Source organism: Lemur catta, chromosome 12, assembly GCF_020740605.2.
Source record: "Lemur catta isolate mLemCat1 chromosome 12, mLemCat1.pri, whole genome shotgun sequence".
NCBI lineage: Eukaryota > Metazoa > Chordata > Mammalia > Primates > Lemuridae > Lemur > Lemur catta.
In genome coordinates this window covers 2,393,870-2,682,227 of record NC_059139.1, presented here as the reverse complement: position 1 = coordinate 2,682,227, position 288,358 = coordinate 2,393,870, and positions in this window count along the sequence as shown.

The following is a 288,358-nucleotide window of genomic DNA, read 5'->3' as shown; positions in this document are numbered from 1 at the left end:
CTATTACATTTTTTCGGCTACCTAAAGCTTGAAATGACCATTCTATCCTTTAAATGTTGTGGGATTTTAAAAGCTGGTGTAAGGAATCAATCCAACAAAGCCATGCTCGTAATGAAGTTCCTACGCGGCCAGGACTTCCGGTGCTGACGAGTAAGACATGGGTATGTGTGAGACCCTCCTGACACCCATTTTAGCGTGGCTCACCTGCTTGTTTTCTTCTCATTCTGGTCGAATTTGTGCTGAACCTAAACCGATAATAATGATCTACTTACACGGCCTGTTGTATATATCTGTCATATTAAAGTCTGGACTGTTTGTTTATCATGCTATGATCTATAGCTTTCTATTAATTTAATTATACTAAAAGATCTTAAAAGCCTTGGGCTAAGTAACATGTCAATTAGAAATGAGTTTAACTTGGAATAAATATACATTTAATACTTGTAATTTATTGCTTTAAATGCAAACAAAGCCCTCACTATGACACAATCTATTATTAATTGCTCCAATGCCCGGAGTCCAATTAAGTAAATCCATTTATATTTCCTTCAGAGAAAGTCAATGTTCATTTCTCCTAGGAAGTACTAGATGCCTACATTTTCCTTTCTCATAAACCAGGAGGCCACAAAGCACGTTTGTGTGTAATGAGCTCTATCACCTGTGAAGTCGGGGGAGGTGGGGAGACAGCAGAAGGGGCCCATCTCTCGGACAAAAGTAACCACCAGACCAATGCCCAGTTTGTTTAAGTGCTTTCCAAGTAAAATACAATGAGACCTGATTACAGACTAATTAACTGCCCTTTTTAAGAATGCTTTTGACTTCCAGGGAATGCAGTCCAGGCATACATCTTAAACTACAATAACAGTATGTTCTCATAATTATATGTGGCCGAAAAACAGCTCTACTGATAGCTTTTTCTTTTGGCGTGTGTATGAAAAGTTACACATAAAAACGTCAGTCTCTGTGCTGAGAATAGATAGTTAATGCCCCGGGTCACATTTTGTGGCAAAAGTTATAAATCTCTGAGAAATAACATTTATAGTGGAAACCCTGACACAGTATTTTATGCTCTCACGCTGTCCACAAAAGAAAGAATGTTAAGAGTTTAGAAATTTTAATGTGTGAAACTATAAACAAATATATACAAAATCACTTTCAGTGTTTTTTGTTATTTCAACCCCGCTCCCCGGAAAAGCAGAGAATTTTTCATGTCTTTGTCATGTCTTTTTTGTGATCTTCCACTGAAAAGTTTCTTCCAAACATATTTTTTTAATTCAGATACCTCTCATTAACATTATTGTATTTTGCTATTAAATACTGTCAACATTATTTTGCTTTCCAAGGTGATGCATACCAGGTTTCTGTAAGATCTCTATTAGAGCTCAAAAAAAGTTTTATTCTGCGTGATCTAAATTGAGATCTTAGTTTGTAAATTGAGGGTGTTGGCTGTATGTAATCTGGCTTCAAAATGTGGCTGTGTACCCCATATCTCCTCTGGGGGGTACGCTGTCATGTTTAGGAGGGCAGGCTCTGGGCTCTTCTACTCCCCAGTCCAGGACCTACCTTTAAGCTGGAAGTAATGACAGTGATGTCTGTCATAACATGCCTTGAGACATAAACAGCATAAACCATTAAGTATTCACATCTTAATGGCATTTAGGAGCCCAGAAAGTACAATATTCATCATCAGGTTTTTCAGGTTAAAGTTCAATTCTTATGTGCTCCTTTTGTAGGTGCTACTTTAAAGTTTGTACTCAATTTTCTTTCTTATATCTAATAAAGATGAAAGCGTTAATAAGTGTGTCAAAGACACACGCCATGTTTCCCAATTTAATATTCCATCTACTGGAATAGTAATTTAGTGCCTGCATCTAAAGCCTTGAAAAACACTGTTGAAGAAGAAAAAAAAAAAGCATCCCCAAAGTGGGAAAACTGCTCAGATCATTGACAAAGCCTTGATAGGTTAAACCAAGATCCACCGAAAAGACAGAAGCGACATTTTGTTTCCTAGACTGTCAGAACCTGAACAGAAATTTCTTGGCTATTCAAATTCTACTGGTGACAGAGGACTAAGATCTTCCTGTTAAAATAAAATGATACCTGGGTAAACTCATTTAATGATGTCTGGATGAACCATTAGATGATGTCTGAATTAACTCATTTAACATATCAAATTAATACACATCTTTAAAATAGTAGCTTCCACAATGTTTTACTTTACGTACTTGTTATAGGATGTAAGTCCATGTTGATTACAATATTGTTCCACATGAAATACTCACATTTTAAATTTCAATGGAAAGAGATTTGTATTTATCATTGTACTGGATTTTGTTTGTTTCTGTGTTTTTTCGGTGTGTGTGGAGGAGACCATAACTCTTTCCTGAGAAGGAAAAAGAATCTACCCTCATGGATCTGAAGTATGGATTGAATTGGCTCCAAAAGAGGCCAGAGAGAAGTTTTCTCAGTCCAATTGTTCTACAGGAAATAGTATCTGTGTGCCTAGAGTGAGAAATGAGTTGCTCAGCATAATAGATAATGGAGAAAATAGAGCAATCGCTTTGGAATCCATGCTAATGTACGCATCGGTGGAAAATACTACAGAGGGAGAAAAGAAATCCTAAAACATTCTCCTAATATTGTTATGACACAGAACAGTGGGTGGGAAAAGCTCAGCCACTTCTGCACTAGTTGTTTATTTACTAAGAGGATGAGGTTTCTAAGTCTAGGAATATGACCACGCTTGTAACAATTAGATTATATAAAATTTATACACAAAAATAAAATATAGACAATGTTTATAAATTTAACAAATTTCAAATGTCTCATTTAAATATATAATTATTTTATTTTAAATTACTTCAGTTTGATTATTTTAATGAGGCTCTGACCTCTGGGTTTATAATTCAATAAACTTTTATTATTAGAATAACATCTTGAACAGGAACAAATATTACAGGTGAGATAAAGTGGTCATAATAAACCTGTGTGCATCTGTAGACATGCACATTCTCATACATTCACACTGAGTTACATGTCTGCACACTAATCTCAGGAGTGAACTGTGCGGTAGCATCATACTTAACCCTCACAAGGACGTTATAAATAGCAGCACTCCCCAGGTACCTACCGGGAAGTTAGTAATTTATTCTGAGCATGCTAACCTCAGGTTGGAGCTGAGATTTGAATCTGATCTCTCTGACCACAAAGGCTGGGTGTTGAGTATTGTGCTCACTTGCCTCTAGGTCTGAAGGGTTGTCCTAAACCATGTATAGATGTGGGTATTGTCCCAAATACCAGATACCTGCACATGCACAAACACAGACACACACACACACACACACACACACACACACACACACACACACACAGAGATGGTTATTCATATCTGAAATTTTTTTTCTGCTTCTAATGTTTAAATTCCAGCCTAATGTTAAGAGACTATAAATGTTTACTCAACTGGTAACATCCAATCTTATCTAAATTGTGATTTCCAATTCTAGCCTTATAGTAAAAGATCACACATTTAAACCTCATTTGGATATAAAAACACATGCTGATAAAACAACCTACAGTGATTTATTAATATAAAACTGGTACATATGCACATAGACAGTCTGTGTCTATTTGAATTTTTATAAATATTTTTCGCAACGTATCCACATGATTATATCTGCGTCTGTGAATGCACATATATTTTTCTCTGCATGAATTAGGTATAGTCCTGCGTGCGTGAGGGGAATGTAAAGCTAGGCTGGTCTATATCAGAGAAATGGAATTGAGCAGTGAGAGAGGAGAGTCAGGGAGCCTGACTGAACAATAAAATATTCACAAAGTAAAGCCCACAACCACAAATAATTGCATTAAGCAAGAGCGATGCAGACGGGGCATTGCCTGGGATTAATGATCACGGGGAGAGTTGATCAACCACGGCGTTCATCAATCCCCCAGAAAATGCCCTGCACCAAGGTCACTGTGACCGTAAGAGCCTTTTTTTCCAGTAGAGGCTTTAAAAATCCTTCATTTTACTTGGTTTCCTGCAGGGTTGTCATTCCATCAGGTGGCTGTGTGAGGCGTGACTTTGAATGGTGCTGGACCGAACGTGGCATTTCTGAATAATTGATCTCCAAGGCAGCAACCAACCAAACACATTCTTCCAATGTGGAATATTTTATCTGGGCTGAGTAATATTTCCAAGTTTTTTTAATCATTAAAATTCAGTAAAGTCTTAAATAAAACTGGTGCTTTATCTTGGACCATAACACTCTTGGAAGGAGACCATATAAAACATATATTCTTAGTGTTTCTCAGCATTCATAACGGGAATAAGGACACAAACCACAATATTAATGAAGGCTATAGAAGAAGGTTGACCTGGAATTTATAAATTTAGCTCTGATTTGCAATAACCCCAAGATACACCATATTAATACAATGCCTGTCATTCAAATTGGCAGGCAAACAAAGGACATAATTAAATTTGACTGTGCTACCCCATAAAATAATTACTATTTTTATTTTATTTTATTTTAAACACCTTAGGTGACTGATACCCATGCACCCTGATCTCCACCCTCCGCCCGCCAATCCCTGCCCCGTATCTGCACTCCAGGAATCTGCCATCCACCGTTCTTTGGTTCTGGTCAGTGGGGGCACCTGATATTGCAAGAGACTGGGACACAGGGACAGGGAGAGGACACAGCAGGTCACAGTGATGAAGGGGTTTACCCCTCTGGCTGCTTCCCTCAGCCGAAGGTCAGAGTCTGCCCAGTAGCCCTCTCCGCATAGCCTCTCTGTTCCCGAGACTCGTCTTTCCCTGTTTGCCAACTTTTCTCTAAGAGAAGCTGCAGATCACAGACTGAAGCACATGCCCACCGTTTAAAAGTGTCTCTGGGTCCCTGTGAGATCTGTCCAAATCCAAGAGTGTAATCGCTTCATACTTGAAAATCATTACTTCTCCTTATTTTATTGTTTTGTTCTTCATTAAACAAAGAAGATAAGCCATTCCAACGCTTAATCTTCCCAACTGCGGTTGCTCACTGTCCCCCACCTTCGACGGGGAACTGAAGGCTCCTATGTGTCCCAGTGCCATGACTCTCGGTTGGCGCCTCCCAAGTCCTGTGGTCCATGTTCTCAGGCTTGAGAGGGAGGGTATCTGACCTCAGCTAATTTAGGCTATTGCTCTGGAGTTAACTTAAGGCAAAACAAAAGTTGATTATTTTTTGTTTTGTTAGTTTTGTTTTTTTTAATGTGACTTTCCTTTGCTGCACCCTACCGGTTTACATAAAGACACACACAATATCTTAATCTGTTGAGGTCACATCAGGAGTATTTAAGGAGAAATGTTAGAATAATCTTAGTTACCATCTTCTCAATGAAAGTTACTTTCTTCTGCCATTTTGAGACGGAAACTGGACCTGGATAATAGCTTCCCCTTCGGGAATCTAGACACAGTTTCTCCATCTGAGGACATTCAACTCATAATCTCTGCAACACAAGGGAAGGTCGGTAGGATTTGGGTAAACCACTAAATGAGCAAGCAGTAAGCACCCTCCCCTCAGAAAATCACAACAAATATTTTGCCATACAGTCCAGGTCTATCTACAAATCCGTACATTTGTAGACATGACTTCAAATTTAGAAACTGGATAGTCAACCTGGATATTCTCAAATTTCCCTATTTTCTACAGCAACCATCATTCCACTCTTTTTTTTGAGGCAGAATAAAAATATAGATCTAAAATTAAAATCAGGGAAGACCCCCAGGCTAAGAATAATGGGTGCTACATGTTCCAGGCAGAGAAGGACAGACCCTCTTTCTCTGTGCCGAGCCCCTGCAGGACGCTCTCCCAGCAATGTCTGCAGAAGGGTTCCGGGACCCAGCTCATGTGATCTCTGCAAATAATAATAATAATGTAAAAAGTAAAAGTAATAAATTATTGTTCAGTGTCTTTGTTAGCATGCTTTATTCATAAAATACTATTCTGTAAATATTGCCAAACCCTAAGCAATTTTCCTATGAATAGTACTACACTAAGTACACTTAAATAACTTAACATTTTGCAGGGTGTTCTATTTTATATTTGTTTCCCATGCTAACAATGGTCAACTCTTACCAAAAAAAATATTATGAGAGCAATTTATTTGCCTTTATATTTTACAAGAAAGATTTCAACAGCCATGCCATTCAGTAACCTTACTTCTTTATTTTTAACTTGTGCAATAATAGACTATTGTAATGTCCTCTACCTATCGATCATTCTTTGCATGAACTTTAGTTGCCAAAGATCTTTTAAAGGATGAACAGCCACGCATTGAAGAATGTTGGAAACTCAGTTACTTTTATGTTTCTTAGGAATAGCAAGTTAGTCTCTTCTTCTCCACAACACTGAATATTGTCAAAGAAAATGACAAGAAAAAACAAAAAAAAAAGCAAACAGCAAACAGATAATTGAAAAGGAAATGTTGGAATGGTGTCTTTGTTGACACAGAGCTGTACTATAAGGGTTGCGATTCAGATGATTATAAAACGAAAATACTACACAAATCTTTTGCGGAGCTCTTTGTGGGGGGACCTCCTGGGCATATTAGTTACTACTTTAAAAAATATGTTTTGGAAGAAACCCATTCTTTGAATGGGTGTATGTCATATCACATATAAAACAATGTTGAGCAGCTGTATAGAAACATTGAGTTAAAACAGAAGCAGTTTCTCACTTGGGAATGTGTGTTCTGCCCAGACAGGCATTCTGTCACTGGACAGCAGAGGCTCAGGAAAGTCCTCTGCTGCCCCATGTCACCAAGGTTGGGACCCACAGCTCAGCTCTCTACTTGCACTCTGTCCCCTTCTGCCCTTTCCAAACTGTAATAGCACCACCTCTGCTGAGCCAGTCTCCAAACCTGGACCTTGACATCTAACTGTGTTACCAGATCCACGCTGAGTGCACATGGTAACCGACTTCACCCCGCCACCTGGATCCACCAACTGTTCTTCTGCTCCTACCTCCTACACTTTCCCCTTCATTTACCTAATTATTTATCCATCCATCCACCCATCCAGCCGTGGAAGGTCTGTCAAGGCCCCCAATAAAACTTTGTCAGTCACTGTGGCAGAAGACGGGACTCAGTTATGTGATGAAGAAGGCCGGAGCTTTCAAGGGAGGAGAAAGAAATAACCCAACACAGAAGTATCAGCACAAAGAGAAAGTAGCAAATACTGATGGGCAGAGAGTTGAAACAGTGTAACAAGCAGAGGAGGCTTGTGTGGATTCCACAGACGAGGTGGCCATGCACGTCCTGTCTGGGAGGCAATGTGGCGAGCTGCAGAGCGCAGTTTGCAAGGCTGGGAAACGATTCCTGCATTCCAGTAACAGAAGGAAGGCCCGTGTACCGGAGAACCCCAGCACACCATCCAAGATGGAGTCCCAATTTTAGGCAAGAGCCAGATCATGTGGGGTTTGCTGTCTAGGAGACCAACTGTGCATAAAGGACAGCTGGAGGGGGGGTCTCTAGCAGGGCAATGACATGCTCTGATAATTGCTTTAAAGTGACAATGGGGTCAAATTGGTAGCAGAACCCTTAGAAGATTTCTGCTGTCACATAATCTGAAACATAGATTGCACTTTCCACAAAACACAGTAGTCCTGCCCGCCAATAGTGCCAAATCCTGTTTATACTATGTTTTGTTCCTATGCATACATACCTATGACAAAATTTAATTTACAAATTAGGCACAGTACTCTCACATTTTGGGGCCATTATTAAGTCAAATAAGGGTTACTTGAACCCAAGCACTGTGATGCTGTGACCGTCCGTCCAATAACTCAGAGGGCTCATAAGTGACTCCCCGGAGGGGAGATTCTACAGCATAGAGACAAAGGAAAGATTCATACCCCGGGCTGGATGGAGCTGAGACTGTGAGAGTTCATCAGGCTACTCAGAGTGGTGCACCATTTAGAACTTATAAATTGTTTGTTTCTGGAATTTTCTATTTAATATTTTTGGACCAGGTAGCTTAAACTGCACAAAGTGAAACAGTAGATAAAAGGGACTAGTGTATTACAAAACTCTTAAAAATAATTAGTCATGAATTTGGAAAAAAATGAAATGAAATCTGGAGACCAGAGGTTTTTATTTGATTTTTTTGTAAAGTATGTGATAGAAAATACATGCTCAAAATGTTGTATTTTTGTTAGCAGGCAAAAACTTTTCAGAATTGTTTTTATTTTAGAAGAGCACATCAGTTGGGGACAATATATTGTGTACCTAAGAGCGTGAACTTTTAAGAGGGTTGGAAAAATATGAGAAAATAGCAACCAGCAGCCCACGTGGAATCAGCCTCACAACTTCATACTTGCTTGTCCTGGACTTGAAAAACAGCTAATTTGATTCTTCAGACATTTATTTGGTTGTTCAACTCACATGATGTTCTCTTCCCTCCCTCTCAGTTTTCACATCCGTGTTGTACGTGGGCGACAGGAACCCAAAGCAGTCGCAATGATTCTCTGTTGTAATTTTTGACAGTGTGTGGGCTTATGAGGGATTTGGTGGAGTCACTGATAAATCTCCTGCAACAACTTTAAAAATGTGTATACATATTAAATATATATGTACATGTTTCAAAATTTCTAAAGATTTCTTGTGTTCCTATCTTGTGAAAGATTAACCTTTACAAACAAGAAAACATACCATTCAATGTAGATTAATCTTATAAGATGCCATTTCTTTCTTGAGTACAATAAAATTTTTGTCTTTAACCAATTTTCTTGTGAATGAATGAATTGGCCAACAGACTGAAGTGACTTTAACTCAACAGCAAACATCCAACAGGTATATCTATATAGATACTTCCATAAACTTGTATTCTGGTTAAGATTGAGGAAATTCACATATATCCCACTTATATTTGAAAAGACAGTGGCATAACAACTATGATGAAATTTGCAAGTGATTATTTTTAACACATTAAGCCTAAGACTCTGCATCCACTTGAGCAATAACACATTGTTTCCAAATTCATCTATTTTCATGGGGCATATTAAGGGAAAAAATCTGGCTTTGTCTGCAAAGGAGCTATCTGAAAATTATGCAGTTAATATTTTTGAAAGCAATAAGAAAAGATAATTCAAGACAGACCACTACACTTTGTACTACAAAGTCTTATAGACTATGCTATTTTTTTGTTCATATTCCTTTCTTTTTTTGTTTAATCCTTAATTATTTGCACTAGTTTCTCAACCATCCAGCCATCATGAACTTGTCCTTATGTTGATACTTCCTGCCAACTGTTTCACACATGGAGAATATTATTAGGAGCTATACTCTAAATTTAATACACAGCTACAACTGTTTTGCTTTCATTATGTGTGGTAATATCCATAAATAGATGCTTCGCTGTTGGCACTTACTGCTTCTCTCTCCCCTCTTGCATTGCCTAATTATGGCTCTCCCTTGAATAATTTGGCAAATGCTTGTATAGCCTCTTCAATTAAAAATAAATAAAGCAGAAGAATGTTCTTTCTGTACTCTTCAGCTTTAAAAAAATAAATGTTATCCTTTAGATCTATTAAAGGAATCATTCCAAATCTTCTCTTTCCAATGTAATTTTTCTTAGGGCAAATTGAAAATGTGTGGTATCTAATCCAAATAAATATTATCCTTTCAACTCCCACACTTCCTATTGCATAAACTTCCCAAACAATTGTTTCATACAATTTTACGAAGAGTGCAAACTCGGAGCATGTGTTCACTCTCTTTTCCTGCAGTCTCCAGTGCTGCGCTGGGGTGCCTGCAAGTCCCCTCGCAGCTGTGACTCAGCTCTTTGGGACCAAGACCCCCTAGGAGCCCTAAGGTCTGAGAGCCCAGAGCAGACAGAGCTCTCTCTAAGATAGTGTTAGAAAAATTGTCACTTATCCCCACCACATTTTAGTGCATTTGGTTACACACAGGACAGTGGTGAATGTTTCGAGGTGTTATTCAACCCCAATTAAATAGTTTTGAGTTTCCATTATTTTTGACAGACTGAGGTTTTACTAATGTTTTACATAAGTAGAAGGCAACACAAAGAAAATGACCGTCAAACATTAAAAACGTTATTTCATACAGAACCTTTGGGCATTAGTAAGCTGTAGACTAACTGACCTAACCTGTGTAGTAGGAAAAATAATGAGCAATAATACAGTTATTTACTTTGCACTGAAAGCAAAATTTTTTTATAAATGTGTGAGAAAGCAGAAGAAAAAGTGGAATGCAAGAAAAGTTCGGTTTTTTTTTTTTTTTGAAATAAATATTCTGGACACATATAACCTTTGTTCAACTGTATAATCCTGGCTTGCGTGTTGAGGTGAGCGGCCAGGGTGTTACCCACAGAAGGATCCAAGGTTCTCAGGATCTGACTCACAGGAGCAGAAGAGACAGTCCACACGGAGTGTTCCCCTAATGCCGTCAGCAAAGCAAACGTTCTGCTCTTCAGTGAAGCAGCTTTTTCCCTGCACCACATTAAAAAGTTCAAGGGTAATGAATTTTCTTACTAAATTGAGAATTCCTCTGGATATGGAAGGCAACGTTGCAAAAGAAGACAGGTCCTATGATCACAAGGGGCAGCTCACCTCTTGGGCAAATTCACTGGGTCTCAGAGGATCAGAGGAGAAAATCCAGGAAGCTTAGCTAATGCTCAGGACACAGGAGGGATCTGAAGAATTTCCTGGATTATGTGCAGGACCCTGGGATGGGGAAATCACGTTTCTACTGAACCACCAACTTCAAAAATAGTTGTATTTTATCAAAATAAATGAAAATGAGCCTATGAAACTATTGTCTAAGAAATGTAGCAAGGAAAGTAAGGATCAGAGAAGATGAGAAGAACAAATAGAACTTTGTTATGTTATCTTTAAAATTATTACTTTTTATCTCTGTGTTATGTTTTGTCTCTACTTGCTAAGTCAAGGTAAAAGATTCACCAGATGTTAAGACTGAGATAATGTGTTGATGGCAGCTTGTTCTCAACTGCTGTTTTTGCTGTGTTGTATAAAAGACACCCTTGCATGATATGATGGTGGCAAATGTCTTGAAAGCGTGCTTCTCAACGTGTTCACTGAATTTCAGTTTCTAAAACTGGAGGCAATTCAAATTTTAAGCTATTAATACATATTTCTAAGCCGAAATGCAAAGTATTATTTTTAGATCAAGCGGTTTTAGAAATATGTAAATTGTAAAGAGAAAGCTTGGCACTCAGATCCAAGCGGAAGAGCCACGCAGTCGGGAATGCGCAGGGGCTCGAGGGGAAGAAGACCTGGGTGTTGGTCCCATCTGTTCTTTGATTTCCTCTTAGGTTTAAAGACTTAGGAATAAAACATGTGGCTCGCTTAAGGCTAGCCGCATACAGTACACACTTAGCTCTACACTAGTCACTCTTAATGGCGATACCAGTTACCTAGATGCCATGGTGGCTCTTTCCATAGTTCCTGGGCGGTGAATCCGAGAGCAACACATCAGTAAAAGTCAGAGCTAACCTGGATTAACACCTGTGTGTCAAGCAGCGTCCTACATGCTGCACACGTATCCATTCATTTAATTGTCCCACCAAATGCATGAGCTAGCCTGGTACCAATTTACAGGTGAGGAAAATAAGGCATGGAGAAATTGGTTATTTTCCCTGCAAAATTTGCTAGCAAACATCAGAGACAGAATTTGGATACAATCAGCTGGGCTCCAGAATTTGCATTCTTTGTAACTACGTTTCACCCACCACGAACTTCAGGAGTCAAGTAAAGCTGAATGAGATTTTTAAAATCAAATTTTAAATAGGTAATCTATTATAATCTAAAAAAATCATTTCTGTTAGTATAGTCCTTGTTAGCAAAATATTATTTTTAGCATTATTTGTTAGCATGACATTTGATGAAAAAAATAATTTTATTGTTTTGCTTTTACCAGTTTTCAAAAATGGAGGCCATAATACTTTTCCTATGATAACTTACAAGACATTTGCAAAAAAATAAGTAGTAACAAAAATTCATCACTGTGATAACAGTAGTGTAGATCTTAGCCTTCATCCTTACCAATAGATAAATTCAATTTTATACTGGCTATAGAAGGTAACCATGAGACAATCATTTGATTTCAATTTATGGATAAGAAAATAAATGAGTGGCTGAGATACAAATAAAGTGTCTATCTAGTGCCTGCAAGACTCAGAGAATCAGGCCTGACTCCTGGCTGGTCTCCCGTGCTCTCCTCCCTCACATGCCTGCCGGTGCTTGCAAGAGAAGCTGGGATGTGGTCCGGTTGGCTCCTGCCAGCTCAGACTGCCCTGTGGTAAGGAGAGTCTTGAAACATTCTGTCCGTTTAAATGCAGTGCAGGTTTTAAATAGAAGACATGAAGAATATGTGGCACACGCTTGTCACTATGGAGAAAGGAGGATTGGAGAAAAGAGAAAGAGGAAGTGGAGGAAGAGAAGAAAGAGAAAATCTGATGCTGTTCTCTGCCCCGCTGGCTGAACATCTTGCTCTTGACACTGGTGTGCCATCAGGTGCTTGGAGGCTGGTGACAATAGCCTACTGTTGTTCTCAGTCTACTCCACTGAATGCAGCATTGATGATTTAAGGAGCCAGAGGGGATATTCTTTCCCATCCCAAAAACAACATTCAGAGTTTTCCTTCTGTGAATATTTTCGTGAATGAATTTGAAATGCTTTTGTTTTACAGAATAGAATGAACTATATTGTGTGGACAGTGAACAATTACTCATTATTTTCCTCGACTGAATCTTGAATTCTTCCTTGACTAAGACCGACCACATTTCACTTTTACCTAGAAGTTTCATTTCTTAGTCTGACTTTCAACACAAACACCTTTTTTTTTTTTTTTTTTTACCTTTTTTTCCCCTTTAGGGAAAGTGATATTTTTTTTATCCCTCTTAGACATTGATTTCCGTAGGTCTTTAGATTTACTTGCCATATTTGTGAAAGAGAACACTACTCTAAAATTTTATTGGTAGATACAATGGCTTCCAAAATAACACTCATGTAATGTTCTCATCAAGTAAAATAATAAATGGGGAGTGGGGGTGGGAGGGAGAAGTAGTAGCTATTTTGCCAGCACATGTACTCACTGTGTCCCGAATCTAAGTAGTTGTTCTATCTAGAACCTAAACATGACATAGGTATTCAATTTAGACATTGTAGCTAAGAAATTCATAAAATGGACACCATTATTAAGATTTTCAGGCCGGGCACAGTGGCTCATGCCTGTAATCCCAGCACTCTGGGAGGTCGAGGTGGGTGGATCGTTTGAGCTCAGGAGTTCAAGATCAGACTGAGAAAGAGCAAGACCCCGCCTCCACTAAAAAAATAGAAAGAAATTAGCTGGACAACTAAAAATATGTAGAAAAAATTAGCCAGGCATGGTGGTACAGGCCTGTAGTCCCAGCTACTCGGGAGGCTGAGGCAGGAGGATCTCTTGAGCCCAGGAGTTTGAGGTTGCTGTGAGCTAGGCTGACATCACGGCACTCTAGCCCAGGCAACAGAGTGAGACTCTGTCTCAAAAAAAGAAAAAAAAGATTTTTATAGGACCAAAGTTCCCAAAGAATTCATCAGCTCGTACCTTCTGAGGCTCAATGTGGAGCAATGTGCCCACCCACCCACAGGACACTTGGAAATGTTTGGGGACATTTTTGTTTGTCACAACTGAAGGGGTTCCACTGGTATTGAGTGGGTAAAGAGCAAGGATGCTTACAAGGAGCCAGACAGGCCCCACGACAGAGAATTATTTGGCCCAAACTGCCAGTAGTGCTGACATTGAGAAACTGGATTAGGGCCTTTAGTTCCTCTGGACATGGCTACCCGATGCTCTGCCTGTTAATTCTCTGGCATTTAACTGGCACTCTTCAGTGCTGCACCGTCTAAAAGTACCCAGCCTTATATTTCTCGGAAGTAAGCCCTCTGAGATGATCTGGATTCTTCCTCTAAAGTATATATATTGAATGAGCAACAGAGGAGTGGCTCTCGAAGGCCTTTGATTGCTTTGATTGGTCAATACCATGCAGCAAATCTGCCATGTCCTCTTTGTGTTTGTACCCCTGAGATTTCCTCAAAAAGACCTTTACGGTAAGATGTGCTTCCCACTTCCTGGCACATACCTTCCACTTCCTGGTACAGACCTCCCAATTCCTGGTGCAGACCTCCCAATTCCTGGTGTAGACCTCCCACTTCTTGGTGCACACCCCCCACTTCCTGGTTCAGACCTCCCACTTCCTGGCACAGACTTCCCACTTCCTGGTTCAGAGCTCCCACTTCCTGGTTCAGACCTCCCACTTCCTGACACAGATCTCCCACTTCCTGGCACAGACCTCCAACCTACTTCCTGGCACCATACCAGCCACTTCCTGGTGCATGCCACCCACTTCCTGTGGGTATACCTTGGAAGTGGCTAGTGGCAGAGGGGAACACTGTGGACATTCAGCTGAGCCCAGGCTCACATGCTGTGGCCCACACACCTGTGGAAATCTTACTTTGCAACCCACAGCCTCTGATTCAGTTCTTACATTTGTAAGTAGTACATGCTGTTTTAGATGGCCCTGTAGTCTAAAAAAATAAGGATAAAAAGCAGTCTCGACCACCCAGCCTAAACTGGGTTTTCCGGAAGTGTTCCCTGCACTCTAGCATTGGGAGCACACTTTGGCCACGCACAGGCAGCTTTAATGGAATCATATCTCCACTCTTACTCTTTCCCATTGGGTTATATTTAGAAAAACTGTTCTTCTGATATTCACTTTGAAGAAGTCTCTTCTTTGAAATTTTATCCCTCCTTGGAGAGATTTATACATTCTTGGCCTTAATGACTGAGATTCCCCAGTGAGCCCTTCTGCGCTTTATGCTCAGAGAGAATCATATTTGCCACATTTACTTTAAATGATGAATCTCCACGCATGTAGCTCCCAAAGACTTAAAGCAATATATGGGCCTCACAGAAATCAAATAAAGAAAACTAACGAAGGAAACAGCAGTCTGGATGTACTCAATAATCAATAATCTTTATTTTAGGCCCTGATCAAAATCACAAAGGATGGAACTATTTAGGTAAACATAAACTGTTATATGGATCTCCCAGTGGAATGTCGGTTTCTCTGGCATATAAACAAAAATTACAGAAGCTGTGCTGAAAGCGCTGAATTGTTTGTCAGAAAGCAGACTCACAGGAAAAGATGAAAAGTGCTGAAGCCCATTGAACTGTGTCTAGTGCGAGCTTTTCTCTTAGCTCCTGGCTAACCTCTTCATGTTAGTTGCTCTAAAATACTTTTAAAGGAGCAGAAACCATGTGGTCCATTCTTCTTGGGTCGTTACCTAAATTACTAAATTGAGAATTTCAGGGTGTGAATCACGGTCAGAATATAAGCTTTTTATCTGGGTTCATAAAATTGTAGAAAAAAGTACCATATGCTGCATGAAATTGTCTAAACCTAAAAATCTTCATGCATAGAGTTGGTCAAAGGTGTCATACTTTTCTAGTGACAGTGTGAATGGGCTCAGCTATTTTGTGGTCAAGTTGGAAATATATTTTAAAAAGAAAAATGTAAGTATTTTAGTATTCAGCAATTCCAATTTTGTTATCTGTCACAGGACCAAGCTACACAAGTGCAAGAAGAGTTTACAGGAGAATGGCTTCTGAAGCAAGAATGGTTCAATAAAATATTTTGCAAGGTCAGAATCTAGGAACTACCTTTAATTCATAGATTTCATTTACCTTTGATGTCCAGTTCATCAGCCAATACTTTAAAAACTGCAGTTAAAAAATGAAAAGAAAATTGAAAAATACTATTTAGCGGCTTTAAAAATATAAGACGAAACTATGTTGCAAAGTGAAATAATCTTCAAGGTAACCTCTTAAATGAAAAGAAAACAAAATTTGTATTGATTTTATAAAATTATAATTATCGAGTTAAAAAGAAATCTATATCTTTACATCAGTACATATATTTGTATATAAATGCATAAAAAGGTCGGGAAATCAACCTCAAAACCAGCATTCTCACGTCTCCTGAGAATGATGATGAGGGACACCAGGAGTTTGTCTGGGAGGATGCAGTTGATCAGGGACGTGCATGATGAGGAGGGAACAGCTCTTCAGGGAAAGACAACAGACAGAATAAGGGCCACCAGCTGCGAGGTGGAAAACTAAGAAGTCAGCCAGGGCGAGGATGTGGCTAAAGGAACCAAGAGAGTGAGGGAGGACAGTCAGAGGTGGCCTGGGACCAGCACGCTGGCAGGCAGCGCTGTCTGCAGAGTTTGGATTCCATGATGAACAGAAGGAAAAGCTGCTAGAGGGTTCTAAGCATATGTGATTGAGAAACACGATTTGATTTGTATTTTGAAGAGGCTGGCTAAAGGTCAGGGCCTGGAGGTGGCTGGCCAGGATCAGCTCCAGGCAGGGAATTCAGACTGTGAGCAAGGCGATGAGCCCTGGAGAGGGAGGGCAGAGCTCAACAGCAGAGAGACATTCTGGGACAAAGAGGAGGGAGGAACAGGGAAATCCAAGACTTCTGCCTGAGCATCTGGGTAAACCGGGGTGCATTTACGGAGGCGAAGGGGGCTGGGGAAGGGCAGCGCCCACACTGGGGTCCTGCTGGCACGGTGCAGGTGCATTCAAGCTGCTGGGTACTGAGGTAGGTCTACAAGTCGGGAACCCACGAGAGGAACTAAGTCAAGAAGAACATATTTTACCATTACTGGGATAATTAACGATAAATTTAAGCTTTTTTTTTTTAGAAACATAAGAGACAACATTAAAATTATTACATGAAGTACAAGATCTACCTGAAGGTTTTGTGCATTTGTTTTTCTGGTATGGTTATTTGGATCTCAAAGCACACTAAATATCTCCTGGCTATGGGTGAAAAATGACTGTGTTTTCTTTGTGGAGGTCACTAGCAAATTATATGTATGGCCAAAACTGGAACCATTGCATTTTTAAAATAAATGAAGGGGAAAATAGCGGAGGGACGTAGAAAAAAAGAGTTTCTTGTTGAAAGCTCTGCAGATCTCAGACAAAATATTATTAACAAATTACCAGGTGCTTCAGGAATAACAAAAGTACTAGTAGACAAATTGGACACAGAAAATGAGGTAAATTATGTTTTAATTATTTGCAGAGGTTACTATGGGTCTGTGCCAGAACCAAACATATAATAATACTGTTTGTAAAATAAGCCCAATATTTCACTGGGGTTTAATCACAATTGCATATAGAAGGTGATTTGCCAAAGAGCAATAAAGTTATATTAAGTACAATGATTATCAACATTATTAATGGTAAAAAACAAATGCCTGCAAAAGAAAAATAATCTTGCAGTGGAGAGATATATTTCTGATATCTTTTCTACTGAAACCTTTATCTTGGAAAAATTCTCATTTTCTGAAACTCTTCTCCACACTTTTAAGTAAGGAAAAGGCCGACATGTTGCTAGAAGAAAGATTTAAAATTAGAAAAGCAGTATAGCTTCATGCTTGTTTGTTGATTTGTGATTTTTTTTTTTTTAAATTTGAGATGCTATTGGTGGCTTTATTTAAGGCTGGGACTGCTCATGAATACACTGAGAGATCATATATCCAGGAGTTTATATATTGAAAGCATCCAAACAGTGTAATAATTCTGAAACAGTGCTTATTTATTTAGCAAAACAATGCCATTGAGATAGTTGAGGAAAAGATCTCTCCCAGTGTAAATCACTCACGATCATGAGATCCACAGGCTGTGAATGCAGCTGGTGGACTGCCCGTGGTGTGGACGCAGAATGAGTGGTGGAGGTGAGAAAGCATGGGTCAAAACAACTCTCTGAGGCCATTTCCTGCTGTTAAATTCATATAGATTTCATGGAGCAAGGGTCATTTGTTTCAGAGCAGAAGGTAACGCAAATGAAAAGGAAATCAGGAAGGGGAGCTCTAGCCAGGGTGGCCTGTGACTCTGATGCATCTTGCCAAAGCCATGTCTGCCTGGACCATCCTCTCCTCCCTGTTCTGCAGATGCAGCTTCAATGAGTCCTAAGAATACACACGTTGGACATATCCATCTTCACACAACAAAAATTTCCTCTTCAAGAAAATGAGCATGAGTGGATGTTGGGATTTTAACTTTCCGTGTAGAAATGATTAAATAAGTTGCATTTGATTTACTTATATCACCAGAAAGAAGCTTTGTATTTCTTAGGTATTTCAAATTAACCTGGATTTTTTTTGACTGAGAAAAAATAAAGTTGCATCTTTAATATATTGATATCAAATAAGATTTTATGAGACATGAATTTTAGAAGCTTATTTATTTCTTCCAATCTACTTTATGTCTTCTGTGGCATAAAAGTTTATGAGCCAAAATATTTTCTAAATAATTTTGCTCTATCAGATTCAAAATATGTGAATTCTGCAAAACTTAGTTCACATCAGCTCAGATCCTAGACATCACTAGTAAACTATTTTCTCACATACTAACCAAGTCAGGGTATTAGTTTCTGTGACCTGAAAGCTGTGAAATTCATCCACATTTCCTTGAAAGTACCAAAAAACAAAAAAAGAATCACTAGTTTTAGCACACAAACATACACACATCTATTTCACCATAGAAGTACACAGTGAATTGTAATAGATTAATTGCTAATTGCTATTACTTGTAGTGTTACACGTAGACCAATAGTGGGGGCTCATATCCAGGTTGATCTTAACTCACCAAGAACACAGCAAAGGAGCTGAAACACGGAAGAAATAAGTCCAGAGATTTACACATCCCAGGATACACCGAGACATTTTAGTCTTTGAGGTGCCAGTAAAATTATAGAGTATCCGATAATAGCTCTACCTGGTGCTTTCTTTGACGGATGAGAACCAAGAAAGAGAAAGACAGAGAGATTAAGAAGCCCTTAAAATCCATATGAATAAATAAAACCGTCCTTATTTACTAACATCGCAGACTGTCACCATCATCGCCGGCAGCTGGAGTGAATCACAGACACGGTGACACGTGCGTGCCGCTCTGGCACGGGAAAGTGAGTGTCTGGTAGTGACAACGAGGCAGCATTTTTAAATGAGATTAATTAACAGAGGAAATACAGCAGATAAATGAAAGCCTTCCTGTTCCTGAAGGTCGCTCCTCCAGCAAGTGCAGCAGAGGCTGGCAGGGGTTTGCCTTCCCCCGAGAGGTGCCTTTGGTGCCTCAGCCTCTCTCTAGTTTTATTGCAACTTCAAATCCAAAGTCACTTATAATTTTGTGCTACATGAGGGAAAAGTCTGAGGACACATAAATGTGATGCTCACATACTTTCTCAGAAATAAAGGAAGAATCTTTGCTCTGTGGAGCACATCTCATGCAAACAACATCCCTGCCTTCTCGAATGCAGTCCTTACCTCTGCCATGTCCTTGGCATAAGGCCTGGAAACTTTTATCCAATATAATAAAATGAAGTAGTGTTTATTCAATTGGAAAAGCTTTAGGTTGTAGGACTGACTACTTAAGTAGAGTTAATATTGAACCTGTATTTTGCTGTCATCGTTTGCTGTAACATCGCTGGCCTCCCCGATGCAGCACAGCATGCAGAGCTTTGGTGCTTTCCTGGGCTCCTGTTAGATGACAGCGACTGAAAAGAGAAAAGAAGAGAGGGAAGGGAGGATGGAAAGAAGGAAGGAAGGAAGGAGGGAGGGAGAGAGGGAAGGATGGGAGAAGGGAGGGAGGGAAGGAGGGAGGGAAGGAAGGAAAGAAGGAAGGAAGAGAGGAAGGGAGGGAAGTCTTATGAGCAATTTAGCTTCTATTGTTACAAAATGGTGCTCAGTGCTGAGGATGCCTTTCAGTTTGACTGGGGTAATGGCGTGCTTCTTCCGAGCGCTCTCCGAGAATGAGCAGGGCTCTATGCGCTACTGAAAATGAATCAGCATCGCACCTGAGGAAAATCTGACATCATAACTGAAAATCACAATTTACAAAAGATAAGACAAATTGTTGGCTTTCTATAAAAATAAACTGCTAGTCAGTTCTCCCTTTGTGCTCAGACAGATTTAATTATTTTTTTCATTCAATATATGCATAATGTTTATGAAAAGAAATTATTGACTTCCATGACATGCCAGTGCTCTCTTTAAGGCTGAATGGCCCCGAGCAGAGCGAGAGGTCACCCGCGTTCCATTCAGCTAACTCTGCAGATGGCCGGGTCCTGCCTGAGACAGTCGGCGCTGAGTTACAAATGAAATGAGGGTTCTGGAAAGCTGTAATACTTCCCTGATTCCCAGGTGCCTCTGGGATATTCGTGCTCATCTTTCCTGTCTTTTGAAAGACTTTAGGACCTACTCCCTGACCATTACCTGAAATGAATTGTGAATCAGGGACCAGCTCAGGGCTACATTTCAAATCTCAGAAGAGCAGGTTTATCTGTGCTCAGGGCAGCTACTGGAGAGAAAGAGGCTCAGGCTAAGGACCGGGTGAGTGGGCAGTGCTCTTCCTGTCAGACGGGCTTTATAACACACTATCATATCATCAATAGACAAAAATGCCCAGAGAAATATGAGTCAATTTAAAATTTTGTAAAGAAAGAAGTTAAATTTTAGTATTTTAGTGGGACAACATCCTGTTCAAGAAAAGAATAGGCTTTCTTTCCATTGGACACCTAAGAAGTTTTTGCAGAGAAAGAAATGCATTAAGACAGAAAAATACAAGCAAAGAAAAAAAGAACAAACTGTCTCCCCTGGTGTGTATTTCAATGCCTATATCTGGTGACCATTCTGATCACAAATGAGGCATTGCCATTCCAAAATAGCTTATTAGGGGAACGTGTAAAGCTCTGGGGCTCTGCACCATCCCCTTTATTTTTTCTTTGTTGCATGTAATTCTGATTTAGGATAAGATCCACTGCTGCATGTACATCTGCGAAACCAGCTTGGTGGAGAAGCCCACAGAGATGTTTGTGGTTTGCTAGAGCTTAGAAATCAACAGAAAATTAAGACCAAGTGTTGAATGCGTGCCTGGAAATCTTTTTATAGATGAGCTCTAGGAATGCACATTCACTGAAGCATGCTCTTTGAAAACCCGGTTCACTTATACGTTTTCCAGAACCATTGATGTACAACCCTCTTATAATAAGACTAGCTCTTGAGTACATACCATTAACATATGGTCAATGGAAATGACACAACTGCACAAACATGTTAACATACCTCAGAGCAGGCATTCCCTTCATGTGGGTAGCGTTAGCTATTTGAACAGGAAAGCCCCCTAAGATGAAGGGGAGAATGCCTACAGCTTCCAAGAGAAGAAAACTTTGATCCACCCAGAGGTACAGTTTGAAGAGGGTTGTCATTGAATTCCCGTCTCCTCCATCCAGGTGTTACACATGCTCCCCCCTCTCCCATGTCGAGGACAAAAGTTAGTCTTCCTGGCCTTCCCCTGCTAAAAGCAGCATGTAAACACTGCAGAGTGCTCAAAGCCAATCAATTACAATACCGTCTTTTGTGTATGTGGGGCTTTAGCAATATCCAAACGATACTCAGCACATGGTCGCTCCTAATTCTGACAACAAACATCAGCTGTGGTGTGATTGTTATTTTGTGGATGAGACCACTGAGCCTCAGAGATCCTGGGACTCACCAAAGTCAGATGCACAATTAAAGCTCAGATTTTCCGACTTTGTAACCACCATTCTTCATCATTTACTGGAACGCTGCCCAGAGTTTATTTTACCATGTGGTTACGTTGAGGCAGCTGAAAGAACACGAGAGATGGCATAGGTTGTCTCTTCATGAGGATAAGGAACCAGATGAACATTTTTAAACATGGAAGTTTGAGTGTCACATAAGTAAATTATTTCTAATATAGCTCGTGAGACACTGTCCTTTTCAATTAGACGGTTGGTGTTTACAAATCGCAAATCCAGATATTTTCCAATAAAATGAACAGCTATGCTCTTACCACATCTTCTTCTTTAAACCTCTTCAAAAGTAATGCAAAGATTGGGCTAATATTAAAACCAAACTGGTGCCACAGAAATAAAACTGTGCAAAGGATGGGCCCATTAGTGCCTCCTCCAACTTGCCTAAGTTTAAATGGATTTCATTCTGAATTTAGGGTCGCATGTGTAAATATCATCATTTTATTCTTATGCAGAAATTCTAACAATCCTTATTTTCAGTGATAAAGTATATAATTTCTCATATAAAAACGTTTGTCCTTAGAAAAAGTGTCCTATTGTTTGGTGATATCTCATTTGAAGACATTTTAGCTCCATTACAGGGAAAAAACACTACAGACATTTATCTGGCAATTGTGAAATAATGTCAGTAAAATTATTGAAACTTATACCTATATCATCAAGAAGCAAAACAGAGAATATAAACATAACTCATTGGATTATCTCAGTCAACCATTTCTGATCCCTCTTGATATTTCTGTAATCTGGATGACTTGCTGCATTGGGATTTTTCTCCATAACAGTAGGATTGCATGTGTGTAAATTTTATTTTAAATTCTGGGTTTGAATACATCAACTACAGTTCAAGTATATTTTTTAAATAAAGTCTGCTGAAAGTCAATTAGTGTACATTTGCTTTATTAAAAGTTCTACTAGGGGTACTAAAAATTTAAGGCTCATTGCAGTACTGTAATTTCTGATGTTGGCTACCAAGATTTGATGTGGACAACGTTGGTAACCTCACACAGGTGATATGAGAAAGTAGATTAGAATAATGTAACCCATCAAAGAAACCGTGTAATGGGAAAAAATAAATTATTATGCAGAAGAACAACTAAAGGTACTAAATTGCTATTTTTCTAAAAAAAAAAAACTCGAGACAATTGAGCCCAATCCCTTCTTTTCATTTTGCATATGTGTCAAGCGAGCCGTAGAAGTCTGTCGCCCCGCACGGGTCCGGTGGCGATTGCGGACTTGACTCTGGGTCCAGGATTTCTGATCTCATCTTCTTTCTACTTCACAGCTTTGTGTGCACTGAAATGTGCATTCCACATTTTGTGCATCCCAACCTAAAAGTTCCATCCAATGCTAGATAATTTTTTTATTTTACTACAAGAATCCCAGGAGGTTCACCAAAAAAAGTTTTACTTTGTTCTCTCTTTTATGTTTACCCTTTTCTTCCTTTTTCTCTCTAAGGACTATAAAAAAATAAAGCATAAAACGAAACCAAAACAAAAAAAGTCAAACCAAAAGCAAAAGAAAAGGTCCTTAATAAAACATGCAGTGTGATGTTCTAAAGGAAGCACTCTAGCTGGAAATCTGACGCCAGCCACCTCTGTCCACGGGACCCATCTCACATGTGAGCCATGGAGTCCTCAGATCACAAGGACTGTCCTGGTGCCCTCAGTACCTTTGCAGAGAATGACTGGTCTGCCCATAATAGCCGATGCTGACTGGCATGCTCATATCTCAAATGCCCTGGGACTCCTCTCTTCATGGGGTGAGAATCCTCACGCTACGGCGTGAATCTAGCAATATCTTCTCCTTGGTTTCTTTGGTGCCTGTGCTGGCCCTTCCCTTCTCCTCTGCCATCTTTGGGAGGCTCTACCCTGCCCAGGGGTCATCTTCCTTTGCTACTCTTGTGTATTATAGATTTCCTGAGGACGAGGTCCACCTCCCTTTGATTGCTCATTCACACCCAGAGCTTACGGGCAAGCTTGAAGTATGCAACTGTTAAATGCATGTAGAAGGAAGGAATAAAGAATGTTTCTAAGACACAATCCCCATAATATTCTGAATTATTAAGAGTGGCAACATTATATGTAAAGGGACCTTATTTCTGGAAAGTCTCTTGATAAAAATAATATAAAAAATGCAGGTAAGAGAACATCATTATCTGTCTTAGACAATTAGTTAAATCCTTTGCGAAAAAAAGACCACTTTGGAACAATGGATATCTTATATTACAAAAGTGCTTTCCTTTTTGTTGTTGTTGTTGGTAGGCATGAAAAAAAAATTGGCAATGCTAAGAGGATTGTTTGATTTGGCACAGAAAGCTTTCTCATTGTGTCAAAATAAAGCATTATTGTCCAGAATGTTTTCTTATCTCGATGTTCAGGGATTGACTTTGAATGTTTTAAGTGGAGTTATATTACCATTTCATTTCTTAGCTTACTGAGTTACCTGGTTTACCCACTACAAGAACAATAAGGAGATTTTCATCACCAAATGGGAATGTGATTTACGTTGGCCACAGAAAACAGAATCGCTCTCGAATGCGAGAGACGGGTGGGTGTGGGCATTTTCATTATTGTGTTTCAAAGGTCTTTTTGGTAGAGATGGCAGCTGACCAGTATAAAGTGACCACAGGCTATGAAAATTGTCTGCGTTCCTATAAATAAGCCATCATAGGAAGTTGTCCCTTAACATTTATGGCCAGAAGGGCACCTGGCAGCCCACGTGCTCAGGTTTTGGCGGAATCACTCACCTGGCTCTCGGTGTGGCGGTTTCCCTCTCCCAGCCCACCCGCCTCCTCGTTAGCAAACCATCACTGCTCTCGGCCCTGCTGGGTCGCACAGGGGCTGTCAGGCTCTGGGGTGGGTGCGTGGGTGCCCGTGAGTGGACACACCTACTGACTTGCCCCATAAGCAGAATGCTACTCCTATGGCCTCCTTTCCAGAAGTCTATAGTTGGAAACTGACACACTTCTACAGAGTCTGTGGGTTAAGAGGACATTTCAAGAGAATGAAAATACAGCACATCGGCATCTGTGGGAGGCAGCTGTAGTGCTGCTGAGAGCTTGCTATAAAACATGAACTGCGTGTTTGAGAAAAGCAGAAAGGTGTTCTCTGCGGCTCTCGGCATCCGTGCAGCACCCTGGTGTTACAGGCTGAGCTGTGGCCCCGGGAAGACATGCTGAAGTCCTAACACCTGGTACCTGTGGATGTGGCCTTATTTGGAAAAAGGGTCTCAGCAGTGTAGTCAAGTTAAGAAGAAGTCTCCCCAAAGTAGGGCGAGCCCTGACCCAGTGACTGTCGTCCTATAAGAAGAGGGACTTTTGACACAGATGTACAGGAAGAAGGCCTGGCAGTGACAGAGGCAGAGATTAGAGTACTGCTGTCATCAGCCATGGGACGCCAGGGGTGGCCGTCACGCACCAGGGCGAGGAGAGGCCATAAAGAGAAACTGTGGACCTCCAGAACCTTGATTTCAGATCTGTGGTCTCCAGACTTGTGAGAGAACAAGTCTCTGTTGTCTTAGGTGCTTTTTCACGGCGGTCCTAGGAAACTAACACACGCGGACGTAACTTTTGAAGGCGTACTGGGTCATCTTTACTGCACCCGCCTGACACCTCTACAGAACCAATCCAGGTCATCGAGCACAAACGTCTCATTTTCCCAGGTGCTGCGATTCTGGACGTTAGGTATCCACAGCTATCCCTTGCTGATCTGCAATGTTTCGCAGTGTCACTCCCACGGAAGACGACATCAGCCACATCCAGGAAGGTGTGGAAGGACATGTCCAAACACGGGAGCAGCTCCTTTTGTGACTGTGACTGCAGCAACCGTGTGAAGAGCTTCCTGGTCATTCTCAGCTTCGACATGAGGCTGTTTTCCTGACTCTTGTTATCTTCCACGTGCTGCGCGGCTCACGGCCTCTGGTGGCTTAGAGTTACCCAGTGGCCCGTGCAAAGTGACGAGGGTGATGAAGCTGGACTTGGGAACTCTCCTTACAGGGCCCTGTCTTTACTCCCTGGCAGTCCTTGCAATCTCAGCTCTTCTCCGCCTGTCCCTACAGGGCGTGACTCAACTCATGCCATGTCAGTACTGCTCCGATAAATCAAGTCCCTCCAAAGTGGGAATCTTCAACAGTACCGCTTTGTAGGGTTATTTGCAAGGTAACAAGAGGGAAGACGTTAGCTAACGGCATAGCTCAGGAGCCCCGTCACAGTGAGGTGAACGAGTGAGTTGCTTTCACCCACACTCAGCTCCCCCCGTGCCCCTGCCCCTCCCTCACAGGCCAGCTCTCGTGTGGTTTTGCCCTAAAACTACCCTGGTCTACACTGCTTCAGAAGTGATATCTGAAGAGCTATCTTATGAGCAACTAGAGAACAGAACAAGTCTTTAGAAATTAGGAAATTTATTCCTCTTCCCATTGATGCATTCTTGTACCAGGGCTGCTGGAGGAGAGGCCAGCAGGACTGGCCAGCGTCAGCTGATAGGCTGGGCTTATTGGATCAAGCCTGGCTCCATCCAAGAATTTCCATACCTTATTGACCCTTAAGGTAGTCTGCATTTTTTTCCCCTCAAGAGGTCACCTTCACAAGTCAAAATATGGCACGGAGTGCATAGCTAACCTTCCTCATGCCTGAAATAAGTCTGTTAAAACTTGGAGAGCCACGTTTCCAGGCCTGACTTTGGACATACACATTTATGAGAATTTTCATTATGTTCAAATCAAATTCGTAGGCCATAGTTTTACTCCTTGGGACTAAAACTATCCCTTTGAAGTGCATTGAGATTCCTGAGCTACACATTGAATGAACCAACAATCACTTGTTTTACAGACTGCCTGGGAGGGGTTCCTTTTTGTTTTCTTACATAGAGGCAAGTTCAACTGATTGCAAACAGCTCTTACATTGATTTAGTCTACTGAGAGATGGAACGTTTATAGATAAAGCACTTTCTCACTTTTTATAAAAATGATGAGTTATCAACATTTTGCTTGAAGGCACAAGATACAGCCCCATCTTCATTCAAATCCATTAAATATGCCAGAGCCCCAGCTGTCAATAGCAATGTGCAGGAAATTTAATTTCCAGAGTCAATATAGAGCCGGCTGCATTAAGCATAAGGTAATTCTGGCACGTTATTAATTTGAATGGCCATGTAAGGCATTGTCTAGACAAGATATAAGCCCAAGTTTTCATAGGCAATCTGTACATAAAATGAAGTGTGCCAAGGTTGTAAAGAATGCTAATAACACTGATCTGGCTTATTAACCGATATTGATTGCTTTTACTCTGACACGGTCCAGAAACCTCAGAGGTGAAATGTTGAGATGTTCGGCACTAGCACTCTTGTTCCAACAAAACAGTAAATACTCCAAAGCAGTTGCAAGGTGCAAGGTGTGAAGGTTTTTTGCTGTTTCGGTTTTATTTTTGAAAGATAACAACTGAATTTGCAATTCTCAAGTATTAATAGCCTGATTGTGGATTCGTGTATGCTGGAAAGATTGCTGTTATTAGTATTAGCTGCAGCTGACAACACTCACTGCTCATGATGTTTTTGATTAATTATTGCACACTCCCTGTGCTGCCCGGAGACCATCCTTTCAGATGATCGTCCAAGTCCTCTCCTGCTCTGCCTTAGGCGGCATTAGTCATTGATATCAATCACAGGCCTCCCAGTTGGGTGTCATTTACCAGGTGAAGATGGAAGCCTGCCCGCTGACCCATCCAACACAGGTTTGCAGGGAATGTCACGGGTAGTCCCCAAGAAACAAGGTTCAAAACATTGAATAACTTGTCTATGCTAGAGTGAGAAGACAGTCATTTTTGCCAGTTAGTGTGCAAAGGCTGCCCGTGTTAACACCAGCAGAAAGCAGCATGGCCCCAGCCCATCAGTGGTGTTTTAAACCACTCTGGCGACCAGCCACGCTGGGACAGTACAGACACAGGAGACACACAGACCTGGGTTAGCATCCCGGCCCTACCACTTACAAGGCATGTGACTGTCAGCAAGACATTTTATTTTTGTGAGACTCAGTTTTCTCTGGTTAAATGAAGAAGAGCAACTGATTTAAATTAGACGGGGTCTAACTAGAAAACAAAACCACTCTAGATATTGCAAACAGAGGGAAAAGAAAGCAGGGAATTTCTTACAAAGGTGATAAACGAACTGAAGAACCACATAGGGGATGGAGAGGCAGCCCAGGAGCGGCAGGGCAGGAAGCTTCAGCATCCCCATTGGAGGGTGTAGGGAGGGGGTGCACCGATGGTGGAGCAGCCGCCATGACAGGGCTGCCCGGAGCCAGCAGTGACCCGGCAGGACATGATTACGGTCAGAAAACACACCTTGAAGCAGACAGGGAGGAGAGAAATACTCTAGCTTCTTCCCTTCTCCCTTCCTCCTGTGTCCAGGGCACGAAAGCCAGAGGAATGGGAAGCTCAGGAAGGGAGCCCCTGTGCTGTAGAGTCGGGGCGATGGCTGGGAATGGACCTGGGAGAAAAGAGGCAGAGCAGGGAGAATATCTGGTTTCAGTGGAGTAGCTCATTTCCTTTCTCGTAATTACCAACACAGAAACTCTCTATCCTTCTTCATCTTTTGTTAAAATAATTGGAAGAGCCAGATTTTATCAGAACAGAGCTCAGCTTAGGAATGAGCAAGGTAGTGTCTGGCGGCAGTCACATCCACCGTGCAAGGTGGGGAGATTCCACAGGTGTTCTGGAGGCCGCGGAGAATAAACACAATGAGAGAAATGGTGGAAGATAAAGATCTGTCTTGAAACCTTTGATAACTGCATCAGTACCCCACTGCCCTGGGACAGGAGAGACGAGGGACGGGACTCCACACCAGCTGTTTTAACATGGGAATTCCATGCCTAAGAAATTAAGATACCTTGGGCTGCAGAACATCTTTTTCACAATTACAACTCTATCAGTTTATATTTTCACACTTATAAGCAGTCTGGTATCCTGTACGTAAGCTTGCAGTGGTCATTAGAAGGCCTGAATTCTGGTTAAGGATTCGCCACCAAGTAGAAGCCTAAATTTAGACAAGTCCAGCCATTTCTAAGCCTCAGTTTCCCATTCTGTAGCATGTTGATCTTCTTATGATAAGCAAATTAACAGTATAACGTTAAAACCACACAGTCTTTTATTAATATGAAGTAATAATTCTTTATGGAAAATGCAAAGTTTTTGAATAGGAATAAATTCAACAGATTTCTATCAAGTATATAATTCTACACCAAGGAACTTTCTAGGTATTTGGAAACAAAAAGAAAATAAAGACCTGCCTTCTACTCTAGTGGAAAGAACACTTAGGCAAATAATTACTTTACAATGTAGTAGATGCTGTCCTTTTTAAATATTACTAAGAGAACTGTCCTTGTCATATAAATATTCTACATATGCAAAGGATAAATCACTCTGCCCAGAACACAGCTATAAATATTACTCACTTTGAATTTGCTACTACTGTCTGGAGCAATGTGTCTATGTGCATCTCTCTACATCTATAATAGATGGAATTCATGTTATAGATGCATACCTGCATCAGAAACTGAATATAAACCCAAGTGTTCTTTAAATATAACTAGCTTGTTATGACAGAAATATCACTCTGTGATTTATTTTTAAAATTTACAAATCTGTAAGCAATTTGGTCCATATCTTCTTAATTTACAAATACTATACTAAAAAAAAAATTATCCATGTGTTTTTTACTTCTTCCAAGATGAATCCAAAGACTGTACAATTTATATAATAGAATAAATAGAAGGTAAATTTGAAGCAAAACAAAAAGAAAGAGAAAGCTGTAAAATAAAGAGAAAAGAGCCCTTAAATATTTTATATCCAAAGCCTTCTGGTTTTACAGTGGCCCAAACACTTGTGCCTTCCGAGGGAGCAGGGAAAAGATGTCAACGTGACAGTTTCCAGCATGTCCGTGAGCCCAAGCAACACAGAGGCTCAGGAACGTCACTCTCCCCAGGACGAGTCTGGAGGGAAAAGCTCGGTGCTGAAGATGATGTACTATCTGGCTTTTGTAGAAAAAGTCTTCCAACCAGTGCTCCAAGGGGCTGGAGCATTGAAATTTGAGCTCAGAGCTATTTGGTGGCCAAGTCTCGTTGACTAAGTGATGGACGCCATCGTTCAAAGAGGTTTTCTGAGTTCCTACAATGGCCCAAGGACTTCTCTAAGTTCTAGGGAAAAAACAGTGAATAAAACAGACAGGGATTCCTACTTTCTGGAAGGAGAGAGAGCGGCAGTGAACACAGAAGCATCCCAGTTAGCTCTTGTTGCATAACAAATCTACTGCGAAGTTCAGTAATATAGCAAACGATACTTATTTTTTATTTTCTACGAGTCTGGAAGTGTGCCAGGGATCGGGGGTCCGTGTTGGTCTCTCCTGAACACATACTGTGGTTGCCCGAGACCGACGCTGGGTGTGCTGGCCTCTTGGAACCTGCACCCACTGGGGGGCGCTGACTTCGGCTCCACCTGCCCCTCATCCTCCCCAGGGAATTAGCGGCACACTCAGCCACACCCGTCTCAGGATGAGCGCAGAGGTTTCAGGAAGCAAATGAACCCCAGGAAGACTCTCCAAGCCTAGGCTGGACAGGTGCATCCACCACTTACACCTCATGCTATTGGCTAAAGCAAACCAAGCTGGACCCTGGACCTATGGTCAGAGGTGTGCAGAGCCACCTGGCAAAGGGACTGGGTACGGGGAGGGAGACGAGCCCAGGCCCCGTGCAGTCTACTAGGACAGCTCATAAGGAGGTGTGTTAGCAGCGGCCCCCACCGTGGAAACAGTAGAGTGGGATAAAGGCATGGGACCGTGGGGTTGGAGGGCAATTTTCATTAGGATCCCAAGGCAGAGGGTGCACTGTCTGGACCAACAGCTCGGAAACCTGACCCAGCGCCAGTTTCATTCCTGGAAGGCCCAGCTGAGGCTGCCTGAGGGTTGTCATTTTATAAGTGCTGGTTTTTCTGAGCTTGCATCTCTTAAACGACAGCACAGCGTGGAATTCAGCAAGGTTTTATTTCAGGAAAGAACAGTAAAGAAGTCACCTTTTAGAGCATACTCTAATTTCTTTCAAAGGAGAGAGTTTATTTATAGCAAGTGTAGGATTTAAACGCTTTGGTGATAAAAACTTCTTTATCAGTCCTCAGTAAAGCGGACAAATTCTCCTTGGAGGATTGCTATCGCTGAATAAAAATTGTGATGGGGACACAAAGGAAGAATCAGAAAAACCGGCTTGGTGCATGTGAAGTCCTAGGAGGCTTCTCAGTAAACACGGCCATCAGTGCTGTGAGAAAACTAACTTGTCAATATTTCTAATGAAGGCTAAATCCGGGGCGCGGGAGGGTAATGAGTCGGGCGTGTCCTGCGGAGAGAGCGCAGAGGCTCGGATGAGCAGCCGGCTTGTCGAGGGAGATACGGAAGTGCCAACTGTGGACGTGACATGAGGTTCTCCACGGGTCTCTGCGTGGTGGCTCGGGCCAGATGTGCTGGCAAAAGGCTCTTCGAACTCCTTCTCCAACACTGGCTTCCAACTTAAGCTGCTCGCCACCTGCGGAAACCAAACCTGTTCCTTTCTCGAAAGAAATCCTCACGGTCTTTTGCCTGAAATATGTTTTCCCTGGAATTTCATGACATATTCAGCCTTCTACATCATTTCCTGAATGAAGATGACTCAAGCTGACTTTAGTGTTTCTGCCTGCACTATGCTACATTATCCATTTAGGGGAAGTGAATATAGGAAACCATTCTGCTTCTTTCTCTCCCTGTGTTTGGAAGACTTCACATGTGCACAGCCAATTGACCCTGCTACGTCGGTCCCCTCTACCTTTTATATTTCCTTTTCTTGGTTTTTACAAAAGATTATACCAGGGATTTTCACTGTAATGACTTTAAATCATTCATGCATTTTTTTTATCCACCCCTTCACACAGCCTGACATCTTGTTCATTCTTTTTGACTGGTGCGCTGCACAGAGCAGATGTTTTCACTGAGCTATGATGATTTTTAGATCTTATTCTCAGGAGGCTACAGCTAATTCAGAGCTCTTTGGCATAGATGAGGCATTTAATTCATTCCTTCCAGTAAGTTTCACCTTGTGCTTGTCTACAGCGAATTCCATTGGCTGCCATGTTGCACAGTTACTGAGTTTGTCCAGCCCATCCAGAGTGCTTTACCCTGCACTCTGCTCTCCACGAACCCGATAATTTTGTGTCATCAGCGCATTCCACCCTGTGCCACTCAGTCACGTTTAACATCATTTATATGGGCATGGAACTCTATTTCCCACACTGACTGTGCCTTTGATATCGGCGGGTAGCCGAGAAGGCACGAAGAAGTGAATTTCCAGACCAGATTTTCCGTAGGTCTCTCAAACAGCCTACCCCGTCCTGCTGTCCAGGAAGGACCATTTGGCCACCTCATCTCTCCCTGCTGCTGGCTCTGGATCTGACATGCCTGTGTCCTTGGAGTCATTTTTCCTCTTGGTTCTTTGCTCCCAGGAGAAGACCGGTTTGTATATTTCCATGTAATTCCACGGTCTGTTCAGTCACCTTCTCACAGACACCACTGTGGTTTGTTTTAGCTCAAAAGAAAGTCAAAACATGGTCCATGTATCCTTCCGTTTTGGTCCTCTTTAGTGTGTGTCCCGGGGACATTGTGACCCAAAGGTTGGAAAGCAAGGACGATCCCAGAGGGTCCACATGTGGGCGGGAAAGGCACAGGCTGCCTGGGGTCCCTGCTGTGCCTCCATGACCGTAGATTGAAATGAACTTGGAAGCCTCACTCCTCACCCCTCCTGTGTGTAATTTCCTGAAGTCTTTCTTCTACCCACAGAGTCTGAGAATCACACCAGAACAGGAAAAAACAAAACAAACAAACAAAGGGACAAATTCAAAAACAAAAGCTACCAGCAAATGTTTTAAGATCTCAAATCACAATCCAGTTCATTACCTTTGTTCTGACGTACATTTCCCCATTGCTAAGTCTGTGCCAGCCTTTTTCTCCAGAAGCATCCCCACCCCCACGCCCCTACCTGCACAGGGGTGCAGTCAGCTTGCTCCCCTCCGCTGACCAAACCTCTGACCTCACCAGCCACCTGCCTCGCTGTCTGGCTTCTTCACAGGCATGGCAGGGAAGCTGCCCTCCCTGGAATGGCTGCTCACAGTCTAGAAGGACGCTCCAACTCCTCTTTGAGCCCCCATGCTGCCACTGAACATACTGACAGGTGAGATCATCTGCAAAGAGAAGGGAAATGCCGCACAGATGTGTTTGCTCATTACCATGTTATTTATACACACACCATCGCAATGCTGGAGAATAATTCTCAAAGTGCTTAAGGTAACACAACCATTGTGTTTTCCCAACACCTGTTACAACTCACCTGGATTATTGAGGGAAAAACAACAACCTTCCGGCTACTCACAATTCCAGTCTTCATCTCTTCCCCACAACAGATTCCGTGGTGGATCCTACTGACTCCATCCTGGAGCTATTTTCCCTGCATCACCATTTCCCATGTCACACCTCCAGTCCCAGCCGTGCCATTTACCACCTTGCACAGTGTGAGTCTCCCTGTCTCCTAACAGAGCTGGTGGCCCCTCTCAACCATCCCCTACCTATTCCTGCGGAAGCCAGGGGCACCCTTCACACACACACACACACACACACACACACACACACACACACACGCACACACACGCACACACACACACCAATTTAGAGCATGTTGCTTCTATGACCAAAATTCTCCAGTGGTTTCCCACCTCTTTGGGAGAAAAAGTCAGCAGTTGTCACCTTAGCCCAGAGGTCCCACCTACCGTGCGGCTGCCGCACACCCTCCAGGCTCGCACCGCCCTCTCTGCATCCACCTCCTGCCTCCGCCCAGCTCTGCACATTTCCCAGCTCTCCTTCCTGCTCCCCGCTGCAGGATTTTGGTCCCACTGCGCTCTCGGGTGGGACACTCTCTGTGATAAGCCTGCAGCCTTTCTCTGTCCTCCCTGAGACCTCTGCTTAAATATGGTCTCATCAAAGAGGCGTCTCCTGACCCCCTCTGCAAACCCGCCTTTCTCCGGTCATTGCTTTCACTGCCTGGCGTGGCTTTTACTTGTTCAGTTTCTTAGTCAGTTCCTTGCTTCTGTGTGTGCCTGCGCGGTCCTTAGTCTGCCTCCTCGCACTGAGACAAGCTCCCTGGGAGCGGGGGCTTTGCTGGGGGTCAGCTCGCATCCTCAGCTCTAAGCGCAATGTCCAGCACGTGGTGGGCAACACATGAATAAATAAATATTCTCTTTGACTAAAAAAACAAAAACAAAGTGTACATAAAGTGTTCACACTGCAGTAGAAAGACCATCATTAATAGCTGACGTGGGAAAGCAGCTGCCTGGTGGCACATGTGCCACGTGAGCTGGTCCACACTTGGGGTGGACTCCCCCAAGTGTGTCCTGGAATCCAGGAAACTGTGCTGTTGTGTCCTTCGATCACCGCCCACCTCAGCGAACCTGGGGCTCTCACTTGCCTCTTAGGGGTGCTGTTTCTTACCCACAATGGGCGAGGGGTCCATGCTGATGCTATGTCATGGAAACTTACTATTTAAACTATGTATCACTTGTTTAATAGTTAATGCACATATTCCTAATAAATGAGTATTTAGCACAGAAAGATCTCTCACTTGTGCCGCCACATTGGCCTTGGATATGGCTGCAGACTGGGCACAGAGCCCCATCAAAACGAGTGTCAGGGCAGACGGAGGGCTGACCCTGAATTCAGAAATTCCAGTCTGAGGAAGGCACCCAAGAAAATAACCTTCCATATGTCAGCAAAATGTGTCATCTCTATACACATGAGGTGTCTGTGACACTGTTCTCTACCAAAACAATTCATGGAAACTACAAAACGTGTTATAAAGCAGTTTTAGAGTTGTGTCCTTAGTCTTTAATAGTCTAGACCCAAGAGAACTGCACAAAGAAAACTTATTCATTATTTGGAGAAAAACTATTTACATGTCTGTGAATAGAAGAAAAGATAAATTCCAATATATTCAGTGGAAGAAATAGTAGAGCCATTTAAAATGTGTACAAACTTGCATAGCACAAGAAAAAATGCTTATGTTAAATGAAAAATGCAGAACCAAAATGTGTGTGTTCTGAGATCCCAACTTAGCAACGTGTTGCCTGCGTCTGTGTGGACGAGACGGGAAGGGAACGTACAAAAACCAACATGTTGTTGGGGTGAGAAAGTAGTAGTTTTTCTTCCCAATTTATTTTCATTTTCTTGTATCTTTCACAATAAAATTTTAGATGTCAGAAACGGATTGAGAATATTTTCGAAGCAGAACTCTCAGCCACCCTGCAAGGGGGTCCAGTTGCCATTTATTTGGGGAAACTCCCCACTCTGCTCTCCAGATCCTATCGGGATGAACGGGCTGTCACTGTCACTGGCCCCGGCCTGGCCAGCGAGCACGGCGCACCTGCCCCGCAGGAGGAGCTGGGGAAGGGGGAAGACGGAGCACACACTGACGGATGACAGGCCAGGTGCAGTCGCTGGAGGGACGTGGAGACAGATGGCCCACACTGAGGGAGAGGAGCCCGGGAGATACAGGGAGGGGAAGACACGCAAGCACCGAGATGCAGACCCCGCCTACCTCTGGAGCCTCCAGCGACTTCGTCCTTGCCCTGAACTCGTGGGCTTCCCAGGTGCAGGAGTGACAGCCTGAAGGACGGGGCTTTCGGAAGGGCTGGCCCACACCGGCTTTCCTCAGCTGCTGGTTCCGGAGTTATTGACGAGGTTTCATTTCCACAACTCAGTTGAGTATACGGACCATGATATTAATCCCCCCCACTCCCCAAGACATCCCAAACTAATTTATCGTTGTACGTTAAGGAGACATTTCTGATGTCCTTGCTCCTGGAAACCACATTTATTACTTTACAAACACTTTACATTCAAACATGCATGATAATATATTTCAAAGGTGGCAGGAATAGCTGAAATTAAATGCTTGCTAAATTACTTACATAAATCATCAAAGATGCCTTTTCATTTGATCTTGGTCTAACAAGAAAATGTTTTTCACGGAGTTCGTATTATCATAGAAGCCAATATAGATATCTCTATTAATAGGGCTTATACATCGACTTTTCAATTGCCCCTTTTTACTTACGTAGAAATTGAGGCGCAAAGAGGCCGAATAGCTCACCGATGTGCCCAGGCGGGAGAGCGGCAGAGAGGCTGCACCAGCAGCTGTGACCGCTGGCGAGAACTGCTTCCGCATCTCCGGGTTTGCCCACGATGAGCAGGACAGTCTAGGGTAAGGAAACTGCCCATGGCTGCTGTAACAAAGTACCTTAAAGAGATGGCTTAAAAGGACAGAAACTTATTCTCTGGTGGTTTTGGAATCCAGAAGTTGGAATCAAGCCTGGCAGGGCTGTGCTCCCTCCCAGGGGTCTCGGGGTGAACCTTCCTGCCTCTCCCGGCTTCTAACGGCTCCTGTCCATGCTGGGCTGAGCGCTGTGCCTTGGCACACCCTGCACCTGTCCTCACCTGGTCTCCTTCCTTCTGTGTCTCCGTGTGTCTGTGTCATCTCCTCTTTTTGTAAGGACATCAATCATTGGATTTAGGGCTGCCCCAAACCCTGAAGGACCTCATCCTAACCTGATTACATCTGTAAAGACACTATTTCCAAATAAGGTCACATTCTGAGGTTTTGAGTAGACATGAATTTAGGGATGAGGGGACACTGTTCTCCCTAATACGGTAACAAATAACCATATTGAAGAAGACGACGGTTGGGAAGGTGTCATTCTGACAACGTTCATGGTTAGGATGGCCCAGATCAGGCTGCTGATTTAACTTGCATTTGCAAAATACCGTTTTGGAAAGTAAGTATACAAGCATCTACAATAGTTTAAGTAGTTTTTCATTACAAAGGTAAGGCTTCTCTACTGTAAAGGTAAATAAACAGAACAGTAGGGAGTTATGGGAAACCAGGGAGCACTCCCCTACCTGGTGATTTCTGCACTGCAGGTCAGCATTGCACCGGGCTGCTCCTGGGGGTGGGGGTGTAGATCCAAACGTGCTGTGTGCTGACGAGGGAGGGTGGTCCCGGGTGTGCTGACCGCCTGTTCTGGGGAGCACAGACTGTGGAAAAGCATAGGCATGTATTAAAATTTTAGTTGAATAAATGAACAAATTCACATCGATACTTTAACAAACCTGGGCTGCGCTCATTGTATTTAACTCACGTCCACTGGGTGGCCTTTCCACGTGCCGGGTGTTAGGTTAGGTGTTCACACATGTGTTACCGCATTTAGTCTTTGCAAGTGGATGTTAATATCCTAGTTTTATACATTTGATAAATGAGGAAACTAAGTCTCAGGGGTGCCGTGTAGCCAGGCTAAGGTTACAAATGTCATGTATGTATGTGTGCACGTGCATGTCAAGGCAGGCCAGCAAGTGCTCTGGCGAGAGACCGAGACCTCAGATGAAGTTGTCCCTCTCTTGGTATCCGGGAAAACGAGGAGGTCGGCTCACTCTTCGTGAACTTCTTATGTCTCTGGGACCCTGGACAGTCTCTCATTGCTTCAGCATTGCATAGAGGTGTCATGTAAAAATTAGAAATAAAATAACAAGATAGTTATGTGGGATTTTTTTTTCTATTTGGATATGGATTTTTCTTTTTAGGTTACATCTTTTTTAGGAAATGTGTATGCAAGTTTTTACTAGGAAGCAGGAGTGGCCAACCAAAATCCCAGAGTGATTTGTTTTAAAACAGCTTTAGTACCTGACAGTCCTTGATTTCTCATTCTTACCTGGGTGCTAATTGAGATTGAGCTTCCATGGGAAGGGGCTGAATTCTGAACAGCACACGTCTTTCCCTTGACGTGTGGCCTGGCGATGAGAAGGAAGCAATATAGCTTAATCACATGGGACCAGCCCAAACCCAGAGCACAGTGCAGTCGGCCTTTCTTACTGATGTGCTCTGATCAAAAATGGCAGCGGGAATGATTCATCCAGGCATCAGAGTTCTCTTCTATCCTATTTGAAAATAGGGCAATGCTCCTGCGCAATACAAGCTATCCCATCTCCATGATCACATTTTGGGGGGACGGCTTCTGACATATCAGATTTATACTAAATCACATCCTGTTATTTCCAATTTCCTCAGGAACGCTGTCATTAGCAACACTTAATAACCAGCTTGAGGCAAAACCCAAGGTCCTCTCACCTCGAAAATTCATAACCTGTAGTGGTGACTGGCTGGGAAGAGATTAGCGCAATTATACAATGTAGCCCTTGCCCCTGATGGTGCTGGGGACAGCTGTCAGCCTCCCCGGCTGACGAGTGTTCTGCATGAAGATTTGGGCTGGGTGTGCCGCCCTGAGCCTCCCTCCTTCCCCTACGTCTCTGTCCCTCCACAAGCTGTCCAGAGGGACACCAGCGCTGATATTCCATCCTCTTCTTTTACAGTAAGAAATGCATTCCCTAAATTGGTCTGATTCTAGGAGGATCATGCCAATTAGTAGTTATATAATATCAAATTACTATATGCAAAGCAATTTCCCTGAGAAGGTTGAACAACTTTTTTAAAAAAGGCTAAAAATATCAAATATGCAGTTACAGGTAGAAAAATTCTTTTCCTTGGAGGGTTGGTAGGTGATCTATATTGCCTACCTATTAAAATAGAAGCTAGTGAGAGATATCCCTATTTTAAAAGAAAATTGAGACTTTAAAAGAAGTAAAAATAAACCAAGAACAAATGGTATGAGGAAAAGTATCTAAAATAAACTATGACCTCTTAATGTCTTAAATTTTCCATAAGTAAACATGAACCTAAGCATTGTAGAAAGTATTTTTAAAGAACAGTCACAACAAGTGTAGCCTCAATATTCCTCATGTAGCATTTTGCACACTTCACCCAGGTGGAAACCCAAGGATGTATATGCAATATTGGAACTGGTGGGCATAGACCATTCCAACACCGCCGTGTATGAAACAGCCGTGCGGTGAGGTGCAAGAGAGAAGACAGAGAGGAAAAGGCACTGACACAGGCTGGGGCTGCCTGATTCCTGTGGCCACTGGTCCCGCCTGCAGCATCAGGGCTTCGAAATGAGCACATGCCCCTGGAGCTCACCCCAGCCAGCTCAAGGGGCGTGGGGCCCTTGCAGCTCTGTGAATGGTGAGATCTGGAAAGATCCAATTCAAATGAACAGCAGGGGTCGTTGCTAGGGGTAGCACGCTGCCTGATTTCTAAGAGCTCTTTCTTTCTATTTTTGGTTATATGTATGTATGTATTTTTATTGATACAGAATATTTTACGTATGTATGGGGTACATGTGAGTATTTGTTACATGCATAGAATGTGTAACGATCAGGTCCAGGTATCTGGGGTATCGATCACCTTGAATATGTATCATTTCCATGTCTTGATAACACTGCAAGCCCTCTGCTCTAGTCACAAATGGCAATCACTAAGCGTCCATCGACGAATGCTAAACCATGGGGTGCATACACACAATGGAACACTATTCAGCCATAAGAAAGAATGGAACCATGTCATTTTCAGCAAAATGGATGGAGCTAGAGGTGATTATATTAAGTTAAATGAGCCAAGCACAGAAAGACAGATATCACATGTTCTCACTCCTATGTGAGAGCTAAAACACTGATGTCGTGGAGACAGAGAGTAAAATGACAGAGGCAGCGGCTGGGGAGGGAGTGCTGGTGGGAAGTGGGATAGGAGAGGCTGGTTAGTGGGTGCATACAGTTAGAACGAGCAAGCCCCGGTACTCAACAGCAGCTAGGGTGACTGTAGCTAGCAACAAGGAACTGCACACTCCCGCAGCCCTCTGTCCACTGGGAACCCCGGCTTCCACCGACAGGCTCGGCAGCTGCAGCCTCCCAGCTACGGAGGGGAGGAGGCGGGTTCTGGGGCCCGGCCAGTGACAATGGCCAGACACCTGCTGGCCTCCCTCCCTAGCCATCGCCTGTGAATGCATCTCAGGGAAGACTTGGGGCAGAGAATGCAGCTTCCACTTAGGTTTAAGGTTCCCACAGTTGAGGGGAGGAGGATTTCTGCACCTGCGAGCCAATGGCCAGAGGCTGGCAGATCCCTAATCCCATAGGCACCCACCCGACTCTCCGATACTGCCCTCCTCTCACGGACAGAGAACTGGCGTGGCCGGGACATCAGCTGGGTTTGCCCCTAGCACTCACTGCTTGCCAGGTGTGTGGCTTCTGACAGGTTACCTGATCTTTCCTCGTCTTCCTTTCCCAAGTTCAGAGTGGTGATGAGAGCACCTGGCCCAAAGTAACTGCCCAGGGAATGGGGCTTTTGCCAAGCTTCCTCCACGGCCACTGATCACCTGGCAGGTCTCCACCATGGCACTTGCCACCCTACATTGTGCAACTTGTATTTCCCTCTAGACATTGATCAACTGCAGGTGGAAGCCTTGTCTTACTCACAAGCATGTGGGTGCTACCAGGGTCTCGTGCACAGGAGCCAGGTCACAGTCCTACATGTCAGGTCCCCACGCTCTGTGTCCATCAGTCAACACGGTGTGCATGCCCCTGTTCTCTGTGTCTTCCCAGGCATGCCCCCATCCTGCCCTAGTCCTGCCAAAGTGCTCCTGCCTACCCTGATCTCCCGGAAAACCTGCTCTGACCGTCTTTCCACACACACTGCTCTATTGTCCCATCTCACAGAATCCCAGAAGTCAGAAGGCCCCCTTCATTTTCTTACATCTTTGTTCCATTTAGTTCAATCTGACAGTGTTTCTGCTGGTATAATCCCATTTCTATTCCTGGCTTCTGCTGAGATGGCTGATTAAATCCACGAGGAGCACTCAGGATCTCTTTATCAAATGGCTATTCACCCATACCCTAAGTGACTGCTGCAGAACTGGCTTCCTCGTGTTTGCAATACAGAAAGGATAATAATTCTCAGGCACTTTGTACTTAAACACCCCCGTGGCTCCTTGTTCAAGCTCACCTCAGCACCTCTCTGCTGCACAGTAATGATCCATTCATCCCTCTGCCGACCTCGCCAGACTGAAACACCGTCATGGCGCACCTGTGTCTTCTTCGGGCTGACCCATGGTTAGTGTCAGAGCAAATCCTAAGACCAGGCTACCCGGAAGGTAAATGTTCTCTGCTGGACTGTTCTGTCAAGAGCTGGCCTTTCTCGGTCCCCTTTCCTAAGACCAAGGAGGGCTCCTGTGGTGACAGCTGCCCAAGCATAACCCTGCCAGGCCCTCTGATGGGGACGCTTGTGTATCACCTTTGTAGACATGTCTTTATACACCCCATGGTCCTGCAGTCCTATACTCACGTTTATAGAACCTGAAAAGTGGGCCCTAAATCTGATCACTATTTGTAGGGAATTTTTGAAAATACAATTTACATAATGTGCACTGTCAAATTCTGATAACAGTTGAAGCAAATGGAGCCCGTAACGTTTATATGAGTCTTGGCATTTTCTAGAACCATGTGTCACCTGGAATTCAGAAGTGCCACAAAGCATGGCCCTGCTGCAGGCCAGCTTGTGCTGACCCATATCTATGTGCGGGTGGGCTGAGGAGGGGTCTCAGCAACGAGCACATTCAGCATCCCACTGACTCTGTCTCTCTGCAGAGCCACGACTAATGCAGACTGTGGTGTGAACTGCAGGGCCACCGTGGCAGGTACCTAGAGTGTGGAACCACCTTTAAAACCATATAACGGTCAGAGAGTGGAAGAGTTTTGAGGTATATTCTAGAAAAAGCCTAGAATGCTTTAAACAAAATGCTCATAGGAAAGTGGACATTGATGGTCATTCTGGTGACACCTAAAAGTGAAGAACAGATTTTAGAAACCAGAGGGAAGACAACCCTTGTCATGAAGTGACAAAGAAGGTGGCTGACCTGTGTTTCAGTGTACTGTGGAAGGTGTAACTTGTGAGCGATGTTATTGGATATTTAGTTGAAGGTATTTCTAAGCAAAATGTTGAAAGAGTAGTTTGGTTTCTCCTTACAGCTTGTAGTAAAATATGAGAAGGGAGAGATACATTGAAGGAATTGTTAATCAAAGAGGAGCCAGAACTTGAACATTTGAAAAATGATTATCCTATCCATATTGCAAACACGAGGAAGCCAGTTCTGCAAAGATCACTTAGGGTATGGCTAAATAGCCATTTGATAAAGAGATTCTGGGTGCTACTCATGGATTTAATCAGCCATTTCAGCATCAGCAAGGAACAGAAATGGGATTATACCAGCAGAAACACTGTCAGATTGAACTAAATGGAACAAAGACATAACAAATGAAGGAAGGCCTTCTGAGTTCCAGGAGTCCATGAGACATTCAGCTGCAAACTTGCTTTATCCTTCAGTGAAAATGAGGAACATTCGAGGAAGATTCCCAGAGATCATTAGGACCCAATGGACAAGGCTGGCTCCTCCTGGATTTCAAAGGGTGGGGCCACCTCCTTAGTTTGCATGGCCAGGATGCCCCCACCCTGCACCTTGTGGACAGGGTGGTTCTGCAGAGCCCAGGGATGGGGTCCCTGAAGGGGCCATGGGGTGTTGCTGCTGCCTCAGTGAGCCTTTGAGCACTATTCTCAAGCCTTAGTATCTGAAGGATTCAAACTGTCACCCATTTCTTCCTTCTGATTTCCCCTTTGGAATGGGAATGTCTCTTTAACGACCACCCCACCGTTGTGTAATATTTTGGAAGCACAGAACTCGCAAGATCCACAGCTGGAGAGGAATTTTGCTTCAAGATATATTGTACCTCACATTGAACCCATATCTGAGATTTAAATGATATTTAAATGAGGCTTGATTTTAGACTGTAGAGTTGATTCTGAGACGAGTTTTGGGGTGTTGGGAATCAAATGAATGTACTTTGCATATTTGAAGGACATGACTTTTGTGGGGCCCAGGTCATGGTCTGAGTGATTGTGTCCTCCCCATATCCATAGGTTGAGGCGTTAATCCTCCATAGAGCTGTATTTGGGGAACTTTAAGGAAGTACTGAAGGTTAAATGAGGTCATCAGTGTGGGGTCATGATCCGGTGGCATTAGTGTCCTCTTGAGAAGAGACACCGAGAGCTCAGGGTCTCTTTCTCTCCCTGCCCAGGCCCAGGAAAAGGCCATGTGAGGACACAGCAAGAAGGCGGCCGTCTGCAATCCAGGAAGAGAGCCCTCCCCAGAAACCAGATAACCTAGAACCTTGATATTGGGCTTCTGTCCTGGAGAACAGTGAGAAAGTAAATTTCTGTTGTTTAAGCCACCCTTCTATGGAACCAGCTGTGTCAGGTGGGGCAGCTGCAGCAGCCGTCTACCCACCATAGTCCAGAGTGCTGCATCCCCCCAAGACCCCAGCCTGGAGCTCACACCTGGGGCTGGAGTGTGAGCAGAGACTTCCAGGGCATTGGGAGCAGTCAGTCTACACTGCTGGGAACACCACTTGGAGGAAAGGGAATGACTCTGGAGCTGACACTTCTGGTCCCTGACATTAGATCTGGGAGGGGGGGACCAACCTTAGAACACAGATTGTTGGGACAAGGAGAATACTGCATATTTATTTTTAAGAATACAAATCCATTGCAACACACACTGGTTATTTTGCTTAGTCTCATTTAATCTATAATGAAAACAATGGGCCTCATTATTGCAGGGATTTTTATCTACTCGGGAGGCAGAGCCTTCCCCTAAGCGTGGGATGCCTGTGATCACTTGTGTAAGGAGATTTCTGTGAGCCGTTTGCTAGGCTGCATCATCCTCACCTGTAGGCAAATCACCAGACTCCAAAGTAATATATCTTTCTTCAGATTCTCTACTATACTTTTTCTGACAGGTGAGTGGTACATATTTTTAGATTAAATAGGAACAGGCATTTTCTTTTTGTTTGAACTCAAGCGGCGTAAGGATAAATAGTATAAATAACCAATTATTGCAATATCTTGGTTATTTCAATCATTTGTGGTGACAAGCCTGCTTCACAATCATTTGAAATGACAAAAGCTATCTTCAAAATATCATTTGATATATTTCAGTGCTCTGCTGACACTGCATCTAACAATATCTATTTAAATTTTTAATTGTATTTATTTCCTTTTATAATTAAACAATACAGTCTTAGGAAATGGGTTTAACTTTTAATTGCATGGGATGAAATATGACAACTCCAATTACTGCACGTCAAGGTTCTGTTTATTTTTGTTTTTCTTCTTTTCATCTTCCCTTAGAAAGGGAGCCCATTTCCAATTACAGCCCACATTCTTCTTATCTCCCTCTTATTTATTGCAGCAGGAATATTTTTAATGCTTCCACTTTGTTATAATTGCCTTTTGTCACGAGAGCCTCAAACGTAAATGTCAAAGTTCTGTTCTTTTTGCTGTTGAATATTGATAGAAAGTAGTGCCCCGTGAAACCCACATTGATTAATTTGTGAACTGTTACCTAAAAGTCTTGATATAATTTTGTCATAAAATTGTATTTCATCTATTGAACATTGACATACAAGACATTGAGGAAGGGATCGTTTAAATCTGTTACTTTGTGCATCATAGAAAGTTCTCTCTCACTGTTACCGACTCCCTCGTCACCACTGGGCGCAGAGTAAGCCCCAGTCTTGCAGGGCTGTCATGTTGGCACAGGAATTACTTGCCAAACAAGGGCTGATCATCCTTCTGGGTTTGTACGATATCTCCTGAACTCTCTCAGTTCAATGACATTGGATTGTCTAGGGCTCAGGTGGACTAAGGAAAAAAATCCTTCCTCCTTGCTTTGCTCAGCATAGGCTGTTGCCTAGTTGGGTTTAATGAAAAGAATAATTACCAAAGAGCAATGATGTGTCACTTACAGTCCAGGAACAGGTCAGTGAGGGTTGTCATAGTAGACTGAATATTTTAAATCCTGAAATGTGATGATGTGTAGCTATGTGATAAGGAAATCTGTGTTATGTCGGAGGGGAAAGGGAATAAAGCCAGCACTGTTCATGTGCTTGAGATGCTGTGGGCACGCACAACTGGCTGACTTCAAAGAAATGTTTACTTGCTATACATGGGTCTTCCGAGAAAAACAGACCTATGTGTAAAGTGGCAGGCTGTGCACCAACGTGCAATGCAACTAAGCAGTGCAATGGAACAAAACATACTGAATGACCCCCTTCATATGAGCTTCTGAAAAAGTTAAAACTATAGTGACAGAAAGCAAATCGGTGGTTGTCATGGGTTGGACACTGACTACAGTGTGGCACAAGGGAGCATTTTGGGGTGATGGAAACGTTTTATATTGCAATTGTCATGGTGGCTAAATGACCATATATATTTGTCAGAACTCATTGTATTTTTCCCTAGAGCTGGTAGCTTTTATTTTGTCTGCATTATACCTCCAAAAAGATGATCAAGACAAAAAATAATGACAGATCAAGAACTGACTTATTAATAATAGATTTGTATGTTTTTCTACCCCCAAAATGGGAAGAAAACTAATTGTCTTTTTTTGGTACCTCTTATTAATTTATCCTACACAAATTCTTTTATATGAAACACAAAAGAAGAATTAGAAAAATGCAGAAGAGCAAGGAAATACAAAATGGTATTCCATGGAAGGTTTAAAAATGTGTTCGTGGTATGACTGTGGGTGTACTTGCTACTTGGGAACTTGCGTTGTCCTACACAGAGACGGGATCCGGGCAGCCCCTCCCTAGCTCTGTCCTTGCAGGGAATGGGCAGCCCCTCCGGGACGCAGGGGAAGCTGCTGGTGGCACTTGCTTCCCAAGCTGGTGAGAGACACCAACACCAATTATTAGGTGAGCTCTTTGTTCACGTGTGAATTATAACCTGAGGTCCTATGGGTTAAGAAGTAAAGGAACTAACAAAATAGAGCTATAATTATCAGTAAAGATTGGAAGGCAATTCTTACAATATAGAATCCTTGAAATACATAAATAAGGAAGACTAGTTATTGTCATTAAAGCATTTTACTTCATCACAATTTACATTTTCTTGAAATGTACATAGTATTTATTTAAGTTTTACACCTGGAAGTTCTATTGTTTCCAGCTACACTTAAGCTTAACATTCAGAAACTTTGGGATAAAATGGTATTATGTGAAGCGAGCTTTGAGGAGTGTAACATGATTCTCATGCTAGCTTTTAATGAAGACTGAACACTTCCAAATAGAGATTCATCTTCCGTATGAGACCCATAGACAAGCATCTGCATACAGGCGGGAAGAGCTTAGCACACCTGTGCTATCCAACAGTGCCAGTGGAGTATCTATGACTGGCCGTTATGCCGTGATTTGCACACTTACCATGAGGAAAATAGGATGCCTGTTTCACACAATACTTGCAATATGCTTTATTATTACTGTTAATATCCCCAATATTTTATGTTTGTCAGACTGACTTTTAAATTTAATGCTGCCATTATCTGCTTTGTCTCATCTGTCCACAATCTCTGAGAAAATAAAAATGCATATGCTAATCATGACATCATTTATCTGTACTGAGTGTTTGGTACCATGGAGATGAGTCACATCAGGCTTTAAAAACTGTGTTCTTAGTTTGATGCATAAAAACCTTTATAATGAGAAAGTTTGCCACAAACTTCAAACACGTTTTATGTCAAATGTCTGTACATCCATGTTCTGTGGCAGGCGTGATAGCGTTTCTCACCTGTGGAAGCTGAAGGCAGAACACTCAGCACTCAGCTCCAGGCATGAACAAGATGTTGCAGAAAACTCTGGTTTTGACTAAATGACAACCCTTTGGAAATGATGACTTCTTCTAACCCAAAAGGCTGGCAGAGTTTGAGTCAAGAAAGAAAGAAAGAAAGAAAGAAAGAAAGAAAGAAAGAAAGAAAGAAAGAAAGAAAGAAAGAAAGAAAGAAAGAAAGAAAGAAAGAAAGAAAGAAAGAAAGAAAGAAAGAAAGAAAGAAGAGAAAGAAAAGTAAAGTACATTTCTCAGTTCCTGTGGCTTTGGTGCTGATTGAGGGACAGACACCTAGGAAATTCTTACCACACAGTTCTCTGAATCCTCACAACTATGTTGGAGTATTAATACAACCTATAATCTTCAGCAGTTTGTTAAATTAAGTTTAGCCTGAAGCTGTCTCTCTACATATGTTCAGTTCAGTCTAAAGGCTTCTCCACACATGGTGAGCTGTGGTTACCTGCAGGTGTTGCCAGACTGGAACATACTTGTGCCAAGTCTCAGCCAATCACGAGCTGCCAACTGCTGGAACTGGGTTCAAATCAGGCAGACACTAAGCTGCAGCTAATCCAGCTGTTTCTGTGCCTCACTTCTGTTTTCAGTATCTTATTTTCCTTTTTCCGTCCATAAATGTCATCCATCCATGTGGCAGCCCAGAGTCCCTCAACTTATTCTAGTGTTGGAAGCTGCCGATTCACAAATTGCTCTTTGCTCCATTAAACTCTGTTGAATTTAATTTGCCCAAAACTTTTCTTTAAGCAAGTTAATAGCATGTTTCTTTTCAAAGGTTTTTGTCATAATACTGAAAAAATACTAAAAATTAGATATTTCTGCTCAAAATTACAACGGGGAAAGCAACCAATGCAAGGAGAACAGAGGCACCGTTTCAGCGGGAAGACAGCGTGAGGGAAGAGCCGTGGGCGATGGGTAGAGACCCTGCAGATGCCCGCTCACTTTTTGGAGAAGCTGTGATTGACAGGTCTGCCCACACTGATGCTTCCTTTGAAGGTCATCAAAAACAAGAAAATATTCTAGAAAGCAATAATCTGTTGGCTTCCTAATGAAACATAAAAGTGTCCTGACTGAAATGGCATGCCATCAAAAATCATTTCTAATTATTTTAAGTAATATTTAGATCAATTCATTGTAATCTCATTAGCTTTCATGTTTATGTCTGAATTAGATTACTTTCATGTTTGTTTAAGCTCTTTTGCTTTTTAAAATGTCTCTTTCAAAGACAAATTGAGCCCGCTTAAAATAATCAATGGCTTCCCCGTGCTCCCCGTGAGCAGACACGGCCTCAGGGAGGACTTCCTGTTTCCTCCCGCTGTGACCCAGGTGGGTTCCGGGCTCACGCAGGAGCCTCCCTGTCCCTGCTCTGTGGCAGCTCAGCGAACCCAGGCCCGGGGGACGGCGGCACAGTCCTTCACAGCGGTGACCGCTGAGGGTGCACGGAGGGCAGCATGGCCTAAAGACCTTCTGTTTAGGCTTCCCCTTCAAAGTGTGCTCATTTTCCCTTAGATATACACTCACATATAATTATAATATAAATGGTGGGAATTTGGGGGCTGTAACATGGAAGTAGTGCTTAAAAGAATAGGGCATTTTTAGGAATGTGCTGTTATTTCCAGCCCTTTTCCTGTAATTTTACATTTTTTTCAAACTAACTGAAAAATTAAGTTACAGCTTAATGTAAATTGAATTTGTCCTATACTGACACCATGTATTCACACAAATGAAGAAACGTTTTTAGTATCCGGTTTCCCTTTTAATGAATTTTGTGAACAGAATTGGTGGATCAGTATCAGCAGACATAGAACAATTGAATGATACTGAAATACTGGAGCGTGACAAACCTTTTGACTTAAGGCCATAAGCAGGTTTAATCACACTCTTCAGCCCACACTTGACGAGAATCATTACGATGCCGCATGGCCCTGTTATGCTCCAGAGTCCGCCCAGCTCTGCTTCACGTGCTGTTTCACTAGAAGATGGTCAGAAAGTCGCGACACTCGGAAGTGAGGACAGGAGACGTCCTTGTGCACTTCCTTTTGAGGACGAGTAACTCAGCTGCTTGTATCCAATGCAGTAACTCGTTGCTTGTGATTGTGGCGATCTCTCTCTTACGGGAACAAAAGAAACATTATCTTGCCCACTGGTGTGAATTTCAATGTTACAAACTGCATTAATTAAGAAAAGTATGAATTCAAATGTGTGTATCCTATTTTTATATTGATCCAGGTCCCGATATTATGTCTCCTAAGCTATAGGGAAAAATTGCACTGTTCATCACGCCGTATATGTGCAATTTGATTTGACAGACTGTATAATGCTATCAGGAGTATGGCGAGGTGTGTGATGGTCTATTTTATTCCTTCAAAATAAATGAAATACAGATGGTTCTTCTCTCTCAAACCCAACTCTATGTTTGCAAAGTTTTCTATAAGCTACAAGTTTTTCTTTTCTAAAACCTATTTTTGTTTATGGGTCTGCATATGCAATTGCACATCATGAATTATTCTATGGAATACTTAGCTCCCTTCTGTTAACAGACAGGGCAACTTCCCCTTTCTCAACAAGGAAGCAGGGATGGTAACCACCACACATTCCCCGAGTCCAGAGGCTCTGGCGGGGGCTGTGTTGTGAGAGGGGGGTGCACTCTGCCTTATTCGTAACAGCTTTTTAAGGGGTGATCCATTGGGCCCTTCACAGGCACACAGCACCCCCGAAAACTGGAACACTCTATTACAAAATATCCATTTTTGCATGGCTTGCATGCAGCAATCTGATCTAATTAGTGCTATCTACTTGAGGAGACAAATTTTAGAAAGCCTTACCCCCTCAAATAGGTTCCAAAGCAATTAATATTCTCTTGTCATGCTCCATGATTGTTTACCTAATCTAACACAGTTTATGTATATTTGTCAGAAGAATATTAATGCGTTACTTCATGATTTCTACCACTTTCCTAATGGCTGCTTTTTATTATTCCTGTTCAGTGTAACATCACCTCTGAACATACGCAGTGAAATCGAGTTAAAACTAAAAAAAACCAAACCCTGCATTATACCAGCGTCTGGGGAGCATGATGGTTTCTGCTGTGTTAATTTACACTAAAATCCATGACCTGGGAGCCTGATTGATTGCCAAGGGCAGAAATCCAGCCCCTGGGCTAGTTTATTTTGTGAACTGTAGCCTCCGATATCGCTGCAAGCCACAATGATATTGATTTGATATACAGTAGATGGCTCTTTATGCTCTCTGGGAAATTTATTGTGCCGAGTCAGAACCCCAGCAGCCGGGGAGAAGCCGCTCTTTAAATTGAAGAGGGCCATCATGGTTTGACCCCTGGGCCACTCGGGTTACCGAGTGGCCTGGGTGAGGCTGGGTCGGAGCAGACCCTGGGGACCAGCGCTCATCAGTTTTGAATGTCAATTCCCTTCAGAGAACTTGAGTTATTGCTAATAGGAACTTGCTTGGGTCTATGACATTTGGATGCCCTATAAGTTAAACATCATAACACTTTCTTCATGTCATAGTCCTTTAAATTATGGCTGAGCACTGCACCTCTGCTCGGGCCGCTTAGCACCAGACTGCCACACACTATGAGCAACCTGCCTCCAAGGTGGGAGACCGCACCGCTATTATCAGCTGAAGAGCTACAGCTGCACAGAGCTCCCCTCCACTATAAATTAGCCGGCTTGTCATGGGAACTCCAATTGCGAGAACATCGTTGCCGTCTTGTTTCTGCACAATAGAAACCCAGTGGCCTTTGGCAACCCGCACAATAAAAGTTAGGATGCAATTCTGATCTTGATAGCTTTTACTGTTTTTCTTGGGGGAAGCTATGCTTAGGCTGGATAAAAGATTGGCGGGGGGGAGAAACATCAGTCTTCGTGGGCGTCGCATGCACGAAATAGAAAAGAAAAATCATTTTTGTTAGAACGATTTGCAATCGTCTCTCCTCTTATGGAGGGCTGTAATGCCTATAATTTCTAATTTCTGCAGAAAGATATTACTCAGTAACGGACCATTGTCACTCAGGTAACAGATGTGTTGATCTGTCTCAACTGGCTTATTATGACTGATTCCAACTTCAGAACTGCTGGAATAGCTACGAGCACCATTTCACTTCAGTTCTCGAGACAGGATCCTGACTCTGGCAGGTCACATCTCCAGACAGAGCTTTATCAAGGCAACCCGGACTGTCTGTTGGAAATTTCCTACTGCTGGGGACTGCAGACATTAAAATCTATAGCTGCACAGTGTTTTCCCTAAGAAATAGTTAATCATATTTTATTGGAAGCTAGTGTGACCCTTTATATTGAAGGGGATACATAGAGTGGCCTAATGGCAGGGTCACAAGCCAATGACACCTCCGGTGGCCCGGGAAAACAACAGGAGCAATACCGAGGAAGCCTGAAGGTGGGTGTGCCCCTAATCTGCTGGCCTGCTTTGATTCTAAAGGTCCTGCAGCACAGCCTCCACAAAACACCTGTTATATTACACTGCCAATCAGATTTTCTTACGCACATCGTGAGGACATGCAAATACCTTAACTAGGTGGAGGAAGAGAGAGCTCACATGCAAACATTGAAGTCAGAAAAATCCTATATGAAAGTGGACGATACCATTAGCAGGGATGGGATATCAGAAAGTAAAATCTGATGGAGAAGAGGCTGGGGAACCTCCACGCAGAAGGTGACATACAGGGGACAGCAATGCGCTAATGCTGATGACACAGGCACGAGGTTCCAGGGCTTTGAGCCTTGGGGGCGAAGGGAATAATCTTGTTGAGTTCGCCTATGAGGCTTCCACTTCTTTATCTGTAAAATAAAATTAATACTGAACTTGTAAGAGTAGACCTGAAGGTGAAATGGGACAAAATGATATACAAAGGTCTAAATCCAGTATGAACTTACTACTAACGGCCAGGAGTGTGGTTCTCTATTAGTCAGCTCAGTCTGGGTGGATTAAAACACAGAACTTTATTCTCTCAGGGTTCCGGAGGCTGGAAGTCCAAGGTCAAGGTGCTGGTGGGGTTGGTTTCTGCTGAGGCCTCTGCTTGGCATGTAGATGTCGCCTTCTCCCTGTGTCCTCACAGGTTGTTCCTCAGTGCGTGTCTGTGTCCTCACCTGCCCTTCTCACAAGGACAACTCTTAGATTGGATTGAGACCCACCCTCATGACCTCATTTTCACTTAATTACCTCTTTCAGACCCCATCTCCAAATAGAGTCACATTCTGAGGTCCCGGGCTCAGGATTTCAACTTAGGAATTTTGTGGTGACAAATTCAACCCATAACAAGCCCTATATGATAAAGCAGCAAGGGTCAAAATCAATGCCACATACACAGACTTTATTTATTATTTTTATTTTATCTTTCTGGTACTGCGACTGCTGTTGCTCATGTAACTCAATTAGCCTATGTATTTGCAGAGGAAATTGTAAATACACATGGGCAAAAAATAGCAAATGGAACAAACAGCATCTATGGTTCTACCGCTCAGAGAAAAACACTGTTTAAACTTCGATGTATACCCTCCCCTTGGCGTTCATACACATGTAAATAGACTTTTAGCAAAAATGGAATTATACCATTTAGCAACCTGTTTCCCTTTTACTTAGCACATCACTAACTGTTCACTCCCACTGCAAACAGAGCTGCAGCACAAGGCATGACAACGACTGAGTATTTTACTCTATAGAGAAACCGTAATTTATTTATTCAAGCTCATAGTTTTAAACATATAGGATGTTTGAGTATTTTGCTCTCATAATCAATGCTGCTAGACACACATTTTTTCCTCATGTCCTCGCGAATGTTTTCTGTTATTCCCTTAGGCTATTTCTCTAGGATTTTAACTCCACAAAGACAGAAATGTGCCTATCTTATAAAATGATGTGTTGCCAGCAGCTGCACAGTGGCCAGTGCCCTGTGGTAATTCAACAGATATTTACTGAATGAGTGAATTAAGGTTACTTCCTAGATGTGGAAAATCTTAATAAATGTATTCATTGTCTTCAAAACATTCTTGGCTTTACACATACAAAAAGAAGGGAGTATGGAAAACATTTTTGTTCTAGAAATACATGTAGTTGTTTCCACCTAAAATAATTATGATTAAGTATTTATTTGATAAAATAAATGGCATTCATGTCAGCAAGCCCCACTGCCCCAACAAGGAGCCATTTCTTATTATCAGAAATTCGGTTGCTTTGGTTTTGATCCTTACCACTTATTAGCAGATAAGTCTGAGATATTGACTTCAAATGATCAAAGAAATATTTCAAAGTCAAAAAATTAATGACAAATATCAAAATTAGGAATCAATAATGAATAGTGTGTAACGTTAATTCTTTATTATTTACTGAGACACCCCTAAAAATGTGAAAATCCCACGGGTGATGACAAAGCTGTTGTGAAAAGTTTGTCAAGAGCCTTAGATGGCAAGCCCGCAGGCCGCTCCCCAGAACACTCTGGCTGCAGCCTCTGCCTCCTGGCAGCCACAGGTGCCACCTTCTGTAGCAGGTGTCCTTCCCCTCCTGGTCCCAGCTGAGCGGGTAAGTGTCAGAAACTAGCCTAAAGCAAGGACGCTCGCTAAGGTGGCTGGCGACTAAGGTGGCTGGCGACGGCAAGTGTTCCCATCCCCTGGGTGTGGTCACTGATCAGAAGTCCCCCCAAGAATACAAGCGGGAGCAGCTGAGCCAATGAGGCAGGGGGTTGAGCTTCTGAAGCCAGAGGGCCTTGGAGTTGAACCGGCCTCACCAGGTGGGACTGGGCCCTGCGGGGGAAGGGCAAGCCGGGACTCAGGGGAAGCAGAAGCCAGGAGCCCGAGCACAAGGTGGTGGAGGACAGAGGGACAGAGGTTGGCAGAGCCGAGATGCCAGTGGAATGAGGTCATGATAAGGACCGGCACACACCTCGGTCACTACAGCTCTCCGTGCACCACGGTTGTTTCAGGACCTATGGCTCTTACACATGATGAACCCAGTGCAGAGTCATTGCTTGTAACCAGAAGAGTAAGATCCCAGGAAATTTCGTGAGAACCATGGGACGGTCCTACGCCATTGTGAGATAACTGCGAGACGGAACAAGGGGAAGATAACGACAAAAACTGCCCAGCTGCATCCAGCGCCTGCTCTGCACTGAGGTCTTCCTGGGCTTATTCCATCCCTCTACCGGTTTCCCAATATGCAGTGAGCACTTACTGCACACAATCCCTCTGCCAGGTGCTAGTAAATTGAAACACCACCACGATGCCCTGCTGGGGCTTTGTGGGTGGCTGGAGAGGAGATATGAGATACCTCCGGCACTGCAGAAGCGCCTAGTGTGCAGGAGCTCAAGGCTGTGGAAGCACAGACCACAGCGGGTCAACTGCCCCAAGTCCGACTCTCTGCAGCAGGATGCCAGAGACCTCCCTGTTGCCAAGTGTTTGCAGCAGCCAGCTCGGGGAATGGCCTGGAGGTTGAGGAATGATGCGCACAGAATAGTAGGCATTGAGACCCCACAGTTTTTCATTTGAAATGACTGCATACTTGAAGATAATAACAGAAATGTTTAGAAAGAGTCAAATGTTATCTATTTTCCCAGAGCTCAGAGCACTTATAAAAGAAACCTAGTTAGCCTCTTGAAACACATCAAATAGTTACCCCATCTGCATTTTCTGACTTAACAATGTCCTTTTTACTGAGTTTTCAGTGAAATGACTATACTGAATTTAGTGGACACATTCAGCTGGATCAGAGCGTCGGCATCTACTTAAATCTTCATTAGGAACCAATGGACAAGTCAGTACCTGCAACTGAACCATCCCCCCCATCGTGACTAACGTGGTAGGAAACAGCTCTGTGCCTGAGCCACCGTAGGTGACATTTAAACCCAAACGCACCTTACTCTTTGGTTCCGAACAGCTTAAAAGGGACTGGTGAGGCAGTCGTCAAGGTCCCGTAAGAAATGTATCTCTAAGAGCCTTCGTTTTAAAGCACTGATGCTCCCCGACTTGCAATGGGGTTAAGTCCCAATAAAGTCATTGTAAGTTGATAAGATCTAAGTTGAAAATTCATTTAATACGCCCAATGTAGTGAACGTCGCAGCCTAGCCCCGTCCAGCGGATGTGCTCAGAGCACGTGCATTGGCCCACAGCTGGGTAAAACCACCTGGCAACACTGTACACTGCAGAGTGTGGCCGTTCTCCCTCGAGATTGCAGGACTGCCCCAAGAGGACAGGTGCAGGGGACAGGAGGGGTGACGGCATCCTATCACTTGTCACTGAATGCTGTTGCTTTTGCACCCTCATAAAGTCAAATACGGGTAAGTTGAATCATTGTAAGTCAGGGCCCATCTATATTCTGTAATTCAGGTGTTATTTTTCCTCATTTTCTTAATATAACAGAAGTAACAATTTTGAAATCTTATTCAGTAGTTTTCACTTAAGACTTTTATAAATGAACCCATATAATTGAAGACAAAAGTTGGATCGGCAGGTATTCTCGAATGGCTCAAAGGTGAGCTGCTCCCCACCATGCACTTCCTGGTGCCACGTGGAGGGATCCGCACATGGATCTTGCCACCCCCCACAACAGAACAGACCTGGGCTTCAGCCCCATCTCCTCTCTGCGGGTGTCAGGGCACCTGCATGGAATTTCCAGAATTTCAGTTTCTTCCTCCGTGAATATGTCACCTACCGTCTACCCATGGAGGATTCAATGAGTCATCTCAGGCTGGGCTCTGGCACACCATTCAGTCCATGCCTGACCTCTTTCCCCAAACCCCTGAGGAATATGAGCCAAAATAGAATTTGTATCACCGTAAATATTTCCGATTCTAGTAATTGTTGTTGTTTATATACATGTCTACTCAAAAACATTCAGGTAGAAACAAAATATGCTTATCAATTACATAGAATTACTCTTCCTTTATTGTGGTAACCTCGTTGAATCTAGACGTCAGCACGAAGTTCTCCCGTTGATGCTGGCAGAGAAGAGACAAGTGATGGTATGGTAGCAGGTCACCTCGGAAATGCTTGAGAGCGCTGGCTGACACTGAGCCTTTCCAGTGAGAGTGACAAGCTGGGCACCCTTGATGCCCACAGCTGTGATGGCCTGAGCTGATGCTCGAGTTAAAGTACAAGAAGAGGGCGTCTGCAGGCATTAAAGGACTTCGAGATGAAGAGACTGGGATCTGAGGGGAAAGCCAGTTGACTGAGGTCACACGGCTAATCACCAGCGGCAGCGACACTGGGACCGCGGTGTGTCGTTGTAGTGCAGCTCCGTGCTGTTCACTGTCGTGCCAACTTCGCTTCCACAGGGAGAAAAGGATGCACTGACGACCATGGTTCTGAATCTTCTTGCTTCTTTTTGGCATTCCCTTTGTTATTTCCAAATGGTCCTCAGTGTCACTTTTAACACCTTGCACTTCTGGGTACAACGTGGTCAGCGTGTCCACAGGACCCCACCAGAGCCAGCCGCGTGCAGGCCGTGAGCCGTGACTGCGGTGAGGCTCACACTGCCGGACGGCGGAGTCGGCGGGCTTTGCACGGGCTCTGCTGTGTTCAGAAAGTTTATGAGCAGAAAAGCTTCTGTAGAGGACCAGAATTTATTTCCAGCTAAGGAAAGGAAGCAGAGAATAGGGGTAGGATACAGACCATGAAAACACGGGTTCCCCCTGCAGGCAGCAGCCTGTGTCAAGAGCCCTGCGGAAGTCCTCAGATGCACAAATACGCACAGAGAGACCCTCACACCACGCACCGCCCTGGCTGGGGAGGAGGGGAAGTCACTGAATCATGACCACGACGACCACGGCAGATGCACTGACAGAGAGTTGCCAAGATAGTGAGTCCAGTTAGTGGGACTATCCAATCCATCTGACACGTCCATTCTCTGAGACCGGTGACTGATGTGCTCCCTGGGAATTCTGATTCATTCCGAGTGGCGAGTGGAGCCGGGAAATGTGTGCATTTAGAAAGCTCCCCAGCTCATCCAGTGCACATCCCAGTAGAAAAGTCATTTCTAAATTACGGTTCACCTGCAGCGTTTTGAGTTTTCACGCAGTGCCCATAGATGTGAAGCAGAAATATCTACCCTAACCGTAGTAGCCAGAGCCAGTGCCACCGTTCCCAGGGCTCCGGGCACACACTTCTGTGTGCGGGGATGGTGGCTGCTCCGCCACGGCCACGACCACGCAGTGGACACAGTCGGGCCTAGGCATGAGCTGGAGGTTCGGCAAGTCCCGAGCATGCGCGGGGCTGACGCCCAGGTGCCCCACGTTCACACCTGGCTCCCCACCCGGTGCCCTGGGCAACCCGCTGCCTCTGCCGTCCTGCCCTCAAGGAGGACAGGGCACGAAAGACGCAAAGTCTGAGCTTGTCAGATGAGGCAGTTAAGAGTCACTGGATGGAAAAGAAAAAAAGCAAAACTGGAAATGTTGGGTGCTCTTGTGAAGGTAGAACATCAAAAGGACAAACGAGACACGGGGCAGAGGAAGAAGGGGCCAGAGAGGTGATTGGGAACAGCTGCTCTGCGAAGGGGAGAAAAGCCAATGCCAGAGACTCAGAGGGCGGGAGAGAGGGTGGGACGGGGGCTGAAGATCGGCTTCCCTGTTGAAAGGTAGGATTTACTGCGGGGCCTGAGACGGACAAGGACACGATGCTGGGAGTTTGGATCTGATGTTCCAGAGAGAACTCGGGCCAAGACCTGGGTCCATGAGACTGAGCTCTGGACAAACGAGTCTCCAAGCCGAAGCTGCTCCCTTGGGTGTATGTTTTACACAAAGAATATATTTTCTCCATGACTGCACCCAGCCTGTTCATACAGCTAGAAGAAGGAGCCACCTCTTTCTTATGGAAAGTATGGCTTGGCCCGGCTCGGTGGCTCATGCCTGAAATCCCAGCACTCTGGGAGGCTGAGGCAGGAGGATCACTTGAGCTCGGGAGTTCAAGACCAGCCTGAACAAGAGCGAGTCCCCATCTCTACTAAACAGAAAAATTAGCCGGGCATGGTGGCACATGTATAGTCCCAGCTACTCGGGAGGCTGAGGCAGGAGAATTGCTTGAGCCCAGGAGTTTGAGGTTGCTGTGAGCAAGGCTGACAGTACAGCATTCTAGCCTGGGTGACAGAGCGAGACTGTCTCAAAAAAAAAAAAAAAAAAGTATGGCTCAACTTTGAATTGTTTTATGATTCGGAGATTCAGCAACACAATGATTTCATCTTTGACTGTGAATAGGTAATTCTTTGGAAAGAGGTTCACTTCCCCGTATTTAATTAGCAGAAACTCCTGAAGGAAGAGCAGCTGTGGCTCAGGCTCGTGGAGGGGCCCATGCAGGAGGAGAGCTGTGCAGGTCCTGCTGGACCCGGTTCCCGTGCGGGCCCATGGATTTGTGGGTGGTGTACCCAGATGTCAAAGTCCCTGCTTAGAAGGACCAGCCGAGCCTCTGCTGCAATGGCAGCCTCGACAGCCCCTTCCCCAGAGATTCCCACTGAGAAAACCGGGGGGCTGCGGAGGTGGCTCTTATGGGGCAGGAGTAAGAACCTCGGCCTTGATTCTCTAACTCAACAGGTCTAGGTGTGGCCCGAGAATCTGCATTTCTAAAAGTGGCCCCAGATGACGCCAAAGCTGCTGCTGCCAGGACCACACTGTCAGAACCACCTCCATAAAGCCCACTTTTCAGGGAAAAATGAAATTTGAATTCTTGCCAGTGAGGCAGAAGTTCCTGGTGGCCTCACCTGTGCAGGGCAGCTCTGCCCCTGTGCTGTGTGCGGGACCTGGAGCTCCGGCCTCCCCTGCCCTCCTGTCCTCCCCACCCAGCACTCAGGGCTCTCAGGAGCGCACCTGCTCTCTGTGAGATACGGACTCCCACAAAGTCGTGAGTAAATCCGTAGTCAGCACACATCTTCCACAAACACCTGCATCGCATGAAAAGAGTGGGCTGCTCTGGAATCCAAGGGTGCGTTTCTAGTGGTGCAGTTCCCGACTAGGAGGGAAGAGGCTTTGGGACCAGGAAGGATCCTTTACATCCCCAGGGAACACCACACGGTTCCCACTGCCATGTCTAACCCCACTCAGCGTGCTTACTTGCTTGCCGTTCAACTCGTGTTTCCCTTTCCAATTTTCCAAGAACATTTGCTTAAAAGGCACATACGTCCCCCACCTTAGTTTAATGCACAATTTTTGTACAGTCCGACCGATGGTCCAGCAACATCCATGCCTCTTGAGAATCTGATGAATTACTTCCCCCCATTAGCGCTTATTTCTTCTCTCTTTGGAGCGCGGTGTCTGCCTCGTCCTGGGCTCTGGGCGCCAGGAACTCTCCCAGGGGCACAGCAGGGATGGGCATTTGTCCCACGTGCTGGTGCTGTCCGGGGCTGCGTGCACGGCCACTTACACAATCCCGCCCCCCGAGGATGAGCACCCTGACTGTCCCTGTGAGAAGACAGAGAGGTAGAGAGACTGGCCAGGGTCACGCAGGCCCATCCCAGCACCACGCTGTCCCTAACAGATGGAAACGTCCCTGGGCAGGGCAGGCACAGGGCGGCTCTGACCTTTGACTCAGCATTGAAATCTAGAAATGAAATGATGTTGCATTTCTTCGGTAGACATATACAAGGCTTCCTTATTTGCCTATGTTAATATAATTTATATTTTGAATACAAATTCCCATTCATACATTTACTATTAATTCCTCTCTGTTCAATAGTTTGGATGAGATATAGGTAAAATGGAAAAAAATGTGGAAAATTTTATACATTTTTTTCAAATTATACTAATGAGTTTCATAATTTTAATGGTAAGTTTACTCTTAAACCTCTCCCCCCGCCCCCTCCGCCACTGAAATACCAGTGAAACACATCTTTCAGGGAAATACATTTCTAAAATGCTAAAATTACTACACATTAAACCATAAGAAAGCATAGGAAACGAAAATTTGGAGTCTGTCTGGCTTAAAACCAGAAAGCATGGAAATTAAACCTTTAGGCCTAAAATTTAACATAACTTAAAAGTTCTACATTAGAGTTACACCAACAGTGCTTTTCCCAAGTTGGCTCTTAGAAAATCCTTTAAACTTTTGAATTTTGAAGGGGGAACATACCCCCAAAAGAAATACCGAACTACAGGGTGATGATTATTTTTTGAGAAAGATTCACTGTCAAGCCCTCCGAAATTCTATGCCTCCCTTTCAAGACTGCCTCTGTTTAAAGAGAAATGTTCTTAGAAAGCTCTGTTCTTTTAAATAGTCCCTAACATTGAACCATCCAAGAAAACATGACTGTGTTAGCATTTTTTAAATTAAGATACTGATCGTACTCCCAGACTTTGCTTTGTTCATGTTAGAAATTTACTCCAGAAAGCAGTGGCACTGGAAGAAGGCATTTCAGGCGCAGATATTTTCTTCTTGTCCACATTAAAAGCAGCATGCGGGCGGGTCACATGGGCACAGTGTGGCAGACCCACAGTGGCCTCTTCCCAACCCAGTTGTGAATCCCGATTCTGCACAACAGGACACCCGGTCAGGAAGCAAGTGTTCCTCTCTTTACTGCGGGAAAATATGCTCTGTTTTCATAACCATGATACCATACAAGGCTTTGACTCCATGACTTTTCTTATTAGGTATGTATGTTGAAGAAAACAATAATGCTTTTGCAATCAAAAGATTTCAGAAGAAATATGGGCCCACTTGAACATTCTGCTCACAACTGAGAAGACAGTTCCATGCACAAACCCCAAATTGGGCTATTACCTCGGACCTGTACCAGGTTCCCCAGGTAGAAAAATGTCACTGTTGGAGAAAATATGGGTAGATTTTGCTGGACAAAATCTCATTTGCTTAAACCTACCCACACATCTACATGAAAATATATAAATAAAAAAGTTGATGAATTCAACAGTTTACCATGCAAGGTTAGACACTGGTTAGCAATTGAACAATTACTTCTCACCTTCTATGTGCATGCTGGTCATTGACCACAGACCTGGCTTTCAGCGGGTAGTTTTGTGGTAACAAATCACTGGAAAAATAAATAACTGTCCTGCTTGACCTTGACACTGAGATGCAGTTTCTGGCATATGAGACCTACTGCCTGGACACGCCCATTTCATTAAATCTAACCACAAGGGTGGGGCCCAGATGCCCATTGTGTCAAACACACCACAGCCCTGACAGCTCTTACCTGTGTGTGTTGGCCACGTAGTCTCTCCCTTGTGTCTGGGGCTCCCTGCACACGTATGCTGGTGACAGTGTGAGGGAAGATGGCAAACCTAAGGCCCTGTTCCTGTGACCCGGACTCCCGCAGATTCTCAGAGCCCCCTCCTCCTGTCCCCTCTTTTCCAGCCACGACCTGTCGTTCATTTGCTGCAAGGGATCACACCTGTGGAAGCCGCAACAACATTGGGATTTGACAATGGTGCTCATTTTTATTCAGTATTTAAGTCATTGTTCCAGTTTAGCATTGTATTGCCTATTACTGACTTGATCATCTTCTGTCTCCGGCGGCAGGCTCAAGCCCACTGAACATCACTATTCCTGGCACAGGGCGGCACTCACCAAGAGACTGGGGGCTACGTAAGCCCCAGGCTCACCTGAGTTTCAGCTGCACCCGATTCCCCAGCAGGAATACTTTTCTGTTGCCCTCACAGGTCGGGCCCCATGACCCAGGCAAACGGCAGCCACCGACGACAATATTTTAAGATTTCACATGAGTCTATTTCCAAATACTTTTTCTCTTTGTAGTAATATGTTTCATTCATGGGTGACAAAACCGTTTTTGATCATGAACTTTGAGCCCCTGGCTCAGTAGGAAATTTAGAAAATATTAGTTTTAAGGGATGGTGATTTAATCACTTTTGATGAAACTAGCCAAATTTTAGATTCAGTTAAAAGAGCAAAAGGCTACAGAGGCTGCATTTGAGCATATCTTATATTTTGTCTGGTTCCTTTGAAAAGGAGAATTCAGCTAAAAATAGGATGTTTAAATAAGAGCTGCTATAATAGCAAGAGACACTGTCCCCTTAGAGGGAAAAAGACCGCTTTCAATGCCGTTGAAATTTTGCTCTGTGCTACCTACCTCACTTTTTACATTTAGTGACATGATTGTTTTTTTCAATGTCACACATTGTAAATCAAAAGAATTTTTAAGGGGTGGAAAAAGCCCATGGTAGGGCACAGACTCCTTTGCGCCCACTGGTGAGTAGGGCGCTAGATAATTGTTCAAGCCTCCTCGACACTCTCGCTGCCTGCGTGGTAATTAGGGCTCTCTATTAGAGACCCGGCAGTAAAGTCTCCCCGAAGAATGGCTGGGCTTGTACGCCAGAATATTGGGCTGTGAGGGCTACTTTTTGTTGAGTTTTTATTATAACATGTGCTACATTAACTCACTCACCTTTAAAAACGTTTTTTCCCTCTATTTGGAGGTTGCCCAAACATTTTTAAGTTGTTTCCTCATTTTTACTGATTATAGGAAAACCTCAATCATGTCCCCAAACTCACATTTGAATGATAGTAAAAAAATCATATTTTACTACTACAGTGTTGGCAGGAGGTTAAAATATCACTTTGAAAAACACTTATTCACTTATTTTTATTTTTCAGGAATCACAAGGCAGCCTGGCTGAACTGAGACATGTGGTTGGTTTTAACTTCAATTTGTTTTATTTGAAAAAAAAAATAAATAGCACCTTAATTTGTGTCTTCGAGCCTGCAACTTAAATAGGTCCATAAAAACAAACAGGAGGCAAGCTCTACAGGATTTTTAGGGTCTGGGGCAAAATCTTAAAGGCGAAGAAGAGCTCAGAGTCCTCGGATACCCAAAAGGGTGCTGGGTGCAGGAGACAGAGTTGCGTACGTTAGTGGGACTGACTCATTATAACCAGGGAGGCTTGTACTTTTTTTTGGAGAGCTAGATCATATTTATCGTCCATGGTGGGCGCTAGATGAGGGCATGCTGTCTGAGATGGCCAACTGAGTAATGTCTGAACTTTCCCTCCTGTCGTGGCCCTGCTGCTGGGGTCTGCTCGGACACAGCCATGGAGCCTACGTCCCCAACCTGGTGTGGCCGAGGAGGAACAGGTATTTCTGAAGCTCTTTGGGGTCAATAAATAGACACAGGGACATGAGAATGAGTTGTATTTGCGTCCTTTCTGTGACTATGCACCCGTCTCAGAGATTGTTCCCTGCAGGCCCCTGTAGAAATGTTAAATGTAGACGGACAACACTCCGAAACAAGCAAAGTCAGCGCAACCGGAGGACCGTCCCTCCTGTTTTCAGGACGCAGCTCCGGCTCTCTGTAGGGCTCCGTCTGGATCAGCCTCCTCTCTTTGCCCGCCCCGAGCAGACATGACCACCCACTCCTGACTGCCAGTCCCCTTATCTTTTGCACACTTAAATCATAGCATTCGTCACAGGATATTTTAAACATTTAATTTTAGTCTGTCTCCTTGCCGCACTGCGGACCTCTGGGAAGTGGGGTCCCGCCCAGGACACGTGCTCGGGCCTGAGCTCTCTCAGTGCAGATGAGATGCTCAACACTGGGCTTTGGGGAAAAACAAATGGGGGGAAAGGTTGAAAAGATGAGCCCGTGGGCAAAGTTCATAAAGTTTCATAAGGAAGTTAAGTAAAAAAATACATAAACACATCACAGCCTTAAGTCCTATTTTAATAGTAATCTAAAGAGTATTAACATTCCCTGGTGGGATACATCTTCTCTTTCAAGTTTCTCACTGTTAACTCTTTGAGATGTTCCACTTTCAGAAATATTCTCAGTTTAGCAACTCAGCAGTTGAGACTTCTAAGAATTCATTTTTTATCACAATAGTATTAGTGGCTAATTTCATTACCTGGGAGCTGCTGTAGATCTAATGCCATGAACACTCAAAAGCTCAATGAGAAGAGATCCATAATACCTTTCCTACTAGGCATATGGTTAATAAAATAGTAACAATTGTACCAAAAGCTACACACATATTTATATCCTGGCCCTGCATATACACATGGCCAGTCATTGTGAACTGCATGTCATAACAAGACATAAACATTTTGGATATACACATGCAATTCAAGTGACTATATATTTATTAATATAGATTCTAGGGTGATTACTTACTTTTGCATTTTATCTTCTCAGAAATTGACACGCATCGTTCTACCAATGGTGTCATGTAATCAGGGTAGGCTGGAATAGAGGTTGGAGTCTTCTGAAGTGGATTGGCATTTGCTGCTCCTGGTAATCTGGGCGCTCCATCGGCTCTGGACCACTTTAAGATAAATTCTCTGTCTGAGGATTTTCGGACTTCACTGACAGTTGTGAATTTCAACTAAAAACCTTATGTGCCTGCCCACAGAAGATGCCAATTCTTGGAGGAGATTTTGTTCTTCCTCCAACATAGGACAAGGTGAGATATGTAGGTATTTGCCCTGTTCCTCCTTGGGTTTGTGGTTTAGTTTCATTGACCATCCCCTGAAGTCATAATTCTTTGATCACCAGTTTGATGTAGTTCTCCCCTAAGATTGTCCAACAGTACGTCAGATAAGGTACATCTTGCAAATCAACATGACTTACCTTTGATGTAAAACTACACGTCGTCCCTGTATTTGTTAAAAGTTAGGTTGAATATAAATGGGAAGTTATCAAGTACTGGGTTACATCTCATTCATTCCTCAAGGAGATTACGTGGACTTGACTACTCCAGAGATATTTTGGGGAATCAGATTCCCACATTATCTTACCTTGTTGTGTATTATAGCTCTTCCCATTCTGTCATTGTCTGTCTTGCCTGTGTCCCCATGGTGAGTTCTCAGAAGGCAAAGATAATATCAAATATGCCAATGTGGAAACAGTGCCCACTGGTGCGTCAATAGTCAGTGGTCAGCGAAGGCTTCTATGCTATTACTAGCTGGCTAGTCGGATGGCTGGATGGGTGTGTGGATAGATGGGTGACGGATGGGTGATTAATAGTTGGATGACGGACAGATGGATGGATGGATGGATAAATGGTAAATAGACGGATGGATGAGGATTGTATAGAGATAAAGGACCATTTTCTTCCCAAGAGATGCAATACTAATACACAGGCTAATGCCACCTGCATTCTGCCACTCTTCCCAGAAAATCAAGGAGATTCACTTTGTGTATTCAAAACATTCCTTCCTTTTTGAAGGCAGGACAAACAAATCGTTCGGTAAATGGGTGAAGTTTCAATCATCTGTCTCTTTAACTCTGGCTTTCAAAGGGGCACTGACAAATAGTTGAAGCAACATTCGGCACAAACAACGGCATTACTCTTTTATCATTGCTTCTTTTTCTCCCACTTACTTCTAGTAGAAACAGTATTTGAGCCTCTATTCTGTATAAGTTCTACCCTGTGTTGCACAGTTTCCAAGCTCAAGCAGTGCACTGTGGCTGGAGATACCAGGCACAGACACGAGAGCATTTGGCGCAAGCCGGCGGCGTGGGGCAAGGGTGTGTGCTCCATCACCCATAGACGCCATCACTGGAATCCCAGCCGGGGGATGGTTCTCAGACGAGGAAGGCAGAGAAAGAGGAGGCTGAGTGAAAGATGGAAGAAAAAGAGCCACTGGGATAACGTGTTGGACCTTAAACTACTTCATGCAGTTTAAACATTTTAAACTTAAATCACATTTGAAGGAAGATAGTTAGTCATTATTATAATTTCAGACTAAAAGTCTCATTTTTAAAAATTATTCTCGCACTGGGGCCTACAAAATGGAAATTAAGGTGAGCTGTACGGAGCGGGGTGCAGTGGAGAGAGCTTCAGACCCTGGAAAATCCACATAAAACTCAAAATGTTAACATGACTTCTTTCACCTCAGGTGAATTCATAAATGGGAACTTTTTTTTTTCTTTTTTAAGGCTACAAATTCATTAGTATATCCTTGGGAATGACTGATTCAATTCAAAGGATTTTTAATAATTCTGGTAACTCTAATCTGGACCATTATTTCTAATTTCTTAATATGAACCCAGAAATATTGGTGACCTAATAAGTTTTACAGCAGCGCACACAACCTTCTTTATGGGGCTCGCGCCATTATGTAATATGTCATAAAGTGAGTTGAATGTTGTAAAACTCATTTTTTTTCCTCTTAGCTAAAGTGCATGATAGCCAAAAATTTAAGTGGAAAGCTATTAAAGTTCCAGAAATCCCAACCTTACATGTTTTCTTAAATGTTCTGTTTTGCTTTTTCGGTGCTTTGTGTCACAGTTTCTGATGCTGAGTCTATCACGCAGAATTGTCCTGATGTTTCAGACAGCAAGGCTCTCGTGGAATCTTTGGGTTTTATAAATTTTATTTTGTGTTATTTTATTAGCTTTTGTTAGACAATTATAAACCGGGTAATCAGGATAAAAAATTAAAGGCAATTGATTTTAAAAAGATGGAACATTAGAGATAATAATTCTTTGTTGACAAGAAACCCAAACTATTTATCTCTTTTTATAAGACCTCAACATGGAGCAATGAAGAAAGTGCTTTGTTCGTGACTGAGGTTTGCTGTCTCTGTCAGAGTCACTGCCGGCATGCTCAGTTCATAGGTCCAGGGAGTAGCTGGTTCCGTAGAATATGAGATGTGCATTAAAATGATGGGTGTCTGACACAATTCCTGGGTGAGCTTAGAACTGATGAATAAGATTGAGTAACAGTGAACCTAGAGAATGACGGGAAAATATCTTTCAGTAATCAGAAATTGTGTCTCTTCTGATCACCACACAGAGTTCAATGTTAGGGCCATTTCCCATCCAACAAAGTTAGTGGAAGGCTTTGCCAATTTGTAAAAACATCAGTTTTTTTTCTCTATTTCTTTTCTTTCATTTTTGAAATTATTATGTTTTCAGTTTGGTTTTACCTCTCGCATAGCCCCCATAAGTTGGAAATATGTTTAAAACTGCTCTTTCAGTGTAATTTTTGCAATGAAGAAAAACCCTTAGAATACAAGACGATTCTGTTGACAGAATTTGAATCAGAGAATTAGGCGCTATAGCAACAGGTACTTACAGGGAATGTCTGAAATGTCAGACATAGTCAACATGAGAATATGGCGATATAGTCTTTAATTACTTGACTTCTGTGTTCATGTGAGATTGTAAAATAATTTTATGCTGTGGCACAGACTTCTACCTGCCAATATCCAGTTTTTTCTTTGTTCTTAGTAATATTGTTTTCCCCCCTGGTGTTTAGCTGGTCACATGGCCCCCACGTTTCCCAGCATCCCTCACAAGTACACTGGGCCACGTGAGCAAATTGTGATAACAGACTATAAGACAGTGATGTGTGCGACTTTATGGCTGGAATTCACCAGCCATCTGCGGCCATGAGCTATCCCCAAAGCAAAGCCTGGGTCACACACACCTAAGGGGACCTCAGCAGTCGTGAATGAACAGCCCCCAGACTTTTCAAACAGGGAAGGGAAAAATTCCTTTTTATTTTAATCACCTTAATTTGTTTTTTCCCCCCTACTACTTACATCTTAACATAACCCTAACTTGTACATTGGCCAGAGAGTAATAACATCATCTCTTCTGTCAATCCGTTCAGTTAAACTTAATGAGAAAAAAAATATAAAAATCTGTACCAAAACGCCTGACGCAGACTCAGATCTCCAGACATGTCAGTTAAATCGCGTCTCTAATCCTGCCAAAAACATGTCAATTCAATAGAAAGAATCAAAATCATTATTTCCCTGACTCAAAAGTTAATCAATCTGAAAGGCCCTGTTAGGCACAATTCAAATAATAAGCATCTATTAGCGGCAGCTTGGCGAGTTCTAAATGTGTTAGCTTCGAGTTGGTGAAGGTTAGGAACATTTAGGGAAGACAACAGTGAATGAGTTTGCTGTGTGCTACCCTTCTGCGGTTGACAAACTATACAGCTGAGCGTCCTTACCCCTGGGCAAGTTCTCGTCCGTTCTGCGCTTGTTCCAGCCCAGGTGAGGGCACGGGAGCTGGAGCTGACGGCTCCACTCTGCGCCCGGTGGGCCTCCACCGTCTGCCCTTGCTTAAGAAAAATTCCTAATTTCAGACGAGCCAAGAAAAAAGAAAATACTTTTGGAGGTAGCTAAATCACACTAAAAAAATTATAGGCAAAAGGAATATAGGTGTAAATAGAGAAGAACAAACTGTTTTTATCACAGTAGTGACACATGCATCTTTTGCTCAACATGTAAAATTCGAGGATATTTCCATCCAGAAGAGGAAAAGAATAGTTTGACTTAGTTATTCATCCTTCCGTCTGCTCAATGGGTATTTGCTGAGCATCCTAGGAGGCTAGTGCTGGGAGATGGTGGGATACAGCGATAAACAAAACAGATAACACCTCTCTTCTCCTGCAAGGAGCACACTAGTGGGAGAAAGACAATAACACAAAACAAACAGACACACCCCAAACCCTGGCATGATTGTTGCAGTGGAAGAGGGCTGTTTTCCTTTACTGGCCATCAGCATTTCTACTTGCCTTTGCTTTCCAGTAGCTTATGCAATGACCCTCGTTAATTCGATATTGGAAGTGACAAAAGCCTAAATGTTTTCCTCTGCTCTTCCTCGTTCAGCATTTTGCACCCATTGAATATGAAGCACCCAAGCGTCCAGGCCCCTAACTCCGGGTGCACAGAGAGGGCAGCTTGCCCAGGTTGCAGGAGCAATCAGCTGTTACTGTGTCACATGGTGTGGTCTTTCCAGTCTACTCTGCATCGCAAGACACAGAGAATGCAATTTAGAGTGTTCTTCGTAGATAATCTGGCTTCCAGAATGCCAACGAGTCACACCTCTCTCACTACAGGAAGTCCTCGGTGCCACGTCCTCATCGTTCCCCAGTTAGAAAACGAACATTCTCAAATTGTAAAATTACTGGGTTCTTCTAGTGTTATCTGGTGAAGAAGTTCTGAAATCTCTGTCTCTCGTGTAGCAGAGGACTGGCGCTGAGTCACCTGGAGACCCACCAGCATGGCTGAGGGGTCGTACCTGGTGGCAGGTGGTGCTGCGTGACAGCCCCATGTGCATCTTCCTGAGCACACTGTGGGCGTCGGCTCAGTGCGCTTGCGCCAAGTCCTCAGACCCGCGTGGCCGCGTCCAGTGTCAGATGATAGGGACAGCGGTGACCTGCGCTCTGTGATGCATCCTGTGTCTGCCTTCACCCCCACGCTCTCCACTCCTCCTCATTCCTCTGGCTTCCGGTCACCAGACTAGGTGTCTTTGTCAGAGTTAAGCATTTCCGTGTCTGGATTTGTTGGCTCAATTTGTGAAATTCATCTGGTTTCAAGTGGCAGCTGTTGGGTCATTCCCGGCACTGTGTAGCGTCCCACGGGACAGGAATACCACAGCGTATTCACGCGCTCTCGTGGTGAGGGCACTTGGGCTGCTTCCCACGTGGGGGCCTAGGCAACATAATGCTGTGGCTACGGGCCCTCTCACACGTGTCTTTTGGATGATGCACATATGTACACACGTTTGCCAGGTGCATGCCAAGGAAGGGGACTGCTGGGTCACAGGTTCCACATATTCCGCATTTGTAGACAGGGTCATACAATTGTCCGGAGTGTGGTGGTGCCAGTTTTCACTCCCACTAGCAGTGCAAAAACACGAGTAGAGTTCTGGCCACACCACATGTTCACAAACACTTGTTTATTTATTTGCTTTTAAACATTGTGCTGGTTATGTAGTGATATGTCATCATAATTTTAATTTTCCTAATGACTCATGAGATTGTGTCTTTTCATATGTTTAGTTTCCATTTAGAAGGCTTGTTGGTAGCCATGATCATTTAAGTCTTATCTTTCTTTGTTTTACCAAAATTAAGGAGTTTTATGTGAAACCTCTATCAAATATATGCATTTGGGATACCTTTGCCTATTCTTTGGCTTTCCATTTTGTTCTCTTAATAGAATCATTTGATAACCAGATGTGTTTTCATTTTGGCTTTAGTGTTCTATCTCCAATGTGAGGAGATCAGTATGTTCTTGCCTTTTAACTCTCCAAGTATAACAGCAATTAGTATTATAATCTATACAAAGCATTTTGAGATACTTTTAAGAAAAATCCTAAGAATCAATGAACATTCTCTTAACCTGAATCCTATGTGTGGTTCTGGCCACGGGCTCTCCGTGCCTCAATTCTAGTTCTGCCTTCATGCGTCTTGTGACACCTTCGTGGCCTTACTCAAATGCTCTCTTCATGTTGTCAATGTTTAAATAAAGAAGGCTCACATGGGCTGCTTTTCTTTCCTAAAATAATGTAGAACATTTTTAACGTGCAAAGTATGGCAAGTGTTATTTTCTGCAATAGCTACAGGAGTCAGAACTACCTCAATTCTTCCTGCAATACATCTCGTTGCTTGTATTTTAAGTTATTTATTTACCTACATAAATCATAGCATAGGCATTATTTGTCTCTTGAGTAAGTTTCATCATAAACTCTTAAAAATGGATGTACCACAAGGGCAATTTAATGTTTGTTTGGATTTTTGAAGATTCTCAGCAGGTTCAAGAATCTGGAAGGATTTTTTAGAACTTCTCTGAGGTTAAAAAAGAAAGCAACTTTTATAGCTCTGCAAAATAGGATTCCCTGCCTACTAAGAAACATTCTTAAAACCCTCCTGCAGCTCCCATAAAACACTTTATTTAGCTCTCTTTGCATTTTAAATCTGCACATTCTTTGGGGGCATAATGTATTTGTGGAAAATATATTTTTGCTTTATATTGTGTTTTATAGCATTTTACAAGATGTTCGCATATAGACATTTAATTTCATGTATTCTTACACAAATTAGTCAGTGCTTCTGCGTGTATTTTCTGCTTTTTCTTTGTCAGAAAAAAACCTGTGAAGAAAAATCAAACTTTGGGTGGGTAGATGTGTGGATAATCAATTCACATATGGACCACATATACTGCTTCTCTTTCCTAATTGCAGATATAGAAACACAGAGATTATGATGATGCTGTTAGGAAATACTAGAAGTGCCCTGCTCAGGGCCTTGCCATTGCTTTTCCCTGAAGGTTTTTTGCAGCTCGTGTAGAGAATCAACCCAGCACTGTTGACATCTGCTAAGTTAGTCCTGATGGGGCTTCTGGAAGCTTCATCAAAAGTTACAGTTCAAACAGTATAAGCAAAGCATTACCGTTGGTGTCCTCTCGGAAACAAGATAGGAGGTTCAAAGGACAACATTGATCCTTTGCTTTATATTTAATATAACTCCCCAGGTTGGTTTTTTTCTCTAATAAGTCGATACTATTTTTATTTTAAAAAAGTAAAAATTACATAGTAATTCCTTGTAATTATGCAAGAAAACCATTTGCCACCTTGGCTGTTGGGAGTACTGTAAGTGCTTAGCACCCCCAGATTCAGGGGTTACGCTACAGTGCTATTTGAACCGAGTATTTAAAGTGCAGTTGAAACACAGCCGTGATTGAAATCACGCTCTGAAACGTCACTGGGCGCTGTTTCCTACGCCTTGGAACTTGCTATGAAGTAGCTCTAAGAGTGCTTCAGAGAGTCAGGAAGCTGTCTCAGGGATGGCGCTGGTCAAGTGTGCCCATGAAAAAGAGGTAACCACGTGGCTTCAGGGTAATTGTAAGTATCTCCAGTTGGAAGCCGAAGTCATGCTCTTCTCATATCTGTGGGTGGAAACCTGTCCCTGCAGGACAAGGTGCAGGCCCCGTGCAAAGCCATGAGCACAGGCACAGCCTACGGCTGCGTGGCTACCCGAAAGCTGCTCTCGGGATGGCACACTGGGTCCCCCGTGGTCAGGGTAGAGACTGGCCTTGGTGCCGGCTCCACATGCGGGGCTGATGGGTTTGGTGGAGCCTGGGTCCCCACCAGCACAGCCACCCGAGGCATCGCCGTGGCAGTGGAGTCACCAGCCAGTTTGTGTAGCACAGCACACGTGCCCAGTTTGTTCTGACGGGTAGAGACCGGGAGGAGAAGGCCACACAGAGCCATGGAGACACAACAAACTGAACAGGGCAAGTCAGATTGCCCTCGCATTTCCGTGTGGCGTTTCCCTGTGTCTCCTTGTTTGGGCCTGGCTTGGAAAGGCCTCTCTGCTCACAAGAGCCTCCCCTAGACAGAGGGTGCCCGGCCTCCGCGGGAGCCCTGCACCCACCCAGCACTGGGCTGCCTTGCTCGGAGCTGACAAGTCAGGCTAACAGTGGAGGCTTTGGGCTTTGGCTTATAAACTAGACTATATATGTGCATGTGTGTGTGTGTGTGTGCATGTGTGCGTGTGTGTGTGCATGTGTGTGTGTGTGTGTTCATATACGAGAACAGCCTTTTCACATTCGTCTCCTTGCTCTCATCAGTGAGAGGCTGGCGTCCAGCCTCCCTGACACAAAGCTCAGCTCAGCTCTTGGGTAAGAACACCCTGATTCCCAGCTCTGTCCACCTGCCAGTGACTTCTCAACTTTTGTTTCCTGGAACTGTTGAAAAGGTGACAGACAGCCCTGACCTGGGGCTGAGAGGTGAAGTGCCACCTGGATGCTACAAACAGCTCCCTTCAGGGGGCAGGGGGCTTCCTGGTAGGGCGGGGTCCAGCCACCATGCAGAGCCGCCCCCCCCAAGCCCGGGCCGGCGGCTGCCCAACCGCGTGAGCACCACAGAGAGAGAAATGTTGTCTCCCCTTCATCTGTCAGAGACTTCCGGCCTCCATAAATAAAACTCTCTTAAACTCAGCAACACATCACGGTGCATAAATCACTGGCTGGTGTGGCTGTGAAAGCGTCCAGGCAGCCGCCGCGCTGAGCTTTCCCGTGCGGACTGCAGGGGGTGCCGGAGCTCCACTGCAGCAGCCCTGCCTCCGCGGGTCAGAGCCCGCAGCGAACAGGCCTCCACGGCACCGCAGAGCGGGCTTTCCTGCGAGTCCAGCCCTGTGCGAAGGGCATCAGACCAGCCTGCGTTCTGACAGTGTAAGCTGCAATCTTAAACTCCAAGCTGGGAGCGAGAGCCGGAAAAGGAGCGAGCTTGCGTTCATCCCGTGAGTCGCCCGCAAGCATCCCCTCTGCCAGATCTGCAGGGTGGGTTCGGTTGATCACAGGGAGACTTCCTTACCCTGGACGTGAATGCACAGACTGGTCCCTTCTGTGAAAGGAAACGTGGCAGAAAGACCCAGCACAGGGGCTGTCTTTGTAAACGAGAAAGATGATAAAAGGCTCTTGGACATGGATGAGTGTTGTGGTCTTAATTAGATCTGAGAGAGGGACGGAATTTTTTGAGTCCCTAGTTAAAATTTGTAAGCCAGGTTGTCTACAGTAAGAACCTTCCGGAAGGACCATTATCAGCCTTGACCTTTGCAGGCCAACTGAGAACCTGGAGCGCCCATCCAAGGCCTTGTCCACGCTTCCCAAGGAGTCTCTGGAAAGATGCAACGCAGACGGGATGTGGGAGGCCACCCACCCCCCACCCCTGCAGTCAGAAGGGCCTGGGCCTCCGTGGGCAGAGGGCAGAGTCACCCCCACGGCCGGGAGGCAGGACAGCGAAGCACCCGTGACCTCTGGACGAAAGGTCCCTGGCCGGGAGAAACACTTCGGCTCCCAGGCGACCCTCTCTTTGGAGGTGGCACTCAGCACATTTGCAGAGCGCGGCTGGGATAAGTGCTTGAGTCCTCGGGCACTTAAGGAAATGAAGACAGGCTTTATCCCCTCTTCAGTCTTAAATAATGAGTCAGAAGGGATTATGGTCAAAAAAGAGTGAACAAAAGCGCCGAATTTGTTTGTGGTGACAGAAATAAGACCTTAAGCAAAGATACTTAACTTACGCTGCTATCGGATTCTCAAACTAACTGCATTATGAAGAAAAAATAACTGTTCAAGAGCTGTCTTTCCACATAGAATAATAGGGGCTGGTGCCGACAGCTGGGAAAATGGGTGTAAATCTCTGTGACTAATGTCCAAGGCAGAGTGTGGTGACAAGGATATTTCTCGAGCACCGGGCTGGTGGAGCAAGGATTTTTAGGTGGGGGCTTCGCTCTGTGGATTGAGTAAAGAACCAGGAATTTCTGCTTTCACAGATTTTTCCAGATAATGTTGATGGCAAAATGTGCCGAATCTGTGATTAATCTTGTAACTTTGTTTATAAGGAAAGAAAATAATAGGAACACCCTCACCTACTTCTTCCTGCTAGGTCCTTCCCATATACCTCTGAATATGCACGGAAAAGAGTAAAGTCAAAAATGATTGGAACATTTTATTTTTAGGTCATCTAGTTACACTTCCCCTAAACTTTATTATAACAGTATCAGTAACTTCTCACTCAAACATGCAGAGATTGAACTGAGGGAAACATGACCACTGACATGTCCTACACACGTAAGACTTCTGGGCACATACCAGCATTTTAGGGTTCACAGCTGTAGGTTTCGTGGGCTCTAACAGGCAGAAATGGGATTCTCTGCCCGGTGGTCCAGGCCCGTCACAGAAAAGTGACCCCTTAACTGTGTCCAGTCAACAAATTGACACTTAGAACGGAATACCTGCACCTGGGCAATTTCCTTTATACTTTTCATAATCTACAGAATCATTGATTCTAGGGGGACCCTCTACATCATACTGACATTCTGTTCTCAACCTCATGGTTTGTTTTATTATCTGAGTGGCGTCTAAATTGGACACTGTTATGTTAACCCCTGCACGACCACAGAGCCGGTCCTGAGTTGCAGCCCGGCTGCCCGGCAGGCCGCCCCGTGGCTCTGGGTCGGGGCTTGTTTCTGCCCCGGGGAAGAGGCAGATGCGGGGCCCTGGCAGGCACTGGCCCAGGGGGGAGCTGAGGCCAGCTCTGTGCGGGAAAGGGGGGAAATCACTTATCTTTCTGCTGCTCTAGCGTTTTAGTGATTCTCACCACCTCTCAGCCCAGGAATTAAATGCATTTCTATCCCTTTTTGAAGCCCTAAACCAGGGTGACTTCCATGGTATTGTTTACATAGTGTTGCAACTGGTTATATCAAAGTTAATTTTATATACTTTATACACAGACAAGTCTTTAAATTCATGTTCATACCTGTAAAACTTTTAATGTCTTAGGTAACCTAAAGAGCTACATGTTTCATTACTGTTTCACAATGGTGTGAGGGTGTCCTGTAAGGTGATATAAGCATGCTTTTGTTTCCTAAATCCTCTTTCAAGATGGGATTGTTATTTTAAACTTCTTTCCAATATTTTAACCAATCTGTACAGAAGAATGCTAGTTAAATTGATGAAAGAGGGTATTTTGGTAGAGAATCAATAGTAATATTAACTTACATTTATTTCTAATTGTTATTCTAATAATTTTTAGTTTTTAACGAGAATTCCTATGTGGCTGGTTATCCACCAGGACTTGGACAGTAAGATACGGCACATTCATATAATACCTTGCCAGCCATTGCATTATCCCTAGACAAGTCACTCAAGAATTCTACATCTCATATCGTATGCATTTTTTCCATGCAGGTGTTACTATGCTCCTTGAAAAGTTTGCAAATATTTTGCCATTACGTTGCAAATATTTTACAGATGGTTGGCAAAAATTGTTTGCAAACATTTTGGAGCACAGAAGAGGAGGAGGAAGAAGACGGACAGAAGAGAAGGTAAGGGGAAGAGAGACAGTGAACGAGACAGAGGGAAGGAGACGGTGGGCAAGGAAACAGACGCAGCTTCAGAAACAGCGAAGCGGAAGATGCCTGAGAAAACAACGGTTTTCTCACTGCACACATTCTCCATCAGACTGCTGTTAACCCGAACGCTGCAGAATATTGAATACGTTGCTAGTATTCTTTAATGAGGAAAGAGGTGGGCATCTCATCACTTTAAATGGAAACAAACAAATGAAAACACCTGGCCTCTATTGGCAGGTGTTGGTCCTTGACGGAAATGAACAGAAATGAGTCAGCGTGCCACGGCAGCTGAGAACCTGCGAGAACACCCCGGAATGGCGTGTGCACCGGGGACGTGCTGGCCCGGGCGCCGACACACACACACACAGGCGACTGAGGCCACACCTGGCAGGGCAGATGCCTGCACACAGCACCTGTCAGCTTTCTGATAAGGCCCCACCAGCATATTAACCAGCACTGACTAGAAGAGGGGTCCGAATGTCGGGGTTTTCGCGTTCTGTTTCTTTCTGCGGTGCCTGGCTGTGGTGGTGTCCTCCAGAGTGCCCTGCGTGGGCTCCGGGTTAGTCCTGGGCTGGCTGAGCAATGTGCCGCAGCCAGGTGGCTTTAACAGCTGACACTGATGCTCTCACAGTTCTAGGGGCCGAAAGGCCAACATCAAGGTGTCAGCAGGGCCCTGACCCCTCGGAAGCCTCTAGGGGAGAATCTGGCCCACGTCATTCTCTCAGCTTCTGGGGCTGCCAGCTGTCTCTCACGTCCCCTGACTTGTGGACGGACCACTCCAACCTGGGTCTTACCGTCACATGTCGTCCCCCCTGTGTCTGCCTCTGCATCTCTCTCCTCTTCTTGCAAGGACACCTGTCACACTGGGTAAGGGCTTTCCCTGCTGACCTCCTCTCAACATGATTCCATCTGCAAAGACCCTATTTCCAAATAGGTTCACATTCACAGGAACCTGGGACACAATTCAATCCAGAACAGGTTCTTCCTGGCTTTAGAAAGAGGCACAGTGGGGGGACCACGCCTCACTGGCCATCTTCAGGGAGTCACGTGAAGCTTTCTCCAGGACGGTGCCCACCCGTCCCCCACCGCCCACCACACACTCCTAGCCTGCACTTCCTTTCACAGCTGCGTTGTGGCAGCCCCGGAAGGGACCTCAAAGTCAGATTAAATTCTAGATTGAGGAGAAGAGAGAGAAAACTGGGTTTCCGAGTATGTAGAATCAATTTGTGGTTTTTATGCTTTGCTGTAACTTCTGGTTCAAACAAAAATAAACTAAATCCTGAGACATTTAAGATTTATGGTATCGGTTAAATCCTTCATTCTTAATATGGCACCCTACTATCCTGATTAGAGAAAATAATTGTTTCTACCAAAAAGAAGGGAAGAAAGGAAAACATTCTTACAGTTGGTAACTATTCTCAAAAGATGTGAAAATGTATGCCAATGAAATAATCAGAGATAAAAACAAATGTGTATTGGTAAAGATAATCGAAGCATCATTACTTATGATAAAGAAAAAGATTTTAAATGACATCCATATCCAATATTAAAGGGATGGTTGAATAACCTCAGTACACCCTTAGAAGAAATTCTATTCATGTGCTAAGTGACACTCCCAAAGTAATTTTGTATAGGGCGAAAAGCCTCAACAGTATATGATATAAAGCTTCACAGTAAAAATTGAGTTAAACAAATTTTCAAAAACGTATATCCAGGAACCAGCTATAACACCAAAAATAATTATGAATATTTCTCTTGATGCTGTAACTACAGTTGATTTTGATTTTCTTCTGTATACTTTTTTGCTTTCTCCACGTACTCCATAAAGAAAATACATCACATTATATTGCAAATAGAAATCATCAGAGTGACTTTGTGAAGTGTGCAGCTGGGGTAAGAAATCAGTAAGCATCGTCAGGGGACTTGGCGATGGGGGCAGTGGGGCCCGTGCACCATTGCCATGTTGGGGACAGAGGTGCCCATCAGACATCGGCCAGCTTGGCTTTGCTCTAAATTTTCAGTGAGAAGTAGAAGTAATTTTCCTGCTGAAAGATTTGAAAGGAAAACTTTAGCATGATAGAAATAAATGTTTTAACCGTAACATTGAATTACAGAGAAGACTGAAACACAAGGAAAATCTTAAGTGCCGTGACTGTAATAAAAAAAGAATAATTAACAATCAGCATGAAGCCTCCCTCTTAGTCTCTGACGATGCAAAAAGGAACTGAAAGAATTGCTTAACCGACTGTTAAATCAACCTAAATTGTTTTTAATTATAGACCTCATCTAATGACAACTTTCTAACTTTTTATTTGCAGTGCACCATAAGGAGGAGGAGAAGATGCCTTCTTTCCATCTGCTTTCATGCTATCAAACACACTTAATGGAAATTACAATACCTTAAAGGTTCCAGTTGAACATTCTTCTTTTAGACTTGTACTCCGAAGTCATCCGTGAATTTGCAAGGAACACTTGAGTTTGTTTTAAAGCCACAGAGCAGCTTAACGCTGCAAATAGGCTGCAGTGATATACAACAGATATTTACCAATAACCTTAACTGCGAGACATCCTCAGGTCTGCTCCCTTGGACTGAGAGGCGCAGACAGCGCTCACTTTGAGCATCCAGACCTCATCCACTCGCTCAGCACGCGTCTGCTGAGCACCCACTGTGTGCCCAGCACTGCTCCAGAGGCTGAAGATTCATCACGATTCATCAACAAACATTCCTGCCCTTGTGGAGATGAAGTTTTGGTCAGGTCAGAGAAGATGGAAATTAATTTATTAATTCAACAGGGATTTTTAAAATTTCCTTTGTATTATCAATACATTATGTTCAGATACACCTACAGTAGACGAGATATGATGAGGAAGAGGATTTATTCTCAGTCTGGAGGGAAGCACGGACTGGGATAGATGACGAGGAGGAAGGTTAGAGGGGAAATGAAATTCCAGCATCTTCAGTTCTGAGGGACACGGGGCAAAAGAGCACGTCAGACCCTGCTTCGTCCGCACACCCTCTTACAGCCCTGTAGGAGTCCTCAATTCGAATTTGTGTTTCTGCAGAATAATTGTTTGGGTCGTCTTAACAAGTGAAGTAGATCACGTTACAAATGAACAGGCCTGTCAGAGACGGGCGTGCCCACCAACCGGAAGTTGACAAACACAAAGATCCCCCAAATGCATCCATTCCCCATCACGTGTCCTTCCCTAGTGTCCCCTGCAGCCTTCCCACCAGCCCATCGGGAAGAGCAGCTGGCTTCTGAATTTAAAGTCGTGACTGCCCTACTTAAGAAGGAATCATGGTTCCCAATGTATATTCCCAGAGTTTTTATTTTTGTTTCTTTCTTAGATTATTTCAAACATGTCCTACGTGGTTTCCCTAGAAGTTATGAAGTGACAGAGTCAGAATTTAAAACCAATTGGTCTGGTTTCTGAGCCTGTACTCTTGACTACTCCAGGCTTTCCCAACTTCACCGTTGTCACTGTCAGCCAGATGACTCTTTGCTGGGGCAGCTGTCCTGCGCGTTGCCTGCTTAGCAGATCCCTGGACTTCACCTGCTAGATGTCAGCAGCATGTCCCTGCCCTATTCACAGTAATAAGAAAAAAGTCTCCAGATGTTGCTAAGGTTCCCTGGGAGGCAAAGTCACTTTTAGTTGAGTACCACTGCACACAACATTGCTCCAGCATGAATCAGTCTAAAGAATCTACACGCATTCTAAACATAGTTGTGCAAAATAGAATGGTATGAACAAAAATATAACATATTATCCCATGACCTAGCCATAAGCACTTTTAATAATTTGTTGTATTATCTTCCAGTCATTCTTCTATGCATATATTGCCCATAGTAGGATAACTGCACACATAATTATATATTTTAACTCATTATTATATGATGAATAATTTTATACCATTAAATATTTTACAGGTGTTATAACTTTAATGATTCTTTAGCATTCCATTTTATGACTATCAATTTAATTAAAAAATCCGTTACTGAAATTTAGATAATCTTTAATGTTTTATTATATATTACATTGAATCAATACTATGTTCTTATATATTTTGTATATCTTTAATTTTTCCTTTAGAAAAAATCTTAGAAAAATAACTTTTGGGTTGACAAACATTCCATCTTTTTAAAATTTCATTATATGTTTTGACAATGACATCCTTGAAATTTTGTTCCTAATTAAAATCTCACCAGAAATGGATCAAGTACCAATTTTACTGAATCTATGGCAATATGACCTACATCTTGGTCTGGATTTAAAGTAGTAGACAACAGAGCGAAGCTCATTTTTGGCCTTGGGAACACAGTTCTGTGATCATTTTAGACTTTACATGTCCACAGTAAGGAATGTTAAGGAGGCTGCTATCACCCATGGCTCTTCTATCAAGAAGTGTCCCTAGGTAGGAATCAGCCCAACATTCAGTGGAAGGAAAGAAAGAAACTTTCCAGTGAGGACAAGGAAATAAATACACAGAGACAGGAAAATCCAGTATCATAGTGTATGCAAAGTTTTAAAAAGAAAAAAAAATACATAAACATAAAATATACTAATTGGGAACAATAGTAATGAAGAAGACTATGCTTCATACCAGTAAGGTTCCACTCTACAGATGCGGGCAGTCCTCAGGCATTTTTCATTTAATTATTTGCATGATTTATTGATTTATTTAATGTACCCTATGTGTGTACATATGTGCGTATGTGCAGAAGTTTTTTATGGCTTGCTGAACTGGATCCTAACTTTAAAAGAAAACTGATCTGTACAAAGTCACCTTAACCATCTACCTTAGCTCTGTCAAGAACGTTTGAGGAAATGTGCTATAGGTAGCCACTTCCTACCCTGGGAGAGTCTCACCGAGTCTGCCTCCCGCTCCAGCCCTGGCATGCGGAATGGCTGTGGTGGGCAGGCAGGTAAGCAGTATATGACCCGGAGGTCTTTACGGAGGAGGGTTGGAGAGGTTCTGGGTCCTGTCCAGGTGAGGGTCGCCAACAGTAGATGAGTGTGTGTATCCGGGGTTGATGTAGACTTTCCTCTCTCTGTAGCTCAGGAGGCTGGGCCCCAAAGGTGGGCTCACCACATGGCAGGGGGAGCACGCAGTAGGGATGCAGACTTGACGCTAGGACCGTGCACTCATGGGGCAAGTCTGGCTGCTGCTCAGCGCGGCTAAAGCTGGAAAATCCTCTGAACCCAACCACCTAGACACGGCAGTCAAGCTTTGGGAAGTCCAGGTCACATAAACTGAAGAAAAGCACCCCTGTGTGTGGAGTTTAGAGGTCCTTGGGGGCTTGGGCAGGTGACAGAGCCAGTGAGCAAGTCATCACCATGATGGACAAAGACTTACTGGACGGACAGCAGATGCAAAGATGACTCTCTGGTCTGTTATTGACACTCCGTAGCCTCTGCCTCACCTGTGAAATCAGAAGAGATGAATCTGACACCAGTGTTTTGGGGAAAGTTGAGGGTACCAAAGGGGTCTCAGGAAGGAAGTACTGAATTTCCTGGTAGTTTGGCAAGCAACATTTTGAGGAACTTTCAACTTGACTGAAGAAGTTCACACCTGTGAAACAACAGGAGTATGCTTTAATTCTCCTTGTGTATGTGTGTGAGTGTGTGTGCACGTGCAGGGATTGTGTAGGTAAACGATTGCCACATGGTTAAGGAGCAAGAAGAAAAGAAAAGTCAGTTGATCCATTCAGGTAAATTCCAGACACGATTTCATCGTCCAATATGGACAAGGTTATCTACCAAGATGACGTACAAACCTTTGGCCGCAGCACTGCTGGGGCCCTGCTCCACCGTTACCGACAGGGAAAGTTATGGACTTATTAAACGGTTAAGCCTTTGCTTGATGAAGTGCCTGGGTGCAGAGCTTATTTTCTGCTCCTCTGCGTTCACAGTCCATCAACGGTGATAGCCAAGCACCGGAACAGATTTTGTGGTTCGTTGGGTCTCAGTGATGTATGGTGCCTCAGAAGTCACTTCTGAGCTCAAAGAAATCCTGAGGTGGAGAAGAAAGCCCTTAGGATTGGAACTGACCATCCTTGTCCACCTTTAAGGTGCACTGAGTGGAGACTCCGTTCGTTCATCCAAGCCCTGCTCACCTGGGGCTGTGCTCTCCGCCAGGCAGCCAGGTACACACAGATAGGGACCCGTGTGTTCGCAGGTACGTTTATATGGACAAAGAACCCTGGGGGCGGTGCCATCCCGCAGTCGCTGCTCCCAGAAACGCTGAAAGGTCATCGTGTCATCCCATTCTGGAAGTCCCAGCTCGGAGAGAGCCCCGGGACGCCCTCAGAAGCAGGGTTTCCCCACACCATCCGGGGGCTGAGTGGCTCTTCTTCCCGCGTGGCAGAGTCCTTGGCCCCTTAGTGTTAGGTTCCCTCCTTTCCGAGCATCTTCCAGTTTGCCTTTTCAAAACTTTGCTGTTAGGAATGCACGAGTGGCTGTCGTACACCCCACTTGAGATGCCTTCATCGTGGCCTGAGCCCCACGGGGCTGACCCACCGCAGTGCGGACGCCCTTCTGTCCCGAGGCATGACCCGTGGCTGGAGACTGGCATTCATGTGGGGCAAACCCTTGTGGTTGTCCTTCTCCCTCATGGATGGGCCCCCGGCCTTTCTAGCCTTGAATGCTGAACTGTGACGCCGGCTTTGCTTCGGGCTGAGGGTCCAGTGGTTCTGCTGGAGATGCAGCCGCCGGCTCTGCCCCACGGGCCCTAACAAAGAACCCGTTACAGAGGGCAGCCCTGGAGCAGGAGGGACTTGTATCGCACCTGCTCTAGGTAAAAGAACCCCTTAAAAGGGGGAACAAATCAAGTAAATGAACATTTTTTCATCCATTTAACACCAGACACAAAGTTATATCAATATACTTCTGAAATTGATATTGAAATTATATATGTAATTGAGATGCTTTTATTCTACTAAGTACACCTGTGATTCTCAGCCAAGGATGATTTTGCCAGCCTAGGGGTCTTTTGGCAACCTCTGGAAACATTTTTGAATATTCATGGTCATGACTGGGGTGGGATGTTACCAGCAACTAGCAGGCAGAGAGGCCAGGGACGCTACTGAACTTCCCACAGTGAATAGGGCAGCACCCACCACAAAGAACTGCCCAGCCCAAATCTCTAGTGCCACAGTGGGAGCTGAGGGTAGAGATGTGTAGGTAAAGTGCCCCTGTGTGTCTCATGCTCACCTACGTCGGCACTTTTGACACTGCCAAATATCCACTTAGATTTCATCTGACTGCCTTTCCGTAACACTCAGATTGGGATAATAGTGCAAAAGTGTTCACATTTGTTATCTGTTAATTGCACTTTCATCTATGCATTATTCCATGCCCCTTGATTAAATTTCCCCCCAAAGCCCACAAAACTTCAGCTGTTTGACTCTATAAATGTTCGAATACAAGAACGCTCTATATCTTATGGAAAATGCCTAAATATTTAGTTTTTCTGTAGTTTTTAGTTCAAAACATTGGAAGCACAACATAGTTGTTCCTTGATAACAACTATGAAATGTTTTATGCAGGAGAAGTTTTGTCAAGGGATCTTCCAATTCTTTAAATATAATAGTAAACAAACTGACTTAACAATACGAGACAGTGATTTTTCAACTTTATTCCAGTTGAAATGTCTTTCTTCTACTAACAGGGACCACATATTTAAAAAAAAAATTAGAATGCATAAACTTTAAAGAAGTTCGCATGGACCAAAAAGCTCGAAAATTGAAAAGTTATAAAATTATTTGATTTGTTTATGAGCATAATAATGTAAAGTGAAGGACATTTTTTCTGGTAACCAAGAAAACACACATGACAAGGAAGAGACAAATTAGAAGTGTTTAGAAAATTTGGTCTTATGGTAAAAGTGAAAATTTTTGAAAGCACAAGGCATTGTCACGGCCTTCCATGAGAACTCAGCAGACAGGTGTGTGTGAACAGAGGCACCGACGTTTTCCTCTTCCCTCACTGCGCATAGATGTCCAATGATGGGGCGTGAGCCAAAATACACCCTACTGGGCATAAGGTAGATGGTGTAGGTGAATGAGGGCGAGGAAGAGACAGAGACAGAGATAGAAAGGGGGGCAGAGAGACAGAGAGAGAGAGAAAGAGAAGGAGAAGGAAGAAGGAAAGAAATTAAAGAAGGGAAAGAGAAGAGGGAGAGAGGGGGAGGGAAGAGAGTTTGGGACAGAATGAAAAGCTTATGTGAATAAGCCATTTCATAACCTTTGCAGGATGTGCATTGCTGAGGCAGACCGGGGATTCCTATCAATAATTCGGCTGCTTCCTCTGTGAATGAGAATGAGCCGTGTGTGAAACCGTCAATGAAACACACCAAACACACCAGCGACAAACAGCCTCTCATCCAGCTGTGTTTGCTGAGCTGCTGCCACGCGCAGACACCAGGCCAGAAGCATCCCAGGACTCTTCGATGACTTCAGACCCTTCCCCTTCCTTCTAGTTATTTGTAACGTAATAGAGAAGCTCACTACTTAATTTAGTGTGGCTTCATCCATGACATTGAGCGATGGTTTCATTTCCGAAACCCAAGATTAGAAAGTAGTTCTATTATTTATTTCAGCAATTGAACTGGGAAACATGGATGACTCTGTTTTTTAGAAACAAACCACATGTTTACATCTTCTGTTGGGGAAGAGAAAAGGACAATTGTGTGTCTAACTACAACATCTACGTAAAATGCTTCAATTACAAATGGGCAGAGCAGATGATACGAGGACAGTCACTGGACACAGGGTCAAAGGCGTCTGTCTAACTTAGATTTTCTTTCCACGTGGGCAACGTCAGGTAAATCCTGAGCCCTAAGAGATACCTCTCTGTGACTCTGAGTACACAGCTAGACGATGCTCTGAAAACCCTCACAACTCTGTGAGTACATATACATGTATATGTATATATATATATATATATATATATATATATATATATTTTTTTTTTTTTCTTTCTACAGTGGCTGGCTGTAACTCCCGCTGAAACCCAGAGTCAGTTTAAGTCCTCCAAAAGGCAGCTGCAGAGGCCACAAGCTGGGTGCAGAGAGGGCCATCCTGATAAATAAGTGCACCACAGAGAGCTGGAAACTCTTGGAGCCCTGGGTCAACACGCTGACCAGAGCCTTTGGGGACACATTTGTTAGCGTTTTTGCCTTATTAATAAAATGGCAACTGCATCTCAGCGCTGTGTAGCTAAGGAATATATGACACTGAGAGCCAGTCTAGGACATGCCGAGCAGTGTAGGGGTGACATGACAACTTGCCCACATTTACCTTCTGGGGACGTCATCTGCATTGTGCACTTACATGGATGCTGCCTTGACAGTCGATGGTGAAAAGCGATGTGAGAATAGCGCTATTGCGTTGTGTGAGTGGGAAGGGCTGGCGGATCGTTCTGAGAGCCTGGAAACGACTGGCCAGCTCTCTGCCCCTGACTCGCCATCACAGGAAACAGGCATGGCGCTTGTCTAGCATGTGCTACGTATGGCTCGTACCCTGCTGCTCCCGAGAGAGAGAGAGAATTGAGGCATTTAAGGCTCCCCCCCACAATCCTGGCGTTTAAAGCTTTTGGCCTCACCACTCCACTGGCTTGGCTTGGTGCCAACAATTCAGGGAAACTGATCCCATCCCCTCTGAGAGTGAGACTTTTCAGATACGCCTGAAGGTACGGTTGGGCCAATTTGGCTGTGATTGTCTAAGAATACGTCTAAGTCATGATTTTCAGATCCAAGAGATAGCATTATATTTCACATGAGTTTCCCAACTATTTGTATAAAATAATTCTCAGTGCCCCCTAAGTTTCGCCTGTGATTTACTATTTCACTGTTACGTGATATCCATTAAAGACATTTAGTAGCCATCCCCTCAAGAAATGTCTTGAGAGTTTTATCATTTAGGGAATATTTAAACAGAGAACAAATGCAAGTGTTAATGCAACAACCCAGCTTAAAGTTCTAATTAAAATAAACTCAGAGCCAGTGATTGGATTTATTAAGTTAGACATTTATAGATGGAAGCAGTTGAACCTTACACTTTGGAGAAGGTTGATATAATAAAGAGCAAAACCCTATCGAGGTTTTGGGTGTCCATGTATTTATTTATTTATTTAGTAATGCATATTCTGAAATATTTCTAAACTAAGTAAAATAGCAAAAATAAAAATATTTGGAATAAAGATAAGAAAAGCAGAATCGGCTATGAGAATAACTCCATCTACTAGTTGTAGAAGTTTTAAATGACTAAATTCAGCAGAATTTAGCCTAAATCTTAGTAAAACAAAATGGCAAATAAAAAATATAAATTGGCCATAAATTAAATTATTGTATTAATTTCCTATATTTTGATGAATGAGCAGATTTATATAACTCCTTTATCAAAATTAATCTATCTTCATATCTTCCAGAGCCCAAGTACGGAATTCCAATAAACATCTTGCTCACGCCTTTCCTCTGCCCTACACGGAGCAAACGGAGAGCCCGAGCATGCGGGGAACCCGAGGGGTTCGGCCGCATCACCAGGGTCTTTCTGCTATCATGTAGGTTTCTAAATTTCTGCTCCCACTACCTCAGCCTTTTGGTAATGTGGAGATAAAATTAAAAAAAAAATAAAATTGAAGACATTCTATTGTGTTGCTGAAAATAACAACGATCCCAATTCTAACACTTCCTGCAACACGGGGCTCTCCGAAGGGCCGGGGGCTTCTCTGTGACCCTAAAGCCTCATATAGGAAGGGCTGTCTGTCTCCTTTCAATCCCCGAGATAGTTTTTGGACCAAAAAATATTTACCTTGATTCACTGAAGTAGAGCATTAAGGAAAGAGTAGTGTGTTGAGCAAAATTCTGGTTTTTACTCTTTAAAAATATCCCTAATTGAAGACAGAGCTGAGAGTCCAGAGAAAGAGAAGGTGGTGGAGTTTGCAGGGAGAGCCCCAGAGGTACGAGTGTTGCACACGGGAAATCCCGGAGCTGGACAGGCAGTCTGCTCCCGGGACTCAGCAGGGTCTGTCCACAGGGGTGAGGAAACCGAGGACAGGGGACAATCACCCACAAAGAAAGAAGAAAATAACACCTAGCTTTCATAGGAGCCAGGAAAGCAGTTTGTTTGCACCAGACAGAATGGGAAATCTGATAATTAATGGGGTATTGGGCAGAGCACTCTGAAATGTTCTACTTCAGCAATGAGAAGTAACAAGCCCACAACAAAGCACCAAGTAAATTTTAAAAGAGCCAAAGAGCTAAAACTATTTTTAGATAATTTAACTTCATCCCAAAACAAGGCTCAATAATTCTTACAGGATTACAAAATTATCCCAAATCCAACAAGGTGAAGTTCACAAAGATTGGCATCTAAAAAGTACTTATCAGGCATGCAAAGGGCAAGAAAATAAGACCCATAATGAACAGAAAATGCAATCAAACTAAGCTGACCCAGACTGAGGCATAGATTAAAATCAACACATAAAAACATTAAAAATTGCTATACTTGCATTTCATATGTTCTAAATATTAAGTAGCAACACATAAGACATTGTAAAAAACATTGAAATTGAACACCTAGGGATAGCAATGGCAATGTCTCCGATGAAAGTACTCTGGATGTGATCGATGCATGTTAGACACTGTAAAGGAAAAGACTAATGAACTTGAACATACAGCAACAGAAACGATTTAAAATGACATGGGTGGAGGATGAAACACATGAACAAAATCCAGCTGTGGGACAAATAAAAATAGATCAATATGGGTATAAAGGAGGGAGCAGCAGAAAAAAAATTGAAAAATAACCATATATTTTCAAAATCTGATAAAAATTACTAACCCACAAAAATATAATTTGATAAAAGCCAGGAACCTCTGGAAATTTAATTTAATAAAATCTATGAACCCACAGAAGTTTAATAAATCCCAAGTATAAGAAATACGAAGAAAACTACACCAAAGCACGTCATATCAAATTTCTCAAAACAAATATGTATTAGTTATCTATGCTGCATAACGAATTATCCTGACACTCAGTAATGTACATTCATTATCACTTCAAAATTCCTAAAGGTCAGGATTCCAGGCAAGGCTTAGCTGGCTGCCTCTGGCTTGCTCTCTAACAAGGCTGGATTCATGGTGCTGGCCAGGACTACCGTGACCTCAAGGATGGGATGGGGAGCAGCTGCTTCCCAACTTATGGGGTGGCCCTTGGCAGCTTCAGGCCCTCAGTATCAGGTGCCTGAAAACATCAGAAATGTGCCACTTGGGCTTCTCCACATGACACATAGCATTATCGTAAGACAGAAGCCACAGTCTTACTGCAATTTAATCTCAGAAATGATATTCCATCACTTCTGCTGTATTCTATTCATCAGGAGTGAGTAAATAAGCCCAGCCTACTCTCAGGGAAGGGAATTGTGCAGATGTGAATACCAGGGTGTGGGATCGTGGAGGCCCACCTAAGAACCTGCCTACCAGAGGTGATAAAGGGAAAGCCTTAAAACAATGAGAGAGAGAAAAATACAAAAGAATGTGCTATGTACAGAAGATCAAAGATAAGAATGGCAGGTGCTTTCCTCACTGGAAACAATGTAAGTGACAAGACAATGGGGCAACATCTCTGAGGCACCTTGTGTGTGTATGGGGGGGGGGGCTGTCATCTGAGTACTCTATATCCAGCAAAAGTAGCTTTCAAAATCAAAGTGAAATAAAGTCATTTTTAAACATTCAAAATCTGAATGAATCTTTCACCACAGACATATGCTACAAAAAATATTAAAGGAAATACTTCAGGCAAAAGGAAAATGTACTAGTTAGAAAGCTGAATCTGCATGAAAGAATGAAAAGTATCAGAAATGTTAACTACATGGATAAATATATGATATTTTTATTGTTACTTAAATTTCTTGGAAATAATAACAATGTAGCACATAGTTTACAATATGTAAAAGTAAAAGGCATGATAATAATTTCAAAAATGATGAGAGGGGAAAATATAGGTATACAGTCGTGTGTCACTTAAGTGGGATACATTCTGACAAACGCAATTTTGTCGTTGTGCAAACACCATAGAATGCACTTACACAGACCTGGATGGCACAGTCTACATGCCTAGGCAACATGGTATGACCTATTGCTCCTAGGCTACACATCTGCACAGCATGTTACTGTACTGAATACTGTAGGCAGCTGTAACACAGTGGTTAGTATTTGTGTATCTAAACATATCTAAACATAGCAAAGATACAGTTAAAATATAGCATCATGATCCCATGGGACCACCATTTATATGTGGTCCATCATTGACCTAAACATCATTATGCAGCACATGACTGCACTATTGTAAGTTTCTTATACTTTCATAAAATGTGGCATAATATCCCTTGAAAGCAGTCCATGATAAGTTAAAATGTATTCTATGAACCCTAAAGTGATCTCTAAAATAAAAAAAACAAAGAATTATGGATAATAAAACAACAGAGAGGAAAAGATGAATCATAAAAAACTGAACAATAAAAGGCAGAAAAAGAGGTAAAAAGTGAACAAATTCCAGATGGGATAAATTTTTTAAAAATCGTGACAGATATAAGCCTGACCATATAAATAATCACATTAAATTTAATTTATTTTCAGGCTACCCAACTGCTTTGTGAATAAAATTTTACTGGAATGCAGCCACGCACGTTGTGTTAATACTGTCTGTGGCTGCTTTCGCGTCACCGTGGCCGAGCTGGTGGGTTGAGACAGACCACACGGCCCACGAGCCTAAACCAGTGAGTGCCCGTCACGCCTGCTCTCAGCACCCTGAGTAAAGGCAGAGCCTGTCAGGTTCTACAAAAATCAGGGACAGGAAATTAGGCTAGGCATCTTTGCCATTCTAGAAAAATCTAGAGCTGAGATCTTGACACTGGGAACGTAGACTCTGTCTTAGTCTGCTCAGGCTGTTATAACAAAACACCACTGACTGCAGGGCTCAAAGGATGCACATTCATCTTCTTGCAGCTCTGCAGGCTGGAAGTCTGGGATCGGGGTGCCAGCAGGGTCAGGTGCTGGGGAGGGCTCTCCTGCTGGCTTACAGATGACACCTTCTCACTATGTCCTCACGTGGCGGGGAGAGAGGGAGACAGAGATCTCTTTCTCTTCCTCTTCTTATAAGACCACAGTCCAATCAAATTAGGGCCTCACCTTGATATGATGTCATTTAACTGTAATTACCTCCCTAAAGACCCTATGTTCAGGTGCAGCGACATTGCAGATCAGGGCTTTAACATATGATTTTGAGGAGTCACAGTTCAGTCCATGGCAGGTGCCTTAGCACATTTTCATCCCCATCCCAGAATTTGTTAGTGCTCACTGAAGCCAGAGATGAGTGGTCCACGTCCACGGTGTGGAAAAGGGCTCTGCCCGGTTGCTCACCTCTGGCATGATCTTTCAGTCCTTTCGGATAAACACTGTCTCCCGTATGGACGTTTAGTTTAGAGATAACTAACTATTTGTCTTTAAGATCAGGCTTTATTTCAAATTAGCACAGTATTGAAAATATCTGGACAAAGTCATTTTTCTTAAATATTATCTTACAGAAGTTATATTAAATGACTATGCATCTGATGAAAGCAAAGGCACATCTTACAAAAAGATGTTATATATGGATATTTTTACTTTGAAAAGCAAAGGAGTAATGACTTTCTCAATTTTTGATAAATTGGCAGAGGACTTTGGCAAAATTGCATAGTATTAAATACACACAAGGGCATACAAATGAATCCCCGAGAAATGGCAAAATCTGAGTAAGGCCGGAGGATCGTGTTGGTGTGCATTTCCTGGTTGCGCTGTAGTTACGCAAGATGTTGCCATTGGTGGCAAAGTGGGTGACAGGTACCTGAGATCTAGCTATTATTTCCTGCAACCCCATGTGAACCTACGATGATCTCAATGTGAAAAGTTAGAAATAATTTCATGCAAAATACAATGTTTCTACTTGTGCTTGCAGCTATGTGCTCACACACAGAGATGTTTCCAGTGACATCCACCTGATGCCACCATTGCTATGGCTGAATGGCAGGATTTTTTTCATGATTAAATAATGAATTTTACTTTTTGTTTTACTTTTCCATGTTGCTTGGCTTTCATAGAATAAGCATTTTTCCCAAAGGCAAACCCAGCCTTTCTTCAAATAAAGTCAAGTGACACTGAATGTAAAAGGCAGAACCTAATCCAGGGGAGACGTGGCAACGCATGCTGTTTAAGGCGGGGTGCAGGTGGGACCCCATGCGTAGCAGGTGACATCCCACCGGGGCTTACCCGGGGAGACCTAGGCGAACCCTGCAATGAGGAGCCTCCTGGCCCCATTGCCTGGACTGTGCCTCTCTTCCACTCAAGGATTTGTCCCTTTAAGACACACCTGTGCCTGAATGGAGATAGGTGTGGGTCCTGCTTCAGGACTGCTCAGGTGATGAGGAGAAAAGGCACAATTTGGTGGAATGCGTGCGGTAAAGTCAGGCAACTTTGGGAGCTCCTAGGAAGGGCACGGAATGCGGATATGGGTGATGTGGGACGCTGGTGCAGACGCTGACCCCAGCAGGGAAGGGTGCAGGTAGTGAGCACCTGCGGCCGGGGCGGGAAGGGACATCCAGGCACCTCCGGGTGAAGACCAGCCCCTTCCGGGTTCTGCCGGAGACGTAGCAATTCTGTGAGGAGGAACTTAGATTTGGAGATTCAGGCAACACCGCCCTGCAAATGCTTTAGAACATTCTTGCATTCGGAAGTTCACGTAGCCAGAGCTTTTACGAAGCTCCTTAACTCAGCCATTAATTGAAGATGCTGAAAATGCAGTTGGTGCAGGGCCCGTGGTTTTCAGTGAGCTGAATTTTAAGTTACAGAACCAACTATGATGCAAGATACAATTTTTTATCGAAATGCTAAAGAGAGATTCAGTCATTTTCAGGCAAGATCCTACACGGCGTTACCCCTCAGTCAAGTGCAAGCTGTGTTCCTTCACTCTCCTGCCGTGTTTCCCTTTCCCTGGGGCTGACCCCGCATCTCCCTTCACCTTTGCTGTGCAGTTTGTCCTTTTTATTTCTCGCCAGTCTCTGCTCTGGCCGATGCCCCTGATGAAGCCATCTATGGGCTCTGACCTGGGGCCCTGCTCAGCCTTGACCTTGGAGTCCCAAAAGGCTACATACAGCACAACCCGAGACATCCTCAGGTCCATGTTGCTCTGACGCCTGCCTCCAGGATGTGTCCCTCTCGGACGCCAGGCCCTGCCAGTCGCTGTCCATGACTTCACACCACACAGGCACAAGTTGGGGCAGGGAGAGACCAATGCAGCCGGGGACTGGCAGGAGAATAACCAGCCTTTGTCACAGGGCAAGGAGCTAGGTTTCAGTGAAGAGTAGTTGAGCACGGGGCGCCGTGCAAGGTGTTCTGCCAGGCAAGTAACCTAGTATCGCTGAGACTCGGCATTTCCATCTGTAACGTGGGTGTGACGCATACCCCACGAGGGGCTGACTGGAGGACTGGATTAAATGCCTCAGTGTATATCGAACGCCACCTCGATGTCTCAGTGTATATCAAGTGCCACCTCGGTGCCAGCACCACCAGCAGCCCCACGGGGTGGATAACCAAGGCTCCTGGAAGATACATGTTCCTCTTGACTAGGGACAGGAAAATTAAAGATAAGTTGGTTTGTTACCTATAAAATGTCATTTCCCTAGTCAAGGTGTGAGGATTATAGAAAAAATGAAAGAAAAAAATGTCATGGGCCTATACATAATCTTTTAATCATTGGTTATTCTAGTCTTGATTCTTCTTAAGCACCTAATAGAGTAACGTCATGAAAAATCAAGTAAGCTCAGGTTTCCAGCGACTGGGTGCTCTCGCCAGTGAAGAAAAACAGGCAGAGATTTTTGAATGTCCTATATTCCTAATAGCAAGCTGGTGACTTCTGTGACTCCCTGCCGTAATTTAGGTTTTCTCTCGCTGAGGGTATTCACGGCTTTGTCTGCAGGGGCCCTCACCAGCCCCGCCCAGCAGGGGCTCTGTGGTCCTCACAGGGCTTCACTCCAGGGCCCACAATAGAGTGGCCCCCGTGTCACTCCTGGCCAGAGCTGCACCATGATGACTTCCCAAGCCATGCTGGGAAACTGGGGCCCCTCTTAGGATTTCCAAACAGGAGTCCTGTGAAGGAGTGAGCCCCGCTCCATGGAGCGGCGCTGGTGTGAGCAGCTGTTTTCAAACGAGCAGGAGGCCTCCAGGCAGCGTGCCCACAGCCGCAGAGATGCTCGGGTCCCCGGGACACCAAGTCCTCATTGTTGGCCATACCGGCCCCCAAACCTAGCCTGCCCTTCCTTCCTGGAGCCCGGGAACCTGCCAGTCCCCTGCAGCCTGTGCCAGCTTGTGTGAGGTGTCTCCAGCCCCCACCCACAGCCAACTGTTGTTGTCACCCACACTGCCAGCCAGGGTGTCCCACCAGGCTTCCGTCTGTTATCTGTTTGAAACATTCTTTAATGTTTTCAGATACAGTTACTTCTTCTCCTATGAATACAAAGCATTTGTTGATGTGGTCTTTATACCTAAAATTATTTTAAATTACCCTTGCAGACAGGCAAATGCTTGTGTGATGTGCTGTACACACCACTCACGGTGGGACTCTGCCAGGCTTACCGTGTCCACCGGACGCAGGGACGGCCCACAGGCAGTCAGCTGGGGGTGGGGGAGTAACCATGAGGTGGCGTCTGTCCCCACTGCCGTTGACACAGAGCCCTCCGCAGACGGTTACACGTGCTGACTCAGCACCTGAGACTGAAGGGCATCGATTGTCCCCGTGTCTTTGGGAGAGCTCTTTCCAAATACACTTTGCATTGATCGGAAAGGGAAGGTTTGTGCCTGTGTAACGTGCAACCACCACTTACAGGATTAAGGACAATCCCGGATGACTGTGTGTCCTAGTAGGGCTACACCTACTCTCCTAGCCATTGTCAAAGCTAACCTAGGAGTAGGAAGGATGGGATTATTTCTACCGTTTGCAAGATATGTGATAAGAACCTTCATATTTATAAGAGAATAAAGAAGATGAAGGGAGACTTCTGCCTGGGTGCTGGGGGAGTAACAAAGCGCTTAGTAGACACGCTCTGGCCGGGGCACACTGGCGAGTATCTGTGCTCTGGGGGCCACTCATGGCTGGCTGGACTGGCTTTGCAGGCCCAGTGTCCGACAGGTGGCTACGTGGAAACAGAGAGTGCCAGAGGGGCTTGCAGAGTGGAGGGGTCCCAGAGCTGAGGTGTCCACAGCGACTCGAGACCACAGAGTGTGGCAGGAGCTTGGAGTTCGGCAGCATCGGGGTCCTGAGGGCTCCCTGGGGGGCACAGGGAGCCACACATGGGCGTCCCACGGGATGACATGGGCACTGGGACCCAGGGCAGCCTCCACGAAGGCCGGTGCCTGTTGCTGCTGTTAATTCCATCTTTATTCTCATTCCAGAGCTGGGAAGCCCGGAACGGGCTAGTCAGGCTTTTTATTTTACCTGCAGTTGACGTGTCTGCCTCCCTCCAGCGACGGTGCTGTCTGTCCTGCCCACACTCTGACTGCAGCTGTCTCTTCTGGGGAGGTCGCAGTCTCACCCAGCTCCAAGAGCACCTCAGTTCTTTGTGGTTGCGATTCTCAAGTTTGGGGTAAAGTAATGTGTGCGTGCACTTCTACGGGACTCAGGTCACACGGAAGCACAAGGTCATTGCTCTAACGATGGTACTAAGTCCCTTTTAGCTCTAAACACTAGCACTCTCAACATTGGGGTGCACAAACGTTACCTAAGGAAGCTAATTAAGTATAGAGACGCCTGTCCCCTTTCCTCCCAGCTCTGTGTTAACCAGCACCCCGCTGCCCCCCGAGAAGTGGAACACCAGCTTTACAGGAAATACAAATAAAACTAAGGAAACAGCTCAAACAGTAATAATCATACCTTCAGGATAACCTGCATGGGGAAGATAGCACATAAAACATGATTTTAACAATTTACTTATTTATGTCTATATTCAAATATCATGATTTTGCCATAGTTATTGGTGTGCTTACTTTTTATAGAAAAACAATTACTTCAAAATGTTTATTACAACAATAAAAGGCAATCATCTATTTAACCACCACACACATATCAGTATTTATGGGTGATATGAATTTCCAAACCCCTTTGAGATTCTGTAAATAAATCTACCCTGAGCGTGTAGATTGGTTTGTATATTTGCTGGAATACACTAAGTTTTGTGGACAAGACAGATTCCTTTGGAAGGGAGAGAAAGTGGACTTGGGCATTTGGTGAGTGGGAAGGCCTCCCCTAATACCTCGGAGCTGATGGAGAAGGAAGTAATGCGCTAAGAGAGCTGACAGGAGTCACTCATTTCCTGCACTCTACTTCCACGCTTGCTGCTCGAGTTTTGTACCAATAGGTGGACCAGTGAGGCCAGTGTCCTGGGAAACTCGCAAAGGGGCAAGTTATTGAAAATGCTCAGTGTGGGCCTCGCTCTGCTTCTGGCCTCCCCTCCACTGGTGCACACCAGCTCCTGGGCTAACCCCTCACTGCGTTCAGGCCACTTCCCCAGGGGTGTATCTGTACCCCGCAACCAGCCTCCGGGTTCTGCCCTTGGGTCAACTCTCTCCCGTGTCACAGCCTCACTGACACCAGTCTGCTGGCCCCTCTGAAATCTCCATCTTCCTCATCTGCAGCCCGGATCTTTCTCCTGAACTCCAAGCCTGGAAGCACTAAGCATCCTAAGCACAAGGCCTTCGATCCCGGCTCCTTCTCCCTCCATCTCTCCTCCTCTGTTTCTGTCTTTTCTCTCTTTCCTTTCCAGTGGCTGCGCCGCCTGCTGAGCTGCCCCTCCAGACCCCCCAGGCACCCTGTGAACTTCCCCTTCCAGGACTGTACCTGCTCCTCCTGCCCATTGGCCCTGATTATTGCTTTAACCTCGGAGGCCACCTGCCTTGAGTGCACACCTTTCCAGGCCAGCTCTGTATTGCTGCAGGAGAGGGAGAGAGAGAGTGTGTTTGTGTGTGTGTGTGTACACACACATATATAATATATATTAATGCAAGTCTGAGCACACACATGCGTGTCTGTATCTATACATAGGTTCATAATGCAAGTCTGAAAGTCCGAACACTTACACCCCTGCTGAATGTCTTTCCCTGCCCTGAACCCATAAAGGATGTGCTTAGCCAGCTGTGTTACGTTACAAGGCACGGCTCTCTGCCGTGTCTCCTTCCTAGTTCTTAATTCTCACTCCATGGCAAACAGCCCTGTCACCTGGCTGTTAGTTTGCTAGGGCTGCCTTAACAAGTTACCACCATCCGGGGCTGAAACAACAGAAATGTGCTGTCCTGCGGTCCCAGACGCTGCAGGTCCCAGACCCGGTGCTGGCAGGGGGTGCGCACTGGGGGCTGTGAGGGGCCTGCGCCAGGCTGCCCTGCTCCCTGTCCCCTCCCCTCCCCTCCCCTCCCCTCCCCTCCCCCGGTGTGTGTGTCCACATTTCCCCTTCACACTCACACACACACCACACCACACACACACTACACATACCATACATAACACACACACACACCACCACACCACACATACACTCACACACACACACACACACACACACCCCTGAGCCTGGTCACGTTGCTTCTATGTCCTCTGGGTGACCGGCCTATGGCTCAGAGCACCTGGTAGTTCTAGGCCCCCGTGCCCCCCTTTCCCAGCTGGCCGCTCCCCTCCTCCACCCTGGGCTCTCCCCTGCCCGGTGACAACACTGGATAAGGTGACTCTTAAGGGCTCTGAAGGCTCCAGAATTATAGAACATTTGAAATATTTATATCTAAGAATCAGTTTATCTTCCTCCTAAAGCCACAGTTCCGCACGCTGCGTATAGCATCGAATTAGTGAACTTAATGAGGGTGTGGCTATGGGTTTGGAAGAAAGAAATGATGCCATCACTTGTAGCAATAGATTTCAAGAAAATATTGGAAACAATGACACTAATAAAAGGGAATATTATTTTTGTGACATACGTAATATGTGTACAGGAAGCTGTCTTTAGAGGGGATGACTTTAGAAGTTTTTGATAGGATGTTGCTTTTCTCAAATAATTTCTTTCTCTGGCTTTTGTTGGCAACTCAAATATTGAAATCTCTTTATACAATTTCTGAGGGTAGGTAGGGTCCTCGAGTTTGCTTTAAAAATTATTTGTAGAAGTTGTGAGATTAAAGAAAGTGATATCTAAGTTATCTGCCCCTAATAATACAGATTTCCTAATGGAAATGCATGGAGACGTTTGATGAGCCTAGACACTTTAAAAATGAACTTTCTGTAGACTATGCAACATCATAGGAGATCACAATTTCTGATATCATGGGATGCTTTTCTTTTAATAATGTGAGGGTTGAAATGCGAGGGTGGCTTGCGAGGTGGTAGGAGCTACTAACATGGTTAGTGGTGATTTTTCAGTGGAGGCAATTTTAATGAGGGCTCATTACCAACATTAATTAGGCTAATTAACGGGACCCTAACTTCACCAAAGGGGAAAAAATTGACATTTAACACTTAAATCAGCAAACTCTCTGGTGTTGATGAGGGAAATAAATGACATCTTCTCTTGCAGTGGCCTTTCCAGCTATAAGGCTCAGCCATTTGTCGACCCCAGATGCAGAGCGGCCTTCCCTAGGACGGGGCTTAAAGTAGCTCACACACACAATCACACTCTCTAAGCCAGGCATTGGAGAGTAAGCTACTGAGAGGATAGGTGGATTCTCCCCTATGTGAGCACTACAGAGACATTCATTAAAACTCTGGGTTGAGCTGATGAATATAAATTTTGAAAAAGACATCGAGTTATTTGCTACCTTTCTGTGTGTGCAGGTTTTACAAGAAAGTCGCCGGTCAGCCCGCGGCCCTGGCACCGCGCCCGCATTCCAGCCCGGACTGTTCGGTCCAGGGCTTTGAACTGGATGGGAGGGGAATATTGTTTGTTTTTGTGGGCCCTTTTGACCTCAGGAGAAATGTCACAGCAATGATTATGACGACAGATTACTACCTACTGTGCACTTAAAAATCTCTGGTTAAAATCTGTCTCCTTCATGTTTATTTTCATTTTCTCTGAATTTATTTTTCAAACGGGGGCCTGTGTTCACATTAGTGCATATAAATTATTCTGGTCTGGAATATAGACTCACCAGGAGATGGAACTAAACCAGCAAACATTTATGGAGCACCTCGTAGGTGCAGGGCTGTGGGCTGTGTGTGGCACAGGAAGCTGCAGCGGATCACTGTCCCATGACTCGGTCCTGTAGGTACAGGGAATGGGCTTAAATACTATTCCCACATACTGACCTGGCTAAAACAATAACCTTTCCCTTAAGTGGAAAGTGGAATTAACTAACATAAGTAAGAATTTATTTAGAATGACTAAGATAAAATGTTTTACTGAACATGTAGATCTTGAACACTGTTGACCAGGCACCTCCTAGAGGAAGCTGAGACGTGTCCACTGCCCACCAAGGACCCGGCCCCCAGGTGGGAAACAGGACAGGCCAAACATAACCAAGTGCACAGCAGTTCCTAAGACAAAAGTCACAGAGGAAAATGACACGAATAAGGGACAGCACTGAAGTAGCCTAGAGAGGGGCTCACAGCAACACCTCTCACAGCGGGACGGGCCGTTTTCCTTCTCTAGGAATAGACGTGGGGAACTTGCACCAGCAAACAGGAGCGTGTTGGTGGCATCACTGTAACTTTGCCTGCCAGTCACGACGGAGACTTCCCCGTGTTGCCTCGCTGTGAGGTGGTCCCAGGCGGCAAGTACTCCCAGCCCCGGACTCCTGGTGGGCCGTCCCAGGCGGAAACAGTGACGGGAGAGTTTCCCTCCCTCGTTAATGGGGGTCTGTTTCCACCCTGAATGGAGGTCGTGTTCAGGTATCTGTGGATGTTTAAGTATATACTAATATTCTAGTGTATATTTAAATATGTAAATCCATGTTCCAAAGTATAGAAAATATGTGTTTCCAAAGTAAACCAAGGTGTGAATTCACCCCTCCGAAAAAAAAAACCTTCTTTTTTTAAACTGACAATGATATAAGGTTCCATTGAACTGATTTTGCATTCTGAGATGTTAATGGTTCTACAGTTTGTTAATATATTTTATAACTTCTGGGTTTAAAGATAGAAGAGATCACTTCCCACCGTTTTCACAATTTTCTTGACCAAACTACAGTCTGTGTCCCACCGAGCACACAAAGGCCATTTTGAGCATCAGGAAAACCTTCTTTCCCGGGAGTCTGTGCCCTCTCTTCCTGCTCCAGCCCCGGGATGCGGGGTGAGACCCAGGCCTCGGTTGCAGTTTGTCTACCCCACGTGCATAGCACCTTGCAGCCCCTCTTGCCGTGTGACGTCTTCAGTGTAGACATGTCAGTCTTTGGTTCCTCTTGAAGCGGTTGGGGTCCCCAAGGCTCTGCCGTCACACACACCGCTGCTCATTTGACGGGTCCGGACCTGCCTCATGAGGAAAGGTGTCCCAGAGAGAGCGTGGGCTGAGCATCCTAGTAATGCGCTATCTCCGCATCTGCACGTGCTGTGATGTTGGTTGCATTCCCACGGAGCAGGAGATGTTAAGGACAATTGTAACCGCATCCCATACGCAGTATTCACGACACTGCAACAGAAGTTTTAAAAGCAGCATTTCTAGTGCCATGCTATTTATGTAAACCCGGCTATGACACTTGCTCTGCATTTTCATTAGCCACTGCGAGGTGGGGGTGCCCAAGGCACCGCTGCACCCTCCCCGTCAGCCTGGGCAGGCGGAGTCCCACCTACGCACAGTCATCCTGCCGGCCTGGAGATGCATGAACCACGGCACAATGCATCGGAATCAATTCCTGCAGGAAGGAGACCAGCAATAGTCTGAGCACCTACTGCATACAAGTGCCTGGGCGAGGCGTTCTGCTCAAGGTACTGAACCACACAGAACAGGATTCAGAGAACTCGCCACATCACAGGTGAAGACATCCAAGTTTAAAGCAGTTTTTATAATTGGGTCAGGGCTGTGCAGCTAGTATCCAGAAGGCCTCACTCCTGGACACAGGCCTCGTTTCAAACTCGCAGCTCTGCGCACCGTAGCACTCGGCTTCCCCAACACCAGCACCCGAAGGAGGGTTTTTGCTCAATGAATGCAAAAACTGTTATTAGGGAGGGTGGAGGTCTTCAAAAAAAAAGTCTTCATTCACTCTGAAATTCAAATCCTAGTATTTCTGCACACTCAAGATTGTTACTGCCCATTATGCTAATCCTAAATATTTTTAAAAAATAGGTCTTTTATAGATCTGTCAGCATTTTTCCCTTAAAAATAAATCATTTTCTAATCCTTAGGATATGTAGTAAAGTAGAACTAAAAACAACATAAAAAGTTGAAGTGAATTTTTAAAAAAATAATGAACAATAAAGGGTGCTATGTGAGAAGTTATTACCTGCCTGCCTGTTTCTACAGAGTAGAATCTTAACGCCAGTCTGTAATAATCGTTGGCCTTTCACTAAGTGATTGGTTTCGTGAAAATATGATCACAGCTTTCTGATCAAATGACAGTCACCTCTCCTGTCCTTTGCTCTGTGCAGGCTTCTCTCGGACACTGACGGGAACTCTCTGCAACCAGCCTGCTTTCGAAGTTACTTTTCCACTAAAAAGAAATATTTTCTAAATGAGTCATATGTTTAACAGAGGAAATATTCAGAATATTTTCACGTCCGTCTGGTCTGCAAAGCACAGGGGATGCTGTCATGATTATTTTTGGGTAGAAGGACGTTAACTTGTCTTTGTGAGGTGAACACATGGGTCAAGAAAAAGGAATCATTTTGCCTTTACACAGTAATTCTTTCTAGCGAGTTAAAATTTTATAAAACAGAAATAAGCCTATATTTTTCATTCATTTTCATACTTTGTAAAAATGATTCACTTGTGATTATTCAACTATCAGCACCATTACTATTTGGGGTCAGAGAAGCCTTGCTTGTGGGGAGGGAGGTCCTGTGGTTTGCGGGATGTTGAGCACACCCTTTCTTCTTTCTACTCAGTGCCGACAGCACTCCCCCTCCAACTGTGACGCCCAAAATATCCCCAGAGGTTTCCAACTGTCCCCTTAAGGGCAAAATCACCCTCCTCCTTCCCCAGGTGAGAACCACTGTGTTAGGATAATACTTGTTCAGAATGTTGAGTATTCTCTGAGTGCCAGACATGGTTATAAACACTTTAAAATTTAAAATTAACTCACTAATCAAAAGAATCCCATGATGTAGATATTATTATCTTCCCATTTTATAGACAGAGAAATTGAGGCATGGAGAGGTTGAGAATCTCAGCTGGTGAATGGTGACAGAGACTGAAGCCCCGGTGGTCTGAACCAGGGTCCTCACTCCCAGCTACCCCCGATGTTCCCACGCTGACATTAACAAACTGAAAACTCAGAACAGAAGCACTGAGTGTAGCAGGTGGATGACAGACTTTTACGTAAGATAAGAAAACGTCGTATACACGTGGATTTGCAGAAAGAAGCATGGGAGTGACAAGTCGAGTTTGTTTCTCCAGCAGGCCGTGGGGTCAGCCGGGAGGGCGTAGGAATACACCTGAGGTTCCTCTGAGTGTCCTTTCTACAGCTGATCATTTCCAGCATGAAAAAATATGAAGTTCAACAAATTATAGCAAAAAGAGGGGAAAGACCAATCCCTAAAATTAAAACAAACTGAACCATAAATCCCAATAGCATGGCAATCGACAACATAACTACTCAGAGAAAAGAGTTCAAAATAGCCTCTGCACACTGTGCACCAACATTTCATCTTTGGTGGGATATATTCTAAGGAAAGCAAAGGCTTGAAAATATTCTAAACTTCACTCATTATTTTAATTGAACGTATTAGCAGTGCTATAGGGTTTATAAACTATTTCATGTGTTTTGGATGAAGCAGACATGCAAATATACTAACGTTAGAAACCATGACTCTAAGTTTGAAGGAAAAGAGTTGCTCGTAGAAAGTCATAGACATTAAAAATATAGTCAATTTTTAAAATGGTTTAAAATGTTAATATATGCTCATCATTTTTCATACATTTTTACCATCTTTGTACACTGAAAAATCTAGAAGCTATGAAAACTGGTAGTGATGAAGGTACGTTGCACCCACCTCTTAGTTTATAGCTCTGTGCCCACTACCTGGACCCAGATCTCCCTGGAGAGGAGGGTGACTGTGGGTCTCAGGCACACAGTGTGCAAAGGGGACTGGGTGTCTCATTGGGCCAGAAAGACTAATGCCAGCATGTTGAAAAGACCCCAAAGCAAGACTGGCAGGGCCACCAGCCAAATCATAATGCATAATAAATGCAAGTTATTACTAAAAATCATGAGACCACAGTATACCAGGAAAGAGTGATGGGGGTGAGAGAGAAAAACTTGTTTGCCCTCACTGGGGTTTATTGTTACACCAAAGCCTTGCTACGAAAATTAATAATCAGATGTAAAGAACTAAGTATATATCTTGTGATGTTTGCTTCTTTCTTTTTTCTAAGAGTTGAAGAAGGAAAATACTTTATAGAAGAATGCCATTTAATACATTTTTAAAAAATGGCGGTGGTAGAAAATCACCATTCTGTAACCGCCCCCTAAGAGAGGTTGGTGCAGGCAAAGCTTATCAACAGATATAAATGTTAATACCAGCATTTATGGGTAGTTAATGACAATAAAATGCACTTACAGTGGAGAAGTTGGTCTGTCGTGACCTTGATTGATCGCTGAGACTGGCGTCACTGAGAATGGAGTTGCTGGGCAGGAGGTGCCCGCAGGGTGCTGTGGCATGGGGCACACAGGTGCTGAAGAGTCCTGACGGGGACTCTGGTCTGACTCTCTCTGAGCCCCCGGTCGCAGCTTCTGGTGCACGATGGGGACTCTGGGGGACGCAGGCACAAGTTCAGTGACATAGGACAGGAGACAGATGCGCCACAGCAGGTCTGTGGCATTAGAAAATCAGCGTCGGGGGAGGAGATCGGTAACTGCCCTCGATCAACTGAGGCTGAAAGAGCCTAATGCCGCGAGGATCCTGATTAAATAAAACTGACAGAGAATTAAGTGATACTGATTCAAGAAATCTGAGCATTGACTGAATAATAGAAAATGAGGAGTCATCGTCAAATTACTGAAGTGTAATGGTTTTCACTGGTATAACAGGTGATAATAATAATTACAGAAAAGGTAACATTTTACTCAGGCACATGTTAACATATTTCCTATTTTGTTTAATAATTAAGTGTAGTGTACAGTGGCTCTCAGGGAGGGGGGTGATAGTACTATTTTTTTAACTTCTATGTATATTAGATTATTTTTATGAAATCTTATAATGTTAGAAATCACTTAGCCTACTCATCATTAGGGGGCAGTAAACAATCCCACACCAAGATCCCAGAACTAATCAGCAAGTTTCCTTACTCCCGACAGCCGAAGAGTTTCTCCTGATTCTTTAGCAAAATTAGCAGACCAGGGACAACATCCTCACAGGCCCGTGACGCTGACTCTCGGCGACCCATGCCGTTAGCACTTGCAGGCTGGTCCGCACTCTCTGTCTCCCTACCTGTATTTTCAGACTTCGAGTTCAAGCTGGCAGCTGCTATGCATAATCCCACAGGAATTCCAGCTCAGCAGGAGGGATACAGCCACACACTGAAGGCATTTCCGCAGTCCTGCGCGCCTCACCTGGACATAGTGGACTCCCCGGGCCTACAGGGGCACAGCGCCCTGGGCAAGGTCATAGACACTGGCCTGGTGCCCAGGTGGGCAGAGGCTGCCCCGAGGGCTGCCCTGCCTACAGGTCACGAGCCACAATGTCACAAGCTGCAACACCGATGCAGTCCCGTATTCTGCAATGTGACAGTAAGTGCCTTGCGGACACTAATTTGCGTTTTTGGTGAGATGGCTTCAGATGCATTTTAGGGTAGAAGACCTGCTTACTGGGGAACTCAGGTTTAAGTGAAAAGAAAAGATGTTTTACGAAATGGGGGTTCTGCGGGGATTTGCCATGATGTGGGGGTAAAGTATCATGAGACGAAATTAGACACAAGTGTTTGGACCCTACAAGGAGGAAACGTCAAGCCAAATGAGCCCCACTGAGACAGGGCGAGGCAGGCTCAGGAGACCAGAGGTGCCCGGGGGGCTCCACCTTCGCACTCCTGTGCAGGTGAGCGCTTCCCTCTCTCAAGCCTCGTAAGGTTATCCATGGATTCTTGGCCACGCGTCCAGGGTGTTAGGGATGGAGACTATTTGGGGAAACCCAAGGAGGAGCCTAGGAGGTCGGGCCAGGACAGCAGCTGGTTCTGGAAACACCGTCTGGCAACGCTGCCTCTCCCGCTTCCTAGCAGAAGGGGAGGACAAGGCCTCAGCCAGGTCTGTGTCCTGCGTGTAGGAGGCTCTGAACAAAGGCTTCCTGAATGCGCAGAACTCTGTTGCTCATGAAGGTGACAAGTTAGGGGATAGCTCTGCAGGTGGCCGGAAGAGAGAGGGGGGTGAGTGTGAGCTTCAGTGGGTTCGTCTGCCCTTGGGGTCCTCTCTACGTACAACTCACGTAGAAATGCCAGCTGCGCTCAGCTGTTTCTCGTGTGTGTAGAGAGGAAGACAGCAGAGGAAGGAAGGAATAAAAGAATGAAAAAAGGAAGGAAGGAAGGAAAGGAGGAGGAGGGAGAGAGGGAGGAGGGGGAGGAAAGAGAGGAAGGAGAAAGAGAGGGAGAGCAGAAAGGAAGAGGAAGAGGAAGAGGAAGGGAGAGAGGGAGGGAGAGAAGAAAAGAAGAGAACATAAAAGGGGAGAAAAAGGAAGAAATCCCTGGGTTTCCAATGACCCCAGATTCTCATGTGCCTTATGTATAATTTAACATTAGCCATGAAGAGAAAAGAAAAATAGATTTAAAAATAGGTCAAACTCCTAATAAGCCATGTTCATGGTTCATGATATGACGATTTTCTTTTAGATGGCAAAGCTATTGGGGGAGAACCCACTGTCTTCCTTAACATAATTAATATGGTATTTTCTTATTACAAACTCAGAGCCATTATTTTTCAGTTCAAAATTAAGAATAACCATAAAATAGAATTTTTTCAAAAAGTTTTTGTGTTGATTATATGAAGAAACTCTTTAACTGCTTAAATGGTAAGCATGAAAACAGTCTAGCCCCCTGCAAATTTGACTGGAATAAAGTTAGATCACTATGAATTAGTTTCCCATAGAAAGAATAACAACGAAACGCATTGCACAGTAGACAGGGTTTGTTTGTTTGTTTTAATCAGCCTCTCTCCATAGTTCTCCCTTTTGCCTATACATAATCTTTGGAGGAAAATCTGTGACATAGGAGACATTAAAAATGTGTCACACCTGTAATCCTAGCACTCTGGGAGGCCGAGGCAGGTGGATCGTTTGAGCTCAGGAGTTTGAGACCAGCCTGAGCAAGAGTGAGACCCCATCTCTACTAAAAATAGAAAGAAATTATCTGGACAACTAAAAAAAATATATATATATATATATATATATGTATATAGAAAAAATTAGCCGGGCATGGTGGCGCATGCCTGTAGTCCCAGCTACTCGGGAGGCTGAGGCAGGAGGATCGCTTGAGCCCAGGAGTTTGAGGTTGCTGTGAGCTAGGCTGACGCCTCGGCACTCTAGCCTGAGCAACAGAGTGAGACTCTGTCTCAAAAAAAAAAAAAAAAAATGTGTCACTGGAAACAGCCCATTCTCCAACTACTAGACCAATTTCTAAACCCATTCTGAGTGTGTAGGATCACTCTGCACACGTCTGGTTTTAAAGGGTGGTGTGTGGGTGCAGGAAGCGCCCCCCAACCAAACCAGCTGTGAACCCCTCGTCCCAGGGTGCTGGTGCCCGCCCTGCTGAGTGCCCGCCCGCTCCTCCCCCGCATGCGTGGTGCCAGGAGGGTTGGAACCGGGTGGACGCGGAGCGTGAGTTCTCTGGTCACCGTGCCAGGCGACAGTCGGGCAGGCGCATGTACTCTTACGCATGGAGCTAGAAACCAAGTGGGTTCTCAGCGCGTGAACAGGGAGCCAGAAAGAAGGACAATTTCCATATATAAATTCCTCTATTTGATGCAGCCCTGGTTGTATTTCTGTGTATTGACTTGGCCTTTGTAAACATGATAGAGCGCCGTTGTGTTCTATCCAATTAGCCCAACCTGTGCCTCCGTCATAAAACTTTATGCAAACGACTGCGCACAAGCTTTGCAGTCCGGGAAACAATGATGGGCTTATAACTCTTAGAGATGCTTTTGGCAAATAGCTAATAAGAGCTCTTTCTTTTTTTCACGAGCCCTTCAGCTGATGGAGAAGTAAAAGAAAAAAACAGGGACTGTAGTCTCACATAGGAAATGATGATGACAGCCCCATTAATAACATGGATCATTAAAATTTATAAAAAGCTATTCTTAATATAGGATATAAATACATTTCTCAGGCAGAGCTATGAAATTTATAACCTTTTTATTGTCACCAGAGGACTTTCCTACTGCTCCACCCCGCCACTCTCTGCCCTCTGTCATAAATCACTGTGTGGTTAATAACCTAGATTACAACTACCAGTTGCATTTACAGAATTAAATATTGACTATGTGAAAATGTTATTACATTTTTACTGATCGGAAGACCACAGAACAGCCCTGCAGGACATGTAGCTCCAAAGAGATATCTGTGTAATCTTTGTTGGAAATACAGTTATGGGGTGCTCCGTAACAACTGATAGAGTTTGGAGCCATGAGGAAGGAAGGGAGAAAATGCCAGCTCCTTAATTTTACACCAGGCCAAACGTATTAGAAGGAGGCCGTTATATTGAAGCATTGTACATTATTTTCAATTTAGAAGTCTCCAGGCCAAATGCATGGTGATTACCCAACTCCAAATGGTGGAAAGTATATTGAAAAGCTATAGGATCCACATGGAATAAAGTTTATTAAAAATATTGGTAACATTCAAACAAGAATCAGATGCTGTACAGTATAGAAGTAGACAAACTTCGATTTCTTGCTAAGTGACCAGAACCATCGATTGCCCCAATCTCTAAATATATGAGAGGCATTTGCTGTTCACTTGAGAAATAATCAGAACAAAAACTTTATCCCTAAAGCGTAAGAGTTTCCATAATCACATATACGAGAGCTTGACATTTCCAAATACTCAGACCATGGTTTAGTGCCACAGGATTAGATGGCAGCCTTAGCTTGGGCATTCGACCTAATGATGTGCTTGGTTTGAAGACTGAATACAGCTTGGTCAGGTTAACTGAAGAAAAGTGTAGAACACACTCACACACACACACACGCACACACACGCACACACACAGCACTGAAAAGTGATAAATGGGGAATTGAATAGATTCAGGACGTAGAATGGAAATCTGACTGAGTCGTATAAGAATTCCAGTTTTATCCTGGCCTCTTTCCTTAAATCTGCAGAGGAAAATTCATGTATCAAAAGTGCAATGGCACCGCCTAACTGCATTTTCTTGAAACTGTAAGTTTCGTGTAGCATTATTTTTTTCTACTCCTTTGCAATAATTGTCATTTTATATCATTGAAAATACTAAGGTTGAGTATTTTAGAAAAACCCTTTAAACACTTGTGACTGTGAACAACATAATTTAATAAATACGTAAACTCAGAAAGTTTAATAAAATTAATTTATAAAGTTTTCAAATTTACAACCTTGAAGCATCAATATGTATCAGTACATTAAGGAAATCAAGTGTATCCTACCAAGAATTAGACAATGACCATCTCATAAAACATTAATATTCCAAGTAATTTATAATTTGATACACAATAAATAATGACTCTCACTGCTTACCAACCTGGTGACCTAACCACACAGAGAAGGAACCATTTCAGCTGACTTAGAGTTGAAAAATCAGCTGACTTATTTCAACAGACAATATTTTGGCTGCATATGCTTAATAGAATGTTTTCTGAGAGCATTGGAACTGCAAAGAAAATAGAGACTTCACTCAGTCATCTGATTTTTGGTGATTATATTTTTATTTTAAAGCTGTGTGTGCTGTGGAATACAGGAACGAAGCAATAATATTAATGTTACAGAAATGAAGTTTTTAGCAAAGAGAAAAGACAGAAGTATAAGATCAACAGTAAAGTTCTGTAATATACAGTTTGAATTGGAAATATTCTTATGAACTGATTTGCTTTTTTTCCACTTCAAATACATATCTCCTGGCTCTGCCCGTGGAAAGGCCTGGAAGCAATGCCGCCCAGTAGCAATGAGTGGACGTAAGGCACAGCTGTGTTCTCTCAACCACCCCCGGTGGGACCAGCTGCCCCCTGGGAGAATGGCTGGTTCCTGGCGTAGGGAAACTGACCAGATGAAGCTGGGACATCTTTTGTGCCCAAAACACAAGGAAGATATTGCAGACTTGTGGAGTTGTTTCCACAACTGTATATTAAAAAGGATTATAAATTTGGCTCTAAGAATTTGCCAGGGAAACTTTGCACATACATCTGTGCTTAACAGTGTTTTACTTAATACTTTTGCTTCCCCGAAGCCCTCTTTAACCTACTTGAATACATGTCAAGACATAAAATATTGGGTGATTCATAAACTGATATCTTTCTAGTTTCAGAGACACTTCTGATGCCATGACATCAGAGAAATAGGGCAGTGGCAGATCCAAGCAGAGACCCCACGCTCTCCACCCAGCCATCAGGGAGACTGCCCACGAATATGGAATTCTGTGAACATTTGGCAATAGTCTCCCCGTCTCTGCCTTCCGTCCAAATCAAGGGAGCTTCAGTTATGTTTGAAATGTCTTGCCGACTTGATCATAGAGATGCAAACCTTTCTAACATTAGGAAGGAAAATATCTGCCAACCTAAAAGAAAGAACATAATACGACTTGAAATGAGGCTTTTCAGTCTGACAATTTATGTACACTCCTAAATCTCCCCTGGCCACTTGTTCAGCCCGTGATGCGGTGTTTAATGTAAGTCACGTCACAGCTGAACATACAACGTGCAGACAACTGAGAGCCCTGCTAGAAACCCTCCCCTGTTCCTTGGCGACGTCCTGGGTCGTTTGTGAATATTCCGCACAGAACAGCGTGAGCGAAGCCAGAAGCTGACGGACACAGTGACTGAGCATCGCTCTGATCCCACGGAGGACTCGCCTCAGCAACACATAGCAACGCGTTTCCCGGAGTCCTGGCTGTGTGTAGTTGGGAAATTTGGTAGTCCAAGAAATGTTTTAGTTTCATGAAAGGACAAACTGAATAAAATTCTCTGTTTCTCTCTCCCTTTCTGCTGGAATGGAACACTTGAGCCATCTGCCTTCCCCAGTGACAACATGCTGTTTATTCAAATGAGGCTCCTCTGCACAAAGGTGGCTTCAGTGGCCAGGGCAGCTTGTTTCCCTGCAGGAGCCCCCACCTGACTGAAGCCTCTAAACTCCGCAGCAGTGGAAGGAGAGCGCTGGTGTGCAGAACACAAAAGCCATACAGTGTGGTCTAATGTATGCGTCTTTCCCGCAGAATCCTAATGGTGCTGCACTGAGGGGAATTTACACAAACCTTATAGGAATTAAAAAGAGACATTTATTTCTTTCAGGGAATGCAGTGACTTCCACTGCTTGTGCAGCTCGGAGAGCTCCGCTTTGAAAGGGCCTTTTATTGTGCAGGAAGAAAGCGAAGCTGCAGCGCCCAGGGGACATTTGGGAGGCCAGCTCGCGTGCCTAGCAACTCCTGGCCGGGCGGGCTTTCCCAGTGCCCTCGGCCGGGCCTTTCCGTCCGTCCTTAATTGATTGGGTTAATATAAACCCCGGCACCGCCAGCGTTTGTGTGGCCCCATAATAAGGCTGTTGTGGGCTCCTCTCTGCTCTTGTGAACCCCATTTAGGAATGTGTCACTCCGCGCAGTTCAAAAGTGTGAGCAAGTGAAAGGAGCCACAGTCACTTCATTAATGATTTGTAAACAGAAGATCCAGGCCGCTGCCACCTGCGTGGGCTTGTGGTGGGAGGGGCAGCCGTGGCTGCGCCCAGACCTCAGCGGATCCACGCTGCTGCAGGCTGAATAGCTGCCCCGAGGACACGGTGACAGCGTCCCAAACGGTCGCATGTCAAGGAAGCAGTGTCTTTTCATTTTTGAGAGGGCATTTCAAACGAGACATGAGATTACGGTTTTTAAGAAATGACCATAAAAGGCAACCTTATAATCATTCCATCCAGCAGAGGTGGGAATGTAAAAGGCAGATGGCAGAATGCGGATAAAAGGGCTGTGTGCAGAGGGACAGTGTGCCGGACAGTCCCCGTCACAGCAGACTCGTTGACGAGAGGGAGTTGCCAGGACCTCGGCCTCACGCGGGGACTTTGCCCTTGTCCCCAACCTCCTTGTCCCCGGGCAGAGTTCACACACAGCCAGATACCGAGGCTGCTTCTCACCCACTTGCTGTTTCGTAGGCCACGAGCCCCTGGGACAGGCACTGCAGACATAGACACTGCGTAGTCAAGTCTCTCGCCTGCAGGGGACACAGCTCAGCTGTGTCTGAGGATCAGCCCTCTACGAAGCTGGGTGGTCCGGGTTTAAGGGCTTGAATGTTAAGCTAGAAAAACATCTTATCTCGATAGTCACTTCGGCAAGTGACTTTACTTCATTGGTGTCGTGTCTGCCTGCTGTGCCGAGGGCAGCAGCCGTCCCCCAGCACAGGGTCCTGCAGGCTGTGGGGATGCCACTGCTTGGTCCCCGGCAGCAGCCACGCTCAGCAAATGTCGAGGCAGCGCTAGCCGTGTTGTTGCTAGAACGAGGAAGGGTCAGACTCAGACCCTGGGAACAGTCTAGAAACAGCTGTTCCTTCTGGACTGAGATCTTCTCTTGACTCAATTGGCCTGGGAACAAAGCACAACCCGCAGAGCAGGTCCCCCAATCCGCTCCTGGCCTCGCTGCGCCCCTGTCCTGAAGGACTTGTGGGTTTTCCATGAGAGACCACGACCTGGGGGCCGTGGCCCTTTCCCTTATCCCTCCAATGATTGTCTTCAGATGAATCTGCAGTAAAATGTGTCTCCCAGATTGTCCCCGCTCTACAGAAGTCTGGAGGCGTGGATGCAAACTCGCTGTCCTTGTCGTGTGTGCTCTGTGTTCTGATTATTACATGCAGCAAACATGCATGTGGCTCTGTGCTGCCTTCCTGCCACCTCCCCTCTCCCATCCTTAGCTCCCTGGACATCACAGTGTAGCCTGACCGTCCTCGAAATGCAGCGTCCTGTTCTGTGTGTTGCCTACTCAGAGGGAGCTCCAAGGCATGGGTGGTGTCCTCAGAAGTTCTGGGGATAAATTCAGTCCATTTTAAAATTTCTAGAAATAGAATGTGACACTGTATGCTTTAAACAACAATTGTTACAGAGTTTTGCTTAACGAGTTTACTTGTCTGTGTCTCCATGGTTACGTGGCACAGCGAGGCAGGCAGGCTGTGCCACACGCAGTCCTCTTGCTGAGGCATCGCGCCTTGTAAGTTTTCTAATGTCGTGTGTGTCTGTGAGAGAGAGAGAGAGAGATGGGCTTGGGCTTAAGGGATGGCGCGTTATTTCCCAAGATAGTTATGAGATCCTTGCTCTTCTACGGGCTTCCGTCTCTAGAACACCAAAGGAGGACAGAGACTCTTTGGGCAAATGAGACAGGAACATGGAAGGCAAACACAGTCGCTGGTGAGAAGTGCATTTAGCGTGTCCTTGAAGGTTTTGCTGAGTTCTGTATGGTTTCTACCTAAGCTCAGAGACCCGTCTGCACGCACAGATCTATATAACCCAGGACCAGTGGCAGGTTGTCCTTGTGCCAAGAAAGATGATGAAATGCATTTTCTCCTCAAATTTTATAAGTGTCTGGGTTCTTAAACCCTCTAATTTGGGTGGGGGGAGGTCCTGTTGCCGCTTTTTCTCTCTCTGCCTGTGAAGGGAAAGACTCAGCTCTGGGGTCATTGAAATCCGGTCTCAGAGGGGGGCGGACCCAGGTGTGGTGGCAGCATTAAATGTGTAGCCACTTCTCCGATGCACGTGATCAGATGTTGTTCCGTGAATAGTCTGACATCTGATATGCGAATACAGCACCAAATGCAAAAGCCCATTTCTGTGGGCTGTGTCCTCAAAGCCATTTTTGCTCTAAACTTCTGGTTCTTCACAATGTTCCTGGCAGAATGTTAACTCTGCGCTGACCGACCTTTCCACCCTCATTTCTTTGCCTGGAAGGCAAAGTGTCTCTGGAAGGAGCCACAGATTCCAACTGAGAGCTGCTGTTTCAGCCCGCCTCCTCCACGATGCCCCGTGGTGTGGGCATGGGGTTCCTTTAGTGTCTTTCTTAGGACGATGCCCTTCCCGCTCCCCTGTGGTCTAGCCAGTCCCTCAGCCGTGCTGCCCCTTTCCCACCCCACTGCAGTGGAGCAGTGGGCCACAAGACCCAGCTTTGGTGTCACACGGCTATGTCACTCTGGCAGAAGGATTGAGCCAAGCGTGTCGCATGAGACTAGGTAGGGGCAGGCTGAAGCCCTCGCTGGCCCTGGTGGAGGGTGCTCAGAGAGGATGCACCGAATGGTCCATTTGGGTTTATGTATGAGCAGGGCAGATGTGCATTTCTGGATACACCCCCCAAAATAAATGTATGGTGTAAAATGATGAGACACATACACATAGGTGAAAAACTGAGAAAGATCTGGAAAAAGGAGAGAAGCCCAGCCAGGTACCATTCTAGCTCCTAGCGGCAGTCCTGACTTAGCTTCCATTGCTGGATATGAGCCAAGACTTCTTTTTAATTTTAATGAACTAAGTTATTGGCATTTATGAGACTGGAAGGCCTTGTACAGCTTACTTAATGTCTCTGAGCATGAATTGCCACTTCTGTAATTTTTTGAGAGAATGAACTAGAGGATCTCTAGATTTCTTTTCCAGCTTTATAATGTTAATTTTATAAAATAAACCCATGGAGAGGAAAATTAAAAAAGAAAAAAATGAGATTAAAAAAATCATACCTTAAAACCATCTATCTAAGTGTAGCAAGGACTGAGGGAGAGTGAGAGTAAGTATCACATATTCTGCTCAGTGCACTGTTTGTGTTCCCATTTGTTAAATGCCTCTTTCTGAGCAAATAATCTGCAGCCACGATACTTTATTTGCATATTACTTTTGGCAATTACCATAGTCTGTTTTACACTATAGCCATTTATGAAAGTATCTAACTTTCCGTCTGGGTAATTTCTTCCAGGACATGAACCAGATCTTACCCGCTTGTTGTCACCTGGCACTTAGCCTTGAGCAAACCTTCCCTGGATCACGCTGGCGTGTGCTGAGGACACGGACACAACACAGGCTCCTGACTGTGGGCAGCTGCTTCTCCTGCACCCTTTGCTAATTCCAGCTGCAGAACGGATCTCAGTTTGGACGCTATTATGTAAGAAGGCAGCCACTAACCAAGGACTCCCAAAACATCTAGCGTGAGGACGTTTTCTCCTAAATGATTCCTCCTTTTAAGGCAGCTCATGAATTGTTTTAACTGAGTGTGCCATTTCCTTTCTAAGTCTGTGTTTGTTATCGTGGATATTTCAGGTTTATATTAAATAGCTCGGGAATATTGAAGGTCCTCACCACGTGCACAAAGAAGTTTGAAGCTCATCTCACACATGAGGCCTTGAATTCCTGTGAGTCCCCATTTAAATTTCATCACAAGAATTGTCTTCTAAGTTATCCCTTTAATGATTTGCAAATAGTAGTGGTGGCCCTAATTTTAATTCATGTTTTAAATCAAGCCTTACGTTATACTCAATTATATCTTAAGAACTTATTTGCCAGAAGTATTTAGAGCTGGAGGGCTTTCTCTTCCCGCGTATAAAGGATTTGATGTCTATAGTACTTAATAAAGTGGGTAGCAATTATTAATATAGTAATACTTTATTGGTTTAACTGAAACTAGAGATATAAATGTTTCAGAATTTAGACTTACAACATTAAAGCCAAATTAAAATGAGTCCAAGAAAAAGTCTGTGAACTTCATTTAGTCGAATTCTACATTTTTAAAGTAGAATAAGTGATTATTGTTACTCCTGGTGGTTAAAAATAAAAGACGTGTACTTAAATTTGAATTTCTGGAATTATTAGGCTTTCATTAAATCAAAAAGCCAAAGCCAGCAAAAGTTGTTTTGAGTACAAAACGGGGCTTTGTACCAGTGCCACGGGGCTCCACTCAGGCCGTGCCCTGCCCCCCGCGCCCAGCCTGCCAACGCGCCCAGCTCCCCAGCGCAGGGGGAGAAACCGTAATTGCAGAATTTCAAATTATAGTGAGAGGAAATTGCACGCTCACCCTTCCTTATGTGTAGGCAATTAGCAAACCATATAAATTTTAGCTGGAAGTGAAGGGCTCCAGGTCTTTGAAAAACAAAACAGTGCTTGGCTGCATGGATTGTGACTGGGCAGGATGTCCCTTGCTCCGGTCAGCCCTGGTGATGATTGTCACAGGGGAGGTTGAAAGAATCACAACTCTCTTTCCATTTGCTTATTGATTTCGCCTTTGGAGCCTAGGCTGGCACACCTTAGACAGGAGCAACAGGAATTCCTGAAAAGATCAACAAATACATAAATAAGCCCAATATTAAATATCTCCATTTCTTAACATCTTCCAAGAGGTGAATTAAAATTCTCTGTGGGGGGATTATTCCCTAATACGCTATTTGAGGTAAATGGAAAATTACAGATATTTCCATCCAAAACGGGCACTGTGGGGTTGTTTCTGGTGGTTATACGAAATCCCCACCAGGTCCCCTACCCGCCAGGCTGACTTAGGGGCCCTTTAAACTCACAGACACGTTAAAAGGCATACCTGCAGAGGTGAAGAGGTGACTGCGTTTTTCTCCTAGTTGTTTCTTAGTTTTCGGCAGGGCAATTTTTTTGGCAGATAGTATTTATTCCTATTTTTTATGCTCTAACCTTGCTTGTCTGTGAAATGTCTCCTCTCCATTTAAGAAAAGGGTTGTCCCTCAGGAGAGCTCAGCACTATTCCTCAGAGTATCTTATAAACGGAGCCTTATCATGCATTAAACCTTGGGAGAGGGAAGTATAGTTTGGGGTAACCAAAGTAAGATTTTAATAAATAAATATAGTTTTGACTAAACTGTCCATATTATAAATACTTCTTGAAATTTGTCAGCTTATCTTTAATAAGCATGTATTTTTTTTTTACATTCAAGGAAACAGCGTGAAGTTTGCATACATGTGGAGGGTGTGTGTGTTTGCCAGATTCAGGTGTGTTGGTTTAGCAGAGTTAGGATGTGCTCAGGAGCAGGTCGCCTGCACCTGCCTCCTCCTGTGGTCTAACCAAGGGACAGGTGCTGTTGGTGGCAGGAGCGGGGTCACAAGGACCATAGATGTGGCTTGGAGAGGTGAGGAGCATGTCTGTTGGTGTGAGCCGAAGCCTTTCGTCCCCTAGCGGAGGCTGTTCAGTGGGGACAAGAGGAGCCTGAGCTCTTGGGGAGCCCGTCACAGAGGGGCTCACACCTGACAGAGTGAAGCTGCACTTGGGGGAACCTCCTGGAGTCCCCAAAAGTGCCCCTCAGGGGGTGCTGTATGGTGCCGATCCCTTAGGTGATACTGAGAGCAGCCCCCCTGCCCAACCTGGCTGGGGGGCTTGGGGTCCACAAAATACCTGCTACCAGCCTGCCTGCCAAAGGCAGGTAGTAACCCCCACTCTGCACAGCGGCCACCTGGGCTGGGGGCGGCCAGGGCTGGAGGATGGTTTCCCGGTGCACGGCGGCCGGGGCAGCCCCCATGAACCTCGGGACCCTCTAAGCCCATCTCCCTTCTCATATCTCTGTCCCTCTAGTTGGTCTCGTTTCTCATGTTTTATTCGTTTGCACCCTCCTGTGGCAGGTGTTGTTTCAGGGTACTGTTACTCATCTGTTATTTTGCAAATCAGCTGAACTTCTTAGGAGAAGGCAGCATGTGCATTAGCACTGTGTCAGGTGCAACTGGGATGACCTCTGTCCAGGTGCACAGGCCGCCCAGCTGTCCGAGCCGGCACCACCCAGCAGCGCCTCCTTGTCCAGTGGGCTTCTCCTTCCCGAGCCCACGGCCCTCAGGTTCCTGCGGACCCTGCCAGGTGAAACTGATCTCCCACACACGCTTGCTGTGGATCATACCTGCGTCACTGATCTTGCAGGAAGGTCGTGCAGGGAAGGTCATATGGACGCATTTTCCTTCCTGAACAAAACAAAGCAAAGCACCAGGCCAGCCTCAGAGGCATGTGGAGAGACTCCACCTTGGGTACAGCGGAACCGTGGAAACGAGGCCTGGTGGCTCCTTCTGCTTTGAAACCCAAAGTCATCTCCCGTGAAAATTTATACTACATTTCCCAGCAGTGCAGATGAGCACCCTTAAAATCCCTTCCAGACAGACTAATAAAATAGAAGCTCATTCAAAAAGAAAAAAAAAAAAAGCTTTCTGCTTTCATGAAATATGATCCACCATTAAAACTGTTGAGATTCTGCGAAAAAGATGAAGGAAAGAGGCTAATAAATTCTGGGGGAAGACCTAGGTGTCAGAACTGTCGAAGCTGAATAACACAGACAGCTGAACACGCGGGTAAAAGGAAAGTCCGCAGGAAGGAGGGGAGGGTGTGCGCATCAGGCTGGCACGAGTTTTCTTTTCTTTTTCATCAACATTTATAAAAAAACATTGGTTTGCAGAATGGCGAAAGTTAAAATGGCAAGTGTGAAGGACACGGAGCCCCCCGAGCTCTCAGAGTGCTGTGAACACGTGCAGTGCAGCGGCCACCTCGGAAACGCTGGAGCCCTGCGGAAGGGAGCAGACCGAGAGGTCGGGACAAGCAGCGAACTCCAGTGATGCCTGCTGCTTCTGAAACACGTCCGTAGATTCTCTGACGCCCCTCCTTTTCAGATCTGTAGGTTAATTTCTAACCCCTCGAGTGTGGACCAGACTTAATGATCCACTTCTATAATAGTAAGTGGAACACAGAAGTCACGGGCTGTGATCTGAATGTGTGTGTCCCCGCCCCAAATTCATACGTTGAAATCCTGACCCCCAAGGTGGTGGTATTAAGCGGTGGGGCTTTGGGGAGGTGATTAGGTCATGAGGGTGGGGCCCTCGGGAGTGGGATTGGTGGCCTCATGAGAAAGGCCCCAGAGAGCTCTCAGCCCTTCGTCAGTGTGAGGACACAGCAAGAGAGAACCATCTGTGAGCCGGGAAATGGGCCTCCCCAGACACCCACTCTCCCGACACCTTGACCTTGGACCTTCCAGCCTCAAGAACTGTGAGAAGTAAGTTTCTCTTGTTTATAAGCCGCCCAGTCTGTGCTACTTTGTTATGACGGCCCAAATGGAATAAGACAGTGTGTCACTAATGAAATTAAGTATTAAAAAACTGCAGTTTCCACCTTGGCATGCTCTCTCCCTCTCTCTCCGACTCTCCTTCTCTCTCTCTCTCTCGTCCTTCTGTCTGGAGAAGTCCGTCACCATGCCATGATGGTAGCCAGACCATGTGGTGAGGACCTGAGGTCTGTGGCCAAGTGCCAGTGAGCCCCTGAGGCTGCCAACACTGCCCCTGCCCTGGGGAAGGTCCCCTCAGTAGAACCTTCACATGAGGCTACAGCCTCAGCTGTCAGCTGAGGAGCTTGACTGTGACCTCATGAGAGGCTTTGAGCCTGAGCGTCCAGGTGAGTCTCTCCTGGATTCCTGACCCACAGTAACTGTGGAAGAGTCGATGCTTGTTACCTTGAGCTGTGAGCTTTGGGGCATTTTGTTACTAGCAATGGCTAACCCACACAACGCCCTGTGGAGGTGTGTGCATACGTACACTTAGAGACCCGCACAGGAATTCTCATGGCAGCCCCATTATTGTCTCCCAAATGGCAGACTGTCCAGTGTTCTTGAACCATGGGATGAATAAACAAGCTGTGGGGAATCCATCCCTGCGACACCATACAGCAGTAAAAATGCACACGCTACAACTGGCACGTCATCGTGAACGAATCGCAAAATACAACACTGAGTGAGAGAAATATAGATAAAGCGGTAAACACCACTCATTTCATTTATATAAATCTCAACAATAAGAAAACTTTCTGTGTTCCTAGAAGTTGAGAAAGAGGCAAGTTAACAACTCCAGACCTAACTTGTCTAATTTGTGATATAAGTAGGTGACATTTGATCTAGCCTAACGCAGAGGTCACCACACTTCCGTGACAGGCTAGACAGCAACTAACCTCGACCTTTGGGGCACGGGGTCCCTGTCACAGCCCCTCAGCTTCCAGAGCTGGTGCACAAAGTATTCCCAAATGAATGGGCCTGGGTGTGTCCCCATCAAACTTTATCCACAAACCAGGCTGCAGGTCAGATTTGGCCTGAGGGACACAGTTTGCTAGTGCCTCTCTGATTTGGGGAGAGGGACAGGGCAAGGGCAATATACGTAACCTAAACTTTTGTACCCCCATAATATGCTGAAATAAAAATAAATAAATTAAATAAAATAAAATGGAATAATTATAAAAATTGTGACTCTTTTAAAGAGAGGTATTATTTTAAGAATCTCAGATCTATACTGAAATAAAAATAATATTCATGGCTTTATTTTTAATATTTAATAGAACGGAGAGAGAGAAAGAGAGAGAGAGAGAAATTAAACTTCCAAAACTCTAGTCAAGCGCTCCAATTCAGATTCCTATCTGACTTCATGGTGTCAGGGTTTCTAGAATCCTCTGCTGATTACACTGGCCAAGACAGCTCAGATGAAGGCACGTTTGAGCTACAGTGTGATATTTTTATTGTTGGATTGTAGCAACAACTTCAACATTAGTTTCTCATTCCAGAGTCACTAGATAATAGAACCACAATAACCACAATGAAACTATAAATGTCTTCTTTTCATCTTGAAACAGAACAGAAACTTCTAAAATGGAGTCAATAGTATCTTACAACATTCATATTTAGGAGCAACTGTGATAGACACCCACACACACATACATATAGAGAGAGATTTTATGTATTCATAAAATATATATAATTTTTAAAAATGCAATGGAAAATAAAACATGCAAAACAAATTCAATAAGAAATAAAATATTCTGTCTTTATTTCTTAACAAAACAAAACAAAACAAAAGCTATGAGGAAATGTGCTGTTTTTAAGGGCACAAGTCCCCCTTCAGGCACACTACTGGGGGAGCTACGGGGGGGTTGAGCTGCCTGGAAAAGCCCCCCTGGGCTGCTGGACCTGGTGTCCAGGTGGGGGAAGAGCTTCAGGCCATAACAGGCCTTAAGCATTCCCCAAAATCAGATGAAAGGAACCGTCACTTGTCACCAATACACTCTAATGTCCTTTACCTGAGGTCGAAAAGAATGGCTGTGGAGGGCTGTGGCCGTGTTTGGAAGAACGCATCCGGAGAAGGGCTTTCATCACCACACACCCGATGGCAGGGGAGGTACACAGACCACCTCCTTCTGAACACGACGGGTTGCTGATGCTTATCAAAGCAATCAAGTCACTCACAATTCAATAATCTAAGAGACCAACTGCTGTAAGCTAACTTTCCAATAATTTTATCATCTCAATTTGAAGACATGCTTTCCCCCTCTGCTCACAATATGACATTTTTTTTAAATTTGAAATGCATTTTAAAATCCATGTCCAAAAAATGGCCAAACTTTACAAAAATAAAGACTTGTCTGGCATTAGACAGTGGCAAAGGAGTAGGCTATCTGCCCAGGTGCGGATTTCACTGTCCCTAGCTGTCTCCCCTCGGAGGTGTCTGTGCTGGGTGGAATGCCCAGATGGAGGGTAACTTAATTTTGATTCCATTGTCACTGAGTGACTTCAAAAAAGTCACAGTACTGTGGAAGACTGAGCCACGTGAGCTACTGCGTGCACGGAAGACTGCCCATGGAGCAAGAGAAGACAGAAGAAATGGCAAATCTCTTAGGTCAAACCCCAGAATGTTCCCAGCTAGAGGGTGCTGTGTCTAGTTAGTATGCTGTAGCAGACTGCCAATCAGAAACCAAACATGTATCTGTCTAAAGTTCTCAGCTGACTTTGAAGAGAAACTCACTCCCTAGGTGAGTGATTCAATTATTAGAATTACTGGGGCAGGCAGAAGTGAATACAAAACACAGACAAAAGTCTGGTATTCTTGGACACGTCTCCACATCATACGATCAGGTAGTCAGGCCGGCAAGTGCGGGAATAAAACCCAGCTTGATCCTGTGCTGTTTTGAATATCTGCCAGTGGTCAGAAGTGATTCAGAATCCTCATTAGGCTCTGAGAGCAAATTATCTTCCGTGCCCACTGGGGCTTTGGTATTGATGACTAATACGCATCAGTATATGGACAGACGTGTGTGCAACCCCAGGTGATCTGTAGTTACACTTTACGAGTGCACCCACCAGGCCACCAGCCTGGCCCCCCAACCCATGGCCTCTGGAGACCAGGACCTTGCTACCCATCTGCTCCAGATGAAAGATGATAAATTCAAGTTCAGAGACTCCCTGCATCAAGCTCGGTCAACTGTATTTTAATATCTCTCAAAAAACAGCCTCAGGCAGCAGCAGAAGGAATGACGTTGGAACTGGGGGACATTAATCGTAGTGCCCTAGAGAAGGGCAGGAAGGGCCTTCTGAAAGCCGGGTTCTCCCTTCCTCTGTGATCCTCCGTTTAATTGCAGGCGGGACAGAGCTGAGGGGACTGTGTGAGCCACTCTGTTCCCTGCCCTGCAAGGAGATTCAGCTGATCCACTCTGCCTGGCGCCTGGCCTTAGCAGCCATTGTGAGGACATGTGACTTACTGCTGTCCCCAAAAGACAGGAGTTTCTCCATGTAATCGTGTCCCCAGTGATGGAGACTGCCCTTCCCCCCAGCACCAAGAGGACAAGTGGGCAGAGCACAGCCCCTGCTTCTTGTGCACAAGGATCACACACATGAGGCTCTACCGCAGAGTTCTAGCGATCTCAGAAAGAAATTACAATACAGGAGAAAGAAAGTTTCGCGTGTTGAATCACTCAGCCTCTCTTGGTCTGCAGGAGAGAAGCACAGACCATTGAGGCCTTCCTGCCCTGGGGTTTCCCCAGGCCCCAGGGCAGAGCAGGCTCCAGCCAGTGGGTGGGTGCCTTTCTCCACGGAAACCTCCAGGTGGAGGAGAGACGGCCCCATCCTCAGGAGGAAGAGCCCACCCATGGGTCTCCAGTTGGAGTTCAATCTTCCCCCAGGCGGGAGGTGGAGCCCCAAGCTGTGCTATCTTTATTTAGTCTATTGAGAAAATGCATCTCTTGAAGGCAGACAGTGACTCAGTAGAGACCCAGCTACTTAAAATGTATATTGGGGAAAGAAAATCGTCAGTTATTAGAACTCTGACCTTCCTCTCTGCAATGTCGGAAAGGCCGGTTCAGGCTCTGCAGTGCTATTTTAATTTAGAGTCTTCCCTTCTCTGGGGCGTGAGGCTGCCAGTCCCTGCTACATCACCAGCTGTCGTCAGTAAAATACGTGTGTGTGGACGTGCATGTGGACATTCAGTACACTCTCCCTTTGTCCTGACATGGGTGGTCTTAGGAGAAGGTGAGGCTGTTGCAACGTGCTTTGCAGCCCTCAGCGGCTGTGACGTGCGCGTGGCTCTCTCAGGAGCTGGCGCTGATCCTGGGCGGGAATCGGCGTTCGGGCTGGTCCTGGCCGATGCTCTAGTGAGGATGCCCCGCAGAGCAGGCCCCGCTTTCCTGAGTCCGCGCTGCGGCCTTACTGCTTAGCACAACGAGCTTGCGAACGGAGTTTCATTAGGAAAATGAGTGCCTTGCTAGAAAAGTGGGTGTTAGAAAGGCGATCCGGTTAGCGATGTCGCAGGGTTGGAGACGTGTGGGCTGGCTCAGTCTGGGGAGACTCTCTGTGCCCCTGGATAAGCCAAGCATAATAGCCCAGTGGAGAGTGCCGGCCCCTTCAGGGGGCACCAAGGATTGGTTTCCAAGGTCCTGTACCCACCACCCAGCCAAAGGGTTTCTGGTTGCCTGAACCCTCCTGTAGGGTTAACAGAATCCTGCCATGCGCTGCTGGGAAACTTCCCCGCAGGAAGTGATCAGGCCGTTTAAAGCAACAAAAGCCCAGAACCTATGGAGCTCACGGAGGAGGCGGGAGCAGCCCGTGTGGCATCCGCTCGCTGACACGCGTGTAAGTCAGTCTGCTTGGTAACCGCTGACCCTCCCCCACCTCAAGCTCCTTCAGAACAGAACCAACGGCTGTGCATCAGCAAAGCGACCTGGGTCAGCTCAGCATCTTGGAGTCGAGGGAGAGGCATGAGCTACTCTACCCGTGGGTAGTGGGAGATCTCACTCCCTTCCGGCTGTTAGAAAAAAGAAAAAAGAGGAAAAGCAAACATCTTTCCATCGTGTCTTTGTTTGTTTGTTTGTTTTCTTTCCTCTTGGATTTAATACGAAAATGGAAGGAGCTGAGGCGAATCTTGAAAGAAATCCCTAGGAAATCCCGTGAGGGGAGCGAATGCGAACCTAGTTCAGAGTCCGGCATCCCTCTGGACCTTTGCGTCTGTGTGTGTTTGGACATTGGCTCTGTCACATAGTTTTAGAATGTTATCTTTAGCTGATACTTGTCATTATGCATTTTACAAAGCTCACTTTTAAAGAAAGAGTCACGTGAGAATGTGCCGTGCAACTGAGGTTTCTTGGTTTTCAACCACTATCATTATAATCACCCAGTTCAAATGATTCTGGCTTTCAAACCAAACTCTGGTCACGATGACACATCGTGTCCCTGCTGTGCCTCCTGGATTTTACCTAATGAACAGATCGGCCCAGGCGTGCCCTCCCCCTTGGAGGCCTCTCTGATCCCCGAGCCGGCCTGCGACCTGCACCCCACGCCCACCACGAGCCCTTCCTGGACCCTTCACAGGAATGATAGATCCCGGGGGTAGAAACGGTGACTTTTAGCTCCAGGGCCCACTTCCTGATTGGGTCTCGAGCGAGTCTATTGTTGAATAGATCTCTGGGGCATTAATTAATAATTAAAGGGAATTAATTAAATCTGGCCTTTAAAGACTCAGACTACCCCATGGCAGCCAGCGCCCTGGCACCCTGGCCCGGCAGGCACGGACAGAGGAAGGGAGGAAAGGGGGTCCCGGTGAGAGAGGCGGGGGAAGCACACGATGGCAGAAGCGGCTAATGATGATGCCGCCTTGTGTGCGTGACGGCTCAACTCGCCAAAGCGGTGGGTGTTACTGCCCACGAAGCCAAGGCTGCAGCTGACCTGACTCTGCTTTGACTAGTTTAAGTGAAACCAGGACAGTCATGTTTAGGTGGAGACCCCAGCTGATGGGAGAAAAGAGAAATGGAGAAAACAATAAGTTAACAAAATCAAATTCATTTTAAAAAGGAACCAAAGAAAACAAAGAAGGAAGGAAGGAGGGGAGGAAGGAACGAATTGGCGATAGAACATTGAGAAAAAAACACAATGGCCATTTGGACACCTTCTTAGCAAGTGGCCTTGGGCCGCATCAGGGCAAAGCGCTGGAGGAGGTGTGCGTGGGGTGGGGAGCATGTGTCACTGGAGGTGGGGTCCATCCACCCTTGTTTCTGGGAACGTCTTCTGGAAGCAGTGGAGCCCTTTTGCTGAGCCGTTTCTTTTCCTGTTGTGCACAGTTTGTCTTTGCCTCTATGAACTTCTCGTCATTTCATGTTTCAAAGGCAGAACTGATGTATCAACACAAGTGAAGCAGCAGAGGTTAGAGCAGAGCTTAGCTACTGCCGCCACTAGCGGCATCTAGTAAGACTGGTTCTTCCAGGAAGGTCAAGGTGGAGCGTGTAACCTGCACAGGTGATCTATGGGGGTCCCGGGGGAAATGCTGTACGTGGGAGACCAAACTGTCTGGGTCCAAACGGACTCTGTCGACTCGGACACAAGTGCTCAGAGGTTGCATCTATAGTGCGCGTATGTACATCCTGCTTGTGAAATTTGACTTTGCATAAACCACCCAGTGTGTGGGTGAAGGCCATATGTCACACTTATTAAAAAATTGCTCAAGCATCATCTATCAATTATTGAAGATTGAATTTGATGATGGCATTTAGCCCAGGAGAGAGGCCAGCTGTTGTCTATGAATACGCGGAACATGTTTAACTGACGGTTGTCAACCTCATAGACACGGCCTCTACACTGAGGCCATGCTTTGTTCCGGATTCATCTCTGCAGTCTGCAGGGAGTGCTCGACACAGGCATCCCTGGCCTGGTGCCCGGGGCATCCCCTCCCCTGGCCCAAGCATTGCACCAGGTGGACAGGGAGTCAATCTAAACTTAGGTTGGACCCGAGCTTCGATACCTTTCCATCTTGGCGCTGGCTTGTGTAGCAAATGCACCTGCGCTGTGTGTTTGCCATAGAAGGAGGGAAGCCAGGGGCCTACTGCCTGGGTCTCAGGCTCCGGAAGATCTCTGAGGGGTGGGAGGCAGAATTTCAGCAGTCGTTTGCCTACTGTGACAAAAGGCACCTCACTTTCAAGGCTATTAGTGTATTCATAAATATTGAAACGCTAGTTGTTATGGTCTCCTTAAAACTTGGGAACTTTCAAACTCAGCATGATTTATTGACATCTTTAGTTTTTTCATTCTCGTAATGTAACTACTTCCAAAGAAGACACCATTTTCTTCTTCTCCTCCTCCTCCTCCTCCTCCCCTTCCTCCCATGGCAGCAGCTTTGCTGCCCCACAGAGAGGAGCTGGCAGTGTCTCTGTGTGCCAGGGCTCGCGCCTGGGTAGGAGGCCCAGGGAGGTTGGGGAGAAAACAACACAAACTGCCATCTCCCCATTTAGCAAAGACAAAAAGTGTGTCCTAGAGGGGCGACATCAAAAGGCATTGGATTACAAATCAGGCTAATGATCTGATAAGAGGATCCCTAAATCCGCAGTCAGCATTGTGCACTCACCCCTGGCCCCACCACCGGGGCCTCTCTCTTGAGTTATCTGACTTAAGCCAAAGGGCTGTTGAAATCTGCTCTTCCCGAGGTTCCCCTGGGAAGGGGGCACTGGTTATTCTGCTGTTCAAAGACTATTCCTGAAAAACTTACTACTTTAGTTTTTCCTTTTCTACAAAGAAGAAGAAGGAGGGGAAGGAGAAAGAAAGAAAGAAAAAGAAAGAAAGACAGCAAAGGAAATAAAGGAATAAAGGGACAGAAAAGAAGGCTAGCCTGAGTTAAAGGGATTAATCACCTTTTCAGTGTGAAGAGAGACTGGTGAGAAGAAAGATGGAATTCCGTCTTTATCCCTTTGGAGTGGCTGAGCTGAAGCTTTTCAGATGCACATTTCCCTGTAATGACTTAATCACCTAATTAGCTGACTGGCAGCCCTCTAAGAGCACGGGACTCCCCTAATTCCACTTACCTTTAAGTGATTAACTGAGGATTCCAGGGGGAAGAGCAGCTCCTTGGACTTTAAGATTCCAGAGATAAAAATGCAGGAGAAAGAAAAACCAAAACAAACCCATTCAGCAGGAAATGTGAAGTGACTTTTCTTTCAAATCCCCTCTTTGAAACCCGATGCTGGCAGGGCACAGGCACACCCACGGTGGCCTGATTGTCTCCCGCCCTTTGCCTGCATTCTTACTTCTTTGATAGCTCGCTGCTGTTTTGAAAGACTTTATAATTGCTTTCCTTACTCTCCCCCCAATAAAACTCTTTTCACCGGTGTTATAAAAAGCAAGATTTTATAGGATAAGAGATGAGAAGTAGCAAATAGATCATTCCACCTGTGAATTCTTTAGGGTAGGAGGGTAGAGGAGGGAGATTTCCTCTGTAAAAGGGGGACTTCAGAGAACATACAGGGTGAAGGCTCAGACTGCAGCAGCCCCAGGCAGGATGTCAGTCCCCCGCAATGTCGGAGGAGAAAGAGTGGCTGGGGGGCCCATGCCTTCCACCTTAGGTACCCTGAGTCCCAGCACTGCCCGGCAGAGAGGGTCCCTCATGCTCACTGTCCCCCAGCGAGAGCGTCCTGACTCCCTGGGTGTCAGCACTGGGTGCAGGGCCAGTGTTGGGGCTGAGCTGTGCCAGGGAACAGAGGAAGTGAGGGCCACAGGGATCTAGCTCCCTCCTCCAGCTCCTGAGGTCATGGGCATTGCCCCAGTGATGCCAAGGAGTATTCTGTCTATCAGAGAACAAGCACTTTTTTTTTCTTGCTCACTTGAAGCAAGCAGAGAGCCTCAGACTCCCCAGACTATGTAAGAATTACCGTGGGGCCAACTTCTCTACTGCTGTCCACGCCTTGCATTCAAAGGAGACTTTCTGAAGAAAAGTGGCCACTGCCTCTGTCACAGAGTTATTCCAAGAAAGTCCCAGTGCAGGATGCAGAGAGGCCCCCAAAGGCCACATTGTTCCCCAGCCCAACACCTGCTTCCAGCTACAAGGGGGAGAAGCAGGTCAACTGGGGGGTCCAGGCGCAGGGGCCAGTGCCCGGAAAGCCTGAGCTCCAAACACCCTGACAGTAAGGTACGAATGACAGCGCGGGAGGGATGCTGGCCTCGGCCCAGAAACAGGAGGAATGACGCTGGCCGAGAACGAATGGTGAACGGTGAACGTGAGAGAAACGACCTCCATGCCTGAAACCAAGGTCAGGCTCTTCCTGTGCTTTGCAGGGTGCCGGGCAGACACTTGAGTGGCTCCAGGACCAAGACACTCAGGGCACAAGACACGGTCACGGGAGCCCTGCAGGGACACAGCCTTTCCTCCAGGGACCCCAGCGGGAGGGTAAACTAAGAGTGTTCCTGGGACTTTAGAAATGTCACTAACTCCTGCACCCAACCGAGCTTTGAAAAGAAAGCTGAAACCACCAAGTTCCAAGCAAAATAATTTGGATCAAACCAATCCTTTAAGAAAATGGAATAATCTTTCTCTTTTCCAAAAGGCCAATGAGCACCAATAACACAAACAGTTGAAGTGAAACGTAGGGACCCCATGGACGTGTTCTTGGTGCCTGTACAAATATGTTACTCATGAGATGGAGAACCTGAGATACTTGACTAAATTCTCTTTGGTATTTAAAATACCAGACAAGGGAAGAACTCATCTGAGAGAAAAATTATGGCAAAAGTATAACTCTTTTCACTCATTTTTGTTGTAGAAAAGTTCTAGCCTGCGAAGTACACAGCTATGGAAAAGTAGATCTTGTCCCCCTCACCTTTCTCGGGGAATCATGGGAAGTCATTTATTGTTTAGCAGGCTCACACACACACACGCACACACAAAAAGATCACAACTTTTTACGTTTCTGAAATTATTTTGGTTCCAGGAGACAGAGGTAAAACCATGGCATAACTAAGCAAAGCTTGACGTCACTCACCTTGCTTTCTTGACCCCTGTAAAGTCTCCCTTCAAGAATAGAAAACTCTCATGTGCAGAAGAATTGCAAATAATTCACGTAGATACTCCACCCTCAGGGTTAGAACGTAACTCCCCCCTGGAGTGTGGACCATGCTCAGTGGTTTCCTTCCAAACGGTCCCTGTGAACAGGGGCTGGGCGTGGGGCCGAGTCCCCTCACAGTGCGGACCCTGACCCTGCGGAACACGACCCGGCCAGGTGGCCGAGGTGAGCAGCAGCGGTGACCAGTCACGCTGCCGGACAGGCTGGGTTCTAATGGGATTCCGTGAAAACAGACTTCACCTCTGTCCTCTTCCTCCCAGGACCCCGTGACCCCAGGCAAACCACCAAGTTTATCGAAAACAAGTTTGAGAAATGTCACAGGCCAGACGGACCTAACAACTGTGTGGGGGGAATACCAGAAACTCCAGTATTCTTGCAACTTTTATATCAATCTAAAACAATGTTTTACATTATTAACTGTCAGAAAGGTTGACCAGACGGCTCCAGTGTGCCTGGGCAGGTGCGTCCGCAGCGTCCCGTGTGGGTCTGTGTGCGAGATCTTCCACTCAGCCCTCCGCAGCACGTCTCCTACGCAGCCGTCCCCTCGCCAGCTCCCACTCCGCGGCCGTTTCCTTCTGCGGGAAGCATTTGACGCATCTGACTTCCGAGCCACCACACTCTCCTGACGCCCCTCCTGCCTTCCTGTCCACACAGTCTCGAGTTTCTTTGCTGGTTCTGTCTCTTCTCCATCCAATCCCCATCTCAAATGCATCATTTCTGAAATGGAGCCATCACACACGTCCGGGCTGTGCCAGCTTCGACCAGGATTTTGCCGGCCCCTAATTCCTGTCTCCTCCCTCCACCACCAAAACTGGTTGTTCATTCACTTAGCGGCTGAGAGATACTCCACTTAAGAAATTAGATTGCATCGTCCCCTCTGGAAGAACCTTCTAATGGCTTCCTGGTGCTCTTAGACAAAAATGTGGAGTCCTCAGATAAAGGCCTCAGATAAAGGTCTCCAAAGCCAGGACCTCGCAGTGGACTCATCACTCCAGGGTCCCCAGCTGTTCTTATCCACAAATGCTGAGCCCTCGACCCTGTGCAAACACCCTCCTTGCATCTCTCCCCCAACGGCAGGGCTGTGTTATCGCCATGTTCAGTTCACGTGTCACCCCTTCTCCCATGCCTCCTGGACCCCTCCCGCACAAGTGACTTTCTTGCTAGTCTCTGTCTCACCAGCCGTTCCCTCCTCTGCCTGCTTCTCTGACAACCTGGGTTCCAGGAAAGAAGTCCTGTCTGTCTTGTTTCCAGCTGCGTACCAGCGTCAGCAGGATTTTAGAGACATGAAGCCTTTTATAAATCGTCCTGAAATGAATCAGTAAGTGAATGAATCCCTCTCTCCACTCTGATATCCCTAAGGTGTGCACACAATCTTCCCCATCGCAGTCTAGCACCTTAGAAGAACCGTCAGTCCCCATCGCCTCTATCTGCCCCTCTTCCACTCGCTCCTTCGTTCCGGACAATGACCAGCGCGGCGCTGGGACTCTTCTTGCAGGACCGGTGGGCACTCCCTAACCGCACAGCCCCACAACCGTGCCTGTCCCCTCTCGCCACGGGTGCCAGCCTCACCCTGCAGACAGTTCTTCCTTCTGCCAGCTCTTCTTCACTTCTGTGACCTCTACTTGTTGACCCTTTTAAATTAAATAAAAACACTCTGAGTATCCTTGTGTCCTCCTCTCCCTGGCTTTTCCTTCCATCTCTGTGTGCTCTTGTAAACCTCAAAAGCTCTACAGAGATAACTCCAACTCTCTCTCACATTCCAACCTTAAAATGTTAACCGTGTGCCTGGAAGTCTATTCCCAGATAACAAGCCTGTACCTTGCACTCAGGCATATCCCAGTCCCAAACCAATGGGGCAGCTTTCCCACGAGGGCTCGTCCTTACTCTGGCCCTCACCTGGCAGAGCTTGGAAGCCCGACACCACCCTTGACGGGTCCCCCCTCCCATGCTCGGTCACGGCCCAGCCCAGACACGCTGCCCTGTGTGTGACCGGCACCTCTCACACCCTCAGCAGCTCCACGGCTCAGGCTCCCTCCTGGGGGCACTGTGATGATCTAGGTCAACCTACTCTCGTCCACTTCCAAATGGCCTCCCTGATGCTGAGCTGGAGAAATATCTCTTTCCTGTTCCACAAACTTCCCAATCCCTTACATCTCCTGCGCTGTGAAATGCACACTCCTGGACAACCCAGAGGCTAAGTGGCCCTTGGCTGTCACTTGCTCTCCCCAGGACCCTGCCCACTCACCTCTCCACTGGGGTACAATGGGGCCTGGCTGTCTACGCACACGCCCTCCGTTCCAGTGCAGGATGGCCTGCTCGCCTCCCAGCTGTGGGGGGTCCTCCGCCCCTTCCAGGTGGAGCCATGCAGCTGTGCACGCGCTTCCTCCACGAAGCCTCTCTTGTCTCCAGACCAAAGAAAGGGTCCCTCAGCCCCCACAACCCCAGTAATGTCCTGCGTGCCTCTCACAGACCTCTGTCCTCCTTCTGTGGAACATTACATTGTCCGGGTTTTCTGTTCTATTAGGTTGCAATGGTCTTAAAATCAGGAGGCCTCTCTCCCTCGTTGGTGGTACATGAGGGCCTCAGGGCAGGTGTCCAGTTCAGTGCAGAGGTGCTAACAGGTGTCAAGTAAGCACGGGAACCACCTCCTGTTGATATCCAATATAGGACGGCAAAATGGGCACACAAATCCACTCGTGTGTGTGTGTGTGTGTGTGTGTGTGTGTGTGTGTGTGTGTTGGTCGGCATACCCCAATGGAGCAATAAAATGTCATCTGAGTTGATGATGAGTAGGTGGTAGAAAATATTGTTTCCCTGTAACTTGCTAATTTTTAGAAATTGAACACAGATTGCATTTATGAAGCAAGAGAAGTTTTGAGAGGAGGTAAACATTGGTGACTCCACATGCTGTTGAAGTCACCTTAACACCAATCAAGTGCTAAAATGAGCACACCCAGGGCTTGCCACGTGGTCCAAACTGGGAGATAAGTCGCCAACCATCCACCTGACTAAATCACAGGGCACCAGATGGAATTTATCTGCAGATGTGGGAATAATGTCATCTCTTTTGTCTAAGTGTGGAGAAATCACTGTGTTCTTAGAGTCCCATTAGCATTTGTGAGGACAGTTCCATCTTGCGTTCTATGCGATGTCGCAGATTGGCTGAGACTCCAGTGTGCAGCTGAGTGTGTCGCAGGATGAAAATGTATCTGCGAGGATTAAGTTAACATACGGTGGTTCTTGGGGACGGAGGAGAATCTCAGATTTAAATGAAATCTCTGTACTTACAGCTCAAAGGAAATGCCTCTCAAAGTCCTTCTCATTTCCTCAAGGCTCCGAGAAGGTCTGGGAGACCAGGGAAGCTAAATGAAGTTTTTCTTTCTGTGAGGTGCTGGGGGTGACGCCCCTGAAGCCCGGTCTCCTTTGTTCCCCGTTGAAGACCCGCGGAGCGGGAATGCCGCACTTGTTTGGAGGCCCTAATATCCGATGTGAAACAAGGAGCACATCTATTGTGCTTGTCACCAGTGGCTCTATCAGAAACCTTCGATGCTTTTCCAGAGCTACATGGTGCGTGGTGTCATCCCATTTTCTCCGTGACCGCAGGGAAGGGAGAGCAGCAGGTAGTGAAATGCGGGAAGTCGGGGGCCGGGCTGGGGAGCCCTTTCTGCTCAGCTGGCTCCCCCGGGGCAGCCGCCCAGCCGCGGCAGCGGGGGGACCCGGAGGGTTGCACAAAGGCCGATGCACCTCGGAGCACACAGGGCGGCGTTGTCAGGATCCAGCAAGCCAGCCATGTCCCGAGCAAGGGTCACCGCTTCCCCTCGGCTTGAAAAGCTCCGGCGGGTGGGGCCCTCTGGCACAGGACACGCTTTGTGCTCGGGCTCCATTGTCGGGGCAGATGTAGGGGGCTGGGGGGTGTGGCCAGGCGCCCTAAGGGTATGAGGGAGAGGGCAGGAAGGGCCCGGGGCAGCCCGGAGGGAGGGCCAAGAAATGCCCTGTGAACAAGTGAGTCGGTCCAGATAAGGAGTTTGCTCCATGCTTTGGACACACCTTTGTGATGACACTTTTTGGACACACCTTTGTGATGACACTTCATACCGCCTGCAAGCTTTGGTGTCAGCTCTGCATTTTAAGGTGAAAATAGTCTGTAAACTTGGCTGACAGGTGTTAAATACTCCAGCTGAGGCATTTAGACCTCCAGAACGACCATATAGAAACAAAGCACACACCGACTTCAAGGATTATGAAAAACTAGGGGAACTGGACCTGTCCCGGGAGGAGCCCACAGTGAGGCTGATGAGATGGGAGTTTCCAGAAGAGCAGAAAGAGTCTTCAGGCTTCAACAAACTGTTTACGAACGGCCCATCACCTGTTTTGTTGGGTTATGTTGGGTTTTAATATAAATAACTATGTTTGACATTTCAATTTAGTTCTCACAGACTTTAATACATTTTTATATTGTACTTTTCTGCAGATAATTTACTTCTTAGTGTTTCTTTATAATAAGAACTATGGTGGGAAAAAATGTTCTCATTTATGTGTAAATTTTGTTAACAGTGTGATTTGCATAATCATATCCCACCCCCGATGCTGTCGTTTTTAAGTTGGCATTTTTAAATTGTATAGGTGGCCAACTATATCTCCTTTAAAAAAAACATTAAATTAGAACATGATGTGACTTAGTCATTTTTATTTTCAAATCAAATGCCTACAGAAATAGTTCAAAACCATGAGAAAGACGTGGTGGAGTCTCAGAATAATGAATTGATTAAGTTTGGAAATGTTGGTATTTAAAATATAACAGCAAAGCTTTACATGGATGTAGCTTTACCATCATGGGCTCATGCTCTACCCTACTCTGCGTAAGGAAAGGTCTGTAACCAGGTAGCATGTAGGCCGGGCTTCCATGATACCAGATGCCATTTTCCAAGCAACAACAGTTTTAAGGAGGCTCCGTGGCCCATCCTTGTCTCTGCTCTAAATGTGCCCTCAAACCTTTGCTTAGTGGAGCTGCACTGCAAGGCCCCTGGGTCCCTGGGCTCCCCGCCTTGTGTGCTCTGGTGCCACAGCTCCTGCCCGCAGCCTGCCCGTGTCTGCAGGACCGTGTTCCTTCCAGGCGGTGCAGTTCTTCAGGCAGACACGGAGATCTTGCGCCCCAGGGTCCAGCTCACCAAGCCTCCCGCGTGTTTATGGACAAACTCGATCACGGCTTTACCATTTCTCATGCAACTGTAGAAGGATATCCTCATTATGAACCCTGAGAAGAGCCAGGAAGAGTAAAAACAGGAGAATTGTTTGAGACTGTCAGCTTGAGAGATGGCATTGTAAGCCTAGACCATTATTGACCTGCATTATTGACAATTATTAACTTTTAATTTACTTCAACAGAGAAATTAGAGGTAATTCATTTAGCATAATTTGTTCAAAGCTGGCTTTGTTTGCTTTTGCTGCCACTTCTTACTGGGCTGGAGGGTTCAAGGCTGTGGCTCCCCTAGGCAGGACCCACGTGGCCGGAGCGCCCGGGTTCCCTGCCCCCCGACGCCTGTCCGCAGGCACAGCTGTAAGTGGAACCCAGTGTGGAATGTCTGAATACAGAGCTCCCAAGTAGTGACTATTTTTTAAAAGACAAACAGACCTGCTTTCTGATATTGTTAATACAAGATGTCAGTTGGGAGCTCGATTTTAAGGGTTGAATACAATTACTTGTTCCTGTTTGACTTGACACATCACAGCTGGGAGCTGAATTTGGTGGAGAAAACCAAATTTCGCGTAGTCCTGCCTGACATGAAGCCAGAACAGTTTGTTTATGAAATCTGCTTGAAATGTGCAGTTCTTGTTTTCACTTGTTGTACACTGGAAGCCGGAGTTCACATGGCGTAGCTCAGAAAACCAGAAAACACAGAGAGCGGAGCAGAAGGCAGGTATTGTGAATTCTCCAAAGGAATTCTGAATGTTTTTTATAATCTCTCCAACTCTTTTGCAAAACTGTCAGAAAATGATGTGATTTCATGCTCTCCCATGAAAACATGAAGCCTATAGGTTGCAGATCCATAGGTTTATATTTAGAATAGCAGCCAAAAATGATACCTTTAATAATGCCACAATTGTTTTTCCCATTTCCTAAAACAATGATGTGTTTTCTAATGGAGGAACATTTCCAAGAGCTGGCTTGGTGCAGATTTGTGAGGAAAAGTTCCCACCACATGCTATGTAGGATGCTGCCTTTTATTTTATTTTATTTTTTTTTTTTTTGAGGCGGGAGTGAATTCAGTTGTTCTCAATATAAAATAATAAAATCACAACTGTGCCTACGGTGGTTAGGGATACACAAAGCTTTTATTCTGCAGCTCTTGCAGTGGAATATTTTTTAAAGTGGGTTTTCTGTCTCGCTACCTATTTGAAAGGAGATTGAAGCTGAAAGTCTTAGGAAACCCGCTGTAGTCCGAGGGCAGTCGCACCCTCTCGGGGCGATTGTCAGGCTGGACGGGCTCCAATCACCTGCCACGCAGTGAAAGGGCGGGTGGCCGGGGATGCTTCAGACCCGCACGTCATTCTGATCTGAGCTCGTCCCCTAAGCAGCCGTGAGAGCAGGAACAAGAGGATCACTGGTGAGGACTGAAAGGAGCTCAGGCCACCTGGGTGATGTTGAGGAACATGAAGTCAACAGTTGGAATCAAAACCAAGAAGGGGAGGTTGTTGGAACTTTCAGCAGAGTTCAGTATTTAGTGTCTATGCCAATATGTCTGTGTTCTCTTGCTTGGAACATTGCAAAACAAATGGGGAAAAGAACAAGAGACCAGATCTCCCTCGGTCTGAAGACACATTGTGAGAAGCGTGGAAACGAGGCAGTGGCGGGCAGCTGTCTGCACCGAGAACAGAGGTGAACTTGTCCAGCACGTCCAGGGCTGTGGCTGCCCTTGGCGAGCGCCCGAGTGCTCTCCCACACCTGCTCGTTCTCAGCGTGGTGTGCGGGGATTAGCATGGCTCCATGGGTGCCCTGAAGGGCTGTGAATAGCGCACAGTAGGGAGCTCAGGCCGGGCTGGCATTGACAGGCAGCACAAGGGACGGCTGCAGTGAAAGCCAAGGAGGTCAAGTCTGGTTTTATGGGCCCAGTTAAGAAAGACAAACACAAGAAGCTCAGATATTGACTCAACTTACCCATACTACCGAAGGACCGATGTAGAGGAAATGGGATACTTTAAAATTAGGAATAATTTATGATTATAAAATCCAAAAGCACGCACTTCCTTGTTACTAATCCACATACTAACAGAGATCTTAGCAGTTAATTACAATTTAGACATCTGATACATTCACTTGTTCTTTCAATAAGTTTATTGCTTTATAATGGAGTTAGATATGCCCTGAAAAGGCAATGCAATTTGTGAATGTAATAAATAATTAAGGGAAAATAAATGTGACCTAACAACAGAGGTTTATATATTTTTAAATGCTCTTCGAATGACATTCTCCATCCATTGTATGACAAAATTCAAACTTGAAATATATATTTTTTAAGGTTCCACTTGACTGAGGATATCTGGAAGAAAATTTACTAAAAATGTTCATTGGTGGAATAAGAAAGAAAGAGTTGTATTTAAATCCAGCAAAAGAAAATGCCTTATCCTCCCTCCTCTGCAATGTCCCTTCCCAAACAGTTTAAATGTAACCGAATTCCCTCTAGTGGATACAAACGACCTAAAAAAATCAAATGTCATTTAAAAAAGAACACAGTAACGCCTAAATGTTGAAGAGTTCACAGTGGCAGTATTATAGTACACCAGGCAGATCACGTGCTTGAATGTCACCGTCAGGGGGGAGACGCAGGGAGAGACCCACCCACCCCTTCCCTCTCCCGCCCGCAGCCCTGCGCTCTGAGTCACTTCCTCAGTGCAACTGGTGCTCTTGAGCCTGCTGGGCAGATCACAGCACACCCCTGAATTTGTCACCCAAATATTAATTTGAAGGAAGCGCCCTTCTTGTCTCTGTCCATATATTCTCAACAAGGGCCACAGGTGGTTTAAAAACCCACAGCCTTTCTTTGGCCCACAGGCAGGTGTCTGCTGTCGCTGGCTGGGGCAGGTTTCCACGGCCCGTGCTGACTCCACCCGGCCAGGTGGTTCAGGGCAGGGGCTCCCAGGCCGTGGCCCTTGGTGACTTGAGGGTGTGTGGGGGAAACATGCCAACATTGCTTCTGGTTGCACAGTGGGGACAGCTGGGGCTGCGTCCCGGGCATATTGGTGCCCAAGGCCTCCCTCCAAGGAAGACCAAGGACCCTGCAGGTACACAGGCAGGTCCCACCCCATTCCCAGGGCCAAGCAAGGGCTCCTGCCTGCAGGATGAGCCGAGGCCCCCACCGTCACAGGTGGCCAACACAGTCATTGCTGAGAAAGTGAAAATCAGCACAAGCTTTAGAGGGCATTTCTTGTGTGTCTATTTAATCCTGGAACCCATGAAGGCTGCAGCTAACTCCAGTCCAGGTTGAGCTGGTACTTACACATATTTAGATTTATTGACACAATTTCTTGTCTCTGTTTTAATCTGCATGTTCATCTTCTTGTCTGTCATTCTGACTACCTACTATCCATCTTCTCAAAGCCATTCTTTTCCTTTTGGGATAGATACGTGCACCTCAAATTTTTCAAGGTTACTACCCGTGCTGCTCAATGGTTCAAATGATGTTTAGAGTCCATAATTTCAATAATAGGGTTCAGAAACTATTGATAAGCTACAGTCCTTTGAATTCTACATCAGCACTAAAATAATTCTAATTTAAAATTATGCACGATGCCATTAGAATTCAGGAATAACGCAGGTCTCTATGGTGGGAATGTTTAGGATGCTTCAGCTGATAACCTATGGTAGATTTACTTTCATTAGATCCTGTGATGTAAATTTAATTAAAAGGAAAAATGGGGCCTGTCCTCCGGCCTGTTTGTATGTTTGTTTGTTTCTATAAGTGGAGCAAGACAGGAAATCTAGAAATATTGATTCTAGCCAAGTTGCTTTACTTTGCAAGAGGTATGCACTTGGTGTCTGTCTGATATGATAATTAACGTTAATGGTGATTTTCAGTTACCCATACGACTCTCCAGTGTGTGGGCATCTCTCCTGTGTCTTACCTTTCGTTATTACTGTCTTTCCTCTTCTCCCTTCTCCCATCCGAACTCATCACTGAAATCAATCAACACAAACATCTTAAAGTGTTCGTTAGAGTTATTTGTCATTACCCAGATGCATTTGGAGAAAAGTAAAATAAATATGGAATTTCTCATTTGAAGGTTGAGCTGTTGTTTTCTGGAGGAAAAGTCATTCTTCAACTCTGAGTGACGCCTGGGTACCTGACCAGCCCCAGGCCGGGCCTGTCGCGCCTGTTGCTGGTGGCAACCATGCAGCATCCCAGCAAGGCCGAGCATCCCTTCGGCTCCCGCGGCCTGTCCTCCGGAATCCATCACCCGCAGTCGCCAGGCTACTTTGGAATCACTGTTCAGAAGTTTTGCACTGACTGCAAGGAATCTAAGGACATTCATGAAACTATCCCCTGCCTGTGTTGTCATCAATGTTAGGGTGTCCGGCTAACAATGAAAGTGACCTTGGGTGTGGGACACACAGCACGAGGGGGGACCATCCCATTTGATTTTACATCACTTTCCCTGATGTGTTTCTGGGATGTGGAGAAATGATCTTTTTTATTTTACTTTTCAAAAATTTTGAAGTGAATTCTTATGACTGAATGCCTGTATCTGAACACCTAGACCATATTCACCCTCCCTCTGCTCTGGCGGGGGCCCTTGCCTTTGGAGAGTCGAAGGTCAAGGATAAAGAAATGATGTGTGCATTTCCCTTTTTCTTTTTAACTGAACTGGAGAAGATTAGCATGAGAAATCATTTTCTTTATAACACCAAATGCAAGCTCAGACCCATGCGACCCTCAGGCGGGGGATCAGGTGTGAACTCAGGTGGCCATCGGGGGCAGAGCGGACCCTCGGTCCCGCCCTGGGAGGGCACAGAGGGCTGGCCCTCCCCACAGAGAATGGTAAAGCAATTCTATTTTATCCCCAAACACAAACTAATAGTAAAACCCATCATCTGTCCTTGTAAAACTTGTTCTTTTCCTATGGAAGCTTCTTAAAATAATAATAATAATAAAAGAATCACCATCTATATTTAGAAATGCAAGTTGTGATCAGAATGCAACTTTTCTTCTGGGGGGACAAATAATCCCCATATGCCTGGAGCCACATTTACCACCTTAATTTTTTTTAACCAGATTAACTCACAGATGCCAGTAAACTCTGACCTTGAGGTGGAGACGCCCGTTGTCCCCTTGTCCATCCCGGGTGCATCCCTGCCTGTCTGCAGAGAAGGCGGCCCTGGCCCCGCTGTCCCCGAGTCCTCAGGCCCTGCGTTTGTCCGAGCTCGAGCTCGGGTCCGAAGTGGGGCGTGTGCACAGGGCTTTCTGGGGACCCAGACCTCGGGCCAGGAGCCCACTTAATTGTTAACTCGTCGTCTACACGCAGCATCTGTTGACATTGGTAATGTAATTGCGGTGATAATCAGCTCATTGACTTAGTATCTAAGGAATAATCAGTCAGGACATCACATTTGTCTTGCTTTACGTGACAGCCCGTCTTCCGCACTGAATAGACAATGTCAGCAGGGCCCATTGTTTCACAGAAACGAAGCAGCGAAACCCTCCCCTCCCGCGCCCTCCCTCCCGGCCCCTACCGCCCCTTCCCTTCCAAAAAAAAGCAGGGACCAGCTTGCTACATCTGACTGTCACTGCACAAAGGTAATTTTCAATGGGCGCCCAGACAATGAGGCCCAGGACCTGCTGTCTCTGTCTCAAGCAGGGCCGTCTGCACCGCCGGCTCCCCGTGTTGGGGAGGGTGGAAGACGCGGGCTGGAGGTGGATCCGAGTTCCGAGCAGGGTGGGAGCGAAGCTGACAGTGCAGGAACTCGGTTGCGCTGGGTCAGGGGCCAGATGCCTTGCGTTTCCCCTCAAGAGCTCAGCTGCAGAAAAATAGAATGAAAGCTCTCTTTACGGGAGAAAAGAGTTGTATTTATGACAGGCAGCCTGTTTGCAGCCAGGATCTCTCCGACGGCAATCAGGCCTCGGATGTGAGAAGGGCAGGGTCTCTCCCACTGCGCAGTGGCTGTGGTCTGGCGTTTCCTCTTCGCCCTCCGCCCTGCCCGCGTCCCCGTCCCCTGTGCTGGTTCTGTTCGCTGAGGTGGAGCTTGGCCTCCCGTGGGGGCTGCCAGCTCCAGGACCCCGTCCCAGGGGACAGCGAGGGAGGGTCCGCCAGCACCGTTAGGGTCTGGTGTTCTCTCTAGTGTCTTTTGACCCGCTGGCTTCAAGATACATGAAACTAGATTTACTTTCCATAAGACCAATCAGCTTGGAAATCAAACTCGTTTCGTCTAAGTCTGACCCACACCTGAAGTTCCTCATTCTGGGTTTTCATCCCTTCTGTGTCCCCGTCTCAGGAGCACACAGACAGCGAGAGGGAAAAATGAAGATGCGCCTGAGCGTGGAGATCATTAGTTGTCCAAGCTGTCCACTTGTGTGCGACAGGAGGACACTGAGGGACACGCTGCTGATTGTCTGTTTCCGTCCCCAAGGGACAGAGGTGCGGGTCACAGCTCCGGAACCCTCAGTCCTGCCAGCCCAGCGCCTGGGCCCTTTCTGCTAATTCGGAAACGTGGAGAACTTTCTGCTTGGTGCTGTTTTCTATTTGTTCCTATGAACAAGGAAACGTTTAGGCAGCAAAGAAAGGTCAGCCTGAAATCACAGAAACAGATGCAGCTGTAGCTGTGGGTATAGGTGTAGGGGTGCGTGTGTGTGTGTGTGTGTGTGTGTGTGTGTGTGTGTGTGTGAGCATATGTGTGTGTGCATGTGTGTCCGTGTGTGCGCGCACGTGTGTGTACATTAGTGGGGATGTACTGTTTAAGGTCAATGCAGGGGGCTTACATCCCTGTCACTGGTGTGTTATGAACAGTACCATAAACACTATTACACGTCTGAAAGTTTGCCATTAGTTCCTTAAAAGTAAAACTCTGAAAGCCCCTCTTCAGAATAAAGAATAAAGTCGGACCGTCGGCCTGGGACCTGAGGGTCGTGCCAGAACACACTGAAATGAGTGAGGTCCCAGCCCACACAAATCCCCCGAGACCCAGAGCAGGGGACCCACCACCCTGTCCTGGGACACGTCCCAGCCCGCACAGTGGGACGTGGTCCGCGGCTGAGCACGGGCGAGTCAATCCAAGTAAACTTAAATGTCTCTGAACGTCCAACCGAAGACATGTGGCATCACTTTCTCTACCAGTAGGAGTGACTGCACCTCTAAGAAGGAAAAAAGGAAAGTGACAAAAGAAGTATATTGTATTATCAACACATCTCACTTTCCATGTCATTATCACTACAAAATAAATTTAACACGCATATTAGAGCTTGAACGATTTCCACAAGGTCTTAAGATTCACTGCTGAACTTCAAGATTGACTGGAATGTACGGCTATTTCAAATCCCTGCAATATTTATCGGCTCTTGGTAGGTTCAGCGTGTGGTTCCTCATTCAGGTCATCTTCTCCCTGATAAGGTAGGAAACCTAAATATGATACTTAATAGTTTAAAGTAGAATGTGAAGTTGATGTTTCCTGTCTTAACACTTTAAACAGGACGATGTAGGTTAGCTTTTCAGTGATCCACATTGGTCTTCCAAAATGCAACAACCAGTGTTGATGTAAACAAGACAAAACAAAGAGCACACGATCCTACCTAGTGACCACAGGTCTGTGCAGCTTTCAGAGGAGACGGCACCACACCCGTGCTCGGGGAAGCTGACACACACGTCACAGGGCCGGGGAATGTCATCTGTCCTCAGTCTTCGATGGACCAATGAACCCAGTGCCAAATAAGGAGCTTATCTTAAGGCCTTGGACAAATAAAGAGTTCCTTGAAATAAAACACTATACACTAGGCTTAACTAATCCACATACAAGATAAATATTAAAGCAAAGAGTGGAAACAATGGAAACAGTAAGCTCGTCATTCTCTGCTCAATCACTTGCTTTTGTGTAACATACCCTTTAGCTCAAGTGCTAAAAGCACGTGAAATTATTCCAGAAGCAGCGCCATGCACCAGGGGCATTGGTAACACGCGTTCATTGTGAAAGTTGTTTTTAACTCGTTTTACACACACACAAATATTTTAAGACTGATAAAAGATCTCTTAGCTAAAAAAGTAATTACCACACATAAAAAAAAATGGAGAGGCAGTTAAAATTTAATTAGAACTATTAGTAGTATTGGATCACTACTGTTGTGATTATAGTAAAAGGAATTTTCTGAAATCCTTAGTTTTCTAAACAAATGTTATGGATTTAATCTGACAATTAATGTGGCCACTTGTCTGCAGTTTTTTCCTAGTTGTTGTCACTGTAGATTCTGGAAGGGCGGGGATGGGAGGAGAAGGCATTCCTTTCTCCATTTTGCCATTAAATGACGGATGTGTCAGATGGGAACAAGGCCAGGGCAGGGCACAAGGAAGGGAACTTTCTGACTTGCAGAACCCTGGAGGAGCAGTGGCAAACTGCCCTGAAGCACCGGCCCTGCGGGGGCTCTGGTGGGCAGGGGGATGACTTCAATGGGGGCCTAAATGGGGGGTTCCAGGGTGCTGGTGCTGGGTCCCCTCCACCGATGTGTCAAAAAGCAAAAGTCCTGTTCCTCTTCTTCCACTTCCTCCTCCTCCTCCTCTTCCTCCTCCTCCTCCTCCCTTTTTCCCTCCTCTTCTTCCTCACCCCGCCTCCTCCTCCTCCTTTTATAATTTGTTTTGTTATTGGATATCTTTGTATATAATATCTCAATAAATTTTTGTTTTTGAGACCTAAAGCACATACACACGCCTAAAAACACCTCTAAATCCACTGTTCCAGAGCAACTTTAGGAAAGACTAGAACCACTTCAAGGCTAGAGCTTAGTCTGGTTCTCTTTACATGGAGAGAACCAGTTGCAACCGCCATAGTGCATGGTGAGCGGCGCCAGAGTTTAAGGCTCACCCTCTAGATTACCGGCATATCTCAAGCCCTGAAAGATGGCAGGAAGGAGTGTTCTGGAGTCCCTAGGGCCCAAACTCACCGTGGCTGTTGGAAATTACGGCACTTGGGAGGAGGAAGCACCAGACGAAGTAGAACATTTCTGGGATACCAGCTGCCAACATCTGCAGCCATTCCCGAAACACAGTTCCTGCACCCACAGCAGCACAGTACCGTCCACACGCAAGTCCCCCAGGCTCCGCTCGCTAAATAAATGATGCCTTAGATACAGTTCAGAATTCCCAAAGGAAGTTTCAGCATCTTCAAAGCTAAGAAGGCATAGAGAAAAGAGGAACTCCACCAGTGACTTTGGCCTGCAGCAGATGCCTTAGCCCTACCTTAGGTGGGGAGTGACTCAACTCAGGAAAGTCGAGACAATTAGATACGTGCTGTTAACCAAATTTTTATTTCCACAGGCTCTGAAAACACTAATCAATGAGTTAAAAGACCATGTGATTGTGATTTCATATAATTATGATTTAAAGTATGATATATGTCTGTTAATGTAATCAAAGGTGTGGACATTGTCAATATAAATAGCCTCCAAGTATAGAGAGCGTGAAAATTAAAACTGGATGATCTGAGCCCAAATCCCTGCTGGGGCGCTTGCTGGATAGATGGTCTCAGCCAGTTTACTCACTTCTCTGAGCCCCACTCCCATCTCTGAAATAGACGAGGGAAGAGCGCCTACTCCTGAGGACCCCGGCATCCGTTCCCTCACTCAGCAGAGCTTCACTGACGGCTCCCGATGCCCAGACACTTTGCTTGGCACTGTGTGGTTTAATGCCTGCATAAAAGTAAATTGCACAGGGCCAGGATTGGCATGAATAAGCTTGTACGATTCACTCAACCCGAGAGAGAGCCTTAAGTGGCTTCACAAGAAAAATGGATATCGGCCGCTACCTATCCATAGCTCTACTACTCGGCATTCAATTAAATCTCTTAAAATCCCACCACAGTGCCCAGCCAGCAGTTTGCCTCCTTTCTTTCCCCGTCTTCTCCAAGGCCCACTCATCTGTTGTTCTATTGCTTTACCTTGAATATTCTCTTACAGCAACTTAATACTATTTTCTATCATTCAAAGCCTAGAATTTTACTCAAAAGGAACCCTGAGGATTACTTTGGGTGGTTAGAGAGACTAATAAAATGCTTGGCAGGTGGTTGAATGCTGTGGTGAGCTAACGTCTCAAAAGTTTTTCAAGGGGGTGAAAATAATTCCCAAGAATATTCATAGTTTTTAAAATAGGTATCGGCAATAATTGTGCCTATAGAATTTATACCTGGCCCTCTGATTGTACAATTTGATTACAAATTCTGACATCTCAATTATAAACAGGACTTGACATTATTAAAAGTATATATTTTTTCTAAGTATGTACAATTTCCTCTTTTTTTCAATTCTTGGCCATAAAATTTCCGTAATGAGAATGCCCTTGTAAAAAAGGACTGGCTGGAACTATTGGATAGTAAAAGTTTTTTCAGACTCATTACAAAAATGAAAGGCATTTTGCTTTAACATTTATTGAGGGGTTTTTTTTTTTTTTTTTTTTTTGGAAGTACAACAGTCTCTTTAGGCAAACAAAACAAAACAAAAAAGAAAAAATTTTTCATTTAAAATATGTCTGAAACAAGAAAACAGGAGTTGCGATGAGAGGTCCCCTTGCGCTTAGGGACGTGCTGGTAAAGGTCTTTCACAGACGGCATCACCCGGTCCAGAGGGGCCTTGCTCACTGTCTAACTCAGCCCCTCATTTTCCACTTGAAGAAAGGGAGCCCGGAGAGGGGAGTGACTGAACCCCAATCTCTCAGCTGAGTGGACAGCAGAAACGGTAACCCGGGGCAGCTGGGTTTGCAACCCTACACGTTCCTAGTGAATGTGCCCAGCACCCTCCGCCAGCCCAGCCTCAGAGCACAGATCAGCGAACCGATCGAGTTTAACCCGGACTTAGAGGCAGAATCTTCTGTGCCAGCTGCTCGGCGGTGGGCAAGGCACATGGAAGGACTTGCTTGCTGTCCCTTTTGCCAAACTGCCTTTCCCGAAACCTGTTTGTCTCAGCCTACAGGGTCACCCTGGACCCATGCAGGCAGCACTGTCCACCTCAGAGTGGCCCCCTTGCCCCTTGGTCATCCCTGGTCCCCTCCCTAAGCACACGCTGCGCAGCCAGGGCCCTTGCCCACAGCTCAGGCTTCCGGACACTCGCTCCATCCTCCCCACTGCTGTCCCCAGCCTGGACGTGCGGCTGGTCTGCCTTGCTCTCTCCTCCCTCCTGGGCAACACCCAGGACGTGGGCGTTTCTCAATTAATTAGTGAATTTGTCAAGTATTTAAGGAAATGCTGGTTCCTGGATTATGCCACAATAAAAATCTTTTTCACATAGGAAAATATTGTCTTCAAAGTGTAAAAATGACTGCAATTTCGAGTATAATTAGCTTTGAGTCACAAGCAATGCGGTTATCAACACATCTAGAAGCACATTCAGAACTCAGAATTAGACACTGCAGGTTGCCAAAGACCCACGTTTTGTTTTGTTTTGTTTTGTCATTAAACTGACTCTCTTTACTCTTTCCAGACATTTTTACTCTTGAGTTCATCCAGTGATGGATACCAAATGCCACCAAATCTAGTTATTTTTTTCCCTTAATAAAGCACACAGTTGCCTCAACCACACCATGCAAATACTTTTCTTGTGAATTATAACGGCAAGATGCTCTTCCCCTTACAATTCTACTTCTCAGAAAGTTACAAGTATTTTGAGCTCTGGATTTAGAATGAGATTAAAGAAGAGTCAAACCTACTTGCAAGAACTGAAGATTCACATCTATTTGCAAGAACTGCGTGGTAAACCCTTTCTTCTTCTTAGCCCCTTTTGCGACACCCTCCAGGCCAGAGCTGCCTGGGAGTTGCGTTGAGAATGGCCTTTCCCACTTTGGGTCGGAGATGTCCTGTCCCCGGGTCTCAGAGCCAAACAGGAGGGACTCAGCTATGTTCTCCCCGACCCCTTGCAGACTCCATGTTTCTTCTGATTCATGTACCGAGGGCTTGTATGTATATGCTGCTACACACTGTTGCTAAGTGGTAAGGGCCTGGGCACCCTCTTTGGCCTGGCCTTAAATGCAATAGCAATGAAGCCTTTCCTAACTTAGAGTCGGGGTATTTTGCTGTCACAGAAACACCCGCAGGGGCTCCACAGTGCAGCGGCCATCGCCCACGGAGTCTCGGTGGGAGGGAACACGGGGGCACATGGGGTGACATGGGGTGACGTGGGAAGTACGTCCCACCCCCGCCCAGAGACTGCTTAGTGTTTCTCGGGGGGCCTCCCTAGCACCCTTGGAGCTCTGGACGATGGGATGTGGTTTGCTCACATTTTCACGGGTCTTCCAAGCTCATTCAATGCGGAAACATTGTCTTGGAAACAGGAATAAATCAAAAGTTTGAGCTTGACTGGATAGTCATAATAAAAACCAGAAACTTCCTATTTGCCAGGTGTGTCAGGATAATATTTATTTTATTTTATTTTTCCTGTTTTCCAGCCTCCCGCCCCCGAAACAAACACACACACCTCGTGCTGCCCCTGCCTCAACTTCAAACAGCAAGTGGGCAAACCCTGGGGATGAGAAGACATCAAAAAGTTAAACAACACAATAGAACGATGGGTCTCTCCAAGCGGAGCGGGAGACGTGGGGAAGCTGAGTGTGGTCCTCCAGCTTCTGCTGCCTTCCCCACCTGGAGGCCGAGGGCAGGTCCCTCCGCGTTTCCAGTCCAGCCTCCAGGAGGTCTCACACCTTCTTGCCCCCCGCCTCTCTGTGCCCACACGCCCACCCCACCCACAGACCAGGGCAGGGGGCAAGAGTGTCCCAGCTCCCGCCAGATGGTGTCACTGCACTTCAGTGGCATCCAGGTGGTGCCGGGTAGTGATTAGAATGTTGTGTCTATGTGAGGTGGTAAAAATTCACAGAAAGCCAGAAAGATGTTAAAAAGATGAGTGGTAGATTCCTAGACTGATAAAAATAAAATAAACTTGGAAATTACAAAAGTCTCCAACCACCAATTATCAGAACTTACAGTATTTCTCTCCCAGAATTCAACCACTTTGAAGACTGAACACTTGCAATAATTTGTTTTTGAAAATACGATAAAAACTAAGAGTAACAACTAAATATTAATAAAGTAAATATGAAGTAAAAATAAAGATGTGAAGTCCCTTTGCAAGGGTGACAGCTTAAAAGATTTGTATCTCTGGGTAAGGCAGGCAATGCTTGTCTGTGACTCAAGCTGATTTGTTATAAGAGAATGACTTTCAAATTTCGAAAGGGTCAGTACAGTAGAATAGCTCTTTATTTCATTTCAAAATGAAGAGATGGATGAGTGGTATTATGAGTTACGGTTGCCACAGCAGAAGCTGGATGAAGCCTCAAATGGAGTCAGTGAATCTGACGGTGCTGAGCTGGGCATTGCGGAGCAACGTTGAGTCTCTGCAGAGCTGGCCCCAGTGTGTTACACCAGGAATAGGAGGCAGACGGCGAATCCGCTGGGCCAACAAAACGTGTGCGTTTCAGAGGATCTATTTACCATAGAACAGATCACATCCAGGTACACATACAAGTCACAGCTTTATATATTTTAGTATCACTGCTAAATGGATTTAAGATTTAAAAATACGTTTGGCATAAAGGATAAGGAAAGTAACCTTTGTAAACAAAAAACTAACGTGAACATTGGAGCTATACGGGGGTGAAGATGCATTCTTCCCTTTAATATGAGGACGAAAGGACACCAGAGCCTCACTCCGGCCAGTGTGGGGAGGCCCAGCGCCGAGGCTGGGGGCCAGGCACGCAGTGCGAGCCTCTGGGGTGGCCTCCGCAGGGAGCACCGGCCCAGTAACTGTGAGTCGACATCATTCGAGGTACCACGGGTGGAAAGATGCCAGAATGCATCACTGCCTGAAGGCTCCTGGTGAGAAATGAATGATGAGTCAGTCAGTCATCAGTAAACACCTTTAGAACTCGCATGTGGAAGGCTGGAGTTGGGGCCAGCTTGGAATCTCATCCGCCAGCGCTGGGCTGTGACGGCTGGTGCCCACTCAGCATTCCCCACACGCAGGCGCCAGCCGCCTTCCTCCCCCTTCCCGCAGTGACCCTGCGCTGTGAGGTGGGGACCATGCCGTCCAGGTCACAGGTAACACCACCTGCTCCAGATCCTCACGGGCGGATTCGGGCAGCCTGAGTGCGGCTCCCGGGACTCACTCTTAGCCAGTATCCACGACCGTCGGGAAGTTACTGTTCATCTCTGAGACTCAGTGCTCAGATCTGCAAAAGGGGAAGAGAGTATCACAGCTGACAAGTGACAATTGCGTGCAAACCCATTAAACACTAGCTCTAGGTAGCACATATGAATGGCATCATACAGTCCTTCTGTGAGGGCAGTATTTCACTCAGCAGGACGTGCTCAAGGTTCAGCCTGTGCCAGAATTCCTTCCTCGTTGAGGCTGACGGTATTCCAACGCATCCACCCGGTTTGTCTATGCGTTCATCCTGGCGTGGACACCTGGGCTGCTTCACCGCCGGGCTTTGGGGGTGATGCTGCTGTGGGCATCCATGTACAAACATCTCTTGCATTCTGAGGAATTCAAGTTTAAGTGTTATTTAATTTTGTTCACTTTAAATGAAACTGGCCACATGTGGCTAGTGACTACCAAATTGCACGGTGATGTTGAAGGCCTGGCCGCACGTGAGCTCCTGGAATTACTGGCTTGGCAACTCTCATCTCAGATGTGGCAGTGAGGGGAGGCAATCAGGGCCAGCCCAGCCCTAGGGTGCTCTCGCCTCCCATTAATTTCGCTGATTCCGTCTTGAATTGCACCAAAATACAGAGAAAGAATGGACATTATGACCATCCTTGAAGTGCACCGTGTGGCCAGGCGTGTGGGCAAATGAACTTTTGTTTTTAACTGTCATTGCAGCTGAAGCCTCAGCGCTGGGGCCTGTCCTGACTCTGTTGGACACAAGGCCTGCGACTGCTCCGCCATTAGGGTCAATTCCCAGCCACTGTGCCGCGAGGGAGGCAGCAAATCACACTCACGTGGCTTGTCAGGCTCATTATTATAAGCAGATGGCAGCCCGCGCACTCCAGTGTGGCCCGAGAAGACTGACATTATTTCAAATTAAAATCTGTAATGCTAATACACATCTCTGGTCTTTGTGCAGGCTCGAGTGCATTAATCTTCCGAATGATTTGCTGATGTGATGCTGTTTGCACATGAGTGGATCTAAAAGGAGGGCTTTTAACTGAGAATGGTTAACATTTATTCACACAGATTGATAAAAGCTAACACGCAATTTTCTTTACTAGTAGCTCCCTAATAGGAATTAATGGGACATTTTAAAGAGAAATTCCAAGTTCAGAAGAACCAGAAAGAAATACTCCCACAGCAGAGAAGCAATGTCATGGTCCTCTGCCTAATACAACTTCATCAGGTCTTTGTATTTAGGTAAAACTCTGCAGCTGCTCCTCTCTTGGTCGGCTGTGAATGGAAAATGCCACCAAGTGTAACTCTTAGAAGTAGAGTCTCACTTTAAAAAGCTTTATCATAAATGGTTCTGAAATGTGCACTTTCAAATTGAAAAAGGTGAAGAAAAGTTTTTATAAGATTAGTTGCTGTCCTGTAACTCTTCTAGGAAAAGCAACATTTTATGCTTTCAAAGTCTGTATTTTCTTAACCATATACATGAAGTTTTTTATTTTTATTTTTTTGGAAAGTGAGGTGAATTCTGTTCATCAGGTGTTTGAACACAGGAAAATTCAGTGATTGATTTTTTTGGTCATGATTTGGATTTTCTACTTGTTTTCTCAATATGTTTTAAGATTTATAATAAATTTAAAGTATGTGTAGGAAGATCAGAGTAAAGAGAATGCTCAGTAGGAAAACTGCTTTTGTCTTTCCTTTTTCAATGTGTAAGGCATTGCCTTAACTGGCATAAATCACACCCATCTCAGGTCAGGTATAAGCAAAGAATAGGGATATTTTCTCAATAGACTGAAAACTATATTTTAGATTCAGTGAGAACTTTTGTAGTTCAGAAAAGAGTCCTCAAAAATGAAAATATAAATATGTACAAGACATATTTCATTAACTGTAATAATAAGGGGACAGTAGAGCCATGGGACTGAAGTGACATTTGCTCTAAAAAGATTGCACTTTTTTTCCCTTTCCTCCCGGGACTGGGCAGAACCAAAGTTCCAATCCACGGGGAGAGTGGGCTCAGCCATGCTCAGGAGATGAACTATCTTGTCTGCATGACCATTAAAAGGGTGAATTATGCACCGATTCAATAAAAACGGATGAGGTAATGTCTTGTTTACCCAATAATCGGGACTTTGGCCAACCAGGAAGGGGCCCTCGCTAGACCCTGGGTGTGCGGGTGTCTTGCTTTTGCACTTCCCACCTCCAGACACTGAGAAGTAAATGTTTGTTGCTTCAGCCACTCCGTCTATGGCGTTTTTGTTATAGCAGTCAAGCGGGCTGACCCGAAAACTGGGACCAGGAAGTGTGCTGCTACTGTGTATGTATGTATGTAGAAAGTACCTAAAAATGTGGACTCGGCTTTGGAACTAGGTGATGGCCAGAGGCTGGAGCAGTTTGATCATGTTTGCAAGAAAAAGCCTAGATTGCTAGGACGAGGTTTTAAAAGTGAGTTTGGTAAAGCTCAGAAGAAGAAAAAAGAGAGAATTGTAGAGAAAGCTTCTGTCGTCTTAGCAAACACACCGTCGCGATGAATGGAATGTTGACAGAGATAAGGGTGGAAAAGACGTCCTCCTGAGGCCTCGGACGGAAATGGGGAACATGTCACTGAAACTGGAGGAAAGATGATTTTTGCTATAAAGTCACACAGGACTTGGCTGAATTGGGTTCATGTTCTAATGTTTCGTGGAAGGTAGAACTTGGGAACAGTGACATTTGATCCTTAGCGGAGGTGATTTCTAAGCGAAGTGTCGGAGGAGTGGCTGCACGAATCCTGAATGCGCACAGCAAAAATGTGAGAGGAGAGAAAAGAACGAAGATAGAATCGCTAAGCAAAAAGAAACCAGAATTTACAGATTTGGAAAATTCTCAGCCTGGCCATATTATAGAAAAATGAGAACGAGTGTTCAAAAGACATCTTCCAGGGTGGGGTGGATGAAACTTTTGATGAGGAGATTAGTGTGGGTGTGAACATGGACCCCACCAGCCATCCAGCAGGAGCCAGGCGTAGAGATGGGATTTTACTCGCAGAGACACTGACGGCTGGGATTAAGGAAACAGAAAACCGGACACAATGAAGGAGGCTGAAAATGTGTGCTACCCTTCTAGAAAGGGAAGAGGACCCCAGTGGTGAATCAGAGCCCACCAGGTGCACTGCCTGTGCTGGGGCAGGGCAGACACCCCAGAAGAAGCGTGGGGGTGGGGCCACCCAGGGTCCTCAGGACAGGGCCAAGGAGCCCTGGGGAACATGCCAACCCGCCAGCCAGCATGGGCAGAGCACAGCAGAGATGCAGAGAGCCTTGGTATGTGAAAGTCCCTGCTAGGCCACAAGAGGAAGATGCCAGAAAGCGGAGCATTGAGGCTTGAGAACTAATAGAATTTGCCTTTCCAGTTTTGGACTTGCTTGAAACCTGTCGCTGAGTCCTTCTTTCTTTTTCTCCCTTTCGGAAGGGGACTGTCCCTTCTCTGCCTGTCCCACTTTGCTTTCTGATAATACAGTCATTGTCTTGCTTGGCAGGGTCATCGCTGGAGAGACATTTTGCATTGAGAAGAAATTCCCATGTCAAATTTAGATGATATTTAGACGAGACGATGCACCTCAGACTTTAAAGTTGGAATCAGTTCAGACCTTTGAGGCTACCGGGATGGAAGGAATGTATTTTGCATGGGAGAAGGACGTGAATTTGGGGGAAGGCTGTGGGCAGAATGCTATGAAATCAATGTTCGTGTCACCCTCAAATTCACGAGTTAAAATCCTGACCCACAATGCCACGGTGTTAGGAGGTGGGGCCTTTAGGAGGTGGCTAGGGGGGAGCTCTCATGAATGGGGCTAGTGCCCTTAAAGCAGCAGTGACATTGGGAGACACCAGCAAGCCCCACCACCTGCTCTTGGTCCCATGAGGACACAGCAAGAAGACAGCCATCTACAAGCCGGGAAGGACCTCACCACATACGAAATCCTTTAGGTCCCAGATCCTGAATGTCCCAGCCTTCAGAACTGTGAGAAATAAATATCTATTGTTTAACAAACATTTAAAATATTAATGTTACAAGGTACCCAGCTAAGGCATATTGGTCTAGCAGTCTGCGCTAAGACAACACCTTTCACCTGTATCATACCCTGTCCTCATCCCTAACCTTAGACTAAGAAAACCCACCTCAAAGCTTCACTTTTAGTTTAAATATGTATTAAATAGCTGTAAGTTTTATCCCAACTCACTACCCCAAACTTTTTATTTTAGCAGAGCACAATATTATTTGAGGGACCCTGAATTATCAAAGAAAGGTAAACCTCTCGATTTAAGAAGTCATAGATACATAAACATATGTGAGATCAATGCCATCAGAGGCTTAACTGAAGGAAAGATTGCTTAAAAAATGTTCCATTTTATTGGAAAATGCAGCTATATGGAAAATTTCCATTTCAACAATGCCAACAGCCAAATGGGTTATTTAACTACTGACTTTTAGCCGCAGAGGTGACATATATTTCACAGATCAAATTTTAGAACAATTTTTTAAAAGTCATAACAAATCTATAGACTAAGGAGCCCTTTCTAAGACACCCTGTTTCCCCGACGATGCCTCCTATTTCTCTCCGTTTCATCGCCACGGGCAACCCGCTCCCCTGCGGGCCCTCGGCAAAGCCCCTTCGTTCCCCTCTTGGTTTGGGTGCTCCACTCGGCTCCCGTGCAGGTCAGCTCTTGGGACGGGCACAGTCCAGGATCCCGGGCTCGTTTCTACCTGAGAAGCGGCCTTTGCCACCCTCTCACACACCGGGCTCAGGCAGAAACCTGTCCCTGCTTCCCCAGGAGGCTGCAGAGAAACAAAACACCAGTAAGCGACTCCCCGCCCCTGCCAGGCAGCGCCTGGGAGAGTCCGCGCCCTCCGATGGCCACCGGACCTTTGCCCGGACTTGGGCCCAGCCCCTGAGCCGCGCTGATGTCAGAGGTTGCTGTGCTGTGTAAGTCATTCCTTCCAGCCTTTTAACTTAGGTAGCCAAATTATTATTCCGTTTTTATTTTTGGAGCCAGAGCAGACACAATCAATTTAATTTCAGTGCTCTGATCATAAACCTCCCTGTTAATATTGCCCCTTTAAATCAGGTGTTTACGAGTTCTGTAAGCACCACCTGGACATTTTACCTTAAGGTCTAAAGTCATTTGGCTACAAATTACTGAACACTCTCTCGCACCTATTTCCTTGGTATGGATTTGATTATTTCTAATTACTGCAGGGCCCCTCTGCATTCCAGACAAGTGCCGTTCCAGCCACTGCGCCAGCCGAGGAGCCTGTGCTCACGTCCCCTATCAGAGGGGCGGGGCTCCAGGTCGCCCACGCGTCCCCAGCCCTGGGTGACACGCTGAGCCACCTTCCAACCTGGTATGCAGCAGGAGAGAAGGATCACAACCATTTCATTCATTTTCCCGTTGCGAAGAGAAGGAATCTGCCAGGAGTTGCCCTTGTTTCCTTCTGGAAGTAAACGCTGACCTTACATCATACGGTGTGAGAGTTCTTTGCGGCTGTCTTGCCGTGTGGTTCCCATGGAAGTGAGTATTTGAGAATGGTGTGAACAGTGGTCCAAGTACACGCTAGCGCCGTCCCTGCCTTGGGAGCTCACGGCGCCAACGCCTGCTGGACTCGATGGCCCCAGGGGGCCGAGGAGCCTGGTGCAGCGGGGACCCAGCTCCTGCGGCAGAAGCGCGCGGGGCTCCTGCCTCGGCCGGACGCCGCCTCTGACCCTGCGCACCCCGCCTCCCCGCCTCCGGCCTGCACGGGAGCTCACCGCGCAGACTGCGCAGAGCCCACACGCTGCTCCGGCTGTCAGAGGCGTAGACGTGGAAGAGGGGTTGCTGCAGCAGGCGGGAGCCGGCCAGGCCTCTGACTAGCCCCGACCTCCCTGCCCCGAAGCCCCTGCTGCGCTCCAGAGCGGGGAGGGCTGACAGAGGAGAGGCCAGCCCAGGCCCCGAGCACCCCTTCCTCTCTGTACTTCGCAGACTACAGACACGTTCCCTCTGCTCCCAATTTCCTTCACAAACACTGACACCTTTCCCGGTTTAATTTGACAAACACTCCTGCCTGGACTGGTTGTTTTCGGTTCAGGAATACGAGGCCCTTAAGAGAAGCTGCTTCCAGACCCTTCTCCTCCTGGCACCTGTCAGTGTGGGGCGTCCAGTCACACCGAGGTCCGGGGATTTGGGTGACTGGTGAAACAAGGCTGGGATTCCAACACTGCTCTTCTCTTCTGCAACTCAAAATCTCAGGATAAATCACCTGATTCTGATTATATGAAAATTGTCCGTAATAGGAAACCAAAGGAGAATGAAACAAAGTCCTTCCCATACCCTGGGCTTCTTGAAAGGGAGGTGGGATCGGAGAACTTGACTCGTGATGCAGATTCGGATGCTCTCACTCTTCCGTATCTTTCCCGATGAAAAGTGACAAACTGCCAGGAAGAAAACACTTCATATTGCAGAAATGATTGGAGACTAGGCTTTCAATAAACAAGTCATGAATTAATGAAAGATCAATTTTTAATCTGATCTTTAATCATTACTATGAGTTATTATTATCAATATGAATCTAATCATTAATAACTTTGGCTTGCTACACCACCATGGACCTAGAAAACCCAGTACTATGTGCTGATGATTTTAGCTGTAGATTTCATGGATCATCACTTTTCATCTGAAAACAAACAAGAAAACATCAGGACAGACGTCCATGGGACCACACTAAACATTTTGGATACTTGAGGGCAGGGGTGGGTCCCCAACTGGCCCCAGGGAATGGGCCGCTAGAGAGGTCCTGGGTCTCCCTGCAGCAGCCGCTGGTGTCTGGCTCCCGGGAAGGAACATGCCACATTCCACCAACAAACATGGCGTGAGGAATTCAGGGAACAAGAAGCAAAGGTTCCTGACCAGGGCATACAGCATACAGGCTTTTTTTGGTTTGCTTTTTTAGGAAATGCAAAAATTGCCAACTCTTTCCCTGACTCCTGTCCTCCGGCACCCACGTCTCCAGCCACCCCAGTAACTCGCAAACCTTTTTCTGCAGCAGCACAATTCTTCAAAGAACAATTTTCATGCCCTGGAAAGGCGACATATCAAAAGGCCAGGAGCTCCTCTCCCCTCACCAGCTCCTGGCCACAAAGAACCAAGCACCAGGGCAGGATCCAGGCTCCTCTCTGACCCACGTCTTCCTCTGCCTCAGCCCCTGCACTCGCTGGGCAGCAGGTGTAGGTCTGTCACTTGGGGTGTCTCAGAGAGGTCTGCTTTTCTCCCCTGCCGTAGAGGAGGGTCACCTCCAGCCTGCCCCTTGACCTCAGCCTCTCCTCTTAACCACCCGTCCTCCATTTTGTGCCCAGAGCAGTCTTTCTACAGAGCAAATCTAATCAACTTCCTCACTTAAAGCTTAACTTCAAGCCGGTGCCCAAGCACCTTCACAATAAAGTGCAGCCTCTCCCCAGGGGATCCAGCTGCAGCTGCCTCCTAGAACCCCAGGGAAGTTTGTAGAATGCTTTGCTGCCTGGGCCCTAACAGAGACCAATTACACGTGAGCACCCAGGGGTGAGACCAGGCAGGAGGGCTTTCTACTTCCCAGGTGATTCCAGAGGGCGGTGAGGTTTTGAAGCTCGTTCTGCTTCAGTCTACCTGACAGAAGAACTGGAGAACTGAGAACTGAGAGCAGCTGTTGGCAAGTACACCTCCTTCCGCAGGTATCTTCCATGAGTCCCCGCCCATCGCCACTCACTGGCACCACAAAATCCATGGACCCTGTGGATCCATTGATTGATTGACTTATTTACTTTTATTTTAAAGGCTCTCAGAGGCGTAAGATTGGATTACATGCAACTCATGTTTTGGGCAGACTATGATCAGTCCATGCTGTCTTGCTTCCTTAAGTTATTAATTAGTTACTTTTAATAATGTGCAGTTAGCCCTCTCTATCTGCGGGTTCCACATCAGCAGATTCAAACAACCATGAATCAAAATATTTAAAAAATCATACAACAATAAAAATAATAAAAATACAATACAGTATAACAATGATTTGCATAGCATTTGCATTGTCTTAAGTGTTATAATTAATCTAGAGATTATTTATAGTATACTGGAAGATGTGCATAGGTTATATGCAAACACTACGTCACTTTATATAATAAAGGACTTGAGCTTCTGAGGGTTTTGATTTCCACAGGGGTGGGGGGGGATCCTGGAACCCATCCCCCACAGGTGCCGAGGGAGGACTCTAACTAGTTCTCAGGTGTGACCTTGGATAGTAACTTACCTGTAACCACAAGCTGTACTCCATCTCTTTCCTGTATCTCCTTCCACCCCTGATACAAATCATGTCTATTCTATCTTCATCATTCTCTTTCTTTCCTTTACTTACAGTTTTATTGCAGCTATATGTATTCCTAAAATTACATATACATATATGATCTTAGTAATTTATAAGTATTTTAAATATTTTGTTGAATGGGTCTGTATTACTGTATTAGTCGGGGGGGGGGAGAGAGGGAGAGAGAGATTTTAATGAATTGGCTCCACTTTATTTAAGACATCTTTTAATATACAGAAGTTTTTAATTTTAATATGATTGAACTTACTTATCTTTTATAGTTAATGCTTTTTGTGTATTGTTGGAGAAATGTTTTGCAGTATTAAGTTCTAAAAGATATCAACATACATTTTCTACCAAGAATTTTAATGTTTTCATTTTTATTATTTAAGTTCTTAATCTATCTAGAGTTAATTTTTGTATTTTGTATGATGTAGGAATTCAAATATATATATATATATCTTTTCTTTTTTTTACCAAAAATCAACTTTCCAGCTTCATTTATTAAATAATTATTTCTTTTCCCATTCATCTGTCAAGATACCTCTGTCACAAACCAAAGTTCCATGCTTGCACAGTTCTGTTTCTGGGTTCTTTATTCTATCATATTAATCAATTTCTGCCTGTGTGCTTGCCACATTTATTGAGATGTTTCACTCTGCCATAGCGACAGGTGGAATAAATGAATATGCTAATAGGAAAAACTCATAAATATAGTTAGATAGTAAGTAATAACCTGTGTGATAGAGCTTCTCTTAGGTAGAATATAAATGTGTGTTCAACATAGTCTTTTAAAAATGGCAGTATTAAGAGTAACACTTACAGTAATAAAGGGATAGAAGAGCCTAGCTAACATTAAGTAACCATAAGGCCTGGACCTGTTACCGACACATTGACAGCTATACTGCACATTCTTTGGTGACATTTGTTTTGATTGCATGCATCTTTTACACAAACTATTGCTCAGCAGTAAAAAGTGAGTTGCAGCTATGGCCAATATGCTTGTCTCTGCATCTTCCGGAACAGTAAGTGTGTGACTCTAGGCACCTTCCCTCTGCTGAATCCTTGCTCACCGTACTGTGGTTCTCAGACCCACACTGTTACACTGTTGCTGGGCAAGGCTGACGTGGAAGGTGGATGGGGTGGGGAGTGGATCCTGTGTAACAGAATTATTCAGACATTCAGATTGTATGGTCCCTCAGTTCTGCCTCTGTTTACACACTGCTTTAAGTGTTTAAGTTCCCAATATCTTTCCTCTTGTGTCTTGCTGAATATTTGTAAGTTCTTTTAAAACTATGTGATTCTAGCATGCTAATTTGTTTGTGAACCTCTATGGCTCCATGGAAAAATGGAGTGCTTACCTGGTGGTGTACTCGCCGGTTGCTATTGCATCAGAGTAATTTCCTGCCTTGGTATAATTTCCACCCCTGCACCAGCACCACAGGGTTTTAATCACAATAGCTTTATCATGATAATGGCTTAACATCTGGTAGGCTAACCCCACTCCAGGTTCTTCTTCAGCTATTCATGGTTCTTTGATATTTCAAGTACATTTCAAAATCATCCAGATAAATTCTTTTTATCTATAAATGTGGCATATCTCTTTCTGTATTTATGTCTTCTTTAACATCTCTTAATAAAAGCTTTATATAATTATTTTTTCCTGTAGACTTATGTAGGCACTTAAAGTCTATGATACTATTGTAAATGGCATGTTGCATTTAATTAAAACTTTCAATCATTTGCCACTGGGACATAGAAAGTTGATTACTTTTGTATATTAAGCTTATCTCTAGCAACCTTGTAATTTCTGCTGTTACACTAGTCTTTCTAGGGATTAAAAATATTTTCAAAATATAAACAATCATTATTTTAAAATGATGAAAGTGTAAGGTTACCACATTGTAGTCAGTATTTTATTCCTCTATTTTCTTTTGTTTTTTTATATTTCTTTTGTTTTTATTATGGTTTTATTATATATTATATTTATAATATTTATAATATAATATTACATTATATTTTATTATATATTATATTATATATATGGCAAGGACCTCTGATAAAAATTTGAATATAAGTGATGTTACCAGGCATTATTATTCCTAGTTTTGGAATAAATGGTTTTAATGTTCCCCACTTTTATTAGCTTTGCCCTATGTTTTTATACATATATTATTTCAGGTAAAGAAAGAGGTTTTTTTTAATTATTGAGCCTTTTTTGTTGTTGTTTTTATCATAAATGTGTATTTCCAATGCTGTTTCTACTAATATAATTATTGAGATGGGCATATGGTTTCCTCTTTTATTCTGTTAATTATAATTTATCTTATAAATTACATTTATCAATTTTTCTAATATTAAGCAATACTTGCAATTCAGGATAAGTCAACTTTGTTAAAGATGTAATATAATTTCTTTATAATTATTGTGTTTCTTTGTTAAAATTATATTTAAAGTTTTTGCATTAATATTCATGACTGAAACAGACCTGTTAGTTTCTTCTTGCAGTGTGTGTGTGTGTGCATGTATGTGTTCCTCTGTTTGTTTGTTTGATTTTTGATTTTGGGTCAGGCTTATGATAAGAGTTTCCAGATGAGTTGAGCTGTCTCCTCCTATCCTGTTGTCTAGCAGAATTGACTTAAGATAGGAATCCCTGGAAGTTTGGGACTTGTTTTTTTTTTTTTTTTCTTTTGGGGAAATGTTTTAACCACCATTTTAATTTATTTACTAGTTATACTAGTATTTGAGAATGCTGTTTTTTTCTTGAATCAGTTTTTGGAAGAATATAATAATTATCACAATTTAAAAATTTTGAAAATGTATAATTTTTCCAAAAATCCATTCATTACTCTAAATGTTCAAAGTTGTTACACCTGTTTTTCCTCACAGTCCCTGGCTTCTGACTCCCACAGCTGCTGTTACATCGAACAGGATCTCCCTCTCTGATCTTCCCTTGCCCTTTTTCCACCTGCCAGGGCAGAATGCTAGCCTGATTGCGGGTCACAAGATCCTCATTCCAGAGGGTTCTGACTTATACCCTGGAAGAAGAAATGTCTACAGAGAGACCAAGAAGCATCTGGACAGTGGGGCCTTGCTGGGTGTAGGTCACACCCTTTCTGTCTAGTCATGGTTTGCAGGGTCATCCACTCCGCAGTCCGGCCTGTCCAGTGAAGTGTCCACAGAGGCCCAGGAGGACGGTTCAGGGGCTTCCCAAGAGCAGAACAAGAACTCCTCCCCGTGCCGGGAGGGTAGCACACCCCAACTTCACGGGGACAGAAACTCCCGTGCTTGGAGCCCTCCCAGACCCAGCCTGTGTATCTCTTCATTGTGCTATTTATTTGTATCCTGTAAGTTATCCTTTCTAATAAATCATTAAACATAAATTTCCTGGCCTTCTGTGAGCCACTCTAGCAAATTAATCAAACCCAAAGAGAGGGGTCATGGGAACCCCAACTTGCAGCTGGTCAGTCAGAAGTTTGGAGGCCCAGACTTGGGACTGGTGTCTGAAGGCAGGGGGCAGGGGACAGGGGACAGTCCTGGGGACCAAGCCCTCAACCTGTGGGATTTGAGGCTATTTCCAGGCAGATAGTGTCAAATGTGAATTGGAGGACACCCAGCTCATGTCCACCACAGAACGGAGTGCTTTGTCCTGGTGGGGAGAAATCCACACATATTTTGGGGTCACAGAAATCTTCTCCATTGACTGTTCTTGTTTCGATGTGAGGGCAGGAAAAAAACAGTTTGGATTTTTTCTAACAGCATGCAACTTGTATCTTCCCCCAGATAAGCCTTTCATCATTTCTCTCTCTCTCTCTTCCCCACCCCCCTGACCTTAATTCATTGATGCCAATAAATCCATATATATATATATATATATATATATATTTGGAAACATATACATATATATTTGATTGTATTTATAACCTAATCTTTAAGAAATGCTCATAGTGTAGTGACTATATAATTAAATTTGCATTATATATTCTTCAATACATAGAAGCCTGTCTATATATTTTACACATTTGAACACTTATATATACCTCTGATATTTTCTTGATGGGATATTTGCAAATTTAAATCTAACTTGTCAAAGATACTTTCCCATTTATAAATTCTATTTAGAATATTAGGTATATGTTCACAGGGAGCTGAGAAATTTTGCTTTAAAACCAAGTGTATGCTGTGCCTAAAACTGTCCTTAAAAAACTTTTAATTTGAAATAAAAGAAGTATCCCCTGAAGAACTAGTCCGGCTGGCATTTGTATATTAACATCTTTTATTTCTTCTATTTTTTAAAATTTTAATCTGGATAAGTAGAGAACACTTTCTTAATCACTGTGTTAAATTATTCTATTCACTATAAGCATAAAATAGGTTTTTCAATTAACTTCAAATTATCTCACAAACAGTTCCATTTATTCTATCCCTTTCATGACGGAGCACCTGAGATCGATTTTATAGCAAACTCTGCTGCCTGGCGCCCCTGGGAAAGTCTGAACTCTGCTGAACTCTGCTGACCGGTAGAGCTACGATTGTTTCTCCACTCAGATTTTTGTGAAGATGCTGAAATGGTGCAGACAGGCAAGTCTGACACATGGTACACGGTATATTACTACAACCTAGAGAGAAAATTACCCATTTCTTTTACTGCGGAAGTTATTTTAGCCATTTCTATTTTATACATTAATGATTACAGAGACCCTAGGTGCTTTTGTGTTTCATAATAATTTAAACTTGAGTTTCTTAAGATTAAGTATAATTAATATATCAGCAACTTAACTCTTAATAACATTATCAAATACTTAGATATTTTAACAAACTTGTCAAAGATACTCTCCCATTTATAAATTCTATTTAGAATATTAGGTATATGTTCACAGGTAGCTGAGAAATTTTGCTTTAAAACCAAGTGTATGCTGTGCCTAAAACTGTCCTTAAAAAACTTTTCCTTCAGGAATACTACTGTGACATCATCTCTTTATATTAAGCTAATTGTAGAGTCTTCCAATTATATAAATTTTACTTTTGTTTAATTACAATATTACAGGATTTTCTACTCTTAATCGTAAACACTTCAAAGTTGCTACTGTTGTTACATGCAATGAAGAAACTTACTTCCTAAATCCCTGGTTCCCGTCTTTCACATGCGTTTGCCCAGTCAGTGTGACGCTGTCACCTCTGTCAGTGTGACTGTGTCATCTTTAACCAGTGGGGCACAGCCAGCGATATGCTGGGAGATGTTTCACAGTTTGCTCCTCTAGAAAGAAGAGAACAAACCCCGATTCTTAGTGTTTGCTGAGTTCTCTGGTTTACATAGTCTCAGCACAGCCAAACTCAAGCCACCCGTGTGCCAACGCTGAGCACAGAGGCGAAAGGACGGATGTGAACAATTAGCCTTTGGAAGTTGGTTAGAGCCCAATCCAGCAGGGTTTTGTTTTTCTCGAGAAAGAAACTATAATTGCTTCTTTATTTCAGTCAGTTGTCCATGTTCTTGAGCAGGAAAGACAGTGCTGGGAATTTTGCTTCCATCTTGTGGGATGTTTCATTGCACAAAACCCTGCAATGCCTCATTCCCACCCAGTGCTTGCTCACCAGTGCCTAAGGTGACTGCAAACTACACGAGAGCTGTCTATGCTAAACCAGTGCAGCTCTGTCCTCTCACTGTGCTTTGAGATGCATGTGCATTCATTTTTCTTCCCTCCCAAGCATAGCATCATGAACTTTTCTTGCAATAATTGAAGAAGGGCAGACTTGAAAACTCACCTACTAGAAAGCAACATCACTCGGGAATCACTGCATCAGCCACCTGAGAGGGAGAAATGGAACGGGCCGAATGGACTCTCCAGGACAGCTGCCCATGCAGGCCCGGGCTAGTAGCCCACTGTCGAGGGGAAGGAGTGCTGTCTTGTATTTTGTGTTTGGAGGGTATAAAAATTAAAGTTTCTTGAGAACCCCAAGATGGGGATCTCTATGGTGGTAAGGAAAAGGACAGGCAGCCCAGGGTCCAGGAGTGCACAGTTTCTGGACCCTGCCTTTCCTAGGGGCTCCTGGGCTGTGTGAGTGGAGCCGACAGAATCACACACTGATGCAGCCACCAGAGCCCAAGCCTGGGCCAACTGTGTGTCCACTTTAACCACTGGGAGGAGAATTCATCCCACCCACCCATAACCATGACAGTGCGCTCGGGCCCTGCAGCCCAGCAGCCTCAGGATAGCTGTGTACTAGGATGCCCAGAGCCTACTTTTAAGAGAAATGCAAGAATTCATGAAGAGTCAAAATTGTAAATGAGCTAGTGGTACCTCAATGTTCTCCCCTTTGGTGTGAACACCTGGTTCTCCCTGCTTTGCATAAACCCCAAACATCTGAGAAATTCAGACGTGACAGAAAGCCAGAGAGGAGAGGTGCTGGACCCCTTGATAAAATGCAGCGAGAGCTACAGGGATTAATTAGAAACAATGTAACACTTACTGTATTTTATGAAGCAGTTTATGATAATTACATGTGACAATGCTGTGCTGCTAAAATGGGCAAATACTATTAAACACTCCTTCATTAACAAGAACTTGCTTCATGGGTTGTGATTTTCCTAGAATTGCACCTTAGAAGAATGTAGTTTTCTCTCCAATGAGAGCTGAAAAGGCCATGGTCATCCACCTGCAGCGGAGCCCAGGTGAGGTGTGCGAGGGAGCCGCACGGGAGGAGTGCTCAGCGTAAAATTCCTGTGTCTCTTCTTCCTCATCTTTGAGTCTAGCCAGGTGCGGAGATCAAGGCCTTCTCTTCATGAGGGCTGTTTATAACAGAGCAGTTGTGCACCCTTGTCTAAGGACAGATGCAAAGGCGACAGAAAGTATGGCTGTGACCATCACTAACCAACACACTGGAAATGATTCATAAAACCGCAAGGAAAGACTTAAACCAAGAGTGTGAATGAGAGAGAATGAGAGCATTGATTATGCTGCCATTTGACCCTTGTCTAAGGACAGATGCAAAGGCGACAGAAAGTATGGCTGTGACCATCACTAACCAACACACTGGAAATGATTCATAAAACCGCAAGGAAAGACTTAAACCAAGAGTGTGAATGAGAGAGAACGAGAGCATTGATTATGCTGCCATTTGACCTTTCCAGACAGCAGGAGTTTAGAATGGACTTTGCAGAGAGCATGGGGTTCTCGTGTGCAGAGTGCTTGCGTTTCATAAAAACTAGTGTTAATTTAGTTCATTTAATTTGTTGTTTCTTTACAGTCTCCTACTTTAACAAGACTAAAAGTTTACCCAAGGACTCAACCTTACCCTTTCTCCGGCACATACTGTCCTGACCACAGAAGGCCAAGTTAAGCCAGACCACGGTTCTGACACAAACAGGGACAGCTGGAGTAGGTGCAGGAGCCCTGCGGGGTTTAACTCTCCTTGTGGCGAATCCTCACTGCCAGCAGCAGAGTCAGGCCCAGCCCATGGCAGAGAGAAATAGGCTGCTCAGGATGAAGGTGCCAGGACACCTGTGGGAACTAAGAGTCCAGAGCATCCCTGAGTTTTCTGTCCCCCTGGGCATGTGTTCATGCCACCATAGTTTATTTCCATGGCCTTTGTCACTGCTCTCTGCCCTCCTGCACTATCAGACAAAAGATACATGCAGATGCCATGCTGCAGGAAATCCTCAAATTATACTGCATGCCCTACGCTCTCTATGCGTGGGGATGTGGATTGAGACACGCTCATTCCTTTGTCTGGAAACAGAGGTGCCCCCACAGCTGCTCGGGTTTGGCAGCGCCTTGTTGGATTGCACAGGAGCACAGCGCCAGGAGTGTTGCACTGCTGTCCCTCGAGACTAGTTCACGAAGTGGCCAAAAGCTCCCCGACATAATCGCACCAGGATGAATATTTGTGCCAACATCTCGTTACCAGCAGGGGAGAGTCCCCCAGGGGAGACTAGTCCATTGTCTGCGGGACTAGCTGGGACACGCACTTGCCTTTTAGAAAACTAGTGAAGCCGCAAGTGACAAGCACCCTGGGCTGGGGTCGTGATAACGTGAGATCACATCGGACAGCACACGCTCTGCACGTTTCTCAGGGAACACTTGTTCTTCCTTTCACGGCAGGAGAAGCCAAGCAAGGGAAGGTGCCCATCACCCCCCTCAGACACGGGAGCAGCTGAAGACTGAGCCCCCCCTCCGTGGGAGAGTTGCAGAAATGACGACGACCCACAAGAGAACAAGCACAGACTGTTGGCACAGAGCCTGCTGCAGTGAGGCAGTCACACACTGTCACTTGAGCTCTCTGGCAGGTGTAGAGGTGGGAAGGCTTTATAGTGGAGGAAAAAAACAAAAAAAAGACACGGCTCAGGTGTGCCCTGACTGGGGACCGTTGGCCTGGGGCAGCTGGGAGGCTGACCAGACGTGGGCGTCCTATGTGGTGGTTTGGAGGAGTGTATCTGGCTTCCTCTGCCCAGTCCCGAGCTGGAAATAGGGGCAAAAAACAGAGACACTGGCCATTTGTGACACAGTCCTGGCCATTCTGGGTGACGGCTGCACAGGCTGGGAGCCAGAGTTCTGCCTTCACATACGGTCCAGGCATTGTCTGTCTGTGTGTTGTCCATTTGCCCTGGAGTCTACCCAAAAACGTGATTTTCTGCTTAAACTAAGCAGGTTCTATTACTTCAGTGAAGATGTTTTCCTGGTTTACGTAAGTAGAGAGGAATATACAATCATTTCTTCTTGTTTGATATTGAGTAGAAAGATCTTATGATTTTGCAAGCTGAGCAACAGCTCATGAAGACGATGTCTAGGGCTGGTTGTGTTGCTGTGTGATTGCTGTGTCTCCAGGAAGAGCCCTGAAGCCCAGATGCTGAAACAGAGGAATCTGTGGGTTTCAGCATTCCTGTCGAAGTCAAATAAGACAACTGCAAAGAGAGAGAAGACGTAACAGGAGCATAAAACTAAATAATCTAGGAGAGTAAGAGATGTTCGGAGTTTGTGGAAAGTTCTTAGGACTCTTGTAACCAGTCAACCTCCTGGTATGAAGAAGGAGAATGATGAATTAGTGAACCAGGATGGAGAAATCTGGAAACTTGTTTTATCAGAGATTGGATGCTCAGAAGGGAAAGGTAAGGTCTCCACAGGAGGGTGCAAAGAGGAGACGTTGTCCCCCAGGAAGCTGGCGTGTGTGTGTGTGCTGGTGTGAGGGATTAGAGCAAAATCCCTGTAACTGAGGAGAGATCAGCATCTGATCACCCATCCTAGGTCAGAGCTTCTGCAAGGAGCCCAGCAAGCCGGTGCTTGGGGTGGACAGGACGGTCCCATATCCCAGGTGGAGACAGCCCGGCCACACCGCCGCGAAGCCAGCAGGGTCAGAGGTGATGCTGACAAGGGTCACAGGTGAGACATGAGGGTAAAAGGGACAGACCAGAGCAAGCATTTGTTTCTTATAAAGAAGTGACGGAAAGATGGAGTCGGCGTGATGAGCACGCAGATCAGCAAACTCCAGACACTCAGCTCCCGGGTGCCACCACTGGTTTCCACATGGCCTCTCCCGCCCGGTGCAAAGCAAACTGGAAACTGTTCTGGAATGAACTTGTCAAACAAAGGGTTGGTGAGAAACAGGGCTTACTTATAAGTGCCGCATGGTGGGGTCCCGCAGCTCCCGTGTCCTTTCTGTGCCCTGATGGACAATCACAGCGTGTCTTGACAGCTCCGTGACCCAGTCAGACCGAGACTTTTCCAGCAGGCTTGAGCCCAACCATGTTCCCAAGCGCTGATAAAGGTAACCAGGTTGTGGCCCAAAACACTGAATGAAACCGGCCCTGACCCTGAGCCAGACTCCTTAAACTCCGCGCCCTGAACCCCCTCACTGCGGACATGACTGGGGAGGCCGCCCCTTTCTCTCACTGTCTGTCGCGAGGATCCCTGCAGCTCTCTGCACGGACGTTCGCCTAACAGATCCTCTGGGCCAGTCACCCTGGCGCTGAGCGCTCTGTTTCCGCCCATCTCTGGGTGGCTTGGGGTGATCCTTTGTGGGAGTCCCCTGCCTCTGCTTTTGGGTGACTCCTGTCTCAGGTTCAACAGGGTGAAACAAAATGAAGAGCTCTTTCAAAAGAAACATCCGTTCCCCACCATATACACTTGTTTTTATTTGAATACTTGCTCAAAACTGGGTAAAAATTGACAAATCGGCACCACACGTGTGATCCCTAAGGAGGGTCCCAGGAGCCCTACACAGCAGAATTGGCCACGGCTGAAGTGTCACGGCTGGAACACGAAAGGGCTCTTTGGTAAGGACGTCTCAGCATCCGGCTTTGACCAAATGTTCTGTTTCTAAGACCACTGCCCCTCGGACCAAAGGCTACTTCGTATCAAATGCATGCATTTTCCCTGGGTGTACTACAGTGTTTATATAAAAACACGGCGTGTGACTACTTTTCAAGTGATAAAGAAGGTATCTGCGGTGAAAGTCCTTCAGCTCTTTAAACAGGCAAGCATCTGAAGTCAAAGACAATGTGTTTACCGAGGAATGCAGTTTTTTCTTCTTTGTTTTGGTGTGACCCATTGAAACATAAATATTCTTGTATTCTTCTCTCTTTAAAGTTTAACTTTTAAAAAAAAAACTGAAAGTATTATACCCATTAAATATTAAGAATTTTCAATCATTGAAATGTTTTGGAGTTCTCTTTTTACATTAAATATATTCTCTCTGGAAGTTGGTATGTAAAAGAAAATAAGAGGGAAAAAAGCAAAACGTTAATACCATGAGAGAACAACGTAATTAAATCTGAATTGCAATGCAGATGTCACAGAAGAACATCTATATCACACATGACATCTACATTAATACCAAGGAACTTACGTTTTGATTCATGTTGTTACAATATGTACAAAACAAATTACTAAAGCTTGGGATATTATTTTAAACTGTGAACAAAACAATGGATTTTAGTGAATGCCAGTTTTGCCGCACTGATGGTAATTGTACATGTCCTCATAGGCTTATGAAACATTAAATAATTTCATCCAGCTTGGAAGTAATTTTCTCTCTTCTGCAATGCAACTGAAGTTCCTGCTGCCCTGTTCTCATAGCACAGGGGAACCGTGGATTGAAATGTTTAAATGTCTTGTAACTGCAGAGTTTCCTGACTGGAAAATAATCAGGAGGGTTACTGCGTGCAAATCCCCGGGTGGCTACGAGGGGGCCTGGCTGGACCTCCTTCCCGCTTCCAACTCAGTGAGCAGACGTTCTCTACTTTGTTTACTATCTTCTTTATCTTTTGTAAAGAACTAAGGCTAAGAACAGGCTCCTTTGCTAAATACAAGATAAAAGTTCCAATGTGTATGTCATACTAGCATTTACTCCTACAAATAACAGAACATGTTGCATATTATATTTCTAAATAATCACGTAGAGTGGCTTAGTGACAATCTGTTTACATGATATGTCCTCGTTTTCATTGCATCTTTTATCATTAAACAAATATTTATTGAGTGTTTGCTGTGTGCCAGGCACTGTTCTAAGTGCCAGGGATAGAGCAGTCAATTAAAATCAAAGTGCTAGACTTCTGCTCCCACTTACGATGTAGAAGGGAATTACGAGTTCTGCTTCTATCCTAATAAGGAAAAGAAGCCAGATGATCTATAAAGTCACACATTTTTATTTAGGCCCCCAGAGAGCTTGTGTAACAAGGCAACCAAGGAAACAGACTCCCAGAGAGAAATACATTCCTCAAAGGAAAGGCAAGACAAATAAACCCTTGCAGTTTGGGTGGAACATACGAGAAATAGGTAGTCCCATTTTAAGTAGATATCCAGAAATTAGATAAATTTTTAAAACAATTCCTACAGACCCAGTGAGAGATACTCTGTCCGTTTGGAATAGCTGGAGGCCCAGAAACAGGTAGGATTATACTCACTGACAACTGCTTTTCCCTGGGCCTTTGTCAGGGGCTCATTAAACAAGTCAAGGGCAGGGCAGGAGAGCCGTGAGTGCAGCACGGATGTGCAGGGGTCACTGGAGGGTCCTGCAGGGTGGACACAGGACTGGGCTGGCTTCTCCAGGGTTTTCCCTACAAATCAGAAGACTTATGTGCGTAGGAAGGCAGCAACGCTCTTGCCCACAGGACATGGGCAAAGCTTCCCTGTTACTGGTGGATGATAAAGCAAAATACTTACACTCAGAGCAAAGAAGGAGCAATACCTACTGGGCGCAGCATCCTGCACCAATACCACGCACGGGGCTACCACTCTTGGCAAGAGAAGTGGAAAAGCCCTTTTCAAGATCAACTGGAGACACGAGAAAGACTAATTGCCATGGCTGGGAACACTGCGAAAGCCCAGCCCTGAGGCCCAGGTGCATGGGGCCCACCTAACACAGAGGCTGGACTCAGGAGAGAGAGACCCTCCCCTGCCCATTATGAGCCTAACCCCAGGCATCAAGCAAGAGCTGCCTGCTCTTTGGGAAGGGCTAACGCGTGGGTAGACTCCACTGCACCCTGTGGCAGGGACGGCAGGGCTGGCTGGAAGCTCAGGGGAAAATCACTAAGTAAAGCTGTTCAGCTCCTAAGCCTCCCTGTGAGCCCAAGGTACCTGCAGCCTGCGGCGGAAGAATTCAACACCTGCGAGGAAGCCAAGGCAATGCCAGCAGGAGCAAGACCCTGCTCAGCTCGACTCCTGCCGGGGCTGACGCAGCAGCCAACACTCAGCCCGGCAGAAGAGGTGCCTTTCCCAGCCACGCGCTAGTTCCGCAGTCTGCACACTATTTGCCCACAGCACTGGGAGTTCAATAGACAATATGAGGCAGGTAGAAAAGAAAGACAACCCATTGTCTGGAGATAAAGCCGTGGAGAGAAACAGACTCAAAGGTAACCAGAGTTAGAACCATCAAGCAGGGACTTTAAAGTAACCACAAATGTCGCATCATCTAGGACAAAGGTAGACATGTAGAAACAGATGGAAATTTTCAGCAGAGACAAAAACAGTACAAATAAGTAAAAGGAGACACTAGAAATAAAAGAGATGGTATAAGAGATAAAGAGATCCTTTAACAGCTTTTTTAGTAGACTAGGAACAGCTTAGGAAAATTAGAATAAGTCCAAAGAAATTATCCAAAACATAAAAGAGGAAAAAATATTTAAAAATATTATAACATGTTATCCAATAGCCATAGGGCAATTTCAACAATCTAACAGATGTATGATTAAAAATGCAGCAGGAAAAGATAGAATGAGACAGCAGCGAAAGTGACCAAGAATTTTCCAAAATTAATGAAAGACATTGAATTACAGATCCAAGAAAATCAGAGAGCTCCAAGCAGGATAGAGACATATTTCACAAAGTGCTTAGACATGTGACAACTGAGCTACCGAAATCCAAAGGTAAGGAAAGCACAAGATGAAGACAGTGAAAACACACATTACACAGAGTAACAAAGACATAAAAAACAGCACGGTTTGTGTCAGGAACTATGTAAGATAAGAGACAATGCAATGGCATCTTTAAAGTACTGAAAGATTTAAAAAGGGACAATGTAGAATTATTTACCCAGAGGAAAATTATCTTTCAAAAATTAAAGTAAATATTTCTTAACAGAATGGAAACGGAGAAAATTCATGGCTGGCAGATATGCACGACAAGAAACACTACAGCCAGTTCTTCAGGCCGAAGAATCATGACACCAGGTGGGAATTTGGATCTCCAGGAAAAAAGAAAGATCACCAGAAATGGTAGCTATGAATGTGAGCATAAAATATCTTCTCTTTCTTATTTTTAATTGATTTAAGATATAATTGACGTTCAATAGCAAAAATAATAATCATGTATTATAGGTTTAAAGCATAAATAAATATTCTACAAAATTGCACAAAGGATAGAGGGAGGAATTGGAAAGATGTTATTGCAAGAGTCTTACACTGTACATAAAGTGTTAAAATGTTATTTAGGGTAGACTGTTATAAATCAAGTGTACATTGTAAATTATAGGGCGGACAGTAAAAAAAAAGTGAGATATACCGAGTAAGCTATTAATAATTTGCCAATAGTAAACGTTAAAGTAGAATAATAGAAGCACACAATGCAAAGGAATGCAGGAAAAGAAAAAGGAACAATGAACAGATGTCAAAACAACTAGCGAGACCGTAGGTTTGAGCCCAGCCACACTTGTAACTGAATCAGATGCAAGTGTTACAGGTGGAACATTATAAATGAAAGGATGGAAAGGTTAGGTCACACAAACACAGATGAAAAAATGTTTGAGTGATATTTAATTTACTCTGCTTAATTTCTATGAAATAGGGTTTTACAACAAGTAGGTAAAGAGTTGTCATATCCAAAAGATGTAGTAGATGTTCTGAACATGTTTTTTATATCCATAATCCGTCAGCTCTATTCAAACTCAACAGATTTCTTAAAATTAAATGTTGATCTCTTCAAATATTTAACATAACATCGTAATAAATAAAAGATTATAGGCTGCATTCCACAAAGGACCTATCACAGTTTTCTAGCTGGTGGTGCTTTTAGTTTTGTGTCACCATCTGGCAAGTGTCTGTCTGAGTGCTTTTAGAAGCCAGAATAAAGGCAAATTCCCACTGACAGAAGCCCAGCACCACCGTAAACCTGAGAGCACCTAGCCTCTGGCAGCACGAGAGGGCGGGGCAGTGTCGCTTGGAAAACTGTGGATGTTGAGCCTGGCAAACCTCAGCTTTAATGCCATCCTGAAATGCGTTAATTGTGTTATCTTGATAGCATTTAATGACCCTTTCCATTTCCTCACTGGAATGGGGCATAATGATGATAATATGACTGGCTGTTGGGAGGCTTAAGTAAGATATTTACGAATAATCTTAAAATATCAGGATTCAGTATTTCACATGTTAAAATAGTTCTGATAAACCCATATTGCAAGCCTGGTTGATTTGGAGGACTCTTCTCTTTCAGGGGAATTGTTTTTCTAACTGAGCATCTAAATCCCTTGTAATTCTCCTGGATTTTACATTAATCTCAGGAACTTATTTTGCCCCTGGAAGAAGAGTTTGTTTCAAAGTACAACCAGGAAGATCACTGGGTTGGGAGAACACCTGCTGTTCCTTGACCCCCGATGATGGGGACATCGTGAGACCCCCCCCCCCACAGGTGGGAGACACCAAAACTCCCATCCTGGGAGCCCGGCAAGGTTCCCATCACGTTCTGGGCTGGTGGCCACTCTTCCACAATCGTGGATGACTTCTTCATCGTGCTCTTTGTTAAGAAAGGGAACAGAAAGCGTTTTACATCGCTTTCTACTTTCATTGAAGAATAGAAATTATGAGCCATTTTTCCAAAATCACCTTATAAAGTAACAATTTTAACAATGTCTAAAAAGACAAAAAGCTAGTCTTACAAATGTACCATGCGTTTTTTTTTTTTCTTGGTCCACATTGTTGCCTATATTATGACCAACTCATGAAAATATGTAACAAGAAGGTCTTTCTTAATCCTGTCTTCTCTTTTTTAGATACTTTGAGGGAAGGAGATCCTCTTAAATGTTTATTTCCTGAAATGTCCTCTTTTTCCACAAAGAACTCACAGGTGCTGATTTTAATTTCACAATTTAGCTATGTGAGACAGAAAAATGTTGCGATGTTTCTTTAATAGACAGGGAAACTGAAACAATAAATAATAAATGTTGCATCTAAAATGTGCAACGCAGAACGTGAAAGTCGTCATTACCAAACTGGAGTCACTAATGTCAAACCTGACAAAAGGGAGCTAGAGGCCCTGCAGGGAGACGCCCTCTTACACATCTGCCTGCAAACAGGAACTAGGACAAGAGACTCTGCTCAAACCAAACCTTGCACAAAGCTTATTTCCATGAGGATGCCTGCCCAGCAACTGCCTGTTCCACTGATGGTCTGACACTACCCTTGTTATTATCCCGATAGCCAAGGATAATTGTTTCGAAACAATGAATGCAACCTCCCTCATTTTGCCTTTAAAAAATCTTCCTTCCTCTGTCTCCCTGCACACACCTGTGATCCCACATAGTACATATGTCCCGGATGACAATCTCCTGCTACTCCTGAGCACACTCTTTGTTCCTGAGAGTCAGTCTGTCTGCTGTTTATTTTAGGTTGACACACCTCAAACAGGAGCATCAGGATAAAGCTCTGGTTTGAGATGCAGCGAGGATGGACACGCCCGTGGTCTTGCTCCTCTGCTCCATCCGCCCAGCTCTGCTAAAGGGAGCGCAGTGTCCCCAGGGGCTCAGGCAGAACTCAGCGTTGCTCACAGATCTGGGCAAAACGGACCCTCTCTTGCACTTTGCTTTCAGGAGGACCTCACTGTGGCTGCATTCGGCCATGTCCCTCCCCACAGTGAGGGCGTGCCCCTCCTCAAGCCCTATCCTCGCATCCAAGACCCCATGGTTTCCCCCAAATGACCCAGACATACCCCTGAAACCGGCATGAGATTCTGCCCTGCATCCACTGGGGGTGGACTCGCCAGGTACCGAGCACCCCCGAGGGTGGGTGCCGTGATGGGGGGTCAGGGCTCGGACCCAGGGGCTGCCGTGCCCACTCATGTGTGTGAGTCCCTCACTGACCCTTCTGTAACCAGCTGTGGGGAGAGAAGCAAAGTAGCCTGACCAGGGCCCAGAACCTGAGGAGCCTGAGAATCCTGCCCTGAAGCCTGGCTTTCCTGGTCCTTACGAAGATTTATTTGTCAAGATTAAAAGATGCAATATGTCTATTTTTAATACTCTGTTAGCTTGACTTATTAACTTTTAAATATTTATACAGATGGTACCTGGGCTCTCCTTTGAATTCTTGCCTGAGCCCCTGCAAATGTGAGGGCTTGGCAGAGAAAGACTCGCCCTCACTCCCCTCATCCAACCTACAAAGCCTTTGTCCTCTGCCTCCAAACACGTCGCAGATCCACCCCTTTGTGCTATGTCCCTGGCCCAAGCCCCAGCCTTTCCTTGCCTGCAAAAGCCTCCAAAATGCTCCAGCTTCCATTCTCTGCCCCAGGCCCCAGGCAGAGCGGACCATGGTGCTTGTGTTTCTGAAAGTTCCCCACTGATTTTCTACCACTTTTTTCTTTAAATAAACTTTTTATTTTTATAATGGCTTTAGATTTACAGAAAAGTTGTAAAGATACTAGTTTTCAGGTTCCCTACACCCAGTCTCTCCTGCCATTGACATCTTATGTGGGGGTGATACATTTGTCACGAGGACTAAAACCATACTGAAATATTATCATTAAATAAACTCTGTACTTTATTCAGATGGCCTAATGTTCACCCGATGCCACTTTCTACTCCAGGGCCCCCCGCAGGACACCCCCTGCATGTAGCTCCGGTCTCCGTGCACTCCCCGTGGCTGTGACAGTGTCTCGGGCCGTCCATGCTCTCGTCCCCCTCGACAGCTTGGAGGAGGACTGTGCGGCCGTTTGGTGGAATGTCCTCAGTGGGGAGTTGTCTCCTGTTTTGCTCACGGTCAGGCTGGGGCTGTGGGATTTGGGGTGGAAGACCACAGCGGTGATGTGCCCTTCTCATGGCACCACAGGGAGGGCACGCAGGGTCAGGATGACCTGTCACTGTGGATGTGCCTCAAAGGCAGGCTTGGGGACAAGTGCTATATTTGAACACCTGTCATTTACAGTCAGACCTCCAGAAAACAGCATTGTCAAATTAGTAATTCACTTTTATTAAAGAATATTAGTTGGTTGACAAATTCATTTCTGGTCTTGCATTTGGAAAATATTTTTGTTTGTTTGCTTATTTACCTATTACTAGATGTTTTTACTTTCTGCTCCTAGAAGGTGTGATGAGTTTGGGAGAGTTTACTCAAAGACTGCAGCAGCGTAATGGAGAAGCGGGGCAGGGGGGAGCGGGTCACCTCCCCTGATCTGTTCTGGGAAGGAGAAGGGTCAGACCCAGTCTCTCCACAAAGCATTTTCTATGTTACGCCAAATCAAATTTTCAGTTTAAATTTCACCCTATATTATTGATGTGGACAAATCTAACCTCTAACCTCTATATGATGTCAAGAAAATTTCTCAGATTCCTATTAGAAATTTACTATTACAAATATAGTAATTGGGTTCTATTAAAATACAGTGAAAATAGATAACTTTTAGTACCCAATAAGATGATGGACAAAATAATAGATGGGTCATTGATGTGCCCATCTGCACTCGGGTTTGCAGGTGCCGAAGGGGCTCCTCTCTCCCACACCGGGGCCTCTCGGGTGCCGGGGCCTCTCGGGTGCTGCCCAGGTGCGCGGACGAGGCTTCCCCGTGAGTAGCAAACCAGCTATGGACAAAGCTCTCCTTGCGGAGCTGAAGTGAGCTGGCGTGGAGCGAAAAGTTCAAAGTATGATGGATGGGCTGTCCTTGCTGAAGGTCACACTGTCACCAGCAAACCTAGGAGGACCAGGGAGAATCAGCCACGTAAAATGTATTAGCCAAAGTGGTGAAAAATAATGATTTCACTTTCTGAGTCCAGTTCTCACACGTCCATGGAAGCTGGATGTGTCTAACAGGTCACAATGGCACGAGTTCTTGTCACCGGCCTGGCTGACAAGGACGCGCGTCTCTCAAGAGCGATGAGAGCTTCAGGACAGAGGCTGCGGGACCAGCGGCCCCACAAGTTTGCTGTTGTCACCACTGCTGTCGTGTTGCTGTTCTCACATCTCAAAGAAAACCAGAAATGGTGAACAGAATCAGGCTAACAAGCCGGATGAGCCAGAAATGGTAACAATAAAATAACAACAGTCTGGTGGGCGCTGATGGTTTGGGAGTCAAAACATGTCATTTAACTGCAAAAGTAGATTTGCTTTTGAATATTATTATTCCTTTTAGTAGCACCCAAAACCACCCAGATTCTGACTAATTTCTAGCTTTGCATTCTTGTAATATGAGCAGGTGCAGAACTGGGCCAGGTCTTCAAGGACTGCAGGGGACTCTTGGCGGGAGGTCTCGCCTTGGTGGTCCCCAAACCACGGCTGCCGGGGACTCGGGGTGTCCAGCCACAGAGCAGAGGGGAGAGAGGTTGGAGACGGAGATCTTACAGCCACAGTTTATAATTGCGTGTGAGGAACTGGCCTTAAAATGCAAAAATAAAAATCTGAAGAAGTGCTGGAGTAGTGAAAGGATAATATTATTTACTAACTAATGGGAAAGTGAGTTGTCAAAGCTCAGATGCAAAAGTAATTGAAGTACATTGAAATGATACCGTCCTTATTCAGTCATTTCTCAACTGTTCTGAAATGCTTTGGTTGCAGCAGCTGCCCACACACATAGAACCAAGTGAAGGGCTTTATTAATGGGACGTTTGTGCCAAAGAAACCTAACGGGGAATGTTTGCAACTGAATTGAAAATTGGTGTCACCTGTTGACTGTCGCTGTTTCCACGTCCTGCCATTCTGTCCGGTGTAGCCGTGGATCAGTGAAATGCTCTCTACTCGGAACAGTCCCTGTGAGGCTGCAGGATGTCCACGGTATCCAGGGAAAATTGGACTTGAGGAAAAAGAAGCAGCTGAAATGAACAGGGGTGGAGTTCGGGGAGGGTGGAAAGGAAGCCAGAGTGAAGAGGAAGAACACGAGGTGGAAGAGCTGCCGGGGAGGAGGGACCACACGCCTGGTCTTTGAATCACAGCATTCCGCACGGTACCTGGCAAAGGGCAGGGATTCAGCATGTGCTTGTCACCTTGAAACACGAGGAAGGACAAACTGTCAGAGACTTCCCGGACTTCACTTGCTGCTGGGGTTGGTGCACGATGTGTGTTTTTGGAGCTTGAAGAGTGAGGCTGGACGCGGATTTCGGTTTTGACTCATTCAGAGCTTCCAAGTTTTCCAGAAGGTCTAGAGTCAAGATGACAATCATCACTAGCACTATGGGAGCTTGCGGTTAGCACTATTTGAGTCAGGCAGGCATCACATATAAAACAGATTTTAGCATTTAAATTCTCACCGGTGCCAGGGAAAACTTTTTACGTGGTTCAAAAGACATTCTGGTTATAAAATGAGTATTACATTTATAAAAGGAATACTGTATACTGACTATAATAATATAAATAACACCACTAGCTGGTTCACCATAGTATTTAAGTTATAAATAATCATCACTTGTATCATTTTATATATACTATATATTTTCTGAAATATTTTTATTATAGAAAATTTATTATAGAATTTTACAACTATATTAGACATGTCATCAGATGAACTCATAACACATAAATAGCCACACTGAAATTCAGAATCAAACTTAAACAGCAAAGAAATTACTCAGCCAAGGTGATGAATGACAGGAAAGACACACTCCCAGGCAAACTGCAGCACAACCATCTCACCGGCAACTGCATGGCCCTCCTGGAGAATTGTAGAAATGAGCATCAGCCTTCAAATACGGCCCGTCTGGCGTTGGCTGGGGTTGGCCAAATTCCCACTTAAAACAATAGAGATGTCTGTGCTTGCGACACATATGTAAGGTAACCGCTCCATCTATTTCCACGTATATATATTGATGGTTTAATCATCAAAGTAGCTGTCCAGCAATTCCGATGCTACTCTGTTATATAAGGTAGCACGGAATCCTTTTAGAGAAGGAATCAGTGAGCTGGTGAAGAGTCTCACAGGCCACAACGCAAGGCAAAGGGGAAGTCTGCAGTGTTGCATCTTGGCATATGGTCTCAACATGGGGACTGGAGGGCTGAGGGAAGAAAGGATGAAAGACTGAGAACAATTTCAAATACCAAGAGAAATCCTTTCGGCTAAGAATAATGTACCTTCTGTGTCTTTCAGAAATTTCCATAGCAGATGGGCTGCTGGGCCTCTCTCCTCACAGAAAGTTAAAACCAGTAGGGCCGATTCCAATTATGCACTTGGATTTTGAGGAAATGGAGGAAAACATGGGTCCCCACATTTCCGTGTCCAGATGCAGCACAAGAGCCCCCATCAGCTAAGATAAAAGGTCGGCATTGCACGTGCAGATGAGAGCACAGCAGACGGGGGATGAGCCCGCTCCGCCCTCCAGTGCTGCTTGCGTAGCCTATCGATAGCAGCTTTGAGAGGACTAGGAATGTGTTTTTTCTGCGCTGGCACCTTTTTCCTTTTCGTTTTACGTAGCGTAGTTGTGAGAAATCCAAGAAGTTGGGATGGCTGTTTACAGCCCAGAGCTGAGCTCAGAAAGCCCCGACACGCTGTGGTCTCCTTCCTGCTCTCTCAGCGGTGAAGCGGCCAAAAGTCAGCCCCGTGGGGTGACGGGAGCATGTTAACATTGGTTCAATTTCACGATCTTTCTCCTCCTTTTTCCATCAAAGACAGAGCGCCTTCCAATTAAGTCCACCTGCCCGACCAAGTCTGCAACGCATTTGCAGCAGGGGAAGCTGTCTTTTCAAGCAGGGGAGGCAATTTTCTTTTCTTTCCTCTTCTTTTGTAATCGCAGTGGAGAAAATGAGCATCACATGGTGGAGAACAGCCCATCCCCGCCCTGCGCCGTGGAGGCTCCTGGCCCTGACACCACCAGGCTGCTAAGTGTTCCTGCCGTCTGCCGCCATCAGCCCCGCCGCGCCCCCGCCAGCCCCTTCCAGATGCCGTGCAGCAGGCGCGGGCAGCGGGGCCACCTGATCTCTGGCACGTCCGTGGCCTGGATGCCGCCAAGGAAGCTCTGGACCGCGAGGGGAACCCTGACGGCAAGGAAGAAAAGGAGCTCCATGTTTCGGGCGGTTCTCTCCTGACTATTTCCCTCATGGTCTTTCTAGGTGTTTGGCCGTGGGGACGCCAAGGGTTTCCTGGGCCGGGAGGGCACGGCTGAGCTGTCCCCGACACCAGCGCCACACTGCACACTGCGTGGCCTGCAGAAACCTGGGTGGCCGTCGCGGGGTGTCACAGTGCAGGGAGAACCGCAGGGACAGGTCGGACTCCCAGCTCAGGGAGCTTCGGAAATTCAGACAAGGACCCCAACAGATACGTGTTCGTCCTTCTTTTATTCAGTTCCCTCCTGTCTCTCCTTCCTTTCCTCTTTGTTTCCTGGTGTTTATTGGTTTCTATCTTTTAATATGTCCTTTTTTTTAAAAGACTTAGAAAAATGCGTGACCGGACGTTATTAATACTGACTGGCGAGACGCGACTGTGTGTTACATCACTCTTTGAACTTTTCTGTCCTTGTAACATCTTCTCTGAATAAAGAAGAAAGTGAAACAAAGTGAAGGTGACTTGGAAACTGCAGGCAGCCCACAGGGTAACACCGTTCGGTACAGGAAGGGGCAGAAAAGGAGGGTTTATCCCGATCCGCGTCTGCTAAAAGCATCTAAGTATTCATAGAAGTCTTCCAAAACCACCCCTTAAAATGAAACAGATTTTTTTCACCAGGTCTCAAATCCAAAGCTTATGAAACCTCTAGGTTAAGAGGCTTGAAACCAGGAAAACATAGTTATACACAGAAAACATATAATGAAGATTTTATATAGTTTGGACTCAGTTAATGATCTCTAAATTGTGACATCACACACACATCACACACATGCACACTCACAAATACTATAGATTATGGAAACAAAATATTAACTATGAGAAACACAGAGCACTGGCCAATGTTTTCAAAGGAGTTCAAGTGAGGGAAATACTGGCATTAGCTAAACGTGTCCAATTCAGCTACACCCACAGCATGATTCACATGTGAACATACCTTACCGTGGAAAAACTCACATGCCCATTCCCCCTCCCTAGACGGGATAACAACAGACACGTCTCACGACAGATGAAGGTCAATGCTGGGCCGGAGAGCGGAGGACTGGCCCAACTGTGGGCTGCCCCTGGCCTCACACAGCCCCCTCCCCCGTGCGCTCTGGCTGGCTCCCTGCCTGCACCCACTTCAGCAGGACCTGGTCTTATTATGCCTGAGAAACTCTCCTCTCTTCCAAAAATGGTCTGTTTGGGAAGCGGCCTCCATCCGCACCGGGCAGAGTAGGGCCACGGTTGTTGTAATGGCTGTGGGCGGTGTTGGCTTCCAATTCTCTCAAAGGTATCAGCAGCATAGTACACAGCGATTGTGTCTTTCTGTTGGTATCGATAAGCAGCCAAAGCCTCAGGAAAGAAATCCCTTAATTTTTCCTTGCACTCTGCCCTCCCTCACCTTCAGTCACGCACACCTGTGGTCACCTGCAGCTCCTCGCACTACCTGCAGCAGCTTGACTTGACGGCTGGCACAGCCAGGGCAGACGCCTGTGATTAGAGTCATTGCCAAAGTCGTCCGGGAGCAACGTGTGCACACGCCCCTGCCATGCCCTCGCCCTGTGTCCCGAGCACGTTGTTTGCCTTCTCCATTCTCGGTCTTCTGAAAATGGGGTGTGAAAATAGTACCCGCTTCGTAGGAGAATAATGGTATTAAAAGAATGAGTCTTAATCACCAAGTGCAGTCCTTTAAAGAATACTTAAGTCGAAGTTGTCTTTTGGTGGTAGTTGTTAGACATCTGAAACAAGCCAGCCATGCGGTTTGAAACATTGTTTCACAAAACGGCATATAAAAGATGGCCTTTACCATGGAGGAGTATTCAGCCTTCCAAAAGAAGGAAATTCTGACATTTGTGGCAACAGGGATGAACCCGGAGGAGTTATGTTGAGTGAAATAAACCAGGCACAGAAAGACAAATACCGCGTGGCCCCACTGAAGTGTGGAAGCTAAAACTCCAAACCTAGAGGAGCAGAGGGTGGATGGCGGGAGGACATTGTGGAGATGCAGGTCACAGGTACAAAGTTTGAGATAGTCGAGGGGACAGTTCTGGACATCTGTGTACGGCCTGGCAGCCAGAGTTAGCAATGATATATACTGGAACATGCTAGCAGAGTAGATCGTAAATGTTTTCATCACCAAAAACAAGGACGTATGTGATGTGAAGAATATGTTAATAAGCTTGGTTTAATCATCATATAACGTTTATGTGTATCAAAACATCACGTTGTACATTATGAATACACACCATTTTTATATCAGTTAAATGTTAAAAAAAAGCTGAAAAAAATAAAATATACAGCCTTGACAAGGTAAAGAAGAAGGACAGGCTGAGTGTGGTGACCCACACCCACACCTGTAATCCCAGCACTTTGGGAGGCCAAGGTGGGAGGATCGCTTGAGGCCAAGAGTTCAAGATCAGCCTGAGCAACATAGCAAGACCCAGACTCTACAAAAATGTAAAAAATTAGCGAGACATGGTAGCATGCACCTGTGGTCCCAGCTGCTCAGGAAGATCCCTTGAGCCCAGGGGTTTGAGGTTGCAGTGAGCCATGATGATGTCACTGAACTTCAGCCGGGGGACACAGCAAGACTCTGTCTCAAAAAAAAAAAAAAAAAAAAAAAAAAAAAAAGGAAGAAGAAGAAGAAAGAGAAAAAATAAAGAGAGAAAGAAGCAGGAGGAGGAGGAGAGGAGGGAGAGAGGCTGAACAAAACAGCCACTTTGGAGATCAATTTACAAGACCCCATCAAAACACAGGTGTGCACACCCTGGGGTATAGGTAGTCTCACTTCTCAATACAGAGCCCAGGAGTCCGGGCTGCGCAGCACCAGGGCCAGGAAGGAGGAACCCAGACTCTTCCCACGCAGGGCATGTGTTGACTCAGTGACTTCAGTAATTCATAATATTTTATATTAACCATGGGAGGTGACTTCTCACTTATTAACACTAATAAAACAGTTGAATACATTTAAATGACCGGAATTCAAAATGTTTTGTTACCTTCCAAAAACAACCACGGAGTACTTCGATGATAAACTAGTCATGGTGCCAAAGGAAGTGTGTTTGAAACTTTCTTTGTTCATTCATAGAGAGCTTGAGAAGGCATTCCTGCCCAGTGCATTTGGGTATGAATAATTTACAGAAAGAAACCAGTGTGTGATTGTTCAGAGAAATGTTTAAATATACTGTGATTACTAGGCATCTGCTTACTTTGGTGGAATGAGAAAATTAATGGCCAAGATTCTACAAATATATATTAACCATCATTTTTAGGGATTTTGTGAAGTTAAGTATAATATGCAGCCAAATAAACTATATTCCCTGCCTTTGGGAGCCTGAGAAGCTTCTCGGGGCGGCACACAGGAGCCCAGACTCACACTGCGGAGTGTCGGGTGCAGAGTGTCGGGGGCTACAAAGGCAGACACAAGTTGTCATGGGGGAGAAAAAGGTGAAAATGTTCTTTATGCTTGTAGTGACCAGGAAAGAATTCTCAAAGAATATTGAATATCAACTAGACAGAAAATGTTGGATATAATGAATAAATAATTCCAGTGACATTTTCTCTGTTCCTCTTTACCTTGGAAATTGGATGGGATTGAGATATTGATTTATGGCATAAAAAAACTTGGGTCCCTGTGTGTGGAATCTGTGCATCTCCCATAGTCCCGGGGGGACAAGCTCACCCTGGGGTGCTGAGTATTCCAGCCAAGCCAGGAAGGTGGCCCAATCAGCACGGGGGTGCAATTATTTGGCTTACGGTACACTGGCTTTGCTATGGCTGTGCATACTAATTTAGGTAAAAAAAAAAATGGTCCTGGTACTCCTACAATAATTTTGCATTGTGTTCTTTCAGCTTACTAAGAACTTGTGAAGCTGTGATAATAATTACCCATTAAACCTGTCAGTCCAGGCACAGGTCTGCCTTACAAAGCATATAAAGATACAGAGAGGGACGAAGAAGCCTTTCACCTGTCACTGTACCCCTGAGGGCGTCTGTGGTCCCAGGGCGCCCAGCAAGAGGGCCCTGTCTGGGTGCTCTGCACCAACGCTTTGGCATAAACTATCAGGAATGCATAAAACACACTACCTCCAATTAAGTAACACCTTAAGAAGCCATCTCTAGTTTTTGTTCTTTGGTTTTTTTGGTTTAATAACAGGCACAACACAGCCGCAATTCCTGTGAAAAGGGTAGACGGTTATTGAAGGCTTGACCTCACCCGTCTGCAGAAACGCGGTGCGGATGAATCGGTGCTCTCTGCGGGCTCCGCGGATCTGAGGCTCCGAGAGAAACATCCTGCCCTCTCAGGCTGCTGCTGGGACTTGTTAAGCTACTGGAAGCCCTGATGTTAGCAGAAGTGCCCTTCTAGTACACAGACTTCTGGCATTTTTCAAAATTAGAGGCCAGGCAGGTCGTACCTTGTAGCATTGTGCTGTGAGCTCGCTGGCAGTCGGCCGTGGGCCGTGCTCAGAGTCACAGCCTGGCGCGGCGGCTTCAGACACCTTCCCCCTGCACCCCTGCGCCCCTCCACGCGGAGTCCTCATCGACCCGGAGCCCGCGACCGGCACAGACAGGTGCGTCCGGATGGACGGCATCATTTACAGGACCACAGAGGGGCTGGCGGGCCTTGAAGTGTCGCACCGCAGCGACTCCCTGTCTAGAAAATTCCGTGTCCCTGTAGGGGCAGAAAGAATAACTACACAGAGCAAAAGTGTTTCAGGATGACACTTTATTTTTTTTTTTTTCTTTCTGCAGGGGAAGTGTGTTATTTAATGAAAAGATAACTTTTTCTTGACCATCCTGAAATCCTAAGGATTTAAAAAAAATACTTGGTTGTAGTGCAGTTTAGGATTGTTCACTTTCACACAGGCAAAAGCCAAACAAACAAAACGCGCACACAAAAGCAAACACACACCAAATTCCCTTCTCCTAGTACTGCTCTGGCCTAGCGGTCCAGAATGTTTTCATGAAACTGGACCAAAATCATCAATAAATCACAGAAAGAATTATGGTCATGATTCACTGGTGCAAACAGGCTGGTATGAATGTTTTTAAAGGGTGAAAATTATTTTATAATGCTTAAGTAAAACTTAAAAAGAAAGAGCATACACCCCTCCACCTCACTGCACAGAATGTTACCCGTCCACTTGCCTGTCATTTCACACACCTGTTCTCCTAGTTCCGGAACATTCTGGGTCCTAATTTTTGCTAAACTTATTATCACAGAACTTCTGAGTGTACAGTGTTCATTACTATAATTTCCTCTTCCTCTCCTGATACTCTCCACCCTAGAGGGCACCAATGCCCCCTGCCAAAACCCAGCCCTGTTGGGGTCTTGTAGTGAAGCCTCACGCCAGCCACAGCCTGAGAATCCGGGGACGGAGGGCAGAGCAGAGATGGGAGTGTGGTCAGAGAAAGGGGCCACGTCCAGGTGACACTGCAGGGACCCTGACATCATGCAGCGACCATGTCATCTCTAGAAAACTCTGTGTTTCCTAGTTATTTGAGAGTGTAAAGACACCCCCCAAATACACATCTGGAGTATGTTATTTTAAAGTGACAAACATTTTGCACCTTTTTGTCTACACCTGCCAGCATGCAAGGAGAGACCACACCTTTGCCACAGACTTTTGGAGAGGGACTGGTGAGGTGACGGAGAATCCTGTCTTTTCTCTCACTATATTGAGAGACCAGCACGTACAATTAAATTCCTCAAATAGTAATCTGATCCAATCGGAGGGAAGTGATTCCTCCAACGGTTGTGGCTGCTACTAACAAGGGGGAAATTCGAGCTGTGTTAGCCAAGGCTGTGACAATTCACACCAACACCAGCAAAGTCCATGACTTTATTAATATTTTATATACACCAACATGTGCAGCATTCCTATTTTACTTGGTAACTCATGCCATTTAACCATTTAAAATAATTTCCTATGTTTAATGTTATTAACATTTGGTTAATTTTTTGAGTTTAGCAATGATATCAATTTCCCTTTACCTTCTACCCTTCACCTCAAGTGAATTATTTGCACATTTCAATATTATGGATTTAAAAATTACTCATTTTTGAGTGCCTGAGAGTCTTCAGACACTATGCCATTCTCTTCTCTGGACAGACAGGATGACATTTCCTTTATGAAGACGACTTGGGGACGTTCTGTGTACTGCCCGTGTATCACATTGGAAATGATTATGAGAGACACACATTTTTGTCTCTGAGGAGAAAAAAGAATGCAGAGTAGGTGGCAGAAGAAAAGATAAATTTGAGCTATTTAGAACTGAGAAACATTAAAATTTATTAGGAAAATGTAAGAAAGGATAATAAACATATAATTTCATATATGTATGTGTATATGTGCACATTTAACAGCTATGTTAATTCTTATAAAACAACATTAACTTATCATTAAAATTGGTTTGGGTTGTTAGCTTCTTAAAAATGCCTTGATCGGAAGCTTTCCTTTTACCAATCCAGAAGCATCAATTTGAATGTAAACGAGCCTCTGCCTTTTTTGCCGTAGGTCGATCACCCTGCTACCGTCCCAAGAGGTTTCCCTTTGAGGGTGTCGCCGGCAGGCAGAGCACAGATTTGGGACTCCCCGGCGCACACCCCATTTCCGCATCGTGAGTCAACACGACAGAAAGCAGCAAACAAAACTCCAGCAGGCTCTCCACTCCCTTTGATATATCTCAAACTGTTCTATGCATTCACATATTTCGTTTTGGCTAAGCTGAGAAGTTGACACCCTTTTAGCAAGTTATGATAATCACAGTCAGATTCTGGAAGCAAACATTCTAAATAATTATATTTACATTAAATATATCCAGCTATTTTTTTAAATCAGCGTTTCCACCCTCCGTAGTTCCCTCTGTAAATATGGGTGAAGCTCTGACTGTGTTTCTGGGACAATCCTGACAGTGCTTGCCGTGACTTTGCTCACTGTGCGTCTCCACGGGAGCCCCATGGTGTCCAGTGAAGCTGGGACGCAAGGTCCAGGGGCTGCACACTCAGGCAAGACCAGGCTCAGAGCCCCTCACTCAGCCTGCACGGGGGTCAACCCAGTGCCCGCCACCACCTCCTGCCAGTCCTGCGCCAGGGACTCAGGATAAACCTGCACCGGGCCCTACCTGGAGACTGTACCCTCCAGAGAAGGACAGACGCACAAGGCAGGTGTCATTTGCCCCGGGAGCAAACAGCAGGCTGCCCAGCCCGCTCTGGGGCAGGACTCCGCCGTCGTGGATGCCTCAGGTGTCCCATTCAGGTCCCTTGGATCCCTTTGCCCAGCAAGGAGGCCATGTCCAGGCCTCCGTGTGTTTTGCCATCATGAGCGGCACCTGCCAACTGCTTCAGAGGGTCTGCCCTGGGCCCCGGAGCTGGCCCACCCTGTAAAGCCAGAAGTGGCAGGAGTTTGGGAGTGCCCAGGCCCAGGGCTCCCAGGTGCCTGCACCCACTGCCTGTGGCAGAGGACCACAGCCCTCTTGTTCTGAGGGCAGTTAGCTCTCCAGAGCTCCTGCAGGGTCCGGCTGAGGCTGGCACTGCCCCTGAGGCCACGCCTGGCCTGGCTTCTTCCCCCGGTGCCCTCGCTGGTCCCTCTTGGGGCACCGCCTCAGAACACGGCTTGCACCACCAGGGGCTCGGGCGGGGTCTGCCCAGGACAGACGGGCATGGGGAGGTGACTTAGAGCCTCGCAAGCAGGCGGATGAGGAGCGGGCACTCGGGGACAGGATGGCTCCGGGTAGGACAGGAGCAGGGAAGGAGAGCAGGTGAGGCTCGGAGCGGTGCTGAGACCAGACACGGCAGGCTTCAGGTTCATTCATCCCTTCCTGCATTCATTCCATGGCACTTACTCAGCGCCTGCTGTGAGCCGGGCATCGTTCATTCCCGGTTTTGGGGTGAGGCAGCTGTGCTGGTTTGCGAGGGCTGCAGGACAAGCACCACAGACTCAGGGCTTAACCAACAGAAATTCGCTGTCTCACAGTCTTGGAGGCCGGAAGTCTGAGATCAGGGTGCTGGCAGCGTTGGTTCCTTCTGAGGCTTCTCTCCTCGGTGTGCAGATGACATCTCCTCCCTGTGTCCCCACAGGGTGCACCCTCTGAGCCTGTCTGTGTCCTCACCTCCTCTTCTTATAAGGACAGCAGTCAGATTGGACTGGGCCCACCCTCGTGACCTCAGTTTACCTTCATTATCTCTGCGAACACCTGGCTCCAGATACAGTCACGTCCTCCAGTCCTGGGGGCTGGGGCTTCAACACAGGAGTTTGAGGATCGGGCACAGGGGCAGAGCAGTAGTGGAGTAAACAGATGGGAATGCCGCTGCCTGGGGCACCAGAGTGAGTGACACAGAGGAGCGACAGAGTGAGCCAGTGACATCCCTGTGTCCCAGACACTGAGGGGCATAGGAAGGAAATGGAGCAGTGACTGGGGTGGGAGTGGGGCTCAGAAATCCCCCAAGGGGACGGCATTTGAGGGGATGCCTGCCATCCCAGGGAGTGCTGACACGGTTCCCTAGACAGCAAGTGACAGTGAAGATGTTAGGCAGGAGAGTGACACAGTGGCGGGGAGGGTATCACATGTCACATCTGGACATTTCCCATGCAGTCCCCTCCCCAGGCCAACTGCTGCTGGCCTCCTGCAGGCACTCCTGACACTGCTGCATGGCATGTCCAGGTGACCACCCACCTGACGCCCCTGTCATCAAGTTTGTCCATGCGGCAGCCAGAGTGACCGTCTGAGTACAGACCCTGCTGTGTCACGCCCCCGTCTCATGTCCCGCCTCGCTTCTGTGTCTGCAAAGCAAAGCTTCTTGGGGGACTTTGTGTTATTGCAAGAGACAGGCAGGCCCCACGTGTGCCAGCACTGTGACACAAGCAGCAGCATATGACACGTGCCTGAGAACCACGGGGTTATTCCAAAGCCGTGGGGTGTGTGGTGGTCCTCGACTATAACCGTTTACTCTCAGGTAACAGACTAGGAAAGCAAAGCTCTCACCTTGAACCCCACGAAGTTACTGACGGCACAAGGGTGGTCGTGTCTGTCTCAACATTAGGACACACCGGCCGTGGTGAGCAAGTCTGTGGATTAGGGCAGGGGGGCGTCCACAGGGCCCCCGCCTACCCCTTGCCTCACCCTCCATGCAGTGGTGGACCCCGCAGTCCTTCCCCAGGGCTGACTGTCCTTTCCACCCACCCTGCATGTGTCACTTCACCCCTACAGCCTCTCGGGACCCAGCGCAGGCCCCAAGCTTTTCAGGAGCCGCCCCTCCCTCCCACCTCCTCCTCCTCCCACATGAGGCCGGTGACAAATGGCTGTGATGCTCCTGAGCGGTGCTGGGAAGCCCCACATGTGTCCTCCCATTGGAGCCCCCAGACACTCTCCTGTTACCCCAATCCGTAGATGAGGATACTGAGGAAGAGAGACATTAGGTTACCCGGCCAGGGCCACGTGGCTGGCAGGGGGCAAAGCCTGAATGCCAGGTGACATCATCCGTCTCGAGGGGACGTACTCCCCAAGTGCTCCTGTCGGTTTATCCACGGGCCTGTTCGAGTCACCGGGTTTACCTCTCAAGCCACAATCCCCTGCAGGTCTGAGCTGGAGCAGGGGATTGGCTGTGGGCACCAGCTCCATGCCTGGTTCCCTGCTGGCGTTTGATCGACACCTGTCGACTCATTCATTTGGTCGTGGGGTACGATTCCCCTCACTTCTAAGAGCCTCTGCCTCTAGTTTGCATTCCATGCTTGCAAACTTTATCTCCCGTGGAGGAAAAGACAAGGTGAAGGAAAGATCAGAGCAAATTCTTATTTTGAAAACACAAGTTACAATGTGAAGCCCACGTATTAAAATTCTGTTTAAGAAAAGCACATAGATCCGATCAGTACATTACCTGAGTTATTTATGAACTCTTTTGTAGATGTGTTTATTATCCAATAAGCAAATGACAGTTGGATGTTCTCCCCCTCTCTTGGGCCAAGTGGACACAGTCTCCAAGGTCATGGGTAGGAGGACATGACTGTGACCCTAAATTTCTTGGCAAAATAAGCTACACTGTCCCTGGAGGTGGTGCCCCTGGCAGGACCTGTTCTTTGCTTAATCACACATGCCCACAACACCTTGGATTTTTCTTTTCATCATTTGTTTCCTGTCTCTCTTGCATGCCATCATGTGCAAATCTGAAACAACAATTATTCCTTCTTCCCATAAATTAAAAAAAAAAAAAATGGAATTCTTATGTGATGTGCCCCATAGCTTGGTGTAGGGCCATTATCAAGATTTATTGGCTTAGAGGAATCACATTTTCCTAGGCACTAAAGAGCCTAAACATTAGTATCTAGACTAAACACTTTTGGTCCTGGAAGCTTTCTTTTCTTTTCTTTTCTCTTTTTTTTTTTTCCTAATTGGTTTTTATGCCAAAGCTCTCCTTTTCTCGCAGTACAAATTTTCCTTCCTTGTGTGGCAGACGGGACCCTATAAAACACCTATGATTTCCCCCCAGCTTTGTCAAATAGCTATATTAACTGGTCACTTGACAAAGTTGCATTTCTAAGTTCAAGCCAGTTCTTTTTAAAAATACCATAAACCTTTTAACTTTCAACAGACTATTGACTAAGCTGTTGCAAACATTTATTATCCTTGGATATACGTTTTTATCCACAAAAGCATCGTCACATAAATAGACTTTTATTCATCTCAAGAAATTAGATTGTATATAAAATACGAAATGTAGAAGGAATTTTTAAGTTATGTCGTTTTGAAAATCAGTGCAACTACTCCAAAGGGATTGTTCAGACCTTCACGATTTCCTGTGTGTTCTGCCCTCAATTTTCTGATCAATGAAATCACATATGCCAACATTTTAACACATACATAACTCAAAGGTATAAGATGATAGCAAACTTTCCCCTGTGCTCAAAGTCGTGTCCAAATGTTGCAGGAGGGTCACATACGGCTAAACTTCTCAACCGCTGAAAGGCCAACTCATAGAACATGGAAGTGACGTACCTGTCAGGCACCTGGGGCCGGGCCTCAAGTGCACGTCGGCGGTCCAGCCAGGAACCACGCCACCCCACAGCTCTCAGGAGGGTCTCCCACAGGCTCGCACAGGGAAATCATGGGGGCCACATGAATGTGGTTTCCAGCTCAGAAACTCCAATGCCAACACCTACGCTAAACTGTAGCATGTTAATTATGAAAATAGAGAGGCTTGCATATTGATACAGGCAGTAATAGGATAAAAACGACAATACTATTATTTGCAAAGTCACAATGACAAATATAGTCACAGCTCTTATGTACCAAGTTGATTGTGTCTTTGATTATAATTGGCAAAAAATCCCCACAAGAAAACAAACAACAAAATAACTTCATATGTTTTTAGTTCACATTGCCTTCCTAACCATGAAATCATAGCATGGCTCTCTAAATTCATCCCCTCCCCGGCTCATCCTTTATTTATCGTGCCATTATGGACACTCCTCTGTGTCTCAGTTTCCTCCAAGGGTTAGTGTGAATTAATCACTGTATTTCATTATGTTGCTGATTTTCTAATTGCCTCTGTAACTAAGTGCTTAGTTATTAGTATATATCACCATATATAATAGTCTCTGTGCTTAATTCTAAAATCTTTATTTAACTAACATTCATTCCAATTTTTGTCAGTTAGACCTCAATTCTATACAGGGTTTTATAACCGAGTAAATACATTGTGATGAGATGCAATTCTGTACAATGTTGCCACAGTGGCCTGTGGATACAGGAAGATAAAAGGGGTTATTTCGAAGAAGCCTCTTTAGAGTTAAAACATCGGTATAAAGAACTAGAGAGAGATACAGAGGCTTGTTAACCATCATCAGAATTTTTCTTTAAAAATCAACTCAATTATGGTCACAAATCCAGATAGTAAATTCCTTCTTTAAATCAGTGAACAACTGAAAAATTCGGAATCATATTTACTAAGATATTAAGTGAAAATCTTTTATATGTGCATGTATTTATGTACTAGTATGATTGCTATTAATGTATTTATGTATTTTTCTTGTTGATGCATCTAGAAATTATAGTGAAAAAAGAAGCTTAAGAAGACATGATCTGTTTTCACAAGGGCAATTTGGGGAAGGCAGTACATAAAATAGACGTGTCTGATCAACTAAACAGTTAAAGGGTGCTACAGGGACTCAGAGACGAGAGAAATCCCCAACACCAGAGCATCTGGAACATTCTCCGCCTGTGTGATGCCACTTGTGCTGGTTTTAGATTGGAAAGCGGGAGAAGAGGTGATAGCAACTGAAATCTTCAGTTGCTGGAGAATATCTTTTCCTCCCCAGTGGGGTGAGATGAGTTCCGTGAAAAGAGCACTAGGCTAAAATCCAGTGTTTCTGGGTTTAAAACTTCACTCTGCCCCTAACTAGCTGTGGGTCCCTCGATTTCTCTGCATGAGAAATTTCTCACCATAAAGCCAGAGGACTGGCATCTGTGACTCGTCCGGCTCCTAAATTCGGTGCTTCCAAGGAAGTCTTTCAAGTGCAGGGCCGGGCGCAGGGCAGGCAGCAGCCCCCACCTCTGCCGCAGCCCGTCCCCAGAGAGGGGGCCTCTGCCGCGGGGCGGGAGCCGGTCCGAGGGGCTCTCCGAAGCATCCACCGGCAGCAAAGAGACCGAAGTGCACGTGGAGGCCGGGCCCGTCACTTTCCTCTCGGCTTTCTTGATAACACGTAAATTATGTTTTTTACCCTACAGAGATTATTTGTTCATCTTTCTCCTGGTAGCTGGGCCCAGAGGCTCTGGAGTGTCTCATCAGACATTCCTGCCACTGATTCGGGATCCCTGAAAGTTTTTCCTGAAATGCTTTGAACTCCTGCAAGACTGCTGGGCTGTTCCTTCTAGTGATGCATCTATAAAATACTTGTACACACTTAGAAAGCCGGGGCCTTAAGGATGAGTGTGCACGCGCGTGTGTGTGTTCCTGTGTGTGTAAGACATGCCTACACACGCATGAAATGTATCTCTGTGATTTCCTGCACTCACAGAGGCTACTTGGTGAAAGGATCTGCTTTCCCATCTGCCCAAAAAGTGACATTGTAGTAGACTCCGTCCTGAACAATGCACACGGACGAACCTGAAAATAATCACAGTACTAGTAAGTGTGGGAGAAAATGCACAGAATTTAACAAAGCAGATATTTTTGCCAAAACCCCGGATTAAAAAAAAAATTGTTTGAGTTTGTGGGAAAGGAAGAAGACTGAGACAGACAGCAGGGAAGGAGCCCTCAGGGCCGGCGCTGGAGGTGGGGCAGCGTCTGCACACGGCTCCCTGCACGTGGGAGCATACGCCTGCTTCCACGCTGAACACTTATGCAGACCGCGGGGACAGTGCATGTTCCTTCTTGTTAAAGTTACACAGTTATTTTAATATCTAAAAGTGATGATTTGACACTCACCTACCATAATGCAAAGGAAATGGGAATTTTCACTAAATCAGTGAAAGACCATTGTCAAGAGGAAAATAATGCGCTATGAACTGGGAGGAGAAGAAGCCGTCAGAGACATGCACACCAGCGCCCTGCAGGCATGACTCTCCCTGGACACTGGGTAAGACAACCACAAACACTCAGGAGCCAGTCTGAAGTCACCAGCCACCCTCCAGCTTGGGCCAACGGGCCTCTCTGCACACAGCATTTCTCAACCCTGGAACTGTCAACGTTTGGGGCCAGAAAGGTTGAGAGCTGTCCCATGTGTGGCAGTGCCACTGGACTGTCCCCACTAGATGCCAGTAGAACCTCTCCTCTCTCCAGTGTGACAGCCAAAACGTCTCCAGACATTGCCAGATGTCCCCTAGGGTTGGGGGGTCGGCTTCCTGAGATTTGCTGCTTTAAACTCCCCCGGCTGGGGACAGGGTTCCCCACGCAGGCCTCGTTGTGTTGTCACAGCAAGCTGAGAACATTCTCAGCGTCAAATGGTGGGACCAAAATTCAAAATCCTTCACTTTTAAGTATGAGGCAAAGTCTACTAACTGCAAGATACAAAGACATTTAATAAAATAATTTGAAAAATTGCATCACTTGGATGGGGATTTTTCCCTCTAAGTGGACATGGCCACAATTATATTTAATGAATTTAAATAAATTCAATTTGATCCTTTGAACTAATGGAAGAATGACACATTTTTCTTGAGTTAATAACTTGAAAATTATTTCTGTTGTACAGAGAATAAATGCAAGTATTTTTTTTAAGAGAAAACAATTCATGGCAATGAAGAGAAATGCCACACTCAGTGTTTGTCCTAAGGTGGTTAATCCACAAGGTCTATATGGTGTCCCCTCACAGAGATTGAGTTAATCCAAAGGACCTCTACATGAGGAGCACGCGCCATCGTCCCCAGCTGGTGGGGGGACCCAGGTCAGTGACTGTGGAGGCTGCTGGGGTCGTGCGAGGAGTCAGAGCTGGGAACCAAGGACCACCCTCAGCATCAAGGGCTCACGTGTGTGCCCACATCTGCCTTCACGAGAGATGCACTGCGGTCACTGAGACAAATCTCTTCCTTCCGTCTTAATCCCGAGGTCTTCACTGGCCATTTGCACTAGGCGTCTCCCAGGAGATACTTTAATAGATATTTTCATTTCTGTGAATTTCAACATCAAGATACCAAGCTAACATCTTTATTGTTCTATTTCCAAGATATGGAAGGTTGGTCTTCCCAGACACACCCGCTCTGCGCCCTGCTCTGGCACGGTGCCTACTCCAGCCAGGACAGCCAACCCCGCCAGGAACGGTACAAACCTATGGCCTGGGTGAGTGCCACGTGATGGCCGTGACTGCTCCTTGCCCGTGAAGACACACTTTCCTTTTTGTTCTACACAAACCCAAATCCACAGCAATTATAATGGCCAACAGTTTGATTTGCTACATTGCATGCACCTGTTTCAGCATTGGCTTACGTCACGGCACAACCTAAGAGTCTGACGTGGCCTTTGTCTACATCTTTCAGAACAGACAAATGGAGACTTGGAGAAGTTGGCAGAATTCGCACCCAGGACGCTGTGGTACCCAACTTCCCCTCTGCCACTGCACATGGCTGCTTCCCATGCAGGTGCTGACGGACGAGGACGCCACAAATGTGTAAGAATGTTGTTTTAAGATTGTCTAATCAAGCTGTTCACAACTACTTACAATGTTTTAAGAATACAGGTTACAGAAATGTGTGTATGTATAAATTATCATGTCCTGCACATATACCAAACTTTGCACCAAACTCCCACAGCAAAGGGAGTCTTTTGAGGCTGGTGGTAGGACATCCATGTGTGAAAATATAATAATAGAAAGGATCTTATACTAGAACCTCTAAAAATGGACACTTGTTGCAGATCCTGGATGCCACATAGACCCAAGAGAACACTTCCATTGCTGATTTGCAGCTTTCACGACCCCATATCAGCCCAAACCTGAGTTAAGTCACGCCTGTGATATTGGTGGGACACAGTATGACCTTCAGAACCTGTTCAGGGGTCCGGGTGCCTAAACTCAGGACATAGACATAAGCCAATGCTTTCTCCCTGGTAACCTCTGGCTCACCCTCCGCCCCGTAGATGTCCTTTGGGTCTCGTGTTGTGCCAGCAGCTCAGCTCCTACTTCCGCTTTCCCTCATCACTAAGCCGGCAGGCCTGCGGTGTGTCCCCTCGGGTAAGTCAGTGCTGATGTGGACTGTCCCAGGAGCTGAGCTTGGACAGAAAACGATGAGTGAGGGATGTCATTGTCCCACCATGGGATCAAGCTGTCCGTGCATGCTGTTGTCTGTGTTCTTGGCCCACAGCGGTGTACCGTGAGGGACTCTGTCCAGGGCCTGCTACAGCATAGATGCACCAGGCCGGTGCATTCTCCTCTATTGTGCCTCAGTTTCCTTTGACAACACCTTACTGGAGGGCAGGGACTGTCTCTTTCTTGTTCTCCACTCAGTTTCCAGTACTTTCTACGCTGCTTGACACACAGTGGGCACTGAAGGAATAATTACTGAATCAATAAATCAATGAATGAGTAAAAACTAATCCTATTACAGAAATAAAATGGGATTTATCAGGCAAAAAACACTCTAAATTAAAAATTACAGACTCCCCAAAATTAGAAGATTACTAGGCAAGACAATAACTAAGTCATGCACAGTCTTTACCTAGGATACATGCCAGGTTAAATAGTCTACAGCTTTGGCAAAGTTTTCATACTTCATTTCACAGTCAAACTATGTTTGAATTTCTACCATTCCTTAATCTTACTCAGTAACTTCATCTGCACATTCTCAGTTAATTGTAATACTATATATCTAGGCTGAAGAAAACTGTGTGCTAGCATAAAACTCCCCGGGCTACTTTTACATACTTCTGTTCCAAGTTTCAATTCCTTCATATATGTATGTTCCCAACATTTTTATTATAAATAATTTCCAGCACACAGTATATTTGAAAATATTTAACACCAATATGCACACCACCTATATTCTACCAATTACATTTTCCTGTGCTTTTTTTACACGTATTTGTTCAACCATCCACTCATCCCCAGTTCTTTTATTCTGATATAGTTCATATTAAATTGCAGAATTCAGCATTGGCAGTTTAATTCTTGTGTATAGGTTTTTGTTTAGATATAAAATTGACGTCAAATGAAATACAATAATCCTAAGTGTTCACTCACTGAATTTTGGCAAATGCCTTTACCTGTGTGAACTAAACTCCTATAAAGATTCAGAAACGTCTCTCGGGTCCTGTGCCAGTCAAACCCACCCCAGGTCCTCCAGGAAAGCTTTCATTCTGCTTTGGATTCTTTTGGTTGTTACGGTGTGAGGGCTTTGTTTTGTTTTATTTTTGTGTTTGTTTTATTTTCACATTGATTAGATTTGTTTGATTTTAAACTTAATAAAATTAGACTCATACACTGTGTTTTGTCACTCTGACCCATGTCTCCCTCGGCCTAATGCAATGATACATCCATCGCGTGCATCAAAAACACAGTCCTTGTGATTGCCGAGTAATATTCCATTGTTTGGACGTTCCACTGTTATCTATCTTCTCATTGAAGGGTTCCTTGCCTATTTCTCGAGTTTTGCTACTGTAAACAGTGCTGCCGTGAGCATTTCTGCACGTATCTTCTGTGGACATGCGCTTTCATCTCTCTGGAGTAAATGCCTAAGACTAGAATTGCTGAGCTACAGGATAATCGTGTGCTTAATTTAACAGGAAGCCGCCACACAGGTTACAAAGCCCTTGTGTCCCTGCACATTTGCATCAGCAGCCTTCAGTGTGATCATCTTTCCAGTTTTCCCCACTCGCGTCACTCTGTTGTGTGTCCTGAGGTTGATTTGCATTTCCCTGGTGACTCATATGGTCGAGCACTTTGCCATGTGCTTAATCACTGTTTTTATGTTTTCTCACACACAGTGTCCACCATAATCCTCTGCCCAATTTTATTGGATTACCTTTTTATTATTGAGCTACAGAAGGTTAATTCTCTCAAATACACATTTGAAGTGTAGTGCCTGCCCCCCTCCACCCTGTCCCCGGTTACTACTAAGAAAGAGATTTTGAAAATTCTAATTTTAGGACATCTTTCCCCAGCAGTATGTCTTCCTTGTTCATCCTTTTATTATTTAAAACATGAGCTAAGTAGCTTATTTTTGTCTTTATTGGTTTTGAAAGCTCCGGGTCATTTTATGTATTTGTGTCCTGACAAAATTCTTAAAAGTTTTTTTTATCTTAATTTCCTTATTGTTCTCTACACTCAGACCTTTCTTTTAATCTCTTGCATGCATCCTTCTGCAATGCGAGTTCATGAAAGAGCCCTCTGGGCAGTGCACGTGTGCTCACGCGCCCTCCCCTCCCCCTCCCCCTTTTGGGAATGGCCACATCTTATGTCGGAGTTTTGCTTTTGAAAGCCTTTATGCCTGCTCATCCCTTCCTGAGAACTTCAGAATCACACTCTGTGTGTCCCATCCCAGCCTGCCTGCGGTCTCCTCTGGGGTCACTGTAAACTCCACGGTGACATTGCGGCTTTTCCCCAAGATTCCCGTCTCTTCCACTTTGGCCAACAGCCAGTTACTGTTGCTCAGCATTCATTCCAGGGAAAGCGTTGCCTCTAATTCTCTCTCTGCTTTCTGGAAGATAAAATTGTCAGCGGAGCAAGTTTGAAACGCATCAGATACAGTATTTTAGCTGAATGAGACTTCCAGCAGATGCCTTGAAATCGGAATCTCCCACCAGAACGCCGTCGTCTCGCCGTGTCGTGCTTGTGATCTGCACCCCAAATGTGCACAGCTCATTTCTTCCACCTTGCAAGCACGGCCGGTTATATTCCACAGCCACAATGTGGTTTCTCTCTCTTTCCTTTTATCTTTAGACAAGTCCTCTAGAGTGCAGCTTCCCCACAGGTTTTAGGGAATTTTCATGCAATTATATATCTTTTCTGACATACTGAGCTTATGCTGCCCTGCTTCTAGGAGATCTGTTCTTTTTACTTAACAAGTGCATTCGAGCTTTCCCACAAATAGTTCATCTGGGTCCCGTGATAGTTAATAAATCAGTTACCTCCATGTGCTGCTGCCTCAGGTTCCCCTGGCTTGCGGGGCAGGTTCTACATTTCTGCCGTGGGACCTGCAGGTGCTGGTCCCTCCGCATGGCCTGTGCCTGCCAGACGGGCAGCCACTTACTTCTTTGTCCTCTGGGAAATGTGCTATTGCCTCTCATTAAGCAAGTTCAAGTTTGCCTCTAGGAGAAGCTTCCTATACCTGTTGTGTGATTCAGAGATTCATCTCAGTCCTTTTAATTTCTGAAAATCACCTTCCTAGGCATTTCTGTCTAGAAAGTTCCCTGAGCTTAAGGATGGGGGAGCTGAGTTGCTGTGGCTCTGCCCACGGGCCACATGGTCCCTGCGCCTCCCTCTCAGGACCTGAGACTGAGCGCTGGTGTGCTGGTCTTGTCCTCCAGGGTGATGGCTGGCATGTAAGGAAGCAGCGTTTGCGGAATCTGTCGGTGAGCTATGAAAGAAATTAGATATTTGAAAGAAATTGCATATAACTTTGTTTAAATTAACACCTGTCTTGGAAATCAAAAGAATATACATACCTTAAATGGTAACATGCATTTATATGCGTACATATATATGTATGTGCATGTAAATATTAACACAATGTGTATATGTGTGCATATACACACACACATGATTGTGTCTTCAAAACATTTTCAGGCATTCAAACATTTCTCCTCCTTGGCTTCCTTCTGCTCTGGAGAGAGATCACAACCACAACCTGGACAACGCCAATTGCTGAGACTCAGTCCTGGGGATTCTGCACCCAGGATGGCATTTCTGCGATGCCATGTTGTGCCAAGCCACATGAGAGCCTCAGGAGAAAGGGCTATCAGCAATATTGATCCTGTCTTTATTTCCAATTTTATGTTTTATTCATTATGGATATCTTGCAAGCACTTTTATTTTTTAAACATTGCATTAAAATATCATTTATCTGGATTACTGAATTTTTTTACACTCCTTAAATGTTATGTTCCAGTTTAGTTCCTCTCTTGCATCTTCTTAGTCCTGACCCCATAAATATTCTGGGTCTGTTTAACGCTCAAATAATGCACAATAAATATGGAAATTGGAGTCTGGTGTTTCTCTCTCTCTTTCTAAATAACTGACAATTGCAAACCATAATTATTCCAGTGTTTCCAGCCTTCACTTAGGCATTCCTTCTTAATGTTTTTTAAAGTTGTAATATTAGTGATTAAAGACAAAAACCAATAATCCTACTTCAGTAACAATCCGTGAAATGTGGAGACATCTTCTGCAGTGAGCTGCACAGGGATTCCCGGGAACGTGATGCTGCGTGGCCCGGTGGGCATCCGGCGGCCAGACTTTCTCTTCCCGGCACAGTACACGCCCCCCGGGGACCAGCAGAGCCACTTCTGCTGCTCGGGGCGGATGCCGCCATCCATTATTTTCTGATGACACACACCTTACTTTCCACATTATAACATTTTAATGTTGTCACTTTGGGGGAATATTTTGTCTTTAAAGAAGAAAAGGTCAAGCCTGGAACGTTTTAGATAGCTCTGATGGAAATCAATACAGTGAAGGGCAAATTTTCTACAAAATATTTTCGAATGTTTTATTTATTGGACGTTCAGCTGTACAAATTAGACACGCGGGATCTGGTCCGACGGGGCCGGGGTACGGCTGCTAGAGAACGTCTGCGACACATGACCGCCTCCACCCAAGGATGAAGTTGCCTTAAAGAGTCTGACCACAAACGTGTAGTCAGGTGAAGTAAGTAAAGAGTGGCTTTGACTAACTTACTGGGCTTTACATCGGTCAACTGTAATATTCCACTTTTGCTGGTTTCTAATCACTGAATCAAATATATTTTGGAAAATACAGCTTCACAAGACTACTAAGCAGAGCAATGACAAATATGAACGTGGAATTGCTCCTGGTGATTATAAATACTTTGATTTTAGGGTGCCTTTCTCTGTACAACACAATGACTGAAGATGTGTTTTCCTGCATTTCTTTATGTGGTCAAGGGGTTACAGACATGATTTCCTGAATTTTCATGTCAGTAGGGCTGGTCCTTCATGCCAGAAGTAAGAGATGGAGGTCGGTTCCTGCAAGGGAGAAGGAGAGGGACCACTCTCACCCTTACACGGCAGGACACTGCAGAACGAGTTCATACTTTCTCCCTCTGTCAACAGGCTTCTGTCTACACTGCTCACTAGTTGCTTGACTTTGCTTTTCTCAGCCCGAGTCCTCTCCTGTTAATTGGGTGGACAATGCCATCGTCACAGGGCTCCAGGCTGGTTATGTGACACGTTGCTGGTACAGTGCTGTCACGGAGCCATGCACAGAAGCCACTGGGAGTCCCTGACCCACTGCAGATGTCCTGATAGCTGCTAGTCACAGAGGGGGGACCTATTATCATATAGACCCAGTTCAAAGCCAGGCAACTGCAAAGTCAGTAGAACTGACGTCTCCAATAACCAGAATATCAAAGGCATTTGCTGGGACTGCATTACCTCAGACTGTCTCTCCATGACACTAAGACCATATGGCCACTGGCACCTCACTCTTCCCAATGCACTTTCCCTCCAGGGGTTTTTAAACAGGAAGACCTTCAATATGTGTTAAACAAAGCACAAAGTTATGCTATGTGCACTTAGTCATAACCATCATCATTTATAACTCAAATTTTGTTGCTTTGTATTGATTTTTAAGAAGCACTTTTTATAGAAGGAGAAAAAAATGCTCTAACAGAAACTGTTCGTGGTAAGGATACAATTTTAGCAAACATTTTACAGAAAATAAACACTCTGAGAAAAGGAATTCAGACTGGAGTTGACGTGGAAACGGTTTGATCGGCTTTCCCTTTGGAGGATCTCGATGCCTCTGTCACCAGGACAAAACCCGGGCAAAGGAGGGGCCGAGGGGACGCAGCCCGTGGGACACACTGAGGACCTGCAGCTTCCGTTAAAGGCGTCCTTGACTGCACCTTGTCAAAGGTTGAATGAATGTTCCTCAATAGAATTGTTTAAAATGTTAATACCAAAAGCAGCTTGTTATGTTTAATCTCACCATTTTATCATGAAAGTGCACATAGTTTTTTCCATAGCATAAGTTCAATCATTTTCAAAGAATGTTTTTATTGTCTTTGTGAATGCCAGAGTTAAATACTGAAATCTAGTTATGGACAAGGAAAGATATTTGGCTTTGTCCGTGAGCTGACTTCATCTCACAGTTCTGGACACCATTTTGGCATCCAGAGAGGTCACAAAGGGCAAACGGTACACAGTGCTCTCACAAGACAGGGTTCCACCCCTTGTGTCACAGCAGTGTGGATGTCAGGAACTTTCTCTGGTCCCAGTGGTGTCCTGCAGCTGTGGCTGCTGGAACCCAGCTGGGCTGGTGACGCTGTCCTCTTAGAACTCTGGATGTGGGGCGAACTCCAGTCCCCCTTCATCTAGTGGTGGCACTATTATGTAAACACAGGGACCAGGGACAGCCGTGTTCCACTTGGAGCTTGGGAGAGCCACCGCGTAAGCTCTATGTCCTTCCCTGCTTAGTCACCTGTTCCCCTCTCTGAGAACCCCGGACGGACCCTGTGCCCGTGGGCCTGTCTGCCTGCCTGGCTGTGGTGTGTCTGGGCAGAACTCTGCAGCACCTCCTGCCATCTGCTCCTCACATCTGGGGGCAAAGGTTATCATATGCCCAAGACTGCGTTTTCTGTCCCTCGTTTGTAGAAGAGTGATAAAGGATACGCCTTTCCGAGTGACTGTGCGGACTGGAGATAGAGCACATGAAGCACCTGGCAAGGAGCCGGGCACGCAGTGGGTGCTCACCGTGCTGTGCTTCGATGGCTGGTCTTGACAGAAACAGCTGGAAGAGCAGGGTCAATAGCCTCCCCCTTAGCTGAGAAAAGAACCTTGGAGAATTTCCATGTCTTGTCCCCACAAATGTGCAGCAGACACACTTTAAACTAGTGATAGCTGTCTCTCCCAGACACTCAGTGTATGGAGATCGATTCAGGAGGGCAGCAGGAGGCAGAACAACCACCTTTCCACGCTGGGTTTTAAGACAGAAGTAGCATAGTATTGTTTCTGCCTGAAATGGAATCCGACAGTGACATTAACGTTTGAGCACCTACTATGTGCCTGGCTCTTTCAGGCATTTTCAGTATTACTTTACTCCCCACAAAACTCCCTGCAGGGTGGGCGTCAGTACGGTTAAAGATGACAAACTGGGGCAGATGTCACCCAGCTGCAAAGTGGTCACTCTGAGCTGCTCACCTAGGTCCACTGGGCTCCCCAGAGGGAGGTTTCTCTACTTCCCACGCATCCTTCCCGCAGACGAGACAAATTCCCCAAGGATATTTCATCCTTCACCACCTTACTCGGGACAGGGAACCATTGTACTGTAATTGGAAAGATAAGAATCATAAATAAGGGGCGATTCCTCAAGTTAAGAAGCTCACCCCACAGGAAACCGATTTTCCCTGTGGCAGAGCTGGGACCTCCTCTGACGACACCCCGTTAATCTCACAGTCATTGTGTACCCAGCCCAGCAGCACCACAGGCTCCCATTGCTCTGCGCAGAGTGAAGAACAACCCCAGAAAGACCCCGAAGGCAGCCCCTGCCACAGCCCGGGGGTCGGGGGAGAAGCAGAGGTCACATGTTTACACTTGGCAAAGCCAGACTTAGAAGAAACCCAAGCTACCTGAGAAAAATGAAAATACAAGAGACAAGAAATACATAGCTTGGAAACGGTAGACTGAACCAATAATTAAATGCATTCTAACTTTGAAATTCTCCCTAGTTAGCATACAGGGTCTTCTGGACTTAGTGGTGTTTTATATTTGAGATTGTTACCGAGAGACTTGATGCTCACTCCTGAGGATGGCACTTGCAAGAGAGAGTGTGTGTAAGTCCCCTCTTGTCTTTTTAAAGAATCCGCTTGAATGGCATGTGCTGCGGCTGTCTACACTCGTGTAGAGGACTTTGGTGAACAGTACGCCCCCTCCACGGCACGTTGGAGAGTTATCACAAAGATGTGTCTGCAAGGTGATTTCAATAAAAAATGAAACTGGGCCTCAGAGGAGTTCTCTTAGAGGATTTATAATTAACATGAGGCAGAAGGTTCCAAAAATTGAATTTCATGCATAATTGCAGTGTTCATTACTGTTGATAATTACCATTACAAAACATTAAATGTAACATGCGAATAATTTGGAGACTGCAAGGGTTAATAAAATTACTCTTGGAATGTAGTAGCGGGACTATAGGTAAAAATAACAAGGATGTTATAATAAGTTGGAATGTATGTTCTTGTCCCAAAAGGTTTTTTACACACACTTACTTTTAAGCATTTGATAGTTACAGGGAAAATGTCAGGAAGACATTTTCAGAATTGCTAAAGGGCAGGGTCCTCAAAAGGACAGCTTTGTTGCATTGTTGTTGTTTTCCTTCTACAGGCCATGAGGCGTAGTTCCTGTCATCAAAAATGAGCGCGGTGCATGTGGTGGTGCCCATGCACAGAATAGGTCAAATACAGAAAACCACATGCATTTATTCCGTGCTATTTTCCTTCAACTTGCTTTTTTAAAAAAAAATGGTTAAATTTTATTTTTAGACACCTTTCCTTGCCGGTATACATATTTCTTTCTTCTAATGGTCACAGAGTGGTCATCTGGATTGGAAATGCATTCTATCTCGTGTAATCTCGTTTTGATCAAGTTATTTTTTCCCCTTTTTACGCTTGGCTATATGAATAGCGCAGCAATGGGCATCCTTGTAATCACACCTCTGTACCACGTCAGGATTTAACAAGACAGATGCTGGGGCGGGGTGGACGTGAGACTCAGGGCTCGCTCACGTTGCATTTTGATAGTCACCGCCCAGGTCTGCACTGATGTGTTTCTATCGGGTTTCCCGGCCGGCGTGCACCCGGGCTCATTTTCCCACGTCCTCGTGGCCCGCAGACCCGGCACTGTTAAACTTGCCGAGATGGAGGACAACTGCGGTGATCTCCCTGGGGTTTCAAGTTGCTGATCTTGGGCCACTAGTGAGGTTGCACACCATTTTGAATAATTACTACCAATTTATATGTCTTATTTTGCCAGTTTTATTTCTGGCCTGTTTAACTATTTTTTCCTCACTGCAATTTCTGGAGACAGATTAGGTACATGACACATTTTACTTGATAATAGAGATAAATTTTAGTAGTTACATGGAATGTTTTTTAAGCTCAATTTTAACAACAATAGATCCAGAAAAAGATCATCAGGCATAATTGCTGATTTCCAATCTGGGCTTCCACTGGGCTAAGACCTGGAGTGTCTCCTCCTTACGCTGGTACCATGCACAGCCCGCAGAGCCCAGGGGCAACGCCCGACTCAGCAGGATCCGCCCAGCGTCTGCCCTGCCGAGGGGACGAGGGGACGGCGCTAGTTGTGAGGGGGGAAGGGGAAGGGGCCTGTCTTGAGGAGTTTATAGTCCAAACAGCAATCATTTCAATGTGCCTGCCGCTTTAAAGTTTAAAGGACTTTTCTTATACATGATCTTCATTTTATCGTCAGGGCTAACTTCACTCCAGAAAAAACAATCAAAATAAAACTTAGCATGAGAATTTTGGGAACTGTAAAGCCCAGATGTTATTCAAGAATTCTGCTTTTATTTTAGAAACTCAGCTATGTTAATAATTTTGTGCACAAAACCACAGCTTTGCTAACAAGCTGGCAATCTGTGGTCTCTCGAGGCCATAGTTCCTGGGCCCAGGAAGATGTTTTGGATCCTCCTAGTATTGAAGGCCGCCGGCCCATTTTGCTGAATCTTCCACTGGAATCTGGAATCGAAGCAAATACAGCAGGTCCCAATGTGCCATGGTATCACTCATAATTTTGAACTTCATGATGGTGCAGAAGTGATATGCTTTCAGTAGAAACAGTATTTTGAATTTTGATTCAAAATTTTTTATAGTGACTTTGTCATAAAATAGACTTGTCTTCGGTGATTTTGTCCAACTATAGGCAACGTACATGTTTTGAGCACCTTTAAGGTAGGCAAAACTAAGCTACAGTGTTTCCTAGGTTAGGTGTATTAATGCATTTTTACTTACGATATTTCCAACTTACAATGGGTGTATTGGAAGGTAACCCCATTATGAGCCGAGAAGCATCTAAATGTAAGGACAAGGCCTGCAGTGGCCACATTTGTTCAGTTAATCAAAATTCTAGCTGCTGTGATCACTTTCATGGACAACCTTAAAACTACCCAATGCAGACGACACCCCCCCAACGTGACAAGCTAGCTTGAGTGTGTCTGAGCGTTTCCCTGTGTGTAAGAGTGGCAGTGTGTGTCAACATGCATGAGTACATGTGTGTTAGTGTGTGTGTCTGGGCATCTGCATGTATGAGTGCTTCACTGTGTACCTGTCATGGTGCACATGTGTGACAGTGCATGTGTGGGACCTAGGTCCGTGCCATCATGCACTCACAGCACCCTGGTGACCTCATGTCTGGAGAGCTGTAAACCACAACTTCACTAAACTCCTGGCCTGGACCTGCAAGCTCTGACCTCATGAAAACGTTCTTGGATTTGACCTTACAACCATAACTTGTTCTAGAGGAGCAATTATTTTTTGCCAGCAACAGTTAAGCTGCAGGACTAATTGTTACAAATGACAAAATGATCTCTGTCTATGCCAAAATACACCATTTTATAATTGAAACCTCAGTATCAACAATGTAAAAGGACAAACAAAAAGAACTTTGGAAAATAAACAGAGTAAAAATTCAAGAATCTTGAATTCTTGAAAAGTTGAACTGTACAATTGTTGACAAAACTCTAGTTGAACTAGGGGTCAAACATGATTATGGATGACGTGGTGGCATCGTTGTCCTGTAACGATCTTCACAGGGAACAAATAAATGGCTCATGAGTGGGATACAGTCTGAGACCACACACAGATTTTAATTGTCACAAGTTTTTAAATTGGGGGAACATACCACTGATTTAGAGCATATTTTCATTTTAAGGAGCTTGTGTGAAACTGAGGCCAAATTCTATGCATCAATAATAAAGAGGTTCTTAAAGGAATACAAACAGCCAACACACTTCATCATTGTGTGGTTACTCTAATTTGCATTTATCAAAAAGAAAAAAAACAAAAGCAAAACAAAAAATGCTTTGAATAGGGCATTTTTAACGCCTTCGGAACAGCAGTCCGAGCTTTGGCGAGATGTCCGTTTGTTGAGACTGTATCTGTCGTCTTCCAGTTCTTTCTCTCGCCCCGTTTTATCCTGGGGCCCCGGGCACTGAGCCCCCTTTGGGCCCTTCTCCTGCGTCCGTCTCCTGCTGGGTCCTCCTTGGCGGCGCCCGCGTGACCCCCGGTTCTGGGCCCCCGAGGGTGGCAGGGCTCTGCAGCGACACTCTGACCTTCTCGCCCCGCCCCTCTGCTCTGACCAGGCACTGCTGCTTCTCTTCTCTCCCAGCAGCGGGGACATCGGGTCCCTCCATCCACCCAGGGGACGCCGTCTCCACCCAAGGCACGGACTGATCCCGGCAGGCGAGGAGAGAGCTGAGACGCTCTCCTCAACGCCCCCCGATGGCTGCAGAGCGCCGTGCAGCTGCCGACGTCCACGGGGGCCTCGCAAACACCTCCCTTCTCCTCTGTCCAGGCGCTAAGTCTCACCTGTGAGTCTGATGGAGGCCGCCGGAGGGCAAGGTCACTTAGTGTGGACGCCATCGGGGCCTGCTCCCTGGACCCCACGTGGGGCTGGCCCCAGGCCCGGGCCGGGCACTGCAGGACTGGGGGGCTCCTCCCTGCACAGCCCCTGGGGTGTCAGAAGAAGTCACCCAGCAGACAAGGCGTCCCCCTCAGGGGCAGTGGGGAGGGGCACTGCCAGGGTGGACAGCGACAGTCCAGGCTGCGCTCCCATGTAGGGAGAGCTCTCAATCACCCCAGGGCCAAGGGAAAGAAATCTCCAAGTCAACAGTACTAAATTGGCACTTAAAATGTTCTGAAGTATCTACATTCAGATTTATTAGGATTAAACAATTTTGTCGAAAAACAACAAACACTTTTTCCAGTTTTTGTAACTTAAGGGCTCATTCTATTAATAGAAGCAACACTCAGAAGGCAGTTTTCCTGTTAAAAAAAAATCACTGAGGACTGCGCTAGACCAGGGCTGTCCACCAGAAACACCAGGAGCTGCAAACGGGCACCACAGATGCCATTAAGATTCTCTTGTAGCCACGTAAGAAAGTGAAAGTAAATGCGTGAAATTAAGTTTAACAATGCGTTATATGTAACCCAATCTAAGCTATCATCATTTCACGTGTAATCAATACAGAACCTCACTCATGAGTTACTGTGCACACTTCTTCCCACGACGTCTTTAAAATCCACTGTGTGTCACACTCACAGCCCAGCTAGGGCACCAGCCATGTCTCAGGTGCTCAAGAGCCGTGCGTGGCTCACGGTTGCTGCATTGGACGGTGCAGCTCTCCAAGGGTCAGCAGACTCTTTCTGGAAAACAGACAGTCAGCATTGCAGGCTACATTGCCGTGTGATCTCTGACCTCTACAAAAGGACCAAAGTCTGCAGTGAAAGAGGCCACGTTGCAGTGGATGAGCACGGCTGTGTTCCGGTAAAAGTGCATTTACAAAACAGATGGCAGCTGGGTTGAGCCTGCAGGATGCAACCCGGCCAGCCTCGCACCCCTGGTGTAGACCAGCACAATCTAGAGCCCAGCTCAGGAGCAATAATAATCAGTGATGCACAATAACACATGTTTCATTTAAATTTTTCAACTTCTGTAGCAATATTATTATGGACTCAACTCTGTTTCTCCCCCAAATTTACATGTTAAAGCTGTGACCCCAAATGTCACTGTAACTGGAATTGAGGCCTTTGGAACCTCAGGAGGCGGTCTGGCCATCTGCAGGCCAGGAAGAGACTCTCACCAGAACCGAACCTCGCCGGCACCCTGAGCTCAGACTTCCGGCTTTGTTTAAACTGCCCGTCTGCGTTACTTGGTCGTGGCAGCCCAAGCTGGCCAATACGAATAGCATAGCCCTAAAAAGGCAGTTTATACATTAAATTTTAAAATACCATACTTAAACCCAAAATATTCATGTATTTTAAAAAGCTCTTTAAAATTAAGATATTTAAAAGTTTTTCTATGAATACATTTTATTCCCTAAATATCAAATAACTAATTTTTACCTCCGAATCAGTTATGCCATCTAAAAGCGATATACATCAGACAGCCACAAACGGGCCCCTTGCAACTACTGACGAGCTATTCCAGGTCAGGTCATCTTCGGTTTTGCCACCCTGCGCATGACGCTGACAGCCCCTCCCAGTCGCTTGTTTCTGTTTTATGTCCTATAAACCTAACTTTGAAAATATGCGCTATTCCTGCTGCATGTGGGAAGTATATGGCGAACACATTGGGCAGATCGTATCAGCTCCGGGCAGAACCGTCTACGCATTTTTCAACATCAGAGGGATATTTCTTCCCGCCCTGTGAACTTTTTGCCTTCCTTTATACAAAGAACATTTGTTTAACGCAGCGATTATATTTCTTTCATGTTATTTTTTGTGCCGTACAGCGGTGCTAAATTGCCTGTAGTTAATTTTGAGTGCTCAACTTGTTGCTTTTTTATTTATATTTCTTCTAATAAATACCTTGCTTTAATATTTCTCTCATGTGTTAATACTTAACACATTGTAAATACAAACTAGATCAATGCTGTGTTTCAACTTGTAAGTACCAGTTTATCTTTTTTGTTAGTTTTTCCTTCCTTGATGGCGTTATCCGCTCCCCCACCGTATCTGATTCTGTGGAGGATGCAAGTGATCGTCCCTGCTTCCCTTTCTGTGCGGAAAGGATGCGTCCTCGCGAGGTCCTGCAGGCGCTGGCTGGTTAACGTGACATGCTGTGAAAGTCACCGTCTTCCCGTCGGCTTGTTTGGGTCTGGCGTTGAATCTTGTCGTGACAGGATATTTTTCAACTTGCTCTCACCTTTGCAACCTCAGAGCCGTGGGCAGCGCCAGGCACTCTTCCCTTCGCTCCGTCACGGGGCCTTTGATAAGCTGTAAAGTGATACATATCTGCAATTTAATAACTTAAAAATTTAATAAAAACTAAGGGAAATGAATATTGTTTTTCCTTTGAATATGTCAACAGAGAACACATTTCATGGTGTTTTAAACTTTAGTAGATATTTTGATAGAAATGCTTAATTTGTCTGACACAGGTATCATTTTCAGTATTTTCATTGTGTCATGGGGTCTGAATTTCAAGCTTGTCTGTGCTTTCAATGCGCCAGCTCACTCTTTCTAAGGACTAGCTCCTTGATTCAAGTTTAAAAGCAGACTGCTTCCGGAACTTCTCTCTTTCTCCGAGCCTTAAACCACTCAAGGTTAATTAGCTTTGTTAAGGCTGAACATGAAACTACATGTGATCAACATGTTCTCTTCACGAGACCAAATATTTTCTTGAATGTGCACAGCTCTTAAAGCAATAGAAAAATCAATTAGTTAACAGATACTCCCTATTTGTTTGCAGGGACAATTCCCCCAGAAAGGGTGGAAAGCTTAATCCCAGTATGTTTGACACACTCTGACCCAGGCAGGTTCTGAATCAAGGCTTCAGAGACTGCAGATGCTGAAAAAGACTGAAATAAACCTAGTTGCATCTCTTTATTTTGCAATCAAATTGAAGCCAGGATGGTCTGACAATGACTCCAGTTCACGTGTGACTCAGTCTCTTAACGGGACACAGGGCTTCACATTATAGAGTCAAATCTCAGCGCAGTTTGCTTTATACACAAGCATGAGCAAGACACCATTCCAAATGCTTATCCTCCCTTTTCTACAAGTAATTCCTTTCTTTTTCTAAACATTTTTTCCTTTTCATTCACCAGACATACTCTTTAAGGCCTTTGAATATTTTCAGTTCAATACCTAATAGATATTTGGAAACATGGCTTTAAATTCTCCAATGAGTTGCAAATCTGTTTTCAATGAATCCTAGCTTCATGGCACTGAAATGAAAGCAAAAGGCTGTAAAGTTTCTGCTCTTTGAAATTCACTGGGGTTTCCTTCAAGCCTCATAGATGAGCTATTTTGTGGATGTTTCATAGGTACATTAAGGGAAAGATGTATTTTCTATTTTTCAGAAACTAAATTGCTCATGCATCTACAATTCAATTCTTTTTTTGTTTCAGTAATGAATAAGTAAGCTGGTGTGCTCCGTTACTGATTAATTCCTGTGCGAGCCTGAGGGAAACGGGCAGGTGAACAGGATAGGATCAGAATGGGACAAGATCCCTGGGACCACAGCATCTTGGGTGATCCCAACCCTGAGGCAGCCCTTACTCAGTGCTGGGTGCTGGGTGCTGGGCTAAGTGCTTCATAGAAATGAGCTAATTTCATCCTCACAGCAATCCTAGGAGGAAGCCCCTGGAATTGGTTGAAATGTGTCCTCCCAAAATTCATATGTTGAGGTTCTAACCCCCAATACCTCAGGATGTGACCTAATGTGGAAATTGGATCCTTGAAGATGTAATTAGTTAAGATGTGGTTACCCTGGAGTAGGGTGGGCCCCAATCCTACATAAACATGTCCTCATAAAAGCGGGAAATTTGAGCCAAGGCGCGCTCAAAGGGAGCGTCACTGAACAAGACGGAAGAGAGAGGGCCGATGTGCTGGCAGATCGAGGAGCACCGAAGATTCTGGGGTCAGCAAACCACCAGCAGCCAGGCAAGGACCACCCCACCACCAGCCTCATAAGGAGCCCTGTTGACACCTTGACCCTAGACTTGTAGCTTCCAGAACTGAGACACAGTGCACTTCTGTTGTTTAAGACACCCCGATGGTGGTACTTTGTCACAGCTGTCTTGGCAAACTAACATAGCTCTCATCATTTCCCCATTTTGACAAATAAAATGAGTGCTTGTTTCATTACTTGATTTGTCCAACAGAGGCAGGGCCTGGCTGCAGGGCACAGGCTCTCAGCACAACACGCTGCCTTCCTGCCCTTGACCTGGAAGCCTCCCCAGGGCTGGGGCAGGTGAACCCAGGCAGTCTGAGAGGCTCACCTGGGCTCCAACATGCCCTGCTTGAGGGGCACATGGCCGTAATCATCGTCAATACCGCTGTGGAGTTGCTGGTCACCGTTTCGCTGTCCATGAGTGTCCTGCTTTATATGTGCAGATGCCGTACGGTTTGACAGATAAAAGATCAGGGCTGTTCCTTACAATGAATTACACCTCTCGTCAATAAAAAGACCTATGTCTAATCTAATGATTTTGCAGGTTAAATCATATTTCTTCTAAAGTTGTTACCTCCCTTGTTTGTTTTCTTTTGCCTGATATCTTTACTCATTTCCTGTTTTTAATAATGGCTTGACATTTTTAGGTGAGTCTGATACGTTTTATTTTCAGCCTCAGTTCTCCACCTCCCCATGAATCTGCCCTCTTGAAGTGGCCCCTTCATGGGTGAGGTGTCCTGCCCTGCATCTTGGTTTGGGTCTTGGCCGTGTGACTTATTTTGCCCAACAGAAACACTGGACTTGACGGTGCGCTGATGCCAGGCACGGGGCGGTGCTCCCTGCCCCTCTGACCAGCACTGCTCCGGCCAAGACCCGCCTGGATCCGCTGAGCCCGGACAGCCACAGACCTGTCGGTGACAACACATGGAGGTTGTTTTAAGTCACTGAGATTTGGGGGGGGTTGGTCAACAACAGTTGGTTTCTTTCCGAAATTTTGTTTGCAGATTTTTTTAACCTATTACAAGTATCTCTTTTTTATCAAGGAAAGCTAAAATAAATATACTATATGTATACTTACAGTGATGTTGAAGTTTCACTTTGTCTAGTATTTTAAAATTTTCATGTTTCCTTATTGTTTTCCTTATTTTTCTACCTTGCACTGGATGAATTAAGTTTTACTAACAAAGATCTTTAGTGATTTAAAAGATGTATTCTGCAAATGGTCACTTTCGGGTTTTTTAATAATTTATTTTGTATTTATGTAATGAATTAGCAAATTAATTAGTAATAAATAAAAAGTACATTAATATTTGACTTCTATGTAAATTTAGAGTTTACCATTTTCTAAAATTATCCTCTAATTCACTGCTTGTTCACCCTCTTCTCTTTTTAAATGTCATCTCTGACAATAGAACAAAAATATTATAATACTATGCTTGTAAAACATGTCAACTGCCTCAAAAATTTGGTGATGACATTTTAAACTACATAAGAACTAGTCACATTTGAGAGTTTGATTGATTTAAGTGTATATCATACTTTTATAAAGTATTTTCTAGATTTTTACATTCTTAGTTGAATTATATTCTAGGCCACCTTCATCCACAGCCTAGTTTTTATTCCTTTAATCTATTTTTTTTAATTTTTTTCCTCAATACTTACTGAAATTAAAGAAAAGATTCAGAATATAACTTTAAATTAATTTTTGTGCGGTCCATTTTTTACTCTTTTAATCTGCATTCTCTGAAAAAAAATTTTTTCCCAAGACTTTTCAATTATTTTGAGTTAATTCCAACTTTTATAGGTTTTTTAATGTGTTTTATATGCCTGTTTCTTCCTAGAAACTTATAATTTGCAGTTTGGATCCTGACTCTCTGCGCTTTGTAACCAGGGTCTTCTCTGTCATGATTTCCAGGTCTGTCATTTCCTCTTCCGGTTTGAGTTTGTCTCCCGCGTCTGTGAGGTGATTCTCTCCTAAGGACGCAGTCTCTTCTTCACCCGTCATCGCTGATGTCACTGCTCACGGCTTCAGCCTTCTCTTCCTCTCCTGGGACACCTCGCACCTGCCTGCCCCTCTCCCCCCCCCCCCACCGTTCTCTCTCCTCTCTGTCTCCTCCACAAAATGCAGAATGATTTTCTAAAGTTTCATCGTTCTCATAGAACAAGGTTCTCAAAGGTTTGTTCACTGAATCTCAGGATGAAAATGATGATGATGATGATGATATATACTGTCTGTCCAGCTCACACTGCGTGCTGAGTAGTCCAGGGAGATGACGTCACGTGACCCTGTAAGGGAAACACAGTGTTCTCTTGCTCTTTCAGGCCGGGACACACGCTGGCTTGTTCCTCTGTGTACCCTCCTGCTAGCTTGTTCCTCTGTGTACCCTCCTGCTGGCTTGTTCCTCTGTGTACCCTCCTGCAGTGGTACTCCCGGGAGGGCTGGGGGCCCCGGCTCTGCTGCAGACGCACCCTCTTCCCTGGAAGCTGTTGGGAACTCTGGCTGGAGCCTGAATTCTTACCATGTTCACTCTCTCTGAAGCTGCCGCCCGAGGGACTTATCCATGTGAATGGCTAAGAGATGGTTGCTGGTGATGCCTTAGAAATTTCCTGCGTTTGTGGCCTGAGACCCTAACACAGGGAACATGTCCCCAGGGCCACCATGATAGCATTTCAGACTATGAAAACACAATGCAGGAGGAAGAATGAAAGTGGTCAGAGTTATTTAACTTAAAGAAGAAATAATGGAAAGTTTCATCGTATATATTTAAAACATGTGAGGATGTCCTCACAGGACATGGCCAGCTAGTGTTCTTACGTGTGCACTCCAGGCAGAACAAAAGGACACGGGATTAGGTGACAGCATGAAGAATCCAGGTTAGATATGGAGACGCCTCTCTGACATTGAGTGATGACTCCTTAGGATGGGTTACCAGGGAAGTTAATATTCTTTGAAGATTTTTATACATACTTATCCCTTGATGCCATGCACACATTATGACCTGATTGATTTTAAAGTAAAATACCACGTATCACTCCCCATTTTCCCACGAGTCACTTTGACAGTGACAGCTGGGCCTGAATGGGTCCCCAGATCATTCCTCATTTTGAAATAAGAGTCAACGGCCAAAGTCCTTTCTGGATGTTCCATCACATCCGCCCCTCCCTGCACGCTTCACTCTGGCAGCAGCTGCCTTTGTCTCCAGGACCCTGTGTCCTCCCTCTGCCCCACCGGGAAAGTGGCCGGCAGCCCTCTCTGTGACAGTCAAGGGACCGAGTGAGTCCCCAGACGCACCAGGATGGCCCGTGGGGAGGAGCATTTCGGTGGCTGCATAAGGCAAAGCTCGAGTCACAAAGGAATTTGATGAGAATAATTTCCACGGGAATGAAATACCATCCTGCATCTTTCCAGCCTAGAGCTGTGACGCTGTGTCACAGCACGAGCATGGGTGTGGTGATGTCAAACTGCCTCGTGGCCTTGCGGAGGGTTCACACCAGCCCTGAGGAAGCACAGCAGCGGCATTCCAAGAGCCTGTGACCGCTTCTTTTAATTTAATTAAAATAAGAATTTTTGTTTATTCTTCTTTAAAATGTAGTCACTTCATTTTTTTCTTTCTCTTCTCCATTGAGAAACAGAAAACGAGCTGATTTTAGCCCCTCCCAGGATGTTTTATATTCACTCCAGACCAGGGGAGGGGACCTGCAGCCCTAAGGCCGCCTGTGGCCTTCTCGGTCCTTTAGTGAGGCCTTTGGACTCACTCCAGATTTTACAGAACAAATCCTTTCGTTTTCATTAATGCACTTTTGTTCATATTTTACATTTTTATTTTATTTTTAAAATGAACATATTTAAAATACCAAAGAATAAAATAAGTTTCAACAAAATAATCCTCCCAGATTGATCAACACAATCAGAACATTAGTAAGCCATAAGGGCTAAATTGACGGCTGCTACACTCGGGATTTAGCTCTAACTTCCCCGCCTGACTGGGGCCACTGGGCACCAGGCTGGTTGGTGAGAGTTCATGGGGGTCGAGTACGCCAGTCTGTTATCAGCTTTTGACAACTCTGCACTGTGTTTCTGTTTGAAGTGGAATTTGTGCATACTTGCACAGCTCAACAGTATTTTTTAATTCTGTCTACTTAACTGTCTGTCATGTCAAAGAAGAATAAGAGAATACTGAAGGAAGAAAACAGATTTTTTAATGAGGATTGGGAATTGCAATATTATCTTGTTTCTGCTAAAGATAAGATGATTTGCTTGCTTTGTGATACTGCAATATCAACATTAACGAAATTCAGTGCTCATCAGCATATAACACTCATAAGGACCACAAATATTTTGAATTAGAAGGATAGGTGTGAAAGGTTGTATTGCAGAAATTAAAAGACGGAAAACAAAAGCAAAGCCAATTCTTTCAAGCAGCAATAAGACCTGGAAATAATGCCACTGAAGCCACTTATAAAGTATCTTCTATACTTGGGGAAAAAAAGGAAGCCATTCAGTGATGTAGAAATTGTAAAAGATTGTGTTGTCAAAGTTGCAGGCTGCTTACAACCTGATAACCTTTCAAAGTACAAACAACTGCCTCTCTCAAGGAGAAGCATAACTGATCAGCAGTATAAGCTAGCCTTCAACTTTACAGAACATCTTCATGCAGCACTTCAAAAGGAAAATACATACTATTCAATAGCTTTGGATGAATCAATGGATACTGCCGACTCCATGCAGGTTTTATACTTCACTCGGATAATAACAGAAGATTTTCTTTTCTAGGAAGAGTTACTCACTTTGGGCACTCTTGCGAACAGAATGCAGGGAATAGATATCTTCAACAACTTTCAAGGTAAATGTCATGAAGTTGGACTGAATTTGGTAAATTTAGTGAGTGTGTGTACGCACAGATGTGCACCCTCCCGGACAGGAAAACATGAAGAGTTTATTGCACAGTTAAAAAAAGTATTAACAGATCCAGATGCTCTCATTTCTTTTCATTGTATCTTGCATCAGCAAAATCTCTGTGCTAAAGCCACTATTTTAAGTGACAGTTGACAGCAAGTTTTAAATACTGTGAACTATATTCATGCAATGCAAGATGGTATTCTCAGTTTTGTAACATGCGAAAGTTGAGTGAGGAGATGTTCAGTGTGGATTTGCCTTATCATTCTAAAGTGCATTGGCTGTCCCAGGGAGAGGTGTTAGCCACAATTTTATCTCTGCGATAACAGACAGTTAAGTTTTATGAAGAACAGAATCAGCAATGTGAATTATTGAAAAAAGATTTCTATAGCAATGCAGCATTTCTGTGTGATATCATGTCAAATCAAAACAACTTGAATATTTCTTTCCAAGGTAAAACGAAGTCTATATATGATATATGGCAAAAAAAAAATCAAGCATTTCAGAAAAAAACAATCTTTTTCAAAACACTTCTTCTTCAAAAGGAAATTTTGGATGAACATTTTCCCCAGTTAGCAAAGGTCATTGATGAGCAGGATGATATATGCAAATCATGTGAAGAATAAGCAGCTGTTATAGACTGGAAAATACAGTAGTGCATGGTTCACTGACTTCAAGAATCATGACATCACACTCAAATTAGTATTTTAGCCTCACCTAGTTGATATCACCAAGGCACCTAAAGAGCTACGGATGGAATTGATTGAGCTCTCAGTAGATGACATTTTTAAGTCATTGTTTGATGCTAAGAAAGATCCTGTTGAAATATGGAAAAATGCAGTAGAATACCCAGGCCTTCTGCAACATGCCTGAAAAATGCTTTCTTGCTTTTCAGCCACTTATTGCTGGGAATCTACATTCTCCTACCTAACCCAGATCAAGGTGCCCTTAAGGTCACAAATGACTGACACCCACCTAGGGGATCAACTGAAACTGCGGACCTCCATGCTGCAACCAAATAGTCAAATGCTTTCCAACAAAAAGCAGACACTACAAAGTCATTAAAAGGTTAGTTAACTTTAAAATTAAACAGTTTTCATTCCTTGAAGGTATTAAGTGCAGAGTAGTTAGACTTTTACAAAATGATGTACGTTTTTAAGTGTCTCTAATTGAAGTTCCTTGAATGCAGCCTTATTTGATTACAGCTGAATTAATGGGGTTTCCAACATGAAAAGGTTCCCACCCTGCTCCTGACTATTCGGGTCGGACAGATTTTACTGTGGTGACCGCGGCTGCCCCTGCGACCCCTGGGCAGGGTTTCCCCTCTTCTCCTTGTTTCCCTGTTGGCTTCTTATCAGTGACAGGGCAGAATGACGGATTGGCCTCGGCCGCAGCTGAAACCCCCCTGTCAGCCGGCCCTTCCCAGGCAGCATCCAGCCGTGAGCAGATACTGTCGCGTGTCCTGGCGACTTCATTGAGCGGCCGGAAGAGGTGCTGACGGACAGGGCTGGGACGGGAGATTCCCTTACACGTGGGTTTTCTGGCTTTTCCAGGCCTGAATCACCCCGATTGTGCAGAACGGCCTCTTCTGAATGCCAGTCTCAGTGAACAAAAATAATCCCAGATACATTTGGTGTGTTTGTTTGTTTGTCTACTTTCGTTTGCTTTCCTCTGTGAGGCTTCACAGGGGAAGCAAAATAGTGGCTTAGAATACGGAGACGGACCGGCCGGTGGCCACGAGTAAAGAGGATGAAATGAGCTTTCTCAACAACAGATTAGAAAAGCAGACCTAGGATTAGATCGAGAATTCCGCTCTAAACCCAACCCAAACAGAGGCCACTTTTATCTAAAAATCTCTGAATTTGAAAGGTAAAATATCTTGGCGTGTTCCCCATTCACACATCTTGAAGTGAGTCCGGAAGGAAAAAGACAACATGAATGTGAACGGTCTGACTTTACTCTCCTGCCATTCAGCTTAAAAGCATTTCCCTTCTCTTGGGCAATTCACCAACTATTTTAAACTAGTAAAGTTACAAACATGTGAACGATGGATCTGAAGTCTTATCATCCAAATTATTTTTTCGATAAGTTTGGCAATAAAGTCTTCTGCAGAAATCAGAAAAATAAGATCATAATTAAAAAATTTATAAAAGTTTTTTTTTCTTTCCACCTTAAAGAATTCCTAGGCACAGTATTATGGAATTTGATGGATTTTACAACTAAATTTTGGAGACAAAAAAATAAGCTTTCAAGTTCACGGTATCCTATCTGGCCCTTCTTACTTATAAAATGAACTCTTCAGAATCTAAAAATTGGTCTTCATATGTCATTGTTTTTCAAATGGTGAATCAGCTCTTGAAACGTTCTGAGCCAGCATTTGTGAGTTGTGGGTTCTGTGGCGGAACTTCACAAGCTCTGCCAGGAGTGTCCGCTCTACATACAAGGTCCCTGAGAAGCCAGGAGGTGACTCTGGGGTACTGGAGGCAGCAGGTTGATCGTGGAGTCAGGTAGATGTGGTTTGAGTCCACAATTAACACCTTCCAGCTGTGTGGTTTTGGGAAAGCTACTTAATTTCACTGAGACAGGATTTTTTCTGTATAATACAGATATCCATATCTGTCTTGCAAAATTGTAAAGTTTATTAAAAAAGTACGGAAAGATTTTTAAAACACAAGATTACATTTCATCTTGAGCCAGCCTGGGCACAGGGTGTGATGGAACCACAGACCCTCTTCTGTCTAAAACAAACCAAAATTCAGATCTGAGGTTAGGACTCGCTGTATGCGAAGCTCCGCGGTACCTGCTTCCTGCCCGCTGGCCTCCGCGTCCTGAGACAGCTGCCGGCAGGTGTGCTGGGGCCCAGCGATGCTCTGTAGAGTCACCGAAAACCACCAAACACATGAAAGCCTGTGTGGAAGCTGTAGTCTTTAATTACTGTTCTAATGAGCGGTCAGTATTGCTTGTGCACATAAAAGGCAAATGTGCAAATCCATGAGGTATGTCTTTTGGTGTCTTAGATGACAATGGTAAGAGGGGACCTCGTTTGGTATTTAAGATGCTTTTTCTTGGACAATGACTTATCCACACGCTGTTCTCACATTTTCGCATGTGCACACCTGGGGCCCCGGAGAGCCTGCCACACCCCACCCGTCCCAGCCCAGAGTGTCCCATTCAGCAGAGCTGGGCGAGGTGAGGAGCTTGCATGCGAGTCCCAGAGATGCCAACGCTGCTGGTCTGAGCACCACGGATCGAGAGCCACGGGCTTAGAATATTCCAGCACTGCAGAGAAATGTGGCCCCTGCAGTGGCCTGAGAGGCCGGAAAGACTCGGCCTTACCCCACAGAAGAGAGTGCTGAGGACGGCTCCTGCTCTGGCCTGTGCACCTGTCTCTCCAGACACGCTTCTCAGTTTAAACAAAAACCGATTTTACTTTGTCCCTAAAATGAAAACAACCACTTGACATTACAGCGGACCATCTAATAAATCTTGGAATATCACACTTGTATTGGGCACAGAATGGCTGAAGATCAGACAGAAACATCCTCAGGAAGTGCAGACCTGAGGAAGGACAGGCTGCAGTGACAGCTGCCTTGGCTGGAATCTTGTGCCCCAACCAAGAGCTGAAAACTTGGCAGGGGAGGTGGCAGGTGGCGCTTACTAATCACCTGCGGAAGTATTGATCATTCCCTTCGTCACTTTCTCCTAGGCCCCGCCCGGCCGTGCAGCCTTTCCTTTCTGTTGCGTTTGTCCTGCTCTTGCAGAAGGACACACACTCGAGCTCCATGAAGGACCAGGCAGAAACCCGGGCTGGGGACCTTTCCACCCTGGCTCAGGGCAGAGTGACATTTCTAAGGTTGAAGAAATCTGGTTAGAGTTGGGCAGTTTTCCCCCACAAAGTAAACTGAATAAAAATGTTTGGTAATTGTCTTATTTTAAAATAGCATTTGTCCCTCATAAGAGGATAATAAAAGTCTTTTTCTATATAATTCTTTCCTACCTACACTGAAGCTAGGATGTTGGTTGACTCCAATCACTCAGCTACTCAAGTGTGTCTCTGAGGATACGAATGGCAATTGGAAGATGTGTGTTCTGAGAAGAAACTGTATAATGTATAAGGTGTGTGTATAATGCAAATATGTAATATATATATATGCATAATATATAAGAAACTGCAAGGTATAGTAGCCCCAGTACCTGGCTTGGGATGTTTCTTTAAATGTCCATGTAGGAGTAAACATTATCCACACATATTGGATGCTACATTCCCCTTACCCAAAAAATAAATCAAGAATTTACATTATGATATCACCAGAGGCCAGAAGTGCATCAGGCTCATTGTTTAATTTGAATCACCCTAAAAATTTCAGATCCACTATACAAAACTATTCAGAAAAGACCACACACACAAATAAACAATTTAAAAATTTAGTCACCAACATCCGCCAAACAAACAGGGGTTGTGCAGTAAATGTATGTTGAAGGGAATACATTATCCCAAGAATAGAACTACTCACCCTCTGCCTGCGTCCGGGAAGCTCAGGGGCGCCTGCCTCGCAGGCTCTGGGATGAGACGTGCTCATCCATTGTTGAGTCGCTAACATCTGCAAGACCAGCCGGGCAAGGAAAGCCTACAATAAGGTTAGTCTTTCCTACAATAAACAATCTGTTTTTGTGCTTTTGATTAAAATTTAATAAAAAAATATTTCAGCGAGGCGAAGACTTGTTAAAAGCAGGTGAGGAAAGATCAACATTGACTCCATCCAGAGCTAATCCTTCCTCCGCCCTTCTCAGGTTCCCTATTCATCTGGCGGAGCAGAGTCCTAGCAAACCTGGCTCCCCCGGCCCCCAGGGGAGGATTTCTTTTCACGCAGCATCCAGGCCCTGGAGGAACCCACAACCTGATCCGGGAACCCCCACCCCCATGGCTCACCCACTGAAACCGGAGTCCTCCTTCCAGCAGCCAGGAAGACACACAGATCCATGCGGGTTGGGGAGGAGGGTGTGTCGGCATCTTCCGTGCAGAAATGCACCTCTGCACAATCCAAGGAAGCACAGTTGAACGACGGCAAGGCTGCACTGGAATACACCCACGCGTCTAACCCAGAGAGTTCCCAGTGTGAGTGTGAGGTCAGGCCACAGGGGCGGCTCAGGCCGGAGGAACCACACTGCGGGGCTCGTGGGCTCCCTGCCCGAGTGAGCCTGGTGTGCGTGCAGAGGACGCAGCGGGTGCCGGGCACACGTTCTGGCAACCAGCCCGGAGCGTGTGGGATTTGCCCAGAGCAGAGATCACAGTCTTGGCGGGGTGAATGGTAGTTTGTAATTTCCAACAGCAGCGCTCTAAGAAAACGTTTGTCAAAGTAAGACTTAAGGTGTCTAACCCATCTGTTTTCCCACTACTAAAAACTAAGTTCATTAAACAACATGTACAACACACATCCTTGTGTGTGTGTGTGTGTGTGTGTGTGTGTGTGTGTGTGTGTGTGTGTGTTGTTTGTTTGTTTCTGTTTTGGCCTCACTCTGCTGTCTGGCCTAGAGTGGGTAGAGTGCAGTGGAATCATGACAGCTCACTGCAACCTCATGCTCCTGGGCTCAAGTGATCCTCCTGCCTCAGCTTCCCCGGTAGCTGGGACCACAGGCACACGCCACCACGCCTGGCTCATTTTTCTATTTTTTTGTAGATACCAGGTATCACCATGTTCTCCAGTCTGGTTGGTCTTCAACTCCTGGCCTCAAGCCGTCCTCCTGCTTCAGCCTCCCAAAGTGCTGGGATTCCAGGCATGAGCCACAGCACCTGGCATGTGTTTTATATATAAATATATAAGTGTAAATGTACATATATATTTTTTTCTCCTGAACTTAGAGAAATCAGCCATGATTGGATATTTATGGTAAAGGAAACATGGGAAGATATGGTATGGGGACACTAGAATCAAGAAGGAATAATCCAGACAGAGAAGAAGAGGGGGAGGAGAGACAGCAGTCATCCTTCTTAATGAGCTAAGCGCTGGCCTTTCTGAAAGACTGAGAGAGGGAGGGAGAAACATCATTAGAACCACAGTGGCCGTGACTGGGTCCATGGGTCTCTGAGGGCGTGTCATAAAAATCAAGCCGGGGGTCTCATACACTCACAGGCCCTTCCTTCTCTGCTTATGATCCCTGGCGGCAGGTAGAGCATGCTGCTGGGGGTGCTCGGGCATGGGCAAGGGCTGTACATCCCACTGGCCCCTCTGTGGACACTGGCCTTTACTGTGGTGTCACCCGGCCTCCTGGTTTGGGGGCAGCCTCTACCGCAACTGTATCTGCATGGACAACAGAGTCGCAGCAAGATCTTGCTTGATGTTTGATGATAAGGACCACTCAGCGTGGATGGACGTCCTTGCCCAGTCCCTGCAGGAGGTGTGGGGACTTTGGTGCAAGGCCATCCTGCTGCCCAGGGTGCAGGGATCCTGAGTCTGCCAGCAGGTCCCAGCCAGGGCTCTTGGCCTCACCATTCCAGCTGGCCAACACCAGGCTTGCAATGGACGTTCAGAAGACGTCCCCATTCAGTATGGGGAGGGCAGGAGCAACGGCCATGGCTGCCTCTCAGCTCTCATTTCCACCGCTCTGTGTGCGGTCCTTGACCAGACAGGACGCTTGCTGCTCTCTGGACCACCACACGGAATCCTTTCCCACTCTGTGCATCTTTGTGTGGGCTCCAGGCTTCTTGGAATTCAATCAGTGACGTATTGATTCCAGCATCCCGAACCTTCACCTTTCAAGATCCTTTACTAAACATTTATTCCAAAAATCAGGTGAATCTCAGTCCCAGACAGCACCCATAGCTCTCTGAAGGTGAGAGGCACCTGGGACTCGCTGGGGGGAGTCAAGACGGCTCAGAAGAATGTGGAAGAGAAAACACACGGAGATCTCCAGACGACAGACTGCTCTGGTGAGCACGGGAATCTCTGCCCTGCAGTCCTGGGAAAGTCTAGTCTAAATCCACTCTGTCTGAGAGATGGCTCTCAATTTTCTTTCCCATTTTCTATCCACATTCCTGCCCAGCTGTTCAGTTTGGTTCACTAGTTTCCATCACAGAGCACGAGATTAGCAGATGCACCGACGTGTTCTAAGCTGTGGTCACCCAAAGAAGATGAGAGTAAGAAAATCTCTCTCTTCCTTCCCTCCGCTCTGTGTGCTGCTGCAGAAGACGTGAGGCTGCGGAGAGCAGTTTGGGGCCCATCTCTTACATTCTCCAAGTCTTACCGTGTGTGCACAGAGAGAAAGGAAAGTGGTATCGATGGAGAAAAAAGAATGTGAAATTGGAAGAATTCTTCCATATTTTGATTGTGATGGCGATTACATGATTGTATGTATTTGTGAAAATTCATAGAACCATACACCAAATGAACGAATATTAGATTTTGTAAATAAAAACGTAAAAAGCAAAAGGAGGGCAGAGGTGGGAGCAGATGGAGGGAGGAAGGGGGAAACCACCACCGAGGGTCCCACCGGTGGTTTGAGCTGTGGGCCAGGTCCCAGCTGGGTTCCCAGGAACACCCCGACCTTAACAAAGTCAGGCAGAACTTATTTTTAAAGACCTTAAGGAGAGGAGATTCTGTCTTTTTCTCTGGTAACCCCTTCCAGGCTCAGGAAGCTCTTTATATCCCAAATTACTACCTTATGCTGCAGTCTACCTCATTTCCCTCGCGTCTCATTCCTGCCATGGGAGACGGAGGGCGGCTGTCCCCACAGAGTGACACTCACATTTTCCTGAGTGTCTCTCTCAGGTTGGCTGTCAACCACCTCGTCATTAAACTAAGTGCAGGCAGTTGCTATAACCTTCCAGAATTATTGCCAACTCATTAATCATTGCTCGTGTTCCGGTGCACAAAACCCTGCACGGGGCTCCAGGAAAGGCCTGAGTCCCGTCACAGAGGGAGGACGTTGTGCTTTCTGATCTAGAGCTTTTCTGTGCAAGCTGATACCTTGTATGTGTTACATCACAGAAATGCCACACGGTTGATACACTCATTTTTGGATTGCTCTAATATCTGCCTCCTCTAGAATACATATTTTAATAGATCACTGGCATTTGCACAGCTGGCATCTGTAGTTCAGGGTGTGGTGTGTCCCCCAAGCCGTGGCATGCCATCTGAAAAGCAGACGATGATAACCAAGACATAAGATTATTGCAGTCTCAAATGAGGTCACAGGGCAAGGTTCCTACACTGAGCTTAAAGCACAGACAGGGCATTAGCCCCCAAGTGACTGTATCAGCGAGGTCTGTAAGTTGGAGAGGAGGAAGGGCTGGCGATGTATCCCTGTAAGATGCTGTACGTCTACTGCATAAGGCTTTGTTTCCAGTAATGATGTGATTTTATTATTTAAGAAAATATTGTGTGTGTGTGTGTGTTTGCATGTGTCTGTGTATATGTGTGCATGAGTGTGTCTTTATGCATGCAAGTGTAGATGCCTGTGAGTGTGTGTGAGAGTGTGCCTGTGTGTGTGTTCACACGTGTATGATGCATTAGGAGACAAGTCCTCACACACCTGATTGTCAGGGGTCTGTTCCACCCCCTAAACTTAACTTCAGTGTCCATGAGGTCCGCTTGATTGAGGGGCTTCCTCCTAGCAGGAGCCACAGTGCACCTAACTGGGGACTACTGTAGACACACCCCTATGTGCCGTGTCTGTTGCTCTTGCCAATTTCGGTTTGCTTTTGCTTCTCCCTTTCCTGCCGGTGGGTGGATGTGGAGGCCGAGTGTGTCTGTCTCCCTCTCAGACAGTCCCTGCAGGGCCGGCTGTCTACTCGGACCCACTTCTGGACACTGTACCAAAGCATTGGCATTTCTCCTCACTGCTCACCCTCATCTTCCCAGCTCTAACCTGTTTAAACCTGTCAGTGCTCCTGTACTCCATCTGTGGGACACATGTCCTTGGGCCACTTTCCACGGAAGACCTCAGAAGTCGAGTCATTGGCAACGTACAGCACCTGTCTCCCAGGATGCACTGCCGTCTGATGGGTTAGAATAAGCCGAGCCCGCACGTGGGGAGAGGCAAGAGCTAAGGTGCCTGCCAGCACAGCGCTGGGGGCGGGGGAGGGGGGTCCTCTGGGAAGGGTCCAGCGAGTCAGAGAGAGGTCAGAGTGAAGGGTGGAAATGCAAGCTCAGCTGAGGTGGTAAAAAGTCCTGTCCTATAACCCGAATAAGGCACCTAGACTCTGCTCTGATGGCGAGGGAGGTCCCCTGGAGGTCAGAGTCAGGGTATGGATATGACTGCGATCGAGATATCACTGCTGATCCTGTGGGGACAGGCCAGGTGTGCGAGGCCGGAGTGGGCAGCCCAGTCAGGAGGCTGGGACCGTGGACGGGGGAGAAGGCTGGGAGGGACCAGGTCACAGCTTATTCAAAAAGTTCACCCCTTCCTCACAATCACATGCTGCAGTGAGCCCAGGTGACAAGCTGAGAGCCCACAGGGAAGCCCCTGGGGGCCGGGCTCTTTCTGCAACGCAGGCCCCATTGGTGCTCGCAGCCTTCCAGCATGGCTCTAGAATACCGCACCCTGCAAGCAGGGAGGGAGTGGAACATGGGTCCCTTTCTTCACATGAAGCTCCTCCTGTGAAGTCCCCTTCTGCCTGCAAGGAGCAGCTGAGCTCCATCTGCTATCGGGGTGCCCGCCCCCCACCGGACAGCAGGGCTCCCAGCTGAGGCAGACAGGAGCCCTGGGCAGGCCTTCCCCAAACAGCATATCTGCCCCACGCACCTTGCTATTGTCAATGGCAAATTCAGATGTATTCTTGTCTTAATACAATAAGTAATATGGAGACTGCTGCCAGGCCAGGTGTCCCCCGACTTCTTGTCTGGTCGATTATATACCGCCTGAGAATTTCAGCTCTGTAACAATTCAGTAGCTTTGAGGTGAGCAACATTTGTTTTCCTAAAAGAGAAGGAAAGACACAGTGACCTTAAATATATTGTTTCTAGCAATGTCCAGCTTGTGATTTGGCTGAATGTTGAACAGTCACCCTTAGATGTTCATCTCCTACACAAAGACATTCCCAGAAGTACTGGTTGATGATTAGAAATTTTTGTTTTAGTTTGGAGAATGGGTTGGAGTTGGAAATAGGGGCATGCTTTTTGTTTTTGATATCAGGGAACATCAGGAGATAAAAGTGTATACATCACAGCATAAAGGGTGAGAGTTCTGACAACAGTCCTGCAGTTTTCTGGTATGACCGACTTCCAGGGTCCTGCCCAGCCAGATGAGGGTCTCTGCAGCCAGCAACAGACAACAGGGCAGCACCGGGCTCTACACAACGCAATTTATAAGATCCTCTTTCTGAGCTGCTCAAAGAGCTGACAGTAGGCAGTCTACCATCTCCACAATCCCCCCGCGCAGGAGGAAGTCAGATAAACTGTTGGAAAACGTGGAGAGGAGTGCCGGCCTGTGCCCGGGAAACCATCTTCTGGGATAATTCACGTGAAACTTGGGTTGTCGGTGAGACATAGATTATTTAGAGGTCAAGCATATTGTACTTTGTGGTCCTTTATGCTCCATAATAAAAATTTATGATGAGGAAAGTATACTGTTTCCTGTGTGAATTTCTCTCTCTGGTTTTTGTTATGAAGACAGGCTCTGGGGCTTTGAAGTGAATCAAGTGATCATTTAACCAACCAAGTTTATGGTAAATAACTTAAACTGCTGCACACATTTCTCACTTATTTTCAATTGCCCACTCCACGCACGTGCACACACACACACACACACACACAATGAAAGCATCACAGCAAACTGGCCTCTTAAATTTCATATTTTTTTATCTTCTTTAAGAACATCAATACTTTTATAAATCAACCGTTTTTTATTAAGTGTGTTTTGTTATTTTATTTCTTGTTTAGCTAATGGTGCCTATAAAATCGACAGGTTACTTGTGTTTTGGAAGTAAAATTTTAACAGCACAAACTCTAATAATATTTCAAACATTTAACATTCTAAATAAGCAGTTAGGTTGGAGTGAGTTCCTCAAATAAGATACTAATTGTTTTCTTCAGACTTGGTTTTTTGCCCAGATTGACCAAAGGTAACTCAATTTGGCTCTGGGTAAAAATACTATCACTGCAGTTTCTTTCAACGTTATGGGAATGTCATGATGAATCCACACGGCTAAGTTTAATTTAGCTGCTTTAGACGTCATCTCAACTTCTGGATACTTGAGGAGGGATAGAAAAGAAATTAAAATCCCACAAGGTTATATGGCTGAAGACTAACAGGAAAGGCCCCTGCAGCCGGGTGTGTCCCAGGCTCCTTGGGCACGTTTCCCCGAGACCCCCATGGCTGGAAGGAAGGCCCTGGCCACCAGGAGGGTGCAGGGAAGCAGCTGCCAATGCCAGAGGACCCCCCCCCACCACCCGAGCCTGGGAAATAGCCCGCTGTTGTTATTTGCAGCGTTTGCCTATATTTAATCTATAGTGCTGTAATTTGTTATGTTTTTCTATGTATTAAAGAGTTGTATATTTCACCTATACTTATTAGTATTTATTAGGTGCCAATTGCCTTTGCACCAGGTGGCTCTGGGCTCTGGGACCAAGTGAACGGGTGCTTAGCTTCTCAAACCCAGCACAACATTTCCTGCCATGAAGGAAGAAAGAGAAGCCAAGGCCCTGCTGTTCAAGGTCTCCCTGACCTTGTCAACTGGCTCCAATATCACATGTCCCCTGACTCCTGGTTGCAAAACGGGTCACAGAGCAGCAGAGCTCTCTGACGTCACCTCCTTCGTGGCAGCTACCTGGCTCAGACCACTTGATAGGACACGTGCAAGGCCTCGACACCCAGCAGTCAAGAAGCTTCTCCGGATGCCTTCTGAAAGACACACTGCAACTTCTTGGATTTGGGAACTAAATCTCAGTGGGTTCCCAGCGTTCTCCCTGGGGAAGGTAACGGGGGTCTCCAAGTCAAGGGAAATGGGCAGAGATGAAGTAACCATCAGGATGGCCCCACGTGGGGAAAGCGGCAACGTCAAAGGATGCTTAGGCTGGCATGAGGAGACTGTGTGTGTGTACATGTGCACGTGTAAATGTGTGCACACGTGCAGGTGTGAGTGCGTGTACCTGTGCAATCGTGTGCATTGCAGAGGAGGTGCACATATGCTTCTCATGGTACAAAAGAAATGAAACTTCAGTGAGACTGAAGTTGCCTTTCTTCGAGGTAAAACAGTTTTAATTCACCTTTAAGGTCTGATTATTACGGCTGGGTCTGGATTTATTTGCAGAATGTGTTGCCATTTATCAGATTAAACTGTGACATTTTTCAGTGACAAACTGGCCCAGGACAAAAGGGCAGGGAATTCTCCATGTAACAACTTGGAAAATGCTAATCTCCTCTGAACCTGCAATAAATGTCTGTTCCCGGGCCAGGGAGAGGGAAAGGCAGCAAGGATAAGAGAGGAAACACAAGTCACCTCCAAGGACAGCCCTACACCCTTCACATCCGTGAGCAATGCTCCACGGGGCGGACTTTGTGATGTTAACAGACTTTCAGAGACAGATTAATGACATAAAGAGTAGTTGTTTTCACTGCTAACCATTCATTCAATTGTGTGACATATATTTGTTGAGCATCTCTGTGCATGAGGGAATATTCAGGGGTTTGGAGGGTCGTGGGTGAGAACAAACGCAATTCCACACAAATCGTTAACGCATGCAGCTCACCTTGCGGTGTGGAAATTGGAACATGCGTTTATCCGCAGGTGAGAGTTCTCCAGCAGCAAAGCTCAGGGCGTAGGGGGTGTGGGGCACAGCGGGTCTCTCGTTTGAGATAGATCATGGCTGAAATCCTCACTGTAAAGGCAGCATTTAGCAAAGGTTTATAAGAGGTGAGTAATACTTCGGGGAGGATTATTCTAAGCCGTGGGGATCATGAGCATGAGTCCCTGAGGGGAGGCCATGGAGCCTCGGGGGAGGGAGGGGGAGAGGGACAGGGAAACAAAGTCAGAGAAGTCGCCTGGGACTGAGTCGATCACACAGGGACACGGGGCCACTGGGAGGGTCTGGCTTTGCTCAGAGAGATGGGGTATCGTTATTCACACACGATTTTGAGCAGAGAAATGACATGATTTGATTTACATTTAAAATGATCATTCTGTCTTCTATATTGAAAATTGACAGTAAAGAAATGTACTGAAAAACAAAAAACAATAAAAAAACATGTCATATTCTGGGATGGGAAGTCTCAATGTCACACATATCAGTTCTCCACAAGTTAATTTTCAAATTTAATGTAATTTCCACTCTGATATCACAAGGGAAATAGTATTAAAATACAGCCACGTGCTGCATAATGACTTTTTTTTTTTTTTTTGAGACAGAGTCTCGCTGTGTTGCCCGGGCTAGAGTGAGTGCCGTGGTGTCAGCCTAGCTCACAGCAACCTCTAACTCCTGGCCTTAAGCGATCCTACTGCCTCAGCCTCCCCAGTAGCTGGGACTACAGGCATGTGCCACCATGCCCAGCTAATTTTTTCTATATATATATTTTAGTTGGCCAGATAAACCAACTATTATTATTTTTTTTTTTTAGTAGAGACGGGGTCTCGCTCTTGCTGAGGCTGGTCTCGAACTCCTGACCTTGAACAATCCACCCGCCTCGGCCTCCCAGAGTGCTGGGATTACAGGCGTGAGCTACCGTGCCCGGCCATATAACGACTTTTTGATCAACGACAGACCATGCATATGATGCTGGTCCCATTAGATTATAATACTATATTTTTACTATCCCTTTTTATGCTTAGATAAGTTCAGATACACAAGTACTTCCCATCCTGTTGCAGCTGCCTGTGGTATTCGGTACAGTGCCAGGCCGTGCTGGTCTGCAGCCTGTCGTGTGGCCGGCTGCACCATGTAGACTGCCGTGTGGCCAGCTGTGCCATCCGCGTGGGCCAGTGCACTCCGTGTTGCTCACACAACACAGTCTCCTGGTGACGCATCTCTCAGACTGCGCCCTGTCCCGAAGTGACACGTGACTGTTCGCATATGATGGAAACTCTATAACTGAAGGCAGAGTGGTCATTGCTAATGGCTGGAACAGAACAGAGTGTCCAGAAGTGGACACAGTTGAAAGTGGTTACTCACTATGCGATAAAGGTGGCATTTTAAATCAGGCGGGAAAGTGGGTTTTTTAATAAGTGACGTTAGAATAATGGGATAGCCAATCAGATGAAAAAGTAAAGTTGGATCAACTTTTCTCAACATATACCAGCATAATTTCTAAATTCATCATTCGGAGATTTACAGTAAAAACGAAATCATAGGAATAGTAAAAACAAAACATGGGTCAATTCTTTAAAAAGTGAAAATAGATAATTGATATTTTTGATGACATTACAAATTTTCAAAAAACACATTTCTTATGGGTTTGTATATATGTATATATATGCAGGATAAAAAGAGAAATAGTAAACTTGGAAAAATATTTGCAACTCTGTCATGACAAAAAGTTAATAGCCCTGATACTGTGCAAAAATTCCAATGGAAAATAGGCTAGACCGGAATAGACAGATCACAGTAAAACGTGCAGGTAGAGCTTAATCATACGAAAAGCATTTATTTCTCTCACAATTAGAGAAACATAAATCAAAACTGCAGTGGATATCTCCTCTCACTATCAGGTTGGCGAACATCCAGAAGTCTGAAGCCCAGCTCTGCTGCGTGGGCCGTGCAAACAGGCACGCCCAGTCACCGCAGTGCAAAGGCAAAGTGACAGGGCTCCTGAGGGTGAGAATCTGGCGTCAGACAGTGAAGTCACGTAAACGCCGGCTCGGCGGCCGTGTTTGGGGTGTTGCACTTGGGCTGTTCAGAGCTCAGGGTCTCAGAGTCCAGTCTGTGGTTCCTGCGTTCACCTGGTGGCTTCCCCGGGTTGCCCCTGGCCCGGCCTCCCTCCCAGCTGACACGCAGGTTGTAGGTCGATACTCAGCTGAATGCTGAAGGGCAATCCACGCAGACTCGGGCGGCTCCTTTGTTTCTAGTGTTCTGACCTGCAAATTTCAGATACCCCAGCTTTCCTGGAATCTAATTTTTTCTGACATCACTTCAGTGAGAGTGCTGTGTTCTGCTTGTGCTTTTATTCGACTCCACCACCTGAACAGTGCCTCCTTAAAGAAAGACCCACCTTGCTAGTTTCCATCATCTTGGGGTTAGAGTCCTCTACTGCTGTGGCCCAACGTCTAACAGCAGTTGTTTCATGGGTAGATGACTGCAGATATATGCATGCAGAGATAGACATATAGATAGGGAATTGACAGGTAAATGTAGATCGATGGCAGTTACACACACAAGGACAGGCATTCATCTGCTTATATTTAAGAATCTACAACGGCTAGACAAATTGTGATGTTTAAACACGGTTCATTTTCAGAGACGTCAGCAGGATGGCTGTGTGAGATGTCCCAGGCTTCCCCACCCCCAACGAGAAGTGCAACTAGCAACTATCCACACAACAGAGCACCTTGGTTAAAAGCCTCACATTTGGGAATGAGTCTCTGGACCTGCATGGTCCGTAGAATGGGAAAAAATACTGCATGAAAAGGTAAGAGAGAGGGTCTCAGTGTGGTGCAGTCAGCCCTCCCTCGCCAAGTCAGCACAGCGCCACACAGAGAGGGCTCCCGGGACTGCAGTTTCTGCAGAGGAAAGAGCACTGGAAGAGTCATGTAGCTTCCCCAGCATTTTAAGACACTTCCCAGGAAGCCCACCCTCGTCTCACCTTAAGGGCAAGGCAGGGCGAAATGGCGCTGATTGACACCTGGAGTCAGGTGGAAACAAAGCCAGGAGGCAGAGCCCACGGCGAGCAGCATGCAGGTCTCGGGGGTAGCTCTGCGCACCTGCCAGCAGTGGTGCCCGACCAGAGGTAGGGGTTAATAGCGCAGCCCACCCGCAAAGCTGAGATAGTCCCAGCAATTGACGGACGTGCTGCCTGGCTTGAATACCTGGATGGCCAGCTTCCAGGACCAGCCTCACACCTGGCCTTGGGGCCCCACCCACGGAGGGACACAACTGCCACAGCAAATTTTGCCAAAGAGCAGGAGCTAGTTGCCCCCAACCCAGGTGTTTAACAGCTCTCCAGACAAGGTGAAAGTCCACCCCGAGGCCCCACGCGGGCACAAAGGCAAACCCTAACCATGCATTTCTTATGAGCATGGCAGCTGCTACCACCTCTCCCAATCAGTGACTCCACTTAACCTCAGGGTCCCTCCTGCAGGCTCTCTCAGGTGATCGCAGTGGCACAACCTGATTACAGAGCTCAGCAGGGGTCTTGTCAGAGAGCAGAGCCTACCTGGCTGCCCTTCCCAGATTCAGGGCCAAAGCAGCAGCCCAACCATCTAGAGAGCCTGACCACAAGCTCTGCCTGCCCAGGGTCCCAGGGTAAACTAGGTAGTGAAGGACCATCCCGGACAATGAACGCCTGGAAAAGGCGGCTGTCCTTCCCGGTGAGCAGACACCAGCACAAGGACACAAAGATCACTAATGCTAAGGAAATTACGTCACTTCCAAGAGAGACTAACAAACCTCCAATGATGAACCCCCAAAATGGAAGATCTATGAAATCGCAGGGAATTCAGAAAAATCTTCTTTAAAAAGTTTAGTGAACTACAAAGAATATATGAATAAAAAATTAGATAACCTATAATAAATGGATAAACTCCTAGAAAAATATAACCTACCAAGACTGAATCATAAAAAATATATAAAATCTCACCAAACCAGTAGCTAGTAAGGAGAAAAAAATCAGTAATAAGAAAGGTTCCATTAAAGAAAAACCCAGGGCCTGGTGGCTTCACTGAGGAATTCTACCCAGCATTTAAAGACCTAATATCAACCTTCAAAACCCTTCCAAAAAGTCAAGCGGGGAAAATGCTTCCAGACTCTTTTCACAAGGCCAGCATCGCACTGATACCAAAGCCAGACAAGGACATCACAGGGGAGGAAAACTACTGTCTAATGTCCTTAATGAACATAGATGAAAAAATCCTCAACTAAATTCTGGCCGGCTGAGTTCAACACCCCATCAAAAGGAACATGCACCACAATCAAGTGGAATTTACTCCCGAGATGAAAGGATGGTTCAAATTACACAAATCTGTAAGTATGATACATCACCTCAACACAATTAAGGACAAAAACCGTATGATCATCTCGTTAGATGCAGAGAAAGCATGTGTTAAATTCATCATACTTTCATTATAAAAACGCTCAATGAAGTAAGGGTAGAAAGAATGTACCTCCACACAATGAAAGCTGCATGTGATAAATCCACAGCTGACATCATGCTCAATGGTGAAAGACTGAAACCCTTTTCTCTAAGATTTAGTACAAAACGAAGATACATTCTACTTCTGTTTAACACGGTACTCGAAGTCCTTGCTGGAGCAATTAGGCAAGAGAAAGATATAAAAGCCATCCAAACAGAAAAGAAAGAAATGAAATTGTCACTTTTTACTGATGACATGATCTTATATAGAGAAAACCCTAAAGATTCCACCAAAAACTCTTAGAACTAATACACCAATGTAATAAAGTTACAGGATGCAAAATCAACATAAAAACATTAGTGGCATTTTTATACATTAACAACAAGCATTCTGAAAAAGAAACCAAGAAAACAATCCCATTTACAATAGCTACAAAAAAAAAAAAAACCTGAGCAATAAATTTATTTGAGGAGATGAAAGACCTATACACTGAAAACTACAAAGTGTCACTGAAAGAAATTAAAGGCCAATGTTATTTTTCATAAAAAAGAAAAAAAAATCCTAAAATTTATGTGGGATCACAAAAAACCCTTAATAGCCAAGACAATAATAACCAAAAAGAAAGACGGTGGGGGCATCACCTACCTGATCTCAAAGTATCCTACAAAGCTGCAGTCATTAAAACAGTATGGTACCGGCATAAAAATAGACTATTGACCAATGGAAGAGAGTAGAAAACACAAAAATGAACCCACACGAGTACCATTGATTTTTGATAAAGGTGCCAAAAATACACACTGGGAAAAGGAGAATCTCTCCACTAAATGGTGTAGAAAAAATTGTAAATTTACATGCAGGAGAATGAAACTGGACCCTTATCTCATACTCTATACAAAAACCAATCCAAAATGGATTATGACTTAAACATAAGACCTGAAATTGTAAAACCACTAGAATAAAACATGGGAGAAAACTACAGGACATTGATCTGGGTGATGACAATTTAGATTTGACTGTAAAATTGCAGGCAGCAAATGCAAAAATAGACAAACAGGATTACATCAAAGTCAAAGGCTCCTGCACAGCAAAGAAAACAACAGGGCTGAGAGACAAGGTACTGACTGAAGAAAGTATCTGCAAAGATACTGATAAAGAGTTAATATTCAAAATGTATAAGGAACCCAAAAAATTCTACAGAAAGAAAAATAATCTGATTATAAAATGGGCAAGGAACCTGGATAGATATTCTCAAGAGAAGGCATGCACAGGGACGACAGACATGAAAAGGTGCTGATTGGCTCTAATCATTAGGAAAAGCTACTAAACTACAGGAGAGATCACCTCTCACCTGTTAGAAGGGCGATTATCAAAGACAAAATACATCACGTATTGATAGTATGTGCAGAAAGGGGAACCTGGCACGCTGTTGGTGGGGGTGTAACTCAGTACAGCCGTATGGAAAACGATACGGGGTTTACTCAGCAATCTAAAAGCAGAATTAGCATATGATGTAGCAATCCCACTTCTCGGCATTTACGCAGAAGATTTATGATCAGAATGTCGAAGATATGTCTGCACCCAGGTTTGTTGCAGCAGTATTCACAGTAGGCAAGTTATGGAACCAACCTAAGTGCTCATTGACAGATGATTGGAAATGAAAATGTGGTATATATTCACATAAAATACCATTCAGTTTTAAATATGAAAGACATTTTCTCATTTGTGACAACGTGGGTGGAACTGGAGAGCGTCATGCTAAGTGAAATAAGCCAGGTGCAGAGAGACAAACCCTGCACATAGTCACTTGCGTGGGGGACCAGTGACTCGAGCAGGCAGTGTGGAAGGGTGGCGGCCAGAGGTGGAGACGCCTGGCAGGTGGGGAGGTTGTGACGCCAGGGACAGAGCTTTTGTTAGGAGAAATTAGGGTTTTTTTTTTTTTTTCCCTTTGAGATCTATTGCACAGTGTGGTAAATGTAGGAAATAAAAACATATTGTAACTTTCAAAATCTGAGAGAGTAAATTCCAAATATTCTCACCACAAAAAAATAAGTATTCGAGGCGATGGATATGTTGGCTAGATTTAGTTATTCTGTATTGCACTCATAAATCATAGCACCACTTTGTGCCCCATAAATAATGCAACTGTAGCTTTGCCGATTTGTAAACAAAAGTTAAAAATTTTTAAAAACCAGGTTATTTTTAAATGAGTGAAGAAACAATGTGGAGAGAACCACTTGTTTTGGAGATTTAACTCTGCAACCGTGAAAATATTTTACAAAAATTTAAAGATAACTAATTTTGAAAAAGGAATTCCTAAAAGTCAAAAGCAAGACAATAGAAATAAACCTAATATAAGTAAACTTATTGGCATAACAATAAAGAGAGAAATAATAATATTGAGAGTTCACAAGACAATAATTTTCTGAACGTTTTGGTAATCCTATGGCTGCGGTCCCGCTGCTATTGTTGTTCTGAGACGGTTGTGAGGCTATGTTTGAAAAAGACAAAGAAGAAATGATGTCGGTGCAGTAAGAACTTCCATTTTCCACATGGCAGAAATGAGACGTGACGACTTTGTCCTGTTTTTGCCTGGTTTGTGGAGAGAGGGTTGACCTGGTGTCCGTGTCCTCACCGTGGCCGGGACAGGGATGGAGACTGCACCTTGGCCAGGGGGATGGCGGGGGATGAGGAGCACCGGCCTCTGCATTTCAGGGCCCAACCGTGCAATGCCAGAGCCACCAGCTGAACGCTGTTGCAGCCCGTCCCTCCTCCACGGCATCCTCGCAATCGACCAGGTGTTGTGGCACCGGGGAGTCACCTGGGAAGATATACTGTGTGGGAGAGATACCAGGTAGAGGCAGAGAGAGGAATTGTCACAACAGAGCCAGTGCTTTGGGCTGGCAGGGCCCGGCCCAGCAGGGGACCCGCCACCCCTCAGCCATTACCGTTTGCCATAAAGTTTCCTCCTAACAGCTGGGAAAGGAGAGGTATTTCCAGTGTGGTTTCTCAGCCAACTTACGTCCTGTCGGCTCAAACTTGCTTTCACCCAGTGTGAGTTCATGAACGCTTTCAAAACACAAGAGAGCTGACCGTCCCCCCCCCCCCACAGAGCGTTTTAAGAAAATTGAATCTAGTAATTCTAATTAGGTAACTGCAAAAGCAATCGATGAGGCCAATTTTTCATCTAAACAGCCTTGCGAGGGTTGTCTTCACCCACTTCTACACTCACATGATAAATGCAGTGTTTGCAAACAGGTGGAGATGAATATTCTGCCATCATCCGTAATTTTTACAAACTATTTACTGTTCGTACAAAGAAAGACCCAGAGTTTATTCACCTGAGCTCTGTCTCCCCCGTCCCGACCTCCAAACCTCATCAGAACTGAGACTCTGGTTAACGGCTCCAGATCACCAAGAAATCGTCAGGCCGCTGTCCCCCTACATTACTGCAAGACAAAACCTCCCAGCCAGGAGGGACGAGTGTGCACCCCGGGTGTTCAGTTTCCCACAATATTCTGCATGTTCTCCAGGCTGGGGACGGTGCCGACGCCTCCGCACCAATGTGCTTCGTGGCACGGCAGGCTGGGCTGCACCGTGTGTAAATCTGAACGCCCACTTGGAAAGACGACTTTACAGTCAAGTTTTCCTCAATTATAAATGAGGTGGGAGCTCCCTGTTTGCCTGTCACCTGCCTTTTTGACAAACTCCTGGGACAGGAGGAATGTGTGTTTCCTGCACTTTAATAAAACACAGACAGCGCAGCCCCTGCAGTGTAATTACTACGCTGGCCGAGAATCCCAGGTACGGACAGTCTGCCTGTCTTGACGCTTTTTAAAGAGGCGCATCTTGGAATCGTCTAAGGCAAAATGAGCTTCCATGAACCAGACGCTGCACTTTGAAAGCTAAGGTGGCTGTGCTGTCGTCTTCCGGACTCCAGAGAGAGGAACGCACCACCCCTGGCGAGGAGGGAAATGGGGCACAAAGACTTCATTTTTAAAAACATCATGATAGATGATTTTTTTACCTTATTTTTCAATTATAGGGTCTTGGGGAAATGTTTGGCTTTTTAAAGGGTTTTGTGCAGATGTGGTATTTTTCATAATATTTTTCAATCAATTTCCATCTCTGCTTCCCGTTATCGCAGAGATCGCCACGTGAGATGCGGGAGGAAAATAGAATGGGAAGCGGTCGCTGCCCGTTTTCATTTTTGCAAGCTCAGATGATCAGAGAAAAGATCACAGAAAAGCAAATGTTGAAAGTCACATGAAAATATAGACCATCAATATTCTCAGTGATTACATAACACAACTCAGGAGAATAGGGTGGCTTAGATTTGGGATTTGGTGATATCCTCTAATGCATCATTTTGCTTTCAAAAATTTGAACCATAAAAAAAAAGAATTTCCTCGTTGTTTTCTGATGACCTTCTGATATTATTTTATTCTGCACAATTTGCTCTCTACCATTGCAGGATGGCTTATTTCTTAAGTCACCCCCTTGATTGGAGCTGATCCCTCAGAGTCCTGTTTTCCCATCGAACTCACAGGTCCGCTTACCTGCAAGCCTCTAGAAAGCCAAGTCACCCCTTTTCCCCGGGGCCTTTGCAGGGGGTAACAGGTTCCCTGATACAGCCACCAGGCTCCCTCAACACCTGGCCTCCTGCCTCGTCCTGGCCATGCGGAAGAGCCAGTCGTCCTCCGAGGAAACACCTTCATTCAACAAGACAATTTGTAGACGGGAACACATGCTGCTGAAGAGAACTTGAACAGTTAGAAAACTAGGAAAGAGTTCAGAAAATCTGTGAGCGAAGGTTTATAAATTGCCAGTTGTTCCCTTAGTGTGGAAATGACTCTGTATCTGGCCATCAGCAAACAATACTGAGCTCGAATGCTGCAATTAACCAAATAGACTGAAGAAATAGTTACCTGTTGATGAGGACTTATGTCTGTTTCCAGCATCGACATACCAAAATGAAAATATAGTTTTATTTGCTGAGAAAGCAGTCCAAAAGGAATTCAGTGTTAAGCATCGTTAATTATTCAAAATCAGCGCCAGTTTTTCATGTGTCTACTATACGCTGGTTAGTACACTTGGTGTTTTTAAACATTGTCGGGTGGAAAGCAGAGTGAATTATGAAATATACATAAACACTAGATATTTTCACACACTCATCCCTTATTTATTTATGGATGTAGACTCCTTTCTCCCCCTGCCTTCCGTAATTAACTACAATTTCTTCTTTACTATGGAATAAAGGTCAATAATCAATATTTAAGAATGATTACACCTGTAATAGCATCAGACTTTCGTCTTTCTCTCCTACGGAAACATGGAGGGTTTCCTTGAAGGCAGCCGGGAGTAACACATGGTCCACCTAGGATGGTCTGTGCATAACAGGTTAGGTCATGGGCGTATTCACAGGTCAAGTGTTTTGAAGCTGAACTCATTTTAGGCAACATTCTGGTTGGGGACAGGTCCCAGGGTCAGGCGAAAGTACCTTAATCATATAACTAACAAGGGATTAGAAAGAGAGAGAGAAACAGCACCGTGACAAAACGCAGTGGATGTGTCCGTCCTCCCAGCTTCTCACTGAGATTTATGGTCCAGGCAGGGAACTGCTTTATGTCATCTTGGTTCTGTCCATGTCAGCATCCCCTTCTCATTCCAAATGCCTCAGACCAGGGGAGGAGAGTGGGTCTGAGCATCTTGAACTTGTCAAAACAACTTTTCTCCTCAGTGACTGCGCTGGCCTGTTACATGCTAGGCGTGGGCCTTGCTGCGGATGGTTGTCTGCACTTGACCCGCTCACACCCTGAACAGAAACATTCCTCTGGGCCGTGCATGACTCCACGTCTCTGCCGGCAGAGCCTTGCTGTCCAGCCGTAAATCAGTGACCATCAGAAGAACCTGCAGGCCCCCGGGAATGAATGCATTCTTCAGCTCCGTGCTGGGGCCTCCCTGCGGCAGGTTTCTCGCACGTTCAGAGCTCTAGGCGAGGGGCTGGACTTCTGTTCCATTCAGCTGTCCTCCTTCTCGGATGTACAGTGACTTTGGTTTGTTTCCTTAGGCTCGGTATAAATCCACTGAAGAAGTGGACTGGCTTCACCACGCACTTCTAATCCCCCTTTTGTGGTCTCACACTCCTTCCCGGCTGGTATCGGTCTCCGTGGCCCAGTTTCCGTGGGCGGCTGTGGTTCCTGTGCTTCCGTCCCTGACGGCATTTCTCTCCCCTACGTACGTGCTTCTTGCCAGCCGGGCTGTGTCACCCTCAGGTGCGCTGTGTCACCCTCAGGTGCGCTGTTTCTAACGGCAAGTGAAAGCTGAAGTCGGAATTCATACCAAGCTTTTGCGATTCTGAGCACCATAACCAAGGAGACGTCAAGAGGTTATCAAGAATGCTTTGTGGACTTTATTTTATGCCTCCCAACACAGGTCAGAATATCATGAAGAACCACACCGAGCGTTAAGGAGCCTAGTCCTGCCTCCCGGTTACAGCAGAGATTTCCCGCATTGGTTTCCTCTCTCCATGTTTAGACATTGTTCCGCTTTCAAACAGGGCAGTGATCCATGCGGAACAGGCCGCCGTGCCCTCAGCAGGGCAGATTCAAGAGCATGGCTTGCAAGAGCCGGATGCAGAAGTGGCGTAGTCACCTGCAGCCCCCTCCCTTCACGGCTTTGGCTCGACATGGCCGTGTGCGGGCTTTTGTCCAGGAGCTCGACGGGAGTGCCCACCTTCAGCCCTCCTTGCTCTGATGCGTGAGGAAGGGGCGTGGAAAAGGCTGCATCTGTATGCTCCGTCAGTTATCTGGGAGCCTTCCATTTCTTTATCTGAGCAACTGGGACAATAATAACACTTTTCCATGAGTTTGCATGAAGACAGTAAATCCAAATATGACAAAGACCAGGGGGGAGCAACTTGCCTTGTTACTATTATAATTTCTGTGTGTGTGTTTAAGACTGTCGGCAACAAACTCCCAAACTGCGGCACCGTCAGGTGGGTGTGAGATCTGTGGGGAGCCCAGCGGTGCAGCCACGGCCAGGAATGCACACAGGGAGACAGGAAGTGATGCCGGACCTCCAGTGAGGCTTCCGATAACTAGGTCCCATCCACACCTGGCTGTCGTTTATCACAGTGTGTCCCAGGCACGCTCACATGTCTCCTGAGGACTGCGGCCATGCCACTTCCTCTGCCCCCAGGCCACTGAAGCCATCGCCACCAACAGCACTCAGTGCTACTGGGATGGGGTTTGGGAACACCCTCTCGAATCTTCCCTAAATTTACAAACACAAGTGACTCTTTGTACCTGACCTGAACTTCTAAGTCATTGCCAAATATAAAACAATAATATATGTTTATGAAATCACTCAAATATATTTTGCACATTGAACCTTTCACCTCAATCTAGCTAGGAAATCAAATATGGCAGCAGAAAAATCATTCTGGTAAATCCCAGTTGCTCGAATAACCATATGGTATCAATTCAAGTAATGACACTGACAAGTGCTCAAGACGGAAACCGAACAGGGCTGGCTGAAGAAATGACCGTCATCGCTGCAGTAAAGGCAGTTGTTAGAGTGGGCAGCAAAGCTGTCTGCCAAGGTTCTGCCAATTCACTGCCAATGGAAGCTGTGACAGTGATTTTGGCCCCTAGCCTGGGTGTGGACAGAGCTTTGCAGAGTTCTGAGTGCTGACAGTCGATCTCGAAATGGGTGGCAGCTCCCAGAGCCCGCTTCTCCAGGGCGAGCCAGCTGGGCCCCCACAGCCTGCAGAGTGCTCAGTGCTGCCCCGTTGGCATTTCTGTGGATGGCAGCGTGAGGGCAGATCTTTGCCTGTTCCTGCACCCCTAAAATGGCCACATTCTCCTCTGGGCAGTCTGATAGCAGGTGCCCAGGTGTGCCCTCCCTGCCACTCTGCCTTTTGTTTGTGTCAAAAGAGCAGTTGCTTGTCCTGTTAGCACCTGTGCCCAGGCTGTTCTTGCTGGAGGGTCTGCAGCAGCCGCTTGGCTGTCCCAGTGCACTCTGGCGTGGCCTGCAGCCCACCGCCCTCCCTGCCGTGCGGCCCTCTCAGGGTGAACCTCAGAGCCGGCTGACGGGTTGCCGTGGTCACCTCTTCTCACTCATCGCTATGGGGAGGTTCCGCCCACGGCTTCCCTCACACTGAGGTCACAAACACTTACTCTGAACACGACCAAACAAGATAATGAATAGTGAATACTAACTATTTCTGTTTTTTTTTTGAACTTGTGTTCTGACGAGCGACCTGCTCCGCAAGCAGAATGATGTCCCTGGCGGCGCTGACGAAGCAAGGACAAGGGGAGGGTCAGAGGGAGGCTCCCCCCGCCTGCCAGGCTGCCCTGCTGCCGTCCAAGCCCAGGCCCAGCGGGCGCCGTGAGCTTTGGCTTTGGTTTTGCTCTAATCGTGCGTCTTTGCAGCAGAGCACAGTCAGCCACAAAGTAAGTGTTCACTGTGTATAAATGAGATGTATCAGCAGTTCGTCTATATAATTTGTTAAATTTTTTCATACATATTGTTTTCTCATGATCATCATTCACTTTTGAAGATCCAGCGACACATTCAAAACAATAAAATGTTTTTGTTGCATAAATTTCCAATCACGTTAAACCCAAAGCACCCAACTTACTGAAGTGCAACTTAGACAATGGGGACATGTGGCTTCTTAAGAGAAGACACAGACACGGTGGGGAGGGAGGGTGAGAACGCGAGGAGTGGCGCTGCGGGACCCTGGCTGCCCCACTGGCTGTGCGCAGCCTCAGTCTGGACGTTGGTGACACCCTTCGGCCAGGCTGTGGCCCAGGGTCACCCACCGTCACTCTGAGAGGGGGAACGGTGCGGGGAGAGGAAGTAACCTAACGTGTGGGCTTGTAGGAGGTGGCAGCACCAAACTCAAGAACAGGTCTACTCACGGCTGGCTTTGCAGGGGATGTACAAAGTATAGCAACTATGTGTCCAAGAGTGGATTCCCACTTATAGCTGAAATCCAGTGGCAATGACAAGGACACGTTTAATAACAATAATCTAATAGAACTAAGATTGAAAAATACACTGAGCATCAGTGCAGGGAGGGAACCTAAGGAACTGCTTCCAGTAGAAACCGAGGCAAAAATCCGGGGTGTGCGCTAGAAGAGAGGGTGCCAGGTGCAGGGGCAGGGCGCAGTGAGCACATTCAGAAGGGGATTATGTGGTGGTCCCGGAACGTTGTTCATCTGACAGACACTTGTGGAGTGGAACAGGTGCAAGCCATGTGGTTGATGCTGGGGATGCATCGGGTAGTGAAGGGGACAGAAATCTCTGTCCCTGGGATCTTATATTCTACTGGGGGAGATGGGTGAGAAACAAGGCACACAAATAATCATCCGTTCCTCTGCTGTGTGAGGCTGCTCAGGCCGCCGGAACCAAATCCCGTTTGCTCAGCTCTGGGCCGCAGGCCCTACCCGCAGGAAGACAGGGACGGAGGGCACAGCCACCCTTCTTGGTGCATGTGCTCTCATGTGTATCTTCGTGTGTGGCAAGGGGGAACTTCTCTGTGATAAAGTTGTGAATGAAAACCCGTATATCACCTTAATCTTTTGGCCAATAGGTAAAGAACAAATCACAATTTTGCAGTAATCTATCCATCGTTCATCCACCCATCTCTCCCTTTGTCTATTTTTATATGCACAGAGCAGAATGGAGTTTCTCTCTCTGCCTCTGCCGGGGCTTCCCTGGCCGCACACGCCCCCCACCCCAGCCCTTCCGAGCCCTCAGAAGTGCTGGGGACCCACGCGGGGAGCAACGTGCCTGCTGCCGCGCACGGTTCCCACACAGGCCTGGCCAGCTACTGCATGAGCCAGAGACACAGCCCACTCGGCCTGCAGGAGACACAGCCCACTTGGCCTGCAGATGTTATCTGGGTCTTGCTGACACTGTGCCCCGAGGCAGAGCTGAGACGAGAGCCTTTCCTTAACTCCCTGTGCTCTTTTAGAGACCTGAAGCGTCTCTTCAGAGGGACATGCAGAAATCCCCGTGAGGCCGAGCAACGGGCCTCCTGCTCAGAAGCAAGAAGGAGCCCGTCTTGCTCCCATGAGTGTTGGGTGAGGTCTTAGGGAGGACAGGCCTGGCGGGGGGCGTGCATCGTGGGAGGGGAGCAGGAGGAAGGGTTGTGGCCCTCAGACTCTGAGATGGAGAAGGGCTGGGTGCCCTCTGGGTGTCGTGTGTCCTTGATCCACTAAGATTAAGACTTCGTTTGTCCCTGATGCACAGACCTTCTCATTCCTGTAACCCCTAGAGCACAGGTGGGACTTCCATGACGATGCACACATAAACAACAATGCAGAGAAGTGTGAAATCTATAAAACCATTTACAGAGTATTAGGAAGAAGTAGCTACATCTTCAATGCCGCTAGCATTGCTCAAGAGTAAGACCACTGAACCCGGCTAGATTCACAGAAAACAACCTGTGTCCCCTGTCTGTAAGCTCGGCTCTGCCCACCTGAGGCACAGGTCTGTGGCCTTGCCCACAGATGTCCTCTGTCCCTTTGCAACAACACGAAATGAAAGAGCAGAAGGAGAAGGAAAGAAAGGGAAGGAGAAAGAGGCGTAGGAGGAGAAGGAAAAAGGGAAAGGGGGAAAAAGTCCGTGTGATCACAGTTAAACATGCACTAAAATGACACAGGTTTTAGAAGAAAGCATGTAAGAATTTATTTATTTTACACTTTCAGAGCAGACTAGACTCTTCTGGGTAAAGCGCAAAATCTAATGGCCAACTTAGCCGTATCAACATGCAAAATCTTCTGTGAAAAAAATAGCAAAACCAAAATTGAGTAATCAACAACTAAAACTTGGAAACTTGTTTGTAAGATAAATGTCAGAAAAAAAAAATTTTTCCAAGACCAATTAGCACAGAGACTCCTGAACTGGGCACTCACTCTCTGCCAGGCATTGTGAGCATGTTCAATTTACAATCGAAAGAAATTGGTATTGAGCCCTGAATCCTTGTAAACACAAAATTAACTCCAAACCACTGTGGTGATTACAGTTGCACAGAACAAACAAGCCATTATAATTCTTGAAAAAATCTACATAATGTCAAAATATTAATATTTGCACATAATAGGCTGGGAGTAAAGTCCCTGAGCATTAAAGGAGAGGCAGTAAGGTGGGGATGGAAAATATATTTGGCGAGAAGTTGCAGGGTGTTATTATCCTTATCTCACTTAGGGGATATTAAGAGAGACTGTGCTCTGAGCTTAATCAATTGGGAACTGCAAACACAGTGTCTTCAAGGGCTGAATCACGATTCATGGCCTCAGGGTCCGTGTTTTACTGACTACAGAGCATGAGCGGTGCCAGCAGTCCCTGCCAGGAGCCCACGCTGGGAGACCCCGGCTTGTTTCTGGAGCCGCCAGGTGGGTGCACGCCTTGCCCCTCCAGGTGTGAGAAGGTCCCTTTCCCTGATGGGGCATGTGCCTGGGTGTCTGTGGCCCAGTCCCCCCACCTCCCTTGCTCCTGCCCTTGCGGGCTGGGGATCCCCGCCCTCCTCGCAGTCTCCTTTTCGGGCTCCCCAGGGGAGGTGCCCTGCAGCCAGCACTCGGAGCGGACGCAGCCTCTCCCCTGTTCTGGGGCCATGCTTTATTCCTGTTCTAAAAACTGACCATTCGTAGCCACCAAATGCAAAAGAAAAGAGATGAAATTTATCACATTAATTTTAAAAGGAACCCTGTGGGAAATATATTTCCTAGACGAATGAACAATGTAAAATTCAACAAGACTCCTGCAGCTTGCAAATGACTCCTGGGGAGAAAACATACAGTCCTTTTTCTTTCCTGCTCAACATCTACGTTCCCTTTGCTATGCTGTGCAGAGACACAAACACCCACACCAACAGGACATTCCACTTAATGTGCTGCGTAGGACAAGCCAGTCTCGCTCATTTCTACCCATGTATTTTCTAAAAATTACCTGTAGAAGCTTCCTTTTCCTTTTTCTAGGGAAAAGGATAGAGCTTAGAATATATTCAATAATCTAGGAAATATCGGTTATCCATTATCTGAAAAGACATTGATATCATCACTGTTCTCACTAACTGAAATCATTGAAAAAAACATAATGAAAATTCAATAGCTATAGATTCCCTCAGAGTTATAGTTTAGGAGCATAATTATTATTAAATACAATTTGTGAGAGTCCAATGACCTGTGCCTTTTTAGTTACAAATTGGTACCTAAATATTAACTGTAGTTCAGCGCTTAACTTTCATAATTATACTTGATGGTAGTTTATAGAAATAAAAATTTAACTATTTTCATATCTTATTTGCTCAGGTTGAAAGTTCTGTTTGTTTTGCTAAACTCTAGCACGTCCCTAGTATGATATAGGTTGATTCACTGTCTCTACCCATCCCTTATTCACCAGGTGACCTGCGGATGCTCAGCAGCCCCGTGTGTGACTTCAGCCCGGAACCCCCCATCGGGCTGGGCCTGTTAGATCTTTAAGGGCTGGTACACGTGGCTGGGGGATGACAGGAAAACGGGAACCAAACCAAACTTCCTCCTCCCCGGAGAGAAATGAAGGTATTTTTATAGATATTCTTCATTCTAACATGCAATTTTCTCTTTTTTTTTTTTCTAATTCAACTTTACAAGGAGGAAGAGGAGGGAGAGGAAGAGAAGATGATGGAATTGTAAACATTCCTCATGGCCCTTTCCATCTGAGGGGTTTCCTACCCGTGTGATGAGCTCCAGCCCCGGCAGCTTCACCCTGCGGTGCCCACAGCGCCCCGTGGAAGGCACTTTCCCTCCTGAGACCCAAGGGCAGGCGATGTTTGCGGGGAGAGTGGACAGAGCAGGTGTGGCTAATGTCCCCCTTCTTCCACCAACACACTCCATCCAGTCCCTGCCACCACGGGAGGGTCTACATTCCCACAGGACAGTTTATCTGGGTTATTTGGATTCATAGGGTTCTCCAGCAAACTTGGCCTTAATCCATTTGCAGGCCTACCTATCTCATAGCCAGAGCAAAAGACGTCTGCCCTGCAGAGATCCGTGCAAGGTTGCTTTCGCTCCAGGTAGCTTTGACTCTCTATGCAATTTGATGCTGATGGGAGCAAAATATGGCCATGCTTAGTTAGTTTTGTTTTGCTTTGTTTTTTCTTTTTGAAACGAGGTTTTGCTCTGTCACCCTGGCTGGAGTGCAGTGGCTTCATCATAGCTCCCTGCAACCTCAAACTCTTGGGCTCAAAAGATCCTCCTTTCTCAGCCTCCCAATTAGCTGGTGCTACAGGCATGCACTACCACACCTGGCTCATTGTTCTATATTTTGTAGAGATGGGGTCTCGCTATGTTTCCCAGTCTGGTCTCAAACTCCTGGCCTCAAGCAACCCTCCTGCCTCAGTCTCCCAAAGTCCTGGGTTTACAGGCACGAGCCACCGTGCCTGGCCCATGATTAGTTTTTACTCGTTTCTGAATGACCAAAAAGCAAAGTGAAGCTATTCGACTGACAACTTGTTTATTGCTTCCCACCGGTTGTCTTTCCCTTCCCTTCTTCCTCCCTCTCCTCTTCCTCCTCCTTCTTTCTCTCTCTCTCATGCCAAAAGTAATGGATAAAGAACTACCCCTTATTAAATTAAAAACATTAGAATAATAAAGAAGCCATAAAGATTCCTCTGTGCCTTTAGTCCAGGTTTTGCCTGCATTGATTCATAGACACATGCACATACTTCACACAGGCATCATCAGAAAAGAGGCCCGTCTACTTTTCAATTTTTTATATTTTCCATAACTAATAATAATTACTATAAAACAAAAAGAAATTCCCAGAAGTTGTCGTTAGCTATAGGAAAAATAAAAAAACTTATTTATAAAATAATATTCAGAAACTCTAATTGGAAGATAATCTTTAGCACATTTTTTGATCCTACAAAATAAAATGCCTTTGAAATGTTTGGAAAATAAATGAAATTTCAACATTTAGAAAGAGGATTTTGAATGATGACTATGGATTTATTAAGATGACTTGAGAAAGAAAATGACACTGAAAGGCATGAAATAACTTTGATTTTAGTACTTTCCATAGTAAAAATATATTTGTGTTAAAACGTTAAAAAATGCACATGAGAACAGGGTGTTCTTAGCTATGCAGTTACTGTCAGCAATGTCCCTTGGTGCCAGTGGGTCAGTGTGGTGCCGAGAACATCAGATGAGCACGCCTTTCTGCAGCACGGCCTGGAGGGCACGGTGAGCTCCCGGTCGGGGAGACGGGGAGGCATCTCTGAGCCTGGCGTCCCCGACTCCGGGGAGGGAGGCCAGGGCTTCCCACCCACACAGGAGGCCACGGGTTGAAGGCCAGACCCGATCACAGCACATAGTATATCTATTCCTTTTCTCATTCCTTTTCTCAAAAAATTCTTCTTAAAGTATGGTGAAATTTCAGAGAAATTCTTATCTAGTCTGTGAGATTTTAAATGAGCCAGGAAGGCGTCACTTTTTAGCTTTCATTCTGGCTGGCGACAGGTGTGCCCAGGCCAACTGGAAACTCTTCCCAGAGCAGGGCCTGTGCCCTGCTAGGATCTGAGACTCAGGACACCACATGGAGCTCTGGACAGAACGTGTGATTAGTGCGGTGCCTATAAAGTGACAAATAAATCAGCCTTAAGGGATACGTGCAAACGTCGCGTCATCATCTTGGCTCAGTAGTTAACGACTGCAATGTACTCATGGATCTCAAGATCAGCCGCAAGTCATTTGCTCTAAGCGTGTGTGCGTGCACAGACCTGCACACACCTGTGCGTCCGGGAACACGGACGCGCACACACACACACACACACACACACACACACGGCCGTGTATCTCTGCTCCGTTCACCTCTGTCCCCTCACTTCCCAACATTTGGACACTCATTTCTTACAGTGATCCTCCCAGAACTCTCCGGCAAAGGGCGTTACAGCCTCAGCGGCGGGCAGGTAATAAGCTAATAAAACACATGCCCCGTCCACAAGTTCAAAAGCTTTATGCAAAATGAAGTAACTGCTTTGTTTCATATTATGGCATTTGTTTTGAGTGGACAGTTCAAACCTCCCCATCGATGGGACCAGACCTAAGGCAACGTCATTGAAGGGCGTGAGTGACATGGCCTCACAGAGCCGGGATTTACCGCCTTGGTTAGGCCATTATTTCTTCAAGGACTCACCTAATCTCACGGTAGAAGAAATGCATTTCTTGGGTCACATGGGAATGGTTTTGTTGAAGGAGGGTAGCTCATGTGTGAAACTGTTACAATATCTTCCGGGTATTAAAGGCTGAATAATATCAGGTGCTTCTAGGTAAGCCCTCTCTCTAAACTACAGGTTCCAGAGTTTTCTGTGATTGGTCTTCAAATGACCCATTGGATGTTAACGTTGAGTGTCTCTGACACCCCCCAATAAGCATCTTCAGTAATGTCCTGCTCACAGTGTCACTTCAACCTGGTGGCCCCAGCCATCGTCCTCTTCTTGTATGCTGTATTTATCCTTCCTTGTGGAATCGGGTATGTCCGGATGGATTGCATAGGAAATGCAAATAAATTAAATGACAACATCGAGGATATATTCACTCTCAATCTTTATTTCCTTCTATTAAGCGATGCATTTACAATGGAATGCTGCAAGGAAATGGAAGAGCAGGAGAAGAAAGGCAGGCATGGGAGAGGCCTGCTGGCACGGCTGTGGGCAGGCCTCTCTGCCTCCCCTCAGATGTGGGAACCAGTCACTTCTCAGCAGAGCCTGGCAGGCCTGCTTGTCACCGTGGCTGACGGGATGCCAGCCATGCTGGAAGGCCAGGTCACCTTCTCCAAGCTTCATCTATGGCATCTCTTTACGAGTTTGAGCTGTGAACTCTCTGTCACCAACTTCAGCTGGAGAATCTGTGAGGCTGCAGAGCCGTATGACACTTCACCCCAGGACGGCTGCAGGATGGGCTTTCGCTACACAGACCACAGCGCATGCAAATGCCCCGTGTTCTGATTACATTCGCACACAATGCTTCAAAACAGCCCTCTCCCAGGGGTGGCACAGGTGGCCAGCGCGGTAGCTGTCACAAACGAGCTCTAGCATGGCTGGAAAATGTCTCCTCCCTCTATCTCTGGAAGTGGCCATTTTACAGCTTATTATTGGAGTTGTATGATTATCAGAAAGGAAGAATCCATGTCTGAAGCTAAATAAATTCATTGTCATTAGGGCATATGTTGTACTTAAGGCCTCATATCCCAGGAGGATTATTTGACGTCTCACATTTAAGTTTAAAGCTGCTTTAATATTAATAAACAGGCATAAGTTCCAGTTTTTCTGAATGTACTGAAACAATTCCGAGGCAGTCTGATTTCTGGAGAGCATTGGTTAGCGGCTAGCCTGTTGATTGGCAGTTTTACACACACAAAAATAGCCATTTTCTTTGCAAAGCAGTCCTGAGCAGTCTCCTGGCCAGGGTGTGTGATGCAGAGGCTATTTTTGGAAACAAAAGCAGTGGCAGAATGACTAACTCCATAGATATCATTCCGACTCACATTAAGAGAGACCTAGCACAGGCACGGTGACAGCAAGCCGGGCATGTGACACGTTCAGCATATGCTAATGTCCCCGGTATGTAGGTCACAAACAAAAGCAGTGTCCTAACACACCCTTCATTGTTTTGCCATGATCACAGTGTTTAACAAAACTAGATGATAGAACCCATTGTAGAAGCAGATATTGGTGGTTTTCAATACATTAAGATGAGGGAAAAAAATAAAAAATGACAACATGTTTGAAATGTTGGAGACATTTACATTTGAAAACATCGTGTCCTGCACCTGTTTCCCATAGCAGAGCTACCAAAGGCAAATGAGGCCAGGCCACGCAGAGCCAGGGGCGGCGCGAAGGCTTCAGAGTCGTTAGGGTGTCAGAAAAGACAGTGTCTGCCCTCCCCTCTCCTCACACAGTTTAGGGTTTTGTCAGATTTCTCATAATTAACCCTGATATTTGACGTTTAATATCTCGGCCATTTACAATCACGTTGAGTTACTGGTATTTGGCAGACAAGCATTCGGGATGTATGCAAATCTTTCCAGGATACTGCCAGAGACTTTTTAAAATTTAGACTGGATTGGAAAGAAAATGCTTAAATTAATCTCATTTCTTTTTCCCTTTTCTGAGTCATTTTCTGAGTTAAGAAGGGGTCTAACATGTCATGTAACTAACATGGTATGACATCATTAGTTTCAATAGTTCACTTCTGTCATGCTATTCTACATAAAGTTTTTGAGAAACTGGGGATATTAGCCACGATAGAAAACAATAGAAATGTTTTCTAAAATTTACAAAGCCTGCTCCCTAGAAAGTGCTACAGTGAAAGAGGAAATTCCGGTTGCACCGTGGCCGGCTGGGCTACTTACAGGGGTGACAGAGTCAGACCTACAGAGCGAAAGCATTCGTCACCCGCTCGTTTACCCTTTGGAGGTGCTGCCTGTTTGCAAGGAGCAAACCAAAGCCCGCCAGAGCCCTGCGTGCACGTCCAGCAAGGCTGCGGGTGCACCATCCAGACGTCCGCACGCTGCGCCCGCCCGCACTGCTGTTTTGCATGACTGGACGCCGCTAGATTTCACCCTGACCCTTCTGCATGCCAGGGGCGAGAGCCAACAGCCACCGTGGACTGAGCGCGCATTACTGCGCATCTCAGGCCCTGACCAGGGCTCTACGTGCACGATGTTCCATACGACACTGTTAGCCCTTGCAGTGCGTCGCGATCTAGAGGGGTCAGCTGACACCTTGACCGGCGAGGGTGCTCGCCTAAGCCCACGTGTGAATCCGTGCTGCCTTCCCTGTGTCCCTCACTACGGAGATGGCCCTACTGCCTTATTGTGCAAGGAGACACAGCCGACTATGAGACCTTATTTAAATAACCACACACGGATTAACCATGTTTTATGACAGGTTCTTTGTTCTATAGTCTCCTCTTTGGGACAGAGAAACCTCAGTTTGTAAATGCCACAACACTCATACAATAGGGAGGGTGGGAGATAAGATGGCTCTGCCTTGGTCCCACAGATGTTGCAGTCACTCGGTGACACCAACGCGAGTTAGCAGTGATATGGTCAGAAGTCACCACGCAGGTAGCTTCCTTTCCTATCAAGGCTCACTGGTTGGAAGTTTGAGGATGTGAAACAATAAATCAAGGCTTCCGAAGAGCCAGCCCCAGGAGGGGCCCGCGCACCCTGGCTGGCCCCCGCCTCTGCACCTCCTGCCCCCGCTGCCGGGGTCAGGGCGCTCGTGTGCAGACGTGGAAAGCTCCTTGCCAAAACTTTCTCAGCTTTCCAACGGTAATAATTCTTCCTTTCTCCCCAAGTAGACAGGATGACACTTTTATCTAAGATCAAATGTCTCTTATATCTTCTCTTTCTTATCAGTCACATAAGCTCACTGTCTTTGGCAGATCCAAGCAAACTTCAAAATCTTTCTAGTCTCCAATGGACAACAGGGTCAATTAATCCCAATACACATCCACATGCCCAAGACACCTCATTTTATTTTTTAAATGTAAGTTATTATTAGTATCATTATTATTATTATTTTTCTTTAACCACGTAGGCAAATAATGCCAGCAAGAAAAGGGCCAGTTATCGCCATTGGTGTGCTGAGGGGCTGAGGATACGAACCAACACCACCCTGCAGTGTGACATGGGTCATACTGACCGGAGCTGACCCTATAGTGTGTCACAGGTCATATGATCAGAGCTGACCTACAGTGTGACATGGGTCATACTCACCAGCACTGACCCTATAGTTTGACACAAGCCATACTACCTAGTGCTGACCCTACAGTGTGACAAAGGCCATACAGACCAGTGATGACCCTATGGTGTGACATGAGTATAGGGTCATACTCCCCTGTCCTGACTCTACAGTGTGTCGTGGGTTATAGGGTCACACTGACAAGTGTTGACTCTACAGTGTATCATGAGGGATACGAATGGGACACAGGTGGGACAAAGTGCCCGATTCACAAGGCTTTTCCTGCTGAGACCCGGCAGTCTGGCTGGCATGGTGGCCGGGTGCAGCAGTGTGTTTCCGGGCAGTAGGAGAACATGGGGCATCCTGGGCTGTGGACAGTGAGGTGGGGGAGACGTGGCGTGATCCCTCCCACACTGGGCTCCAGCGGGGCCTGCAGCTGTGGGAGGGGCCCCTGCTGCTCCCTCCCCCACTCTCCCTGCCCTCCTCCCCCACCTATCGCAGCCACTGGGCCCCTACGAGGACGGGCAGGACTCAGCGTCCAGGAGCTGCATGGAGGCTCACAGCCCACATGGAGACATTTCCGTGGAAAATTGGATGAGGCAAATGCTTTAGGTTGCAAACATCCACCTGGGAGGTGGCGGATGAAGATGCAAAGTGGTCAATTTCAGAAGGCTTAAAAACAGGCGAAGGGTTTGAGCTGGATCAGGAAGAGACGCGACGTCTGTGAAACCCACCGGGCCCAATAGCACTCGTACTCGACAAGGGACGTCCCCTCCAGCAGCAGTGGGCACACGGGAGGGACGGGCCCCAGAATGGTCTGTAGGCTGGGATGGAGCGTCCTTGCACCGAGACCCCAGGCCTGCCCCCAGCTGCTACAGAAAGGGCATGATGACCCCTGGAAGGGGAGCACAGGCAGAAGGAAAGTCCCACTCTGCGTGGTGACCAGATGGCTGGGAGGATCCCGATCTCATCGGCCACAGTGGAGACTCCAGAGGAAGGGTTTATTTTTTTTTTAAGTAGAGACTCATAGATGGCAAAACACATTTTGGTATTTCAAGCTTGAGCAGGAGTAAGTGGAACATCCAAGGAAATTAGTTCAGTTGACAGGTGGAAAGGAAATGAATGGTTGGACCATAAAGAAGACCTTCCAAGTTGCAGATGAACTTCCGGATTTGCTCCCTGAAGTCTGGGAAGAGGATGGAGTCTGGGAAGAGGAATTAGGACACGCTCGTGGTGGATGCACAGGGGTCAGCTAAGCACCTAGAGATGGATCGTGGCGGGGAAGGAGGAGAGAAGGGAAGAGTCCAGAAAGGAGAGGGAATCAAACCTCACCTGCTGAGCACCCTCTGTGCCCCCACTGTCTGTTCTAATCTCCATTGATTCACTTAATCCCTAAAACAATTCATACCAAGTAGATGTTCATAGAGTATTGACAATTTTAAAAAAAAAACCCAGAAGTTAAGTTAGCAACCTAAGGCATGACCCACGGAGTCAGTCCACTGCACAGCCACACTAGTCTCCCATCCTCGAAGGAAGAGAGAGGTGGGCCACTTCGGTGTGGTCAAGACACCAACTGGGTTGCCAAGTCTGGTCAAGCTGCGCCCAGTTGCACAACGTCACCCTGAAGGGGCTTCCACGGCAGATACTGGTTCTCAGTGCACGTAAATGAAGGGCAGGGCAGAGAACGGTGGGAAGAGAGGAGGGGAAGTAAAACTGTGAATTAATTACGTGTGTGGAGCTTCTATCACAAGATGGTTCAGTTGTCTCGGAAACCCGTTCTGCCGATCTCGCTGCTCCATCCCACTCGGGGAGGTTGAGGCAGAGAAGGTCCAACACCAGCCAGCTGGCAGGACTGCCAAGTGCCGAGTGGGCTTCGCTGCTGGTGGGAGTCTCCTGGACGACTGGGTGAGTCTCCCAGCTCACAGATAAGAGAGGATCCCCTGCTCAAATCAATAAAAATCAAAATCAGTCAGTGAACATACTGAATTCAAGATATAGCATCACGTCATTAACTTCCAGTGTCCTGGGTCTTTAGCAAGAACACGTTCATTCTGACTCCAGAAAAAGTTGTGCGAAAAGAACTTCTCTTCTGCTTCGGTGCCCACTGAAGGTAGCTTTTGTGTTTTGTATCCAACACTTCACCCAGAAAAGGAATCCGTTTTCACTGCGGCTGTGAGAGTTCAACAGTCCTTCCTCTCCTGCTCCTGCCAGCAGCATCCTCTGCACCTGCCCCCCTCGACCACAGCCCCCACACTGAACCTCCTCAGGGACTGGTGTGGGGTCAGGGCCCTGCTGGGTCAGCACCCCAGGGACCTGGCATCGTTGGGAGGGAGCCCTGTGTCAGCGGCGAGGGGGAGCCTTCTGCTTGCGGCAGCGGGCTGGGCTGCTCTCGCAGTTTTGCAGGTTGCGGAGTGAAGGTGATCTCAGGGCTCAGGGTGATCTATTGTTCCTCGGCACGTCAGCGGGGCTGAAGTTTGGTGGGCCGTGTAGAGCGGCACCCAATCAGAAGGGCACCGCCGCTCTGTCCCTGACGCCGGCACCGAGAAGCAGGTCCCTTATCAGAACATGTTTAGCAAAACATTTTCATTTTTCTGTCTCATTTCCATCTGGACTTTTATCAACTCTGCTTTGTGAAGGTTAAAAAAGTAAACATAAGGCCAGCCGTCTGCGGCAAGCGGGCCATGATACCTGTCAGCGTCTGGCTTATTATTCATTGCAGTGTGTTTGTCATTTCCTTGGTGTGTTAGGGTTACAGCCTGCAATTTCCACCAATCATGCCCACTATTTAAATGAGACAAATGGGCTGTTGTCAAGGAACGTGATCTGAGTGACATTATTATTCTGACCTAGTGTAAATGTCGTGACCTGTCTTGGGTTTCCAGCGGCAAGAGAAAAGCGGCAGGCCATCGAGGTGACAGCCGCCTCTCCATAAATCAAGCGTTCCAGACGTTATGATAACTTTTATTAAAGAGCAAATGGATTTCTTGACATTAGGCTTTTATACATTTGAGACGGTAAATGTAAATGGAACTGCTTTCCCCCAAAGAGATAAAACTGATTCAGTTCGTGTGAGTGGAGAAAGGAAATGATACTCAATTTACTGAACTTGACCAATTTCTGCTATGCATGTGCAATGATTTGAAAAATTACAAACAGCCAAGATGTAGGAAACGCACTTGCATTTTATTTCAGCAAAGGACTGTGTGTACAGTCATTACTGACATACTGATCGTGTCAGTAATATATCCAAATTTAACATTTATAATATGTCATTTCGCTTTAAGCCATTATTAATGTATTGCCTATCATAAGTAGGCTAAAATAATTAGGTGACAGAGACGTGATGAATTTTGTTGCATCTATTTTACTTCAACTAAAGTCCTCTCTGCCCATGTGCTTACCAAACTTCCATTAGCAATAAGATGTGTTATGTATTAGGTTTTCTGTTATTTTTTTCCTGATCCATGTTGTTTTTTTTGGTCATAATCATTTAGATGTGTGAAATGAAACATGTCTCTAAAAATAACTGGTTGCTTTAAAAAACCTTAAAAAAAATATGTTTCTGTTTTGCAACATTTAACCACAAACTCTTGATGGTTCAGAAAATACATTAGAAGAGGTCAATGCACTTCCTGAGAAATTAGTATTCATATAGAAATGAACATGTGGAGAAGAAAAAGTCATCTTCAAAAGTTATAAAATACCGACATACAATAAAAACAAGGAGAACTTTGTAACTGCAGAAAGAAAGATTTAAAATACAACCTTATTCTTATAATGGGGGACATTCTGGGCAAGGAATGGGGTGCATTTTATTTTTATATTTCTCTGGGCACTTTCAAAAATCACAGTTTTTCTTTTCATCCATACAAGATTGGGACAAAATGCGAAAGACTGATCCCCGGTTATGTTTTACCACGTGTCCAGGACCAGAGAGAGAGAATTCATACAAAGGGTCTCTGGCAAGGGCCGGGAGACGTGTCCTCATCTGGGATCGGGACGGTCTCCCGGGCAAGCGCAGTTGAAGACTGCTTCCGCCAAGGCACCCCGAGTGACGAGTGCAGGACAGACGTCAAGACGGCTGCCCTGCGCTATGAGCCAGGAGAGGGTTCCATCGTAGCAAACTGCTCCACGATCTGAGAACACAGAAGGCATGGGAGTTTAGTGTTAGTAAGGATCCTGTTCACACGGAGTTCTGAAAGTCCCTGTTTTTGTGGTGACAGCGCTGAGCCTGGGAGAGGGGAAGGGAACTGACCTGGTGCACAGCCAGCAAGAGGCGGGAAGGACTGACTCAGCTCTCAGTGCCGGCCTGTGAGATTGCTGGTCCCTGTATCTCCTTTGCTTTCAACTTGTCTAACATTTACACAGAATTTACAGCTGGCCATGGCGATCTACCCCTAGAAGGGAGCATCTGGAAAGTTTTTAGAGTACCAAGGAACCGTTGGGAATTTAGGACACGAGGAACTTCTGCAGGGATGGGATTCCTCTGGGGCTGAGCTTCGGGAATAAACGTCCCCCAGGGTGAATTCACGGTATTCCTCTCTACCCAATGGGACTGCAGTGCTGCTTTGAGCACGTCGGCCTCTTCACACCCAAGACAGCCGATGTTTCCTAGAAAATGGGTTTTTGTTGGGAAACTTTTTTCTACACAGCTAATTGGTTTCTCGTTTTTGCAGTGCTTGCTCCCAGGACACTCCCAGGATATGACCGGTTTGCTGGGAACTGTCAATGCCGTTTGCAGATCCCCCTATGACGTCACGCAGGCCCCGGCGTGGGGAAGGCACCGAAGCAACACGAACAAGCCACAGTGTGTTCAGTAGGCCCAGCTGGGGCTGTGATACAAATGTTTGAGATACCCACTCGTATGTCCAATAATTGTGACAGAGATCACAGTCTGCAACCAAAATACCTGCTCTCTGGCCCTTTATGGAAATGTTAATAGTTTCCCAAACCCTGTCTTACTTCGAAGTCTGGGTGGTCCCAACCCGTAGTAGGCATCGCGGGCTCTGGCTGGTCCACTGTCCTGGGGCCTGGCTGTGGGCTCACCACCGTTCCTGAGGTCCTTCCTCGTCACCTGTCAAGAGGCAAGCTGGCAGCAAGAGGTAAGAGATGCAAACGACACCTGCCACCTTTTTCAAAGGACATTTCCCCAAAGCTGCCACCAACACTTGCAATCGCATTCCCCACCACACTGAGCACACAGCTGGGTGAGGGGGCTGGAAATCCCCTCACTCCAGGTGACGGCGGCCCCAGAAAAGACCAGGGCTGAGAGAGGGACGCACGTGATTTTAGACAGGATGTTAGGCAGTCAGCTCTTACTGTCTTCAACCAAACTTGAGAGCAATGCCTGGTATATCCACCAGGATGCCTATAGCAATTGACTGGAATCTATAAAAATAAGAGAAGTCTAAGCTCAGTAACATAAACCACCAAATAAATACCCTTCCATTTGCTACCCCGAGTACCCCGAGAGTAATGTTCTAGTCATGCCTTTAACGCAGTTATAACAGATTATACCTTTCCACATTCCCTTCTGATTTTTCTTAGAGAAAAATCTGTCACAGGAATACTTGAACATTAGGACAAATTTCAGAGGATAATTTATAGAATGTTGCATACCATTTAGCTAGCAGATCATAGCTATTCTGTTATAAATGTTGAAACCTTGCCTTATGCACTGCAAATGTGTAGGGAGAAAATTTTAAAACATACATTACGAGTGCCCTTAAAATACAGAATACTTTACAGACAGTCATGCTTTGCCACCTGTCACGATCTTTCATGTAAATACAGATTTAATGTCTTTTTAAAGTGCTGTTTTGTCTTCCCAGATGACTGGGATATCTCTGAAGAAAGTCAATGTTTTAAAACTCTATTTAGGGAACGGTGAAAGCAACTTTGAGTGAACAGACTTTGGGGAATGGTTTTTGGCGATTCTACTTGGAAGCGGCGGTTTGTGTGAGCAAATGTATTCAAGGTCAGGTCATCCTCCTGGTCCCTAAATGCTGACATGCACATGTCAGAATGATGCTGCAGCCTGAGGTACAGGAGACACTTACAACAAAGGCTCCTCACTGCCATCCGCTTGCTCCTTTGCAGAAAGGCAGCATCTTTGGCGTCACTCGGGCTTTGCTGGTTTGAACTGGCTGTCTGCACTACTAGCAGTATTTTAATTCCTCTCCCACAACGTGGCCCAGATCCCTGACTGGTCATTATTTCCAGCTCATAGGTGCTTTGCTTCAGGTATTTACTGCTGTGTCGAAATGATGACTGATCAGAAAACTCAAAAATAAATACAGATGGGAAAGTCCTTCGTTTCCTCCATTTGATAGCCTGCGCCCATTGATTACGAATGAGCAACTCCCTTCTGATTATGAGATTTATTGAGAGGAGAGAGACTGTCTGAGTACAGTGACTCTGAAATTTGACCGGTGCCTTCAAAGTCCAACAGCGTTTGAATGAGCGCACGTGATGTGTGCACACCGTCTTCCCAGCCCCTCCAAGCACGCCCGCACTGGTGGGCTACGCCTGTCCCACAGACTGTCCTGAAGATGCAACTCAAGCTCTATGTCATTGGCTTCCCTGGCTGGGGCCACTAAGGCAGGAACCGGATGAGTTGGACTCATTCCTGAGCACTGCCATGGGTAGGAAACTGCATTATCCTCTCGTGTCCGACGCTGTCTTGGGAGCCTCCTATAAGACCAGGCAACGGAAGCGCACGTGTAGCTGGGACAGGCTGGCCCTGGGAAGACACCTGACCTCTGCTTAACCAACAACAGCAAGGGTGCTGCCGCCCTCGGAGGCCACACTGGAGCACCAAGGGGTCAAGTGCCAAGGGAAGATTATTTTAGACAAACTTCCTCGTTTCCCTGAGATCTTGGATTCCGCACTGGGGTTCTGTTCTCAATTAAAATAGCAAACTGTGGAATTGTGTGTGAAGTTCCCCAGAGGGAGGGCGAAGGGCTTCTGAATGCCTTTATTTACCACCCTGAGAACTAAAGTCCCCATTAGTTTGGCCCTGAGAGGCTTTGGGGAGGGGCGAGGGTGCCACGTCTGTGCTTGTCTAAGCTTCTCTGTCCTGGTTCTTGTTGTCTCTGCAGACTCTCATCAGAGACACTTGTGACCCAGCCGCTGATGCTTCTTAATGGACGATGAATTAATCAATTTGTTCTCACACTTCTCCTCTCGGGGTTAACACACAGGGGCCCTGCTGCTGCCTTCGTGTTTACCCTTGGCCTTGAAGGGGGCCTTGGCTTCTTATTCCGCTCCGGCATTTTAGCACACATCCGCTTCCTCCCAGCTCCTGAAATACGCTCTTTAGCCTCCTTTCAAATAACCTGGGAAGCTGTGCTTATTTTGAATTTTGTGAGACTTTACCTTAAAGTTTTGGGTCAGGGGCTCTTATTCCCTCATGGTTTGTAGTTTATTAAGCATGCTTCGCAGCATGCTAAGAGGGATCTGTGAAGAAAACAAGAATAAAATGTCACTGAGAGGAACAAAGTGAAAAAGGGAGAATATAAACCTCCTCAGCTGCCTGAGGTCCCAAATCCGAAGGCACAGCTGCACTGAGTGCCCTGTAGGAAGCGAGAAGTGTTGTGTTCTGAAGTCAAATCAGTAAACACAGCAATAAAATGAGAGTTAAGTTTTTAATAAATAACACGCCTTCCCAAACACTCCACTCCGCCACGGGAGCAAATCAAAGAGGCCTGGATGCTTCAGAATCCCAAGAAATGAGTCACAGAATCGTGCTTAGGGCCGCAGCGCAAGGCAAGGGCTGCAGTATGAGGTCCCTGCTCAGGGCCGGGGACCGGCAAGGCCAGGGGCGGCTCTGCTCCCGGAATTGTTTCTGAGTTTGCAAGTGCTTTCTTGGAGCTGGAGCCGGCGTGATAAAGTGCTGCTCTTTCACCAGAAAGAATGTTTGCTTACTATTTCATCATCCCCCAGAGGCGCGGAGAGAGAAAATAAGCACATCAGTTGTCATTATGACAGGATAGCAACGGAGCCCTCATATTTCAATAACACAATGCAGGGAGCGGCCCCATCGCGCGATGAGTTATGGAGTCCCTCTCACTCTCGACTATAAGTTAATATTATCTCCCCAGGATAATTAGAGTGAAGTTCAATTACTGACCATGAATTGCCGTGCGGGCCACACCATGGGTTTTGACACAGCCTTTTACACATTTATCTCTTCACCTAACGCGCTAAATCTGCATCGCGGTGGTGATTAATCTTGCTGCGCCCCTTCTAGCTTGTACTATTCTTCTTGCATGGATTGGCGGGTCCCCGGAGTCCCCTTGGGCACAGGACGAACAGGTCTACTAGGCTGTGTTTTTCTGCCAATTTATGTTCCTCTCTGTGTTAGGTTATTGTGGTCACTTCTGAAGTTGGGTCAAACGAGCTGCGTCCCCTCCAGGCCACACGCCGCCCACAGTGGCCATGCCCACCTGCCAAGGCATGTGCCTTCACCGCACCCACAACCCCCCATGGAAAGCCGGGGCCCCATTCTTTGCACGGGGAGTGGCGAGTGAGGCAGAGCCCCTCCGTCTCTGGGAAGCTCCCATAGCGGCCCCAGCCTGGCACCATTGAGGTTTCCCCGTTCAGGGGCAGAGGAGAAGGCCCGGTTACTGTGTTAGCAAAGTCACCAAACAGAACGTTATTGACTCAAATAGACTCCGATTTAAAAGCCAAATGTACACAGTCGTGCACCACAAAACAGCACTTCAGTCACGGAAGGACACAGCTACCGCATGGTCCCCTGGGCTGTACGGAAGCTGTCATTGCCCCTGAAGACCTTCCGGTGGGACAGATGTGGAGGTGAGGACAGTGACGATTCTGACCCTGTGCAGGTGTGTTTGTGTCTCAGTTTTAGCAAAAACATTTAAAAAGTGAAAAATAAAAAAATTTAAAAATAGAAAAAAGCTTATAGAATAAGGATACAAAGAATTTTGCACAACTCTATATTGTGTTTATGTTTCAAGCTAAGTGTTATTATGAGAGTCAAAAAGTTAAAAAAAATTAAGAAGCTTATAAAGTAAAAATGTACAGCAAGCTAAGGCTAATTTATTATTGACAAAATAATTTCTTTTACAAATGTAGTGTAGCCTAAGTGCACAGCGTGTGTAGAGCCTGCAGTGGCGGACGGTGATGTCCGAGGCCCTCACACCCCGTCAGCACTCGGAGCAACCTCCAGTCCTGCAGGCTCCATTCACGGTAAGTGCCTGTACAGGTGTATCCTTTTTTATCTTTTATACCATATTTTTACCGTGCTGTTTTATGTTTGGATACACAAACACCACTGCGTTACAGCTGCCGATGACGGCATCTGGTACAGTGACATGCCGTACAGGCGCGTAGCCCGGGGACAGCAGGCCACACCCCACAGCCAGGTGTGCCTGGGCCATCCAGGCACGTGTGAGTGCACTCGGTGATGTTCGCACGTGGACGGAACTGCCGAACGGTGCATTGCTCAGAACACAGCCCTGTTGTGAAGCCACAGACGACTGTGCCACAACTTGGGATTTGCAAGAGCAAAATAAATGAAAACCTGAGTCCCCGCATCCTACAGCATTTTATTTATTTGCTGCAAAATGCCTAAATGCCTTTCCCCTTTCTGGGGCTGACAGCTAAAACATCAGGGCTTTGCCCTTGGGGGCCTTGGGGACGCCAGGGAGTCCCAGCCCCGTGGGGTGAGGAAGGAAGGGAGCTGAGAGGCGTCTCAGCCGCCTGCAGACACAGCGCTGACCCCTGGTGCTGGGAGGCTGGGAGGCCGGGCGAGGCTCAGGGCTTGCAGCTTCTCCTAGAGACCTCCAGCCGAGGCCACGTGGCCCTGCAGGGACCGTTCATGCCCCGGTTTCCTCCCCACATGCAAGCCACATGCTGTCTTTGCAGACCTGGTCATTAGAGCAGGTGGGTGGTGGTCTACAGGTACGAATATAACGGAACTCAGTTCTGGAACTGCACCTGGCAGCGTGCGGGTGTCGGGTGGATGCCGGGAGAGCCAGGCAGCTCCCACGCAGGACCCCACGTGTCTGGGTTTGGAGCTGGGACTCTGAGTCTCACTTTCTTCAGCACAGAAACACCCACGGCTGCCTCCCAGGTTGCCCGTGGTCCGGCTGGAGGACTCCTGGGCAGCAGTGAGCACAGCCTGCCCCACCGTCCAGGCTCCACTAACCCGTGTGGTCGTCCTTGTCATCCGTGAGGTCCCTTCTCCACTCCGGGGTCCCTGGCGCCCAGAGCGACCAGCGATTCCTAAAAGTCACATGATTTATCCGAGAGTACCATGAGCACCAGGCCTGCATTAATTCCAGAATGATTTGGCAGAGTCCAAACTTTGGTAAATGTTGGACTTGCTTTCATAATCACACTGGATATTTAGAAACAATTATGTATCGTTGTGCTCGTTTTCTTATGTTATTAACGTAACGGGGCGTGATGTCAAGCCCAGGGCCCTCTGAGAGCTCCCGGGATGACGGCCTCACCCTCACTCTCCCCTCCGGAGTTTCAGCCGCAGACCCAGGCTGCAGGGTCGGATCTGGGGGTGCAGAGCCCCGCAGGTTCTGCTGTGTCCTGGGAGGAAGGTGACTGGGTCTTACCTCTGCACGGTAACAATCGATAACGCTGTGGTGGTCGGAGGGGCTGAGGGTCGGGGAGGTGATGGGAAAGGATCACTGTTCCCTCACACCTGCGGCAGGAGCTCCTCCGCGGCTCCCTCTTCCACACGGCAGGCGAGACTGAGAGGTACGCCTGGTTCTCTCCTGTGCTGCCCACCCTGGTCTGACTCACGGAGAGCAGGTCAAGACCACGCAGTCAAGACAAAAGCAGTGACTCTACCCCAGGGCCTGGCTTTGCAGCCACAGGCTGGACCTGCCCCCCCCCCCGAGACTGAACAGGGGCCCTCAGAAAAGCCCTACTTTTCCCCAGCACTGGCCTAGTGCAAATTCTGTATGCTAATGGGCAGCAAATACGCACAGGAAATTTAGTCCTCGACCAACAGACTCTGAGATTGCTGCAATCTGGTCACCACCTGGTCAGCAGGGCCCGGGACTCTGGCAACCAAGCGCCGACTCTTAAATTCATCTCTGAAGTGCTCCATGGATCGTGTTTCAGAATCAACAGCCACTTTTTCCCTTTAGAAGCAAATGCACTGAGTGGAAGTGTTTGCATCTAATTCTTTCTGGAAGCAGGGTTAAAAACAGAGGCGTCTCCTCAAACTCTCCCCCGGGAACATTTTCTTTGCAAAATTACACTCGGTATCAAACTATTGTGACGTGGACAGGATAAAAGGCCTTAGCAAGCACACTGAAAGTTGCAGGTGAAACCCTGTAAGTACCGATGACAGCGGTGACAGATGAGTGAAGGCTAAGAATCTTTCATACCTAAAAAAAACCCACGCCTGTTGGCTCGACATGAGCATGGGAGAGTTTAACTCTGCAAGGAAGGGAGCCGGTGTGCTCTCCAGCCCACAGGAACTCCATGCATAGAAATGAGGCGGACGTTCCAGCTGCTCCTCCAGAGGCTCTTCCACGGCCATTTGTCTTCCAATCATCAGATGAAATGAGAGCCGTGGAGCCTTTCTTCCTCCCAGCACCGCACGGGCCTCCACGTGCATCCTGTTACTTTGCAGGACTTCAACTACCTTTTTCCTCTCGGAGCTCCACTCTCAAGAGTAGACAGAATTGAACACTTTCTTTTTGAAATCCTTCGTCCAGGTGTTAGCCTGCTGCTGCTGCTTTGACCAAAAACGCCTTTTTTCTTTTCTTTTTTTTTTTTTTGGTCCATGAAGAACAACATCTGTTTTCGTTCTAAAGCAGCACTCATATTGCATCCCATAAGCTGTCCCCGGGGTTCACTTCAGCCGCACTTTGAGTTCTTGCTCAGCACATTTCCTTTCTGAATCAATAAAATAATATTTGTACTTTTTAACATGAACCAGAAAACTGTTCTTTTTCGCGCATGTGCTGTTGCGGTTTGCACGGGCAGCTGGCGGGTCAACCGGCAGAGCAGAGCCAGCTTCTGAGACCAGAGTATCTTGGACCGGAAAAGGCTCCTCACATGTGGCCACGAGGACCAGTCTCCGTCGCAATGGGCCACGGGCCAGTCCCCACGTTTACACAACTGCGGCTGTGCAGGCTTGCTCCGTCCGTCCCCTGAACTTCGAGACCGAAGATGCTGTGGCTCTCAGGCCGCCTTGCTGTCGGCTCTGGCGAGGCATCCTGGGAGCAGGGACAGCTATGCTGGTGACATTTCCCCTGGAATGTGGCCTAACTCAGGCAAGGAAAGGCCATAGTGACTTCCCCTGGCCCATCACCAATGCTCCTGCCCTGTGCGTATGTCACTGTAGACCTCAGAGAACAACAGCAACAAAAGGAGCTAAAGAAAGAAAAGGAAAAAGAAGAGCAGACAGAAAGAAAGTAAGGCCACTGGGGAAAGTCAGGCAGGAGAAGGGAGCAGGGAGCGTGGCCATGCCCGGCACAGGGGCCTGTTCTGCAGAGGTTTGTGCTGGCTCAGGCATTAGGGAAAACAGGACCAGAAGGCTCCCCAGTGTCACCCTCTCCCCCCTGTGTCACTGTTTGGAGCTGACCTTCCTGCTGCAGGAGAGAAGTCCTGTCTCCCAGGCCTTTTCCCAGAGAGCGACGGGTGGGGTGCAGAGCAGAGGGGAGGCAGGTGAGGGGAGCGTGGACAGGGACACCTGGCTGCCCACAAATCCCCTCCCCTTCCTCCAGGCGCAGGGCTAGACTGGAGCAGGCCACCTCCCACCTCCCGCCTTCCCAGGCCCCCTGCAATGAGCTGTGCCCTGCGGCTGGGTCTTGGTTCTCGATGTGAACTTGGCCCTCGATGTGAAGTTCTCGTCTCCTCACTGGAGGGCCAGGCCCAGGGTCACCCTGGACACCCCCAGTTGGAGAGGGTGGCTGCTGCTAGGTTGGCCCCTGTGACTGCAGGGATGGCTGCACCCGACACTCAGCCCCTGCGTGTGAGAGATAAAGCCCCACAGAATGCAGCCCCCGCTCTGCAATTGCAGCTAGAGCTGCGCGGATTACAACAGGCGCCGGCACGCCCTGCAGCCCCGGGCCCACGCCCTTCCTTCGTAAAAGACCCGCCCCCGCCGCCGTGGAGCCCTCACTTCCAAAAGTGAGAGGTGTTTTGAAGACTTCCTTAGACAATTTACTTTAAGTTCATTGTGTCTCTGAGTAAGGTAATTGAAGGGAAATAAAATCAAAACTACAATTATTTTTGGCAGAATTAGCAGAAATCGTACTCAACTCCCAACTAGATTTTGTTAAAATCTTGGTTTTCTTTTCTTCTTCTCTGTTTTTCTTTTCTTCATTAATAAAGATAAAAATATTTATTTAATCTTTTTCAAAACTAGACAACATAAATTTTGTGCTGATTTTAAACACAAAATATATGTAGAGTTGAGAAATATGTATAAGCGGACAATCTGAATACTGTACTGGAGGAAGACAAGCGATGACCCCAGGACAGCGGAGTCCTCCTTAAAGGAGAGCAGGGAAACTTTTATGTCTAAACAGAAAAAATGCAGCCATGCCCATAGCAGCACCGTTCACAATAACCAACCACGTGTGGCTGGCTGAATGGAAAACTACAATGTGGAAAACGCAGACAATGGGGTATCACCCAGCTATAAAAAGGAAAGGGACTCTGACACCTGCTACAACCTGGATGACCTTGGGGGCATTATACAAGATGAAATAAGCTGGTCAAAAAGGACAAAGGCTACAGGAGTCCACTGGTAAGAGACAGCCAGAGGAGTCAGTCACAGAGCCGTAAAGCGGAAGGGTGGTGCCCAGGGCTGGGGCTGGGGACAGACTTTGGCCTTGCAGGGTGCAGAGAGGCTAGAGGTGACGGTGGTGACAGTTGCACAATGTCGAGGCACTCGATACCAGTGAGCTGACTGTATGCCAAAATGGTTCAGATGGTAAATCTTATCTGAAGTGTATTTTACTACAATCACAAAAAAGGAAGAATTAAAGCAAATGTGGCAAATTATTGCCACCTAACCCGGACCCTAACCCTAATGAATGTCATATGAATTTCTGTAATTTATGCTCCGCTGGAGGGGAGTAAACAGAATCCACAAGTGAGGACTCAGCCAAAACCCCAAGTCCTTACAGACCAAGCCAGATGCCAGCCCCCGGCTGCCGGAGCCCTCCTGGGACCACACGGGCTAACAAGCTCCTTGCCACACTCACCTGTGACAACCACTTGTCTGTGCCCTGTCTGCAGCAAGAACCGAGGTTTTCATGGACCTTTGGTTCCCTTCATTTGCTTAGCCTGGTGACCAGCACATAGCTCTGGCTCTCAAGAAATGTTTGCGGACTGACCAACTGACGAAATCAACAAATCATTCCATTCATATGGTCGAAAATAAAATCTCAGCTTCTCAAAACGGACAGAAACCGCTTCTTAAAAACAGATGAATCACAAGCTTTTCCTAAGTCTGTGCTTTTGTTTTCATTTTGTTTTGTTTTTGTAAGTCCAAAATGACAAGGACATTTTGAAGCTACTTCCTGCATGGATTATGATCGAATGCAGAGTCGGTTGGTTCAGGCAACGCTGAAGCAAAGCCTCCTCTTCTCCCACTTGCAGGTGAGCGATGCTTTGGGTGTCTTTTCCAAAGTGGAGCTGCTTCATCTGCACTGGAAGATCCTGCTCGTGTCCCCAGGCAGCTCTGAAAAGGAGCTGCTGCATGTACTCTGTCCACCCTCATGCTGGGCAGACGGGATGGAGCCTGGAGCCCGGGAATCACCAGTGGTTGGGCCAGCCCTGGGCGCCCCTCACCTCCCAGCACGGGCCAGGCTCCCTGCGCTGACGCTGGGCTGATCCATCCCTGGCAGCGGTTGCCATCCTCTGACCGACCCATCGCTCTTCCTCTCTTGCTGATCCCAGAACGGCACAGCCCCACAGCTCCACATCAGCAGGCAGGACCCAGGCTTGCCTTCCAGATTTACTGTTACGAGCCGTGATTTATCGCTGTCCTTGTGCAACACGTTGGTTTCCTTGCTACTTCCGATTACGTAAACTGGATCTTCATTTGCACTTGTACAGCTTGGAGCTTTCAACATTCTTACATCTTTAATCACAATTCAGTCAGCAAAAAACTGGAAAACACCTCAAAATTGAGCACACGTATGGCAAATGAGTGTGAACTCAGTTGTCGGGGGATGACTGGCATGCGGGGTCCATTCTTAGGGTTCCTCTTTGCATGACATAGTGGGGGTCTGGGGACAGAGGGATAGGCCGAATTGCTCACCTCCAGAGTTAGAAACGATGGCGAAAGTTGGAGAAATGCTGTAGAGAGAGAGCAGAAGGAATGCTAAGGTTCCTGCCTATTCATAGTCTTCCCTATTGTGAAGCACCTGGCCATACTGGGCATATTTCATTCCTAACAGCTGGAGATTACAGCCCACAGACATGGGAAAGAGTTGACTCAAGTGTTAAAATAGGACGTGTGATTTGGTTACAGTTAGAACATCCTTGAAACTTTATCTGAAATTGAGGCTTCGTGTCTCACAGGTTTATTCTTTTTCTTTTCCAGAATTGCCCATGCTTTTTCTTCTGGTCTGGATTAGAGGCTGAATTATTGAAGTATTCAGAGGGAGGCTGTTCCAGAAGCCGGAAGGATTAGAAATCTCACCAGAAATCTGCTTTGGTGCAATTCCCAGAAAGATTTTAAAGCCCGGAGAGGTTTACATAGTTGGCTGAGTTTGGAATAAACATCTCCAAAACGCTGGGCATGTTTCCAAACTGAAATGAAATTTCAGGTCCACCCATTTCACTAGTTATTAAGATAAAGAGAAATCTCCTGTTGCAATTGGATTACACAATCGGTGGTTCTTGCCATTGTTGAAACAGATCTACCCACAAATTTCATGCCTGTCTTCCTTTCTAAATCCAGCTGGTGGAGAGGAGAACAAATAAAGTTCCTCCTTCCTCTGACAATTTGTTCAGTGTTGTCACTGCCGAGACTGCCAATGTTTGGTAAAACTGACATGGAAAATCTGATACTCACCAGGAGTAGGCACAGGCTCAGGTGGGAGCAATGCTTTTCTTAGGGGCATCTGAGTGGCAGGACCTAGCAGTCGAGCAGGGCATGACATCGTGCACGTGGGTGTCCTCCCTGGCTTTAGACACAAGTGTGTGGCAGTTAGCTGTGATAACAGAAAAACATGAATAACACAAGACACCAGAATGAGCTGTGGATTCTCTTTGCCCACAGAGTTCTCTGCGTTCTATTTCCACCTGCAAAGCCCCAGGTCCACACCTGTGGGGCTTCTAACCCCCTCCAGTCTCAGGCTCAAACAGGAGCACAAACTCACCAGCCTTAGCTAAAATACAACATGGAATGAACAACATTTGAAGTTCGCATTTAAAATCATCATAAACTCTAAGGGTTGATGGGTGCTTGGTGTCTTTCTAGCACAATCCACCGAAGTATGGGCCGATTTCTTGGCACCGCCTGTATGGGTGGGTGGACCCCACCCTGAGCTCCTCCGCACAGTGAGGGGCTTGTTTCCCTGTAAAGTTGTCTTGTAACTGTACTGCTATATGGAGAATATTCACAATCGGTGGCTAATACAATCTCTGTCATCAACGTAAGTGCAATTAATGCTTTTGAGATAACATGGACTCGACATGGATAAATGTCCATGGATAAATATAGTTCCTGAAGGAACTATAGCCCCCTTGTCTGGGTGGGGAGAGCTTCTGGGTCTGGGAGTTGCTCTTTTCCTCTCTCCACCTTTTGCCGTCTCTTTATGCCGGGGGTGTGGAGTTGACGCAATCACACCCAGACTGTGGCCATGTGGGCAGACGCAGACTACCCTCAATTGATTTTATTGTTTGGCAACAAACCATTTCACCTAGATTTAGTTCTATCCGAAAGCAAAAAATTTAAGGGAGTACAATTAAGGAAACTCACACACACACACACACACACACACACACACACACACAAACCTGCATTGGTAAAGACCATACAGTTTTGGTACATTGACAGTGTGGGAGATTCCAAACAGAAAACACAAAATGATTGTAGGCAAGAAACATATTTCTTGGTGTTTTTTGTTTACTTCTTTGTTGTATCGGAAAAATAAAACTTCTGACATAAACACCAAAAATGAATAAAATATCCAGCTGCCAAAACACAGCCAGTTAAAGGTCAATTGATTAAAACATGTAAAAATAAAGAAAAGAATAAATTATTAGCAGGACTAAGAACCAAAGCTAAATATTTGAGGCATAATTTGGCAAATCAGGTGCTGTGGTTGCAATAGGACCAGTCAGGTGCAACCTTTCAAATGCTGCCCATGGCAAGGCCGTCTGCTAAGGAAACAACCACGGTCCAGATCAATCCACCCCACGCCATGCGCCACCGCCCTCTCCCTCTTTATTCACTACTGCCGTGTGAACTGGTGCTATGCTGGTGCCATGCATCTAGGGCACAGTCTGCACTGCTCTGCTCTTCCCTTCCCTGGAGCCTAGCTGTCCCCAAGGCCACTGCCCAGGCCAGTGGCTGGTGTCCTCTTGTCCCATGCTCCTGAAGGTAGGGCCTCTTCTACCATATCTGGCTCAGTACTCAACTCTCAGGAGGGGCTCAGTCAGGACCGCCGTGTTCTGTCGGGGCTGACGGTACTTACGGAGAAATGACTCCCATCCGCACTTACGGGTGACCACTCACCCCTCCATCCGCCTGGCGTACACCCGGTCAGGTGACACTCATAGCCAGGGGACTGTTCGGCCATGGGCTGGGCCACGCCTAAGGGTAATTGTCCTTTCTCATGCATTGAGAGAGACCTTTTAAAACCCAGTTTTTATGATTTTTAATTTCCGTGTGTTTATGAATTTTCCCTCTTCCCAAATGCCCAGAAAATGGGAAGGATTAAGATTCCCAAAATAGGATCTGCACAGTCAGAGACCACCCACCACCAAGGCCATCGCGTGAATCACTGGCAGCAACACAAACTTCGGGGTGCAGGGAACTTGGGGTGCCCCACAGGGAGGGAGTTCGGGAAAACTGTGTATTGGGTTTCAGGAGCTGGAGTGGCTCATAGGAGATCTTGGCAGGGAATGGTCGGAATTTCTAAGCCAGCGTGTTGCTGGAACAACCACTGGTCTTGTTTCTAGAAAGCGTAGTCCACACAGAGTGCCTGCAGCCAGCTTGTCCACGTGTCACCAGGGAGCACCAGCCTGTCCACGGGTCACCAGGGAGCACTGGGCCCCGGCGGGAGGGCGGTGAGGAGTCTGGCCTGGGACTGGTGTCCGGGACCCGTTTTGCAACTCACAGTGCAGCCTGTTTGGAAAAGTCCCTTCCTCACAGTCAAACTTTCACCAGTAGGGCCATCTGTCACTCCATCACATCAGATTTTTGTTTCTCACTGTCAATTTGGGTTGCTAAGATATCAGAATACCCTCTCGGAGAGGGCTGCCACAAAGCACTTTCCAATTCAGCCTCCTCGGAGAATTCTTATCACCCTCGGGCTCCTGCCTTCTCTCTCCAAGCTGGAAATTTCACTTGTTCTTTGGGCAGGATTAGGGACCATTTCTGTGAGCACATGGCGCTGCCCTTTTGTGGTCTGTCCTTTGCAATGACATTAAAGGCTTCTTCTATAATAGCTACAGCTCCGAAATGCTCAGCCACCTTTTGAGTATCTTACACAAGAATTCTTTTTCTGTGTGCACCTCTAACCCCACCTCTCCATTACAGTGATTTGATGAGAAAAGTAGTTGGTTCTATTTGTTCTGAATGTTCAACATTCTACTCTATGTATAGAGGTGATTAAAATGTTACCTAGAGATTGAAACTAAAATTATGATTTAGAAACAATAAGGTATTATATAGATGCTGATTCAGATTCTAACATGAAATTTTGTAAACTCCTAAGTTATATACAAATTGACTTTAGCTCTATTAATCATACTAACCAGTGTGAATTTACCTGTCAATTAAACCCATCTGATTCATAATTTATATCCAGGTTAGCAAGATATTATAAAATGCAGATTCTGCTGATGGGGGATATGGCTTGACAATATATATATTGTTATTTTTCTCAAAATCTTTTTTTATCTCAGCAAAACAAACAGAGAAAGCAGCGTGGGTCCAAGTGAGAACAGTTCTAGAGTTTCGGCTCTTCCCCTCTTTAGACAGCAAATAAATGTATCACCCTCTGTCAGTTCTTCCAGTGCTGTCCCTGGAAGAAAAGCAGCTCTACGGCTGTCTCTCTCTGGGAGTCAATAGCCCGGTTATTCCCGGGATATATTTTTAAGGAATGTTTATTTTAGTGATTGTCTCAACTCCCTGTAACTAAGAACCATCCGCGGTAGTCCTGCTAGCAATGGTTTGCGAGTCCGTAACAGGAATGACTTTCAAGAGTGGTTAGGAGGTCAGTCTGCAGAAAGGATGCCAGACCGGGGGGAAATGGATAGTAAGTCAAAGGGGTCCTCTCAGCCGTCCACCGATAACCCAATTCCACTGGAGAAAGAGCAGTTTCGTCCACATCTACCCAAGGCCTTCTTAGCTTTTAATGAGGGCTCAGTTTGCTCTGGGTAATTAACGCCCCTGTGGCTACCTGCGAGGGTTGAAAGCATGTATGGAGTCCCTGTCTACCGTCAGAGTCTGGGGAGTGTCACACATTCAGGAAAAAGCGACTTCCTTCCTTTGAAAATACCACATACGCATGCCGTGAGCTGCCATCAATTACGAAGACTTTTGCAGGATTGATCTAAATAATCAAGCTATCTCTTGATTTTACACTTCACCAAGTGACTGGGATTGTCATATTTCAGAGAATTGAATTCAGCTTTATGAAACATATGTTTAAAAGCTGTACACTTTCAATAATTATGCTATAACACCCCTGTTTTTATGCAAAGCTAACTAGATATTGTCATATTAAAATAGCAAATCCAATTCATTTCTTATGAAACACATGTTTAAAAAAAATAAAAGGAACACTTTAATTATTTCAGGAGTGTTCAGGCCAGCTCACCAGCCGACTGGATATTGCATTTGTTTAAAACTCAATCATGCAAAATGAAGACTCGATTTGAAAAATTTTAATAAAGATAACCAGCCTATCATGATATCATTTGAATGCTAATCGGTGCTCCCATTCAGCGCAAGGAGAGCAGTGTCAACTTCGCTGGAGGCTCTTTATTCCGCAATAAAAACATTTACATTCTAATGATTTTATTAAAGCGCTGGAGCTGTCAGCAGCCCCAGATGACTCCCTGGCAAACTCTATCAGTTATCAACTCATATTGCCTTTATCAAAACCACCCAGTGGTGAGCCCACCGCCACAATGAGATGTCTGCTGCTCGCAGAGCTGGTATTTAATCATTTCTTCCCCAGTATTGTTCTGCTTACAGAGCATAAATAAGAGCTTCAAATAACCCCAGACTGCTCCTGACAATGAAACAAAGTATCCGCCCTATTTATCTTCACACATTCTTCAGGAGCCATTCTCTCCCACACCGCCCCACCTTTTATTCGGTGGTTGTTGCTGGCACTTAATTTTTTTTTTTTTTATTCACCATCCCTATCATCCTTCAACAGCTCTGAATTTCTTCTTCACCCTGAACAGCAGGGCTCGGGAGAGAGCAGGCAGAGAGGTGACCCTGTTGGTGGCAGGGAAGTGATAGGACGCCCCGGGGGCCGTGGCGGTGGGAACCGCCAGCCTCAGGACCCACCAGGCCTTTGCAGGAGGGGGCTGCTGTCTTTGTCTTTGTCACACAGCAGGGACTGAGGGGTGGGAGAGAGGAAGAGGAGTGCGGGAACCGGGGCTGCCTGTGTCCGCTGCCTGCTCAAGGCCCCCCAAAGCACCGGCTTGCTGTGGGGCGCCGGGGCTCCTTGCTGTCCAGATGCCGCTCTGTTGCAATTGGAAGCCTCCAATTTGGACAACGAATCAGTAGTGAAAATAAATTTGGAGTCATTTAAAAAGTATACTCCCCCTCTCCTCCTTTTTCCCTTTCCAGAATAAAAGCAAGAAACTGAACAAAAGCAAGAAAACCTTCCCAGGAAGGTATGAAATTGGAAATCGTCGTGAGAGTTACATACACAGCCCCTCTCCTTGTCATTATGTGGAAACAACTTACTTCAGATTAGCGGAAGTGCCTCCCTATTGTGTGGGACACTAACTTTTTTCTCTTAACTCCTAGATGTTTTGATGGAAATCTTTCTAATATTCAGCATGTCCTTCCCTCCTGACAGTCCATTCTGGAGGGCGGCGGTCAGTGGCTGGCCCTCACCAGCCCCTCTGTGGCATCCAGTAGGCACCCACGACGTTTATGTAAATAAAACGGCTGCTTGGACACTGAGTTTAACTTACACTCGCCTGCTGGCCTTGGTTCGTCACCTTGCAATCGCCTGAGTGAGGCTGGATGCGGTACAACCCAATGAGATTGCCGCTGAGTCGTGGGATCTTTGCTCCTGGCCAAGCAGCCTGTTCTCCTGCTAATGAACGGCTTTGTATTTGCCAGCAGCTGAAAAACCTTTAACACAATCCCTACTGAGAAACCGAGCGGACAGGTTTGCATGGCATCTCTCCCTGAGAACAATCTGCAGGTCGAGGCAGCTGTGCCTTGACACAGAGAGTGAACCTTCCTGTCCCAAGGCCACCTGGAGCCTTGCTTCTCCTCTCTCCACCTGGGCGGGCGTGCTGCTCACCCCCCGGTTCTCACCTGTGGCCTGGGCCGGGCCCACGGTGCTGGACCACACCTGTTCTGCTTTCCAGGTGACTGACATCCCCACCAGCTGAGAGCCAGACCCAGCCAGCTGTCCATGATGCTCCTTCGTGTCCCAGTTCGCTGGGGTGGTGGCCTGCTGGCACCTGGGAGCACAGCCTGGGCCGGGAGGAGCCACCGACCTGCAGCATCTGGCCACCCTGAACTGAGCAGGAGCACCCTGGACGGGGGCCCGTGGCTTTCAGCCACAGGAGCGTGAGCCCAGGAGACAGAAGAACCCATTTCCCTCCATTATCGTCCTGAATATCCATTATTAGAAAATAGAGAGCAGCATGCACTTACTCAAAGGCAAATTTGATTTTAGTTAAAGCAGGAAGTACAACTTTGCAGGGAAGTAAAAGCACCGAAAACTTTTCAGTGGGCACACTGCTGTGGCAATGATTTTTTCCCAACACAACGTTAGTAATATTACTGGATCTGAAAATGGTTACAAAGGTTTTACAGGAAGTTCTGCCCAGGATCTGATCTCTCCACTAAAGGACGGCTGCTGTATATGAAGGGAAAACCAGTAGCTCTGGGGGGGCTGATCGCCTCCCTACAGATCTGCTAAAACCATTGATGTGGTTGTGTCTCATCATTACCAAAATGTTTAACATGACACATACTCCTGCAAGACTGTCAAGGAGAGAAAGGTCGTGGTGAAAGTCCCTGTCTGTGTGTCGAGAGGCTGCAGGGGGACAGCAGCACAGGCTGAGGACGGAGCCCACGTGGCCCCCCAAGCAGCGCCAGCCTGCCAGCACCCGCCCTGCTCCGCCTGGCCGGGCTCCCTCGCTTCCAAAATCAGGGTGACAAAACTCACACCCGATTGGACACCCGACCAAGGTAACAGTAAGGGATATAAACGATCCCTGACAACACGAGTTCTTATTAAAAAAAAAAAAATTATGTGTGCCAAAACACTCCCCCACTGAACGCTCTGTCCCAACCTCGGCTGCCGCCTGAGTGCTGCCCCTGGGTGTCCCGGGTCTGGCTCCCTTTTGCTCTACCTTGGGCTGGAGTAGTTGACCTCAGTGTCTGCCAATAGGCCCGTGCCTGCCTGGCCCCACGGGGAGCCTTGGGGGTGGCCCCATTGCTCTCTGCGTTCCCCATTTGTGGAGTTCATTGCCACGACCAAGCGGCCTGGCTGTCAGGGGACTGGAATCTGGAGCAGCTTGGGGGGCCCCACCCAGGGCCTGCCACCCTGGCTTTCCAAGGCTGGAGCCTGGGGTCTGTCACACACTGATGGGGGGACCCTGTGTGGTTTGGGGTTCCACTTCTGAGGGCCCCTTGAAGCCCTGTGCTGTGTGAGCCAAGCCCAGCCTCGAGGCGGCACGTCCTGGCGCAGGAGGGACGACTGTCTCAGCTGAGCGTCTGCGCTGAACCTTCACTCCCTGTTTCCGAGTTCTCTTTCCGGCACAGCGTCCCTGGGAGACAGGGAGGTGGAGCAGGGCTGCCCACGCAGAGGGGAGCCCGGCCCGACGAAGGCTGAGGGGACTCCCAGAGCTCCCAGGGACCAGGGACAGAATCGCCGGATGCACACCTGCCGCTGGACACCTGGCAGCAGCTCCCGGCAGCACCCCTACGGCCACGCCAGGAACCCGCCCGGTGTTTGGGAAACAGCTCATTGTTTCATGGCCATCCGCTATTCCAGCACCTTCTCTGAAATGTCACATCTTTCTTTGTGGTTCAACTTTGAGTCTGGCCTTTTATTACTTTAAAAAAATATTGCTTTGCATATGTCAAGACAAAAGATAAATATCTATGCCTCGTCAATTTGTTATTTATATATTTCTTTCAAGAAGTCAAATATCAGATCACACTGAAAACAGATTTGCAAGCTTGTGCTGAAAGACTATTTGAATATTATAGCATTGTGCATTTTTATATCTTTGTTCAAAGGTTTAGAAAAAACATATAGGCTGAGACTGATTTTTCCTTGACTGCCTAGAGCCAGGGAAGGAGGCGACGGGAGGGTGGATCTGGCTTCAGATGTCTCTGATACGAGACGCTACGAAGATGCTGTAAGTAACTCAAATGTGCTTCGCAACAGCAAATTATTTTTCAGAATTTATCTTGCCATTAAAAAAGACAAAGTCAAAATGATTCTACGTGCGTGCTAGGATGGAGATCTCCACAGTGACCCAAGGTCCAACAAGCACAGAACATTAATGCTGGATCTGTGGTCTTTGTATGACTTTATCTGTATCTAGCTACTGATCTATCTCCTATCTATCTACCTGTCCATCTAGCTATATATCCATGTATCTACCTACCGACCTATCTTCTCTCTGCCTGTGTGTCCCTACGTCCATCTCATCTATGTGTCTGTCTCTACCTAACATCAATGCTTCTATCATGTATCTAATTCGCCATATATTTCTCAGGTGACTGGCACAAAACCTTGCACTGCTCCTACTACGCGCTGAACACAAAGCATGCATCCCCCCTGAAGACGGTGATTGATGAAGCCTGGAATTGGTAATGGGAAGGTTGAAGTCAGGAGGCGCATCCTATTCAAGAATGGAGAGTTCATTCACTCGCTGAGGAGTAAAAATTGAAGAACATTTACTAGAATCTTAGTCTACTATGATGCCTGACAAAGATAAATGTTATTCAAAAATCAAAGAGTTGTTTTGAGATTCAACAACTCCTAAATAATCACCTATTTTTCGGTGGCCAGAGCTCAACCCGATAGGCAGGAGGGAGGGGGGTCAGGAGACAGCAGGGAGAGGGGTGTGTGTGCAAGTGAGGGGAGGGGCCTGAGCTGCAAGAAGGGCAGCGTTGGGCACCCCATCTGCAGCCCCCTCTTCTGTAGGAAGGACCAGCACCATGGCAAGGCCCCAGTTCCAACAGTGCTCCGAGCCTCAGCCAGGCTCTAACTCCTCAAATCCCCCATCATTCCCCCAAGGTTCGCAGGCCTGATCCATGTCTGGGAAGAGGAGGCTGGGGCTGGAGAGGGGAGGTCATGCAGCTGGTACCACACAGAGTGGGTGGGTCAGGCCCTGACCCCAGGGCGGGGACGCTTGCCTGCCCTGCAGAGGAGGGAGGACCCTGAGCGGGGAACCGCCGCTCACACACTGGCTCCCTGCAGACCCTGCCTGGGCAGCCCACCTTCACCCTCCACAGGGTCCTGATGCTTGCTTTTGTTTTTACCAAACACTGGCGGACTGCGACTGCCCCGCAATGTACCTATTATCCGACAAGGCAGAAAGCCCCGTGCACGTATTCTTCAGGTGTTCTCAGTGTAATGTGATATGCTCATGGAAGGAACCCTATGGATGAAGTTTATAAGCATCATTCTGCTTTCTGTCAACAAACACTCACTGAGCAACTGTAATGTGCCAACCATGGGTTTAGGTGATGGGAACGTGGCAGGAGACAGAGACATTCCCTGCCCCACGGCTCCCAGCGCCACTCTCAGTCTCATGGGGAGATGGTCCTTAAACACACGGGTAGATCTGCACCATGACTTAATGCAATATGGTATGTGACACTATAATATATAAAATATCACATTAATATATCATTATACATAATATAAAGTACTGTTCTGCCTGGTAGAAATAAATTATATGAGGAAAAGTAGAGCAACATGAGAAAAATATCCACTCTAAGTCTAGGGAAATATAAGGTAACAGGTTTTTGATACTCTCCGTGCAAAAAGTTAGAAATATTTGGGTTAGATCTTTAATAGTTCTAAGTCATACACCTTGTATCAACCGGGCTTCTCCACAGAGACAAAACCATCAGGATATGCAGAGATGGATAGATAGATATGTAGATAGATAAGTGGATGATACATGGAAATAGATAGATGGATAGATGGATAGATAGATGGATAGGGATATGGATATATAGATACAGATGTCTTTTTCTCTTTCTCAAGTCAGAGTGAGAGGGAGATACTTATTTTTAAAAATTGCCAGTCTGGGCAATATAGCAAGACCCTGTCTCAAAAAGAAAGAAAGAAAAGAAAAGGAAAAGAAAAGAAAAGAAAGAAGAAAGGGAAGGGAAGGGAAGGGAAGGGAAGGAGGGATGAGGGAAGGAGGGAAGGAAGGAAGGAAGGCATGAGGGAAGAAGGGGGAGGCTGACACAATTTGTAGGGCACAATCTGTCATCCACGACCTTGAGTCTGGTCTGAATGCAGAAGGACAAGAGCATCCTGAGGACCTGGGTTACGAGTGGCAGCAGACGCAGGGTGGTCTGGTGGGGCGCCGAGTCCCTTGTTTCCCCAGGTGAATGACAAGGCTATGTCAACTTGGAGAGATGTGCACCTGTGAATCCTCTTGTCCTCATCAGGGATTTGGAGTAGTGTGTGGAAACCACATCCCTCAAACCAGATCAAGTCTGGCTGTTTGTAGATCACACATAACTTGAAATCTAAAGGCTACTCTAGAGGCACAGGGTGGAGATGAAGTAACAGCAGAAAATGCAAATTTGTAAATTGGCACTAGCTAGACTATTCTGATATTTTTATTTCAGTGAATATTTGCCAATCACCAACTATGTGCAAAGCCTGTGCTTGCCCCTGGGAATGGGGTACTAGACTAGAAAACAAGGTCCCAGCTGGCTTGCAGGACATATTATAAGTGGGAGAGAGTCATAAAACCCCAGAACTAACATTGTTTCAGTACAATGTTCATGTATTACCAACAACAGACCTGACCAGTCTCTGGACAGCTTTGCATAGATAAAATACGTCAGGACGGACACAGACATGGAGTTGGAGGTCACAGGGAGGAAACTGGGGCTGGACACTGTGCTCAGCACGTGAGAGGGAAAGAGGTGTTTGTGCAAACACAGACAAGCCCACTAAACCCAACAGCACCCCTGATGGCTGCATGAGTGCACGTGCCCAGGTTAAACAATGTCACATGGCATTGTCCCTTTGTTCTCTGTGCCATTTAGAGCAAAGTGGATTTGGATTTTTATTCATTTAAGATGCCACCCTTGAAAGTAGGTGTGGGAGCCAGAGCACATTCGAGGCAGAGGGACTTGCGATATTTCTCAAGGGGACAGTTGTTAAAACACTGAGAGCGTCTTTATCCTGAAGGGTGGGGGACATCACAAAGGCAGGTGTTTCCATGGTCGCACTTCCTGGTGGGGGGTCCGGATCCCATGGACCGGGCTGCGGGGGCATCTCGTCTGGCACCAGCCACAGGGATCTCCCGGAGAGGGGACCGGCGGGAGGGGGCAGCCCCGCATGACCTGCATGGGCTGAGGTCTCCCCCTGGTGACGCCATCCTAGGGGGAGAGCCCACCGAGGACAAGACTATTTCACCCCAACCACCCCTCATTCTACGCAAACACCCCAAAGGACACAAAGCAGGGTGGTGCCATCTGACACAAGCTTAAGTTTGTGCCACCCCCAGCAAAAGAAGATTCGAGATAGATGTTGGAGTTGTCTCAAGCTTCTGGAGAAAGGTGCATTTCCCTGGTGGACTTGAGCCCATGGATTGCAACGTGTCCCCACCGCACACCCTGACACATGCAAGTTAGCGCCAGGCTTTCGTTTGGGATTGGGTGCCTGCACGGGAGTTTCTGAGGGGACAGAGACCCTCGGGTCTGTGATCAGGTGGGGGGAGCGTGTGCTTCCCAGAAAACATCCAAGCACCCCCTTTGAGCAGGAGCCGCCACCCGCAGGGCAGGGCACCACTCTGCGTTCAAGTTCAGGCTTTGCCTCCCACCAGCCCTGGCCACTCTCCTCCCCATGCCTCTCCCGCTCCCAGAGGGACCCAACGTGACCTTTGTCAGGGCAGCAATCTCTATGCCCTGCACAGTTTCCCCCTCTTTGAATTTAGCTACCGTTGAAGCTTCAGGTGGGGAAACAGAGGAAATGTGGTCCCTTCAAGGCTTCCGTGGGCTTGAGACCCTCTTGCCAGCTTGTTTTTCAGTGCTCAAACCATGTATTCTTCTAATTTAATATTGATGGCATCATGTCGCCTTTGACCTTTCAAATAATCATTACTCAAGTCAACAGAAAACAAACCCCGTTTCCAACAATCAGCCACACGGGAAGGTGTTTGCTTGTTGCTTTCTCCCTACAAGGCTCCATCTGTCCTCCTCCCTCCGTGGTGAGCTGAGCGCACCCACCGGGTCCCCGGTCTGTCCGAATTCCTGCCTCGACCTGCAGGCTCCGCAGGGATCGCGTCTGTCAGGCACGGAAGCGTCACTCAGGTCCACCCTCCCCACCTGCTATTCAAATGAAGACATTGGCAGGGAGGAACACATTTTATAATGCGAAGTAAATGTCAAAACGAGGGGAAAAACTCTATGCACATGAATAATAGAGGGAAGCTTCAAACCGGCATAAATCATTATTTTGCCAGGTAATTTTTTATATCTTTCCATGGTATCTTTTTTCTATTGATAAATTTATCAGTATAAAATATAGACTATTTTATGAAATGAATACATATGAATTTAAAACAAGGTACAATTATGGAACCACAGCATCACACAAGCAATGCCAGAAGTGAGTTTGAGCTGGCATCCGTTCGTTCAATTTACAGGAGTTTATTACTTCTGCAAAAAAGAAAAAGAAAAAAATTACTTTAGGTCTTATTTACTCTGAATATCATAAGCTGGATGACAATTTCATGTGGACAAAAATGACAAAAAAGAAGGTGTTTGCAGTTGTTTGGAAGCAAAGACCGATGCTTCTTGGCTCAGAGGATCAGTGACAAACAGGGGTGTCTGCCCCAAGTGTGAAGCCAATCTCAGAACTCGGGAGAGGCCAAAGGGAGGGACACTGCCCACTTCCTCCTCGTTCCCTTTCCTCCTTTCTTTCTAAAGATGCTTTCTCTTGGACTACTGGAAGAGAAAGGATTTTGAAATCCCTTTACTTAAAATCACAGCAAATATGGGGTCATTCTGATCATTTTCCTCTTGCACTATCGTGCCTAGCAGTGCATGTGCATGTGTGTGTTGTAGGCACACAAGAGCCCATGTGTGCATGTGCACGGTGAGTGAGTGCAGGAATTTGTGCACTTACTCATGTGTACACACACATACGTGCATGCGTGTGGCTTGTGCAGCTCTGTGCATGCAGGTGTGTGCACATAAGTGTGTGCCTGCGTGTGTGTCCACATGCATGCCTGTGTAGTGTATACTCATGTGTGTGCTTCGGTCCTGGCTTTACTTTAGCTGTGCTCCTCTGCGGAGCTCAAGGAGAAACCTTTTTAGAAGGCAAATCTGATCATGGCAAGCCCCGCTGGAACAGCTCCAGTGACCCCGTCACCGCCAGCATGACGTCCGTGCTCCTTGTCATAACAGGACAAGGCCCATCCTGCCTCCTCTCCTCCGTCAGCTGCAGTCACCACTCCCAGCTCTGCGGCGGAGCCAGCGCCTGTTGACCTGGGGGCTAATAGCGTTTAAGCTTCAGACCTCCCCCGCCCCCCACGGCTCTTTGACTTCATAACGCTGTAAGTTTTTCTCAAAGATTGTAGAACATCGTGCTCGGCAAACTCTGCGTCCAGAATCCAGCTGTTGTAAACTGCTTTATTTCCCCACCTCTGCCACGTCGTCTCTTCCCATTCCGGCACAGCTCATGTTCTAGAATCATCCTTCCACCTGCTGCTAGGGGTGAGCTTCCTTCCGCCATGCAAGGGTGTGTGTGCCCCACGCTGGGCACCGCCCTCCAGAGCACACACTGTGCTGCATTAGACATAGCATATTATGGACTGGGTGGTAACCACGCAGTATGGCAACACATTTTCTTTCCCATCTGAATGTCTAGCTGACACATAGTTTGCAGTTAACAAATGGCAATTGGGTAAATCCATACAAAACGCAAACACATTTTGATTTGAAATACATAAATTAAAATCAAAGTATTTGGGTCCTAAATCAAGTTGCAGGTAATGAAGAGATAAATAACAGTGATGCACCAAGCGAACAGGCTGGGTTGGTGGCCAGAATGACCAAGCTGCCGTCTTCTCAACGTGTGGCCCGTTCTGACATCTGTTCTGGGAGCCGGGCCACGTAGCCCGTGGTGGGGTGTGGGGCACAGCCGCTGGAACCAACAGCCCAGCGGGGCTCCCTCTCCACCCTCCTGCACCTGCGCCTTGGACAAGCCCTTCCCTCCCAGCCTCGGCTCTGTCACCTGTAAGATGTGCATAATAACACTGTCACCTCCCTCATAGGGCTGTCACGGGCATTGAGCACATCACAGTGTGTGGACGTCCTGGAGCAGTGACCGGCACAGAAGCAGCCGTCAGAGCGGCGTTATATTTATGCTAAGATCTTTAAGCCTGTGCCGTGGGAGGAGGTGAGAAAGGCGGTGATACAAAGGCCCGAGTGGGATGGACATAAAAACACCAGGAAGGAAAGTGACTGCGTGGAGCCCGCGGGAGGGAAGGGAAGGGACCTGGCCTGGAGGGCAGCGCCTCGCGCAGGGCGGCTGCAGCTGAACCCGGAATATCGGCACTTTCTCTCCATTTCTCGTTTTTCTTAGTCAACCTTTACCCACCTGACGTGTGTGCGCTGAGAACAAATGTATCCCTGACTGATTTGAGATGCCACGGTCATGCACGGGTTTTTAACTTTCACTGGACATGGTCGATATTTAGAACTTCAAACTGCTTCTACGTCTGTGGTGGACTCAGAGAACAGGAAATGGGTGGTTAGTTCAGTGAAGCCAAACGCAAGGTGAACCCAAGCAAGCCTGCGTAGACTCTTCCCATAGCGGCACCCCCCACCCCTCCGAGGGTGGCTGTGATGCGCCAGGCACACGCGTGGGATGCAGAGGGGGAGGGGCAGCGGCCCTGCCAGGGGGAGAAGGGGCAAAACGTCCCCCCGGATGATTTACAGCCTGAGGACCCGGCTGCGCCGCGGTCGTAGACCCGGCCCAGAGGTAGAAATGCCAGACCCAGACCGGGCAGGTCGCGCAGCTCAAAGTCAGAACAATAGCTGGCTAATTCATCTAACAGATTGGATACCCAGGGACCACAAGTGACAGCTTAAAAGACCGAGAAATGCCCCGTAGGTCCAGGGGGAAAACTCAAGGTTGCAGGAGAAACAGCCTGCTCTCCGCGGCTCTGGAGGGCTGATTTGCACTCACGGAGAGACAGCCGAGAGCACATCAGCTAATGGAAGAGAGGGGGGCGAAGCTCGTGGAATTCACTAAAGTGTACAGGATCCTTGATCAACTGTCTTGCGTTGACTTCCGGTGACCGTGTCAGGCCACCACCATGCTCAGTGGCTTTCAGCACGGTTTCTGGTGATGCTCGAAGTCCAGGGCGTGTGGAACTGGCCAGAGGGTGGTTTCTTAGGTACTTGCCACCATTCAGCAGAGGTCACCTTGTGTCTGGAGCCATTATCGTGAGTAAAGCTGGCAAACTGATGGTGATCTTTATGGTATCTAGGTATGAGTTTCTAGGGTGTTTGAAATATCTAGAAAAATTGAGATATCATTGCTGGAGTATTCATTCTCTCTCATTATCTACCGTCTTTATACGTCATTATTTTGGGCTTTTAATTTGCCACCACCTACATCTTGAAAAAGATGTGATGTGGCAGCTACAAAGACTATTCATTTTAACGATGTTTTCAACACCAAACAAGACATTATCGATGCATTATTGTCCCACTTGGGGGTGTTACTTCGTGGTGGCCTCTCCCATGGATTTCCCATTCCTCGGCATCTTGACCACATGCTGTGTCCTTCCGCTGCTTGAGGATCGTCACTCTTTGGGACGCGCTACTTTCCCCTTCGTCAGCCCTTCCTCATTCACTTTTCTCCTGTACAGCGTGAATACCAAGGCATGTTAATAAAACTCCCTCTCCCAACTCTCTCTTTCTCCGGGCTACTTATGGGGCAATCCCAACCCTTGTGGGACCCAGGCACGCCCTGCTCTGTGGCCACATCTGCCGAGCAAGAAGAGAGGCCTGCATGTCTGGGCGCGGTCACAGTGGCCCCTGCGCATCCCCTCCCCCAGCCGCCGTCTCTCCAGCTGTAGCATCCTTCTTCCTGCTGCTGTTCTTAGACTGTCTGCATCGACTGGCCGAGATTCTCAAGTCGCCCCTCCCTGAAAACACACAAACAAGCCAAGAAGTTGCCTTGAGCCCCCGCTCCCCTGGGCCACCACTGCTGCTGCCCATGCTGCCCCTGCCCACCCTCCTGAGACCCCCTGCCACCTCCCGGCCCCTGCCTTGGACCTCTCAGCCCATGCCCAGCACCTGGCTGCAAGATGGGAGAGGTCACCAGGAAATAACACCGCCTGGTGAAAGCCTCCAAGACCATCCGTGCTCCTGGGCTCCAAGGACCGGTTTGGTTTCCTTTGGATTCAGCTTCCTAGCAGCATCCATGGGGTCAAGCGGCCCTTCCACCTGGAGCCTCTGGCGAGGGTTCCCAGGACGGGTGTGGCCTTCCCCTGGGTGGGGTTCTGCCCCCTCACCTGACCTACCTTCCCGGTGACTTCCAAATCAATCCTGGCCCAGAACCCTAGACCAGTGGGATTTTTAATTTCACAGGACAAATCATAAACACTGAGGTAAAAATAGTACTTACTTCTTGAAACATTATTATGGGATGTACCTTAAATACCTCCTGCCTTACGAGTGAGTTTTTTGTTTTTCTGGAGAAAGCCTTTTCCTACATGTCTTTAGAAAGTTGCTATGTTGCCAAATCTGACTTCACAAAAGGAAAGCCATCTTGATTAGCAAAATGTGTGAAAATACTTTACAAGTGGGAAGCGTCATCCTTGCTGTTGAATTTAGCCGTTTAGAGGTGACTTTCTGCTCAGGAGAGGACGGCCCAGGTGACATAACCACCAGCAGCACTTCCAGCCCAGTGGTTGTGACATTGTTTTGTTCGTTTCAGTACCTGAACGAGATCATTAAGAAGCTTCCCATTATTATAAAACAAACGAACAAACTGAAGACATTTTATGCTTTTTTACATCTGGACCCAGAGCTTTGCCTCTGAAACCCTCTCATCAGAGTGAGGTAGCCAGGCCTTCTGCGGAGTTCTCAACCTAAGGACCGTTCTTTGTCTCGGGGGACAGGGCCAAGTGACGCTGAGCTCCCTACAGAGCCCCTTCCCGGCCACTCTGGGCCCCTGGGGAGGACGGGCTGCCATCCTCATCCTCTGCTGCACCCCTCAGCCAAGACTCTACGACTTTGCCACCGGGAATGGGGGTTCCCTGACTTGCATTCAAAATGTTAACATTATTCTTCCGTTTTATTATGTTCTTTTTTTTCCCATGAAACTGGATTGCTTCATTGTCCTGTGTTTTCCAGGAATTTTACATAGATCCAGCTTCTTGTGAACACCGGGTTCCTGACTGTCACAGACGCATCCCGTTTCTCCCTGGTGCCACGTGGAGACCCAGCCCCCCGGCCCCACTCCGGCCACACATGGGCTCTCACCTGGCTTGGACGCCTGGTTCAGAGTCAGCACGTACTCAAATTATTTACATAATAAAAGATTCATATTGCAGTAAATGGGAGTCACTGTGTGTCTTAAATCCTAAAGAATGAAAGCTAAGGGGAGAGTTTACAAAAAGTTTAGTGTTTTTAAAAGACATTTTCTCTACAGAACTCTGTTTAGAAGCTATATTTTTTATGAGGATTAAATTCAATTTTATTTAAACTATTATGATTAAAATTGTATCTTATTGCTTCTCTAAGTACAATTAACTTTTCCACAGAAATAGTGATAACTTCAAGCATCCCTACGATTACATCGGCTACAAGCACTAAAGGAAAAGAGCATTTTATGATCCGAGTCTCTCTTCTCCAGCCTCTCTGTGGCCCTGCCATCCTGTGGTCCCATCTGATCGGGACTCCAGAGGAGATGGACTATGCCATCTTGTCAGGTACCGCTGGTCACCAGTAGCGAGGACCGACGCATGCCAGGGGCGTTCGGGCTGAACGTGTAGGCAGGACATTGTGCTACTTGAGCCGGCACAGTCACTGATGCTTATGCGGCCCGGGAAAGTGTCCACACAGGTGAGGAAACCAAATCCACCCAAGAAAGTGCGTGTTCCCACAGGAGAGCAATATGTACGGGATGCTTGGGAAATACTAGTTAATCAGAAGAAACCAGGAAAATCCTGTCACGGTATTAAAATTGTAACTTTCAATTTTTAAATGGAAAGTGTAGAGTCAACCAGAAGACTCAGTGCATAGCACTCCCAGGTGTTATTTGAGTAAAACATGGGAAAAGGATACTGCCCGGGCACTAGCGTCTTCTCAGTGTGCTGCTTGGGAAGGGAGTAACTTTGGTCTATTTTGGTGATTTAAAATTATAACTTTGAAGACATTACAACTGTCTTAATTTTGGTTAAAAATGCTAACTTGTTGAAATAGTAATCTGTGTTTAATTCCCTGAGCTACTGTTCTTTCCTGCCCATTGAACTCGACCCCACCGTCCATAGGAAGCATTATAAATTTTTAAAATTTCCTCTGAGTTGGACGTTTTAATGAACTACTCACAGCAGTCTGCTGTCAGTGGCCAATGTACAGGAGCAGGCCGGGGGAAATTTATCTCCCTGGCACAATATGTAGTATTGCTTGTCACCGGGGCCTGGACTAATTTAACTCTGCAGTTTCCTGAATTAACAAGGCTTGTCTTCAAACCTCGGGACACGGGCGCTCCGTTCCGATATTATTTTATTGCCTGCCTCCCACCTCCCTCGGGACGCACGTGATTTAATCCACCTGGAGCCTTGGTAACCAAGCTCTGCCCTCCGACCTCCGTGATTGATGTTTCATATTTCACGCAGCGGCCGCGTTTCCCTGCTCACGCGACGCCGCTCTGCCCACTGGTCAGCCCGCCCCCACCCTCATTTTTTTAAGCAGGAAGAATAAACATTTGACAAGTGAACTGTTTGTCCAGGAAGCTCCAACACAGTTGCAGTTCCAGGGGGCAGTAATTCAATCTGTCAACCCCTAAATGCAGACAGATCATTGGCTGTGCTTGGGCCAAGCGCCGGGTCACTCATAATGTGACCCACAGACACAAGTGTTCTGTGGGAATATGACATACTTCTTTAGGTATTAAATCAGCCCTGGTACGAGTTGTCTGCCAATGCGGGGAACGACAGGACATAAAAAACCAAAGCAGCATCATATGATTATACCCCGAATTCCAGGGAGGTTGGCACTTAGCTCTCTAGGTACAAGGTGCCTTAAGAAAAAAATAGCGAATTGAACAAAAACAAAGAAAAGAAAGATGCGCAAGAAAAAAGACGAGAGAGGAAGAATTTACATACTGAGCATTCGTCTAGAAACTGGTCTGGAGTCACGTGGCTGCTCCTGGCTCCACGTTCATGCGCCTCTTATCAGATCCACATTTAATTCCCCTCCCCCTCCTGACTCCGCACAAAGGTGCTGATAAAATAGAAGCAAATTTCTTCTATTAGTCACTGACAGCAATTTGAGTGAAATGAAGTTGTACCGTGATATTGTTATATATACAAGGTGCAAATAACCTAGTTTGAATAATCACAGCCTGTGTCCTTTTAAATGATTTTTCTCCCCATTTAGAGGAAAGCCTTTGATGTGATAATATTAATTCCCTCCGTGCTGGAAGGAAGAGGAAAAAAAGCTCAAGAAGCGGAAATTAAATGAGTAATGCAATGTCAGTCAATCTTTTAAGCCAAGGCCTTATTAACTGCTAATCATTTTGTCATTTTGTCGCTCAAAGTAATAAATTCGATAGGAAAGGACTGGAATGTCTTATGTTTACTTTTATTAGCTTTAAACAGAAACAGTTGTGGAGATATTACATTATCAAGACGTGTGGCATTTAAGTGCTTTCTGTTAGGCGTAGCACCATTTTTCTTCCCCACCGATGTCTGATTGCCATAATTTTGAATAATCTGCCTGTCTAAAAAAAATTTTTTTAAATTCTATCCAGACCTTACCCAGAGTTCTGCCCTTGGGGCTTTACCAGGATTATCCCCGGTGTTTGGGGCCATTCAATTTGTCAGAAGTAGCTGCTCCAGCCCGGGTGGAGGTTGCTCTGTGTCTGGAGGGACAGGAGAACACGGCCCCCAAAGAATCCCCATGCGTGGCCTGTTTACAACATCATTTTACAAACCAGCAGCTTAGGGAAGTCTGAAGTTTGTCATCGCCCTCCCCACGTTGGAGCCCAGGAAGGCAGCTCTGTGGAGGGGACACGGGGTCACTTTATGACGTGAAAGTCATCCAAGAAAGCATCAGACGCTGTTTTCTCCTGACATGAGAGTGATAGAACGTGTGGCCGTGTATATGCCCTGGCAACACATAGTGTGCAGACAGGTGTGCACAGGTCAGCGTCCCTGGCTGCTCCCACGCTGCACCAGCACTTGGGCCTCCCTGTCACTCCTGTCACTGCACACGGACATTCTAAGTCTCAGTCTCTGCCGACGTGGTTCCAATCTAATAGGTCCATCGCACGCTGGTGGCCCCTCCCCGGTGCACACGCTGTCTGCTGGCCACGGGCCCCTACTCCAGGGGGGGGACCGCACAGCCTGATGGAATCATGTGTGGACACCATAGGGGACATCACCTGCCTTTGTAGGAAGTCCCCAAGGAAACAATTGGAAACACTTCCTGGAATCAGCTTGTAGGCCCTTCTAAAACCACGTGGGGAGGGAAGTTCTGTCATTCCCTAGCTGAGGCCACGTGCACACCCAGCCCTGGGCATCCTTGCTGGACTTTCTGGGTGGAAAAGCCATCGCTGGACACGTGCTGCCTGGGGCGACCTGATCCTCAGGTGTGGTTGATCGGATTCAGGGGCTTCCGGAAGAACGATGCCCAGATAGGCCGCGGGCCGGGGGGAGAAGTCACCACCTTGCTCCGTTCCCTCTTCCTTGGGGTCATCCCGGACCCAGCCTGGTCCTTGTTCCCAGAGAGCTGAAGACTCGCTGTCAACAGCGGTGAGGACTTTCCCATCTCTCGTTATACAATGAGGCTCCTGTAGGAGCTGTTTCCTGAGGAAGTTTCTAGTGGCTTTTGTGAACAAAGTCAGTCTGGGTTTGATATTTGAGTTGACAGAAATGTTACCAGTTTCTGATAAGAAAATGTGGGACAAATTTGGAGATTTTTTCTCTCTCCCTGGAGAGAGCTCATTCAGAAGAGCAAAAGAGTTTTGTTTTCCTTTTATCTTTATATTCACAATCTTTTCTTGGGGAGGATAGACTTTGTGTATAGTTTTAAATATCTTCAGCTTTCGGTCATCATTTAATGATCACCAGAAAAACACCAATGGACCCTGAGTGGTGAGAAACGTCCAATGGCTCCTCACAAAATCAATACAAAGAAAATACCTCATGGAGTGTGAAAGCCAAACCACGGTACCTTCTCCTTTTTCCAAAAGACGTGCCGGGGCTCTCCCTTCACTGTTCTCTGGCCTCGCTGGTCACCCCCGACCTAACCAGGCAGGTGGCGTCAGTCTCCAGCAGGTGCCAACCTCAGAGGCCCTGGCTGCAGGGAGGGTCTAGTCTCCACAGGGGAAAACACATCTTTTAAACACTGGCAGAAAATCATTGATCACAAATACTTGTTCTAGAAGTTTTAGTCATAGGTTAGTAATTTAAGACAGATATTTCATTTCAGTATTTTCTCATGTTCTGTTATCTGTTTAGCATCTGAGGCTACCTTAACATGCATTACAAAATACTTAAGGTCATTCCAATCAAAATTGGTCATCATTTTTTTTTTTTTGGCCTCTTGTCAGTCTTAACATTGAAATAAAAATCATACCACTCCCCCGTCTTGAAATTCACTTGCACAATCAATAAATGAAACTACAAAATTCACAAAAAGTTGCCTAGAGGAGACATACTTTTCACATTGACTCACAAAATGGTTTCTCCCTTCCCTTCCCTTTGCTCAATCTTTGCCCCAAACTGGTCCAATGGTCAGATGTGTGCCATAAACTAAAGGTGTTTCTTCACTAGGTGACAAAGTCATATGTGTATTTAAGAATGGATGATTTGTTCTTTACTGAGGCAGTCACTTTACTAGGCTCCGCACCCCACTCCCACAAAGCACACACTGGGTATAGAAGATGCATCCTACAGGAAAGGCCCAGAACAGTGTATGTGTGGAGGGACCTGGGGGTGCTGCATCCTCAGGGGTGCCCAGCACGGGGAGCCTCGTGCCGATGGCTCAGGGCCCCAACGCTGGGACCCACTGACGCTCTGTGTCACCTGGGCCCTGAGCGTCAGGGGTCCATGCAGAGAGGACGTGGAAAACTCAGACAGGTGAATATCCCAAAATTCAGGTGGTATTTTGCCCAGCCCTTTGCATTCAGGGACTTATCTAATGAAAATTAGGAAATGATTCATTAAAATCCCCCTCATCTCTATTGCCTTGGTTGAGATTTTCATTATTGATGATTCAAAGGACCCAAAGATAGTAAGGACATGGAAATAAAGCAAGTGTCAGGATGGAATAGAACAAAGAAGAATGGCACAGAGTAGGAAACAATAGGATAGGACAGGGTAGGACAGAGTAGTCTAGGGAAGGGAAGGGAAGGACAAAGTAGGACAGAATGCAATACCTGCATCTGAGGAAGCTTCCTGGCACCCAAGCAGAGGGAGTGGCCCAGCTGTGATGGCAGCCGGAGCACGGCTCTGAGCCCACCCTCCCTCCTGCAGAGCAGGGCTCACCTGCAGCGTCCCCCAGGCACCTCCTGGGCACCTGCGGGCTCTCCTTAGGAGAAGAAGCACGTTACCTCTGAGTAGAAGTCCTTTGTCCTGGCATGGCTGACATGGTAGACGGAAGGGGAGGAGCGATACAGGAGACCCAAAAGTCTCCCTCCTGTCCATGTGGAGCTCGCCCAGCTCACCTGCTGTCCTCTCCGATATGCCCACACCCTGCCAGAGAAACCCGTGGTGGTCCTCTGGCAAAAATGTGAAGGGTGGAACAGCAGAGAACAGAAAACTGGTTTGTGTTCTACCCTGAGGATCCTTGGGGTACATACAGCGTCTTGCTTTCAGGCAGAATGTGCATAAACCTCACAAGGGATGGAAAGAAGGGCACTGTTCTTATAGAACATTAAAAAAAAAAAAACCCTCCACTCACCTGCTGGTACTTGGCTGCACAACTCAAACCCAAACCGTGTTATTCCTCAGACAATGCCAGGAAGGAATGCGGAGTGCCTTCAGCTCGGTTAGATGCCTGCACCAGCCCGGAGTTGCAGGCTGCCCTGGCTGGTGTTAGTGCTCGAAGCTCATTGGCTCAGAAATCTTTGTGTCCTCCCGGCACACCCAGGACACACAGGTGGTCTTCAGCTCTGCGCACTCCCCGCTCCAGCCCTGCCTGCTGCACGCTGTGTGGGACAGTGTCCTGGGTAGTGGGGACAGACTGACTTTTCTCTGGAAATCTCTCTCACTCTGTACCCTTTTTGCCAGTTGGCAGATAATACATTAGCATTAAAAACATTTTTCATTTCTAGCATGTGATTTGATACTTTATTTACATAATAAAAGCATTAAAGACACACTTGAACTCTCTTTGCAGTGGTTTAAAATATACATGGGCTAGAAATACATTCTTATACACCGGTGGACAGAAATTATCTCCGTATTTATTTTCATAATTGAAACTGAGGCAAAATAAGGCAGAAAACAGCTACCACCCAATTTACCGCTTTACTGGGGAGGTTTCGGGAATGTGTGGTTGGGGTATGAATGTTTGTGTGCAAGTGTGTGTTTTAACTGAATCAACACTCCATGAAATGTGTTATAATGTTTTCGTAAATTTCTTTAAAACAATGATAAATCTGCTGAATTTGGTAATCAAATTTCGCATTCCTTTTGAAAAACTGTGATGCGACCCACTACCAAATGCAGGATGCCCTCAGTGACCTTGGCCATGACCTCTAACCTAAGCTCTGGTTTCCTCACCTGAAATTGGGACAGTAATTGTCTGCTGAACCCCCAGGAGTTATAAGGGACAGACCCAAGAGCAAAAGGCCAGATCATTGCCTTTGCCTGAGGGCATGTCTGAATCTCTGAGGGGTGCATGCAGGTGGCATTTGAAGAATAATCCTCTGATGCCCCAAAGATGTTGACACCTCCCCTCATAATGGGCTTTCTCCAGGTTCTGAAAACCCTGCCTGGGGGGTCATCTCCTTATGCAAAGAGGAATGAAGGTACAAAATACGTATCAGCGCACAGAGGAACAGGTGGCCTTTGCTCTGCGGCTGCACCACTGCCCATCCGTGACTTCACAGTGGGCCACACCTCACCAAGCTGTCCTGGCAAGGAAAAGCTTTGATCATCCAGGACCAATTCTACCCCTGGTCTACACAGGTTTTCAGATGGGCATTCATAAGAGTTAAGTCTCCCTGGCAGTGCAGCCGTTTTGGCATGGATGCTATTTATTTATTTCTGCCATGCATGAGCAGCCAAGCCAGTTGTGCAGCTGTGTGTGAATGAATCCAGTGCGGAGCCTCTCTTGTCTGCATTTCTCTGTGTATTGATCAATTGATTGGCAGCTGAGCTACGGCAGCTATAATCTCTGCATGTGCTCCTGTCCTGCAATAGCGGAGACAGATCACAGACTCACAAACTTGAATACCATCCCTGTTGAGCACAAATCACTCCAGGCAGGGTAACAGCAGAGTTGGGTTTAAGAAAATACCCGTATTAGTCTTTCTAATAATCGGCCCCCACCTATGAGATGAACTGCGTGTGGCCTGCCCCTGCGGCTCTCCTTGGGCA